This window comes from Colletotrichum truncatum, assembly GCF_014235925.2.
Source record: "Colletotrichum truncatum strain CMES1059 chromosome Unknown Contig_0009, whole genome shotgun sequence".
Taxonomy (NCBI): domain Eukaryota; kingdom Fungi; phylum Ascomycota; class Sordariomycetes; order Glomerellales; family Glomerellaceae; genus Colletotrichum; species Colletotrichum truncatum.
The window spans coordinates 412,742-677,215 of record NW_027222406.1 but is presented as its reverse complement, the minus strand read 5'-3'; the positions used below and the strand labels follow the sequence as shown (position 1 = coordinate 677,215).

The 264,474-nt window shown below is 52.3% G+C and overlaps 64 protein-coding genes across 64 annotated transcripts, besides 1 other annotated feature; 34 read left to right on the top strand and 30 right to left on the bottom strand.

Annotated features, from left to right (window-relative positions):
• Positions 1-3,197: 3,197 nt before the first annotated feature.
• CTRU02_212715 (leucine rich repeat domain-containing protein) lies at positions 3,198-5,851 on the bottom strand (the record flags this gene model as incomplete). The annotated part of the gene is made up of 2 exons (XM_036723450.1): positions 3,198-5,729; positions 5,819-5,851. 2 exons carry the CDS (start codon positions 5,849-5,851, stop codon positions 3,198-3,200), a joined length of 2,565 nt encoding a protein of 854 aa, XP_036584726.1.
• A 2,638-nt stretch (positions 5,852-8,489) lies between these two features.
• On the top strand, positions 8,490-8,759 carry CTRU02_212714 (uncharacterized protein; the record flags this gene model as incomplete). Its single annotated transcript, XM_036723451.1, has 1 exon — positions 8,490-8,759. The coding sequence occupies one exon, from the start codon at positions 8,490-8,492 to the stop codon at positions 8,757-8,759; it is 270 nt and encodes an 89-aa protein (XP_036584727.1).
• Positions 8,760-13,239: 4,480 nt separating this feature from the next.
• Positions 13,240-13,530, top strand: CTRU02_212713 (uncharacterized protein; the record flags this gene model as incomplete). The annotated part of the gene is made up of 1 exon (XM_036723453.2): positions 13,240-13,530. The coding sequence occupies one exon, from the start codon at positions 13,240-13,242 to the stop codon at positions 13,528-13,530; it is 291 nt and encodes a 96-aa protein (XP_036584729.2).
• Positions 13,531-18,400: 4,870 nt separating this feature from the next.
• On the bottom strand, positions 18,401-19,393 carry CTRU02_212712 (uncharacterized protein; the record flags this gene model as incomplete). The annotated part of the gene is made up of 1 exon (XM_036723455.1): positions 18,401-19,393. The coding sequence occupies one exon, from the start codon at positions 19,391-19,393 to the stop codon at positions 18,401-18,403; it is 993 nt and encodes a 330-aa protein (XP_036584730.1).
• A 928-nt stretch (positions 19,394-20,321) lies between these two features.
• On the top strand, positions 20,322-21,752 carry CTRU02_212711 (pyruvate dehydrogenase e2 component (dihydrolipoamide acetyltransferase); the record flags this gene model as incomplete). The annotated part of the gene is made up of 2 exons (XM_036723454.1): positions 20,322-20,394; positions 20,506-21,752. 2 exons carry the CDS (start codon positions 20,322-20,324, stop codon positions 21,750-21,752), a joined length of 1,320 nt encoding a protein of 439 aa, XP_036584731.1.
• Positions 21,753-29,084: 7,332 nt separating this feature from the next.
• On the top strand, positions 29,085-32,803 carry CTRU02_212710 (PHD-finger domain-containing protein-like protein; the record flags this gene model as incomplete). The annotated part of the gene is made up of 3 exons (XM_070205896.1): positions 29,085-30,560; positions 30,614-32,132; positions 32,163-32,803. 3 exons carry the CDS (start codon positions 29,085-29,087, stop codon positions 32,801-32,803), a joined length of 3,636 nt encoding a protein of 1,211 aa, XP_070060289.1.
• A 6,748-nt stretch (positions 32,804-39,551) lies between these two features.
• On the top strand, positions 39,552-40,764 carry CTRU02_212709 (serine threonine-protein phosphatase pp1; the record flags this gene model as incomplete). Its single annotated transcript, XM_036723458.1, has 4 exons — positions 39,552-39,731; positions 39,830-40,231; positions 40,308-40,607; positions 40,666-40,764. 4 exons carry the CDS (start codon positions 39,552-39,554, stop codon positions 40,762-40,764), a joined length of 981 nt encoding a protein of 326 aa, XP_036584734.1.
• Positions 40,765-42,131: 1,367 nt separating this feature from the next.
• On the bottom strand, positions 42,132-43,108 carry CTRU02_212708 (selenoprotein domain-containing protein; the record flags this gene model as incomplete). The annotated part of the gene is made up of 2 exons (XM_036723459.1): positions 42,132-42,734; positions 43,004-43,108. 2 exons carry the CDS (start codon positions 43,106-43,108, stop codon positions 42,132-42,134), a joined length of 708 nt encoding a protein of 235 aa, XP_036584735.1.
• Positions 43,109-45,620: 2,512 nt separating this feature from the next.
• On the bottom strand, positions 45,621-46,260 carry CTRU02_212707 (guanine nucleotide-binding protein subunit gamma; the record flags this gene model as incomplete). Its single annotated transcript, XM_036723460.2, has 3 exons — positions 45,621-45,741; positions 45,847-46,168; positions 46,191-46,260. 3 exons carry the CDS (start codon positions 46,258-46,260, stop codon positions 45,621-45,623), a joined length of 513 nt encoding a protein of 170 aa, XP_036584736.2.
• Positions 46,261-48,519: 2,259 nt separating this feature from the next.
• On the top strand, positions 48,520-51,960 carry CTRU02_212706 (Eukaryotic translation initiation factor 3 subunit A; the record flags this gene model as incomplete). Its single annotated transcript, XM_036723462.1, has 3 exons — positions 48,520-48,522; positions 48,674-48,937; positions 49,000-51,960. 3 exons carry the CDS (start codon positions 48,520-48,522, stop codon positions 51,958-51,960), a joined length of 3,228 nt encoding a protein of 1,075 aa, XP_036584738.1.
• A 3,695-nt stretch (positions 51,961-55,655) lies between these two features.
• CTRU02_212705 (wsc domain-containing protein) lies at positions 55,656-57,356 on the top strand (the record flags this gene model as incomplete). Its single annotated transcript, XM_036723463.1, has 1 exon — positions 55,656-57,356. The coding sequence occupies one exon, from the start codon at positions 55,656-55,658 to the stop codon at positions 57,354-57,356; it is 1,701 nt and encodes a 566-aa protein (XP_036584739.1).
• Positions 57,357-62,306: 4,950 nt separating this feature from the next.
• On the top strand, positions 62,307-63,736 carry CTRU02_212704 (elicitor protein; the record flags this gene model as incomplete). Its single annotated transcript, XM_036723464.2, has 6 exons — positions 62,307-62,324; positions 62,513-62,531; positions 62,603-62,758; positions 62,846-62,950; positions 63,034-63,091; positions 63,142-63,736. 6 exons carry the CDS (start codon positions 62,307-62,309, stop codon positions 63,734-63,736), a joined length of 951 nt encoding a protein of 316 aa, XP_036584740.2.
• A 3,977-nt stretch (positions 63,737-67,713) lies between these two features.
• CTRU02_212703 (major facilitator superfamily transporter) lies at positions 67,714-69,567 on the bottom strand (the record flags this gene model as incomplete). The annotated part of the gene is made up of 3 exons (XM_036723466.1): positions 67,714-68,553; positions 68,601-69,126; positions 69,185-69,567. 3 exons carry the CDS (start codon positions 69,565-69,567, stop codon positions 67,714-67,716), a joined length of 1,749 nt encoding a protein of 582 aa, XP_036584742.1.
• A 642-nt stretch (positions 69,568-70,209) lies between these two features.
• On the bottom strand, positions 70,210-72,579 carry CTRU02_212702 (chromatin remodeling complex subunit; the record flags this gene model as incomplete). Its single annotated transcript, XM_036723467.1, has 3 exons — positions 70,210-72,334; positions 72,403-72,481; positions 72,540-72,579. 3 exons carry the CDS (start codon positions 72,577-72,579, stop codon positions 70,210-70,212), a joined length of 2,244 nt encoding a protein of 747 aa, XP_036584743.1.
• Positions 72,580-74,025: 1,446 nt separating this feature from the next.
• On the top strand, positions 74,026-74,799 carry CTRU02_212701 (uncharacterized protein; the record flags this gene model as incomplete). The annotated part of the gene is made up of 1 exon (XM_036723468.1): positions 74,026-74,799. One exon carries the CDS (start codon positions 74,026-74,028, stop codon positions 74,797-74,799), a length of 774 nt encoding a protein of 257 aa, XP_036584744.1.
• Positions 74,800-82,308: 7,509 nt separating this feature from the next.
• Positions 82,309-84,503, top strand: CTRU02_212700 (uncharacterized protein; the record flags this gene model as incomplete). The annotated part of the gene is made up of 4 exons (XM_070205895.1): positions 82,309-82,331; positions 82,390-82,742; positions 82,792-84,050; positions 84,129-84,503. 4 exons carry the CDS (start codon positions 82,309-82,311, stop codon positions 84,501-84,503), a joined length of 2,010 nt encoding a protein of 669 aa, XP_070060288.1.
• Positions 84,504-93,995: 9,492 nt separating this feature from the next.
• On the top strand, positions 93,996-95,752 carry CTRU02_212699 (PHD finger protein 20; the record flags this gene model as incomplete). Its single annotated transcript, XM_036723470.1, has 2 exons — positions 93,996-95,503; positions 95,569-95,752. 2 exons carry the CDS (start codon positions 93,996-93,998, stop codon positions 95,750-95,752), a joined length of 1,692 nt encoding a protein of 563 aa, XP_036584746.1.
• A 1,524-nt stretch (positions 95,753-97,276) lies between these two features.
• On the top strand, positions 97,277-98,648 carry CTRU02_212698 (3-isopropylmalate dehydrogenase; the record flags this gene model as incomplete). Its single annotated transcript, XM_036723471.2, has 5 exons — positions 97,277-97,327; positions 97,397-97,417; positions 97,495-97,566; positions 97,632-98,352; positions 98,413-98,648. The coding sequence occupies 5 exons, from the start codon at positions 97,277-97,279 to the stop codon at positions 98,646-98,648; spliced, it is 1,101 nt and encodes a 366-aa protein (XP_036584747.2).
• Positions 98,649-101,355: 2,707 nt separating this feature from the next.
• CTRU02_212697 (uncharacterized protein) lies at positions 101,356-104,580 on the top strand (the record flags this gene model as incomplete). The annotated part of the gene is made up of 4 exons (XM_036723472.1): positions 101,356-101,799; positions 101,858-102,335; positions 102,386-103,201; positions 103,271-104,580. The coding sequence occupies 4 exons, from the start codon at positions 101,356-101,358 to the stop codon at positions 104,578-104,580; spliced, it is 3,048 nt and encodes a 1,015-aa protein (XP_036584748.1).
• Positions 104,581-106,271: 1,691 nt separating this feature from the next.
• On the bottom strand, positions 106,272-107,850 carry CTRU02_212696 (uncharacterized protein; the record flags this gene model as incomplete). The annotated part of the gene is made up of 5 exons (XM_036723473.1): positions 106,272-106,997; positions 107,053-107,220; positions 107,277-107,444; positions 107,498-107,665; positions 107,716-107,850. 5 exons carry the CDS (start codon positions 107,848-107,850, stop codon positions 106,272-106,274), a joined length of 1,365 nt encoding a protein of 454 aa, XP_036584749.1.
• A 10,708-nt stretch (positions 107,851-118,558) lies between these two features.
• Positions 118,559-118,663: a sequence feature (Protein overlapping with rRNA (CTRU02_212695, KAL0931742.1) was converted to a misc_feature.).
• A 4-nt stretch (positions 118,664-118,667) lies between these two features.
• Positions 118,668-119,386, bottom strand: CTRU02_212694 (uncharacterized protein; the record flags this gene model as incomplete). Its single annotated transcript, XM_036723475.1, has 2 exons — positions 118,668-119,237; positions 119,297-119,386. The coding sequence occupies 2 exons, from the start codon at positions 119,384-119,386 to the stop codon at positions 118,668-118,670; spliced, it is 660 nt and encodes a 219-aa protein (XP_036584751.1).
• A 1,318-nt stretch (positions 119,387-120,704) lies between these two features.
• On the bottom strand, positions 120,705-122,009 carry CTRU02_212692 (uncharacterized protein; the record flags this gene model as incomplete). Its single annotated transcript, XM_036723476.1, has 1 exon — positions 120,705-122,009. The coding sequence occupies one exon, from the start codon at positions 122,007-122,009 to the stop codon at positions 120,705-120,707; it is 1,305 nt and encodes a 434-aa protein (XP_036584752.1).
• Positions 120,886-121,898, top strand: CTRU02_212693 (uncharacterized protein; the record flags this gene model as incomplete). The annotated part of the gene is made up of 2 exons (XM_070205894.1): positions 120,886-121,007; positions 121,058-121,898. 2 exons carry the CDS (start codon positions 120,886-120,888, stop codon positions 121,896-121,898), a joined length of 963 nt encoding a protein of 320 aa, XP_070060287.1.
• A 1,019-nt stretch (positions 122,010-123,028) lies between the features above and the next one.
• CTRU02_212691 (putative drug metabolite transporter superfamily) lies at positions 123,029-124,540 on the bottom strand (the record flags this gene model as incomplete). Its single annotated transcript, XM_036723477.2, has 4 exons — positions 123,029-123,451; positions 123,623-123,845; positions 123,970-124,145; positions 124,271-124,540. 4 exons carry the CDS (start codon positions 124,538-124,540, stop codon positions 123,029-123,031), a joined length of 1,092 nt encoding a protein of 363 aa, XP_036584753.2.
• A 5,023-nt stretch (positions 124,541-129,563) lies between these two features.
• Positions 129,564-131,345, top strand: CTRU02_212690 (uncharacterized protein; the record flags this gene model as incomplete). Its single annotated transcript, XM_036723478.1, has 2 exons — positions 129,564-129,671; positions 129,897-131,345. 2 exons carry the CDS (start codon positions 129,564-129,566, stop codon positions 131,343-131,345), a joined length of 1,557 nt encoding a protein of 518 aa, XP_036584754.1.
• A 3,168-nt stretch (positions 131,346-134,513) lies between these two features.
• CTRU02_212689 (peptidoglycan binding domain containing protein) lies at positions 134,514-136,311 on the top strand (the record flags this gene model as incomplete). The annotated part of the gene is made up of 5 exons (XM_070205893.1): positions 134,514-134,569; positions 134,631-135,120; positions 135,172-135,235; positions 135,285-135,584; positions 135,623-136,311. The coding sequence occupies 5 exons, from the start codon at positions 134,514-134,516 to the stop codon at positions 136,309-136,311; spliced, it is 1,599 nt and encodes a 532-aa protein (XP_070060286.1).
• A 3,410-nt stretch (positions 136,312-139,721) lies between these two features.
• Positions 139,722-140,723, top strand: CTRU02_212688 (3-oxo-5-alpha-steroid 4-dehydrogenase; the record flags this gene model as incomplete). The annotated part of the gene is made up of 1 exon (XM_036723480.1): positions 139,722-140,723. The coding sequence occupies one exon, from the start codon at positions 139,722-139,724 to the stop codon at positions 140,721-140,723; it is 1,002 nt and encodes a 333-aa protein (XP_036584756.1).
• A 19-nt stretch (positions 140,724-140,742) lies between these two features.
• CTRU02_212687 (ALKBH6 protein (calpain)) lies at positions 140,743-141,617 on the bottom strand (the record flags this gene model as incomplete). The annotated part of the gene is made up of 3 exons (XM_036723481.1): positions 140,743-141,108; positions 141,185-141,424; positions 141,492-141,617. The coding sequence occupies 3 exons, from the start codon at positions 141,615-141,617 to the stop codon at positions 140,743-140,745; spliced, it is 732 nt and encodes a 243-aa protein (XP_036584757.1).
• A 1,872-nt stretch (positions 141,618-143,489) lies between these two features.
• On the top strand, positions 143,490-147,401 carry CTRU02_212686 (uncharacterized protein; the record flags this gene model as incomplete). The annotated part of the gene is made up of 1 exon (XM_036723482.1): positions 143,490-147,401. The coding sequence occupies one exon, from the start codon at positions 143,490-143,492 to the stop codon at positions 147,399-147,401; it is 3,912 nt and encodes a 1,303-aa protein (XP_036584758.1).
• Positions 147,402-149,303: 1,902 nt separating this feature from the next.
• CTRU02_212685 (TGS domain-containing protein) lies at positions 149,304-151,105 on the top strand (the record flags this gene model as incomplete). The annotated part of the gene is made up of 7 exons (XM_070205892.1): positions 149,304-149,324; positions 149,414-149,434; positions 149,637-149,919; positions 150,020-150,548; positions 150,603-150,774; positions 150,866-150,986; positions 151,086-151,105. 7 exons carry the CDS (start codon positions 149,304-149,306, stop codon positions 151,103-151,105), a joined length of 1,167 nt encoding a protein of 388 aa, XP_070060285.1.
• An 8,366-nt stretch (positions 151,106-159,471) lies between these two features.
• CTRU02_212684 (centromere binding protein b) lies at positions 159,472-161,271 on the top strand (the record flags this gene model as incomplete). The annotated part of the gene is made up of 2 exons (XM_036723484.1): positions 159,472-160,010; positions 160,077-161,271. 2 exons carry the CDS (start codon positions 159,472-159,474, stop codon positions 161,269-161,271), a joined length of 1,734 nt encoding a protein of 577 aa, XP_036584760.1.
• A 1,601-nt stretch (positions 161,272-162,872) lies between these two features.
• CTRU02_212683 (PXA domain-containing protein) lies at positions 162,873-166,341 on the bottom strand (the record flags this gene model as incomplete). The annotated part of the gene is made up of 4 exons (XM_070205891.1): positions 162,873-163,537; positions 163,852-164,069; positions 164,972-165,764; positions 165,819-166,341. The coding sequence occupies 4 exons, from the start codon at positions 166,339-166,341 to the stop codon at positions 162,873-162,875; spliced, it is 2,199 nt and encodes a 732-aa protein (XP_070060284.1).
• Positions 166,342-167,170: 829 nt separating this feature from the next.
• On the bottom strand, positions 167,171-168,787 carry CTRU02_212682 (mRNA processing protein; the record flags this gene model as incomplete). The annotated part of the gene is made up of 3 exons (XM_036723487.1): positions 167,171-167,198; positions 167,250-167,907; positions 167,959-168,787. 3 exons carry the CDS (start codon positions 168,785-168,787, stop codon positions 167,171-167,173), a joined length of 1,515 nt encoding a protein of 504 aa, XP_036584763.1.
• A 327-nt stretch (positions 168,788-169,114) lies between these two features.
• Positions 169,115-173,071, top strand: CTRU02_212681 (pre-mRNA-splicing factor rse1; the record flags this gene model as incomplete). Its single annotated transcript, XM_036723488.2, has 3 exons — positions 169,115-169,358; positions 169,502-171,581; positions 171,757-173,071. 3 exons carry the CDS (start codon positions 169,115-169,117, stop codon positions 173,069-173,071), a joined length of 3,639 nt encoding a protein of 1,212 aa, XP_036584764.2.
• A 254-nt stretch (positions 173,072-173,325) lies between these two features.
• CTRU02_212680 (uncharacterized protein) lies at positions 173,326-174,164 on the bottom strand (the record flags this gene model as incomplete). The annotated part of the gene is made up of 2 exons (XM_036723489.1): positions 173,326-173,964; positions 174,012-174,164. The coding sequence occupies 2 exons, from the start codon at positions 174,162-174,164 to the stop codon at positions 173,326-173,328; spliced, it is 792 nt and encodes a 263-aa protein (XP_036584765.1).
• Positions 174,165-183,822: 9,658 nt separating this feature from the next.
• CTRU02_212679 (bZIP transcription factor) lies at positions 183,823-185,331 on the top strand (the record flags this gene model as incomplete). The annotated part of the gene is made up of 4 exons (XM_070205890.1): positions 183,823-183,993; positions 184,198-184,414; positions 184,474-184,959; positions 185,015-185,331. The coding sequence occupies 4 exons, from the start codon at positions 183,823-183,825 to the stop codon at positions 185,329-185,331; spliced, it is 1,191 nt and encodes a 396-aa protein (XP_070060283.1).
• A 6,336-nt stretch (positions 185,332-191,667) lies between these two features.
• CTRU02_212678 (peroxin 8) lies at positions 191,668-193,716 on the bottom strand (the record flags this gene model as incomplete). Its single annotated transcript, XM_036723491.1, has 1 exon — positions 191,668-193,716. One exon carries the CDS (start codon positions 193,714-193,716, stop codon positions 191,668-191,670), a length of 2,049 nt encoding a protein of 682 aa, XP_036584767.1.
• Positions 193,717-194,063: 347 nt separating this feature from the next.
• Positions 194,064-194,554, top strand: CTRU02_212677 (uncharacterized protein; the record flags this gene model as incomplete). Its single annotated transcript, XM_036723492.1, has 2 exons — positions 194,064-194,374; positions 194,434-194,554. 2 exons carry the CDS (start codon positions 194,064-194,066, stop codon positions 194,552-194,554), a joined length of 432 nt encoding a protein of 143 aa, XP_036584768.1.
• Positions 194,555-194,608: 54 nt separating this feature from the next.
• On the bottom strand, positions 194,609-195,504 carry CTRU02_212676 (galactoside O-acetyltransferase; the record flags this gene model as incomplete). Its single annotated transcript, XM_036723493.1, has 3 exons — positions 194,609-195,017; positions 195,080-195,202; positions 195,314-195,504. 3 exons carry the CDS (start codon positions 195,502-195,504, stop codon positions 194,609-194,611), a joined length of 723 nt encoding a protein of 240 aa, XP_036584769.1.
• Positions 195,505-196,766: 1,262 nt separating this feature from the next.
• CTRU02_212675 (prenyl cysteine carboxyl methyltransferase ste14) lies at positions 196,767-197,871 on the top strand (the record flags this gene model as incomplete). Its single annotated transcript, XM_036723494.1, has 2 exons — positions 196,767-196,786; positions 197,127-197,871. The coding sequence occupies 2 exons, from the start codon at positions 196,767-196,769 to the stop codon at positions 197,869-197,871; spliced, it is 765 nt and encodes a 254-aa protein (XP_036584770.1).
• Positions 197,872-198,036: 165 nt separating this feature from the next.
• On the bottom strand, positions 198,037-199,732 carry CTRU02_212674 (MBOAT family protein; the record flags this gene model as incomplete). The annotated part of the gene is made up of 4 exons (XM_036723495.1): positions 198,037-198,257; positions 198,307-199,312; positions 199,364-199,404; positions 199,459-199,732. The coding sequence occupies 4 exons, from the start codon at positions 199,730-199,732 to the stop codon at positions 198,037-198,039; spliced, it is 1,542 nt and encodes a 513-aa protein (XP_036584771.1).
• Positions 199,733-201,255: 1,523 nt separating this feature from the next.
• On the top strand, positions 201,256-203,361 carry CTRU02_212673 (polyadenylation factor subunit 2; the record flags this gene model as incomplete). The annotated part of the gene is made up of 3 exons (XM_036723496.1): positions 201,256-201,346; positions 201,519-201,634; positions 201,685-203,361. 3 exons carry the CDS (start codon positions 201,256-201,258, stop codon positions 203,359-203,361), a joined length of 1,884 nt encoding a protein of 627 aa, XP_036584772.1.
• Positions 203,362-204,033: 672 nt separating this feature from the next.
• Positions 204,034-205,083, bottom strand: CTRU02_212672 (mitochondrial nuclease; the record flags this gene model as incomplete). Its single annotated transcript, XM_036723497.1, has 1 exon — positions 204,034-205,083. One exon carries the CDS (start codon positions 205,081-205,083, stop codon positions 204,034-204,036), a length of 1,050 nt encoding a protein of 349 aa, XP_036584773.1.
• A 1,911-nt stretch (positions 205,084-206,994) lies between these two features.
• Positions 206,995-208,713, top strand: CTRU02_212671 (zip zinc transporter; the record flags this gene model as incomplete). The annotated part of the gene is made up of 3 exons (XM_036723498.1): positions 206,995-207,058; positions 207,134-207,264; positions 207,334-208,713. 3 exons carry the CDS (start codon positions 206,995-206,997, stop codon positions 208,711-208,713), a joined length of 1,575 nt encoding a protein of 524 aa, XP_036584774.1.
• Positions 208,714-209,238: 525 nt separating this feature from the next.
• Positions 209,239-210,860, bottom strand: CTRU02_212670 (uncharacterized protein; the record flags this gene model as incomplete). The annotated part of the gene is made up of 2 exons (XM_036723499.1): positions 209,239-210,722; positions 210,782-210,860. 2 exons carry the CDS (start codon positions 210,858-210,860, stop codon positions 209,239-209,241), a joined length of 1,563 nt encoding a protein of 520 aa, XP_036584775.1.
• Positions 210,861-211,240: 380 nt separating this feature from the next.
• On the top strand, positions 211,241-211,907 carry CTRU02_212669 (DNA-directed RNA polymerases I, II, and III subunit RPABC2; the record flags this gene model as incomplete). Its single annotated transcript, XM_036723500.1, has 4 exons — positions 211,241-211,275; positions 211,329-211,598; positions 211,665-211,784; positions 211,871-211,907. 4 exons carry the CDS (start codon positions 211,241-211,243, stop codon positions 211,905-211,907), a joined length of 462 nt encoding a protein of 153 aa, XP_036584776.1.
• A 1,388-nt stretch (positions 211,908-213,295) lies between these two features.
• Positions 213,296-213,502, top strand: CTRU02_212668 (tyrosinase central domain-containing protein; the record flags this gene model as incomplete). The annotated part of the gene is made up of 1 exon (XM_036723501.1): positions 213,296-213,502. One exon carries the CDS (start codon positions 213,296-213,298, stop codon positions 213,500-213,502), a length of 207 nt encoding a protein of 68 aa, XP_036584777.1.
• A 3,226-nt stretch (positions 213,503-216,728) lies between these two features.
• Positions 216,729-217,735, top strand: CTRU02_212667 (S-formylglutathione hydrolase; the record flags this gene model as incomplete). The annotated part of the gene is made up of 3 exons (XM_036723502.1): positions 216,729-217,403; positions 217,474-217,578; positions 217,646-217,735. The coding sequence occupies 3 exons, from the start codon at positions 216,729-216,731 to the stop codon at positions 217,733-217,735; spliced, it is 870 nt and encodes a 289-aa protein (XP_036584778.1).
• Positions 217,736-218,248: 513 nt separating this feature from the next.
• CTRU02_212666 (spindle pole body interacting protein) lies at positions 218,249-220,865 on the bottom strand (the record flags this gene model as incomplete). The annotated part of the gene is made up of 3 exons (XM_036723503.1): positions 218,249-218,668; positions 218,726-219,970; positions 220,026-220,865. 3 exons carry the CDS (start codon positions 220,863-220,865, stop codon positions 218,249-218,251), a joined length of 2,505 nt encoding a protein of 834 aa, XP_036584779.1.
• Positions 220,866-222,870: 2,005 nt separating this feature from the next.
• On the top strand, positions 222,871-223,963 carry CTRU02_212665 (uncharacterized protein; the record flags this gene model as incomplete). The annotated part of the gene is made up of 3 exons (XM_036723504.2): positions 222,871-222,981; positions 223,028-223,493; positions 223,548-223,963. Coding segments are annotated over 3 exons (993 nt in total), but the record flags the coding sequence as incomplete, so codon positions are not given.
• Positions 223,964-226,788: 2,825 nt separating this feature from the next.
• CTRU02_212664 (small glutamine-rich tetratricopeptide repeat-containing protein a protein) lies at positions 226,789-228,989 on the top strand (the record flags this gene model as incomplete). Its single annotated transcript, XM_036723505.1, has 3 exons — positions 226,789-227,431; positions 227,482-228,643; positions 228,704-228,989. The coding sequence occupies 3 exons, from the start codon at positions 226,789-226,791 to the stop codon at positions 228,987-228,989; spliced, it is 2,091 nt and encodes a 696-aa protein (XP_036584781.1).
• A 99-nt stretch (positions 228,990-229,088) lies between these two features.
• Positions 229,089-229,277, top strand: CTRU02_212663 (uncharacterized protein; the record flags this gene model as incomplete). The annotated part of the gene is made up of 1 exon (XM_036723506.1): positions 229,089-229,277. The coding sequence occupies one exon, from the start codon at positions 229,089-229,091 to the stop codon at positions 229,275-229,277; it is 189 nt and encodes a 62-aa protein (XP_036584782.1).
• A 587-nt stretch (positions 229,278-229,864) lies between these two features.
• CTRU02_212662 (Mediator of RNA polymerase II transcription subunit 10) lies at positions 229,865-230,452 on the bottom strand (the record flags this gene model as incomplete). The annotated part of the gene is made up of 2 exons (XM_036723507.1): positions 229,865-230,304; positions 230,413-230,452. The coding sequence occupies 2 exons, from the start codon at positions 230,450-230,452 to the stop codon at positions 229,865-229,867; spliced, it is 480 nt and encodes a 159-aa protein (XP_036584783.1).
• Positions 230,453-231,002: 550 nt separating this feature from the next.
• On the bottom strand, positions 231,003-235,377 carry CTRU02_212661 (uncharacterized protein; the record flags this gene model as incomplete). The annotated part of the gene is made up of 3 exons (XM_036723508.1): positions 231,003-231,902; positions 233,105-235,255; positions 235,324-235,377. The coding sequence occupies 3 exons, from the start codon at positions 235,375-235,377 to the stop codon at positions 231,003-231,005; spliced, it is 3,105 nt and encodes a 1,034-aa protein (XP_036584784.1).
• A 1,643-nt stretch (positions 235,378-237,020) lies between these two features.
• Positions 237,021-238,337, bottom strand: CTRU02_212660 (C6 finger domain-containing protein; the record flags this gene model as incomplete). Its single annotated transcript, XM_036723509.1, has 2 exons — positions 237,021-238,199; positions 238,272-238,337. 2 exons carry the CDS (start codon positions 238,335-238,337, stop codon positions 237,021-237,023), a joined length of 1,245 nt encoding a protein of 414 aa, XP_036584785.1.
• Positions 238,338-241,204: 2,867 nt separating this feature from the next.
• On the top strand, positions 241,205-242,154 carry CTRU02_212659 (putative stress response protein; the record flags this gene model as incomplete). Its single annotated transcript, XM_036723510.1, has 2 exons — positions 241,205-241,228; positions 241,285-242,154. The coding sequence occupies 2 exons, from the start codon at positions 241,205-241,207 to the stop codon at positions 242,152-242,154; spliced, it is 894 nt and encodes a 297-aa protein (XP_036584786.1).
• A 250-nt stretch (positions 242,155-242,404) lies between these two features.
• Positions 242,405-244,463, bottom strand: CTRU02_212658 (phospholipase c; the record flags this gene model as incomplete). The annotated part of the gene is made up of 2 exons (XM_036723511.1): positions 242,405-242,919; positions 242,987-244,463. 2 exons carry the CDS (start codon positions 244,461-244,463, stop codon positions 242,405-242,407), a joined length of 1,992 nt encoding a protein of 663 aa, XP_036584787.1.
• A 1,375-nt stretch (positions 244,464-245,838) lies between these two features.
• On the bottom strand, positions 245,839-247,705 carry CTRU02_212657 (uncharacterized protein; the record flags this gene model as incomplete). The annotated part of the gene is made up of 7 exons (XM_036723512.2): positions 245,839-246,083; positions 246,173-246,362; positions 246,422-247,026; positions 247,079-247,260; positions 247,316-247,377; positions 247,463-247,534; positions 247,619-247,705. The coding sequence occupies 7 exons, from the start codon at positions 247,703-247,705 to the stop codon at positions 245,839-245,841; spliced, it is 1,443 nt and encodes a 480-aa protein (XP_036584788.2).
• A 1,896-nt stretch (positions 247,706-249,601) lies between these two features.
• Positions 249,602-250,483, bottom strand: CTRU02_212656 (camp-dependent protein kinase catalytic subunit; the record flags this gene model as incomplete). Its single annotated transcript, XM_036723513.1, has 1 exon — positions 249,602-250,483. The coding sequence occupies one exon, from the start codon at positions 250,481-250,483 to the stop codon at positions 249,602-249,604; it is 882 nt and encodes a 293-aa protein (XP_036584789.1).
• Positions 250,484-254,358: 3,875 nt separating this feature from the next.
• On the bottom strand, positions 254,359-255,483 carry CTRU02_212655 (L-type lectin-like domain-containing protein; the record flags this gene model as incomplete). Its single annotated transcript, XM_036723514.1, has 3 exons — positions 254,359-255,289; positions 255,359-255,382; positions 255,461-255,483. 3 exons carry the CDS (start codon positions 255,481-255,483, stop codon positions 254,359-254,361), a joined length of 978 nt encoding a protein of 325 aa, XP_036584790.1.
• A 694-nt stretch (positions 255,484-256,177) lies between these two features.
• CTRU02_212654 (mitochondrial import inner membrane translocase subunit tim13) lies at positions 256,178-256,506 on the top strand (the record flags this gene model as incomplete). The annotated part of the gene is made up of 2 exons (XM_036723515.1): positions 256,178-256,261; positions 256,330-256,506. 2 exons carry the CDS (start codon positions 256,178-256,180, stop codon positions 256,504-256,506), a joined length of 261 nt encoding a protein of 86 aa, XP_036584791.1.
• Positions 256,507-256,854: 348 nt separating this feature from the next.
• On the bottom strand, positions 256,855-258,168 carry CTRU02_212653 (coiled-coil domain-containing protein 55; the record flags this gene model as incomplete). The annotated part of the gene is made up of 1 exon (XM_036723516.2): positions 256,855-258,168. One exon carries the CDS (start codon positions 258,166-258,168, stop codon positions 256,855-256,857), a length of 1,314 nt encoding a protein of 437 aa, XP_036584792.2.
• A 494-nt stretch (positions 258,169-258,662) lies between these two features.
• CTRU02_212652 (lmbr1 domain-containing protein) lies at positions 258,663-260,810 on the bottom strand (the record flags this gene model as incomplete). The annotated part of the gene is made up of 2 exons (XM_036723517.1): positions 258,663-260,442; positions 260,500-260,810. The coding sequence occupies 2 exons, from the start codon at positions 260,808-260,810 to the stop codon at positions 258,663-258,665; spliced, it is 2,091 nt and encodes a 696-aa protein (XP_036584793.1).
• Positions 260,811-261,920: 1,110 nt separating this feature from the next.
• On the bottom strand, positions 261,921-264,271 carry CTRU02_212651 (glycosyltransferase family 2 protein; the record flags this gene model as incomplete). The annotated part of the gene is made up of 2 exons (XM_036723518.1): positions 261,921-262,279; positions 262,339-264,271. The coding sequence occupies 2 exons, from the start codon at positions 264,269-264,271 to the stop codon at positions 261,921-261,923; spliced, it is 2,292 nt and encodes a 763-aa protein (XP_036584794.1).
• Positions 264,272-264,474: the final 203 nt, after the last annotated feature.

Here is a 264,474-nt window from a genome sequence, read left to right as displayed (position 1 = left end):
CATGTAGGGACCACTTTAGGCATCACACCTCTCAGGATGGTCCTTCATCACAGGTATTCATGGCGAACCTGTGCATGACGAAAGAAAAATAAAGGGGGGGGGTTACATGCCCATTATATCCAGTACATGGAGAGCAAGATAGTCATAGACGTCAACGAAGCACTTCAAAACTGTCATGGATAGGATGACTGATCCAAAATATCCTGAACCCATCAGTTTTGAATGGTACTTGGAGCAAGAGAGCGACGAATTTGTGTTTCGATTTTGGGCACGAGACAGCAGGATTTATCACCCCTACGCCTACAAAGACGTTATTTGAAAGAACCTACACATATCGACATCAGGTAAAAATGTAACTAGATATACATTTTTCTCTCTGGGGAGTTCGGCATGAACAGTACGTAGTCTGACGAAGGTCTAACCATAACCCCCCAGGAGGGCCGTCGCCTCCGTCTTCAAGGGCAAGGAAAATGGCGTGATTTTACACGAAAGGGATCATTTTAGCACGGGAGAAAGCAAAACCACTTAATATCATACTCAGATGAGACTCAAACGCCGGAAAACGATTCGATTAGCAGTCTCCGCTCCCCTCGGGGATAAGAAGGAGCCCTCGATATCAGAACATTGATATGGTTCGCGGGACGGTAGAGGCCTCGCCATACTCCTGTACGGCGCCCCTGGCGTGGTGAAGACAGCAACAGCTGAAGCAAGTCGCTGCTGAAACAAACAAGACATTGTTTCCATAACTTGTGGCGACTTGAGATTCTCGCCTCGGGATGTCGACAAGTCTCTGAATGACGTAATTTGCTACGCACAACTAAGGGGTTGTGTACCCTTACTTGTAGAAACCGATGCGTTGCTCATACAGAGAGACTATGGTGGCGGCGATCTCGAGCGTAACACTATGGTTACGGGTAACTCTGTCCAATCTCTGATAATTCCGTGGCAGTTCAAGGAGCACTGACAGTAGCCTTATCTTAATGTTCCTCAGAGCCTTGAAGCCCTATATCGGTATTTTCTTCCTTACAACCAACATAGTTGGGGCTCTTGATGAAGTATTCCAGTCCCGCATACATTTACCTCGGGTTCTGGTAGCCGATTCTGAGTCTGGATGACACCATCAAAACCCTCTACTCCAACCTACGTCGTCTGCCCAAGATAGAGAACACAGAAGACAAGAGAGCTTTATCCAGTTACCTGCAAGTCAATAAAAATCCATCAAGAACTTCGTCAGCAGCGTGTACAGGAGGCACTCCGAAAGGGCAGACAATCATAGAGAGCCTTGGAATTGACGCCAGACTCGTACTGCACTGCAGATCGCAGCCGGCCTCGCTCTGTACGAAAGGGGAACAGGGCTGGTAGGCTAAGAAATGAACGGGATGCCAGCCTGGCTGACATCAGAGCAATTCCGGGGCTGCGGCGGAGACTACGGTTGACTTTGAGAAGTGCTTGAAGGTCACCGAGGCCTGTGACGAAGTGCAATTCGCATGAACAGCTGGAATCTTTCGGGTCATTGCCAGGACGATGAGTTAATTCCCGTCGTGCGAAGGTCATTCAGATGCTAAGACAAGCTCCGCAGAAAACTAAACATCGAGGTGCAGCGCTGGGCAATGCAAACTCTTGAAGGGACGATCAAAGATCAGGTCCAGGAGTGAGCGAAAGCCAGCTAACTCAACAGCGGATTAAAGGATGAGCAGGACATCACTCTACTTCATCCTCATCGTTTTGCGGCCCCAGCTGGCCGAGTAACAGCAGTGCCCTCGAGAAACGTACAATCCCCACCATTCTCAAATGTCCCGCCTCGACGACGAATCCGATCATGAGCTTCACAATCCTCGGCCCTATCCGTACGAGGACGGAGAACATGACCGAGGGCTGGGATCATCCCCGCCGTCCCCGGGCCACGTTCAAGGGCGGCAAGACCCCTTCTTCGCAAATCTGCAGGGACAAGTTGTACTCGCGGCAAGACCAATACTAGAGCGTTTGTTACCCGAATATCTGTACCTAATAAGGCGATTACCGTAATATCCAAGCATCAGGATACATCACATGGAAAGGTGTGGACATCTCTATCCTTACTCGCCCTATTCCCTCATCTCCAAGTCCGATACTCTCGGCTGTCATCTCGTTTATGGTAGGATCGACAGTAAGTCATACGTGCTGCCAACGTCACGAAACGCGAAGGTCTCGTTGTGATCGTTGACGAGCAAGATCGCATTGCATGAGAAACAACCCGTTACACTGCGAAGCGTCTCTATGCAGGTTTCGAAATGTATCAGTGCTACATTGCATTGTCGTCAGTCACTTCTCATGTAACGGATGCATTAGTTACCAACCAATAGGCAGCTTCAGATGTTTGTGTTCACTCACATACTCATTTGAAATAAAAGCTGACATGTGGACATGGTTAAGAGAAAGGACGGTTGAAACATCATGTAATAGGACCTATGTACGCCTAGCAGAGAATACACTTCAAGTCACGGGACAATAGGACAGAGAACTTGATCTTGAACGAGAAAATGCATTTCTTCATGTATTAAGGAGCCACCCGCCAACTTGTCTCCGCGACAAGTGTCCATCTACCATACCAAAGACAACGATGCAAAGCTTCATGCGGGAAATCTTTTTTCATGCCCCATGATACCAGATAGAAAAAGTGCCAAATCATTTGGATACGAAACCCGCCAACGCCCGAAGTTCCCAGCTCGCGCAAAAAAAAAAAAAAAAAAAAAACCATGTGCCAAACGGTAGTCTTCAAGAATGAGGAAGGGAAGCCTGCACGCCAATATCACTCGCTTTTCCTACCCATCCATCCCTATGAGCCCAAGACAGGAACCTCTTTTAGAGGCCGAGCCGAGAAACCAAACAGACGGGAAGCGAAAAGATCTATTGTGGCCTTCTACCACCTCAGGCTGTGCAAACTGTGACAAGGAGAATATTGCGGGAGGACAAGATGTCAATGCCCGCCAAACCGGAACGCCTTATACGCTATGCTCTAACATGCTTGGTAAAAAGAGGCAAGAAGAAAGATGATGACGAATAACACAATGGGTGACAAGTCCATGCTCGTGGCATTGCTTGTGGCAATGCTAGATGCAATGCTGCACAATGAAAATTCAACAATGCAGCCCAAAGTAGAAGTGAACCTTAAGAGGGGGGTTGGGTATCATGAAGGGTATCATGTAAAGGTGACTTTTTTAACCAAGAGTACGGCCACTGTGGATGGCTGGAGGGTGGTGTGGAGTGGTGGCAGTGCGGGGTGTAGTAGGACTAGGCCTTCCAGTCGAGGCTGGGTTGAAATCGGGTACGGTGTATGTTGGTGGGCGAGAGGGGTCCCAGCCCTCCTCACTGAGTACACTGAGGTAACCATTTCCAACCTTGTCCCGCAACGCCTCGATCTTCCGGCGGTACATCTCTCCGCTGACGTCCCAGTCTTGGGAGTCTGGCGGAGTGTCGCGGGTGCTGTAGATGGGGGGGAGTTCAGGAACCACACTGGTGTCGATACGGGGCACCTCAGGTTGGGAGTTGGCCTTTCGGCAATCAGGGAGTGCCGCGGAAGGCAATGGGGGGACCTCAGGAGACTGAGAGATGCGGTAGTTGCCGTCAGAGCCAACGGCGGTCGTGGTGGCATCCACAGCAAGCACCCTGATGTCTGTCGTGGGCGGCAGAGCGACGCCCGGCGTTACTGTTACAGAGGAGTCCGCAGTGGAAAGATCCACGATACGTCTCTTCGGTGTCTTGCGACGCCGGGTTGAGCTGGTGTTTACCTCGCTCGTAACAGCCTTGGGAACCGGCCGCTCCTTGCGAAGCACGGAAGGTTCTTTAGGGATGTCGTAGATGATGGCGGGTTTGCTAACGTCAACGGCCGGAATATCAGCAGGAGCAGGCTTGACAACTGGCACAGCCGCGGGTACCGGAGTACGCTCGACCAGGTATCTCCTTTCCGAGTACGTGGGGCCAGAGTTGTCAATGACGATGTCCTCGGTGTAGCCCGGGGTCTTGCGGAAAAGGTTGAAGATGGTGATCCGATAGTCCTTGTGTGTCCTGGTGAAGGGATTGCCCTCGACCCAGATTTCCCGAATGTCGGGAATTCCGGTGAGTCTAGCGAGCTCCAAAGGATCCGACAGACGGTTGTCACGAAGGTCCAATCGCTCAAGAGGGTACAACTTCTCGATGCCAGCGATGGACTGCAGCCGGTTGGCTCGGAGGTTGAGGGCTGTGATGGCTGGAAGGGGGTTGCGCGTCAGGGAGTGGAGTCCGTCAATCATGCAGTGTGAGAGGTTAAGTGCACGTAGTGCGGTAAGGGTGGCCAAACTATCGGGAATCTGAGTGAACAGATTTGACGACAAGTCTAGCGAATGAAGTGTGTTTGCAAGAGGAGCCAAACTGGCGGCAGGAATTGCCGTCATTGAATTGTCGGCAAGACCGAGATGCTTGAGGAAACGCCACTTGGACGCAGGTAAAATACCCATGTTAAGGAAGTTTGAAGAGCTTCCGGTACGGCTGTGGTGCCACGAGTCTGATAGGCTAGAGTGCGAACTGCCGGAGCCGGAGCGGCGAACCTTGTGACCACCTCTCATGTGAGAGTGGTTGCGAGAGCTGACAGGGCGAGTGGGTGAGTTGCTACGGGGCCTGCCTCCCTTCGGAGGAGACATGGCCTCGAAAGGATCCGCTCGTGGAATAGAAGTCCTCCTGCCCTCGCCAGATGCCTCGTCGACAGCGTGGTCGTGCATGTTCAGCGAACCAATTCCGAGATCACCAATGGAGGAACGCGGCTCTGGAGAGCCCGGTGCCGAGGTGGCCTTGTGAAGTTCGGCATGTGGGAGAGCCGGACTTCTTCGAGGGCTCGAATTCGCAGGCCAGGGCGTTGTCGGCGATGACTGTTGCTTGGAGGTTCTTCTGCGCCTCTTGTCCATGTCATCGAGTACTATGTCAATGAGAATGTCTGCGGGGTCTTCCACACCGGCACGCTTCAGAGTGAGAGATCTAAGCTGCTCGGCTAACCTGTCCCATCCAAAGAACTGTCTGAAGTCGATGCTGTTGACCTCGAGGGCTTGCACATTCTTGAAGACGTACAGTGGGACAGCAGAGTCAAACGGAAACTCTTCGTAGCCTCGGATCAGTCGAGCGCGCCAGTCGGGCGAGAGGCGTAGGCAGGGAATCTTGGTGAAGGCCGAATATAGATATTTCAGGTCAGCCTGAATGGCAGCCTTCTGTCGCTCTGTCCTCGCGGCAGAGATGCTGGCGCCGATACCAAAACTCTGCCAGAGGGCCGACATGCCCGACATGACGCTTCGGACACTTGATACGGAGTGTATTGAACCAACATCGGAGCCTCGGCTTCTGGATCGCTGGGTATTGCTTAGGAAGGAAACGTAGTTTGCAGATGTAGAGCTGTCGTGGAGGTTCTCGAGACGAATTTTCATGGGGCCAACGGGAATGGCGAGTTCTTCGAATCGGGAGAGGAGGTAGAATAGGTGGTGCGGAGTCAAAGCCAACTTGGCTGACTTGACGTTATGTGAAGTGAAACTCAAAGAGCCAAGAGACAAGGCAGATGCGAGACCGCTCGATGTCGAAGCCGAAGTAGAAGGCCGCTCGGGAACAGTCGGGGACTGCACCGGAGGCAGCGAGCTGACGCTCTGAGAAGAGCCATGACGAGCCGTCTGTCTTCGAAATTGTAAGGCGTTGGCAAGAGCCTTTTCGTGCGTCCGCACGAAGCTAGCCAGTTGCTGCGGAGACAATGTGAGCAAAAAAGCACAGATAGCCAGGCATCGCGACCTGGCAACATGACAGGACGAGCAAACATCTAAGGACGTACCTTTATGAACAACTCCCCGTCTTCGGAATCCATTTTCAAGGACGCATCGGGGGCAGACAAAACAACAGGGTATAAAGTATCTGTGGTCGGGAAAGGAGGGAACGGCGGATATCGGCGCCTAATATGGTCGAAGAAATATCTTTCGACTTATGGATCAGATTCTGCTGGCTGAGTCGAACGACGGGCTTTCTGTCGTAGCCGGTTCTACCGCAGTCTAGTACAACGAGAATTAGTTTGTTGCTGCTCCCGTTGTTAAGCGTTAATGATAGGTGCTCAATCGTCGGGAACCCAAACTAAGGAGTCCTGCTCGACGAGGAAAGCGCCGCTGCGACACTTCGCGGGGCGATACGGTTGGGGAGGACAGAACAGGCTCGTAAGAGGTGCCACGAGCGATGTATCCCGTTGCAGATGCTGCAGGGCCAGTCTCGTCTTACAGCCTAACGCAGGAATGCTGGAGGGGAGGGACAAGAGGTCGAGGACGACTAAGGAATGTGATGTGATGTGTGTCGAAGTGAGAAAATACGGGGGCGAACGATGCTAGTGAGTAGTGACAAGCGATACAGGCAAACAACACAGGCAGACTTGCAGACAAGACAGATGACAGCGCGCAGATGTGCAAAACGAGGCAAATGTTTCCCCTCGTCCCTCGTGGAAACGAGGCGAGGTGATGAACAGGCGGCGGGGGGGAAGAGGAGTCACGGGTCCAAGACAAAGATGCTGGGCAATAGGCAAAAAGACAAGTTGTGTGATGCAGCGTGGTTTTGGTTTGTTCTGTTTCCCACTGTTTCCGAACGTAAAGCAGACGGCGATACAGCAAATGACAGACCATCCAAAGAGAGAGAACTCACCTTTTTCCCCCTTGGTTTTCGTGGTGTTTCGTGAGGAGGGAAACACACGTCGAACGATGGGCTTCTTATCTTGTGTATATCGATCCCCTAGGTCGGCCGCAGGCGAAGGAAGTGGGATATCGTATCGTCGCAACGAAGGACGAGGCTAGGCGGTGGCGATAAGAGGAGAGGGTCGGAGGAGAAGGACGGGAGAGGTTTTGTTCTTCTTCTTCTTCTTCTTCTTCTTTGGTTCGAAGAAATCGAGAGTCGAGGAAGCTATTTCCAAACTCCTCTCGACAACTCTGTAGGACACAGAGAAAGGAGCGTGAGGGAAGGGTCTTTCTTAGATCGAGGGGGTGGTCGGACGGGGTCCGGGTTTAATAATAACAAATGGTCGCCAACCTGCCTTTCCTCACTGCCAGGAGTGCGAGAGCAAGGAGGTACTACAGTACGGGGGCCCAGTACCTACCCAGTACCGCCTACCGCTCTACCCACGCACCCACGTACCCAAGCACACCTCACCCATGGGTGGATGGGAAGGGTGTGGGTGGGTGGCCTGGCGCTGGCTCTGGCTGGAGACGATGTGCACCGTCCACTGCCCAGTCCACCCACATCTTTTTTGCGCGGTACCCACACCCTGCAACGAGGAGAGAGAGACCAGCAACCAGGGCATGCTGGAAATGGTCCATGGGATACTGAAGGTGATGGAAATGGCCATGGCAGTGGGACAGACCAGTCACCCACTCAAAAGTGGATACCAAAAGAGCACCCACTAGAGAAGGACAGGGTATCGAGAACACCCTGACCCTGTCATCTCTGACCAGCATCTACCCTGAATACCCTGGCAGGCATCTCTTTCTAGTCGACCCTGTCTCTGACCTTCCGAAGGTGCGCCAAGGAAGCGAGCGTGTTCGCCAGCGGCAGCAGCGAAGAGTGAGCGACAATCTAGAGAGAGACTAGTGGCAGAGGGGACAAGAAAAAAATAAAAAAGAAGTAGATGGATGATGGGTGATGGCACGAGCAGACCAGCTCTAGCAAGGAAACGAGACAGATGCAAAGCGATTAGCAGCCAGAAGCACCCCTACTATGCGGCGGGGCAGGTTGCTGAAAGCAGAGCAAGCAATGATGAATGTGGGCTGAAGGCGTTGAAAGTATAGGGTACATGTGAGAGTAGCCATAGACGAGGATGGATGGGATATGCGAAATGGGAGGAGGGACCCTTTCCCTTCACTGTACTCCGTACCGCAGTTGCGATTTTTTTTTTCTCTGTTGGTTGGCTGGTTGGTTGACTAGGTGTCCTACCTAGTCACTTACTTAGTACTTGCTGCCTCGTCTTGTCTTGCCTTGCTCTTGCCTTGCCTCTCGCTCACTGGTCTGATCTGGTGTGGTCTCGCTCGTCTTTTTTTTTTTTTTCTTTCTTTACTCTACCGCTTGCTCTTCCGCGCTTGGAAAGGAGCTATGAGAGAAAAAGGCAGGAAGCATGGAGCTCACGATGTGCTGCTCCTGCTCCTGCCGCTTCTGCTTTGCCCGCCTGCCCTTTCCCCCAAAAGTTTCAACCCCCGACGTTGTAGCCAATAATTGCTCACAGAGGCGGTCTGCAGGTGCGTCCTTGTTCCTCTCTTGTAGTTAGTAAGTGTTTCTGTTTGTCTCCTGCTATTCGATCATTAAACCACATTTTATCACAATTTGAATGCTGCTCCTGCTGCACGTCTGTTTGACTTGCGCCTTCAGACGTGCATCGCAAGCGCGGCATGCGGCGGCGACAGTCCCGTTGCATTTCGTTTGACTTGAATTTGCATCTGCGCCCTCGTTCCCCGTCCCTCGTCTTCTGCGTGTCTTTCCGTATGGGGCCCCCCGTCTCTCTCCTGTGCCGAACATTGAATTTTAATCGACGACTCGTCCAGTGTCTTGAGTCGGTCGTGATACCGCGCGATCTCCACGCCCCGAAGCCCGCCCCCATCCCCTGTCCCCTCTTTCTCCCCTATTTCCCACATAACATGTCCGAAAACACGCAAAGACCTAAGATGAGATGCACGTGTATCCCGTACTGTGCAGCAACGTATACGGAATCCAAGATGGTCGATATGACGGGCTCCAGATACAGAGCTACATAAGCATCAAGGGTTCTGGCGCACGGCCGGAACATCAACCAACCCCTACCTTCTGATTTGAGATTTTTTTCCCCCGGGGCCCTTGTTCTCACTGCGGCATCACGTATCTAGCCGGCGAGTTGGGGGGAAATAAAAAGCCCTCTCTTTCGCGCCTTGTGTCATCCTCCGCCCGCCATTTGTCCGTTATATGTCTCGCCAGCAGTGGCCGGGCGACAACAGGCGGGTGTATAGTGCGGGCGCGGTCGGTCATCAGATGACACGGGCGTCGCCATGAGGAGGAATGGAACGCCTACGAAGACGCATAACTGTTCTGACTCTTAGAAGACAACTTGGAAGGTAAGAAATCGCTAGTAAAAGTCCCAGGTACAAAACACCCTCGTCCGCTTGCGCCGAAATTTCGGAGCTCCTCTCTAGGGGGGTGAGAGAGAGACAGAGAGGGGTCCACCGACCAGTGATCCTAGCTTACGGATGGGGCTTACGCTTGGCCCCAAAGGTGTGACATGCAACAAGCAGCAGCAACAATAGGAGCAACGGGGGAAAGAGAGATAGGCCAGAAGCAGCAGGCAGGACCGCAAAGGGTGAAAAAAAAAACACAACATTGTTTCTCTCCACCTTCTTCGTATCAAGGCCTCGTTTCCACTATCAGCCGTCAAGTCTCATTTCAAATTCAAACCCCCGCCAAGCCTCTGGATTTCGTCAAAAGACGTTCCAACAGAAAAGAATCAACAGGCAACAGTCTGGATGCTCTGGCTGCGGCATTCCTCACACACGAGACAATCACATCATCGCCTACCCCATCCGGATCCAGCGTATTGGGAGAGCAGATGGCGGCGTAGAGCAAAAGCCAATTCGCTGCCCCGACTCGTTCGGCCTCGGGTCCGGCTGGTCAACATTTCCACCTCATTTTGTTCATGCGAGCTAGCATCAAGGATCTCCGAGCGAGTCCAACCGCTGCCATTTTCTTTTTGTTTACACATGGCAGTCGTTGTTTTTGTTGACGGGTTGCCCGTTGCTGTGTCCATGTGCTTCTTGTTCTCCGCGGATCGTCCCAAGTTTGTTACTGCCGACCTCCTAGAGTCACCGAAGCCAAGCCCATTAGGCCACGGACCGTTGATAACGCATTCCAACGGTTATCGTCCAGGTGTTATGCGTAGGATATTACCGCAATGCTGTTGCTCGTTGCAAATGGTAGACTATGCTATCCCGATATCTTGGGCCCCACGTGTACAATGCGAATCGATGCAGCATGATGCCATCCCCAATGTGCTGGTCCCTCTTTCGTCCACGTTCATCATCCGACGCGACAACACCCAGAGCAATGGTGCCAACGCGACGGGTGAGGAAGACAAGAAGCCAGCCAGGCAGGCACACGGTCCGGATACATGCGGCATTACTTTTGATGTCCCCAATGAGATGCATAACATACAGCAAACAGTTCGGGGTCCTGGTATTGGCGCGTCTCTATGGGCTGCAGCAATATCAATGCCGGCGGCGGATCATCAATAGCGCAAGCTGCAAAAGCAAAGCATAGGTGCAAGTAAAATTGCAGCGCCTTCAGCAGCGTCGGGCCAGCATGGATTGTCACAACGACATTGGATCGTGGCGGAGAGATCAATTTCGTCTTTTCATCGCCTGTTTCGCCTGTCGGTCCACTAGAGGCCCCAGCACGGTCATCCCATGTCCCACGCTAAGGGACCCCGGGCCAAGTGAGCCACCCCACTTGAAGGGGGGACGTCCAACTCTCCAAGGGGCCCTTTCAAGCCCGCGCAGAGACGTCGGCTCTGCGCCATGACAGGAAGCGCCTAACAGTCCTCGCTCCCTCGCTTGACTTCCATTGGAAGAAGCCCTGGAACCAGCAATTCAGTGGCTTTGGTTGCTGCCGTCCGTGCGCTACGCTCGTCAGTTTTAGCGTCGCCAGATGAATGTGGACAGGGAATCCATGCATTGCGATAGATGGTAGACATCCACTATCGTTATCGTAATGGCCGACGGTGCTATCAGTACTTGCTACATTGAGACATGGCATGTCAATACTTGTGTGGTTAGGACAAGGGCATCCTATCTGGGCATCTTCTGTTGGCATGGATTTCTTCAAGGACCCTTGGGGAAAGAGAGCGTTGGCGCTCTGCTTGCTTCTTGTCAATACCTTTTCCATATTCAAACGGCTGCTATTGATTTGAAGTTTGATATTGTTACGTGGCGCTTCGAATTGTGGCTCCTCCCCCCCTCCGAGCTGGCTAGTTAATGATTCTGCGCCCATTATTCATTTTCTCCGCGACAATCCCGCCTGTCAATCCACATCAGGTATATGAACCAAATTTTGTGCCCATAGCCAGCCGCAATTCAAACAAAACGACAAAACCCATACCAAAACATGGTGTATAGCACGGATATATACGATGAAAATAGATACATCGTTGCGACCCCCAGATCAATCTACCCGTTTCCCGTTCCCAAGCCTTTTTTAGATGGAATGTTTTTTGCCACTACGTATTTAGAAATCCCATTGGGCTGAGAAAACCTGGGGAAAGAAAGAGGAAAGGGAAACATTGTTCTTTCTGCCTCAAACGCCAAAGTGCTAAATCCGAGGTACATTGACTGTAAAGGCACCACGTCACTTTATCTCAGATTGACGCCTCAAACCCGTTGATCCCAAAAAAGAATTACATGCAAGATACACACAACACACATGCCTCGACTCATTCCGTTCGCCTCCGCAAGCGCGATCCGCAACTCGGACCCGACGCCGTTACTATTCCAAGAACAAAGCCCCGACGACATGACAAGTGCGCGCACCGGTTTGCGTCCCTCACTCTTGGTCATCCGTGCCACCATCCATTGTAGATCCAGCTCACCGTCTTGTTGTCGTCGGGCCTTGTGGTTCCGAGCGGCGTCGAGCTGGAGATTTCTAAAGATCATCTTCTACTTCCTGTTCTCCTCCTCCCTCCATCAAGCCTCCCCGTTACAGAATGGTCGTCCAACTGGTTTCCGCCCCGGCGATCTCTCTGTCTCTCTTTCCTCAGCTCCGCCCGCTGTCCAATGGCGGCGCGGTGTCCCCGGACGTGGCCCACCGAAAGTGATGCGCTCCCTTGCATCACCCTAATCATCTTTCCAGTTCGTCTGTCGATTTTCACTCTTCGTTACAAAGGAAAATAAAGAATCTTCCGTTCAGCTGCCGCCCAATTTTCTGTAACCTGTTTCTGGCCCTCCCTCCCTGCATGCATGCAGTAGCAGCATCGCTCCCGTCACGCTGTCTCCATTATAACTGCTTTACTGCGTAGAAAAGAGCCCAGTAGCAGCAAACCGAGTGTCATGAAGGTCCCCGTCAGTTCAGAGGATATCCGTGGGCGCAATTTTGGGGCATATCCTGGGCGCGCGAATGGGCACAATTATGTCATAACTCCACCAGCTCGTAGCTTCGTAGCCTCCTGATTGGGACTACGGAGTACAACAGCCTCCTTTTGCTGAGATGGATGTCATCTTGCCTCTGACCCTTTACCCAATCCCTGCAACGACCCTCCAGCGGTACTCGTAGTCATGTACACCATACTCTGTCCCCTCCACCCCGGCCCTTCTGCTCTTCCCCCCCCCCCCCCCCCCCCCCCCCTTTTACCCCACCTTGTCGACCTTGTCGCTGCCATTTCGAGGTTATTCCCTTCCTTTGGGCCACACCTTCTCGCCTCTACTCCTGCCGTTCCCTTTCCACAGCAGGAGCAGGATCATCATGGGCCACCCCATTGGCTGAGAGAGGTTTCTGCGTTGCAACACAGACAGATCACGCCGCCGGCCCCGTGGGAAAATCAACTGTGGCTGTCGCGCGTGGAAATATCCAGTCTCTACACCTTTTTTCCATGATGAAAAAACCATGCAGCCTGTCGTCGTCGTCGTCGTCGTCGTCTCCCCACGTTTCTAGGCCACCATCCATCGGCCCTCCAATTTTCCCACCCCCGCGGGCCACGCATTGCGGCATGCATCAATCGCTGCCCATCCTCTTTTCCTCATCGTTGTCTCCATTCAACGACATCATCATCCTCACCACCACCACCATCACCACCAACAGGAGCAGCAGTAGTATACTAGTAGCAGCACTCGCGCCAGCCGCGAGCAGGGGTGGCATTTGGCAGGCCCGCCGTTACATAACCACACCGTCTCGGCTTTCATCATTGTGGACTCCGTCCCCATATTCGTTCGCCTCATATCTGCGAATAGTTACATGAGATACTCACCACAGCCGCAAGAGAGAAGAAAGGAACAATATTTTAGGCCACTCTGAGACTCGAACCAAACCATCCGAAGTAGTGTCGGTCAGCCGGCAGAGTGCACGGCCGACCATCTCACGGGTGGTTGCAGCAGAGTGTGTGTGCTAGAACGAGATAAATATGTGTGAGTGCGTGAGAGAGTACACGCTTTGTCTCTCTGAAGTAGACGATACATGCCAGACCTGGCTGGCCTCTGCGCGGATGCGCTACACCAACTCTTAACTATGCTGCGCGATGACTGGGTGGCCGGCGATGAATACCTATTCAACACTGCCAGCCGCTGTATCTTCTGCCCTATGCTCGATGCCGCACTGCCCCTCCTTCACGTTCCTATCACTTCTTGGAGGGCGTATATTACCGTGCGCACGATGAAGCCTTACAATGCCCTCTGCAACAACACCATTTTACGCCTTCCCATTATTGTGTTCACTCTCACCGCTTCTCTACCTCTGCTAATGTCGCAATTTCTCAAGATCGCGATTAAGGAAATTCCTTTGAGGCAAGAACACGAATAACAATGGATATCATGCGAGTCCAATGTCTTGCCTGGTGGTTGCGACGCTTTAACTCTTTTTCCATAATTTTTTCCTTTCTCGGAATTAAAGCTGGCTATCAGAGGCGTCTGGGATGGTCAGCCACAGCGCCATATGCCCCGCGCGGGAACTGGAGAGACACCAGAACATCCATCATGTGGGCTCGGCTGGTTTTTTTTTTTTTTTTTTTTGTCTTCCCTCTGCGACAATGCTAACGAAGAGGGGAGTCGGTTGGTCGCCCTCTTCCCGCTACCGCGAACGAACGGCGGTTCGCCTGGTCGCTTACTAGACCTGTCGTTCGAAGATTTAAAAGGAGAGGCAGGAAGGCGCAATCGCTGATCGCGAGTCAGTCCCATATCTCAGGCGTCGCTGCCGTTCTGCGCTGACCCAGGCACGGGAGAAGCGATCATCAGGCACTTGAGGCTCGTCCCAGGGATGGCTCTTGTTAGGGAGGTCGCCAGGAGGCGGTGGGGATGCAGGTGCTACAGCCATCTCGGACCTAGTGACAAGATGGAGGGGTGCGGGTTGCCAGATACCGTTCCCTCATTCGACATCGTCGAGCCCATCATCGTCCATATCAGTGAAACAAGGGCCAGACCGAACCAGGCGGCCTGTACATCCGGTCTTCAAGGCCGCGGCCTGACCTGCTTGCCAAAAAATCATTTGACATTCAGACACTTTCTGCACCGAGTTGGGGCCATTTGCGCCCAGACCTGGAGGAACGCAGACGACTGCTACCAGCCCGCATCTGAATATGGCGTTCAGCATACCTATCGCTGGTGTTTTGTGGGAGGAAAGACAGGAAAAAGACAAGCCACGGCATGGCAGTTTGACAATAGCCAACCACCGCCTCCAAAAGGGTCTTGGATTTGGCTCCGATGCCAAGAAGCCACCAGGGAGCAGCGGCGCGCATGTGGCCATCCATGGCTCAATCCGTGTAACGGTGCCCTGACCAATGATATGCCCACCATGCGAGGCTGGAGGTCTGGGGACCGGGGACCGCTGACTCGCCGGCCAAGATAGATCGGCCGACTGTGCGATTCACGTTTGACCGTGAGTCGTCTCTTCATGCTCACCGTCAAGCGGTGACTGCCGAACATCCGTCGATCCCGCCGGATTTGGGCGACTAAGCCCTTCAGAGTCTCCATAACTTTACCGAATATCGCACCTGGAAAACTAACATGTCGACCACGGGTGATGGAAATCCCGTTCATGGCGGCTAGAGAGGGGTTATACCTACGACTGTCAAAAGAGCCCCTCCATCAACGCAGACTAACCGGGACGCGCGTGGTCAAGACTGGGAAACTCCACGGAAGCCGGCTGGCGTTCTATACACATGACGCTTACGTACCGTTCAAGCCAGCACTGAACTACTGCACCTTTGCTAATTCGCTACGTGATATAGCCGCTGCGGGAGCCACGGCTTCTGCAGAAGCTGACATTTTGATGCTAAATTCGACGCCTGGGACGAATGACGGGTGCAGTGAACGTCGTCGGCCAAGGTCGCGGCGAAGAATATCGAGCATCCGAATAACCTTGCCCATATGCAGCCCCTTGTCATGTTTCGTTCGAGTCGAAAAACCGCAACTGTGATATCTCGCTTGACATGCCGCTACTCGCGCACAAGGTTCAGATTCCACGGGACTCAGCAAACAAGGTTGCTTGAACCCTGAAGATCCTCAAGGACGTCTACCGAAATCGCCGAGAAACTGGGTTTTGGCCACATGATTTGAAGATGCAGCCGCTTCTGGGAAAGCGAGAAATGCGGAACACTGGGCGCGGTCGTCTCGCAGGCTCATAGGAGGAGGCGATACGCCGATTGCTTGCTCACCGCTCCGTCGCAAAAATTCTTTTTCCTGCAGACTCGCGCACCTCATGCAAGAAACACTGCGAGGAGTGGATATCGCCGACCACATTCGACCAGGGTTTACGGGCCTTGTTCCACTGGAATCGAACGGCACTATCCCAATACCATACTAGTACGGTGGCAGGGATAGCGACCCTGGTGGTCCGTGTTGCTATCGGCTCATGACGAGCAACAAGGAGGGGCCATCTTTGGACCCTTGGGGATAGGCCCCGATCTCGTGGGGAATGGGCGATGGCCGTTGGCTGCGGCCAACCAAACGCCATTCCCGTCTACACCACGCCTTGGACTACAGGAATGCGTATGCCGCAAATAGACGCCTCGTCTTTTTGGCAGGTTCCATCCACCTTCGCGAAGCTGAAGACACACGGCTAAGCCTTTGCGGAGACCACATCATGCAACTTATTCTGTCTGCTTCGTCAATGGTGGGGTTTCTCGGTTCAAGGCAAGTACCGAGTACGCTCCTCCAGAAAGAAATCCAATGATTGTCTCCTCACCTGAGACGAACAGCACCCATCCGTTTCTCGCCAGGCAGCATCTCCAGAGTCGAATGCATATCCAAGTTTCTTATTCGACTCGGCTGCCGTTCTCGCGTCTCTAAGCGGGTGAACCCCCCACACTACTCATCTCGGGACTCTGCACCACATAGCAATCCTGTCAGACCCTGGACCTTGTCTTGCGCTACCACAACTCCGCTTTCGCACGTCAACAGGCCAGTCCTGCTGTGTTCTGTTTCTTTTCCGGGCATCGTATGAATTCGTTCGACTATCAGGAGCTGATGATCCGACCTCAACACCACGAACCATGACGAGCGTCATGCTGTGGTGAGAGATCGCGGGGAACCCATCTATCGCATCATGCTCGACGCACGCTTACTCTCCTGCGTCCGTTTCCAATGCGGCTATTACGCATATGTGAGGCAGGTGCCCCAGCCGTCCTCATCTCTTGACTCCCACACCGCAAAGACAAATCGCATGTTTGTGCGAGCGTTTCGGTCGTGCAACCCACCCGGCCCCTCGCTCCATTGCCTAGTGGCTCGTGCCTTCTTCCTTCGACCGAAAATGAGAGTATGTGGTAACTCAAAGCAGGGCGCTCAACGGTTCTTGTCGTCCCATGCCGGTGCCCGGAGCCGCGATCTTTTGGGTGGGGAATGCGATCGAGTCCTTCTGCACGTTTTCCCCTACCTTTTGCCTTACGTACTCTTCTGGATTACCCGCTATCAGGAGCAATCCGCCCTGCAAATACGTTGTCGAGAGTAGCGTTCCACCCAATTGAGTGGGTCCACTTGACGAGAGATATTCTCGCTCTTTGCCCGTTGGACGACCGGGTGGAAGACCGCCTTGATGACGGCATCGTTCAAAAATGGCATGGCGGGGTATTAGGAGAACCCGAAGACGGCGGGGACAGACAACCACGAGTATTTTGTCAGTTCGTCTCATGGCGGAGGCTGAGTTTGCGGCACAATCAATCCTGCTTGGTGAGAAAATTGCTCACTCACAACACACCGCTCAGTAAACCCGCCTGCCTACTTTGAACTTGTCACGGGCACCTGGGAATGGCCTCACCTGAAGGCAGACCCCGCATGCAGTCGGGGGGGCGAGGCGATCACAGTCTCCTGGTTAGCGATGAACGCTCAGCAGACGAGCGTTGCAGAAAAGTGTTGCGAGAGTGGGCTCGCCGGAGTCCTGCATTTCTTCAGTTGCCCCTGGATAAAATGTTTGTTGATTAGCCTTGTTGAATGTTCGACGTGGCTTTGGCAGGCAGGGATAGCCTCGTTCTGCAAGTCAAACTCTGAGGCTGACTGACCGCCATAGATCGCCAGCAACCGTCATATCCCACTTACAAAGTGGGACTGACAGCTAGCAACCAACTTTTTCCAACCACCACAACCACAACACCAACAACACCGCACCACACTGCCCCGAGATCATGATCGATCTGTTAGTGCATGCTCCGATTTGCGCCGTTAAGGAATCCTGTCTTTGTGATCGTCCGCTGCTGTTTCGTCCACGTATTATGATTTTTTTTTTTTTTTCCAATTCCCACAACGCCATTTTCAGCCCCATGGATATTAACATAACCCCGCCGTTATGTGGTCGGAGTCGACTCCGTATGTCACTGATACATCCGGCCCGCAGTCTTCTCCATAGACAAGGCGAGGCGTGATTCCAAAAATGGCACATTGATCGCACGAGCGATGATCAGGGACGCAAGAGACGATCAGTGACATCTCGGCGATCCGCGTCTGGTATGTCAACTTCCCATGTTCCCACTTTCGCCTTCTTACATCCACGACCACCCCGTGAGTGAAGCGGCGCAAGCTGGCAAGAGAGGGGTTATGGGCAAGCGGTCAGCCGGTGATGATGGCTCCGTTACGGCGCGTGGCCGTTTTGTTCGGCCAAGGCAGTTACAGTTCCGCCATATCGCTGGAGACGCCGTTGCTGTCGGTGAGGTCTATTTCGTACGGTTGTCGACGGGTCGAAGAGGGGTTATGGTTGGGGCTGCATAGCGCATGAGGTGTGTTCCAGACGATAGTGTGCAAGTGTTATCAGGAACCGACGATGAACTCATGGCTCTACTATCATGAAGACGTCATTGATCCATCAAGATGTCTGATGAGTACACGTATCTGAATCCATGTGATGTTTGCATTTTTTTCCCCCTCATTGGGACACGAGATTTGTGACTCCTCTAGGTAGGTGTAAGTGCGGTTGAGAGGTGTTCCAAAAGACAATCTGATGTCAATCATGTTCACTATTCTCTCACAGGTATCTTGGACTGCATTTTGCGTGTGTTGGCAGCCCAGGCTTTGCAGATAGGCCAGTAACACCAGGCCGGTAAGTATGCCAGCATCTCATTCATTAGTCCCCTCGTCGAGACGTCGTCTTCATTGAAGTCTAAGGGTTGATACAGTATTGTACAGGTGTGATTCCAAGTTGCCCAAAAGACCCTCTATACATTTTCTTTTCATTCTTTCTTGGTCCGTCCTCATTTTTCAATCGTGACAAGACGGTCCAACGCACGCCCATCCTCCAATGCCCAACCTGACGCGACGTCCAACTTCAGTTTCTCCCCGCCAGCCTCCATCTTCATGAAGCCGCTCTTGGTCAGCGCCCTCTGGATGCCGAACCACGCCGACTTCATCCCGCTGCCTGCGTGGCGGATCGGCACCGTCATGAGGTGCTTCTGGTCGTACTCCCACTGCTTCTTGGCCTCGGCCTTGTCCTTCCTCTCCTGGGCCCGCGCCTGCGCCGTCGTCTGGTACGGCGACAGCGGCTGGAACACCCTGTAGGGGATCTTGACCTGCTCAGGGGCGACGACGATCTTCTTGGACAGGCCCGGGATGAGACGCTTCACCTGGATCTCGAGGAGGATCGGCGTCGTCTTGGGGTTGACGCCGCGCGGCAGCGAGCCGGCCTCGGCCAGCGTCGCGGCGGGCACGGCGCGGATGGTCTTGACAATGTTGTGGCTCGCCCTGAAAAAGTACGACCCGAAACCGGCCGTCGCGATGCACACGGCGCCGAAAACCCACGTCACCCACGACCCGATCTCGTCCGCCCGGCCCGCGACGAAGTCCCGGAAGAAGCTGTAGTTGATCACCGCGTAGCTGTAGAACATTGTCGCCGCGCCCCACGTCGAGGCCTTCATCCAGAAGTGCGAGCCGGACTCGTAGAGGAGCGTCGGGCTGCCCTTTTGCGCGAGCTGCTTGATCAGGCCGTAGGCGGCCGGGTTCGTAGTCGTAATGGTCGGGCCTGCCGACGCGGGCGCCGTTGCGGTGGAGGAGGTTGTGGTTTTCGGTTTGGGTTTGACGACGGCGGCCTTGCGAATTGCCGACTTTTCGGCGCCGGCTTTCGCGGCTCGGAGAGAGGAGATGGTGCTGAAGAGCCGTTGGGGGACGGGCTGGAGGGGTCGCGGCGCGGCGAGGGGTGCCCCGGGGAGGAGGGTCAGGCGGAGGCCGAGGCCCCTTGAAAGGGAGGCCATGGCGGGCGATTTCTGGGCTCTAGAAGTATGTACAGTTGAATTACAAAGATTGGTAATGTATATCGGGAGGGCGTTGGGGCGCGCGCCGCGGAGTTTGAAGCTCAATTGGCTCTCGATGTTCGTCAGACCACCACCTTAGTAGCAGGGCAGCATTGAATTGGAAGCTATCCAGAAAAATTCAGTGGAGACCAGGATCTGGGTCCGAGCTCTTTGCTGCTGTTGGTGGTAGGAGTGTATTAGTGTACTGCACTGAAGAGAAACGAACCCCCACCCGAAAAGGAATGCGACGTCCAATCTGCAGCAGGGATTTCTCGGAGCACGGCGCAACGATACGGCGCAATATGGGCAGTGGGCGGTGACGGTGGGTGGTTGCTGTTGCTGTTGGTCCCCCCCCCCCTCTCGTCGAGTTATTCCCGAAAGTCGGGATAGCAAAACCGCGCAGGTACGTACCTGAAAGTGTTTTTTTTTTTTTTGAGAGTGCCCAGTCAGATCTAACGGCCACTGAAAAGTCCCAATTCAACCAATCAAAACACAACAATGATGAGCAACAGGTGGCTTCTGGCCCGTGCACCACGACTTTGGCCCGGCCCTGCCAAACTTGTTCGGGGCGGGAAATCCCAACAAGGTGGATGCTCTAGCTCACGCCAAAGCCAAAGCTCCAGTGGCCGTCTCTCTACAATTTTCGAAAAAAGATTCCCGGACCGGGGCGCGCGCGAACATCTCGCTGAGAGGCTGCCGAACCACACATCTCAACCCACTTTCTGTCTGTGCATCCCTTCTTTCTCCGACCGCTCATCTCGACCACCTGTGTCCGAGACTTTTGCTCAATCGAGGAGAAATCCGACCATCACGGCAGCTCCATCTATCCCCTCTCCCTCCCCTCCTCCTCCCCGTTCTCCTCCGGTCGACAGAAGGATAGATAGTTGAGATGGCTTCCCTTGCGACGGCGTGTCGTATCTCGGCGAGGGCAGTTGGCCGGAGAATGCCCGTTGAGGCCAGAGGTCCGTAATGCCACAGTATTGTGCAGCCCTCGATTCCCTCCCCCCCTTCCAAACCCCCGGCTTCAATTGGAACCCGGAGCTGATTGTTTGTCTTTCGACCTCCCCAAACAGGTTTCCGAACCTCAGCACGATGCCTCGCCGCCCAGAACTTCTCCATGCCTGCTCTGTCCCCGACCATGACGGAGGGTAACATCGCCAGCTGGAAGGTCAAGGAAGGCGAGTCCTTCTCCGCCGGTGACGTGCTCCTCGAGATCGAGACCGACAAGGCCACCATGGATGTCGAGGCCCAGGACGACGGCGTCATGTTCAAGATCACCACCGGCGACGGCGCCAAGGCCGTTCAGGTCGGAACCCGCATCGCCGTCATCGCTGAGCCCGGCGACGACCTCTCCTCCCTCGAGATCCCCGCCGAAGAGCCCTCCGCCTCCTCTAAGCCCGCCGAGTCCAGCAAGGAGGCCCCCAAGAGCGACACCTCCGAGCGCCGTGAGGCCCCCCAGGCCGAAGCCGGATCCCAGCAGAAGGGCGCCGCCGCCAGGTCCTCCGGCGGCAAGCCCCGCGAGCAGCGCTACCCGCTCTACCCCTCTGTCCAGCATCTCGTCAACGAGCACGGTCTCGACAAGGACACCGTCAGCAGAATCGAGCCTACCGGCCCCAACGGCCGTCTCCTCAAGGGCGACGTCCTCGCCTATCTGGGTTCCATTAATGCCGAGACCCCTAGCAAGATTATGGATCGCGCCGTCAAGCTGTCTCACCTTGATCTCAGCGACATCAAGGTCGCCCCCAAGAAGGAGCCCGAGACCCCCAAGAAGTCCGCCGCCCCTGCTGCCCCGGCGCCCCCCGTCGAGACCGAGGTCGCCCTCCCCGTCTCCCTCTCCAAGGTCCTCGAGGCCCAGCAGCGCATCCAGTCCACGCTGGGCGTCTTCATGCCCGTCTCCACCTTTGTCGCGCGCGCCGCCGAGGTCGCCAACGACGACCTGCCCCCATCCGCCCGCAAGCCCACCGTCGATGAGCTCTTCAACCAGGTTCTTGGCCTCGACAAGCTCGCCCCCCGCGGCACCAGAGGATACTACCTCCCTCAGATCTCCGCCCTACCCGAGCCATCCTTCGTCGCTCCCCGTGCCGCTACCCCCCGACGTGGAGGTGACATCATCGACATCCTCGCCGCCCCCAAGAAGGCCGCCCCCAAGAAGGCCGCCGCCCAGAAGCCACGTGCTGCTGCCTCCGCTGCTGGCAGCATTTCGTCCGGCAGCAACCTGTTCAGCCTGACCGTGCCTCAGGGCGACGAGAAGCGTGCCAAGGTGTTTTTGGAGAGGGTCAAGTTCATTCTGGAGGAGGAGCCCGCGAGACTCGTTCTGTGAAAGGGGCAGGTGATGGCGACGATAGTAAGAGGACGATGTGTTTGGAGCGTGACGAGGAACGAGGCCGCCAGCCTGTTTCCGACTGGGGAAATGTACTTGTAGCGTGTCGTGGACGGATACAATAGATGACATATACACCCGAATTTCAATATTTTTGTCTACCCACTGGGAGAAGCTATATTACCAAATGCTAGAGGTCGATATTGCGATATGCTTGCATTAGTTTACGACGTGTGGCGCCGTGCTTTTGGTGTTATCACCGTCCGTGGCGTGCGCTCCGAACCGGGCGAGCCCAGGAAACGGTGTCTTGCTAGTACTCCCTGATTGAAGAAGGCAAGGTCTGCAAATTGACTCGAGGATGGGGCTTCTAGAGATGGCGGGATAGGAGCCAACGCTTGTCCGTCATATGCTGCATTTCCAAACACTCGGGATCTTTCGGGCTTTCATTGCGTGTTCTCTGTCTGCGGATCATATTGTGTATTGCCTGTGTAGAGACATATTCTCCTTTGGTTCCGGTCTTCCATTTCTTTCACTAAAGTGGTAGCGTGAGTACGACACTGGGTTCCAACCCACCTATAGGCTTGTAGATGACGAGTAGCGGTGGTAATTGGGGCATCTTTTATGTTGGTCATCTACTGGTCAAAGATAAACCCTAATCAAGAAGTACTTTCTGTCATGATCGAGAACCACACGTTTGACTGAGGCATCGACTGACTCTAGGTGTTAGCGTGGGATGCATTGCGTAGAGTTGTTTGGATACGAATCCTAGCTTCAGTCAAATTACAATAACTCATGCACAATTTTATTGCATTGTTGACGAGACTCTTGTTGTGGAGTCCTGTTTTCCACATTGTAACATCTCTGCAATGGAACCTTGGGTGTGTAGCCATGCCGATGACTACCTTGAATTGCCGTTCTGAACATCGGTTTCATACAGAGAAACCAAATAATTGAACGAACTGCGTGACCTAGTAAGCGAATGTCCGTCTAGCCCCGCACAGCTCCTAGCAGAACTCCAAATTCGCATCAACCCCGAGGCCAGCTGAGTTACAGAAAGATATAAGAGGCGCCCCTGCTAGCCTCGAGTAGTTTCCCCGGGTTGTGGTGTTTTTGACTACAAGCCCGAATTTGAGGCTCAAGGGATGGCATGCCTATATTATGATTTCCAATTAATATGAGCAGACACCTGGCAAAATCTACTGTGGGTATGCTACAGACGCTGGTCGATGGCTCCGCATCGTCGTCTGCATCGAGATAATCTTGTCAGGAAATATGATAGAGTAAGACGTAAACTGAGTCAGGCCTTTACCCAATACGCTGATTCTTGCTTTTCACCACATTTTTTTCTTTGGATTCGCTAACCAGCTTTAATAGGACGAGATCAACCACGTTCCAAAAAGGGGGTCGTTTTCTGTTTGCCTTCACCTCTGGTCTAGAATTTAGTGCTAGCTACTATTGAAAATAGCCTTATGGAGTTTGTGTGAGGTGCTGAAAGCAGAGTAACAATACTGTGATCTTTTTTACTTCCATGTAGGCTAAGAAATGAAGGTAGATCATCCATATGTGCTCGGCACAATATATCAATAGCTTCTGACGGTATCCTTGGCATGTTGGAACATTATTTGCACAACTTGGGAAACTAAAGGCTTCGCTCTTCTTCCAAAATGGCACTAAGAGGTTGTCTTATCGTCGTTGATGAGTGGACAAACCATCCCAGTTGACACGTTTCAGATAGTTCGCGGGGGTAGTTACACGGCTAATGACTAACCTTCGTTTTCATGTGTCCCTTTGCCGCACTCTCGTCTGTTTTGTCCTTCCGAACTATCGGCGAGTTCATTTCAAGCCCTTCTAAGTCTGGTCTAAAGTGCCGTGGACGCTCTTGGGCAACGTTCAAGGGGTTCCCGTCAGTTCGACGGTAATTACTGACCTACGATGTTTCCATCGCGGTTGTTTTTCTATCATCGTTCAAAGACGTTACGCCTTGGCTCTAGCTATAGAACGATCAAAACAGTCTCGGTTTTGATCTGGCAGTAGAATAAGCAAAGTTGGCCTTATACCAGTGCTAGTCTCTCATAAATGGCCCAGTCACAGATTGTTTGATTCTAGCCAGGAGTTCGTCATCAGTTGGCAATACTGTGTCAAGTAATGTGGTTGAAATAAGCCTTCGGACGTAGCATGATTTCAGGTGAGCATTCCACTGCTTCTAGGAGGACACAAAAAAATAAAACATGACAGACCATTAAGATGGTTGGACTTTCAGGGTCAGAAGTGGAAGGGCATACGAATCGTAACCTACCATTGGAAACCGAGTTCAGCTGCTTAGCCTCTCATGTGGCTGGCTTTGGAACACGACATACAACTGCCACAACAGGATGGTTGTCATAATAGCAAACTAATACAGTACGCTTGATTTGAAATTACCCCAGTGCTCCAAATGCAGTGCTTCGACAACAATCACAAAGAACACGCCCCAAGAGGAATCGTCGCCCCAAGGCAGGAGACACGACTGAGAGGTACCACCTTTTGTAAGCCGTACGGACCCGTATTCGAAACATCTTTGTTATAGAGCTTTACTTGAAGCAGAATAAGTTCATGGTAACAACACATCATCCTTTTATCCCACAACGACATAGCAGCGATGCCTTCTACGCACTGCTGTCACCCTCAGTCCAAGCCTTTCGCCTGTCCACTCCTACGCTGTCAAATGATATGGTCAGCTGCATTTGGAGCTGGTTCTGGTCATAGTGGTACTCATAAACCTTGTGGTATATTGTGGTATATGAGGATACTTGAGCGCACGTGCCCCTCCCCCCCAAATGGACTCACGCCCACACTAGGAGACAAAAGGAGAGAACCTAAGGACTTCTGAACAGCGATGAAAGACATCCGATACTTGAGACAGTATCAGAAATAGTTACAAACTTCAGGCGTAACTAGTGTTCAGTAAGTTCCTAGGGCTATGTGTCAGCAGAGACTTCCCTGAGAAGTTGCGAGGAGCCTGCCGGATTGTGTATGCTGACCGATAAACCTCCATGTCGTCAAGCGCTACCTCGAGTTTCCGTGCCATCGCCAATAATACGTTTAGCATCTGCGGAGCCGGCGGCCAACGCCAACTGGGCTTGACGCACGATTGCCACGGGCTTCACCCATAACCATAACCAGAAGTTAGATAGCTGCCTTTAACTGCTATCTCAGGAGCTTTTAGGTGATTTCACTAAAAATGGGCAATCCGAAGGTAAGTGAGCTCAGGTTGACGAAGGCTGATTAGGTAGACTGGGCTCATGAGGTCAGCAAGAGCTCATAAAGTTTTCTCGGGGCCTTGTGGCCACAAACTGGTTTCTGATAATCTGTTTCATGGTCCGATTCACCTAGAGTTAGCTGGTAAAGAAGCCGAGGGAGAGACTGTAGTCTCGAGGACTTCGTAGCCAAGCTCTGAACATGGACAGACGTCATATAGAGTCAATTTCACATGGTAATCACTGCTATGTTAGGTTGCGGCTGCGTCATTGTGTCTATCGTTTCAAATTTGCCTATGAATGCATACTTTTCTGATTTGCGTACGAATCAATGGCTCTCGTCTACCGTTTACTTCGCAATCAAATGCGGTAACTCAGTCAGAGATTCTTACGTCCCATCTGTGCCAGACCCAGGGAGAAGACGGCGCGATTCCCACAAGGTCTTGCACTGCGAAGTACAAGCAGTAATCAGACATGAACTTTTTTTAGCGGCTTGTTACCGCTGTCTTAAGAGCCAGTTCGCAGTTAGCGATTTCGTCTCGCTCTTTAGCGCTTGTGCGATAGTGTGCGTAGCCGAGCAGACGAATAGGTGGTATGAAGACTGCGGGTCGCTGAGGATTATTTCTGCTCGCTTTACCCGACCTATTTTTGAATTAACTTGCCAAGGGTAGTGAGTGAGAATTAGTTTTCGTTCATCTATCGTGCTGTTCAAACCGTCTTTTTCTAGAAGCACAAACATCGACGAAAACTATACCTATTTGGCCAGCATAAGCACCCAAACATAGCGAGTGCCTCTGGTTATTCGACGTGAGCCGTTGGTACTTCGTCCACCAGAAACACGCCGATTTGGCCCGGGAAGCTTCAATTGATGAGCCCCTTGCGCTGGTACGTTGTGCTGTCCCCAATCGTAGTAAGGTTACATTGATTAGTATTTCTGACGGGGCATTTTTTGCCCACAAACAAAACCACCCGTCCTCAACCGCATGACACAGGATGGTTGCTTTCCGAGAGATGTGCCGACAAATCTCACTCCATCGACCCGCGCCAGCGATCAGTTCACCTTGATCTGAGCTGTGCAACCAAATGGCCACTTTGTGCGTGTAGGCCTCGGATAGGCTTGTCCGCCAGTGCAGCGTAGTCGCTGTCGTGAAACGAACAAAATGTGACTGGCTCCCACAAACTAAAAGGTCGACAGTACAGTTTGAGACAGTCGCTGAGGGTATTATTTCGTCTCTTCGTCCGAGACAAACGGTCGACGGAGTAGAATGAATCGATAGCGACCATTTGATGATGTATTGGGGTTCCACAGGTGCAAACATGACGGATGATTTCCCCACCACGGATCCGGCCAACCCGACTCATTGAAGCCACAGCATGACCTCTTTGTGATGATCACAGATCACTTTGCAAGGAAATTCAGGAAAGTGGTGCGAAGCAATAAAAATGGCACAATTGGGGGGTGGTGCTGTTGCTGGAGAGTAAGAAGACGTAGTATTGAGGACGTCGATAAAATGCACACAATCAGGCGTGAATATTTATAGAATTGGGGAAAACTGAAAAGGATCAAACACTGCTTGCTTCGCGGGTTGATATGGTGTTTATTTCACAGGGAGTGTGCTTCGGTTAGGGAGTTGAAAATGGCTAGCGGGAGACCAAGATGCTGTGAGGTGAGTACAATGGAACTTGTTTGCAAGTCAAGAGATGAGCAGCGCGCGACAAATTGATAATAGCTGTGAGAGACCCATGAGTAAGAAAAGAATCAATATTCCATCTACTTCCTGGAGCGAGTAGGTCAGCTAGATCGATTGGGCCCTTTGCGCTGTTGATTCGTGGAGGCTGCTTCAGAGGTAGCGAAGAATATTCGGTCGGGTCGGGGGCGAAGAAGGGCAGAGGGTAGGTAAGCCCACAAACAACTACCACGACCAGACAAATATCCCGAGACTGCGTTGTCATGATTGAAAAAAATTAACAAAAAAACAAGCGGTGTACAGCGAGCAAAAACCGCAAAGTGAATAAGTCTCGGTCAAGGGCCGAGTCAAGAATCAAGTTCCGGTTGGACAGGACAAAAATGCCGAGATGCCGCATGGGACCTTCCTAGGCAATAGTTGTCAAAGCTAAACAATCAGATCTTTGATTATAAGTCGCCGAGCTGACTTTGGACCCTGAATAACGGCCTGTGTCAAACAGGGAGGCCATGTGGTTAGGCATACATCCATGCATTGTTGTCTTAGGCTATTGCCAAGACCGAACAGGGGTATACATAGCCATCAATCACTACCCAGTTAAAGGAGGGGTGTCCCTCAACTCTCAGAGTTAGAATATCCACCTATCTTCGCTCACAAATCGATTCTAGTTCATCAAAATGCAAGACGCTTCTGCCGAGCCCAAACCGTCAGCCATGCTGTAATACCCTGCTTTAGAGACGTTCCTCAACCCTCGGCCTATTCAGTCGATTTCTATCAAATTAGGGTTCGATCGCTTTTAGGGGCCTGCTTTTGCTCGGCTCCCTGAGATCAAGGTTCTTCGGGACTATGCGATTGCTGAAGCTGAGCAGGACCAATACTTAATGTTGCGACCAAATGTCGTATTGAATATCGTAGCTACTTGTTGTCCGCGCAACCTCGAAAACTTACGTTATCATTGGAGACATTGTCTCGCAAGTAAACAAATACGTTAATGACTCGCGAGAGAATGTCCTCGAGGCCTTGGATGCTGCCGGAGCGTTTGCCGGAGAAAGGACACCTGGTTAAAACTTCCGAGTTAACTTCCACGTCATCATTATTGATGTCGAAGGAGTACGGTCTACTGAAGAACTCAATTAAGCCTTGGGAGGACATTGCAAATTCTGTGCGGCGGCTCTAGCCGGGCTCGCAGTATCTAGAGATAAATCGGCTTTGTTTAGAATGACAGACTACATAGTTAGTACTTGAATAAATATGGGTTAGCGGCGGCTGATCGAGGAGGGGCGGCAAGGCACAGTGGCCGCCGCTTGGCCGCCTCGGGAAGGGACCCGGAATTGTGGGGAGGAGCCCCCGGGGGTAAAGATGCGGTGACATCAATATCGGTCGCAAGTTTGAAGAACGTGGTCGCGAAGTATACGTACATGTGCGCTGGCATACGCCGTACATCTGATTGGGTCATATAGTTACAGAGTGTAGAGCTCATCTCGAGGTGGCTTGCGACGACCTATTTTCAACCATGGCATGCCTGAGCAATGCGCAATCGCATTTCTTTTCCGAGCCGTTTGGCTTCATCAGAACCTTTTCGTCATGTCTAAGAATCTCCGAATCATGTACGTAAACGGCTGTAGAATGACTCGCCGCATTCGGGGGACGGTTTGTGGAGAGAAATGAGCTTGTCCTCACTTACAAAGCAACTAGTTGCGACGAGCCACTTATAAGGACGCATGGGTTAGGCTAAGTTCAAGAAAGTAAATGCAAAAAGGAGTGAGCTGAAAGTACAATTATTGCACGGATAGTAAAAGGAGTCTGCGCCGAGGAATGAGGAATGAGACGTGATGGGATGGCCCATAATGTTAAACGATGAGACCTCGGAGGGTAGAGTGGCTGCACCACAATTGACGACAAGGGGACTGTGACCTGCCAGGAATGTCTATTTGATCTGGACAAGTAACGGAAAACAGGCCAATCAGCATAGTCAAAAACGGGTGTTAGCGTGGAGGTGGATGCGGGTGCGGCTGCCCCCAAAAAGAAGCGAACCCCATTGCCCCTGTCTTCATACCCGCGGATGACTAATAGCGCGAGCCCCCTGCGGCTAACAATGGTCGTCGGGTCCGTGCGTTTCAACTTCACGCGTTCTCTGTTTTTCGCAGGAGTAACTCTGAGCCGCCAGTTCGACGTCACCCCGTCCCCTGATGACCTTTCCAACACGAATTCAGCTCAGCATCGCCTTTTCAACCGCACTGTAATCCTGTTTCGTGCCGGAGAATCGTGCGCGGAACCGTTTCGCCAATGCCCCGCCCCTTCCTCCAGCCGCACCAAGACTCCGCGCGCCACCTCCTGACGCGGTGATTCTCGATACTATCCTCTACGAGCCATCGAAAGACACCCAAAACCCGGTAAAAGAATCGCAGAAGATGGCGCCTAAACCTTCTACGCCGCGCCGACCCCCTACTGGCCGAAAAAGAGGACGTCCCCCCGGCACTACCAATGCCGCTCGTATCGCGCGCGAGCTCGGCGCTTCCCCCGCAGCAGCTCCGTCCGGCCGATCCTCGCGCGAGCTCGCAACGCCCTCTGCAGCTCCCCAGACTGAGCCGCCACCGAAAAGAAGACGATACATACCCGGTGGTGCTGGTGGAGGTGGACGCTTTATCGAAGATGATGGAACCGAGACGCCCATCACAGTGCGAAGACAACCAAGGGAGCCGCGTAGTGTATCCGCACTTGTCCCGAGACGGGAGCGAAGCCAAAGATTACGAACCGCTGCCGACCGCGAAGATGTAGAGTTCAGCTCAGCTGCCGCTGTTGCTGCGGCTGTTGCCGAGAACGAGGGATATAAGCCCAGGGAGGAGCGAGGCTGGGAAGAGTTCCACCCTAAGCTCGATATCGATGCCCCATTCATGGTTTTCCGTTCCGAGGAGGTTGATGGTCTTCCTATTCCCACTGCCAAATCTCCACCTGAAACACCAAGTGTAGCTCGGCCCTCTACGCCCTTGAACGGCTCCCTTACACCTTTGAAGGAGATGAACCCAGCTTCAACTGGCAATACACCTGCTCCACAAACCAACTCATACTTTGCGCTTGCCAACGGGACCGAGACCCCCCAGAAACGTCGAATAAGGCCGACTCGCGAATCTGTGTCTTTTCTTAACCGAGATCTTGTCTCCGCATCCACTCCGAAAGTGCCTCAAGTACTACCGATTCGCAACCAGACCCCAAAGGAGCGTCTTGACCTAAAGGCGCCGTCTTACCGGAGATCAGATCAAGTCGAACAATTCGAAAGCAAAAGCTTTGGTCAAGCGCGATACGTCGACAAGTCGATGATGAACGTGGGATACCAAGAAACGGACCGATACGTTCGACCGGAAGGCAGACTTATTAAGGCCACAGAATCAAACCTGGAAGATGATCCGGAACAATCACCAGCTAAACTTGATGGTGAAGCTTTACCGACATCTGGTACCAATGTTGGCCGTGTTGAATATGACATGGACGAACAAGATGACCAATGGCTCGAGGTGTATAACAGGGAACACCGTAAGGCCCACGATCTCGAATTAATAACACGCGAAGTGTTCGAAATCGCAATTACAAAAATAGAGAAGGAATGGCATGCCCTAGAGAAGCGGATACCGAAACCCAATCCCAAGCCTCCGCAGACACATCGTCCGCGCTCAAGCTCAGCTGCGGCCGTTAATGGTGAGCCGCAGGTTGGTGAGGAGCAAGACAGTAAATGCGCGATTTGCGACGACGGCGACTGCGAAAATACAAATGCTATCGTGTTCTGCGATGGGTGCGACCTTGCGGTTCACCAAGAATGTTATGGCGTACCCTTCATCCCTGAGGGTCAATGGCTTTGTCGAAAGTGCCAGCTTATTGGTCGAGGCATTCCGGTTAGTCTACAATTACTGTTGGTCATTCGCAACATTACTAACATCGTGTATAGACATGCATATTCTGTCCCAACACGGACGGTGCATTCAAGCAAACAAACTCTTCCAAATGGGCGCATTTGCTTTGCGCTATGTGGATTCCAGAAGTGTCTCTGGGTAACGCCACTTTCATGGAGCCTGTAATGGATGTGGAAAAGGTGCCTAAGACTCGTTGGAAACTGAATTGCTACATCTGCAATCAGAAGATGGGTGCCTGCATACAGTGCAGCAACAAATCTTGCTACCAGGCATTCCACGTGACCTGCGCCAGGCGGTCGCGGCTGTTCCTTAAGATGAAAAACAGCCATGGAGCCCTTGCAGTTCTTGATAGCAGCATGATTCTCAAGGCGTTTTGCGACAAGCACTGTCCTCCCGACTACGCCAAAGATAATGGAGTCGCCCAGGCAGCACGGGAAGCTAAGAAGTTCTACAAGCGGGCTATGAAGGGACGTATATGGGCTGACAGCCAAGCAACAGCCCACGCTTTGGCTGCCAGTCATCGCCATGCGCTGACGGAACATCCACCTGACGAGAGCCAAATGACTGGAGCTAAGTTTGCGTCATTCGTGGGTGGAGGAGACAAGAAGAAAGGACAGCCTGGGAAGCAGATTTGGAAGCTGCCATCAGGAGCTCCCATTATACCTCAAGCGGTTTTTGACATTGTCGAACAGGCACTGTCACGGTTCCCGTTCCGTAAGCGTAAAGACTTCGTCAGCGAGGCGTGCCGCTATTGGACGTTGAAGCGCGAAGCTCGCCGTGGTGCGGCGCTTCTCAAGCGATTACAATTGCAGATGGAGACATTCTCATCAATGGAACTCACACGACGGAACTTTGCTCAGATGGGTCCCTCTGGCAAAACTCGGCTTAATAGGCGCATCGAGTTTGCTGAGACATTGCTCAAGGACCTATGGGAGCTCAAGACACTCTCGGAGAGTGTTGTTCAGAGAGAGCAAGAGAAACTTGAAGCAGCTGAGCTCGAGCAAGAATTCGTGGATACTTGCTACTTTCCGATCGCCAAACTGCTGATGCCAGTGGTTGAAAGGGCTATTTTGTTAGTGCACCCAAACTCCGTAGTATCTTACAACATTGCTGACCTAGGACACAGCCTCGATAAGAACATTTTTAAAGACGGCCTCCTGAAGCTTCAGGAGAAGCTTGAGTCGCGCTTCTATACCAACACATTGGTCTTCACTCATGATCTGTGTGAAGTCATCAACGTCGGGATCAATGCAGAGCCTCCTGTTCTCGAGGACGCGGCGCCCCTCTCGCCCATCAAGCAGAATTTCCATGATCCAAGACAACGAAAGGCACTTGGGAAACGGATACTGAAGGATGTTCAGGCGCGACTCGAAACAGCTTTAAAGACGGAAGCTGAAATCACGCACAAGCCGTTGGATACCTTGATTCAAGAGCTCGAGGGCATGCTGGAGGCTAGTATCGAGTTCCGCCAGCCGTCTATTGTCGTCTCCCGTATAGAAGAGAGTACGGAACCTAGCCAAGATACGATCATGGTAGATGCTACCACTGAGCCTGAACAGGAACATGAGCAGATCACCGTGGCAAACGACGAGGCTGATGAAAAGCCTAGGGAGGAAGACATCACAGCACCTCCTGAGGATGATGAGATGGATATTGATGCCGAAGGTGAAGACGACGATGATGGCAATATTGAGGTCAATACGTCGACTTTGGAGAAGCCAAGAGATGTGCACTCATCAAATTCATCCGTTGCAGGACATGAAGGCAATGGCAAGGCAGCCGGAAAGCCAGAGACTGGACCTGCAACCTCCCTGCCGCCATCAGATACACCGCCAGAAACCAACGGCTACGTCTCCATGTCCCGGCCACCACAGCCCGCGCCACCGACACCACCACAATCCAACGGCAGCTTAGGCAACGAGTCATCCGATCCGCTGTCCGAGGGCGGCGTGCCATGGTACTTCAAAGAGTTCAAGCCCAAGGGCACCACTATCGTGGAAGAGCAATGGACCGGCCGTGAGGCCCTCCGCAGCCTGAGCGAAGACCTGACGGACATGGATGAGCAAGAGCTCGAGGGCCTCGCTTTCGATGTTGAGGATAGCACTATCACTGCATCCCCCACAGTCAGCGGCGAGATAACGGCCGATACCATCGTCAGCAAGGCCAAGTCCAACAGCAAGGTGCGCAAACGCACGAGCGCCCGGGCATCCGCTAGAAGGCGTTGACCCAACTCCTTTCCCTTCCCCGTTTTCAGATGGGAGCGACTATATGCGTGTGACGACTGTGCTTTTCTTACGAAATTGTATTTGTATATCTAACCACGCCCATTTTCTTTCATCATTACCCATCACGACTACCTTCTACTCCACATGGCGCCTCTCCTACGGCGTCTTCATCAGCCACCCTTTACTGTTTTTTCTTTCTTTTTTTTTTTTTTTACCCGTATCCTTTAACTATCCCGCGTCCCTATAGCGTTGTCTAGTTTCACTTCCGAAATTTTCTTCTTTCCAGGCCTAGGCGTTTAGAAATGGTGGGGAAACCATTCTTCGTTGGCTGGGTATTTTTGCAGAGACAAATTACCGATACACCACGCGTAGTGAACAACCCCGATCATGACTCAATGGGCGTTTTGACGGTAGGCGGGGGGAGGGAGGGCTTTTTTTTTTACCCATGGGAACGAGCAACCTCTTTTCTTTTTGCGTTCTTGATACTACAATTATTGGCTTTACTCGAGGGAGTGGAGGGGAGTAGCAAATAGGGGGGAATATGGCTGTGGAAGCAGCAGCCCCCCTCGGAATGTCTACTTTTATTCTGATTACTTTTTTTTCTTATTGATTTCCGTTTGCAAGCACAGAAATTCTCTGGAAGAGGCGGTGGTTTCCTCGGTATGAGATAATGCAAAGCAAGGACTCGTTTTGCGCGCGCGCGTAAGGGTATACTAGTTGTACGTGTGTGATAACAACCAAAGAAAAAAAAAAAAAAGAGAGAGAGTCAATGAATGCTCACTCCTGGTCAGTTCGCGTGAGTTTGCACGGCGCCTACAGCTGTGGCTTGTGATTGTTGTTGTTCTTGAGTCAAACAAGTTTGAGTTGGCTTGGGTTGCCTTTTTGATGGATTGTCGAGCATGAGTTACAACGTCTGGTTTCCGAGTAAGGTCATCAAAAGTTTAATCAGGAGATGCGGAGTAATTGCACAATCACGGTGTTATACCCAAGGCACGCAGACAGACAAGAACATGCATCAACACTGATGGTACTTTGGTTTATCCTACCAAAGACAGGTAGGCGCATGAACCACTGGAGCCAAAATTTCCAAAATCCATCAAAGTTGCGCATCACTTGACGAGCATTACATGCATTCAAGCTAACTCTACATGCATTTCTGCAAGTTTCGACGGATTGAAGAAGACGCAGGGACGCTGCTCAATTCACACGTAACCTGCAGAGCCTCTCTCCCATTTTCGAAACGAAGCACGTTCTGCCGAAGGGCCGAACGGGGTGAGCTTGACTCATTTCGAGGTTGCGAACAACGACAGGCGGCGAATCAGGGAGTATGCGGCTTTTAAAGTCAATTGGGAACTCGATCAGCTGAGCTGGTGTCGTACACAACACAACAAGGCGTATATGAAAGGCGCATGTCTCTGCCTAGGCACATTTTGATATGGAGGGTGGGAAAGCAGCACTAGGGATGCGTTGCCACGTCGTTCAAGTATGTCGTGGGGGAAGGAAGGGCCCTTGTAAAACGGCACAACCGGTGAGCCCAAGTAGGGTAGGGAAGGGTGGTAGCCTTGAACAAGTGTCCAAGGCAGGCTTTAGGAGGATGCTGAGCGTGGGATGCGACGTCGCGGGGCAGTCATGTGATGTGATCTCCGAAAAGATGGGGGGTAAGGAAGGGAAGGGGAGGGGAGGGGAGGGGCGATTGACATCTGTCTCGGCGGCGCTGGAGAATAGAGGACCGAGAATGCGAATGCCTGCTTTCTGCCATGCTGACAACCCCCTATTGGCCAGGCCGAGACGAGGCGGTCTGGTGGGGGAGTAAATCAGGCTCCGCCCGATCTCCAAAGTCAGCGTCAATTGGACAGCTGAATGCCTGAGGTCTGCACTGGCCCAGTTGTCTCCCCCCTCCCCTCCACGTCCGCTTTGTCGGCTGGTGAGAGGCCCTCCTCTTCCTCCACTGCCATGACAGCATTCGGATGGAGGGGTATTGGGCCTAGAATGGTTCGGTACCGACCGCGGGGCAGAGTCAGTTAGTGAGCGAAGGGGCGAGGGAGGAGGGGCGCGAAGCAAGGAAGTTGCAAGGCACGACATGACCCTGATGCAATTTCTATACATGTCGTACGTCGCCCATGGATGCAGGCTGACTGACAGACAGTCGGACAAAGGTATAAGGGGTGGCCAACTGACGTAGTCGGCCTCATTCTACAATGGCCGAAGCCGCCGCTCTGTCCATCGCAGCTCTCTTCCGCACCTTTGTGGGGTCATTTGTCTTCTATTCCGTTCCGAGTCGGTCGTCTGCTCGAATCTGATCTGATCGCGTCGAATTTTATCCTGAGCTTGGGGGCGAAGGGAAGGGACGTCCCGTGCGACGTGCAGGATCAGGTGAAGTATTTGTAATGCAGCAGGGTGGTGTCCCATTGTGTTTGACAGATCAAGTTTTGATCTTCGGCGATCACTCATGTCTTCGCCTTGACCGCTCCAGGTCTTGGTCGCCCAAACCTAGAGTTAGTGTGGCTTTGGTTAAGGAAGCCTACATTGGCCTGTGATTGGCACTGAAGTGCTAAATTAGAAGCTCGGGATGACAGAACGAATAGGCTTCGAGCCGGTGCAAAAGAATTGGTGTGCGGGCTTGTCTTAGCCGGTTGTGAAAACTTTCCGATGGAAAAACTGTGCTAGATGCCCAAGGTGAAGTAAGTTAGTATATAGTCAAATATTCATGGGTTTGCCTCAAGTTGCCATTTCACGAAGATGTTTGGCTGATGTTGGGGTCCTTGCTTTTCAAGATGTTGCGCATTCAATACGTTCATCTTCCAATAGGCAACGTTCTAAGCAGCGCGGTCTAGGCAATGTTCTCTATTGAGGTTAGAATCTAGCTGATGCACTTCATTTCAACGCCATCTCTATTTGACTGGAAGATCTGCTTTCCCGCAACACGATGGAGTTGACGACTGGTGCGTAAGGTGGGGAAACGGGTGAAGGAAAAGGAAAGGATTGCTTTGCATTGAGATGGCCCGCGCCAATTCAGCTGATCTTTCAATCACTACTCTTCATTCGAAGATGGCCGTGCCACGCGAAGAGCCTAGGAGAGGTTGCTCTTGGCGTTGGCAGGATAGTGTGATGGAAGAGCAGGTGGCTGAAGGCGGTGAAGGCGCCGCCGAACTTGTTCGTGGGCCAGAACGCATACATGTATGTGTTGCTGTTAGTACTTGAGTGAGACGATAGCGGACACAAAACAAATTATACTTGACAGCTCCCTTTGTGGAGAAAGGAAATACCACCAAAAAACAATCGTCATTCGGAGACTGAAAATGAATCAAACAAACATCCGAATCGCCGCTGCTGGGAGGGGCAAGACGATAGAGTTCCACCTGGGAGAATACACGGCCAAAATGTGGTGAGTTTGAGGTGGCATGCTTGGGGAGGCTTCAGACGAATGCGACGATATGGGTGGTGTCGGAGAGGGCCCTTCTCGGACGGGCAACCGGCGGAGCAGCCGCAGACCGTTCCTCAGAGGCGCTTATTCGGGGTCGGACCCTGATGATCACGGTATTATAGTTGAGAAAATGACATCCGGGTTTAGGTCACGGGCAGAGACGAGGAAGGGAGAAGCCGAAGAGGGGGCGGCATGGGTAGGATCGGTTCGGAGGCGATGTCGGAGGAGCGGCTAACAGTTAATGCTTTCAGGAAAGCACATCCACCAAGAGGGTTGATCGCTGTTGGTCATTGGTCTCGTTCAGGTCCATCGGCTCACTGTTGCAGAGGCTGTGACAGGTGTGCTGCCGGATGCTATTTTAAAGAAAGAAAAAAAAAAACAAGCTGACGTCGGTACACGATGAGGTGTTTGGATGATGCAAGTGTTGTTGCTAGGTTTTCTCGTCCTTCTCTTTCCGTCTTCTTGTTGTTTGTATTATCCACCTACGTATGTTAGCCTATTCTCGAGAGTGTAAGAAAGAAGAAAGTGGAACGGAAATGTAAGAAGGTGAGAACGAAGTGTGGCAATATCTTTGGGAAATGGCGGGTTTGTAAGGCAAGGTCTAACAAATGGAGTGCCAAGACGTATGAAGGTAAAGCTTAAGAACCCCAGCTGAGCGCCCGCGCAAGCCACGGACATGCAATGCGCGGCATCAAGCAGGGAATGGCACAGGAAGTGGAGTGCAGACACGAGAGCAGTTGTCAAGACTTGGGTCGACTTGACTTGCTGTTGATGGGAGGCACAGCACCCAACATGAAGTGACAAAACACAAAACACCAAAAACACCAAAGGCCAGGCACAAACGCCAGGGGCGGGTGCGCTGATTACAAACGTGTAGACTCAACTCCGGCGGGATGCCTCATCTCTTTTTCTCAGCCCAACCAGCCCAAGTCCAAAACGTACAGGTCATGACTACGTAGTATATCAGTTTGCGCCCGAATCGGCAGGGAGAGAGAGACGGAAAATAGGGGAGAAACATGTTGACCCGGGGTTCATCATGAAGAGAGTGGGACTCAGACCCAGGGAGCCAAGGGCGGAGCGTAAAGCAAAAGAATGGTGGTAGGGGGGAGGCTGAGTCCACGGGATGAGGCAGGGTAGGTCGGCGGTAGGAACTGAGCGTATGCGTACTCCTTACGCGGGATACAAGTTTAGCAACAGCTCCAGCGGGCCCATCTCGACCTCCAGTGGGTTTTTCATTTCTGGGAAAGCACCCCCCAGTTCGCATAGTATCCCAACCTGCAGGCTACCCTCAGTTGCCTTAAGCTTTCAGGCTCGATGAGGTCCCCTGTGGCTGACCCTTGCCGCTGCGACATGGAACCTGCTGTGATTGTGGCCCCAGACGGTGGCACATTAGGCGGAATCCCATGTTGGATTAGGATGACGGGAAAGTCGATCGAAGACTGTTGTATGTTACCAACTTGATGTGTTTGGTTCCCACCCAAATATGGCCTTGGCTATACAACGCTGTACCTGTTCAAGCCCAGACAAGCAGGCCAACGAGGCAATGAATTACAAGTCTAAGAGATGCGATAAGAAGTACTTGAATGCGAGGAATCTGTACCGAAGAAGGAAGGAGGGGGAAAATGCAGGCCCGTCAAGGCTAACTAACGTACAGACAGGTAAGGTAAGAAGGCAAGGAAAGCACGATCAGAAAACAAACCCCCCGCCGCTGCTGAGTACGCCTAGTCATGCTTTCCCATTCCTCCCGTCGCTGGGAGAGACATGCCTGCCACCAACTTGCGGCTTGTTGACAGGCTGATAGATTGGCTGGCTTGCTGGGAAACGGGAAACGGGAGGCGCTTGCTGATGCATCACTGCACACCACCACCACATCGCCGAGCGCCCCTATAGGGCACCCTGGCTGATGGTTTACCCGTCATGCCTCCCTACAACATGCTGTGAGTGTGGGCGAACGTGTGTGTTCTTTGGGGGCTACCAACGCCATCTGTCAGTAACATGGTACCGACTTGTTTCCAGCAGGTAAGCTTCTCACACAGCCGGAGCAAGTACCTAGTAGTAGCACCTTTTAGCAATAGGTTGCAAGTATCCATAAGGCCCAGGGAAGAAAAAGTCTCGACCACTTACTGACCCCAATTTTTTTCTCTTCTAGATCTCCCTTCTCAATTTTTTTTTTCTTCTCCCCCTTTGGTCCTCTTGGCCATCCCTGACATTTTCTCTGCCTCTTTTGCACTGTCTCCAGAGAAACCGCTTCTCTCGTTGTGTGTCAATTTTCTTGCCGTGTGTATGCGCAGGGAAAGTGAGTGAACAGTGCACTCTTTTCCCTTTTAAACTATCCAGGACTCTGTTTTTTTTTTTTCTGCCTTATTGTCAGAGAGAGCCGAACCCATAATACCTGTACAATCAGCACCTGGCGATCACATAGTGCCCATAGCACTATCCCTCTTTAACAGAGCAACCCCCCCTGTAGTACGAATCGGCCCCCTCACGCAGAGAAAAGAGCGATCCCTCCATCTCTCCTCTCTGCCTGCCTGCCTGCCTTTCCGACCGAGTAGCCCGCCGCCCAACACAAAACACGAAAATCCTCCCCTCAAACCCACCCTCACCTCTCCTCCCCCCAAAAGCCTCTTTTTTCCCCCCCACGAGGCCACCTTTTGACCCAACGGCGACGACACGTCTAATCAAGGCGACAACGCGAACCAGAGATTTCCATCTCTCGAGCATACAAAAAACAACGACGATTTATCTTTCAAACGGCTGCCACCAGCCCTGATTCCGGCTCTCGCGGCTCCTGCTGAAAGAAGCGAAGCTATCAACAGTGACGGCCTTCTCAGCGGCAAATCCCCCCCATACAGGCGAACCAGATCCCGCACCCGGGACGACGAAAATTTTCTCATCGACGACGAGACACGCTACCACACACCAGGCGCCTGCGTAGATTTGTAAACAACCCGCCCGCCCGTCGCTACCTTCTCTCCGACAGGAAGAAAGGCCACCCAAGAGCTGAGATCACTTCGCCGTAAGTCTTTTTGCCCCGTACCTTCCACCTTTCCCCTCTCCGGAGCCTTCTCACCACATCAACCGCCATTTATCGGCGACCTCCTAAACGACAGAAAAAAAGACTCAATAAACTTCAGCTGTACCGCGCGTCGTACTAATTTTTGCTGTTCCCAAAGTCCCTAGAAGTGCATCATCCCCGTAATCTGGGCACCCTCTGTCTACGGCAGCTGCAGAAAAACAGTACACGCCTGGTATACTTGCTTGCCGCAAACGCGAACTATTCCCTCGGTATCAGCGGGCCATCTTTCTGGCCGGTGAGGATAAAAGATGGCAGACCAACATGAGGTCGACCTTGACTCGATAATCGACCGTCTCCTCGAGGTTCGAGGAAGCCGTCCTGGTAAGCAGGTCCAGCTTCTCGAGGCCGAGATTCGCTACCTGTGCACCAAGGCTCGTGAGATCTTCATCTCTCAGCCCATTCTTCTCGAACTGGAGGCTCCTATTAAGGTAAGACTCATCGCTTGGCTTGCACTGATTCTTTGACACCCCCTCGTTGTGTTATCTTTGTGCAGCACAGGCCTGCTGACGCTGACCCCTCACCCCAGATTTGCGGCGACATCCACGGACAATATTACGATTTGCTGCGTCTTTTCGAGTACGGCGGCTTCCCGCCTGAGGCCAACTACCTGTTCCTCGGTGACTACGTCGATCGAGGCAAGCAGTCCCTCGAAACTATTTGCTTGCTCCTTGCCTACAAGATCAAGTACCCCGAGAACTTCTTCATCCTTCGCGGAAACCACGAGTGCGCCTCCATCAACCGTATCTATGGCTTCTACGACGAGTGCAAGCGCCGATACAACATCAAGTTGTGGAAGACCTTCACTGATTGCTTCAACTGCTTGCCCATTGCCGCCATCATTGACGAGAAGATTTTTACCATGCACGGCGGTCTCAGCCCTGATCTGAACTCCATGGAACAGATTCGCCGCGTCATGCGACCCACTGACGTATGTATACTCGTCCCAAGGCCAAGGCTTGGATACTCCTGCCATTTTCTCAGATCATTGACATGTTTTCTCACAGATCCCTGATTGTGGTCTCCTCTGCGACCTTCTCTGGTCCGACCCCGACAAGGACATCACCGGCTGGAGCGAAAATGACAGAGGTGTTTCCTTCACCTTCGGTCCCGATGTTGTGTCCCGCTTCCTCCAGAAGCATGACATGGACTTGATCTGCCGTGCTCACCAGGTCGTCGAGGACGGTTACGAGTTCTTCTCCAAGCGCCAGCTTGTCACCCTGTTCAGCGCCCCCAACTACTGCGGAGAGTTTGACAATGCTGGAGCCATGATGAGCGTAGATGAGAGCCTTCTTTGCTCATTCCAGGTGAGTATTGTTGGTATTTCACTAACCTGCCTAGAATGCTAACGCGGTATCATCGCAGATCCTGAAACCCGCTGAGAAGAAACAAAAGTACGTCCCCGGTGGTCTTGGAGGCAACAGCCGACCAGTCACATCTCCCTGGAAGTCCGCTTCCAAGTGATTTAAAAGAGTTTATTCCAACATGCACGTCTTTCTAGGTTCGGCCGTCGTTAATTGCCTCCTCGCCCATCCCTCCCATACGACTTCGCCCATCGACGCGGGACCCTCGCCCCCGCACCACGCCCTCCCTCTTTCTAGACCCCCAAAAAGGTCTCCCGTCAACTCTTGAACCTGTCCGAGTCTTCCCGAGTCCACCCACCCGACTATAATCCGCGCAACTGTTCACGATTACGGCTGTCTGGTAGCTGAAGATAAAAACTCACAAAAACACTGGAATTTGCAATGGTCTCCATACCAGTTTACGTATCTCCGTGCGAGCCCTAGTGGACATGAACTATTAGGGGCCTTTTTGATGAGTGATTTGCACACAATGCCGCACGGCAGAGGGACTCGACATCGCCACTGTGCCCTGCCATGCCGACTCTCTTGACCTCTCTGGCTACCATTGCTAAAGCTACGTCGGATAGATTCTCCGCCAAACGATTATATGCCAGTTGGCGGGGCCGATGTGGCATTGGCCTCCACTTATGTTTGCGATTCTAGATGCCCGTGCCCGAGGCTCGCACTGGAGGACGTTGCATTGCACTCTGAAGCAATGTCGCTTGCCCCCACTGTCGCGGCACACCGTAGGATTACCTTTCCGTCCAGAGAGCTGTGTACCAAGTTTGCGGGGTTGGCATTTTTGGTCCCGAAGAAGTTGCGGAGATGCGCAGCATATGTCGGGTAACTAAGCCAGGGGCGGGATTACGGGGATGGTCTTTTTTCTCTTGCTTGTACTTCTTTCCCTCTTGATTTTTATTTCTCACTCTCATGCTGGAAGAGGTGTCCGGACTGCCAAGCGGAGGTTACTAACGACACTTCATCCGGGGTGATCGCCACCTGGCACGACTTTGGGATGACGAGTCTGGCGTCCTGGCCCGAGTCGGCAGTCTGTCTCTGGAAAATGCACATGCATAGACCAGCTTGACTCGGCGTAGTCAGGTCTGTAATGGCTGTAATGGGAAAAAAAAAGCCTCATACTTTTCCAAAAGGCTGCCTTTTTAGTGAATTGGTGTTGTGACAATGTACCGGAATAATGATACTGGGTATAATTGTATCAAGCAAGCTGCCGCACTTTTATCAACAGCCTCACTGCACGGACGGCCCCTCGTCTAAGTTAATCAACGCCGCTACCTCAAAGACGCTCCCGTAACAGTTCATAACAGCCTCAATTGCCTATTCCGGAGTCCACATTCCTGAGTTTATGTTCACCGTGGACAGTTACTGGCCAACAGCAATACGAAATGCGATTATCGTTGACCCGCATAACCTTACGTTGCTGGCCATCCTGTCAAGCTATCCCACAGCCAGAAACTTCATTTCTGAGCTTCACGCACAGTCCTCGCACGCTTCCTTCTTGTCACCTTGGGTCGGCTGTTGCTGCTGCTGCTGCTGCTCTTGGTGCTGTCGTCGCAACTCTCCAAGGTTCTGGCCTGGGGGCGAAACATCGGCTCTGTCCTGCTGCCCTTTGTTTGCGCCGGCAGATTTAATAGCAGCTCGGGCAGCGTCGTCAAAGGGACTATTTTCTGTGGTTGAGTTATCCTGACTCTGCTTGGCAGATGCGTTTGCGGGGTGTTTCTTGAGGTGAGAAACGACGTCGGACGCGGAGGGGAGGTTATCCGCGAAGCTTCCCGACGACGACTTCTGGTTGTCTTCTGAAGGCATTGTCGTTGTTGCGGTGGATTTGCTGTGCTTGCGGTCAACGTGTCCCAGGTCTCTGTTCGGCTCGATGACGTCTCGTACACGGCGCTTTAGTTCTTTTGTTTCAGGGAAACCGCCCTCTAGCTTGCGGTCCCAGATGATTGTCGTGGAGGTTGTGGTCGCGCCTTCGGGGAGGTGAGTTAAGGTCACGGTGAAGGTGCCGCCTGTTGCTGGCTGGAGGGCGACTTCGCCTAGGGACGTGGAGAAGGTTGAGAGGAGTTCCTGGGCGAACTGTTTCAATGTTGTTAGTGGTGATGCGACAGAATGGCTGTGTCTCGTGTTACATGCACTTGGAGGAACGAAAGCCACAGCAAGGCAGGTGAGATTAGGTGGCGGGACAGGGGACAGAGAAGATGAGGTCATGGTCGGTCATTTACCCCTCTACAAGGCAGGGCCGACGCTTGCTGCAGTTGCCGTGGTATAAGCAAGGCAAGGCAGGTAGGTGGGCGGTGCGGCGTGGTGCAAGACAGGAAAGAGCTAAAAGTTGTGGCAGGACTCACATATGCCGCACGTAGCATCCACTTGCACTGAGTGCAGAACTGAATGGCTACGCGGGGGAGGGGGAAAGAGGACTGTGACGCCGCCGGCGCTGCGACCTCTGTCATTTTTTTTTTTTTTTGCTTGCCTTTTTCTTTGGTTTTATCTTTCGCTTGGAAATAGTAGGCTAAGCAGATCAGCAGTTGGTAGAGAGAAGGAATATGAATAGATGTGGCGTTAAAATGGAATCCTGCATCTCACGTCCTTGGATTGCTGGGTAGATTGTTGGGTAGGTCGCTGCCACTTGGCGTTGGACCAGAGGTTTCTTGACAGAAAATGCGGGGGATCGACTCGAGGGTGCTAACTTACTCGTTCGCCTGGCGAAGCCCTCAACTGTTTGATACAAAACGCTTCAACGAGAGTCTTTTATCCGATGCGATGGAGTGCAATATGCAAGATCGTCACTGTTCGCATGTATGGTTTCATTCCCCGCCGAGCCAGTGATGTATGAGAAAGGGCGAGTAAGAAGCAAGAAAACAGTTCATTCTGCGTCATCAGCAGTGGCAGCCCGACAAGCGGAGGTGGTCCAGTATACGCCACATCTCGGCTTTCATCCTGTTGGAGATGGAGCATCCAGCCACTTTATCTGCTGACAAAGAATCGTGCCTGGCCCGCCCCAAAAGGCGCACTGGCGGAGGAATGGGGTGGATTGTTTGCACTGGCGAACACCTGGCTCCATCTGCAGCACCCTGACGGAAAACGGGCGAGGTGCCTGCCGAATTCAGAAAACATTGGTGGTGTGTATTATAGTGGATGGAGAATAGAGCTGGAGGCAGGAGGTGGCTCCAACGCCATGCAGGAATACCCGGCAGGAATTCAGGTACCGGTGGAGTTTGGATGCAACGCAAGGGAGCGCTGCGATTGGGAAGGAGATGCTGTGAAGACGGGCATCCGCCGCTCACAGTTAAGTACCGCCTGCTTAGACGAACGAGTGGGTTTTCTCTTCCCTCACCCTGTGGTCGGCCGGTCGGTCCACTTAGCATTGCCTGTGGAGAATGGCAAGCAGAGCAGAGAACGGGAGATGGGACGGTTTTCCACCTCAAAAAGACGAGACAGTTCTGCTTCAAAAGGGTTGGAACTCGTAATGACGAGAAGGAAAGGAAACATAATGAAATCTGAATCAAAGAAAAGAGGGCAAGCTGGGATTCAATAGTGGCTATGGGAGGAAAAAAAGCCAACCGCAAGCAAGATGAAAAGAACAGGGTACCTGAGTTACACCCCCCCAGGGAAATGAAATGGGTCAATTACCATCCCCATCCAGCCAGTAGTGCCGCTGCAATGCGATTCTCCCACCCCTCTCTGAGGCTCCTCTCCTCTGTCTGTCCACAGTTCCAGGTCGCTCGTTTCCCTGCCCACCGACCGCTGCGAAATAACTGCAAAGGGACGCTGCATATGTCTCAGATGACCGACCCTCTCTAACCTGGGAAATCTTGCACAGGAATGCCACACGGAAAAGCTTGTTGCGTAATTTTTGCTTCTTCAATGTCGAATGGCCTGATGTCTCTTTGGCCTTTCCCACTTCCAGCTCTTGCGGTCGCCCTTTTGATGGCCGCCAAAGGAAGAGGATCTCCAGAGGTGGTTCAATCCCCCCCAGTCCCGCCAATGTGGCCATTGGCTGGCCACAATGATCTGATATGGAACCACAGCAGGTGCGACTCGGCTGTGGCTCCACGAAGCACGACGCATTTGAGAGTTTTGTTGGTGTGCTCTCCACCCTGTGAGGCTGCTGTGAGGACACCCCTTTTTCTATGGATAGCGTAGAGAAGCTAGAAGGCTGCATCTGAAATGACCATTTAAATGGATCGAAGACATAACGCCATCGAGACATACTTTATCGAATAATGTTCAAAATCGGGGAGACAAGGTATTGATGGATTGAAGCTATTCACACACTCGGTGCGGGATATAGTAGGAAAAGGGGAGCAGACAGACCCAAAGAAGAGAAAAAGAGTACAGGACATCAAGAGAATTATTACATGCTGAAGAGCTGCCCGCCAATAAAGCCTGCCTCCCCGACTATGACCTATCCACCCTCCCCCGGTAACAACAAGAAAAAAAGCAACATAGAAGCATTATCGTAGCGGGGCCATTGCCTTTTTCTTCTCATCTCGACTCGCCCTCCTCCCGTCTCCCTCAAACCCAACATCGCTCCTTCCCATATATTACTGACCCAGAATTGCCGTCGTCCATTTCTCTGAAAAGTGTTCCGTCAGAAATAGACAAAGTTTTGGGTGTTGGCTAGCAAAGGCCGAGGCCTCTTGTCGGCTCTTCCAATCCTTCAGAAATTTTTCTTCATTTCGATTCCTTTTCGACTCCGCGCTAGTCTAGGACTTTTGAGGGTTTCCGATGAATCCATGATCGCGAGAACAAAAAAAAATATTTCGTCGTCTTTCGGCCCTTCGCCCTTCGGGATGGAGTTGATCGCTGTTTCTAGGAGAGAGTGCTGTGCTGCCCGATAACCTTCGGGGAGCTTGGTATTCCACGCGTAAAAAACAAAAAATGAAAATGACAATCCGATCGGAATATGTCAGTGGTTCCGACCGATTAAACGACATCGCTACCCATGACTCCCGTTGGATTTTACATCACCACACAGCATCCGCCGCTCTGTTGTGGTGCATAGGGATCTTCACCGCGAGGGACGGCACCCCAAACCGACGGGACCATGTAGTCCCTCGTGCTGTTGCAGTAGGCAATGATGCTGTGACAAATATTAGCTGCCGATTCTCTTAGGTAACACGATGTTTCAATACTCAATGGAGAGAATTGAGTGACACTCCAATGGAATTGGATGATCATAACCTACCTCTTAGAGGCATTGCTGACGGGGATACGTTCCCTCTCGAGGTCTTCGCGCAGGCGGTTGTTCAGTTCCGTTAATCGTCGTAGCTTGAGGTCGGCCATAGACTGCTTGTTTTTCTTGATCTGCGACGGATCGCCAACATCGCGGGAGGTGTATTGAGGCATCGTTGTCGCAACTCGGGGAGCTGGAGACCTAGACGACGAAGGGGCTGACGACGAAGCGGCGGCGGAAGCGACAGCGACAGCTGGTTGTCGTCGCGATTGCTGTTGGTCGGAACGATATTGGGCGTCCGGGTCCTGCCGCTGGCGAGAAGTAGATGACGAGGCTGTTGGCAGCGGGCGCGACAACAGTGGATGAAGAAGTGGCAGCGGTGGTAGTGGTGGTGTTGTGAGAAGGACGGTCCTGGTGAGTGAGCATATCGTGTCAGTTTGATTAAAGTTTCCCTCCTTTGACTCCGCTTTGGCGGTGGTTGCCGCGTTTTCCCACCACCCTGTGGAACGAGCGTTCGAGGTCGGGGCGGGAGAAGGGGGTAATAAATGGTCGAGAGGGAAGGGGGCGAAAACTTACAGTTGTGATGTCGCGGGGGATAGACAGAGGAGGAGGAGGGAGAGAGATGGATCAAAGCCAGTTTCGATCGATGCAAATCGACAAAGGAAAGAGCGTCGGGGATGGATTGGGATTGGATTGGACTCGGGGGGGGTTACGGTGTCGAAGTTTTGGGTGCGAGTGGTAGGTTGGATGCTCGGATAATGGATTTGGATTTGCGAAAGCAAAGCAGCGAAAGGCAAAGGAGAGGACGGACGGACGGTGGACGGGACGGGGAGGAGGGAAGGTGTCTGTTCTACTTTTGCTTGGTAAAGGGTAAAGGGTAAAGGCAGGGGAAGGGAATTGGGATTGCACCTGCGTCCTGCTGGGCCTGCCTAGGATTGGATTGGATTGCGGAGCCCTGGGAAGGTTCCCCTAACGTGAAAGGAAAACTCCCAAGGTTACCTTGCGCTAGGGCCACCTGGCGCACCATTAAAGCAAGCACCGTACTATAGCACTAGTCGAAGCGAGACGAGGCGAGCCAATGGCCAGCTGGCACCAGGTGTAACTGTGAATATTGCCCCACTTTGCCTCAGTTTGTTGCGTGCGGTGCAGGTATCCCGAGATGAGGTGCACCTGCACCACGACTTGACCAGGGTAGGCAAAGTACCTTTCCCCCGTACCTTTCCCTAGTTGACCCAAGCCAGCGGGGGTGTTCAGTTGAATCTGGCCAGGGTCTGGCTCTGTATTCTATCAACTTCTCCCTCCCCCCCTCTTCCCATGGAGCGACGGCACGCTGCACAGACCCGTCCGGTGTTGGTCCAACTCTGGCGGGATTGGCTGCAAATTGGCCGGAGCGGGCAATCTCCCAAATTTGGGTTTCCGCTTAAACAGGTCAGCAATCCGTTCGCCAGCAGCATCACGAGACACGACAATTCGCGTAGCGGCTCAACACTCCAGATGGTATGGATGATGGGTTGAGCAAACACATTGGGCATCATCATGTGTAGTCAGCTCTCATTTGTCTGTTCCACCATTGATACCAAGATCTGTTATCGAGATCAGACTTTGACCCTGCCCCGTTGACTTTACTGAATCTAGTCCATCTTGCGGCAACCCTGCCCTGAGATACCCAAGAAATGAACCCAGTACATGCCATCGTCATCTCTTCACGGAGTATTTGCGCCGCACATCATATGGGAAGCAAAAAGTATCATCCATGGTTCGTATCGGGACGTACAATGGAACTTAACCGTGCTGTTTTCGGCCTCACTGCCAACCTTTTGATTTGCCAATGACAAAGGACTAGAGACTGCCGAAGGACCAGCTAGAGCAACAAGGTTGTGGTAGGTGAAGATGGCGCGATACTCTTTTTCGGCAATAACCAAATCAGCGTCACTGTCCTTTTTGGTATCGGTCATTTCGGTCCATCGTCCACACACCCACCACCGGGAGCTGACCTTGCTTGGGCTGGCTGATCCGGGGAAACCAAATTACATCGTCCTCCGAAAAGCACAAATATGCCTTGCAAGGAGGTTGATCAAGTACGGGTCGATGGCAACCGCCCTTCAGCAGAGATCAGAAACATGTGTGGTCGCGAACAAGTCAGTATCTACCGCCAACGTAGGCGATAAAGTTTACCCAGCTGCTGCACCTTAAACCGACGAGGCTGGCGAATCAGGCTGTGATCACAGTGAAAAAGAAGGTTAGGTTGGGGATGCGTTCTCATGGTGTCCAGTTCACTCGAATAGGAATGATCTCAAACTTCACATCGGCGACCATATGCACTTACTTGATCACCGAAGAGTCAATCTAACGTCACCTTGCTCATGTTCCATCCAGTCCCAGATTCCCTTGGTCTCTTGGGGGAAGGAAGGTTTCGCTTGCCAGCCTCGGCTGACATAATATTATCGCCACGTGACCTCTGTTTCGCACCAACGCACGGACTGGAGATAGCCCCTCAGAACTCGGATAGCGGCCACACACGAAATTTGAAAATTCCTCTTGGTGTGCATCGCCTCTTTCCGCAACGCCAACGCATCGAGCGACAGCCAAGTCGATATCTCGCTCGCACCCACCAGGCTTGCGCTGCAACTCCTAAATAGACATCTCCTCGAGAATATCTGTTACCCGCAGAGGAGGTCGCCCATCATGGTGAGTCCTGTCTTTCTCCATGTTCCAATCACTCCGCTGCCTAAAAATTTCCGCTCATCTTGCACTACCCCTCTCTCACTTCCTATCACGAACTTGTCATCTTAGGTCGCGATCGGCTACACAGAACAAAATCACTGACAATGGTATACAGCCTCCTCCACCTCACCAGAAGCCCGAAAATGTCCTGAAGCGAGCTCACGAGCTCATCGGCGTCAACCAGGCCCCGGCTGCCCTGACTCTGCTGCACGAGCACATCACCTCCAAGAGAAGCCGCAATGTCCCCATCGCATCGTTGGAGCCCGTTATGCTCCTCTTGGTCGAGCTCTCCGTCGAGCAGAAGAAGGGCAAGCTGGCCAAGGATGCCCTCTACCAGTACAAGAACATCAGCCAGAACACCAACGTCGCCACAATCGAGGTACGCGTTATACTGTCCGAGACAAGTTGTGGGGGAACCGCCGCTAACAATCCTGTGTACAGCTTGTTCTTAAGAAGTTCATTGAGCTTGCGGCCGAGAAGGTCACCGCCGCCCAGCAAAAGGCCGACGAAGTTCAGTCCAGCATCGAGGCAACCACCTCAACCTCCAACATCGACGATCTCGAGGCCAGCGAGACCCCCGAATCTATCCTCCTCGCCACCGTCTCCGGCGAGCAGTCCCGCGACCGTACCGACCGCGCCATCGTCACCCCATGGCTCAAGTTCCTGTGGGAGGCCTACCGTACTGTCCTCGACATTCTCCGCAACAATGCTCGCCTTGAAGTCCTCTATCAGAGCACCGCCATGCAGGCCTTCGACTTCTGCTTGAAGTACACCAGAAAGACCGAGTTCCGCAGACTCTGCGAGTTGCTCCGTAACCATGTCCAGACCGCGGCCAAGTATTCTGCGCAGATGCATGCCATCAACCTGAGCGACCCCGACACCCTGCAGCGCCACCTGGAGACTCGTTTCCAGCAGCTTAACGTTGCCGTCGAGCTCGAGCTCTGGCAGGAGGCGTTCCGCTCCGTTGAGGACATCCACACCCTCCTCAACCTCAGCAAGCGCCCCCCCAAGAACATCATGATGGCTAACTACTACGAGAAGCTCACTCGTATCTTCCTCGTCGGCGAGAACTACCTTTTCCACGCCGCTGCCTGGTCTCGATACTACACTCTCCTGCGCCAGTCCGCGGCTATGGTTGCCACTGGCCAGAGCAAGAAGGCTGACAACCCCCCTGCCACTGAGGCCGACCTCCAGAAGGCTGCTTCTTTCGTGCTGCTGTCCGCCTTGGCTATCCCTGTCATTAGCACCACCCGTTCCCGCGGTGCCATGGTTGACTTCGACGAGTCGAGAAAGAACAAGAATGCTCGCCTCACCCACCTCTTGGGCATGTCTCAGGCTCCCACCCGTGCTGGTCTTTTCCGTGACGCTCTCGCCAAGCAGCTGCTGAAGCGTGCTCGTCCTGAAATCCGTGACCTTTACAACATTCTCGAAGTCGATTTCCACCCCTTGTCCATTTGCCAGAAGATCTCGCCTATTCTTACCAAGATCGGCGCTGACGCTGAGATGGAGAAGTACATCCTGCCTCTCCAGCAGGTCATCCTTACCAGATTGTTCCAGCAGCTGTCGCAAGTGTACGAGACCGTCGATCTCAGTTTTGTTGAGCGCCTGGCCGAGTTCCCTGAGCCCTTCCAGGTCACTCGCGGCACCATTGAGAAGTTCATCATGAACGGCAACAAGAAGGGTGATCTTGCTATCCGTATGGATCATGCTACGGGTGTTCTCAGCTTCGACAACGACGTCTTCTCGTCCGCCAAGGCCGCCCATGCTGGTTCTTCTGCCGGCTCCGCAGAGGCCGATGGCAGCTCTGTTCAGCGCTTGCAGAGCACTCCTTCTGAGATTGTCCGCTCTCAGCTTACCCGCCTCGTCAAGTCTCTCCACACCACTTGCTTTTACATTGACCCTAGCTACAACCAGTCCCTTGTCAGCGCAAGAGAAGCTGCTCTCGCCCGTGCCCGTGCCGGCGCCGAGAAGGAGCACCATGATATTCTTGCGAGAAAGGAGATTATCCAGAAGCGCAAGGAGGAGGCTTCTGAGGCCCAGGCTCGTAAGGACAGAGAGAGCGCCCGCCAGAAGCGCCTTCGTGAGCAGCTGCTCCAAGAAGCCGAAGACAAGCGTCTTGCCGCTGAGCAGAAGGAGCGCGAGGAGAAGCGTATGAAAGCCGAGCGTGATCGTGTTCGCAAGGAGGAGCTTAAGAAACAGATTGCCGACCTCAAGATCGGTCCCAAGACTATTGACCTGGACCTGGAGAACCTCGACAACCTTGACTCCAGCGCCATTCACGCCATCAAGCTGGAGCAGCTCAAGCGCGAGAAGAACGATGTCAATGAGAAGCTTCGCATTGTCTGGAAGCGCATCGACCACTTGGAGCGTGCCTTCAGAAAGGAAGAGGCCAAGAAGCTGGGCGAGGACTACCAGAAGCAGATTGAGAAGGACCGCGCCACTTATGAGGCTGTCAAGAAGCAGACTCTCAAGGAGGCCGAGGAGAAGCACAAGGAGAGTGTTGAGCTGAAGCATCGCCTCACCCGTCTGATGCCCGAGTACGAATCCTTCCGTGCCAACCTTCACGAGCGTCGCCGCGATGAGTTCGAGAAGCGTCGCAGGGATGCCGAGAGGGAGTTGGAGAAGCAGATCGCCGCCCGCAAGAAGGAGTACCGTGAGCGCAAGCTCCGGGAGAAGCGCGAGCGCGAGGAAAAGGAGAGGGCTCTGCGCGAGGCCGAGGAGCGCGCTGCCCGGGAGAAGGAGGAGCAGGAGAGACGTGCAGAGGCCAAGAGGGCCGAGATGCAGCGTCTCAAGGAGCAGCGCGAACAGGAACGCCAGGAGGGTCTCGAAAAGGCCGCTCTTCAGGCGAGACGCGAGGAGGAGGCCCTGGCACGTCGCAAGGCCGAGAGAGAGGCTCAGCGGACGGCACCCCCGTCCCGTGTTCCCGAGCGTGGGGCCGAGCCTTCCACCGAGGGTCGTCGCCCGCTCAACCTCCCCGGAGCTGGCAAGTGGCGCGAACGTGAGGCAGCCAAGGGTACCGCCTCTACTGATTCCGCCCCCCCTGCCCGCGCTCCCCCGGCGGAGCGTGCCGAGCGTACCGAGCGCCCCGAACGTGCTGAGCGCGCAGACGCTGGCGACCGCTCCAGTGGCCCGCCCCGCCTCAACCTTGCTGGCAACAAGCCCAGCTGGCGTGAGCGTGAGTCTGCCAAGACTGCTGCCGGTGGTGGTGACAGCAGCACCGCCCCGCCTCCGTCCCGTACCGCTTCCGGTGGTGCCCCCATCAACCGTGGTGGATCGGGACGTGCCGAGAACGGCCGTCCGGGACCTGACCGCACCGGCTCCCCCGCGTCGGCAGCTGAGCCGCTCAAGCCGTCAGGCGCCCCCGGCAAGTGGGTTCCCCGTCATCTCCGCGACAAGGCCTAAAGTTAGGGCCAGTAGGAGAATGGGGGACGAAGTGGTGGTATGTGCAGTCTGCATCGGCGTTCTAGGTTAGGCAGGAAGTTGTTTTAAAAAAGGATGTACTCTAGAGCCCCCGAGGATGTCTCCCTCCTATCGAGGGGAACTAGAATGGAAGTAACAGATAGCCTTTAATCGTCGGTCAGGACGGAGTGAAATGTGACGATGATGAATGACTTGGCATATTTCATTGGCTGGATTAGACATTTGGCATCGAGTGTAATCCATGATATCATTCTTTTTACCCAGTACGGAACGAACGCATCAAAATGATTTTATTTTGAGTTCAACTTCAACCTGTAGCTTAAGCCCGATAGTGTCAGGCAGTCAAGTGAAATCCAGGGCAGTATGCTCAACATCATGATAATGTACACTCTTAGCTTGGTGGTGTAAGGCCGCCGGCTCGTTTGTTGGACCCAGGCTCGGCTTCATGTGGACAAGCCAAGCGGACGTCATCGACATGTTTCCAGAACCTCGTCAGGGGTAAACTGTCATGGTGAGAATGGCTTTCCGCAAGCTGCAAACCGTACTCTCGGCGGCATCCGGTAAATTTGAAGACCAATCTAGCAAGCCCCTTGGGTTCAACGATCGGCGTGCTCTTGGATATGACATATGGATGAGCTACCGCCAACAAAGAGGCGATAGACATGGGTGGGGGCTTGAGGTCGTCGCAGTTGTTATCGAGCCTCGGCGCCTATCCCGGAGCCCGTCGGAGGATGTGGAAGAGGGATCCAACACGGATCAAAGAAAGGTACGATACGGCCATGGTGCATGAGCCGAGAGTGGTCTAAATGTCCATGTGGCTTATCCTAAAGCATCTCGCTGGCTATTACCCCTGGCTTGTGCTTTTTGTCCAGCAGCGCCAGAGCCCCCATTGACAGACGGTCAGACCACAGCAGCTCGTCTAGCCTCTTTTTCCCGCGGTGGAGGGTGCGCTAGCAGTGTTTTCAGGTACGCATTGTTCAGTTGCATTGGCATTGGGCCGGCGCCATTGGCGGATAACGGAGGCGCAGCAGCTCGCCGCCCGAGTCTTTGTTTGTGTTGTTGATGTGAGCTGAGCATGTGTAGAGAGACCCGTGTGATCTTCAGGCTTGTCGGATGCACGAAGGGTTTTGGCGGCTCAGACGGTATGTCCATCTTAAGGATGGGTTCCTGGCGGATGAGATGATGGTATGCAGACCAGGCAATCCCGAAGAAGCTGTCGCTGTCTCGGGTGCATTTGACAGTTCACTTGGCTGAAAGCATCGTGTCTGTACAAGCTGCTTTGAGGATATCTTGCAGTTCAAATGACCAATCGGCCTAGTTTACGGTACTTTTCGAGGATTGCATGATTGGCCAGACATCCTATCACAGGTTATGGAGCTGTTATAGAAGTCTCGGCGGTGCCCATACTTGGCAGAAAACGAAGTCAAATGGAAATCCCCAGTGCCCCACTGCCTGGTTCATACTAAGCCGATAACAAAGGGAAATGACGAGTCATTGACTATGTTGAGCCTGGGATGGGACACATTCAAGCTTACGCTTAAGCTTGATCTCAAAGAGATGCTTTCTTTGGTTATAGTCGTGTATTTCGTACTCCCAAGCTTGTCGGGTAGTCCTCCTTTCTTTGCTCACAGGCAATACGGCCGTGCCCCTAGGGCCCAGCAATACTCACCTGCAGTTGAGAGGTCTGTGCCTAGGAAAAGTTGCGGATGTCTGCAGGTCTGACAGCCCTATGAGCAGCTTAGATATTTGCGATGTACCTAGGCCCTGGAGGCGGGAATGGCCCTGTTCTCAGCTGGTGATCACCATGAAATACTATCTTGGGGATGGTTATGCCCCACAATGGGGAAAGCTGCTCCAAAGTAGCGGTCTTGGTTGTCATTGACGTGATTTGCACCGACATTATACAGTACCGAGTCCTTGGAGAAGGATACGAGGTTCAAGCAAAGGCCGTGGCCGTTGAACAGGCAGATAGATGCCAGAGCACAATTAGGGGTCCATGTTGTCCAAGGTGCTTCCGTGTAATGGACGTGCCGCTCAAACATCGAAGAGGTTGCAGCGACGTGGATTTGTACACAAGCGGATACATCATGGGTCAAAATGCGAAGGCCTGTGTATGTAGCTGCCCTGGTCCCTAGGACGTTGCTGTGCTCACTAAACTGTGGGGGAAGCAAAACAATGAACTCTGCACTATTCCCGGCTGTGAATCCGACCCCAGACCATGCGTTTGTTGACAAATCAGTGTGTAAATGTGCTCGAGCGAAAAAGAAGTTATAATGTAGAGGGGGGCTTCGCGAAAGCGAGGACTACAACGCCAGCTGAGATGAGGATGACTTGGGCCAAGCATAGGGGGAGAGCCCAGAGGGCCGTATCGGGCCGAGACCTGGCCGTATTGATGTAATTGTAGAGTTATGCCTCTATGTGGCAGACCACCAGGGCATTTTCAAGGTAGCGTTTCGACCCAAACGATGACAAAAGATATTCTTGGGAAAGGGGCTTCTCTTTTGTTCAAAGGGAGACGAGGCTTCGAAGACCACGTTCTGCATCTGGAGCTAAATCATGGTTGAATAAGGTGGCTATGGGGAAATTAGACTTGACGGCATCAAAACCCCAAAAACACTCCGCTCTATAGGAGGGCACTTTTGGGAGGCGTCATAAGAAAGGCATAGTTTAAATTAGCAGTCGAGTCCAGACTGGAGAGTCCAGCTAATGCAGGTACTGGCGCTCTCCCTTCACCCCTTGCTCTGCTGGACGGGATGAACTGAGCTTAACACCGCATGCGCCAATGGGACCGAGCGCTCTCCTCCCCGGTATGGGGCTCTGTTATTGCCTAAAACGGAAATGCCCCGGCCTACCCGGGCTTTGTTTGTTTCCTCGCCTCTCCCACAACAATGTTTCTCCTCACCGTGACCCGCCGACTCCCGCCGACCGGAAGGGGTCTGGATCATAGCTATCAAATCTTGAATTATGCCCCTTCCGGCTTGGTTTCCCGCTCGGGCCTATGGACCTAGCTCTTTTCCGCCGGCCCAGCCTAGGCTGGCGGAGACCTCTATGATGACTGCATCTCGGCCTTGCCTCTTGACCGGAAAGAGAGTAGAAACTTGGCAATTGAGTCTGCAATGACTAGCGCCAGCATAGGTGAATGAATGCCGGTCGTCACCTTTAGTTGATGTTGTCTTGGCCTGACTCCATCGCACTGGCGTGGTGGCGCCCAGCTTTTGCTGTACCTGCCTGACTCTAGCACCCTTCTGCCTGACATCGGTGCCACGATTTGACCGTTTCCTGCCGATTCCTCTGTGAGAGACGACAGAAACAAATCCAAGCGGAAAATCAACCTCCTATCGGTCTAAGAGAAGATGTTGCATTTCTTTCTATCCTTGGATATCACGCTAAGGTCCTAGCCGCGGCGTCGTCCCCGCTCGACCTGACACCACTCCATCGGTCACTACGCTCGCATTTCTGGTTACTTTGATCGTATACCGCACTGGAGCGCCATCCTGACGTACTTCGACATGATCAGTTTTCACTATATATGGAGGGCTTCGATGCCTCTCATCCTGTTGCTCTTCTCTCCTCATCACACACAACCCTCTACGGGATCGCAGTCACATTCTTTTCTTCTGCTTTCGCAAAAGACCTGTCCATTCTTTCTTTAACCAAACGCCAAACATTCTTTTGAAATGGCTCCCCTCATTCGAGCCGTAGCTGCTCTTGCAGCTGCTACCCTCTTTACTCAGGTCACTGCGACTAATGTCGAGTTGCCCCCGTGCCTTGACCCTTTCAAGCCCTTTGCCTACTCTGGTTGCTTCGCTGAGAAGGGTACTCAGGGCGAGGATGCCCTGGACTACCGCTCCAGCGCTGATCAGCACACCATGACCACGGCCAAGTGTATTTCTGAGTGCAAGGGCAACGGTTACCGCTACGCTGGTCTCACCTTCTACGGTGTCTGCTACTGCAGTGCGACTGTCAACAGCGCCTTGCTTGACGAGTCTGCCTGTGGCTTCAAGTGCGAGGCTGCCCAGAACGAGACCTGCGGTGGTTCTGGTGCTTTCTCTGTCTGGGCCGATCCTACCTTCCCCAACGTGGCCAAGGTCGATGTCAACGCCTTCAAGTCCATCGGCTGCTACACCGACGACACCAACCACGGACGTACCATCGGCGAGCGTCAGAACCAGGTTGACGGCAGCAAGATGACCCCCTCTTCCTGTATCGCTGCCTGCGCCGCCGACGGTTACCCGTTTGCTGGTCTCGAATTCGGTTCCGAGTGCTACTGCGGTGTCGTCATTGGTAACTACTCCACGCCCACCACCAGCGACAAGTGCGGTATGCCTTGCAACGGAGACAGCAACAAGAAGTGCGGTGGCGCTGGAACTGTTGAGGTCTACGCTTCTAAGGAGCTGTTGTCTCTTGAGCCTTGCGGCTTCCTTCCTCCTGTCGTCTCGCCTTCGATTTCCATTCCCATTTCCATTCCGGTCACCCTCCCCGTCACCTCGCTGCTTCCTCCCCCTCCTACCAACACCCCCAAGCCCACTCCTAGCACCACTGCCCCGGCCATGTGCACCACCACTGTCGTAACCCCCGCTACTTGCGAGTACGGCTGCGGTAAGTGGTGCAACAAGAACCTCCCTGACTTCGAGGACCAGGACGGCTGCTCCAAGGCCAGCAACAGATGTGCTCTCCAGGTTAACGCCTGTTTCAAGGGTGCCGGCTTCCCCGGCAGTGCCAGCTGCCACGAATTCAAGGCTTGGTGCAAGGATGTTTCTAGCTACTGCTCCAACAGCTGCTCTGGCAAGAAGGGCTCTTGCAGCAAGAGGGACTGCTACCAGAAGAAGCAGCCCAAGGGATGGAAGCCCGGATCCACCTCCGTTTCCACCTACCCTTGCCCTACGACCGCGACTACCCCCACTACCCCGGTCACCGTCGTCCCTCCTCCTCCTACCGGTATCTGCAAGCAGCCTTCCAGCTGGCTCTTCAACTACGGACCCGGAAACCCCGTTGGTGGCATTGAGATCCCCGTCGTCACCTGCAACGATATCCTTGAGGATTTCAAGGCCGGCAACCAGTTCAAGCTCTACACCGAGTCCGACTCTCGCAGCTGTAAGGGGTTCGGCAAGGGCAGCCTCTCCGGCGCTTGCAACGAAGCTTGCCAGGAGCAGTACACTGAGTGCCAGAATGTCTACGCCCAGGGCTGCAAGGCTTACAACAACCGCCGCAGAGGTGCTGCCTACTCCGAGGCTCCCGATATCGCCAAGCGCTTCTTCTTCGGCGACACCTTCACCGTCGCCCTCAACAAGTGCAAGATCCAGCTGCAGGACTGCATCTGGGAGAACAGGAACGTTCTTGCCAACAACAAGTGCGGCGTCTTTGGCGGCCAGTACTAAGCTGTACCACGACATCAGCGTTGGCAGCAGCCTTGCCGGCGTGGTGCTCAAAATTATAGACGGGGAGTTTTTCGGTTTTATGAATGCATGGCTGCGACCACACACTCTTTAGACGGTTGAAAGCTTTATCTTGTTTAATGGCTAGTTTCTCACACAATCTTTAACTTTGCTTTTTCAAAACTTTGCCCCTGACTTAAATGTGCATACCCCGTGACATGCGTCTTGATCAAAATGGCCATCCTCCATATGCTCTGAGAGTGTTGATAGAGATGATGTGACAAACGTGACAAAGCCGGCGAATTCACCATGAAGAAGCTGGAGCAATTGGCACTGCCCACAAGGTCCTATGTACTCACAAGCTTATGATATGGTACCTCCACACCTAGAACCCCCCAGAAGTGTTGTTTCAGCCATGTCGTCCTTCTCTCCCACAACAAGCTACTGCTTCCTTCAAATACGTCCAAATAAACATAGTCTCGTAGACTCATACAATGACTCGCAAAGACTACCTATTCTCTACTAATGTTTAATATGTCAGTGCTGGCCAATGAATCTCGGCGTGCGACGAAACCGGCACTTGAAACTAAACCATCTCTACGTCAAGATTTTCAGTGATGTTCGCGTCAAATTGACGGAAGTAGGAAGAGTTGAAAAGCCGCCTTGCTTGGACACGTGGGAATATTTTAGAGTCTTTTTTTTTTTTTTTTTAATAAGTCTGGTCCAGCGTGTCAGAGCCGCGGTCCTAGAAATGTCAGAATTGTGCTCGCCAAGGGGACATTCAGGTTTTGGCGTCCTATATTCATTGTGTCACTTTGACTTTGGAGGATAATTTGCACGGACAAACACTGGGTTCCCAGCCTAGTAAACACCCCGTCTCCTTTAGTCTCGCACCTTTTGGGAGTCAATCCTGTTGTTATATATGGGAGTCTTGGTATCTCGGGTTCTTTCTGTATCACCTTCAGGCCCACCAAGATTTGGTTCTCAGGAGGTAAGATAATAGTGATTCCCTGACATGATTATTCGGAAGGAAGCGTATCAGGTGATGTTCTCGATGTTGACGTATGTTTATGTGCCATGGAGACGAAGCTTCGGCTTAGCCTGGTCGGTTATTGTGTGCAGAATCTCCCTACTATTTCCACACTTGGGTACGACAAGACTTCAAGACCAGACCTCCCCTTCAGCCGCGTTAGTTCCTTGCGTGGTTGGTAGTAAGCCAACCTCCAAGACCTATCCGTCAATGAAATGCAACCCCCACAACACGTATGTGCCTTCTTCTCAGTCTCAGGAACCGACAGCAGTATTCGATCAACTCGGAAGCACAATGTAATTACCGAAAATGGTTTGCTCTTTGTCTTATTGATCACCTAACGCGTTATGGGTTTCTCTGGCCTTGAAGTCGTCAGACAGGAGAACGAAAATGAATGCTGATGTAATCTTTCGTAAATGACACTGTATGCGGAGCATCATGTGTCAGTTTGATCAAAAATAAAGGGGATTACTACAGGGCTTGGTCCTGTCTCCTCGAGAGAGTAATTGAGGTGTTCATCGAGCATGAGACCTATTGTAGAGCTTTCATTGGGCACAGGCAAACGCGACGTGGGAATATGTCTTCGTCGGCTGATGTGCAATCAAATCGCATTCCTGGTCAGCAATGGCAGCATCATTTATGTAAAAACAATTAAACCACTCCCACTAATGATTGCTTTTCTTTTCAGTTTGTAACTGTCACTCGAACAAGTTCTTGATTGTCAGTGCTCTTCTTGTTTAAAAGGGAAGCAATATAGATCATTTGTCCTGTGGGAAGGTTAGCCCAACGGTGCATTCACTTTAGGATAGTGTTCACCAAAAGTGGTGGTGATTCACCCAACAAACAGAACAATTAGCATCTTTTCGAACATACAGCGGTAATGCACCCATCATCAAAAAGGTGAAAAAATGAAAGCTGGTTGCCAACACTGTGGATCGAACACAGGATCCCCGCATTACAAGTGCGATGCCTTACCACTTGGCCATGCTGGCGAATCAGTTGCATGTTTGGTTGTGATGCAGCAGTCGCGTAACCGTGTCTTGAAGTGTAGACGGAGATGGGGTACGCTCCTTGGTGGGGCTCATGACGTTCGCTGTTCCTTCAGCGGCAGGGGTTGAGTTCGTATGACTAATATGCTTTCCCTTTTTGGGATTTCAGCTTCACTGGCTAGGGCTATCTACGAAAGGTGATGTGTGTATCTTTAGTTCACAGCCCCGTGATCTGCGAAGAACAGTACATGAGTGTATGTTGGCAAAAAGGACCGGATGAGATGCGAAAATATCCTTCAACACAACAAAAATGTGGTGCACTGGAAGGCGGCGCGGGCTCATTGGGTTATTGCGAAGACCTGCTTCCGCCTTCTGATTCTAGGTTGGTAGATTGCAATAGCTTTATATCTGAGAATGAATGCATAAGTGGCTCCATCTATGATATCCGCATGGAAACCAGTTCAAGTAATGACAACAGCCACGGCTTGGAAAGACTGTATTGGCAGCCTACCACTGAAGTTTTACCTTCTTTTGGGACTACTTACGAGACTTTCATGTAGTTGAATTCATGTGAACTTTGCACTTAGCCATTGCCTGGGCTAATGGTTAGACTTTTGCTCTGTAATCATCCGGCGGTAAAGATTTTCACCGAGACAATAGATTGCGCAGTTATGGGGCTTGGGCCTTTTCTTGTAAGACTGTATGGAGTCTCAGTCGACCCAAATAACCACAGAAGGGGATGGAAAGCACTCGTGAGATGCTTGTTGCCTAGCGGTATACTCTTTGGACCAGTAAATCGCGAATGAGTTTCAAGACAGACATGACCGTTGCGATAAAATTTCTAGAAGGAAGTCAAGCTCGTCGCCAGGGATGAAGTTAGAAGGGAGAAAAGAGATTGTTTACTCCTTCTGGAGCTAATCAAGCAAACCGTCTCTCACGAAACCCTCGGAAAGCAAATGATCTCTATACACACAGTTGAACAATCGTATTATGTACAGAACTCAGTGATAGAAACAAAGTCATACTCTCTCCGAGACCCCATGAGCTCACTGATATTCGCTGATAGATATGTGACACAGTCAAGTATCGTATCCAGCACATGTGGGAGGAGGACCAATACGAGAATACTGTTATACAGTACACTTCTCATTCGGCCCAGATACTGGGCTACGAGAGCTATACCATAACCGCACAAGAAGGACAAGTACTCAGCCGATGAGGGCACCTTGATGTCAGGGTCTTGATTTAGGCGATCTGGGCCAGGAAACTCTGGTCCTCGTCTGGCAGCAGGGGCTTACGAAGTACGGCCAGCTGGTAAAACTGTTGCGCAAGATAAAGACTTCCACAACCAAATTGATCACATTACATCGCCTTGTCTGCTCTATGGCTTTCGCATCGTAGCCTGCAATCTCTTATTCGCTGCTTGATATAACGTGGCCGGGGGAATGGGTGAATTGGTAGCTCTCCAAGGGAGAGCTATACATCATAAACGCGCCAAATGGATGGTGATGGTTTATGCTTACAACATAATCTCTAGCGGCCATGACCAGCTTAGATATGTCCACAAACAGGCTTTCAATCAGCTGAAAAGGACATCAAGGTAGTCAACTCATAATGCCCTTGTCGGAGTACATTGACTCAAGTCATTTGCCACTTTCACATGGATCGCAAGCACACACTATATTGAGGCACAAGCAGCCTCTGATACGATTCGAAATCGTCCTCATTGAGGATCTCCATCCCACACAGACATACAAAAACTGGGGTATAACTGGCAAATGAAGACACGAAGGAGAGCGTCATCCCCGACAGACCCAGCGGGTGGTGGCTACGAGGTTGTGTACCTTGTCGACCCAGACCATTTGCGGATTGAGTTTTCCCCAGCTTTGTAGCTTCTGTGGAGCTTGCGCTCAGATGACATTGGTCGCCGTCGGTAGCCACCAAGGCTTAGCCTGCATGTTGCGTCCGAAAAACGGCGTGCTTGAACCAGAGCTGGGTTTCAAGAGCTCGGGCTGTCATGGCAAGGTGGTGCAAGGAGCTTATCCCATGCTCCGATGGGATGGCGGTGTTAGCGATTATGGCAGGAGACTGTAGCAGGAGCAGGAACATCGACAATGAAAGCAATGACGACAGTTGTGGACGAGAGTTTGTGCTCGGATTGGTTTCCGTATGGAGCTGGGGTCAATGGAAACATGCCGAGGGTCCCGCCCCTCCTTTTCGCATTCTGCAATCCGAGGAACGAACAGGAGCGAAGTCCGTACTGTTGGTTAGGAAAACGACCCCTCGGTTCAATCGGGAGCTGCTGGAATCCGGGATCGGGAGAGCAGATTGGCCGAGATTAGTGGCCGGGTGAGCGAGAGCTTACCGGCAGCCGGATAAACGACTGGCAAGGTCAGGGGAGGGATATGCTGCGTCTAGAGCCCTAAAAAGTGAGGTTCTGACCACTGGGAAAATTCCACCAAAGACACACAAAATGGAGGAGGGGAGAAATGCTAAGCGAGCCCGGGCGGATGATGATCTCACACTAAAAAATTCCCGGAGACTCTGGCACTGGCGCTGTGAAGGAGGGGAGGGGCAGTGTCAAAGTGGTGTGTGTTGTGTGCCCTGTGTGTGTTTTTAGTGGCCAGTGACGGGCTGCCATTGGTGGCCGGGCCGTTTTCGTGCCCTGTGTTGCCCTGCGTGCCCTGGCTGCCTGACCTAATTTGCTCCGTGCTTCGTCGCTTCCCAGTGCTGTGATTTGTCCCGCCCGGAACCCCAGTGCCCCATCGAGCAGTTTCTTCACCTCTATCGTAACATCACCACCGGCACCAATTGGTCCATATCCCCATTGAGCATCATCACCACCGCCAGGTCATGGTGTTCTAACCTTGTCTCTTTACCCCAAATCACATCCTAGACTAGGTCGCTATTGTTCACCACAATCCAGGCGACAAGATGTCGGTCGCAAGCAAGGTAAGCTCGCTCTATTTCTTATTGTCCTCTCCATTTTGAATTATCTGTTTGTCGTCGTTATTTTGACCTCGCCATTGTGTGCGTCGTCGTTGTCGTTGTCATTTCTTTCGATGTTGTTGTCGTCGACAAAATTCATGCTGTTTCGTCGACCATCTCCGTCTGCTACTTGGACTGACAATGCCTTCTAGAACCTGTTCGAGCTCCTCGGTATGATACTCGATGACGAACCCGACGAATAATTGCTCGCTTTCTAGTCATGCCCTAACCACCCACAACAGGCAACGACGCGGAGGATGACACCCCTCAGGCACCCGTGAAGACGGTCGAGAAGACCACCATGCGCTCTACCAAGCGTAACGCCGAGCCCGAGGCCCCCTCGCGCGCCGCCGCTAACACCGGTGCTCGCCGCAACAACGCCTCTGGCAACGAGGCCGGTACGTTGACCTCAATTGTCGTCTACGGCTTTCCGAGACGCAACCCCGCTTTGTGGCTCGGCTCGCTGACACAACTTTAACCGACAGCTTTCCGTGACCGCGGTGCTGGCAGCGACCGCAACCGTGGCAAGACCACCGAGGAGCCTGCTAGAGGCGGCCCCCGTGGTGGCTATGGTGCCCGTGTCCGTGGAGGTTTGTACCTACCCGTCGCCGCCTTACCCCAGGAATTCATGCAAGGTGGATCAAATGATTTCGTGTATTAACATGGAGGATAGGTCGCGGTGGCCGCTTCCCTCGTGAGCGCGACGACCGTCACTCTAAGGGCCTGGCCAGGTAATTTTATCACCTCCCGTCAACCAATTCATGACGCTAACATACCACAGCGGCTCTGAGAAGCAGGCTGCCCAGTCTTGGGGCGCCACTGAGGGCGAGGCTGAGCGCAAGGACGAGCAGGCCGGTGAGGCCATTGCTCAGGCTGAGCAGAAGGATGCTGAGGCCGAGGCCGCCGCTGAGGAGCCCGCCGAGCCCGAGGATAAGCACATCTCTTTCGCCGACTACCTTGCCCAGCAGGCAGAGAAGAAGCTCGCCCTGGACTCCGGCCTCGAGGTCCGCAAGGCCAACGAGGGCACCAAGCTCAAGAAGGAGTGGACCAACGTCAAGGAGGTCACCCGTGAGGATGAGGACTTCATGATCGGCACCGGTGGCAAGACCAAGCGTGAGCGTGAGCGCAAGACCAAGCAGCTCATCGACATCGACCAGCGCTACGTTGAGCCTGAGCGTCCCCGCGGCGGCCGTGGCGGCCGTGGCGGTCCTCGTGGCGGTGCTCGCGGCGCTGACCGTGGTGGTCCCCGTGGCGGCGCTCCCCGCGGCGGCGCTCCTGCCCGCGGTGGTGCTCCTGCCCGTGGCGGTCGTCGTGAGGGCGCTGCTCCCATCAACACCAAGGACGAGTCTGCTTTCCCCAGCCTCGGCGGCAAATAAATGCCACCATACCTGCCAAAAATTAGGCAAGAATGTGCACCGACACATGTTTCCGCTCTAGCCAACGATGTATACGGAAGGGAAGGGCCAGTTTTCGGGGAAAATTGAAGAAGGATGGTTTGCGTCATGGTTTCCGAGGACTGGGCCGGCTGAATTTCTGGTCGCTGCACAATGAATGAAAGGCTTTTTCATCTAGGTACTTAAGGACGGTATCGTTCAAAAAGTCAAATGGTCTCTTTTGCATGGTTTTCACTGTTTTCCGGCCTTGCTGGTCACTGCAATGGTATAAGTGTGTGTGCAACCCGTGTCGAGACATTTTGTGGTCTTAAGAGATGCTCATTCACTGAAACTCTTAATGCGTAACGTGCTTGATCAAGATATGGTCTTGTTACAGACTAACGGACTAAGCAAGAAGCGATCTAAAGATCACGCACATCAATTTCGTTCGTATATTGATGAAGCCTTGCACTGATGGCGCATCAACACTGTGTCTTGAATCCAGCCTGGGCAAAACAGTATTATCCTACAATAACGGTTTTACAACAGCTGGCCATTCTCGCCGCAGAAAGCCCAACGGCCGGGTATCGATAATCCAGATTCGAGGCTTCTGGATGCCTATCGGGAAGCCATGCTTCCGCGAAAGCCGGAACCGGCCCATTAACGCAGCTTGATGACTCGTTGGCAGCAGCGGCGGCGGCGACATTGATAGGCGTTACTCGGACACTTGTGGATATCTAACTCGGACCGGATATTGCATGCTTGGACGAGGTGAACTTTAAGTAAGAATAAACCTACGTCAATACTAATGGTAATGGATCCACCAATCCTTTTTCTGTTCGTTGTATGCTCGTATGCTCTCAGCTATATCGCTCGGAGTGGGTGAACTCAGTATTTGGATGTGAATCTATACCTTCCTACAATTCAATCTTTACATAACAAGAGATGTGTAAGAGATAGAATCGTAAGATGTTTAGATGAGTGACAACATTATGTCCCGAACTGCCTCTCATATCCATGGTGCATTCTGAGATTCGCGTCCTTGCTTATAAGTCTGGCTAATTATTGTCGCAGAAAATTATAGATGAGATATAGTGTGTCACAAAAACATCCGGCATTGTTGGGGTTGAGAATTGCTTAGGATGTCTATCAAATTCTATCAAAATCCCAATCGCTGTCGGTGTATTGGGTTATGTGTACAAAAACCCCCATCCCCTCCCCTCTGTGTCTCCGTCTCAGCCGCTCGCATTATGCTTTAGGAGCGTATTTCAGTTTGCTCAGTACATCGACGACATAGTCTTGCTCGAAAAGGGTAGAACTCACACATTGTGAGTGAGAGAATGACAGTATATATCTTGTCAACATCAGGTCACTAGCGCTCGTTTCTTTTGGAATAACATATCTTGTGGGAGAGTGACTGACACCACGTACTGCTCTTTAGCGAGGTGTGCCATCAAAACATTTACGTCTTCGCTGGTCAAGTACGCACATGTTACATCATTCCAAGCGTCGACATATATCTTAATCACTACTACTAGATGACCTTATCACTTCAAAGTCTTGACTACTCTGTCAATACCTTTCCCGAAGGATGTCATTGTTTTGACCACCCAGTGAGAAATCTGGATTGAGCAACCTTCCTAAACGTTTCAAACATTATGGGTTCGAGTTGTTGTAGAAGACAAAAAGAAGCAGAATCGTCCACCATTGCAAAACAGAGGATATAGGGCTTTTGGAACTTTAGGTCAGGCTTGCCGCTTTCGCAATATACTGCTATCATCCTGAGGAACAACCTTGTCGTAACCATTATCACCTGCTAGAGCAAACGTCGATGTAAATAGGGTGATAATGTAGCCCACCCCTCGATTAGTTGGAGATCTTTAATAATTGCACATGGCTTCGACTTATCGTAATGATTTGTTTCTATATCGTTGTTGCTTAACTCCCCAGATAGACCTTCGTGCAACCCTGACAGTGATGGAAACTTCGGCGCTACGGAGTAAACCACAAACGCGCATGCTTAAATAAACTACATCCCTCTGGCTCTAATAAAGATGTTTACAATTACCCCGGTCCCAAATGGTGGTTGTATGCATCAGTTGATAAAGGAATGTTGAGTAAATATCACTCGAAAAAGGAATAATTTAAGATAGATTATTTTGTGTCTACCTACTTAGAGTTATTCTGCGGATGCTTTTGGACATATTCCTCCTGTTAGTTTTCAGTACCATACAGGGAAGTCATAGTTTGAAACGCAACATTGACGCACTTCTGTCTATGGGGTCCCTTTCCCTGGCCTCGAGGCTGCTGAAGAAACTCTAGCTCCCCTGATGATACCGCCAGATGGAGCGTAGTTTGCTTTTTACAATTCCATTCCCGGCCAAAACCCAATATATGATAGCCGAAATCAGAAAGGATAATAAAACCAGCCGGTCGAGCCAAGAGTGGTCTGGGGAAGGCTCAAGACTTGCGGGGTTTCTCTGTCTTTTGTGTCAGCAATGCCGAAGAGAAACTGGCATAGACACTGTAAGAAAAAGATAGCTGCTACTATCATCCCCTGGGTTTACAAAATAGCTCAGTCCCCAAGAACCATGTCCACTCAAAAAGACCTTTTACTTGGCCTACTCACAACACGCGTCCACAGCCAGTCCCCTTGTCTTCAAAAACCAATACAACTAACTAAAACCAAGAAATCTAAATGGTAGTTGAGACCTGGTAGCCCTTTGCTTAAACATCATCTCATCTTGCCATAACGACATATCATTTTATTTGGTTTGTTTGATGCTCCTCGAAAATCGAAGTGACCCAAGCTCTTGGCCCAAAGAGCGAACACCTCGATTGTTAAAACTCGATGTCTCTTTCAAGACACCAAAACATACAAAGCAAACCATGCCCAGGCCACAAATATATCGAGCACTCCTGAAACTATCCAACGGCGATTAAAAAAACCACTTGAGCTGAAGTAATGAAATTGTTCTCCGCTTTGTTTTCGGGCCATCAAGAGACTGGTCAGACTATGCGGCTAGACAGCATGGTCATTTCAGCAACCTATAAAGTTGAGCTCAAGGTCATGACTGTTCTCTCAAATCAACTCGCAATCCAATCACAAAGACAGTCTAACAGATAACGTCAAAAAGCAAAGTCTTCGAAAAAATGCCTCTGAGAAAACGGAGCCCTCTCAAGCCATCAGCCGCTCCACCCTTCACCACGACAAAATGCCCATACTGCACCGCAAGTCGCACGGCAGAAAAACATGATAGTGCCCTCAACCGTCTCAGACGTTTCTTCACACGCAGAAAACCTTCCTTGCAAATGCCATCCCTGTGCCACATGTGCGGCATAGGGGGCGAGTTAATGATGGATTTCAAGCAGGTATATTACGTCGCCAGTATTAGTAGTGCTAACTGCAAGCAGTTCATGGAGTCAATGGATGAGAACCGCAACGAGGATGTTGCGAGCGACACAAACGTCCTTCTCCATGGTATTGGAGAGGAGACTTGCGTCAGACGGCCTGAAGGACTGGACTCGGGCTCCGTGGAGGAATGGGTTTCAGACCAGCAGGCCATTGTTGAAAGGATGCGACGACGCCTGAGGTACATTTTGCGAGGGAAGCGATGGTCTCGGAAAAAGCTGGTACCTAGGAAGCCTGGAAGACGTCCGCCTGTCATCTTTATCAGCTCTGCTCCGTGTGGTCTGGCGACAATTTCCGAGGACAAGGAACTGAAGTTCCCTGTGCGACGGCGCACTGCCATCGAATAAATCAAGAGAAAGGGTTATATCTTCATAAATAGCTTGGCTATTGTATCTGCTGAGTACCATCGGTGGCTCTCCACAGGGAATGTTAGCGACTACTAAAACAGGTGAGTCTCTCATATCCTACAACATATGATAACGGTGCAAACTAGACGTCACTGTTTATCTGGAAGGATGAATAATCAGAACAAATTATGCATATTTATTGTTTCTCTTGATATGTGCCATTATTGCCTGTCTCGGAAGAAACGAGCGGTATCAATGCCCAAACTGGCAAGGAGAAGGATAGCGTTGAAACACGCCATCATGTAGAATGGTGCGCCTGTTGACACTGCATCAAACATGAAGCCCCCCAATTTCGTGAGCAGTAGAATGGCCGCTCCGCCAAACCAGGAATACATGCCGGCGATGGAGCCCTTGAGCCGCACTCGCGACACAGCGTCTACGCTTGCGTTATGCTGTAGCAGCGGCGCATCTTCCGTCTGGTTCTCCATAGCTTCGACCGAGTCCTCGATTGTGTCAACATGCTGCGACTTGGGTATATCTGCGGTCAGAACACCGCGGCCGAGTGAGCCCAGACTGCAGACAATAGCTCCAATCTGACTAATGCCGATCAGAATAACAACAAGGAAAACAACAGGACTGCCGCCTCGTCCGTCGACGTTCTTGAATTCCGGACTGGCCAATTGGGGGAAAGCGACGTAGCCGACAATACCGAAAGCAGTGGCAATTAGAATCGGGTAGTTAACGCGCCCACGCCTCCTGTTGAGGTAGCCAAATATAGGTGCAGCAATCAGGCCGAGGAGCTGAGCCACACCAGTCAAAATAGACGCAAGGAGATATGCAGATCTGCATTCTTTCTTCAATTCAGGAGAGGAATCATGAGGAGATCCTTTGCAGAAGCCGTTGCTGATGAAAAAAGTATTGATGTAAAGAGGAACGAAGAGTGAAATTGCGACTGTGGAGGCACGAGCCACAAAACCGCCCAAGTAACCAAGGGCAATCTGAGAATCGGTGAAGCCAAGAGTGACAGAATCTCGGAGCAGGCGAAAATATGGTAGAACCTTCTGCTTCCTGTTAGCTGATTTCTGAAGCTTGCGGCGAGGTAACTTACTGGTCGAGAGGGGTGGTCTGATCCATGCTCATCGGATTCATCCTCAGAGCTTAGACTTGTTTTGTATCCCAACAAGACGGACCAGCCTTTACCCTCCTCGCCCTTCAAATTTCTCAACCCAAAAAGAACAAAGATTGCTACCAAAAAGGCAACAATTCCCACCACATAGAAGCTGTCAGCGACAGCCTCACGGGGCGTAACGCCATCAACCTCGCCGAAACGAGCGGGTAGTGGGAGAAACAGTGAGAGCGCAACCAGCGCGCCACATCCCGTAAATAACCCAACGTAACCCGCCAGCGCCGAAGGCTTGCCAGCTTTTGTTTCGTCCGCATCGCTGGATGCTCCTGCTTGTCCGTTTTCACCGATGCCGTGATATCGCACCGGAGTAATGGTCATATCGGACTCGAGGGACATGGCGACACTGTTCCGGGGGTTACGGACCGGCTTGTTTGCAGCGTTTGCAGAGCTATCGGATTTGTCGCTATCATCTGTCAAAGACGGTAGAATAGCCGTCACCATCGTGGCCCTAAGTATAACATTGTCAGTCAACTTGCCCACTCCACACGGTTGAGGTAACGACCTACGCCGCTGTAGCGCCGATGGCGAAGAAGACGCGCGCCAGAAGCAACTGCGGATAGATGTTGCGCGCCTGGACGAACAGCATTAAGGCTGCGCCAATCACGGCGTATCCAATGACAGCAACCCATCTTACACCGAGGCGATCAGAGACCAGTCCCCATACCGGACATGCGACAAGCGCAACAAGCTCGTCAACGAAGCCGAGGGTGCCGACGATATCACCCACGCCATCCTTGACGCCAATTAAATCGGTAATGACAAACGATATGCTGCTGTTAAGAAAAACGAGAAAGGAAATGGAGAATAAGGAAATACCGAGGAGATATGTCACTGCTTGCAGTGTTGTAGTCGCCTCGGAGAAGGGCAAGTAGCGGGACAGAACCGCCATGGTGAATGTTGATCGTAGTGGTGTTGTACTGAGCAACTGAGGGTATTCTCCTTTCTGCCGCAGACCACCGTCCGATCAGAACCTCACATCTCGCGGCGAGCGATACAAAATGTTGAGAGGAGGAGGTAGGAGGAAGTGCTTTTGTTTGTTGTTGACCACAAGGGAGAAAGCAGGGTAGTAGTGCTGGCGGTGCGGGACCATGGGTAAACATCATACATCTGTGGTCCCTGCCACTCCGGACTAGCCGCCTTACATAAGCCCACACCTACCACATCATAGATGCACCACACCATTACGTATTCGACCGGACACCTGCTGTAGCTCGAGTGCATGTCACTTAGACCTGCTAGCATGCTGACTGAAAGTGGTGCGACAACGGACTTTTTGTGTTTTGAAGCCAAGGTTGGTCCTTTGCAAAAGGAGGTCGAGCAATTTGCACTAAATTGCCTGACTAAACCTTTCACCCAAAGTTATCCCTAAGAAATTACATGACGCCCAACGCCTGTGGCCCAGGCCTTCATCATCACTTTGCCTCCGTAAATGCCTGCAATTGCTTTCCCCGGTTGAATCCCCGACTCCGTTGCTTTCCTAAACCGTACCTTTCACAATAGCGGATGGTGATCATTCCGTTTATTGAACCGCCTACCAAGCCCACAGCACCTTGTGATGCAGCACACGAGAGCCAAGCCGTTCGAACTCGAACGGTGTGACCCATGAATCGTTTGCAGGGAGTTTAGCAAAAACGCTGGCTCCCTTCCAAGTCACAACCTGCTCGTCCATGTCTCTGGCGCTTCTACTGACGAGGATGCGATCGAAAAGATCAGGCCGTCGTGCCTTGAGCTTCTCTTCCAAGACGACTGTGAACTGAGGTGTCTTTGAGCCACCGCCAATGACCATGATACTGCCCAGGTAGTCTCGCAGCTTTTTGTCGTCGCCCTTGGCCGCATTGTTGATACTCGTAAGGATGGCAATGTCTAGTGGTGCCATCGGCAAAACGCCATCGCGCTCAATGGCCTGAGCCTTTGCACTGCGCGCCGCAGAATCAACAAACATCCCAGAAGGTGGCTGCGCAACCGTAGTGCCATTTGGACCCGGAGTGCCGCCATTACGCACAGGAGGAGCAGGACTTCCCCCGTTAGCACCCTCTTTGTTTCCTCCAAACACAAACGGGGCTGGTACAGGGGTGCTGACACCCTCTGGAGCCGGCGACGGAGCATTAGACCCAGACGGAGTCCCGTTTATCCCATTTTCACCACGCTTGAGGAAATCGAACGGCTGCAACTTCTCCTTCACCGGAGTTGAAACATCGTTTTGCGACTGAGGGAAGCCGTTGGTTGGCGCTGCGTTCAGGGATGGCTTGACATGAGCCAGGATGGCGAACTGCGCGGCTGAAGTCGGGTCGTCAGGGATGTCAACATCATAAGCGTTGTAAGACCGGTCAATAAGCTTCCTTCTGCCTCTTAGCTTCGTACTGCTGTCGAAAATTGTTGGATCATAGAAGCCCATAGGGGCGAGGATGACCTCATCATAAGTTTTGAACTGGTATTTGTGTGTTGGCTGATTCGGGGCTCGCAAATGGAACTGATATAGCTGCACAGAAATGTCCGACTGTGACATTGTGCAATGCTTAACTTTTAGCTCCTCAGCAAGGAGAAAGTCATATCGTCTCCGCAAGTTGATATCCTGGTATGGAAAATTATCGTAAAGCAGCATTTTGACGAATGTCTCCGTCACATCGTAACCGCCATATTTCATGTTGATACGGGAGTCTTCAACGCAAAGACCGTCCTCAACACAGGTAATTGAAGTCTTTTGAGCCCCAACGTCGACAACACAAGCCTGTGTATATCCAGCTCCGAAAGTGGCTGCCATACTCTCCTGAATGAAGCATATACGGTTGAACTCAAACCAGGTCATGCAGGATCTGAGTACTTGCTCGACATATTTCTTGTCATAGAGATCTGGAATAACGAAAACACAGCTGTATTGCTTCCATGTACTGTTTTTAGTGAGACCTAGCTCCTGTCGGATGGCCTTGTCCAGCAGAGTTTCGAAATCATCGAAAAGGTGTTCAGCATTAGTGTAGTCGTTTTCATTCAGCACACCATGCTGGATCGGCCACCAGAGCTTGAACTTTGGCTGAGAGTCGTCCGGCACTCGTTGAGCTTGGTTTCCAATGAAGCAGGAAGCAGATGACTTAGCATCCTGTAGGTCGTTGATATCGGTCCATTCGATCTGCAAGGGGTCGTTGTGCGTCTGGATAATCTCAGGCTCGGTGCGACGATTGTAGTTCAGTACCAGCTCCTTGGAGTTAGGCAAAACTTTACGCTTGTTCGCGCGCATTTCCAGTTTGAGGTCGTTGCACATTTTGGCGTATTTCTTTGACCACTCTTCACCATACTGCTGATCCTGTGTTTTCGCTTCGAACTGCCGTCGGGGGAGAGCCTCGTGCATTTCTGCCTCAGTTTGCGGGAATTTTGTCGCGAGTGTCATGGGGATCGATTTAGGAAGAGCATCGCTAGCAAAGCCAATGCGAAGGTTCTGGCTGCCAGGGTGGATGACAATGACTTTGGAGGGGTCCAAACCAGCCGCGACATCGGTGGGCGCTTCCTCGGGTTGAAGTTCGGGGATGACCAAAGGGACCTCAGCTCGCCCGCTCTGAGCAAGAGCGCGGTCTCTATCCTTTGCTGCTTGCACAATCCTGTCGCGGGTAGCATCACCCTGTAGTCGCAAGGCAAGAATCTGATCATCGCGCTTCATATAATCTCTTTTATTGCGGCATGCATTAGTATCAATGTAATCAAATGGTAGACATCATAATAGTTTCAAGCATACGTATAGTAGTTCTTCTGATTGATCGGTGTAACGTCTGGCCAGCTTGTCTGCTTCATGCCATTATCGGTTCTCTCCAGGCCTGCGTCCGCGATTAGTTTCTTGGTGTCGTAGCACAAAAAGATTGGTTTTCAACTTACCCTCCCGAAGGAGAACCCTCTCACTGACTTTCCCTACCATGTTGTCGTCTTGCTCCTATTCCTTGGAGCCAGATGGCGGGCCGGTGCTGGTGTCATGAAATCCAATTGCGAAAACAAATCAAAACCACCAGCCTCAAGATTCAGAAGGCTCTCAGCCTCCTGCAGCTACCAACCATCACTCGTTGCCAACAGCCTTCTGGTCTGTGCACGAGACAATTTAGACTAAAATGGAATAGCTCTTGCCGGAGCGGGATTTCGTTGATCCACAAACGGAACCAATTCACCGTCGGAAATCTGAAATAGCGGCCAATGTTTCCGAATGCTCCGGTTCCGCCGCGAGTTCTACCAGCTCCTTCGTGTTTCCTCAGAAATTCGCACGGCAAACAACTTTCGCATAGATCTTTGTCAAACCGACAATGAATGACACCGGCATACCGCATGACAAGCCTCAACACTTACTCAACTCTACAACTAAAACATTCTTCTAGGCATGACACTAGGAAACTAACGGTTGTGGCAACTGCTTTGGTGCTACAGTAACCAGAAGGCGATCCCTGTGTCGTTTGCATAGCGTGCACAGCCAACCGAGCACAGTCAAGATCATGTCGGGAGGGTCAGGATTCTGCTCTCTCGTCCAAAGAAGTTTTGATTTGGCAATTCAACGGGGTCCAAGCATCTGCCGGTAAAGGGCCGTTTCCGGCTTCAGTCTCTAGCGAACTATTGGTCACAAGCCTGACCATTTGCATGATGCTCTGTAGCCTGACTGCTGCTTGTTTGCATGGACAACTACTGAGTGGATGAACTTGACACAACAGTTCCCGCCGAACCAAAGTCCAAATAATCAATAAGTCTCGTTACCAGCATGTCCCGGGACCTTTCGGTGGAAGCTCCTTCTGCCTCTAAGGCAATGAAGTGCAAGTGCTCTCCCTCTCGGACTGGCAGGTAAGTGATGGAGGAAAAACATGACTACCAGTATCTACCACCATAATGACAATTGACTACTTCCTTTCTTTGCCCTAGCACCCAAAGTTTGGGGCCCATCTTATGCTGCACTGTCCTTTGTTTTGCACGTTGAAGGTAACTTCCTTCTCCGGCCAAAAAAACAAAACAAAAAAATACCCATCCGAGGCAGTAAGATGGAACACAGATCCTGTCGTACCTTACAGCTTAGGTTGCCTGTTGCCTTCCTTCACCTGCATCTGCCTCGGCTACCCAACGTATTGGGTCACCTGACATCGCCCCAACCGCAGAAGCCATGACGTCGTCACGTAAGGTTTCGCCTGTCAAAAAGGAAACCACACAACGTGCCACGTCTGCTTCATGACTCCGATCCGAATTCAGAGACACCTCGCGTAGGAACGGACACGATTTTGTTGAATCTAACTTGAACATTCTCTCAAAGGTCTTCGAATTTCACTTTTTGCAAACGCCCAATCCCCGTAGTTCCGTACTTCTCACACCTCGGCCAAGAGGTCTATCATCAACTATGCCTCCAATTCAAATCCATAGCGCCAGCCCAATCAACGCCTCTAAGGCTTCGGGGCCGACTCCGCAAACTGAACCGGCACAAGCTCAGGGCATTCCTGCCAACGCTGCTGGATTATCGCAAAATCCAGTTGGCGCGAATGCATCCTCAGCTACACACCAGCAACCATATCCGCCGGCACAACCTGGTGCCGCCCCATCTCTGCCTGTTCAGACAACCTCTGCGCAAGCATATCCCGTCCCACGTCCAACTCCAACGACGGCGACGGATGATGTCAGCCAACCCCCGCCGCCGCAGCCAGGTGCTGCCCCTGTGCCTTCAGCAGGCAAGTCGACGCTGCCTCCACCCCCAAAAGCGGGCGAGACCTACCAACCTCCAGCCCCTACGCCCGCAACTCAGGCCACCGTTCCTTATCCTCCACAGATGACCATCCCTCCCCCAACCATGTCGTATGCTGCTCAGCGAGGTTCTTCCACGTCCACCAACACTGCCTATGGACCTCAGATGACTGGACCGCAACCCATTCCGTTAGGAGGCGATCCTGCCTCTAGCCTTGAACACCCTCCAGGATACCAGCAAGACGTTAGTGCGTCCGAATTCAACAGCCATCAGAGAGCTGCCCATAATGCTGCGGTAGCATCGGCAGTGGAGAGAGGACCCCAAGCCCAGACAGACGAAGGTGTATGGGACACGGCAAAGAAATGGGCTGCGGCTGCCGGAGGCTCTCTTGTTGCAGCCGAGCAAGAGGTATGGCGAAGAATTAACAAAGACTAGAACAGCCTCAAGGGCCTCACCATAATTCATTTTCATTATCAAACCCACTGCCACCTCTCTAGGCCCAACAATCTACATATAGAAGGACAATATCATGAAGTTAACGAAAATCGATGTTCTGATTAGCCATTGGCTATATTTTGTGCGCTCTACTGATGTTCTTGGTAATATCTTTACGGGTCTCCAGCTTCAAGCATCAGATGTGCAGCCATGTGGCCCTCATCCCTAATTATTCCTTGTCCAGGTCCATCCATGACACGGTTTCGCACCAACGAGGTAGCGTCTGCTCGCTACTAATCCTCTCTGTCCACAAAGAGAGGTTCTACCGGAGTTGCTTTTGATCGAGAACTCCGAGACTGGCCTGTCTCGCGATCTGACACAGATGCGCTCAGAAGGAAGGAGCCGGGGAAACTATGGCATCTACTGCATGCTATTTACATCCCTTCTACTGTGCCGTGTTGCACTAATCTGATGCGCAGGCCACCGAAACTACCATCCTATCAAGCCAGCTAGTTCCCACTGTGCCGTCAAATGGCTGGTTTGACCCGGGCGATGGTAAACATCAAACACATCGATCAGTCTGATAAAACGCCGACTAACATAGCGTTCCACAAAGTTCATCGTTACCCTGCCCGCCCCTTTCCCCTTGCGGCTGTGGATGAGATCTTGTCAGCCTCCTCCAATGGTCCGCCCTGTGCTAAGTGCCTTGTATAGAGTCGAGTTGATCAGGAATCGATGGCGGGGTAAAGTCGCGTCATCATTGGCCTGTGATCTCCATATGAACCGAGTTATAGGCAGCGGCCACGGCTCGAGAGTTGGCGTAATTTCCCAAAACGTCCGAGGTTGTCATGCAAGCAAGACCATCAGTCCCTGTCAGCGGCCACTCCGGAAGACCCACAGAACAACTCATCGAAGGCTCGGTAGAAGCTAGCCAGCGGGTACCGCAGGCTAATGGAGGCCACCAGCGCGAGAGTTAGTCTCTCCGCACAGACATACGGATTCAAAGGTCCAAGATGGCTGGATGCTTTAGGACTTTGCAATCTGATCTTTTGGGGAAGGAGGGTTGGATCAGTGAGTTGTCTTGTGGCGTGCGACAATGTCCAGACGGAAGTCCGCGATGGATATCCTACTACGGAAGGCAACGCTAAGTTTCACTAACGATGGACAACACACAGAGCCCTATGAGAGAGTTTCTGGCGGATTGGGGATGTACATGGTTAGCGCCATGTCAATTCCCGTGGTGGTCGGATTGTCGCCAACGACTGGGCTCAACAAGCTTCAGCAGCACACGGATTGGTTCCTGTTGGCGATGATGGGCGACGGGAGCCACTTTACGCGTGTACAGCCAGTAAGACAGGTGGCAGCCCTAGGGTCTCGACTCGCGCCCGCAACCCAGGCCGTAATAGCGGGAGCAAGCGACTATCATAGGCTGATGGATTATGACTCTATTCGAGGAGATCCATGGCTGTGAGAGCTATAGCGGGCATCTATTATATGCAAAACGACTCTCCACCGACTACACAAATGGAAACCACAGGGTCGAGGCATTAACATGACGCGTGTTATTGCCGCCAACTGGCCGGTCAATCGCTGCATGGTTGGGCTTTTTCTGGAAGGTCTATTTGTTTCCGCGAGAACAGCTTGCTTTTCCTGATGGTCTCGACTTTCAGCCGGTTTTTCAGCTCTTGAATATGTGGCTCTCGGATAAGAGGCCCATATCGGCCCATCGTGGCACATTCCACAGGGCAGCCTAGAGCGGACAAGAGGACAAATCACAGCGTCCAGACGACGAGGTGGGAGCGGCTCGCTTCGGAGGCGCGTCAAGTAACGGGACGCAGGGCGATGGTGAGGGGAGAGGGATGGGGAGGGGTAGCCAGTCGCGAAGTCAGATGTGTTGGATCGTCAAGACAAGTGAACCATCTTGGCGCAAGAGCCAAACCGGAGACGTCTCTGCTACTCAGCCCGTCCAAGTACAGAGATGACGATTAAGGTTGCGGCGGATTACAAGCTGTAGGTGAATAGAGACAAGAGAACAGGACGCGGTGAAGAGGCCAGTTGGCCAGAGTATCCGATTCGATGTTAGTCTTGTGTGCTGTCTGGGAACTGGTTAGTTGCGGGCAAGTCTCACGTCTCATACAAGAGCCCCAAACGCCAGTAGCTGTGCGGGATGGCATTTGATTTGAATTCAATCATGATTTGATTTTTGGGGTCAAAGAGCAGGTTTTTACTTGTAGTCTCACAGAGGGGCGGATAAGTAGGAGACAAACTTCACAGACGCGCGACGACAACATCGGATCAGACTGGTAACGACAGAGTACGTAGTGAGCAGTGCAGAGAGGCCGCCGCCACCTCAGTGAGGAATTAAGGTGTGAGGAAGGATGAGGAGGACGAAATTGGCTCGGTATGAAGGTGTGCTGCAGTTCAGGCAGGTGCAAGGCCTGCCGAGTACGTACAGAAGCATATGAACAGGGAAAGTGGATGCGGCACATGGGGCGAGAGAAGCCGATTAACGAGCGAAACTTGGGCTGGCGCTGATTGAGCACCAAGATCGTGAGTACGGATGAAGAGCAGGTTAGGAGGGATGAAGGGTGTCGCTCTACCACGGCGACGAGGTAGAAAGACGGGGCGTTGACTGGCTGACTGGTTGGTAACTGACCAATGTCGCGGTGGGTTGACAACACACACAGGAGTGCGTAAGAAGGCAAAAAAGATTGAAGACGCGCGAGAGGTTGAGCCGGAGGATGATTGAGTGACGGAGACTCGGAGGAGGACTGTGGTCAACGGTCAACCCAGTCGAGGGGTTGAAGCGAGACAAGGGTGTGTCGTTCTGCGACAGATCTGAGACAGCTGCAGCCCCTGCAAAACCCCTGGCACTGCCCCCGCGTCCCCAGTGGACTTTGTGCAGTAGGTCGGCCCTAAATCCAACGAGTCACGGCACGAGTCAGCGGGATAATGGTGGGATTCGACACGCTGTTCAGGACCAGGAAAAGAAAAGCAGACGAAGGACCCGCTATCAGGGCCTGGTAACTGATTCCGTACCATGGCTCTCTTGGGTGGACAAACGACGCCTGGACCTGCCCCGAGTGGACTGTACTGTGGATGAAAAACGCAAAGGGGTGAGAACGAGGCGAAAGTCGGGACGAGCTAGAACATAGTATGTTAATGGAAATAATGGGTGGACGAAAGAAAATGGGGAACTAGAAGCGACATCGAAAAAAAGGAAAAAAAAAAAAGATGAGATCGGGAGCGGATTCCGCTGATGGTGCTGCTCAGAGCTAACAACAGTTACCAGGTGCCGCTGGCGCAAAGCTTGAGGTATTTTGCCTCGATGCGTACCACGTCGTAATACGGATACGCGATCTTGATCCGCACAGGGCTACAGCAGCCAATGGTCTGGGAGCTAAGGCAAGAAGAGAGCAAGAGAGGTGCCAATACTGCAGGCTGCAAGGCACACACAACGTCACCCACACATCCTTTTGCCGATAACTCACACAGCGCGGCAACCACTACTACTACCACCATCGATACTACGGCTTGGTACCTTACCATTCGACACGATACCACACCAGGCCACAACCAAGACACACACGACAACACATCCACACGCTCGCAGAACCCCCCCGTCCCATCCCCTGCATATGCTTACCTCAGCGACAAATCAGATTGCGTCGACTGGCAGCTCAAAGTCAACTTCAGACGTATCTGCTCCGTGCCACCAGCACCCAGCACGCTCACCAACCAACAATGTTGAGCAATGTCTGGTTCCATGGTTTCCGCGCCATATACCCTCCATCACTGTTGATATTTGATCAAATTTGTCGCTCTGACTCTGCTTCTGGCTCTGGCTCAGACGCTGGTTCTGGTCCTGGTTCAGGTGCTGCTCCTTCCACCCCATCTCTCATCTAGCACAATCCAGCCTCTCTCTCCTTTATGTTGCCGCAAGGTTTCTACGCACCGTCCTGTCGCTCGGCTGGAGACACGATGCCTGTCGCGTGGGTACTCTGCCCGTCTACCTTGTGCTGCCTGTTTTCTAGCCAACGCCGAAATTCTTCTTCCAAACCATGCCTGGCCAGATTCGAATCCACTCGCTGTCCTGAGCCAGGGTACAATATTCCATTTCTTCGAGTGGGCTGCAACAGGACCCCGATCGACCTGCCTGGAAACTGGAGCTGGACCTGGAACTTCTCCGTCTGACGCCCTCATCCACATGGTCCCGAGGCTCCCTCCTCTCGGCAACACTCCGCTCATTGTTACCCTGCCGCTCCGGAACGACGCAAGCCAGAGAGATATGGAGAGACGAACAGACGGTCATCCACTCACACAAGCGGGACTCTTTCATCACATCTTCCCCGATCTCCAGCTACGTGCGTGTGTGTCCTGCTTCTGCATGCTTCCGCCGGCTAACCTGCCTTTGCTTTAAGCTACGCCAAGGTGACCAGAAGTTGAGCTAATTCCAGCAGTGCCTGATGCAAGCTCAAGCTCCAACTGCTCATCAGCCGCGGGCGCCAATCCACTGGCCGATCTGATTACTGACATGCATATGCATCAATTCAAGCCGCGCAGCTACATAGGCCTATCTGTGCTGGTTTATGCCTGCTCTTCCGTTGCTCGTCATTGGCACAACGGCTGGACAAGAAGAAAGAAAGGGGAGAAAAAAAAAAAGATGATGCCCGAGAGCGGATCTGCTGGAAAGGATAGGATGCCAGGTTCGTCATGTGGGGAGCCAGGGATTTGGCACAGTCGGGAACAGGCGTCATCCCTACTCCGCTGTCGCTGCCAAAACAAGAGCCCGACGTCAGGATTCTCTTGCCAAACACTCTCGTTCATGATCGTCGTACCCGGGCCTGATTGGCCCTGGGGACTCGTGGGTAAAAATCTCTAATGTGCTAAATGTACTTGGTTGCATCCACACCAGCTGCTACACAGACATTGCCCGAGGCCCCTCTTCATGGCCCCCATGCCCCCTCCCCCATTGGCCTGGAACGGGTACTGGGCTGCGGCGGATTTACCTTGCAGACGTGCCGTACTCGGCCTACTGACACTCCAGACAAGACGTATCGTATCATTTCGATACTTGACGGAGGTTCGTCCGTGAACCCTGTCTCTTGGTTGGTTTCCGCCGCCAAAGGTTGGAATGCAAAACTTGCGTGCGCGAAGAGACGAGAGCGAGAGAGGGGGAAAAAAATGACAGCACACCAGCAACAGCCGGACACCCAGACACACACCCCCATAATAACGTAGTTCAGGTTGATGTTAGTTTCGGTTCTTGTATCCAGTGTCCACCCTCACTGCCATGGCCATCGCCCGGTGCACTCGCACTCTCACCATGGTCAGAGTTGCCGGCCGGCCTCAGTTCTTTCTCTCCGATGGCCCCGTGACCCCCTTCTCTGTCCACTGTTATCCAGGGCCATGTCGCCACATGTGGGTGTATGGGATGAGACAAGCCACCTCCTCGGGAAGTATTTCCTTCGGATCGCTAGGGTCCTCGCCAAATCTCAGCCTTGATGGACCTAGCCGGAGACCACCGACGGGGCCTTTCTAGCTCATACGTCAAGTGCGTTTATCGTCGATACAGGGCGATAGAGTGGGTGGTCTCTCGTCCAAGACTGGTCCTGTATTTCGTCACAACGAATTTCTCTGCTACAAATCCACACTTGCACCGCCGCTGTGCACTGCAAAAGTATGGCGAAGGAAGGGGGACGGGGACGGGGGCTCAGAGATCTAGAAGGGGGAGGGGGTTTCTGACAAGGTTTTACAGGTGTATCCGTATGGATTAGCCGGACGGATGAGCCTCAGAAGTGAGTAACTTTGGAAGGTGCAAGTGAGCACACCATGCTAATAGGTATTTCCCTTTTTTTTTTTTTTTTTTTACACCTTCCGCCCTCCTCTCCATCCCATCATTTCCTCGACTCTGACTGGTTAAATGGTAGATATTTTCATGGGCACTTCCCTTTTCATGGCTCTTAGTCTCCATTTCTCTTGGTTGTCTCACACCCCCCATCCTTTCTGATCGCTCTCAGTCCCTCGGACTCTCCACACCACCACCAACCTTCATCCTCTCATAACCCTCTTAACGTGATACTTACTGTACGGACTTTTCCCTCGATATTGTTCCCTCCCAATTGATAATTCCCGATAACGCCCTTTTGCGGCCCCGACTTGGTGCCATGTACCTGCCTAGTTCCCAACTTACCTTGCCTTACTTTATGACCACACATCTATCATCCAGGTATAGCCCTGTCGGTCTGTTTGATCCTTGTCCCCCGTCTTCCAAAAACAGCTGGCGGTAGGCCTGTCCCTGGTTCATCGGCATCTCACTCCCACACATCCACATCGACGAACAGATGTTACCTTGTCCACCACCAAAAGTCTACCCCTGCAACTCTCGCCCTCTTACTGAGCCTGGCCGAGTACTTTCTCGCACACCTGCCTCTGCCCCCCTCCAAGTTCACAGACACGAAGAGGTTTGTATCAGGGAATCCGGCTTAGCTCCAACCGACGTTCCGAACTTGACCGTGCAGAACTATTGGTCTGTTCATGGATGATGCTTCTTTTTCAACACTACTTCTTTTATACCTCCAGGATCCGTCTGCACCGCCCCTCGTCCTACCCTCTTCTTGCTCTCCTTTTGCGTCCCACTCACCAAGGCCTCAATGTCCATGATTCCCATCTCTAGTCACTCCTTTTTTTCCCTGAGCCTTGCTTGCTACCTATAATTTATTTTTTTTCTTTTTCGAGGGGGGCTACCTCTTCGCATCTATAATACCTACTCTCCGGGAGCTGGCTCTCTTCACCCCGTCGGACCTGGACGGCTAGCCAGCTACGCGCTCTCATCTTCATCCTTATCGAAGCATTCAAACGAGTTGCTAATCACTTGCAAACTCACCACGCTCCTTTTTATTTGACACGCCTATAAGGATCACTCGTATACAAATATATATACATATATACACACAAAGGCCACAATACACCAACAACCTCACTACTTATTCACGCTCTCACACACCTGTATCCACGGTCTAGTTGAGGACGGGAATCCCTACTGTCAACAACAACCACTGGCCCTCATCGCGAGGACCCGCTGTCCTTAACGCTCATCGTCATCCACCCACGTGCGAGGAAGAGGCCGGGAAGGAACCAAGGGGCAGAAAAGAAAGAGAGAGGAGCCAAGAAAGGAAGGGAAATCTACGCGTTCCCTACGGTACCCCCAACAAACACCACTACGCCGAGCCCATTACTCGCTGGATCCGGAGATTATTTCGTCTCTCTCCGCTCAACTTGGCCACTGCGCCAGACTCTTCCAAGTAAGTTCCATGGAGCCCTTCTTCGGCCTGTCGGATCGCACTCGTCGATACGTGGGCAGTGTGGACCCCCCCGACTGCCGTTAGATACAACTGCCACCCTTGGTGTCCCTCGTCCGAGGATCAATGCTAACAATCCACCGCCCCCCGTTCAGCATCAGGCCAATAATTGATTAACTGCACGCTTCCTTGCTCCTGTCTAAGCACCATGGACTCTGGTCAGGCACAGCTGTAGGCCCCATCCCGTCCCTGCAGCCTCCATCCTACATGACTTACAAGTACATTTTAGTCGGCAACAAATACACCAACCTTCCTTCATCTTCAATCCCAACAATAAGTTCAGAAGAGACGTTCCGCCACGCACAACGCCCATCCTCAACATGAACGGTAATGATATGCCCATCAAAAATGAGGGCGTGGGAGCGCCCGCCGGAGTATGGACGACACCGACGTCTCAAGGCATGAGGCCTCGACCTGCTACCATCCACGAGGGTTTCTCGTACAGCATGAGCGACGAGTACGGCACACTCCCATCGTGGGATTCGTCACCTCTCCCCATGCAGCAAACCCCCAGCGACGCCCTGTCTCGTCCCGTATCCGTTCACCAGCAAGACTTTTATCCCATGACGACAATGGAGAACAGTAAGTCGCCTTGTTGAGAGATCACCTCGTTTGCTAATCAATCGAGCAGCCTGGCAACAAAAGCCGTGTGATGACAGTTTCGAGTTCCAAGGGCTGGACACGGAGATGATTGGACAGGCCTATACGACTGACGAAGCCATTCCCGTTCTCGATCTGAGATACGGTCAGCAGCCCGAGGGCGAGTTCAACTTTGACTGTGGACCCAACCCAAGACGCATGTCTGGATCATCATTCACCATGTCAACATCGGGTGCGCTTTCCGACATGCCATCCTACGAGGACTTTTCCGCCGCTCTATCAGAGGCTCCCTCCTTCAGCTCAGACTATCCGCCGCCATCAAACCGCAACTCTTTGATGTCTTCCACTCAGTTGTCCCCTGTGGCATCCCCGCGGATGACGCCTCAAAGCCGATCTGAACTTGTCAGGACTCAGAGTCGCGGCAGAGCCTCTCCATCACCACGCCCGGGCATGCGATCTGCCCCTTACAGCGTCGACCGCGGAACGACCAAGAGATGGTCTACTGGATCGTACGGGACCCAACAGAACCGTCGCCAAACCCCGTTCGTATTTCATCCTGGCCATGACGCTTTTGGTGCCCATCAGCGCATGTCCTCAAGACACTCCTCGCCCACGATCCAGCACAACCAAGTCCCTCTTAACTTCACCAATTTGCAAGCCGCTCAACAGCACCCGTTCATGATGGCAGGCCCTCCGCAATTCCAGAGAAACAGCATGAACAGCATGCTGCTTCCGTCTCAACTGCCTTCCAACGGCTTCCCTCACCCTGATGCTCATCACTTCGAGGCGCCGCCACCATTTCTGTCCCACGGGCTCTTCCGCATGCTTCAGAGCAACGCGGACCCGCATTCCCTTCACAGCCATTACACCGACCTGTCTGACCCGCCCGACTTGTACGCCTCTCTGCACGAGGAGCAGGTCCCGCCGCCCCCAGAGGACATGAATCCATCTGACCCTGATCTGGTTCCCCATGAGCAGGAGCTTCGTTTTGAGGGCGACCTGTACACTCCCAGATGGGTTCGCGGCCATGGCAACAAGCGCGAGGGTTGGTGCGGAATCTGCAAGCCCGGTCGCTGGCTAGTGCTTAAGAATTCGGCATTCTGGTATGACAAGTCCTTCACCCACGGCATCAGCGCCGCCACTGGAAACCCTTTCCAAGAGCCTCAAGAGACACGCCGGATGGATGGCAACCCAGACGTGTGGGAGGGACTTTGCGGCAGCTGCAATGACTGGATCGCGCTCGTGAGCAGCAAGAAGAAGGGTACCACGTGGTTCAGACATGCGTACAAGGTAAGTAATACCGCGGCCACCAGGGCCAGAACACTGTGACGTGTCACACTCAGTCCAACTAACACAAATCACCACTAGTGCCACACCCACCCTAAGATCAAGGATGCCCCTAAGCGTCGACGGGAAAGTAGCCACAACCGCGCCCTAGCGGCGTCACAGATGGCCAAGCCAAAGGTCGAGCCGCAACAGGTTCCTCCTCCTATGCCACAGCAGGCTCCCATCACTCCCCAGATGACGCCGTCGGCGGCTTCGGCCACCAACACGCCAACACCGGCGCAGATCCCGCAGATTCCGCAGATGCAGCAGCAGCAGCAACAGCAGCAACAACAACAGCAGCAGCAGCACCTTCAACAGGTACCGCCGATGCCCCCCCAGATGCACCAGGGTCAGATGGGCCATGGTCAAACCCAGGGCGTCATCAATCCTATGGAAGGCATGCCTGGTATGATTTAGACTGCTGTTTGCGTTTTTTGGTCTTGAGAGTCTTTTGCACAAACGTACACGACTGATACCACCTATTTCCTGTTTCAAATATTCCCTTTGTCTCTACACACTCGACTACCTCTTAGCCGCAGCGCGTGCTGCGGTACTTTTTCGAAACGTCGTCACGAGAAAAAAACTTTCAAACCCTCTCTTGCTCAATACGTTTTCCCCGAAACTTCATCACGAATTTATGGAAAACAACTTATCTATAGAATGGGCATCATGGGATACCTCTGGAGGATGGGTTTTTTTTTGGGGGGGCTTAGGGTGTTTTGACGCTTTTTTAGTTGCTGGAAGGAAGGGAAAGAAAATCTGTCGAAAGAGAAGGGGAAAGAGAAGAATATCATGACGATTCCACAATCTACTACTACTACTACCTATCACCTTACTTCCCTCCATCGACAGCTTGGATCTTATCCCTTTCCTTTGATATCACGTATTCTTCATATTTCATGCGACGCAAAGCAATTAATGCCCCGATAAGAGGAGGACTTCACACATACACACGCACACACATTTCAATGAATGCAGGAAAATATCGCAATAATGGCCAGTCACATTTATCACTGACAAACACTACGGAAGAGGATTACGGGGCCAGTTTTTGTCTTGTTCTCGCCTGTCAATGTTTTTGCACTCTCCTGTTTTAGTATGGTTTTCTGTTTATGTTTTATTGCACTTTATTCAACAACCCCTTTTTACACCGCCTCTTCCAAACTTAATCGTAGATAGCTAAATCTCTGCCAGGTTCCCCAACCCAGGCTCTTTTATGTCTTTTGTTAGTTTATGTGGCTCTTTGTCTTTTTTCTTTTTTTTTTTTCCTTTTTTCCCCCCCCCTTTTGTTGAGTAGGAAATACCATATGATATCAAGGGGAGGAAAAGGTGGAAATTTTGGGGATCTTTTTTCTCTTCCTTTTCTGGTTTTTTTTTTTATTTTTTCAGACTTCTTCTGGGAGGTTTAGGATGGCAAAGGAAAAAGGAAGGAAGAGGAGGATATTCCCATGGTTAAGGAAGGCAAATATCATCACGGCGAAATGGTCGGGTACACACACTCACGAGTTTGTGTTTGTGGGATGGGGACAATGGGCACTTTGGGAGGCCGTCGTCACTGTACGACTTTTTCTCGAAGACTGGGCACTAAAGGGGGTTTCTTGCTTGTTGAACCTCGGGGCAGCAGCAGGACCAACGTAGTTAGAACCTTTTTTATTTTTTCTATTTTTTCAATAGTTTGCTTTTGGGGAATCACACGGTCATTTCAGAACTGCTGTCTTTCATAGACACACTTTTTCGGGGGTTGCAAATTGTGATGTACGAGTCTGGGAAGGGGGTTGGTGGTGATCCGGAAACATCCCGTTCACGACCCTGCCGTCTACTCTTTTCCCCGTATGTAAGTCACAGAAAAGGTCGGGGGTTGTTTTTCTTCGGCATTGCGCTTGTACTCGTAACCACGTTTCTCGTGACTGAACCTACGTGGTCTTTCACTTGTCGTGTCAAGGCGCTTTTGCTATGACTCCTCAACTGCCCTAAACCCCGCCCTTAGTCCGCGTATGGTAGGTAAACACCCCATCATTCTAGACGTGAATCGCGATGACAGTCCACGACGCGCCGGAGAAGCCCATAGTAAGAAAAGCCGAAGGGAGGGCCCCCCTCCTATTCTGCCCACACCCTGGTTCTTTACCAAGTACGACCGGCGCGGCTCAGGGGTATGACGGCACTGGACAGGGACTTTTGATGGCCGGGGGGAAGGACAAGGGGTGGAGGATTTAGCATTCGACTGGTTCACGGTGGCCATTTTTGCTTGGATTCGCAGCTTCACTCGCGAGATCTGGGGGCAAGGATAACAGGACGGGGGGGAGAGAGGGGTTGATAGGAGGGAGGAACAGGAGTCGGAAGGGCCCCGGTGCCCGATGTGAAGATCGGTGGAGGTGTTGGTTGGCCGAGACTGTGAGCGGACATGGAGCCGGGGTCCCATCTACTCGTTGTCATCCCGAAAAGGGGATGGTTCAGGAACAATATCTCCATCTGCCGATGGGGCCAGGCACGAGCGGACGATATACCACGATGTAGAGCCGGAAAAAAAAAAAAAAGTTCCTAAAGGGGCGTAGATAGCCTCATGAGAATGGGCAGAATGCCTGTCGACACCAAGATACACTATATACTACGTAGTAGTCAGGGGGGTTAATAACAGGGGCAGAAAAAGGAAGAGAACATCAGATCAGGCACCAAACAAACCAAGGAGGCCAAGCCAAGAACCCGGCATGGCCGGCGAGGAAAAGGGCATGACGGGGTTCGGTGTAGTGGAGGCTGGCCCCGATGGGAGACATCGTCTGGTTCGCTTCGGGTGCTCGTCGCCGACGTCGACCGAAGCGGAAGGCATGAAAAGTGGCTTGTTATGCCTAAGAACACAATGCATTTGCGTCCTTGAAGTGGTGTTTTCTTTCTTCTTCCGCAAGGCCAGTTCAGCTGGGGGCTGGGCGAGACGTCGCTTGCATGGCCGGGGACTCATAGGCATGGTGTTGCGGTTCCTATGATCGACATAGCCCCTCGAAATGCCTGCGCTCCGCAGAAACAATTGCCGATGCAGCAGTTTTCCTCAAAGGGGGAGAGGTTGGGTTGACGGTGGTTGCTGGAACCCAAGTCTTGAGATGGCCAGGGAATGCCATTCATATGCGTGACGGGGCAGGTCAGAAATCCCGTACGCCTACAGAGTGAGCTGCGCAACAACCTCGTTTCGACAAAAGACGGTATCTGGCGATGACAGGCAAAAACTCGGCATCGGAGACCTAACCCGGTTACCCCTCTCTCGTGCGAGCCCGAGGAGACCGCTCGGGTGCCGGGGATCTTCCAGGAACGCTTGCAAAACTTTTTTTACTAGCGCTTCTCTTTTACGGTTGTTTCGATTCGATGATTATCCCGGAAGAAGATCGATTTGGCAACATGACGAAAAAGGGGATTTTACCACGGCGTGTAGTACGAGAAATAGAGGCAGTTGGGGGCGTGTGTAATCTCCCAAATTCATGCGTCTCGACCGGGAGACCCCGCCAATATGTAGGTACCCGGGGGGAGCAGAGCCCACAGGCACCGTCTCCTATTCTGGCAGCCAGCGATGACAGGCCGCTGATCGTGCTTATTCTTGCCCTAGAATAGGCGATACAAGGATCGACTGCGGCTTCGGTTCCAAGCTTGTGGTATCGCTGATCGTCCCTTTTTAGTTCTTGTTGCTTCTCCATCATGTCCACTTCGCGGCCACAGCGAAGACGAGGGTCGTATCCGGATTCCAGGCGCACAGGTTACGGAAGGGGGTAGGGGAAAGGGATGGGATATGCCAGGCAAGCAAAAGGGGGGGGGGGATGATCCGTACGCGGGCCAGAACGACTGGAGAGAGAGATTTAGGACTCATCTCATACCCTGGTCCTGGGATGGAAACCCGAAAGATCGCCACCTGCCACTGTTGAGGTCTTGAAAGTGTATTGCAGCGTCTCGAATCGCGCAATGTCCCGTGCAGGAAAGGAGTTTGAAGAGAGTGATGAGAATGTCGATTTCTGGTAAGCAGAGGCTTTTCTGGTACCTTGCATTGTACGGAACATAGAGAATGAGAGACAACTTAGTACCGCTAATGGGCCACTCAGTGGCATGCGGCTGCAACCACTTAAACCCCTTGCAGCAGAAGTATCAGAAAACGATTCGCTGACTATGGGAGGGGAACCGACCGCAAGCTGATAAGACACGTGCTAGGAACACCAATGGAAGGCATTACAGCTCAGTCGTCCTTGCCCAGTCGATTTACGTGCCTTATATCGTATATCAGGTTGTTCCTGCCCCTGAATTTGACAGAAGCCTGTCACTAATGCATGAGTAGCATTGGTTAGGGTGAGCGGGGAAATAAAGGGACTGGCATGCGCGACGCCAAAGATGTCCAGGTCCAGCGCCGAATCTTCACCTGTGTCATCCCGAGGACCATCCCGAAATGACAACCGTCATTGGCATTTACAAGGATGCCGGCCGGCCGAAAAGAGAATTTGCTGGATGGCTGGAGCTGGGAGATTACTCTAGTAGTGCTTGGTCAAAGGTGAATGGACAGTTGTTGGTTACCCCTCACTAGCTGCTGACGGTGCAGATAACATCACGCATTGTCCTATTGGAGTAGGCGTTGACGTACGATTTTCCGAGCTGTATCCTCCAATTGGGTGGGTTGTAACGTATTTAGAACGGCTCGCTGTGGTATGGATGAGTGGCTGCTTGATGCAATCTCCTAACCATCCGTAATTGTGCATATGCTGACTTGCGCAGGTACAGCTCTAGTCCTAGGCTACGTCTGACGGATAGACTGTAAGTGCCAATGAACTTGGGTTCCAGTATGCACTTTGGCACGTACAACGCAGTTCATAGGAACCGCATTCTCTTCTGCGGTCTTCACACTCGAGAAGAGAGACCATGAAGAAGCATTGGTGTGCGTAGGCATAGGTATCCGTTGAGTGTTGGTATCGCTGCCTCCGATCTTGCTGCAACAGATATTGAGTATACAGGGTCGAGGAATGTTAAAGACGCAATTCAAGTCAAGCGCATAAAGGCCCATGAAGAAGGGATGGCCAAACACACACACACACACACACACACACACACACACAGAGTTGCATTGTTATATGCTCGACATGCCATTTGGCATGATCGTCATGGTTGAGCCTCATCGCCGGAAAGTTAAGAAATGATGAGTCCCGCCGGGCCGTTGTCTCGGCAACATGATTTGGCCACTGAACTTGAACTTCGAATACTGTCAAAGAATATTCCGGAAAGGGAGTTACGAAGCGAAGTATGTGATGACTTTTCGATTGATCCAAAACTCGAGGAAGCGTTAACCTGGATTGACGGCCGCCTTGGCATTACTATAAACCGATGAAGCTGAGACAACACGGCAATTGCTGGGGTTTGCGTTTGTAAACCTCCCGAGCATGTGAATTCCTCGTGTCATTGTGTCGTTAACATGTCAGTGGCATGCAGCCATCAACAGTACAGATATAGCCCACAATGGGCACCCAAGGAGTTTGACCGAAACAGAACGATGGAAAGGGTCACCAAGCCTCGAGTCACTAGCCTGTGTGAAAGAGCCGAGGGACTGTTGCCTCGTCTTCAGGAGGCTCAGATAAGTTTCTGGACGCGCATGGTCTTTCTTGGACGTTGCTCGAAACCTTTCGTCGTCAGGGGGAATGTCAGAAGGCAAAGCAAAAAGAGTTCAACAACTGAGAGAATAGCACGGAGATGGTTCGTGGCGGAGTCGCCAACATCAATCAACCCTTGGAAGAATCAATAAATATTTCGTTCCATCCCTGGTTAGTCGTCCATTCAACGTCTGAAACTCCGGGCCAGACGAAGGGAGGCGGGAGGAAGAATGGACACAAGACTAGAAAATTCGGGGCGAACGCCTCGGCAACTGGTCGATACCGGATGTGTGGTCAGGCTTCCGTCATACATGTTGGTTGTCTCTCCAACCGATCGATTAGACATCAGAAGATTCAAAATGGATTCTACGGAGACCTACGGTAGGCATTGGTTGCACCAGAGAGAGCACAAACCCATGGTGTCAGCTTTCAGCAGGATTCAGGTGGCCCCTAAACGACGGGGATTTATCGCCAAGCTACTTTGCGCGTTATTCATCTCGGCCCAGGGTGAGTGAGGGTGCTCGATATGGTAAACGGATTGGTGAGCGCAAGTGGTATCACCACCGCATTATCGACCAATGTTTCGGTCCAATGGTTGGGGTTCTATGGCTAGTCCTCGGTTTCTCTCTCCCCTATTTTACATATGCCTCGCAGTCTGGCGTGGTGGGACAGAAAGCAAAGACGACCTGAAGAGCACCAAGCCTAGCTGGGCCATAGCCCCTAGGGTGTAAGTCCATGCACCTGCAGGAATGGGCTGGACAGGTGACAATAGGTCGAGCGAACAGCAACCACTGCCAATGATAACTACGACTAGACAACATGGCAGCTGCCAAAGACCACTCATTCCCAAGTCAACCGTGCCTTTAAACCAAGCTAGGTAGCTAACTCGAAATGGCCGACGGCGTAGTACATCCTCCAGAGCCAAAAACCCGTGTAGAAATTTTGATGTGACGATGACGAAAAGATGCGTAGTGGTGGCACTGCAGCCCTGCCACTGAGACACCGGTGCTTTCATTTTCAATCATGACCATCTTTTGCGTTGAACTAATTCCCATTAACACCCTCCCATCCACCCATTCCACATCCTTCGATGACGACCTGGCAACCCCTCATCCAAAACCTGGACTGGCCGCCTAAAAGCCCCCCAAAGTAAGGTATGGTATGTCAGCGGCAGGCGTGTGTGTGTGTGTGCGTGAGTCAAGGCGGCGCTGCGCTACCAGACTAGTCTGGTTGGTCTTTTTTTCTTTTGTCCCTGTCTCCGGAGGGACATCTCCCTAAGTGTCCCAACGTTCCCCGCCTTACGGTGCATCAGCACCACCAGCAGAAGCAAAAGTTGCGAATTATATGACCGTGTTTGGAAAAGTACCTTGCATGGCGCTGCGTGAGATCCCTTCCGCATCGCATTTGGGCATTTCGCTTGCCCCAGTCAGCCGAGCCGTTGCAACCAGCAACCGTCTCAGCAGTTTTTGGACGTTGAACAAAGGATACCAGACTAAGAAAAGAAAAGGCGTTGCTCAGTCAGGACATGAAGCAGCGGGCCCTTTCGCCCTCCTACGGCTTCTACGGCCCCGGGCACGGATACGTCAGGTCTCGTTCCAGCGCAATATCTATGCCCTCGTAGGGAAATCCTCGGAGGGTAATGTGGTATAGACAATACCTAAATCAGAGCAAGTCGGGTCAAAAACAGGTCAGGGCAAACCCATTTAGTTGGAGGGCTGATGATTCGCATATCTTGACGGGCGGGAAACATCGAGGGGTCCCGAGACAAGTACATACCACGCAGGAACATCCTTGAAGCAGCCCTTTCTTCAGCCCCTAGAGTTCATCACATCCTATCATCAGCTCCTCCCTATTGCAGTAGCTCCAGCAGTAACAGATAGTACCTTCGTGTTAGCCGCCACTAAACACCAATCTCGGCGTGAGGTTTCTGATGCCCTCTCCCCTTCGAAAACACGCGCACATACACACATACTCCGTATTTCTTTCTCTCTCCTCTTGCGCAATGGCTGGCCGAACCTACAGCTGCATAGAATTGTTTGTACCGGATGCTTCATCTGCGCATTCAATACATTCCGTTCATGCGCTGCAGGTAGCTCGGACGACACCAACAACGACAACGACAACGATAACCGCGCCAAGTGCAGCGCCAGTTGTAGCTTACAAGCCCGTCGCCGCTAAACCTTGAAACCCTGAATACCAGAACAGGCACTGATACAGCCAGTGGGAAACACCTGACATGTTGCCACCATCTGTGCGGGAAACGGCCTCGTTGGATCTGCCTTCCATCTGAACACTTCACCCCGTCAGTGCGCTCGAGCCGGTCCAGCGATCAGAGCCTGACTCTACATTTGTCCGGATGCTCGAAGACCCTTCCAGCCTCCCTGCTGAGCCACCCCGCCCTAGATCCCGAATTCCTCCCCCTCTCCACTTGTTCTGTTCTGCCCAGTCCTGCTGGCATGCAACTCAACGTCGAGAGAGACATTGGAGACCTGAAAAGCTGGGTGCTCGAATTCGACCTCAACCGTAGGTCGCTCCGGCCAGCCTAGTAACACTGTCGTTTCGTTTAATAGGCTAGCCGTGCTCGCTAGTACTGGCACTCAGGGACCCCCTAGCAGCACTGTGATTGAACCATCTCTTTCCACCCTATTGCCTTGAAATTTAGCAGTGAAGTCACACAAACTGCGCTGTGCTCCACTGGACTGTGCTGCTGTCCCGGCTCCCTTCCGCCAATGGTGTGGGTGTTTGGCAGATACGTACTCTCAATGACCTTAACTTGAGGTACATGCACACCTAAAGTACCGATTTTTTTCTTTCCTGCACAACTCCAACGAGTCTCTCCAACGACGGAAGACCGCCTCTGCCTAGCCTGATCTTACGTACCTTTACCTAACAGTGCTCCTTCTCCTCCTCAATCCTGCCTGCAGGTACTTCGATGTTACCTACCTACCTTTTACCGTGACCTCCCGTTTTCCATTCCCCTTCCACGGTTAACGATTGGCTATCAAACGCTCCTTACATCTCTCTCCCTCACTCGCTCTAACCTGCGCTCTCTCTCTCTCTTTCTCTCTCTTGTGCTGCCTCTTCCGAAGCCGTCTCCTGTTGGAAGCGCTGTACTGACAGACAAGACCCTGCTTTCCTGTCTTACGACTCTGACGACTAGATCCATCTGCTTCTGTAACCTATCTTTCCACTGGTATGCTTGCCTCCTCCTGACCGCATCCCACGGACCTCTCTGCTTGCAAATCTTCCCTCCCGCAACTACCAACCTCCCAGTCTCAAGTCCAAGCGGCCATTTTTTGCTCACGCAAACCTTTGAACTCCAGTGTAATGCTATTGTCATGAATCTACGGCCCCACGAGCTTCTGTAATGATCAATGATATACGAGCCTGAAGCCGCCCCCGCCTGAGACGCTACCTTCACGAGCCGAGTCTTCGACAGCCCTTGGTACCACCCCTCATCTTCTCCAACTGGACGATTGCGATTTGATATCGATATTTGGTCATACTGGGAATACTTCTGCCTCATCAAGCCTCGACAATCCCGTTTGCGAAGGTGGTTCCTGTCATGTTCGAGTTAGGGTTGTGTGAACTACAGTAGAATTGCTATGAGTGGGGATCAGCTGGCTTCCAGGCAAGATTTCAACCAAACCCAACCCCATTCATGTTGGTCTTCTGTCTCCCACCAGGCCGACAGATCAACAGGCCGCCTTACTATCAGAACTCCTCTTGGCTAACTTGAAATATTGCTTGCAGCTTTGGAAACCCAAACGCTCAGCCGCCCACACCCAAACAGACCCCAATCTCTGCCGTTTTCCCGAGTCCCGTCTTCGAAACTCCCAAGCAACGACAAGGTCACTTTGACGACGTCGGTGGGTGGACACCTCGTTTTGCTGAGGAATACTCCGTCTTCAACACCACTCCGGGCAATCTCAGAGGATCCCAAGGCCCGTTTGCCGAGTTTTTGTCCGCTACGGCATATCCCCCTTCGACCAGTCTGAAGAGACCCTTGTCTGCCGAAAGCCTCGCCGCTCAGATAGCGTCTCATGCTAATCACCTCTCGCCCAACCCGACCTTTCCCTTGCCGCCGGTTGACCCCTCTCGACGATTGCCTTCTTCACCCAAACCCCCAATCGAGCAACCGGAACTTTCCAGCCAGAAGAGCACTGAGGCGGCCACCCAAGACATAAATTTGACCAAGGCGAGAAACAGAGAGGGTGCCGCGGACCTAGACGGGCAGACAGCCACTCCTCCCCCATCTTCCCACAAGGGTGGGCGGAAGCTTGCGTCAAAAGCTCACGTCGACAATATGCAGAATGACCATGGCTACGGCCAGCCAGACTTTTCCGGTACCCCACAGCAGCCCAACATGGCGTTTGTGACTGCCACCGACATGTTCGGCTACCCCATGTCCGCACCAGCAACCGCTCCGACGAGCTTCTGGGACACAAGCGCTGACATGTCAGGCATGGATATCGATTTTTCTTTTGGCCCTAGTGTTTTTCAGACCTCGACCCACCGTCACATGCCGTCCTTTGACGCCTCTCAAATGTTCCAGGAAACTGTTCCCCTTCCGCCAGCAAATAACCAAGAAAATGCTCAACTGGCTAAGCGAAGCCGGCCACTAGCCCCCAAACCTCTCATGTCTAATGTTCATTCCAGTTCTGCGGATATCTCCATGGCCTCGGCGTCGTTCACAGCATCGGTGGACGACCCTTTTGGTATTGTTAGCCCTGGTGCAGGAGTGGATCCCGGCCTGCTGTTCAGCAGACCATCGTCTTCCTCCAACATGGATACCAACATTCCGGTGACCCAAGGCTCCGCACAATTTGCTTTAGCTGCAGCAGCAGAAACTCAATCAAGAGCGCCAATGCATGGCGGAGACATCCGCCGTTCCTTCAGCACAAGGGAGCTGGCACCCAGTAAAATGCCAGAGCCAATGTCTGGAAGCTCCCCTTCCAAGTCACATGGGCGACTCAATGGCCTCCAACGAAGCGTTAGTGAAAATCGTGGTCGCCGTGGGCTGGCAAAGGCAGCGTTGCCCACACTGGCTCCAGCCATCCAACCTAGACCGCAGGCCAACACTGGCCCTGTAGTAGGGCCTAGCCGGCCACTCAGCCGACCTTCAGGCAGGATCTCACCTCTTAAACAGCAACAATCTCGACTTTCGAGTCTGACAGCGATACCTGAATCTTCGAGCCCACGAACCCGAACTTCCGTCAAGTTCACCATTGACTCAAAAGGCAGAGCACGAGCTGAAACCACCATGGTTGTGGACGAACCTAGACCAAGTAGCACACAGGCAAGACCTGTCGTGCGGGAGATGCCCCGTAGAGAGAAGAGCTGGGACTCTGAAGATGACGAGTCCTCGACAGACGACGAACCCATCATCATTCCCAGCCGAAACGCCTCTTTTGCGCTGCCTGACCCTCGCCGGCCTACCTCGGCCTCCATGTTCCACTCATCCCGCAGAAGCGTAAGCGAACATAGCTCAAGCAGCCACGGTGCATCGATATCACATCATGATGCTGAGAGTGAAGCCGAGACGGTGATGAACGATGCGCATGGCAAGGGTGGCGATGCTGCAAGTGAGCTACGGAAGCTGGTCGAGAGCCGACAGAAGCGAGGGCCTCCAGCGCCGGGCAGTCAACGATCGCAACGATTCGTATCAGGCAGTTTTGGGAACTTCCAGGGAGGCCTGATGTCGCCAGGTGCACTGACAGAAACCAGCTTGCCGTCGCCATCAAAGGCTACTTACAACGTGCGTTGTGTCTGCAGGAATGGCGCAGACCGACCGGGAGAGTATATGGTTCAATGGTATGACACCTAGTCCATCTTGATGACACATCCGGTGACTTTTCGATGGCTAACCACCCTACTAGCGAGTCCTGCGAGATGTGGCTCCATGGCTCGTGCATTAAAATCTCGCGACGAACTCTTCCGACTGTATATATATGTGCATTCTGTTCAAACACCCCCAATATGCGAGGCGGCCGACTTCGTGGTAATGGTCCAGTGCTAGGCTCGTCAGGGGCGAGCCCCTTGGCTCGTAAATCATTCCGGTAGCTCATGGCTAGTCGAGCCCTCGACGTAATAACCAAACTTTCGACGTTCTAAAGACGGGCAAGAGAAGGGGAAAAATGGGTCTAGAAAGAGGACGGGCAATCCATCATCAAACCATGTGGGATATTGATGAGTACATATAATACCCGAGTACACACTTGCAACATAATGAAAAAATAAACATGAAGCGATGCATACTTCGAAATGATTTCATATTCCTAGGGCGATATCGACAGCGCCCCCAGCCTCCGAGACTCGTGACACATCGAGAAGACTCAAAATAGTAGGGAATGTGCATTGTTGCTGAACACGTCCCCAAAAGCCATGTTAGAACTCAATGCCGCTTCTAGCCAAGCACAGTTCCTTGCGCAGGGGGCCAATAACGCAGTAGATGAGCATAGCTTTTCAATGGCAATCTCGAGGGTAATGGGGAGTTATCATGTGCAACTGTTAAGTTGTGGGGCGTCGAATTCATGAAAGAAGTGAATGGCATGTGGCGGGCCATCGTCCGTCCCGTATGTCAATGGCGGGCACCTGTCAAACTAAACCCTTGCTAAGTTATATTAGTAACTTTCCGTTTATCAAGATAATCTAATTACCGTCTTGCCTCACAATGTTGTCGTCCCGAGTGCTAGCTGTTGTTAATATATGGTTTTTGCGCAATCATGTAGGCTGAACTGGCACTCCGCTCGCTGTCTGCTATATAGTTGGAACAGCAGCGCTACATGGTCTTATACTGTTCTTTCCTGATGTCTCGAGCTACTGATACAGCCAGGTTATGAAAAGAGCCTATGATGAGGCTATTCGTTCCCCTTTCCAGGTTAGGACAAATGTCCGTCTTGGCGAGAGCATCCAGGCGAATACAAGGCTAACCAGAATACACAAACGCAAGGTTCGATTTGTACAATCCCTCTGTGAACGCAGAAAGGGCCACTCACTACTCAAAGCAATTGGATTGTCGTAGAAGCTATACCACAAGAGAAAAGATGAGCAGTACAGTAGCTATATCTTTGTGGTCATCTGTTTGTGGGAAAAGCCGCTTCATTGCAAACAACCTCGGAAAAGCCGCCAGAATCAGGGGCACACATTACGGCAACAAGAACGGCACTGCCATGGGTATTACTCGGCTTGAATACCCCCGAGCAAAGTGGACGAATTAGCATCGTCTTCGCCGTAGACAAGGCCGGAAGAAGGGGAAATTCTGGGGCGCCGGGACGAACCGGCGCCGAAAGAAGCCAAGCGAAGCCCCGATGCCTCGTGGGAGTGTGTTGGAGAGCAGCGGGGGCGCAGGCTGAAGCGTGAAGCTATCCCTCCGACTTCGGAAGGCGGGGTTGGGACTGCGCCTAAACTTTTTAAATCTTGTGCTGGATGCGGGGCAACAGCTCACCTGTTTATCGGAACGGAGACTCATCTGGCGTGCCCGACTTTCTTCTCTCCTTTTTCTTTTACACCTGTCCAATTACGCCCAGATACCCTTTCTCCCAACCCGAAGTTTCAACACGACTTTCTATTTTCAACAAGGACAAAATGGCGACGCATAACATTGTGGTGTTTGCCGGTGACCACTGCGGTCCCGAGGTGAGTGAGCTCGAGTCGTCGACGGCCGAGGTAGCAAATGAACGTGTAGCTGACGAAACTCTGTTCTAGGTTGTCGTCGAGGCAGTTAAGGTATGCTCACCGGGCCACCCGCGACCAAAAATATCGTGCATCGTGAAGCTGATCAATGTTTTTTCACCGTCCCACAGATCCTCAAGACCATTGAGGCCAACAGCCCCTCCGCTGGCAAGTTCAACCTCCAGGACCACCTCCTGGGTGGTGTAAGTCCTTCCGAATCTGCCCGACGCTTAACCCCGAGTAGCAAACTGACCGAAGAACCCACCAGGCCTCCATTGACGCCACCGGCTCCCCCCTCACCGACGAGGCTCTTGCCGCCGCCAACGCTGCCGACGCCGTACTTCTTGGCGCCATCGGCGGTCCGAAATGGGGCACCGGCGCCGTGCGCCCCGAGCAAGGTCTTCTGAAGCTTCGCAAGGAGATGGGTACCTACGGTAACCTGCGTCCCTGCAGCTTTGCCTCGGAGGCCCTCGTCGACTTCTCTCCCCTCAAGGCTGATGTCTGCCGTGGCACCGACATGGTCATCGTCCGCGAGCTGACTGGCGGTATCTACTTCGGCGAGCGTAGCGAGGACTCCGGTGACGGCAAGGCGTGGGACACTGAGCCCTACTCGCGCGAGGAGGTCGAGCGTATCGGTCGTCTGGCCGGTTTCCTGGCCATTGCCCGTGGCGAGAAGACCGTTTGGAGTTTGGACAAGGCCAACGTACTGGCCACCAGCCGTCTGTGGCGCAAGGTCATCACCGAGCTCTTCGAGAGGGAGTTTCCCCAGCTCAAGATCGAGCACCAGCTTATTGACTCTGCGGCCATGCTGCTCGTCAAGAACCCCCGTGCCCTGAATGGTGTCGTTGTCACGAGCAACCTGTTTGGTGACATCATCTCCGATGAGGCCAGTGTTATCCCTGGCAGCATCGGTCTGCTGCCCAGTGCCAGCTTGAGCGGCATCCCCGATGGCAAGGGCAAGTGCAACGGTATCTACGAGCCCATTCACGGTATGTTTTTTTATGCGCCAATGATTCGATTTGAAAATGGCATGCTGATGTAGCACACAGGCTCTGCCCCTGACATCTCCGGCAAGGGCATTGTTAACCCTATTGGCACCATTCTCTCCGTCGCCATGATGCTGCGCTACTCTCTCAACCTGCCTAAGGAGGCCCAGGCCGTCGAGAACGCCGTCAAGGCAGTCATTGACAACGGCCTGCGGACGAAGGACCTCGGCGGCAACGCCAGCACCAAGGAGATTGGCGATGCCATCGTCGCGGAGTTGACCAAGGCCCTCAAGGCATGAAGAGGGTTCCACATGTAACGGCTGACGAGGAATGAGATTTTTTTTGGATGCTGTCTCTTTTTTAAATTCTTATTTCTTTTTGCGAACTGGAAAGTCGGAAAACCGGAGACCGGAAAAGTAAGACAGTTTGGCGTGCGGAGGCTCTGTATAGCTCGCTACGTACCGCGAGAAACTGAGGTAGAGAAAAAAGCTCAGTTAAATAATTGTCCAGTGGCTTTCGGGTTACTGAGAGGAAGCTTGAGGTGTGAATGTCGTAGGTGGTAGGTGAGATAAATGACTTTTCTCATTTTTGCTTGGGTTCGACATGTTTGCAGCTATCGCCATAGTATGTAAATTGCCTGACGTGCTTAGATGGAACTGCAACTCTTTTTGAGACATCTTCCGACTTCTACGATAAGCTGCAGGAACTATGAGTATGGTATTGGAGGCCAGCAACCTTTGCGGAAACCAACTGTCAGTCACTTGTACTTGACTAAAAGCAGTTACGTCTGATCACTGACGCCAAACTCTTAACATCAACAATCATCTGGGTGCAAATTGCTCAGTACAAGTCGTGATATATGTTCTCGCAGAGGTTTTAGAAGAGACTTGCTGGGTTTTATCTCCTTGCTCTTTGTCTTCTTAGTCAAGGACTGCATCGCAACATTCCGTAGGCTGCGCTCCTCTTTCCCTGGATCTACCAATCCGATTCTTTGGAGGCCACAGTCCTGGGAAACAGTTTGGTTTTGGAGAAGGTGTAAGGAAGACGGGCGCATGGCTAATTTTCAGCTCGGCTTGTACCTCGGAACAGCGATTTGTTCGAGTTGGATACACCGCGCGGTTGGTTTCCATCCTGGCATGGTCCGGCAACACGCCTAGTTCACCAGAATATATCGTGATGATCGAGTGGTCTTTCTGGGACCTGAACATGTGATGTATGATGCCAGTATGGTCATCCTTACTATCTCACGTCAAGCCGAACACTCTATTAATGATATTCCGAAACGGGCCAGGCCATTCTTACGGCAGCGGAGTGCTAATGTGGAGTTGCTCTTGTTTTAAGCTTCGGTGGTCGTTGTCGTTCATGTAGAATAAAGTATTCCACTGTAACGCTGTCTCTCTAGACAGACGTACCAACAACTACTGTCCCTCTCATGTAGGCTAAAGACCAATGTGCACGAGACTGTAGCATTGGCACGTAATGCTATCCCATGAAGAAATTCAAGGTAACCCTTTGCTATTTTGACAACAACGAAGATGCGAACAACACGTTCGCATAATTTAGAGCCACCGCAGTGATGAAAATGAGTTGAGGCTTCTCGTCCTATGGAGAGGTCGGTAGAGTGATTGCAAACCTACACGATAATCTAAAATGAAACTTTAGAAGCACGGCTGCAGAAAGGTAGCCATGATCTTGAGATGTCCCAGCCACTAGTTTTTAGTATAGACAAAAGTGTGTGAAGCTGTCTATTACGGTACGGCAGTTGTGCATCATCTATTCAAGTCGAAGAACGCATCAATTCGCAGGGAAGTGAATTGGTCTTTCCCAGTGGACTTGACTGGTTTTAAAAATTTGGGCATCGCTCTACATCACGCAGCGCTTTTCTGCTAGCAGAACTTTTAGTATACACGACGTAGCTCATCACTCGCTCACACTATATCATTTGTTGGCCCAAATGTTACGAACAACGGAGGACAGGGGGTTCATCCGATTAGCGAAATATCCGAAACTGAACAAGGTTGGGCTGAAAGTATCACGAGGTGGTTGCTGTCATGCAGTATTGCCTATTTCGGCAAGCCTGGGACGAAGACCACATACGCCAGGATTGTTGTTTGGATATGCGTGGATCAAGGCAAACATGCCTTAATGGGGAAAAAAAAGGCCAAGTCGGAATATCCGGTCGTATAGACCAAAACACGAGCAAAAACTATAATGATCGTCGTGGCCCAACTTTTCAAAATGAACAAGGATCAGATGCCCAGAAACTAGAGGCTTGAGCAGCTTGGTTTTTTGTGCTAGTTGGAACCTTAGAACATGAGTTATTTTTGCAGCAATCATGAACACGACGCGCCCACCTATCTAGCAGCCCTCAGGAGCATCGATTATGTGAACTCTCTCACAAATATTTTAGTCGAAAGACGAGCGATACTCATTGAATTAACTCACGATAATATGCACACATAACACAAACCTCTCGGACTGTTACCTCTACAAACTTTCATGGAGTACCTTAGTTGGTTTGCCATCATACGGCACCAACGTGAGAATGGACTCATGCTCCGGCAATCGCCCAGATACCATTGAAGGAGCAGTAGTGCCCATGGAATGCATGTCAACCCGCCTTAAAACTGAATCTTAGCAAATCGAATGCCGGATTTCCCGAGGGCTTTCCCGGTATACCTCTCACTGAACACCCCACACGTTGCTTGCCCATGGGGTCCCCACATATCCACATAGCGCTCCAGGAGCCCGTTTTCAGGCCATCTTGAACCCTCACCACTGGCTTCTTTTTTCTCAAAATACTGGCTTTCGGGTTCTGATATCACGAGAAGCACATAGGGGCCCTAGACCAGCGGTTCTTTTCAACCAGTCCCCACTTGGCCCATAAAAAAGTTCAGTGGTTCTGGGATTCAGTAGAAGTCATAAAAAGCTCATGTTTCCTCGAACAGTAGCACACGGTATCCAGTAACATGAAGGGCCATCCTGTTGGTGCTTGTGGTCCAAAACATGCAAGTTCTTTGGAGCTTTTGGGGTTATCACTCCTTATTAGTTTTTCTGCACGTCGGTTTAACAGCTTGTCAAGCTACTGGCTTTGATATTGGCACGTTCCAGCAACCCTCCATCCATTCTCGGCCCAAGTTTAGATACTGGCTTCCCGATGCATCAGTAGATGCTGCGCAAGTCAAGGCCGACATTGCGTCGGCCATATCCATAGGTGCTGGCGGTGTCGAGTTGGTTCCATACTACAACTATGGCGGAACCTTTGGCAGTGCTCCTGCCGGAGTGAACTGGACAGAAACTGGATTCGGCACGCCGTCTTTCAGACGCGTACTAAAAGCTGCACTAGAGTCTCACAAGGAGACGGGTGCTCTTATGGACTTTGCTCTAGGGCCAAATCAGGGTCAAGGAGTTCCTGCTCAGGCATCTGACGAGGGACTGCAATGGGATTTGGTACATCACATCCCCTCCCTACCCACGACGTCGGATCAAAGGACTGACATTGTAAAAGGTGCCGTTTTCAGACATGCTTCCGCAAAACGGTGTTTATAACCAAGTCCTTCCGGGCTGGGGTTCTGGCAAACTTATTGCTGCAGTGACAGCCCGTGTGGTTTTTAACGAGACACGCACAGCCGACAATGATCACATGAGCGGAAGTCCCGTGAACGCTACCTGGTCCTTTCTCGTGCTGGACAACCAAGAGCTGAAGGAAGTCACTTCTGAGATTTCGAAATCTACGGGGCATGCCAACTTGACACTTCCCTCCACTAATGGCAGCGACTACTATCGAATATTCGCCTTCTATGAAACGAAACCTCTGCACAAGAACCTGGAGTACAGCTCCGGTCTCAACTCATCCATATGGGACAATGGGTCATACGTTGTAGACCACTTCAGCGCTCGAGGGGCTCAGGTGACCATTGACTTTTGGGAGAAAAATATTCTGGTAGACGATCTGAAGGGTCTGGTGAAGGAAGCAGGCAATCTTGGTAGGCTTCGTTGCTCTTCTTCTGGTGATCATTCTGCTGACCTCATTAAGTCTGGGAAGACAGCAATGAAGTACCCTCACATATCAACTGGACGCCATCTATTCCTGATCAGTTCTATGCCAGATATCAGTACTCGTTGACAAAGTATCTTCCTCTTTTAATCTTTCGTCAAAACAACCTTCTGCAACAACGAGAAGCTCCTGGGGAGTTCCAGTGTGTTCTCAATACCGAAGACCAAGGCAGAGGATTCATCAATGACTACCGTAGTGTCCTCGAAGATGACTACAACGAATACCTACGTACTCTGGCCAACTGGGCGAACAACGAACTTGGCCTCAAATTCTCAACGCAACCGACGTACAACCTGCCTATGGATATGGCCGCTGCTATCCCTCTTGTTGACGTCCCTGAGGGTGAGACTTTTAGTCAGATGGATATCATTGATTCGTATCGTGAGTTCACCGGCCCTGCTTTCCTCTCTGGGAAGAGAATTCTCAGCAGCGAAATGGGGGCAAAGCCTACAAAAGCGTACTCGTACACTTTGTCGGACCTCTTGTTCTCAATGAATCGGGCATTCGTCGGAGGTGTCAATCAGCTTGTGCTCCACGGCCAGACGTATAGTGGCAAGTATCCCCAGACGACATGGCCTGGTTATACCACCTTCTCGTACTTGTTCTCAGAGGTGTACTCTCCAAAGCAGCCCTCGTGGAACTTGACTCTTCCAGATGTGCTATCATATGCCGCAAGGGCGCAGTGGGTACTTCAACATGGTGTGCCGCGAACAGACGTTGTTATTCTCCGTAGCCATGTGGCTACCGACTGGACTTGGAGGACTATCTACAACCACACAGATCTCGAGGACAATGGTATGGCTTATTTTCACTCTCAGCTTTACGCTATAAACAGTTTTACTGACAGTTTATTTTAACAAATAGGTTGGACTTATAATTATATCTCGCCCAGCAATTTTGGCCTCCCACAGGCCTTCGCCAAGGACGGTATTCTCTCTCCAGACACCTTGGCGTGGAAAGCCATCGTTATCGAAAGCAAGGAGAATTTTACCACCGCCGAAATTACTCATGTGCAACAGTTTGCACAAGCCGGCGTCTCAGTCATCCTCAGCGGTGGTCTCCCTGGACTGTACACCTCTGGGAACCAAACCTTTGATAACCAATTCATAAACGAGATGAAGACTCTGATTGCGCTGGAGACTGTTCATCAAGTTGAATCGAACAAAGTATCCGAGAAATTATATGAGCTTGGGCTGAGTCCACGAATCCAGGCCATTTCAAGCACCAAAATCTACACACTCTGGAGGGAAGATGCTGAAACCAACAGGGATTTTGCCTTCATTCTCAACGATTCTCTTAACGATACCGTAGGGGAACTGGTAGTGGCCACGGGCAAGACGCCTTACTGGCTGGATCTATGGTCCGGCGAGGAAAAACCCGTTCTGACGTATCAAGTCACTAATGGCAAAACAAAAATCCCACTGCGGCTTCGGGCTAACCAGACTGCCCTGCTGGCTTTCGGTCCACCAGGTTCGGTCAATGCAAGCGTCCCAACCTGTCATCTGAACTCGACATCCGAGGACATCCTCGGCTATAGATTTACTACGCCCGATACGATCAGCCTTCATCTCAACCATGTCAGTGAAGTAACGACCTCGGATGGAAAGACTCTTCAGGTTGGCCGCTGCGGCGTTCGGCCACCCATCGAGCTGCGCAACTGGACACTCTCTGTGGAACACTGGGAGAAGCCCGCAGACATTTATGATTCCGGGGCCGAGCCTTTAAAGCGTAACACCACACAGCCTCTCCCAATATTGACTTCATGGTCGGATATACCAGCATTGGTCAATGTTTCTGGCGTAGGTCACTATGCCACGACCTTTTCTTGGCAAGGATCTCAAGGAGAAAATTCCACGTCGGGAGCTTACATACGACTCCCACATGTCCTGCACGGAGCCAGAGTATTGGTAAACGGGTACACAGTCCCGACAGCTGATTATTATGGGGAGCAGCGCGATATCACTTCACTTCTCACAGAAGGGGACAACGAGGTTCTGATCTCGACCCCGAGCACAATGTGGAACTACCTAAGCACATTTTATGGCGAAATCGAGATGTCTGGGGGCAAGCCATTTCTGAACCCGGCTGCCGCTCCAAAAACAAGCAACGGACTTGTCGGGGATGTGGCTATTGTACCGTTCCGGGAGGAGCTTGTACAATGTGGAAGCACATGAGATGGTGATTAAGAGACAATGGCTGCTTACTAGTCCTTGATACAAAATTTTAGCCATAAGTAATGACTCATGGAAGTTGAAGCTAGAGAAAAATTTAAAGCCCTATTGAAACGAGCTGTCTTCGGTCTCGGAGTGTATAGGTTTTCCCACCACAGTGTCAGGGTGTTCGTGATTGCGCAGGCGGCACTACAACAGCTACCTGACTGCCTCCAAATGCTACAAAATGAAATTTTCTTGTTGTGAAACGAGTGAATCTGTAAGCTTTTGAAGTTGTAAAGACCAAAAAAGTACCAGGACTGGCTTGCTAGGGGCAAACAAGGAGGAGTAAGTGAGATCAGGTTGGTAGCATTCTTTTACTGTGTTTTGTTCATAATCAAAATGAAGATGTATGCCGCATTTTATGAATGCCGGAATCATCCTTTCGATTGATGTCACAATGTCTTCCGAGACGCCGTTGTCAATTGCATACAGAAATTGTTTACTTTTTTTTCTTTTTTTTTTCTTTTTTTTTAAAAAAAAATCTTCACAGAGTTGTGCGTCTTAAGACTTCAACCCGATGATTTTGGCCTGACATTGCCCAGTATCAAACCTTTCTGAGCAGCAATCCAAGAGTGATCTCATCGTGAAGCTGCCAAGGCCGCCCGACGACATGCTGTAGGCTATCTCCAAAGCTGGTGGACTCCATTTGGCACAGCGCAGCGCGATCGACAGGCGTACACTTGCACATTGACTCACGCCATTTAGTTATTAAACTCTCGATAAAATGGCAACATAAGCGATAGGCTGATGACTACCTGCAGGAGGTAAATGTGGTTGGCACGATTCCTCGGGCACGAAAGCAAGCCGCATTTTCTGCCGCCCAGACATGACGTCCAACACCACCCTCCAAAACTAAAAAACGCGCCTACTTGCTTTCCTGACCACTTGTTATTACCCAAGCACTCACCACTCCGCATGCTCACCCGCTCTCCACCAAAAGCTCCGAGCCAAGCAACTAGAGCACCTGAGGTAACATCAGTCCCGCCCCTCCTCGGCTTACACGAGGTGACATCGCTGCGGTAAGTGGCCAACGCATCTCGTAGTGTTTCTCCAAAATCCAATCAAAAGCTACGGGACTGGTTTGAGGGAGACAATTCATGTTGTTTTACTAGAAACCGATCGTGGTTTTGAGTAATCCCAACTACTATTGACTCCACCCCACTACCCTTCCACTTGACAACTCGCCGATCGTGCCGTGAGTGCTTCTCGCCTTGAACACATATCTATTTACAAGAAGAGAATTAAGGTCTACTACTAAGATTTTGTCGTCCCCGTAGGACCTTTTTTTCAAATGCAGAAGATTATCACATCCTGTTTCGTTCAGGATGCCTTGTCATTCAGACCCGTGTCCCACCCGAAAGCGCCCTATGTGCCCCATATCCACCTTGTTCATGCATGTTATAAAAGGAGTGTGGCTGGGTATACTTTATATCCGTAATGCTGTCGTAGCCTCGAGTTGGTCGTTAAAGACATTGCTGTTGTGAAGTGTAAATCGTCAATCATTATAAAAATTCCTCCGTGCGAGACTGCCAAACAGAGCCGCCGGAATCATTGGTTGTTGAATGTAGACAAATGTCCGAGTGAGGACGAAATCATATTTTTTGAATGAAATCATCAAAAAAAATATCAACCTGTTTTCAAAGTTGAAACGTTTAGAGCAGCGCAACGGCACCAAAGAGACCGGCCAGGAAGGCAGCGGCAGGAGGGCCGTTCTGGGGGTTGGCGGCGCCGCTCGAAACAACGACTGGGGCGGTCGATACAGCAACGGTGGTGGCAGGGATCGTCACAACGGAGGTGGCGGGAACAACCACGGTGCTGGGTTCCTGTACAACTGTCTGGTGAACTGTACCGGAGACAGTAACGTAGACCCAGGACTTCTGAGTGACGACCTCATTGCTTCCAACAGTAACGGGGATAGTGACCTCGACATTCTTAGTCTTGGTGACGGGAATGACCTCAGTGATTGTGTGGACGGCAGTAACGTAGATCTTCTTGGTTCCCGTGCTGGTAACCCAGATGGTCTCGCCATGCTCGACGGTCTTGTAGGTGGTCTCGGGCTTGGTAATGGTCTCATAAACCTCAGTCTCCACGTGCTTCGTGGTCTTGAGAGTGGTGTAGACATCAACAGTGGTCTGGACCTTCTGGACAATGGTGCTCGTGGTGGTGTGCACAATAACCTCAGTGTGGCCATCGACAACCTTGGTCTCCGTCACAGGGCAGACAGTCGTCAAGGTAGTGTACTCGACATCCTTCTCCGTCTTGGTAACGTCGGGGAGCTTCTGGGTCTCGTAAACCTTGGTGGGCACCTTTGTGACAACAACCTCGGTTTCAGTGACTGTAGTGGTCCAAGTCTTTCCTCCCTGGGTGATGGTTTTGGTCTGTTTTAAAGCGTCAGATGGGATTTGGGCAACCCTGCTTTCGGGGCTAACCTACGTGGGGAATAAATTTGGTGTAAGTGATCAGCTCCTTGTCTGTCTCCGTCACGACCTCAGTGGGGCCAGGAACGGTCTCGTAGACCTTAGTCGGCACCTTTGTGACAATGACTTCGGTTTCAGTGACAGTAGTGGTCCAGGTCTTTCCATCACCGGTGATTGTCTTCGTCTGTTTCAGAGCGTTAGAAGGTATTTGAGTAACCTTGGGTCCTGGGGTCAACTTACGTGAGGGATGTACTTGGTGTAAGTGGTCAACACCTTGTCTGTCTCCGTCACGACCGCAGTAGGGCCGGGAATGGTTTCGTAAACCTTGGTCTTCACCTTCTCGGTAATGGTCGAAAGCTCAGTGACCGTAGTCACATATGTGTGTCCCTCTCCCGTGATGGTTTTAGTCTACTCTTCTTGTTAGCCTAAGGTTGTGGAGCTTGAACATCGAATAGCCTCACGATAGGGCACCAGCTTGTGTATGTGGTGTATTCGACATCAGTCTCCGTGACATAATCAGTTGGTCCAGGAACCGTCTCATAAATAATGGTCGGAACCTTGGTTGTGACAGTGCTGATAGTCGTCTCCGTCACATACTCGGTCTTACCCGGAAGGTAGTGCGTCTTGGTCTAAATACTATTAGCCACGAGGCCCATTCGAATCATCAAAATCGACATACAATCGGGCACAAGGTGGTGTAAGTTGTGATAATTTCAGTGGTAATGGTCTTCGTCTTGTGCTTGCCCTTATCGTGATCCCAATCAGTGGCAAGGGCGGTGGCAGCCAAGGCCAGTAGAGCAGTGGTGAACTTCATGGTTATGGATGACGAGGATGAATGTCGACAGCAACCAGCGAGAGATACTGCTTGTCACTCAGAGTTGATGGAAGCGAGGGTTGTGAGCGAGAGTCTCTGAAGTAACCTTAACGAACGAGTTACTTGATGGAACAACGGGTGGTCGGGTAAGAGATGGAAAGAGGCTGGTAAAAGCTTCAAAACGATAGAGAACTCAAATGGAAATGTTCGAAGAAAGCCGGACGGCTGGTATGCTTATATCTTGAGGCCGAGTAGGCGGCCATACCGCCAAGCCTGACTGCTTGCAGACGAATAGAGATGACGAGAAGAACTATGGAGGCCGGAATGACATCTTCTGGCTGACCAACAGTTCTCGATGATCTCCACCTCGACTTGCATTAGCCTGGTCTATGTGACCAGTGTACAGACCAGGGCCTGACCCATGAAAGAGATCATGGGAGGGTGGAGCGACCAGGAAAGCGGATGCCAAGTCTGTGATACGAGAAAAGGCGATCTTGGGATGGGGAAGCAGCAGCTAGGGGAAGTCTAGAGCTTCCTGTGGCTGGAGACCAGCTTCAATGTAGGAATGACATGATGCACCCACGGCGTGGAGATACAAACGAGTCAACCTCGGCCGAATGGTGACATGGTAAAGTTAGCCAGCACGTTGAACATAAATTATACGCCATCCGGTGTGCGTAGCGCGACTGCAATCAAGAGAGGAGGTTGGACGACAACGCGGACGAGGCTCGACAAGGTTCAGCACGACCCGTGTCAGATTTGCAGTCAGAGTGGTAGCTTAGGATGACAGCAGCGAATGAGGAAGAGCTAGGTAGCTCTCTACAACCGATGGTATTGCAGTCTGCAAAAGCAGCAAACAGACCAACTGGATCCCTGTCAATGATGCCTTCTAGGCACTGAGGTGGACGCGATGCACAACTGTGCAGGCCTGATGGATAGGCAACCAGTGGCCGGACATCGCCGGCTCTGACAATGACGGCACACAACAATGTGGTTAATATATTTTGAACCTCTTGTGTGGTGAGCTTTCTGGGGCCCGCTGGTGACCAGGTGAACTCACTGCAGCCTGCGAGAAGGGGGCGATGCAGCTGTACAAGGCCTTTTTGCCTATGCCGTCTGACTAGATGGTCGAAGAAACGGATAAGGCACTACTGCAGGCTGAGGGTGACGACATTTGTAGGGCCAGTATTCTCTTCACTATCGTGTCTCAGCCGCAAGTACCAAAGATGAATAGTCTTTCACTATAGAGCCTGCATCTTTGTCTTTGAATTGGGTTTGGAATTCAAAAAGACACGACTCATTCGTGTTCTTCATAAGCTTAAAGCAAGTATGTCATTTCCTCCTAGCCGCATAAAATTGATTTAAGTTGTGGGGAGGTTGTGTATGAGGCAGGTAGGAAGGAGCGAAGGCATACATTTTCCTGTTGTTTGATAGCGGAAGAGGCCTACTTGCTTGTGCGTAGAGGAGGGCTCGTGTCGAGGTCGTGGCACTTGGCCAAGTGTATGCAGCTCGCAGGACAGAGCCAATTGGGAAACAGACAATGCTGCAGTCTAAAATCCTTAGTGTACAGGAACGCGTCCACCCAGCGAGGTACAAAACTTGATTTGATGTGGTTGCCGTGGCCGTGGAAACCAGCCTGACTCCGGGCGAGCTCTAGCATCAAAGGAAAATTGAGAATGCAGTTGCACCTGCGCTTTCTTCTTACCGAGGCCCTTAACTATGGCTGGTAATGTCAGCTGGAGACGGTCCTATCAGCACACGCCTCAGAAGTAGCCAAGGTGTTCGCGGTGTGTTGCCCGATACTCCGAACGTGATCGTGGGTTGGTGATGAAAAGGTTGGCAAAGTTCAGAAGTACCGCCGTTGCCCGAGCATGACCAGCGATTGCCCAAGTGGCTCAATAATTCCCACGGGGCACCCCTGGTTCGCCCGGGCAAACCCCAGCCGCCGTGGAGTGATGTAGTGATTGCCAACATAAATAGCAGCATTTGCCGATGGCTCCGGGTGAAAAGCCCGGGGGGTAGCTAAGGCAAGGACCCAAGCAGCTGGCAATGCTGGAGGTGGGCACATAGGGCTCGATGGATGAATCACGCCATACTGCTTTAGGACTATGGGTCGTGTGTTGGTTGACGAGCTTAAGAAATTGATGATTCGACATGGTAAGATGGATTCATTGTAACCAACGCACGAGACGGTGGGGCAGCCAAGTTTTCAAGCCCTCGAAAGTTGTGCACATATGCTGCGGCTCGGTGGCAGCATGGCATGCTGATGGACAAGGTGAATTGCGTAGCCGAATTATTGACGAGTCAGAAAGCAGGAAAGGCTATGGGAGTCTGGCTATTACTTGTCTGCTCTTGTTGTAAGCATGATATTGTGCCTCTACTAAAAATTCCTCCGGGGGGCTTTCTCCTCGTTTCCTCAAGCTGGCCATCACTGGTAACTTCTACAAAACCTAAGTACCTCAGCTTGATATCTGAGCATGGCCGTATTGCGGACAAGACGCAATATTTTGCGTAGTGTTCCGTTTCACCAGCCCGAGGCACGCGGTAAAGCGACTGCTGTGCCACGCTGTTCGGCGGAGACGGTAGGCCAGGCCTGTTCATTGTTGAGATTCTCGAAAAAGAAGTGACAACAGCAGGAAGGGCGGGGCGGGGCGGCGTGGCAGGCTTCCAACGGGTGAGGCGTGAATGATGGCTGGCACAATGATGGCTTTGTCGGGTACGGCACAGATGCCCAGGCCAGGATCAGGAACTGGCTGCAGTTGAATATGCACAGTGCAAGGCCGGGCAAGGGACGAGGTTGAGCGATGTGGGCTATGGTGCCCAAGTCCGACGCAAGTCGGTGTGGTTGTTCTGGGAGGTGGAAGTGGGAGTTGGTGGTGAGATGGAGGTGTGGGGAGACGTGGGGAGACGTGGAATATTGGACCAAGACTGGGATAGTCTGGTGAGAAATGACGAACAGCTCTTGGAGGGAAATTCAGAACGAGCGAATCAGAGGGACGAGTTAGACAAGAATCAGGAAAGAACACAACATAGGAAGGAAAGAGCATGCATACTCCAGAGAAAATGGGAAGGATGGGCGGCCGGCAGGCCGGTACACCCTGTTGCCTGTTGCCCTTTGCCCTTTTGCCCTTTCGCCCTGTTGCCCTCACAACTATGCATTCACCACTTGGCTATTGCTCTTGTCGTCGTCCCATTTTCACGTAGGTACGGATACCCGAATATGCACTTGGCCCATCCCACATTCCTCAGCTTCCCCACAACTTTAGACAGGGTTTATTTCGGCCCCCAAGTCAACGGCAACCGTGGAAGGGTGAGACCTTTCTTGACTGCGTTTAGAAAAAAACAAAACATAAAAACGTCTAGACTCTGGGCATCTTTATGCAGCCACATGCAAACCGAACGAGATGTGCATTTTAAGCACCGCATAACGTCCTGGGCTGCATATCCGAATTGCTTATACGAGCATCTGGCATCGAGGTCAATTAAGAGAGGAAACCAACTATCCCCAAATATGATTAAGCATAAGAAACCGCGGGGCTTCTGGCGGGGAATTTGCATAACATTCGGATTCTGTATGGGTTACGGCGGTGGGAGCCTGCCTAGCGGGACTTGCGGCACCCAAAAGTTGCCCGTCTGCCACTTCAGATCGTGATGTCTTCCCCTCCCCCATTGCCCCTCCCGGCACATTGTGTTCCCTCAGGTACCGGCCGCTGCCCTAAACTCCAACCTCACTAGCGTTCCAACCTTTGATTCGCCGTAGTGGGTGCTCACCAGCCACGCCTAATGCTCTTACCCATCACGCCGTTTCCCGAACTGCTGCTCTGAGACTGACATCTGCCATGCGCCAGCCACACCTCGTGTTGCCCCATGGCGCCAATCTAGGCCTGTGCGCCCGTGCACCTACCTTACCTTAATCTAAGTCTGTGCGCTTACCTTGGGGCAAGTGGACCCAATCACACGACACGTACCTTTCTGTCATCTCTTGTTCCCTGCCCGCCTATCCATCACTTCCCTCTCGCTTGTCTGCTCACGCCGCTTCCTCTAGGATGGCATTTCATACTTGCCTTGCGTCATAATCAACACGCTTCCTATTAGCTTCCTCTTGGTTGCTTGGAAGCTTCAATAACGCGATTTGGAAAATCCCTCACCAAAGCTTCATCACATAAGCTGGCTGATAGCAGTCAGAACATGGCTAAGAAAGCACTAGAAAGGAGGTGACAAGCTTGACAAGGAAACAACAGAATCACACAACAGGCCTCATCCTCATTCTTATTTGCTTTTACGGCTAGATTTTCCTTACTTAAGGATTTATGCCCTCGAAACCCTTGCAGCAGCATCACCCGCTGAACCAACTATCGCCAACATCCAAGGTCTCATTCCAAGGTATTTTCCACATCTCGGCGTTCTTGACTGCTTGAACTTGCTCCATCTCCTTCTTTTCTTAATATAAAAAGACCTAGGTCTATTCTTAAGGTACTTAGAGAAAGTCTCTAGGAGGCCAACGTGCGAGTCCCGGGCGACTACATGTGGGTCTTCATCAACCTCGGCGGTCAACCGCTCCTAACCAGGGCCTATGACGCTACTCAGTGATTCAGTTGTTCTCCATTGTTCGACATTTGCCCCACTACTTGAATCTCTACTAGCTCCACAAATACTTCTGGCAGTCCAGCCGAGATACATTCGTTACACCAGAAAGCCTACCACCGTTGCCGAGAGACATGATGAGCTGATCGCCGCTACTTCACCCCGCTTTCACCGTACTATTTCTCCTTTCTCCGGTCGTTCCTGATTATCTTCGGCTACAGTACGTCTTGGCAGGAACATCGCCGATCCCGTCTTCGCATCGCTGTCCCTCCTTATTCAACCATGACATCCCTTCGTGGAGATCGGCTGGTGACGGACTGTGACGACCTAAACAGCCTTTCTCACGGTACGCTCGGAGGCGTGGCTCCGTACTTGTTGAGTCTCGCCATCAGTGGCTTGGCTTAGAAAGTCGTTGTCGCCGACGGTGGTGCTCAGCCTTCTTTCCAAATTCATCTTCTGATGAACCAATTTCAATGAGGAAACTGCACTTCTTAAAGAGATGGCCAACTAGCGTAGATGGTGTTAGGCTGTAATTGCAAATGCGGGATTGTATAACCTACGCGTGTCTGTAAACTGCTATTACATATACTTGTTATATCAGCCTCTGTCACTCTTCTTGCCGAGTAAAACGCGCTTCACCCGAAGACCTCTTTATGATGCCCTGAACTGGAGCTTCTCCCGTGGTAAAAACCAATTTTACACCTCTGATGAATATCTTATCATCCATAGTGAATCGCTCTTCTATACATGAGGCCCTCGTCGTCTGGAATGCTACAAGAAGTGAGATGGTGTGTTGAGACTGTCAAGGTCAGCACTCCCGCCCTTCTTTTCGTCTATGTGTTTTGTCCTCTTCCCCTTGTCTTCGAGATGTTCTCGATCAAGTGTAAAGCTTTTTATAAGAAGATATTACATGCGTCAAAGTAGGATCATCTTTATCAATATCTTTTTTTTTTTATATAAATATTGACAGGGTTCTCGGGCAAAAGCTTAGGTGAGTTAATTGGATGTCTTGGAGTACAGCGAAGATACATCAACTAGGTAGATTAAGCACGAACCCTAGCATACTCTTGTGCATATTGGTTTTCCTCATTGTTTATCTTAAAGAGGTTACTAGATCGCATTTGCCATCTTTGACGAACATAACAGGCATAACATAGCTAGCCGAGAATGCGTACTGATTCTTCGGGTCAAATACATCCCCTAAATGGCAGAGGCCAGCTGTATATGCCCAGGCGGTCCCTTCTCCTAACATCGTCTCATCGTGGCGTGTACCAAGCATAGACGTCCCATCGTCACAACTAGATTAAAGAAAGGGGGGGAAATAACGATAGCAAGCATAACCTGTACGGACTCATAGTGATATTTAGTGAGAATTGTAACGAATTGGGCATATAGGGTGTTTCGGTGATGGTGTATGATTTTTTTCCATCCAAATTCTCATCCAAATAAAGCGATCAACTTGATTTCAGTCAGTAGGGCTCCAGGGGGAAATTGCTAGACGTAACTGGGATGAGAGCCAGCAGCTTCATGCTCAAGGAGCTTTTTATAACTATGGCGCCAAGAACCTCCTTATAACATACAGATAATCACCAGAGCTATGGGAATTCCTTTCCAGAAGTCGAGTCACCTTTATCTTCCTCTTGTGCTTGAAAATCGCAGCGATTCATCAACAACGTAGTTGAATCAAAGCCACTTCCATCCCAGTTTGGATAGAAATCGGAAGTGGGGAAATCCTGCCAGGTAACTGTGTTCAGCATTGCGAAGTCTGAGGGCACTGCTACTTGGCTAAGATGATCCTGGGGTACAGAATCAGGCGCCCTGGTTGACTCCGACGTCCAAGCGGATAACGGTGACGCCCAGTCGAAGGTACCGTCTTGCGAAGAAGTACCGCTCTGTGTTGCCTTTCGTCTCTGGGCCTCGGTCTCCGCACTTGAATGCGCATTAGTGGACGCTCCGCTAAGTTTTGTTGCTGACCCAGATGCAGTGTAGATCAATGCTGAGTGCTGTTGCGTCGTTTGTACCATATCACACTCTGGCGTCTCAAGTAGATCAGACCGAGGTTTTGGTCGATTTGATGTAAGACTCAGAGACGGAACCCACATTGCTGTTCCCGGCGGCTTTTCTCCAGATGGATTTCTCCTCAATGAAAGCAGCCCATCTTTTTCTGGGCCTCTCCGCCGAGAGCTGGAAGAGGAACTCCAGAGGTCTTGTGGCCGCGACATTGGGCTCCTATCTGACTCCACAGAAGACGGGTATCCAGCTTGCATAGCAGCATTTCTCCAGCAATTCAGGTTCTCAAATAGATCTGGTGACTGTGTCGTACCAGCGCTTACCTTGACCGCAGTTAGGGATGGTGATGTTTGTCCAGATGCTAAGCTTTCAGACTCGGCGTTGCCTCGAGGAATGGAAAGCACTAAGGGGGGAGGCCGTGACGAGAGGTCCGCTACCGGTGTCCGTTCCCTCGCACCGGAGGGTAAGAGAGCGCCAATAGATAGTGCCCGTTGTATCATCTCACTACAAAGGTCCCTGCCGGCTCGGAAGTCGTCAATGGCACATATTTCGCCACGGTCAAGAGCCTGTCTTGCTCTGGCATCTAGAATTTCTTCCAGCAATATCTCTTTGATTTGTGAAGAAGAAATATCTTCGCAAACTAGACAATTATTAGAACTTTGGCGACCACGGTTCTTCGTTGATCTAACGGTTGGAGATTATGTCAAGAAAGGGGGAGACTCACAGGGTGACTGGAGGACAAATCTTGTCCCTGGAAACAGGATATGCCATACTCTTTTGAAACGGTCCAAGCTCTTTCTTAAAAATGCCTCGGAATTGTTCTTGGGTTTTGTTCTGCTAAATTCTTCTGGCTCGTCGCAAATTAGCTCCCATTGCTCTTCAGACATGAGTAGCTCGCGCCAAACGTGTCGAGTACCGCTTGATTGAGTTTCAGATCGATGTTTCCTGCCCAAATGTTGCCTGTTTATAGTGCTTAACTCGACCGTAATGCGCCATAGAAGATAGAGAGCTGGGCGTCGACTTACCTCAAGTCCGATAACGACCTGAATGAAGTCCGAGGCAGGCAAGACTTGAAAGGATGTGGGCATGTAAAGAAGTATGGACAAAGCCATGTTTTCTCACTTTCTTTCTTGACCTTTTGTTTTTTTATGGGGTAGCTGGGCTCTTCCGGATTATCATCATCATCCTCTCGATCCTGGTTATCCGTCTTTCTCTTTCTATTCTGAATTCCCCCATGTGGCAACGATTGTTTTGCAGCCAAGTTATCAGATGGTGAGAAGTAACGACTTGATGTGTTTCTCTGGGATGATTTGTCGTGAACAACACCATGTCCAATGTTGCGCAGTTCTTGGTTATCAGATATAAATACCTTGTCATTATTTTTGGCGTTCTCAGAACCACTTTGAGAAGTGCTTAAGCCGCTCTCCTCTTCGCGTGACTTTCGGTCCGCACTCCAGCATTTGCTCCATAGGTGATAACGCCATGGAATTTGCCATATGACTTCAGGGACCTCGCTGGTGTCACTGGCAATGTCTTGGACACTTAAAGTTTGGAGAATCGGATCGCACAAGGCGAGGATGCCGCCTTCTCCTGACCCCTCAAAGCATTTTAACCTGGGTTTGTCCTGTTGGAACAACGGACACCAGACACCAAACAGACTAAATTATCGAGAGATAAAGTTAGCATTAAGTTCAGCTTTTCTTGATTAGGTTGTGAAGGGATGCTTGCTCTAATGGCATGTCATGCTCAGTTAGGTCCTGGCGAGCCGCCGTCATATCGCTCCAGGAAATTACATCATTGCATGCTAGAATCCTTTTCTTTGCATCGTTCATCCGGATCTGTCTTCTCTCGTCCGAATTGGCGGTTGTGGCAACGAAAGCCACACTGCAATCATGCGGGCTGTTGATATATGATTGCAGCCGACTTAGCATTGATTCGCAATTGTTCTGTACGACCATATTAGAAAGTTGGCTATGTAGTGACCCCTATATATGTCACTGCCTTTTGGCCTTAGTATTCCAGGGTAGTCTCAGTATCGCATCCTTCACCAACTAGTAATCAATTACATGTCTGGCAGTTACTGGCCACAGAGATACGGGGTTTTCAGGCAGATAAAGATGGGAGGAGGTAGTCTAGGATATGCTCACAACCGATTGGGATGCCACGCTTCTATTTGAGCAGACAAGCATGTCTTCTTCTTCTTCTTCTTCTTCTTCTTCTTCTTCTTCTTCTTCTTCTTCTTCTTCTTCTTCTTCTTCTTCTTCTTCTTCTTCTTCTTCTTCTTCTTCTCAAGAAAGTCTCTGTAGAGAGCAATCTAGTTGACCAAAGTATTCTGTTCTGTATGGAGGCCTCAAATTTGAAGGTTATTGCATCCTCAACAAGGCTTGAATCGGAAAAAATGCTTTTGAAATTCAGCTGCGACGTTTACGAGGCCATAATGATATTGACGTCCTTCTTCCTTGTGCGGTAGGAATCGAGGTTTGAGTAATAAGCTAGGGAATGGAATGATTGATGGTTCTCGGAGGCGTTCCGAGGATATATTTATGAGGCTGAAAAGACTTGCCCGCAGTGGCGGCAATATTCTCTGATTGGGTCACTTACCGTAGTTCTATACCAAATCTGCGAAAAACTGCAGGATCTGCCTACTAAGGTCTTATGAGATTCTGCAATGTCCAACATTGTGGCGTTCACAAAAGCAACCCTAGCTGTCAAACCTGCGCAGAACCCCTGTTGCATCAATGCCAACACAACTCATTCAATGGTTCGGCGGGGTTGCGGGCGCGGGCAACAGGCCTACGATTCGTCCTTCTAGCGAGAATGAGTGTTCTTAAGTTCTACACTGAATTGCCCAAAGGAAAAATCTCCAATCTGCGGTATGACTTATGACAGCCATGAGTCCTCGACAAACTGCGGGGATTTTCTCTTATGCCAAGGAGAAATGCACTTTCTCCTGTGGTGCATTTCGGTTTCTAATGGCAGCTTGGTTTATCTTGCCTTTCCAAACCAGTAAGCCCCTCTATTCATCACTTCTCAGCTAGCTAAAGAAGTGAGATTGGCAGAGGCTGTGGACCCAACATGTCACATATCACATTACTTGCCGCCGCCTGAATCCCCGCAAGCGCGGGCCAGATGCAGTGTGCTTGTGGTAGGCCTTGCGAGTTCTTTGGGCAAACAGCCCACCCTGTCCTGGTTTACAATCATTAATCTGCATGTCAAACCTTGGACGTCTTTCAAAGGGCCTGAAAGTGGCGGTTTCCGTTACCCATGGCAAGCCTAGCATTCTAAAAGGGGACTGGCGGTCTGAATGTTTTGGTTGGCCAGACCTGGCAGAATCTAGAGGGATGAGATCTATGTAGGTAGGAGTCTCATGAAGCAAAAGGTTGAGCCGAGGAATCCATCCAGACTAAGAATACACGTCATGTCGGGGCGTGAAATACCGATCAGACTTGGGGCATATTACTTGCAGAGCAGGGATCAGCCTATCTTTCCGCAGCTGCGGGCATTTGGACCAACGGACACTTCAGTAGCCTGACTGGTCATTGCCCATCAATTTAAAAATTTGAGAATATGCCGCCTCGATTTCGGTGTATGGCTGTCCTCGGCTATCCGAATTAGCTCCCTGACGCCGTTGCGTTCGCATGCAATGAAGAATATCGTGGAGAGAAAAAGGCAAGCTGACATCTGCTTTCCTAGGATGATTTGGCTAGCTCGGCAATAGCCTATGTGATCAGACAGAATATGGAAGCCTCTTCAGGGTGAAATTCATAAGATTCTGGTGTCAGGATAGATGCCTTCATCGGGCATATCAAAGCTGCGTTTGAAGTGGAATCAGAATCCAGCAACGTTCTACCTGCACCACGTCTGCGAGAAGGTCTTGTCCACGCTCTACACGTGTCAATGCAAACTCATCAACAAGTAGAGTTAGTGTTAAAGCGGTCTCAGTGAGCAGTATCGCTCCAGTTTACCTCAGTAAGGAGCCAACCATTTCGTCTGGGGTCAGGGCAAAAAAAAGTGCCACTAAAAAGGAGACGACCAAAAATCAAGAACATACAACACCGGGTATTCGCTGGTCGTCACCGACCCAACTACTAATCCAACCCTCACTGGCTTATCTATGGGAGAGCGGACGGGATCCCGAGTTTTCCAGTGGGTATGGTCGTATGTGGTAGTGTTGAGCTTGATGAAGAGTATTATATTGCGAAACTTTCGGTCACAGTGACAGCTCAGCCCCAACAACGAGCAAAGCTAGCCTCAGTGCCAGCCTTAGCGCCGTCATTGTCCTTAACTTCTACACTTGAACCTGCTTCGATGAGTAGGTTTCGAACTTCTTGGTGCCCGTGCTGCCCAGCAACGTGAAGTGCCGTCCATCCATGAAACCCACGCTGGTTCAGTGAAGCCCCGTCACGAATCAGCTCAACAACAGCCTCGACATGCCCGTATCTTGCGGCGAGCATGAGAGGTGTCCATTCTTGTCGGCTCTGTACATCGATATCTGCGCCAGCATGGAACAAACTCCGTATACAAGTCTCACAGCCGCTGCGCGCTGCCACGTGAAGCGCCGTCTCTCCATACATGTCAACTTCGTTTACGGGTACCTTGAGTGACAGAAGTAATGACATGATCTCATGGAGGCCCTTTTTGGAAGCATTATGTATGTATGATCCTGTGTTCCATATGATGCCTCGCTTGGCCGTCATCTCTTCTGCGACGAGGTGAACAACGTGGCGGCGGCATAGAGTAGAGAAGGTACGGTTGGTCAAACGTAGGTTGAGGAAAGCGGGTTTGTCAAGATACTTCAGTGCCGTTAGAGTGAGCCATATCTTTTCTGATTAAGCTGAAGATTCAAATATACCTCTAAACACTCTGGAAAAGTTCCGGAGGAAAGCCGTCCAAAAGGAGAGACTCCATGACTTCTGCTTATAATCTGATTTCGGCAACTCATCCAGAAAACGTTGTTCGAAACCTAGTGTCTTATGCACAGTCAGATTTCAACAATTTGATACGCACCCAGGTGGCAGTTATATAAAAAAAGCCGGTCTTATTTGCTAGTGGGCATGGAAAAGCAGCTATCATTCCTGTCGCCCGAGTGGTATGTCGGACGCGATAGTCGGAAGCGTGATTAGTGATATGCTCCCGATCCGTAAAACTTTCGATATAAGGTCAATATCACCCAATCAAACATACTACTTTGCTCAATAAAGTTCTAACGGTACTGTTAATCTCGTTACCGGTTTGTTACACAGTGCATTTAGAACGTCGGGTGATACTAGCCCCTGGTGCATCCGAGTCGGTCGCACAGTCCGGTCAGCCCGGTGCCGAACCGGCACGTTAAGCTTCAAGCCTATATATATCCACAAGAAGCGTAGGTGTCTATCGCACTCCTCTTGCAGGGAGTTTAGGTCAAATTATCGTCAGTAGTGACTAAAAAGAGATGTGATGTCCGCACAGCGCAACGATATCCCCTGACTGCCTGGTTCAAAATCAGATGATGTAATGTGTGTCTCCCATGAATCGTTGACAACTAGAGCTGTGTGTATCATTGACACCTGTATCCGTGTACCAAAGTTACTATGAATGACAAAGACTTCTGAAAGACTTCGACCTCACTGAAACCTTGGCTGTTGATCGCAACGATCAAAACATCAATGACACCTCACCTGGTAGCTCAAGCTCCATATACGGGGATTCACTGGCGATTTGAAGTACGCAGAGCAAGCAGGCAGTCATATTTGCTTACCCTCACACTCGTCTGGGAGAGACTTAAGAGTGTACAGCAGCTACCGGCGGCAGGCTGCTACACTGCTTTTGATATCCTTCCTCATCAGTCACTACCAGAGTTCTAAAGAGGCGAAGGCTTCGTGAACGGTGTTTCTATCTTACGTGTTCATCTTGCTTATGCCTTCCAAAACAATCACAAATTATGCTAGAAAAGTGAGCCTTCAAGTCACGATACCGTACCTTTAGAAATCACTTCTTCTGCCACAGAACCGACGATAGCTAAGTGCTTTTGCTGTCTAGATGAAAGAAGATGGACACTCTTGAAAAGGTACCGTCTTGGATTAGAGACTGACAAGCCTTTACTGGCTAGATGACAAGATACAAAATCACTATAGTACTATCCGGCGAAAAGATGCTAAAGATCTAAGCTCAACCGAGTCCAACCTGTATGTGCTAGAGTTGCCCCTCATGTGGAAGTACAACACTCTTCTCCTTACTGTTTCACCAACACCACAAATACACACACGAGAACATCTCACCACTCACTTGACACACCGCCCAATCCATCCCCAAACATCCCTCCAGACCTTCTCCCACCATCGCTCGCTCGGCGGCACGATGCCCAAACCCCTCCTATCAAACAACCAGGCTCTCAACCGCTGAACATCCCACCAGTCTCTCTCACTCTCAACAACCCTCCCCAAAGCTCCATCATCGAATGCGATGCCCCTCCACAGCAGCACTCCAAGAACCTGCGCTGATTTCGCTTTCCTAACGATCTCTTCATTCTTCACCACCGTCCCGACTGCCTCCCAGAAGAGTGCTCTCAAATACTCCGCCTCCGGGTAATACTCAAACCTACTACTGCTTTCCGCCGCGTAGCCGTCGTCAACAGGGACATCTTCTCCGAGAACCTCTTCAAGGCCGTACAAGCCGACCCCGAAAGGCAACCACTCTGCCTCAGCCCAGTCAATAAGCCCGACCAAACCCCCAGCCTGAACTCCCTCGGTGCGAACCATGATATTGTCGGGCACGAGATCCCCATGAGTGATAACCCAAGGCAATCTCTCAATCCCCTCCAATTCCCCCGCCACTCTCCTCGCAACAGCTCTAAACTCTCTCGGCAGCCCCTCCACCATAATCTCCAACCTCCACCTCAAGCTCCCGCCGACTTTGCCCCTGACAACAGCCTCCCCGTCCCGTCTCCCTTTCCACGTCTCCGCAAACACTTTCGCCAGATCCCGCACAACCTCCATCCTCCTCTGCGCCACATCGAAGGCACCTACCTTCCTCAGATCCGTCAACGAAACACCGTCAACCCTCTCAATAGCATACCCACACAGCTCTCCCTTCCCGCCATCGGCCATCTCCAACCCTGTCAACATCCCCAGATCCTCGACTTCGGGAACAACACCGAGCGCAAGCAGAATCTTCCTCGCCTCCGCGCAGACGCCGACGTCAATACCATGCCGCCTAGGCCTAAATTGCACCAACCTCCAATCTTGGCAAGCTTCCCAGCTGCAGGTCTCATCAACACTTCCGGTACTGCGACTGCTCTTCCTCTCCACTTCGCATCCCGAATCCCGCCGTCGCGCGTCAGGGGGTCTGGCGAGGAGCAGGAGCGTGTAAGAACAGTATCCCTGAAAAGGCGCCGCGACGACTTCATGCCCGGGGAACCTTGTGACTGCGAATTCGTGCGCGCGGGCGATGGCGGAGCGACGCAGGCCGCATCGTAACAGAAACCCGCCGACTTTTTCGTCGTCCACGTCGGGTCTTGATGCTGATGGTATCGTCGTCTGAATCGACGTGTCGGGTTCATGGGCGTATACAATTGCCGTCGCCATCATGTTATGGTGGCCTATGTCCTAGACTGGGTTGACGCCTCATCATCTTCGTTTTTCGATCGCGTTTAGATTGAGATCGAAGAGGGGAGGGGGAAAGGAGGGGGCCGAATGTGAGTGACTTAATAAAGTCCCTCAACGTCGCACCTGCGCAGGAGCGAGATGGAGGGTGGCCGAAGGTTCACATGACAACCATCAGCACCAGCTCTACAGCGCACTCTGCAGCAGTTAGCTTTCCTCCGTTGGACGCGGGGGTACAATTGGAGAAAGAAGGGGGGCCGGATCGGGACGGGAGACATCCTACCCGACCACACCACCACCGACACAGGCGCCGCATGCCCCGCGCGGGGGCTGATGACTTGTCACCCGTTGTTGCCCACTTGGGAAATATCCCTATCGTTGTCGCTATGGGCGGTAAGTACGGTCAAAAGTTACACATGCATGCGCCACAAAGCATCTTGAGTTTGTAATGGTAAGCTTGTATTATTACCGGTGTCTGGAGCTAGAAAAGGGTTCAGTAGAATAAAGATGGTTAAGAAAAAAAAAAGTTCCAACCACTGACGAAGAAAAAAAAATCCATGTTAATGCCCATTTCCTTTACGCCGTGCCAGGGTATATATGTGATGCGGAACCCCAAGGGTGTACATGCATGCTTCTTTATTTTGGTGTAGCCGGTTGCTTTCCCATCGTACACTTCCAGCAGCCTCTTCCTGGAGGGCGACTTTGGCCGGTAGTGTAGCAAGTTAAAGTAGGCTCATCAACTCGGCTCGAGCCGGCCTTTTTGTATCCTTTCAGTCTCGGACGATGCGGCAGCAATTTGCAACCACCCAAGCTTGTGGGACGTCGAAATTATCAATCACGGAAATGGTATCGAAAATTTCTCCTTGACGCCCCGTGCCCACGTCCTCTCCTCCTCCTCCTCTTGACTCGGCTTTTTCCGGCGCCCGACTTTATACTTTTAGGCCGTTATTGATATTCGTTACACACGCGTCTACCGCGCAGATCTCGCACGCTGAACTGAGGAATTATTTGCGGCTCTTGCGGTCGAGCTCAACCTTGCTGTACCACGCAGCACCGAGCATGGTCATGAGCATTCCGGTGCCGTTGAAGAGGTGGATTTCGATGTTGTCGAAAGCAATAATGCCAAGGAGGACCGTAAGGCATTGCTTCAAGTTACCGCAGACGCTAATGGTCAGGGCACCGGCGACCTTGTTCGTTTGGAAAGAGGCAACATTCAGGGCGAAGGCGAGGACACCGTTGCCGGCGATGGCGACGAAAGTAGCGAAGCCCAGCTCGCCGTCGGAAACCATTTGCTGGAGCTTGGTCAGCTCGCCAGCGGCCATGGCACAGGCCAAGGACTGCATCGCCGCAAAAGGCGACATGCGCAGCAAAACTTCCATTGCGGGGAGCGCCAGGGGACCGGTCATAATGCGGTTGGTTGCCACAGTCTGTTGATGTGTTCTTCAGCGCCTCAGTTCATGCATTGAAAGTGGACTGTATATGGGATGAAGTTTCAGAGGGCGGAGTTGCCGGGCCCAATTGGAGCACCCAGTCCCTGCGTAACAAGGAAACTCAAAAAATCGGATGATAGGCGGGTGGTGAGAACCAAAATAACATACCTTAACCGCAGCAAGCATGACGCCCGCGAAAGTGAGTAGGAATCCAAGATCGGTAAAGGTATACTCGCCAACAGTGGTGAGGGCAGCACCGACCATGATGGGGGCGAGTGTCAGGTAGGTCATGTTCTCGTATGTGCGGCCGAAGATGACGCGATAAATGAGAACAGTAAAGACCGGGACCGTAGTCCGCAGCACTTGGTAGAAGGCTACCGACACCATGGCACTACGAAGTCGAGTTAGCATCATGCTTGTTTGAAATCTTGGCTCCGCTTCCGGAAGGGGCGGATCCAGCGAGCCTCCGCGAGGCGCCGCGCGGCAAGTGCCCAGGAAGGAAATTGGCTACTTACAGTGACAGGTTCGAAACGGCAATGTTGGTGGTAAAAAGCAGACTGAACGCGAGCAGGACGAGGTTCTCACGGCGTCCCAAGTGGGACATGGTGAAGTAGCCACCTTGAAGCAGACCATAGCATCCCAAGCTCGCGCACGTGGCGTGAATCGAGGTCAGAAGCCACGGGAAGGGGAACTGGAAAGATGTCAGTAATTGATTTTGCGAAGCTTTGTGATAGCATGCATCGTCGCATGTTTGCCTGCATTCACTCGCAGGAGCTGTGCCACGACGGATGTTGATTTGGGGAGGAAACCACGTACAAATCCGAGGACCAGCTTGTTGTAGAGGGTCAGGATCAAGCTAAAGAAGAAGTAGGCGCTCAACCAGGCAAACTTGACATTCGGTGAGATGGTGTATTCGACGGGGTTGTTGTTGCGGTTCTTGTCGGCGTCGGATTGCTGTTCACTAGCAGGGCCAGCGGCGGCCTCAAGATCATAACTCTCCTCGACACGCTTCTCGTCGCCGTTAAGGAGGCCGTGACCCTCCTCGCTCCGTCGAGCCTCAGTCTTGAAGCTGTTTTGTTCGGCCATTGCTCTGGAATTCTTTTTGATTTTCGGCTTTTCTGTAGTTGCTTGCAAAGGTCAAATAGTTGACCGTCTGTCGTTCGTCGGAAGATCGAAATGTTATTTTTGTTTTAGACTGTGTGTCTGCCCCGACGAGAAACGTTGCTGATAAGGGGCTGGGAATGGCTGACGACTGTCCAAGTTTCACGACGCAGATCGGTCCCGAGCGTGGGGGAGTTTGGGAAGGGTTGGGCGAATGTGCGTGCGTAAGTTGTCGAGTCTAAAAGTCGGACTAAAAAGCGACGAATGATGAAAAGATAGGATGCAGCGCGGAAACACGTGAAATGAGGTGGAAAGGAAAAAAAAAAGAGGTCGAAACAGCGAGGTAGAGAACGTGGAAAGGAATGAAGGTGGTTAGAAGGGGGTGAAGGAGTGAAAAGTAGAGCTGATTGAGGGCTGCAAATGCAGGTGGTGACAGGAGAGGAGGCGATGTGGAAGGGGCGTTTGTTCAGTGGGCCAGAACAAATGAACCCAAGACTTCGGATTGTAGGTGTTGCAAAGCAGTGGCTAAATCCGATGCACCAATGTTAATGTCGAAACCTGGCAGAGGGAAGAGCCTGGGAGCAGGGGGGTGGGCACAAATAAGAATTGGAAGGGAACGACAGGAACTGAATGGAAGGGAAACGTGTGGAGAGAAAGGGACTGGAGTGGGCAGAGAACGGCTCTGAGGATAAGGTGGGAATAAGTGGGATGAAGAGAGGAGACGGACGAGGATGCTGGCCACGGTCTGCTCGGTGGTGGAGAGGGGGGAGAAGGACAAGAAGAGGAACGAGAGGATGCCGAGATACTCAAACGGGCTTCTTTCTCGCTTCCGCGCTTGGCATCAATGACGTTTCGGCTGGCGGCATTACCTCTTGGTTTGTCTCCCTCTGATGCTACGGCTGTTGCTCTTCTTCAGCCAGTCTCACCCCATTTGTACTTTTTCTTTCCCTCCATCCAATTCTACTGACCACGAGGACAAATTTAATTGCACGTGTGTTCCCTTTTGGACCTGGTCTGTAGACTTTTTGGCCAGCTGAGGTAGGGGGTGCTATGTGGTGAATCAGAGCTACGAAAGCTTTTGCCTTCTGATCCGAATTGCCTTACTTCCAATGACTTAGGTGGAGAGGGAGGCTAAGTACCTGCAAAGATAGCAATAGACCAGCCACGGACTCAGAATGGTGAAAACCAAGCTCAAGGGACAGGCATGATTGCACCTTTACCTTTGGTTGGCCTACTCCAATCTGGATGCGTACTCATGTATCCGATTATCCGTCGTTGTGAGCTAGCTCTGCCACCCTCATTTGCGTACGTATCCAGGAAGGGATATCAATCTTCTTTGGAGGAAACCAATGCCAACAGCCTGCACTTTTTTTTACTCTTTAGTGTGTGTGTGATGTACATTGGCTACCCGCCCGTGATAGGTCGCCGCCCGTTTGGTTGTGCTCATTTGAGCGTGCACTTTACTTCAGGGAGGCCCGTAAGGTATCCGTAACTACCTTAATAACTCTCGTACGGTGAGTGACTTGACCGCGAGTCCCCCCCCCCCCGCGACTCTAATAGATAAGGATGTGCAGCGGCCTTGGATGCTGGAAAGCCCGGTGCCACTGCCATCATGTATCCTCATCATCTCAAGGCTGGTGCTGATGGTAATTGCCCCTCTGTCAGGTCTGGGACAGAGTGCTGCGGCAATCCAGTCGGTAGCAAGTGGACTGTTGGAGCAGTGGTAGCGGGTTCATGGAGGAGGGTTCATGGACTGGCCAGGCCCTGGTCTCCGCCTGAACTGAGCTTGTCTTGGGGGCCCCCTTGGCAGCCGCGTAAGCCTGGGCCTTGATTCATCCTGGTGCGACCGGCTGGCAGGGAGGGGCATGACTTGTAACGAAACGGGGGCAGGTTAATAAGGGAGAATGAGCTAGGGCGGCATTGGGAAAGTGGGAGATACTGGGGTCGACGTACACAATCGTTGATGAGAGAGCCGGGGTTGGAATGAATGACGATGAAGAAAAGGAAAAAGATGTACCCGCCCAGACTGGAGCGGATGGAGTTGATCGAGAGATTGGAATAGCTACAAAGCTGACGCTGACCGCCAACCCTGCGTGAAAGAAGTGTCTATCGTTGTATTATATAATACAGTACGTACCGATTCTGGAACACCTACTAGCACATAGTATCTACCTTACCATGTCACAATATACATAGACGTAGTGGACGTTCTCTCCGTGATTGCGCCGTTACCAGCAATACATCCTCTCCCAGTCTTGTACTGACTGGGCAGTGTACACAGGGACCAGCAATTTTCCTGGCGTAGGTGCGACTTACATAGTACATGACTCTAACTTTACATCAGGAACGTCAACGGCCGAATCATCAAGGCAGAGCCGACGGAACAGTGGGGGAGACCGGCCCAGCGCCAGGGGATGCGTAGGTAACAGAGTCATTTTCACTGGTTGATCTCATTTAAATGCGGCTCTAAGCATGGACCAGCATTGAAGAAGTAGACACCCAGGACAGCCGATATATCACCTGTGGATACCTTCAATGTGAGCGATGGATACTGACGCTGAGAACTCGTGGAACTGTACAAAATAATATGCTTCCCAACGGGCGGAAGCATGGCACCTTAGCTCGAGACTCGGTGAGTTTAGTTGACCAAAAAGTAAGGCGCCTCAAAGATGCGCATGCGCCTACTACTAGTATCGTATAGGGTGTGTGTGTCGCACGGGGATAGTATACTAATTGCAAACCCTTGACAGTGTGGTAAAAGTAACAGCCGAAGCCGCCGAAGAGGTTTTTTTTCGAGGGGCTTGGTTCCCTCCCTCCATCCCTTGGAGAGTCTTGGGAGGAGCGGAACTTGGGAGGAAGCAAGGAAGAAGGCAAAGAAAATAGGGGAGTGCCAAGGCCCGACAGGCGGGAAGTCACCAAGACATTGAATGCGACTGGCTCCAGCCAGTGCAGGGCGGAAATAACGACATGCAATGCAACTAAAAAGGCAAATGTCACTGGTAGAAAACCGACTGGAACATCTCCAGAGTGTAGTGCTGCTCCTGGTGCTGGTACTGCTGCGCCGTAGGAGTGGGAAGAGGTGCACAGGACAGTGGGTCTTTAGGCGGCGGAACCCTCACGATTTATCTGGAGGTGTCCGTTCCCCAAGTAGATTTGCACAACGAAACGCCTGTGGAGTTACTTATGCCGCTCCTAATTTACAGCCTACTCTTCTCGGTCTCCGTACCTACCCACTCCCACCAGATAGATGACGAGACATAGTCTTGAACTTTGTGCGGAGTGCAAAGAAGCAGAACTGCACCCCAGTTGCAATTGTTGTCTTCAGTCTCTGAGTAGGACAGCGTCACGTTGAACCAACTGTGTGCTTTTAGAACAGAGCCCGCCCTGCGTAAGCGGCGGCCAGTGACCGGCGCCAAGGGGGGAGGCCAACTATGGCTTGGCTCCGCTGGGTCTCCCATGGCTGCCAACAGCGGCCACACAACTCTGCGAGGCGCCAAAGGACACGCTGCAAACCACTGCTTTCTCTATTCCAAGCTCCCAAGCCGGCACAAGACGGCATTCCTGATATCTTGGGTTCACCACTTTTTGTCCACACTTGACCATTGGAAGGATGCCAATCCATGCCAGCAATTGCTTGTCCTCCCCAATCCATCCGAAGCACCGCGGAACGCTCGAGAACAGCACCCCTAAAACCCCCAATTCTAAGATCTTCAATTGGACCCAGTAGGCTATTTTTCATACGCGTTCTGTTATGGAAATATACCGTGTCAGCGCACCCTGAGACGCTTGTTTGCGTGTCCTCCTTGGGTACCCGAAAGGGTCGGCTAGTCATTGCACCCATATCAACGTCTTGCATCATATCAATCGCTAACCAGTGAAGGGCTAAGGCCATCCGGCCCCGCGTGTCGCCAGAGAGAGAGTGTTTGTGCGTGTGTGTGTGAAGTACATTGTAGGCCTCCTCTCCGCCGGTCCCGCCGTCCCGCGACGCCACGCTGCGCCGCCCGGGGGCCCCCTTTTTCCACTAGACCACCTTCTCTCACCTGCACCTACGTGGTAGACACACCACCACTTAGTACCTAACTTGCCTTCCAAACCCTGTTCCCCCTTCCTTGCTGCACCTGACAGACTACTATCTTGGCCTGCTGCTTTTCCAAGACAAAGTCGACTTCGTTCCTTTTTCGCCAGCTCACCCTCCCTTTATTCTGGGTAACTTTTTTTTTTTATCCATCTTGTCTGCTTCGTCCAATCCATGTATGGCTGAGTGAGCTTGCGCATCCGGCCCACACTAAGTCGAGCTTAGCTACTTCCCATTCTTCCGCACTTCTTCCCCAGACTCTACAGGAAAACCAATCCTCGTCAAATCACAAAGTGCGGCTCAATTGCACACTTACTAGTCAGCTGTGTCTCTCCATTCGTCTACACTTGGCCATATCTTACAAGGTACCTTCGCAACGTAAGGAAGTCCAAGACAGCCTAGGCGACATCGAGACAAGTCAAGACAGACAACGACCCAGTGTACAAGCCCGTGGTCAATAGGGAGCACCAGCACCACCACCACCACCACCAACGATTTTTCTGGGGGCGGATCCTCACAGACAAGTTCTTGGAAACACTCTCCTGGATATTGATTGGTATTGGCATCCGGCATTGGCGTATTATTTGACAGCAGTCCGCCAGCAGTTTCCCCATCGGCCAAGTTCTTGCCACATCTAGCTTCTCGGCTTCTTTTTATCTCCGTCTGGCCCCCCTTCATTCTTTCACGACGACATCTTTCGACTGAGTGCATCCACTTCATTTTCTGCTCTCTTTACAGTCCGCTCTTTTGGTTCGTTACACAATTTTGTAATACACAACTACACTCTCGTCAACACAGTCGACGTCGCTGCAGCAGCCGCTTCGACGCTCATCTACGACCTCTACCTGCCCGCACTTCGAGCACGCCCACTCCAAATCGCCCACCCTGGATCTCAAGCCAATCCGGCAGCTAAATGAAACCCGCTTCGGCCCCATGGTGATGGCACTGAAAGGCCGCAGACTTGTTCTGCTGGCCGCGTTCATCGTCGTCGTTTTTCTCCTCATATTTTCGCAGTCCACCGTTCCGGAAAGCTTGAACTGGGTAAGTTTCATTGTCGTTACTTCAGAGCTCCGTCCTTCCCTTGATCGCCGTAACATGTCTGCGACTGGCTTGGGTTTTTTGGAGGGTTTTTTTTTCTTTTCTTTCTCTCGTTGGAGGGAGGAATGTTCCCACGTGCCGAGTTGGGCTGAAACGCCAGCCGAACTCCTTCCTACCAACACCTGAGACATCAGCCGTGATTGACACTGACGCTCGCTTCTGTCCTAGCCCGACCTCTCGTCTTCTCTTCCCAACGTTGCCAGCAGCAAAGATTCTATTCCCTCGAGCAAAAAGGGCAAGGATGGCTCGCCGGGTATCGGCCGCTTCCACTTCCTCATCGCCGCCAGCGCTCCCAATTTGCAGTTCTGTCGCGCCCTGGTTTCGTCGACTGTGAATCGATTCGGCGCCCCCGTCATTGCAGGATGGAACGCCACCGGCGAAAACGATGCCGCTATTTCTCACTTGGCCAAGATCCGTGTCGTGACCAAGTACCTTGAGGATCTTGACGGGGCTGCTGACGATGATCTTTTCATGATGATCGACGGTTACGATGTCCTGCTGCAGTTTGGCCCCGATGTGCTGATTGAGCGCTACTTCAAGGCTGTGGAAATGGAGGACGAGCGCATTATTCAGCAACTCGGACCCGAGAAAGCCGCGAACCTCGCCGGCCCCTTAGGACGACACATTTTCTTCGGCGCTGACAAGATCTGCTGGCCGATAGATTGGCGCCGACCAGCATGCTGGGCCGTCCCGCCTGTGCCTAACATGGATGGCCGGGAGTTTGGCCCCGCGACGAACGGCGGAGATATGGCCTACAACCACCCAAGGTGGCTGAACAGCGGTACCATCATTGGTCCGGTTAAGGAGGTTCGTGCTATGTTCCGCGCCACGCTGGACCTCATCAATGAGGTTTACGACCCAGAGTACGAGTTCAGAGAGAGCGACCAGTTCTACATGAGCGATATCTGGGGCCTTCAAGAGCTTGAGCGCATTGACATGCAGAAGGAGGAGAACCCAGACGCCCCCGTCATGCGGCCCCCGGAAGACGGTTTCGTGCCGGAGCTGGAGCCTCAGTACAGTTACAACTTCCACATTGCGATGGACTACTGGAGTCTCATGTTCCAGACGTGGGCTGCGTACAATGAATGGGTTGATTGGCGCAAGTTCATTGGACCTCTCTACTCTTTCGAGGTCACTCAAAACGTGCGCCACAACTCTGATTTTGTGCCCTGGCACCTACACATGCAAGCGGATGGCATGAAGTCGCTGAAGCGCATATTCAACACTACTGGCGACGAGACCATGGGCTCAACGGTCAACGAATTGATCCGAAAGTCCGAGTTTGGTGCCAACATAGTCACAAAGCAGACGTTTCCGTTGCTTCACGTTACCGGTGAAAAGGGAGCGCTGGATGCCTTCTGGCCCCGCATGTGGTTCTTCCCTTATTCCCGTTCGTTGATCCGCTCTGCCATTATCTGGTTCAAGGGCGGTGAGGCCTACACGGATCAGCCCATTAACAACCGGATATGGTACCCCGCGCACCCGTACCCAAAGGAAATCCGGGAGACGGACGGAGGTGCTTTTTCAGATACCAGCAACGACAACAAGACCGCCTATTGGCTCGACTTCGAGAAGCTCTGCGCTGAGCACACCAGTATCCTCTTTGGAGAAGAGTAACTCTCTAGGATGGCGCTTGCCACCCTTTGTTTGGTTTAGCATATTTTGAGCGTCTTGGGTTAGAAGGTTTGGGAACCCACAGTGCAGATTCCACATGAATCGGGGGCATCAAAAGAGCAGCAGGAGAGATCTGTTGCAAACAGGACTAAGGAAGGTCCATAACACACAATGTCACGGCCAGCATTACATGTCTCATCACTCCATGTAAAAGATGTAATACCCACACCATATGTTTCTACTTTTTTTTTTCTCCTTCTCTTTTTCCCTTCATTCCTGTATAACGTAACGTTGCCTGTCGCCTTCAGCAGCAGCGGCAGCATGGCGATAAGGAAGCAATAGACAGTCCGCCAGAAGCGGCGTTCATACAACACTCACTAGAAATTCCTTTTGCAAGTGAGTCTGAAAGTTGAGTTGGTAAAAAGACGCAGGGCGTCGTGGGTATGGCCGAGTTTGTCTCATTAAAACCTCGAGGCCGTCACTGTCTCGGCATGGGCTGTTGTCTCACCACTGAGGCTTCCATCGGGGCGGCGGACGAGGTGAGGTCAAGTTTGACTTTACAGGGCAATGGGTGTGCAACGTGGTCTCCATCGAGGATGGACCGAACTGTCGGCCATTCCAGTTTCTGTAGGGCTGAAAGGGAGACTATTGGAATGTTAATGAGTATGTGGCGGAAAATAGCGTCCTGTAGTATGTCTCTTGATAAAGTCGTCGTGGGGGCGCTCTTGTCTTACAAGGGAGGAGAAAATGTTTTTTTTTTTTTTTGGCGGCCAGCTGAACCAAGTTAGGCCTGCCAGGGTGTCAGGTTCCTTACTTTTTCCTAATTAGGGTGTTGTTGGGTGGTGAGTCTTGGCGTGATTGGTTGGGCGTATGACAGCCACTTCTGCGGCCTAGCCGGAACCAACCACCTGCCAAGACGAGACAGTTTGCTACTAAATGGGGTTTTGAGTTGTTATTGGAAAAAAGAAAGAAAGAATAGCGAGTTTGATAAAATGTAGGTTACCGAGGGCGCAGAGACATGCGTGGGAAGCTGTGGCGATGTCTTGTAGGCTCACGACGTCGTGTGATGAAGAAGTTTCTTTTTCGGGTTTCGATAGAGTCTAGAAAGGGAGGATGGAGATTGTGTACACCACCATCACGAATGACTTACAAGGTCGGTGATGCTATGGATCGACGGGTGAAGCTGGGGAGGAGTCGCTTTTGGGTGCTTGTTGAATCGGTGAGGTATCTCGGGATTAGGGGGGTCCGCTAGTAGTGATTGCGTGAGCCTACAGATCTTGACAGTCAGACGGGAGTCATCACTTTCGCGGTGGATGTAATGCAAAGTGAGGCAGGTACAGTCAGACGGCATAAGGATGTATGGAGGAGGGGCTAGTTTGCATGGGTTCATGCTAAACTTTTGAGCCCCCGGTCGTGAAGAAGGGAAATGTTCGAAACTCTCTCGATACATGCTGTCAGTTTGTTTCTCTTCGTCTGATCACGGGACGGTTGAGGAGTTGAGATTAGTTCAGCTGATGTTTGGAACCTTATCGGTGTCGTTTTGAATTGGGGCGAAACAGGGGTATCCTAAAGTAAACGAAAATGGTTGTAAGATGAAAAGCTGCCTTTTCGGACGGCAATCGAGGGTGTGGTTTGCTAGATGCTGGCATAAGGCTCATAAGATGACATCCTTCGTTGGATGGTAGGATTAATATTTTCGAGGGCAGTCTTATAATTAGCGGTCCACTGTCAGGGTCGTCGTACTTGGGCAAATCAGAGGCGGTACGGTCTACATCCACCCGTGTCCGAACGTTTTCCTCTCGAGACTTTGAATTGCCTTATTTGGGGTCTTTCAATCTAAAGCCAGATGAGCAACAGTTCGGTCTGGCATAGCTTTGTCCGGCATTCAGATGTTTCCTCGCGTCAGCGTCATTCTACCATAAAGTAAACGTCAGTGCCAAACAGTGCACAGAGCAAGTCGCCAGTGCTATTGCTTCGCCTTGCAAAATCCTAGGCTCCATCATCCGGCGAGCTACCAATTACCCCTTTCGTAGATGGATTTTGTCACCTGCCACATGCGGCAAGCACCCATTCACGTCACCCGAGATGGTTTAGCTGTCGGCAGGATGCAGGCTTAAGGCGCTGTTGCTGCTCATTTCTGCCGTGTGGCTCGTCCGGCCACTTAGCGTTCCCAATTGTCTCCATGGAACCACACTTTGCTGACTGCTAATATAGGCATGTCTGCAACTTGCTAATGGTGGATGGTACGGCCTTCGTTAAACATTGGACAGCTGCAAACCCTCAGCCCCTCGACTCCTTTGCATTCTGCAAGCGGGAGAGGCTGAGCAATTGGTGACCTTTTTTCAACACTCTGGTTGATCTTTCTTGATGCTATTCTAACTCTATGATTAATTGATGACTGGTCGCCCCAGTACAGCCATCGTTCCGCCTCCCTTTCTGCCTGCCTTGTGCAACACCCCGCCAAAGGGCCCGCCCTTTCCTACCCCATCTCACCAAACATAGTTGAAGGTGTTCGCAATGCAGCCAATCAATACATCAGGATGCTACATCCCGCCGCCGCGATCTTCTGTGTTGCATACTTACCTAATATGCTCCGGGCAAGGGTTTACACCGCTTTACAGCAACCATCCCCTACTTCTTTGACGGTTTTTATCTTCATCAGGCATGTCAAAGTTCAGCCTCGTTCTTGGCCCAACAAGGAGCAGCAACGGCATTAGGCCGCCTCCACACCATGTCCTCTCTTGCTTACTCCCCTGTGATGGGAAACGGACTCTGCGTCCTTTCCCCGGCGATGCCTGCCGTCTGCCTGCCCTCCCATAGGGCAGCCTTGCGAACCGCCATGCTCAATTGAGAGTGTCGCATCCCATGCCTGCTTTAATAGGTGCCTAGGACAAGGGCCTCGTCGGTTGCCCCTGCACGTATAAAGAGGGAACTGCCGCTGCTTGAATGTCCATCGGAAAAATGAGCATCGTGAATTTGCAACACCCATTTGCAGGATTCGATTTAGATCAGTATTTTAGACACACTTGACACCCGCGTCTCTTCACCGCTGTCAAGTCCAACGAACTCCTACCCAAATCCACCTAGAACCTACGCGTCGCCCCTGGCCCTTGTTGATCCACGTCGGTTTTTGGGCTACCGTCCATCGTGGCATCCCGGATTGTCACCACTATGGACTACTCCCCGAAAAGGTTGATTGTGTGCTGTGATGGCACATGGATGGACTCGTAAGTGGCGCTCTTTCTCACCTTCCACCTCCGACAGTGTCTGCCGTACTAACCAGCCTAGCGAAACCGGCTATGTCAAGCCGAGGTTCTGGAAGCCAAAAGGCCAGCTCCAGATCCCCTCAAATGTGACACGCATCTCGAGATGTTTTCGCCGGAAGTGCACCGACGGTCGTGTGCAGGTCATCGAGTACGAGTCGGGTGTTGGGACGGGGAGCAACACTCTTGATGCCCTGACTGGAGGCGCCTTCGGGCTCGGTTTGTCTGAGCGAGTCCGCCAGGTCTACAGTTTCCTGTGCGCAAACTACTGCGATGGCGACGAGATAATACTCATCGGCTTCTCGCGCGGCGCGTACACAGTCCGCTCCGTAGCTGGCATGATCGCCGATTTAGGTCTTCTCACCCGCGAGGGTGTGGAGCACTTCTACCCAATTTTTAAGGACATGGAGAACTGGATGAATGACGAATATATCGACGAGTTTCCTAGTATGCCGTTTGATAACAAGCCCAAAGGCGTCGATGCTGCCTACGAATACAAGGCGAGGTTGGAGAAGGTGAGACTTTGATTTGGTCTTACTCAACGGTACAGGCGCTGATCTGAACAGCTTGGTATGACCCGCGTTCGACAGAATGAAGGCCATGGAGACATCATCAAGGTTAAGGCCGTCGGTAGGTCTTGTTTACCCTTGCAATCGGGGCCCTGGCTAACAGAAGACAGCTGTATGGGATACCGTTGGTAGCCTCGGCATCCCTCAAATAGCCTGGCTGAACAAGCTCGGCATCTACGCATCGAACGAGGAGTACAGATTCTGGGACACCAGCCTATCGGACCGCGTAGAGCACGCCTTCCAGGCTCTCGCGCTCGATGAAACCCGCTATTCCTTCCAGCCTGCCGTCTGGGAACGCTTGGATGCAAACCGTTTGTCGACAGATCTCCGACAGGTGTGGTTTCCTGGAAACCACTCCAACTGCGGTGGCGGCTGGAATGATCAGGGCATGGCCAATATTACTCTTGCTTGTGAGTCTGCCTCGTCGCCATCAAAGAGTGTGATTTACTAACTCAGTCAGGGATGATGGACCAGCTGGCATCGATCGGCGTAGAGTTTAACCACCTCGCACTCGAACGCTGCGTGAATCAATCAAAATCATTCTACCGCTCACAACAGAAAATCAACAAGGAGAAGAAGTGGGCTCTCGAGCCCATTTTCAGTCAGAATCATCCACTTCGGCCATGGGGCTTGGGTTCCATTCAGAAGACGTCGAACATTCTATACTCTCTGGCCGGGAAGATTACACGCACTCCGGGTCTCTACAAACAAGTCAACCCGAAGACTGAGGTTGGCGAGGGGCCTTTCCTCAAAGACACAAACGAGCGTATTCACTCCTCCGTCCGCATCCGTCTGGCCTGCAAAGGCCTCGACCTCAATGATGTCGGTGTATGGAAGAACCCCGCTCTCAAGAAGAACTGGAGGCTCGTCCGCACCAAGACGGCTTACCACGACCCCGTTCCGCACCACCCGCATTGGGAACCGGAGGACGACAGAAAGAATTGTATTCAGCATCCAGCTGAATCTGAGGACGGCCGGTGGGTTTGGGAGTACTGCGGCCCCAAGAGGCATGCGCCTACCAGTCCTCAAGCGAGAATTATGGTCGAGGAGCCGCTGGGACCGTACGAAAGACACTTGTTGAAGTTGACGGGTGGTAGTCCCAGCGTGTACGAATGGGCCCACAAGAATGCCTTCTAGATGAGCGTTTGGCACTTGGAGTAGTTTGTCTTTTAGCGGCATTTTCGGGCGTCGAGATACCACTTTATCCTCATGAGAATGGCGTTGGGGTTTAGCATCGCATGACATGAGTTCAGGGCATTGGAAATAGAACTAGAGGAATGAATCGAACATGTAACAGCAAGTGGTGTCTTGGCAATTTGTGACGTGACTGTCTCTGTGCAACAAAACCACTACTAGTTCAGCAAGTGAGAGGCGGCTAGTCAAGCTCGGAAATCAACTAATGGTGGTCAATTATGACAGCATGCTGCACATTATGACTTGTAATATTTATGTCGAGGCTGCTATTATGTGCGTTTATCCCAGCGGCCGGTTGCCCGCCGGATGCTCCAAGCTCTCTCCGAAACGAACTGCTCCCCAACATTTTATTTCTTGCCATTCCTTATTTTTAGTTTTGCTGGGCTAATTAAGCAGTGTCAAGGGTATGTCATATCTGGGACTCCCTCTTCAAGCTGCCATTGGAGTACAGCTCAGGGGATACAAGGTGAAATTACAACTTCGTTGAAAAAAACCATCATCTTAATCGGTGCCATGACTGGAGCACGTTGGTTATTAGTCCGTCGTTGCATTCAGAGGAACCTTTGCACTACTAAACCCCACTAGAGGAGAAGCGTGTCAGTTTTGGGTTACCTTGGATGCCTATCGTGAGTTAAGTTGTAGCATATCTAGATGGAAACAGCGTGAGACGGACAGAGTGCAGCTATCGTCAGGCCCCCCTTTTGGGTTCCTCACGTTCAAGAAGCTGTGCTAATCGCAGAGTGCTTTTTGTATAATGTGGACTGGCCAAGGGCTTCTTCCGTACAAAGTAGGGGTACATGTGAATGGTATGGACACGACAAAGATAGGTTCGCATTGACAAGGCACCTGAAATTGCAACATCCCCTGATGCCATCTTCGATTTCCAGTCGTCCGTTCCCTACCTTTCTCGGCCCATTCCAGGCCCGCCGATTTGCCAGACGACGCCAACAACTCACTCAGACTAAACAGCAAGTGCCGGGGCGATCGATCGCTACGGTCTCGAACCTCAACCATGATCAACGAAGGAACACAACGGAATCGTGTGGCGAAGAAAGCAATGCTAATCTAATAGGGGGTTCCCAACTAGTCGGTACCTTTAATTGAGACCCGGACGCCCGCCTCGTGGACTTGTGGAAAGCTCGTGTGCCCGCTGTTCCTTATTTGGTAGCGAAGTGAAATTATGCGCTAGTAGGTCAAAAAAAGGGAGAATAAAGGAGAGCCAAAGGCGCACGATAGTTGGGTTCTTCCCCCTTTCCCCAACTTACTAGGCGTCCTTTGTGAAGCTTATTGCCTCTTAGGTTTTACCAAGCTTTCTGCTGGCTCAACCGGTGGCTTCAGCCGCACACCAGATAAGTTGTTTCCCGGGTTGTAGTTGGCTGTTTATTCCAGCCACCAACCTGAATTAAATCAACGGGACTTTTGATGTCGTCAACCACGTTGGAAGAAACGATGGCAAATGAAGACATGGCCGAAATGAGTATATGTAGAGGTCCTTTGCCTCAATCATTCTGTTCTTCACCTCATCACATCACATCACTCACCACCTTTCACATCATCATTTCCACCTACCTGCCCCTGTCCCTCATCGAATCTGTCTGCCCACTACACTTGCACCACATCCCGAATCACCTTGCATCGCCTCTATATACCTTACCTAGCATCCCCCAACCCGTTCGATCGCCACTCGCCACTCGCCGCTCACTTCTCCTCCACCATCACAGCCGCTCTTCCTTACCATGCCCCTCCATCGCCCATCCCGCTCCCTTCTACATCTCCCACCTGCTACTTCGCTCTCACCACGATCTTGCCTAAATAACACACCCCCCACAACACAAATCAGTTCACCTTTATAAACTCCTACCTCCACTGCCCGCAGAATTCTTATTAGTTCCTTGTCTAGTTTTCCCGATCACCCCACCTTCTCACAACCAAGAATAACTACCCATCACCTGCCCCGTCAACCCTCCTTCACCAGCTCCCGTCTTATCTCAGTTCGCATCATCTTATCCTTATCATTTCATGCCCTTGTCATGTTATTCCCCGACCCCCTTACCTTCTACCCGGTGTCCCCTTTCTACGAATTAGACAAAACACTCGGCTCATTACCTCCTCACATCTCATTGCCCTCACTCTCATACCCTTCACATCACCTAGCGCAGCACTCTTCCCGTCTCATCTCCTGCCTTCCCTTGCCCTCCTTCGCCCCGGACCAACACCGCCCTTCTCTCACCCTCGCCCGAGTCACTTCCTTTCCTCCTTCCCTTCCCTTCCCCAATGCAGGGGAAGGGCTACTCTTGTAGAACTAAGGGTAAGTACAACCACATTTCAGTGGGGGAGAAAGATTTGACTAGACAGCGTATACCTCTGAAAGTGTTTATTGTGAAGTCACGAAATGCACTCAGATCAGGATGAGAGGAGGGGGTTCCCGTAGGCTTTGGTATTTCGACGAGGGAACGCAGGTCATAAGATTCGAGGCCGATCGCACCGTTACTTCACCACTTGGAAACGGGTAGCATTTCGAAGGAGGCGTGCCGCTTTTTCACAGCGTACTCGAGACTGAACAAAGAGGCAAGAGAAGTTCACAAGGAAAAGAAAAAAAAAAAAAACAATCTGAACGATCCAAAACTGGCGGGCGTCGTGGGAAGATATAGAGCGGCGTTTTGATCGAGTCACAAACAGGCTGGCGCCTCGGAGGATTGCACTGTCATGGCGAAAGTGCAGAAAGTGTGGTCAAATGACGGCTGGATAAGACAAGGTCGGTGGTCATACGGTGACTCAAAAGGCAAGAAAGACGGACGTGGCATGTAGGGTGAGAAATACTTAGCATGGCCTTGGGTGCCTTACGAGGAGACCGAGCTTCATATATATTCAATGCCATTTCACTGCATTTTTAACCCCTCCAAAGCCCGTGTAGTGAGGGCCGCGCACCTGCAGGCAGCCATGGCTCGCTGCGCCTCCAAGGCAGCCTGACTGGCAGCCTGCTCGACCGCCTCACTTTCGTCGGGCGCAGCAGGGCGGGAAGCAGCAGCTTAGACGCGCATGGAAAGGGGGGAAAAAAAGAAAAAAAAGAAAGAAAGAAAAAAGGGGCCACGCATCAGCGGAATGGGCTTCGAGTTGAGTTTTGCTACTTCGAATTTCCACTCCTGCCGGCAACGCGTGTAGATGAAGTTGTCGAAGTGGATTCACGGACCAAGGTAAAAGGCAGGACCCGGGATTTTGGCGGCGGCAGGCGGGGGACCGCAGGATCGATGATCCGATAACGCGAGCCTTGGACCGCCGTGTCAACTGGCAGCACAACACTGTGTCATGCTTACTTTGTGTTGTTGGATTGAGCTATCTCAACACCTCCCACAATGGCCTCCCTTATGGCCACCCTCGACGCTCTGTCGGCACTCTCTCCAGCCCAATGGTGCCAAATATTCTTCAGCCTCTCTTCGGCCGCCGTCTTGGCTATCCAGATCATTCCCAAGGCGGCCCAGCATGCACTGCTTGATTATGGCGCTCGTTCGCCCGTCGGCACCGACGACCAGATGAAGGAAGGGGGACCCAAGGCGACGAATTGGTTCAATGATTTCATCAAAGCGACCGCGTCCATCGGCCAGATCCCGCATGCATGGTTTATGCATTTCTACGTGGCGTCAATCGCGGGCTCAGCATTCTGGGCATACGAATTCATCCGAGATGGACCGGCTTTCAGATTCATCGCAGCTCGGCAGGCACAGTCGGGTAGCCCTGCCATGAGCCTAGAGCAGACGATTCTCGTTTGGGTATTAATGGCGCTGCAGGGATCCAGGAGGCTCTATGAGTGCTTCTTCGTGACGAAGCCTGGGTCTTCTAAAATGTGGTTCGTCCATTGGCTGCTCGGTCTAGGGTTCTACATCTGCATGAGTGTGTCGGTCTGGGTGGATGGATCAGGCAAGTTCTCTCAGCCGTGTCATCATCAGCAGCTCCCACTAACTTTCCAAGCTTCCCTCCAAGGAGCGTCTGGGCTAAACACTGGCAGCCTACTATCATTCACCCCCACCCTTGGAACCGCCGTGTACTTTTACGGGTGGGTGAACCAGCACTGGTGCCATAAGCATTTGGCTAGCCTGAGAAAGTATTCGCTTCCGGATCAAGGGCTATTTCGATACATTGTATGCCCTCACTACACCTGCGAATGCATTCTTTATCTTGGGCTCGCTATAACAGCGGCACCGGAGGGCCAATGGGTCAACCGCACTCTTTTGTGCGCCTTCTGGTTCATTGTTGTCAATCTGGGGACAACAGCCGATGGAACCAAGCAGTGGTATGCGCACAAGTTTGGCGCCGAAAAGGTAGCTCATAAATGGAAAATGATTCCATTTTTCTTCTAGACTCACTTGAGCCGCGATATCACCTTTTCCCAAGCAAGCCAAACTTGGCCCCGAGCTTCGATACCTTCATGACATCACGATACGTCAGACTGGTTCTAGTTGCGCGCACATTTCGGCCGGCGGCAAACTCGTCTTTGGATCGCAGCAGGTCCCAATTCACAATAGTCTCGGCGGACAACTCGACGTCTTCATCGGTATCAGCAATGCCGTGAAGGTAATCGGTGTAGAGGTTATCGGTGGTGATGAGGAGGCTTCTAGGTTCTTGTAGAATGCGCCAAACGGGCTCCGGATCCAGCGCACCGTCCTCCCTGCTTTGGTAGAGATTGAGACATAGACTTGCTCCCAAGCTGACAGTGCACACGACTGGATGATAGGCAGCCCCGTCCTGTATCCATTATGAGATTCAAGTACCTTCACGTAGGCACCTACCATGTACTCAACTTATGCGGCATGATTCCAACTCCGGGAGGATACTCATTTATCAGGACGTGGTTCGGTCGGTGGTGTGGACTTTCGGCGAAGAGGTGTGATGAATCAGGACCGGTGGTCCGAGGTAAGGAAAGAATTCGCGAGACCACGGGCTCTTGCAACCATTGTGGCAGGGGAGAATCAATCAGTTTATTCTGAACTAGATCAGACGGCCAGGTTTGGAGACGTCGATGAGTCAGTTGTTTCCAGCGAGGTTTCGGCGCATCAGCAATCTGTTGGGTGCCAGGCAGACAGTCAGCCATAAAGTTCGCCCAGGCTTTTCGAGCAAGGGCTCGGCACCTTTTGCAATATCAGTTGTTCTTCCTCTTCGGATATGAATCCCGCAATGTAAAAGGCCGAAGATGGGAGTTGGGTGATCTTGACGTCGTCAAGGGAAGTGGGTAAGTTCACAGCTTCCGCAGCCATTTTCCCTGGATGGCCTCGTGGCTGTGGGGTCAAGATGTTTGATGGTTGGCACGCGATCAGTGTGATCTTGTGCTTCGTCCAACTTTAAGTAGGCGAAATTCGAGGAATGTGGATGGTGAAGTCGGGAAAGCTAGGCGCGGCGGAGCTTATCGATGCGAGGGGTAAGGTCAATGAGGTAAGCTGTACTATGTAGAGCTTGAAAGTTGGGTAGGTAGGGTAGGGTGGTAGTCAGGCCAGGCCGACTAGCAGCGACAACTAAGCGTCAAACGGCTCGGCAAGCTAGGAAGATCTAGGCACTGCCAGGCAATGGGGCGATTGTACACTACCACACTACATGATGAGTTGGAGTGGAGCAGTAGAGACGGGAGCTGGAAGCAGAGGGAGGCGAGAGGTGGACGTGGCCGCGGCAGTGCGCGGCTTGGGCAAACCGCTCTAAAGGAGGTTCGAGCGCACAAGCTCAGCAGTCAGTCTACAGAAAGTCGGCGGATGGAACTGTGGCGCTGGAACATTGGGGGCGAGAGCGGAGACGGATGACTGCGTATGAAAAGTACGCTAGTCTTAAACAGGAGGCGGGAGGAGGATTAGTCACGGCCCAGTGGGAGTGGTTGTTGGGTTGTGCCGTTCTCAGTGAGCAGAGCTCCGTTTTCGAAGTGGTTTTTGATTCGTTCTTTCACTTCAAGATGCGACGATGGGGGAACACTGGTGGACGAGGGAGAGAGGAGGAAGAGGAGCTGCTGCGACGCTGTAGGAGGTTGGGATTGGTCGTTGTGGGTCACTGGCATATCGAAAGCCCAGTACGTACCTCAAACCTTGCAGGACGGCGCAGCAGTACCAGGCGGTACGTATCTGACCGGAGGCTTGGTGAGGTTGCTGGGCCTTTTTTCACTTTTTTTTTTTTTTTTTTTTTCTTTTCCTCTTCCCGTTCCCTTTCCCTTTACCGAACCGTCGAATTGGCAGGGCAATAGTCAGACAGAGTCTCGTGTGAATGGTCGGGGCCTCGTTTTAAATTGAGCCCAAGAGAAATTTCGCAGGCTGGTGGCCAGGGTCAGGTGGCCTGCTACCTCATTGCCGAGTGCATTTTCCCAAGGTAAGGAAGATACCTTAGTGCGCAGCTGCAGTGAGAGAGAGACGCAGCACACGGCACGCTATCTCACCCTATCTTTCTGAAGCAAGGTGGGCTCTGGGGCTACTTCCAGGTTGTATCCTGTTTTGGTTTGCTAGCGCGCCTTCCTGATACTTGCAGATCAGGCCAAAAAGGCAGGAGCTGCAGGTACCTCGAAATCAAGTACGTAGTTTCGTCTATGTCCATGTCCCATCCACCCTGAGTCCGTCAGGCTGCCACTGCCACTGCCACTGGGACTCTGCTGCTGCCACTCTGCCTGCTTGCCTGCCTGCTGCTGGCCGCCCGTATTCCAAGCGTCCCCCGTCGGGTCCAATCAAAGAGGTGGCGATCAGACTTTTTGACTCTGAAGACACTTGCGGCCCCATTTTCACCTTCCAGCCAAACCCGAACGAAGCGTCCAGCGTCACCAAGCCTGCCTTTTCCAGCATTACCACCCACGCCGCGTCCATCGAACCACACGCATCATTATTCCGGCCAGGCGCTTCCTTTGTTTTTTTCCCTTTATCGTCGTCGTGATCCGGTCTTTTTACTCCTACTCGACTACCGACTCCACCATCTTCGACTGTTGCACCCCCGTGACTGACCTGGCCACTTTCTCTTAGGGGGGTCCTTCCTGGCGACCGAGAAAGTCGTCCACCGATCGCGAATCAATCAATCACCCAATTCAATCACGACCTCAGTTCTCTCACTCGTGGCCGACCTTTGGCCAGGATGGTGCTGGCCAGTTTTTCGACCCTCAGATAAATGATATGGATGCGCAGAATGCTGCCGGGTCTGACAAGCCGAAGCCCGTCGCTGCTGCGGAGAAGCGACCGGGCAATCACCAACCTGATGAGTCCAAGGAGTCCACCAACAAAACCCCAAAGAGCGCGGACGACTCCATCAAACTTGCCCCAAATTTGCCCAAGGACATCAAGCCTAGCGTAACTGTATCACGCGCGCCCCTTCCTGGTGATGACGCTCCCGTCGAGAGAGACTCGGATGCCGAAACAATTGTGTTACCCGGCAAGGACGGCCACTCGCCTTCCAAGGCCAGAAAGGTAAAACACGAGGATCGCAGCGATGGAGAGCCCCCGATCCCCCGCAAGATTCGTGATGCCAGTGCTAGCAGAGATGGAGACAAGGACAAAACTGCCAACCCTCCTCGTTTGTTGTCCGAGGGAGCATCTTCGTTGGGATTGAAGAAGAAACGCCTTCACGACCAGTCCATACGCAATAAAGATGGCTCCAGCGGCCTCAGCTCAGCTCCTGCCTCTCCTCCAAGACGTCGAATTGGTGCGCATTCCGACTCCGACTCGGGTGTTGATCGTAGGAAATCTCCTAAGCTGCCCATGAAAGACCGAGCTAAATCCACCGACCGGACGGTTCCCCACAAACGTAAAGCTCCCAAAGCGGACTCAGACGATGAGGCGGAAAACCGAAAGGCTCGACGACAACGCATCTCGGATATTGGCATCGATTCTCGACCAAACCGTCCCCTCAAGGAACACAAGGTGTCCTCTGTTAGAAGAGAAAACGAGGGCCACTCAGGATCTCGTACCAGATCCGTATCTCCCCACCACCCACGTGCCCACCGACGGAGCATTTCGACGCAACTTCCTGCAAACTCGTCTAATGGTCTGAGCCACAAGAAGAAACGATTGCCGCCCCCGCTCCAGTCGACTGACTACCACTCTGATGAGTCTTCTGCGAGCGGCAGCCCCCATCCACGGAGCTCCAAGCTGCGCAACTTGTCGACACCCGCCACTGCCGAGTCAAACATGTCGCCTGCCAAAATCGCGCCACATAAGAAACATCTCGACGCTCACGGTCAGACGTTCCTGGCGAGGGCTTGCGCCAGAGGCGAGTACGACATTGCAAAGCAAAGGCTGGGCGAGCGGCCTGAGGATCTTAACGTCGCCGACTACGCAGGAAACACGCCACTCCAGATCGCTGCGATTAATGGTTACGAGGATATCGTTAAGCTTCTTATCGACGCTGGCTGCAACCTGGATTGTGTGAATTACGATAAGGACACACCATTGCTGGATGCCGTCGATAACGGCCACCTCGGGGTCGTGAAGCTGCTGCTGAACGCAGGAGTAAATCCGCGAAAGGCTAACGTAAGCGGTGAAGAACCTCTTGATAGGGTCAGCGACGACTTGGACAACGCAGCAGAGTTCCGCGCTGCACTTATCGAAGCGAAGTCGAGGCAGGGCGAACGCCGACGCACGTCAGAGGATCATCATTCTGTCGACCACCAAGACGGCCGTTCATCACACGGGCCTGATAGCCCGCGACGGTCACCTGCGCCCTCTTCTGCTCATGCCAGTGGTCGACGGGCCGGAACTGTGAGGGCGACCAAGACGAGCAACTACTTGTTATACATGTCCTTGGACGACAAGACACTCCGACAGGCCGCTGCCAGGGGTGACGAGGAGACGGTAACAAGAATTTTACAAGTCAAGGATGGCTGCGACGATTCCGAAGCCATGGTCGCTGCCGCTCGAGGTGGACATGAAGTTGTAATCCAATTGCTTTTGGCTTTGGGTGGTGCGAACCCAGATCCTGCCCCAGTTCCCAGTATACCATCAGAGTTTGCGACGCCCATGCTAGCTGCCATTGGCCAGGAGAACATAAAAGTCGTTAGGTTGCTCTTAGACCAGGCAAATTTTGATCCGACTCGCCGATTCAAAGGAGAAACATACTATGAGATTGCACGACGCCGACAAGGGACCAATTGGAAGGACGAAGAGCACATGCTAAAGGAAGCTTATGATGCGTACAGAAAGTCGCATCGTGATATTTCAAAGACGAAATCTCCGAACAGACGTGAACGCGAGAGAGAACGAGAACGGGAGCGTGACCGAGACCAGGAACGAGAAGTAAAGCGCCAGAGCCGCAACGAACTCAAAGAGGAGGCTCGAGCGCACAAACGCAACCTGTCCAGCCCTTCCCGCGACCCAGAGGCCCGGAAGAAGCCTTCAGCTAATCGGAACATCACGAGTCCCAAGGAAAAGCGACGATCTGATTCTTTTCACGACGACCAAACATCACCGAAGCGGGGCCCTGGCAGACCTCGAAAAGAAGACCGCGTTCCGACAATCGCTGTCTCTGATCGTGAAGCATCACCGGCCTTATCGCAAAAACAGACAGCTAAGGCCGTGAAGCGCGCTGAATCCGACGTGGCTGCAATGTCGTCCGAAGGCGAAGCCGTCAAGCCACGCAGGAAGTTGATATCTAAGGGTGAACTTCGGGGCGAGAGGGAAAAAAGCCGACGCGCTAGCATGGTTTCCACCACCTCCTCTCTGAAGGATCCATCTAGTCCACGCGACCCCAAACATGACGACCACCCCGAGAAACCCAAGGGTGAGCCCCTGTCTGAGAAATATCACGATCGCACGAAGGCCCTTAAGAGGGACGAGTCGAGAGATCGGCTTTCTGTTTCAGGCGAGCACTCCTCAAAGAGGCATCGTTCCAGCGTCACCCCGCCACATTCGAGTACCGGTGAAAAGGAGGATAGTGAGATTCCTACGAAAAGAAGGCGGCTTGATGTTGACGGCAAGGAGCGACGGCCAAAGTCAACCGCGTCGCCAGACGATCCGCACAGGCTATCACGTGAAGCGCCTCCTCGATCAAAATCAAACCTCAGGGATCATGACGACAGTGATCGTAGGCCTCCGAAGATGAAGGATACTGAAGGCCACAGAAGGGAATCCGGGAAGTCAAGCAATAGTGACAAGTCCAGCATTCACGTTAAATCTGAGGACGTTGACATTGATATGCCTGACGCATCAGACGCGAAGGATGCCGAGGAAACCGAAGCGCGTGTTAAGAAGGAGCGTGATGACGAGAAGCGACGTCTTGAGGAGAAGGAAAGACGGAGGGAGGAGAAGCGACAAGAGGAACGGAAGCGTCGCGAGGCCGAGACCGAGGAAAACCGCAAGAAAGAAGAAGAGCGGCGTCTACGCGAAGCCGAAGAGAGGAAGCGGGAAGCCGAGCAGAAGAAACGCGAAGCTGAGCAAAAGGAACGCGAGGCCGAAGAAAAGCGCTTGAAGGAAGAAGAGGAAGCCAAGCAACGCGAGGAGGAACGCAAGCGTAAGGCTGAACTTGAAAGGAAGCGCCAGGAAGAGGAAGAGCGGCAGCGTCGTGAGGCCGAGGAGAAGAAGCGTCGCGAGGAAGAAGAAAAGCGCCTTCGTGAAGAAGAGGAGAAGAAGCGCCGTGAGGAGGAAGAACGCAAGAGGAAGGAAGAGGAGGCTAGAAAGCAACGCGAAGAGGAAGAAAGGCTCCGCAAGGAACAACTTGAGCGTGAAGCTGCTGAAGAGGCCCGCCGGCTTCGAGAAGAAGAGGAACGGAAAGAACGTGAGCGCAAGGAACGCCTGCAACGAGAGGAGATGGAACGCAAACGCGCTGCGAAGGAGGCTGAACTGCGTAGAATCCAGCAGGAACAAGAGCGTTTACGATTGGCAAAGCTTCCACCCCTTCTGCGTTGGTTGGATGGCTGTCCGAACCCCAAGACTTCCGAATTGGCCGCCAAATTCAAGCACATGCAAGGCGTCCGATATGACACCATACGCCCACAGGCCACCGGCACGCCTGATGGCAGAGAGCAGTGGATTCTCAACACTCATGCCGCTTTGCTCCTTGGAGAGAAGGACCTCACACTGTCAAGGTGTACGTAGCCTCCCATGTTTCCATGACAAGCTTGATATGCTGACATCGGTGTAGATACTGCCTGGGAACACGTTCCTGTGACGGACCTTGCCAAAAAGGTCATCTGGAGACTTGAGTCAGATCGATACGCTTTGATTACTGAAAGCCTTTACGAACTGGGGACTGGTTTGTCAGATTATTATGGCGAGGGCCAGGATCCTTTCAAGATGAGCTACCGTATCAAGGAAAAGCTTCGCGGAGAAGCGTGGGAGAAGTTTTTGAAAATGGACATGTTTTTTGTCAAGGTAAGACATGAGAGTCTCAATCTTGAAACACAAGAACAGTTGCTCACGGTAGTCTAGCTGTCGGACTTGATGTTTACCATCCCGAACGTCCCCCACCTCCGGAGCCTCAAGCTGAGTGTTGAGTACCGCGAGCTCCCTGAGGATGAGGGCCAACTCTACGGATGGAAAGTCCCTCAAAAGTGGAAACAAGATCCGGACGCGGACCGATTTTACGGATTTGCGCCGCGAAATAAGTACTACATTAACGGTGTCATGGTTGAAGAACAGAAACCTGGACTGTCTGCCACGAGCAGCACACCCTTTCCCGAGAAGCGGGTCCCTCGGAAGGGACTGCTGCAGATTTTCCCGGGCGACCCCGACTACCCTCGCCTATGCAAAGAACAAGGGCTTGAGCACCTTCTGAACGGTACAAAAACTCCCGCGCTGCCCAATGGCGGGCATCTTTCGCCAAGAAGCCAGTCGAATGCTACAGAGACTTCAGTTGAGCCTGTCAATGGTACCCAAAATGGTGTCTCTGCGCCCGCACCGGCTCCCCCGTCAGCTGAGGCCAAACCTTTTCTCAACGGCGTTAACGGCATCTCAACTTCGGGATCCAGCTAAGCTGCTAGGGTCCTTTCACGAACTAGAGTAACGGGCTACAATACTTAATATAAACATGCACCATGCTCTGCAGCAAACCCTCCGGTGACGATTGAACCATTAAAACTGCCGACAGGAACCCTAGACGGAGCTTCCGAACAGCAGCAGGAGAGGTTTTAGCCATTACCAGCTGCCTCCATTTGGTCTTTTCCCCCCCTTGTGTTACGGGCAAAATAAACGAAACGTATACTCACTTACGATTACTGGTCTGGCCGACTTGATGGGGGACGACGTTCGACGAGATCAGTGTGCGTCGGAACAGACGGGCTACCCCCAAGTCTATAGCTTCAGTTGCTTATTTTTTGAATGATGACGGCCACGTGAACGCGAACGAATCCCGCTATCAGTATTATTAAACGAAAGAATCAGGCTTGCATGTGGGCAGTTGATGAATTGACGGCAGATGTCTCGGCTTGGAGGGATGAGGATGATGAAACGGGGCTGTGGTTCGTAGGGATGAACGGGTTTCCAGGCGAGACGTAGATAATGAAATAAAACTATTAAAAATGCAAATAGTAACCAGGTTGTTAACCATCGAGGTCAAAAATGCGACTGCCGAACCCTTCCTCCCTTCTTCCCCCATCTTTGGGCTCGTTACTGTTATGAAGACAAGGCGAAAGAAATTTCGAGTAAATGATTCGTCAGGCAAAGTTCTGACATCACCGCAAGGCCATTGGTCCAAAAACAGGACGGCAAAACCCGCGCCCCGCCAAAATTTTATACCGCCCTCCTTCGAACCCCCGCCATTTGCCCACGAAAGCCCACAACCACCGTCCTCATCACCAAACCGACCAAACCCGAACTCGAACCGGGCATCACCTGCATCGCGAACCGACACCCACTCTCTCTCATCATCTTGCGATATCTCGAAGCGACGAGGCTGCCGAAAGGCGATCGTTTCGTTGACAAAAAATTCTCATCGCTTAACCTGGCTTCGTCGCCTTAATAAATCGACACGTAAAAAGAGCGTCAGGCAATACCGCAATAATGTCGACGACGGTGGACAAGGTATGCACGGGCAATCGCATTCACTTTCTATCCTCAGATGGTGACATGTATGTTTTTGAAACAAATAGCTAACGTGTAAAATCATGTAGATCAAGGAGATCGAGGCCGAAGTACGTTTGACCAATTCCCCCCCGCCTTGCGGTCCTTCGACATACGCCGAGCCCTAAGGACTGCTGCCATCGATCGGCTGAGAATATTGCCCCGGTGTCGTCGATTTGAATCAGCCTTTACACCCATTCCTGAGCGAAATATCCCCTCGTTCTCAAGAGACGCGATGAAGAGCAAGGACTGACAAGGAAACCCCCACGACAGATGGCCAAGACCCAAAAGAATAAAGCCACATCATTCCATTTGGGCCAGCTGAAAGCGAAACTCGCGAAGCTCAAGCGTGAGCTCCTCACCCCGTCAAGCGGTGGTGGTGGCGGTGGTGCTGGATTCGACGTTGCACGCACAGGTGTCGCCAGTATTGGCTTCATCGGCTTCCCCTCGGTCGGCAAGAGTACGCTCATGAGCAGGCTGACAGGCCAGCACTCCGAGGCCGCCGCGTATGAGTTCACAACCCTGACCTCCGTGCCCGGTCAGGTTACCTACAATGGTATGTTGACGTGACGATGGGCTTCTGCGTGTGGCGGGCATTGCCTTGCCGGCTCAAGCCATTCTCGGCGGGATGAAAGAGAACTGACATGCGTCACTAGGTGCGCCACTGCAAATCATCGACTTGCCGGGTATCATCGAGGGAGCAAAGGACGGTCGTGGACGTGGTCGTCAGGTCATTGCCGTGGCCAAGACGTGCCATCTTATCTTCATCGTCCTGGACGTCAACAAGCCCCTAACAGACAAGCGCGTTATCGAGACGGAACTCGAGGGTTTCGGTATCCGCATCAACAAATCACCGCCCAACATCACTTTCAAGAAGAAGGAGAAGGGTGGTCTCAACATCACGAGCACCGTGCCACTGACGCACATCGACCACGATGAGATCAAGGCCGTCATGAATGAGTACCGTATCAACTCGGCCGATATCGCTATCCGGTGCGACGCTACCATCGACGACCTGATTGACATCCTTGAGGCCAAGAGCCGCAGCTACATTCCCGTCATCTACGTGCTCAACAAGATTGATGCCATCAGTATCGAAGAGCTCGATCTGTTGTATCGCATTCCTAACGCGGTGCCAATCAGCTCCGAACACGGTTGGAATATCGACGAGCTGATGGAGGCAATGTAAGTAAACCCCCTTGTCCGGACATTGCCCAGGAGGCGCAACCGACTTGACAGGGAACCACAAAACTTGAATGGCTGGCGCAGAGTAAAAGCTAACGGTGTCCATGTCGCGACTAGGTGGGATAAGCTGAACCTGGTTCGCGTATATACGAAGCCCAAGGGTCGTTTGCCTGATTATTCCCAGCCAGTCGTTCTTCGCTCGTCACGGTGCACCGTGGAAGACTTTGTGAGTGATGACTTGTCGCAGATTCCTTGCGAACAGCTTTCCCGTAAAGCGAGGAAGTGCTTATTTTGCCTTGTACTGACGAAACGCCTAGTGTAACGCCATTCACAGAAGTATTCTCGAGCAGTTCAAGACGGCCATCGTCTACGGCAAGTCTGTCAAGCATCAGCCCCAACGTGTCGGACTGGCTCACGAGCTAGCCGACGAAGATATCGGTACGGCTGCGCCCCTTTGCCCCCCTTGGTTCGGAGACTTATCCTGTTTTTGATCGGCAACACTTTGGAGTGAACTATGCTAACATCTGATGATTGCAGTAACAATTGTCAAGCGCTGATGAACGCGGCAAAGAGAACAATTGCGCACGGCGGCCGTTGTCGTCACGAGCATGTCTGCCTGGAGACGCTGCCGGCGTTGGTGGGAAAGCCACTTGCCTCTTTCCTCCCCCAAAAAAGACTTTTATGGACCCTGAGGTCTCGCTCGCACGATCTTACACGACCCCAATTCCATGGGGCCATGGACAAAGTCAAAAGAATTTAGCGAACTAGTGACATGTACTAACAACACGCCGGCGTACCGGAAGAGCCGGACACGGGCTACCAGTTGCAACTTGGAAGCTACAGTCAAAACAGGGCTGAGCTAGGTGGCTTGCGGCGCGTGGTCGCAACCGCAAGCAGTCAGGTTTTGACCACGGCGCCAAGGCATCTCACCTTGTGGCCAAGACCAGATGGCATGAGATGAAGGCGTTTGGTTCAGTCAAATATATCGTTCTAGCACCATAGAATAGAAGGAGGGAAAAAAAAAAAAAAAAAAGAGGCCGGTGACCTGGCTTGTGGAATGAATGTCTCAGTCAAAACGGCGCCTGGCGGATAACGTCTCGTCTCATTAGGATGTGTGTGTGTGTGTGTGTCCCCAACCACAAGGTGACTTAGTACATTGCAATACTCGTCGGGCAACGGCCCGCCCCCTTCTCCAGCGAGCACGCTCGGTTTGCAGGCTCCTGTCCTCGCGTGGAGACAGCATTATGTATATTGGCTTCCTTGCTAGCTCTCGCCGCTTTTTCACGTCACTTTTGTAATCTTTATGATCAGGGAGAGCGGAAAGACCGTCGAAATCAAAAGCGGTTTCTTACCCCACATACGCCACCATCTGAAGTCGCGGGCCAGAGTATGAAGCAAATCGTGGGCGACCTGCATAGCCGAGGGCCTCTGGTTCTGCGGCCGTAAGTTTCCCAGCAGAAGCGTGGGATGCATGCTCTCTCTGCAGTGGGCAGCACATGCCCTTTGCCATGTACCTCTGCAAAAGCTCTGCGTGAGATGGTGGGAGACGTGCACGCAGTGTGCAGCTCTGGTACGCACATTCTCCTCTGATGCATGGGATGACAGGCGAGTGTGGATAAGCATGGGCGGGTGTATGAGTGAGTTGACGGGGGACTCCCTGGATCGAGGGAACATCGGCGCTTAAAACGAAGCTAAGACGACACCCTTTTCTTTCCTGCTGCCAATGTCAACACTCCGCCATTTCGCTGACTCTACTTTTTGAGCACTCTGCACCACTGGCGCGGTGCATTTTACTGTATTTCCCCGATGAAAAACGTGCCCGTCGAAACGGCGGCGGCCCAGGACCTATTTGGATGAAGGAAACAAAAAGAGGGGGGCGCCTTTGCAGCTAGTCAGGCGCAAATCCTTTCCCCCTCCTACACCCACCTTTCACAATGCTTGCTTTGCCGCCCATGTTCAGTCCTCTTACGGTCCCGTTTTTTTTGTTTGCGTTGGGCAATTCTAGTGGTGGGCCGCCCGCCGTTGACTCCTGGTGCTGTGATCTCATCTCATCTCATCTTGAGGGCAAGAGGAGGTGGAACGGGGCCCAGGTCCGCGATATGCGACAAAGGTTCAGGATGGCCTCTGCGGAGCATAGTGGCTACAGTTCCGCCAGTGTCATCTTGGCTTCTCTTCTTGGGGGTTGTTTGAGAAGATGAGGTATGCGTACCTTGCATCGAATCGAACACAAATGAGGCGAACGAAAGATGAGAGGACACAGACCAAGCACGGGAGAACGGCTGCAGGGAAGGGAAGCGCAGGGGCAATACAGGCCGCGGCGGATGCTGCGCTGCAATGTTGCTCGTGCTGCCCTGAACCCCTGCTTGATCCAAGGCGTAACCTGCTCTGTCCAGCTCCAGCGGAATTGGGAAAGCTCGAGAACAGCTAAAGGGCGCTCCACCATGTGTGCTTTTGCTGCTTGGGAGGAGTTTTTCCAAGGCTTTTTTCTGTCTCTTGAGAGGCACAGTTGGAGCTAAAGTTGCCGTGTGTGCATGCATAGTAAGCCTATCCCAAAAACTAGATGCACTCTTAGTACAGCAGAGTGGTGTGCATATTCAAGCACCAATCGTCGATGCAGCCCCTCAAGCAGCCGGTCAGCGCGTTTCCAGTCATCGAGACGATGGGGAATAATGGAGCATGTTGACATCCTCCGCCGCTGGAGTGATCATGCCTAGGTTGCGACTCGTGATCTTGTATGTCTTGAGGCTTAGAGCGGCAGCTTATTGATCCTATTTCTCATCATGACTGCACGTCAAAATGCGACTGGCCATTGTGAAAGGCTACTGAATGACGCCGCTGCTGGAACCAGGATCCCTTTTCGTAATCGGCGGCCTCTGCATCGTGGTTGATCTAGATTGAATACGCCGCCAGAGCCCGAGATATTTTGTCCCCTCGAAAGAGTAGACGGTCCACAATCGGGTGCGTAGTTACAAATGAAGATTGTATTATGGGTACGTCTTCAGTTTACCCCCGCCTGCTAGAGCAATATGCATGTTACCCATCTAATATGGTGTGAAATGAGAAGTCTCTTTTGCCGTGACTGAAGCGAGGTCTGTGCCTCCCGAGCGATCAGGCACTGGTCTGGTGAAGTTTGAAGGTAAGTGACATATTGGCTAGGGTACCTCCGGAAGGGCCCGCTTCAAATTGAGAACGGCGCACGTTGCGGGCCAACGCGAGCGGATGTTCGTCAACCCTGTATCGAGGATGGTCTATACCCCAATCGTTATAGCACAACCGCCCATGTCCCCCAGGATGAAGTCTCTTCTCTTGTGCTGTGGTGTCGATTTCTTACTAATTGATAGGCCCTTCATCCTCCAGCACAATCTTTGGAAGCACAAAGTTTTAACTCGTTGAGGATTTCTCGTATGCAGTGAGACTGACCAACTGGATGCCAGCCCGGCCTGCAAAATGGCTTCGCTGGGGCGCCTCATGCGCAAAGAATCTTTTCTGTCCAATGGTGCCTGCAAAGAATTCGTGATGAATCCGAAGATTATGTCCAATGAGAATTCCGAAAATGATTTGAGCGCTGCTGTTGGCTACTGAATATGCTTTAAGTAGGCCATACCCAGGGCTTGTATGCGACCCAACCCGTCGTCTGACCGGGATCTGTAATCGGGTGACCTCATGGCGATTGAAGTACCCTGTGTGGTGGGCAGAGAGGGAAGCCCGAGAGGTGAGACTGGGGTGTAGACGACTCGAGCAAACTTACCAGGCGCTATCCAGCACTCCCTGACAGTGTACCATCCATGGTCAGAGAATGGGTTACACGCCCGTCTTCTGATGGGCTAACCGGATCTATCAGACAGCATCGAAACTCTTGTCCAAACCCATGGACTGAAGAGACTGGACTGGTTAACTGGGGCCGTGCTACACATCAGACGGCATGGACCGACGACCACTCAACGTGCTAGCCCACCGCAAGTCCTGATCAACAGTCAGTACTACTTGCAAGGTTGGGTGGTGAGGTAAAGGCCCCCATTTTGATCGTGTGCTCGTCCAACGAGCAATGAATCGTTCAGCTGCGGTCCGCGACGGATGCAACGATGATGTTGCGATCAGTTCTTATAGTTATCGAAATCGATTATTGCGACGTCATGTACGGGGAATCTGGGTTAGCGCGTGAGCAATATCGACAGTAGCATGGTTAAGGAAATGCCGTTGGCATTGGTATATTCAAAATAACATTGATGACAAAAGCTCAAGTTGCGTCTTGGCTCATTGTATCATGAGTTTTAGGTGGGTGTATGGCTGCTCACGACGAAGAGAGTTAAACGATAAGTGAAGATAATCAGACCAGACTGGAGAGCCCCGCCGCCATGTGCATTGATCGCCATGGACTGCCGCAAGATCGTTTATGCTGGCAAAGGCCGCCTAACGACTTGGTTCAAGCGGACGAAATAGCAACCTATTTTAATTTCTGATGACAAGGACTCGTGGGTATCCTTTCAAAAGCGATGGCAATGCATTCAGCGAGGTGTGAAGATCCGCAAGTGTTTTCTGGGTCCATCAAGGCACCCCTCTGGTGCTCTGTGGTTTTCTTACACGGCTGAGAATGGTGGGACGTCTGGGGGTAGGTACCCTGCCCTGCCTGCCCTGCCAGGATAGGCCAGGTCGCCAAAGGACCCTTTCCAAAATATCAGTTGATCGCTTGACAACTTTGACATAGCGGAGAAAAAACAGCGAGTGCTCGGTCAAGACCAGGTACAGCGGGTGTGATGCGGATTGGGGATTTAATTGGAAAACTCCCCGAGAAGATGGGGACTTGTTGATACTAGACGACCCAAAAGCTGCGCGCCTGGCGTCAAAATACTTTTGGTAAGGAGATATCGAAGCAGGGTCATGACGCCGACCGCCGAAGTACCGAAGTGATGGTTCCCATGGTTAATTCGCGCTTTATGTCTTCTCGTATTTTTTTAATGGATAGTCAATTGAATCAATGACGAATAGGCGGTCAGAGTGGTTGCAGAAGTTATCAGATGATGAGGACTTTGGGTGGATGTGCATTTGGCACTGGAAGCTGAAAGCCCTCTCCTCTGCGGCTGGAGGCGTGGAGATATGCGCCAGAGCGATCGAATGGCAGTGTACTGAGGGGAACACCCCCGGCAAAAGGAAGACAAGAATGCTGGCGCTGGTATGCAGCCCACGCCGAGTGAAGTGCAGGGGGGGCAAGTTATTACAGAGGGGACGTCATCTGGGAAGGGGGGGAGAGGAGAGAAAAACAAGAAGGGAGAGGAAATGAGAGTGAGTGTGTGTGGTGTGTGTGAGAGAGAGAGATAGATAGGAGAAGGGGAAAAAAAGAAACGAAAAAGAACAGACTGGTTCAAGCCTGCCTCAGCTGCTGGATTGAGGATTGAATGCAAGAGGGGTCGATAGGAAGGAGGCCTGGAGCACTTTCAACCATCATGAGTCGCAACCAGGGCAGATTGGGCACCGACGGCCCTATAGGAGGAGCGAAGCAGCAGACAACCCCTCATACACCAGGAAATGGGGGCCCATGAACGGGACCTTGGTAGGTTTATTGGGGTTGAAGTTGCCCTGTTTGAACTCGGGGGAAGGTACGGAGTAGCGGACGGAGCACTGCGGTACAAAGTGGAGCTGATATCCAGAGTGGAGCTTGCAACTCGAAAAGAGAGGGAAAGAGCTCACGGTGCCGCCCCTGCCCAGAATCCCTGTCCCGTGCGCCTCTAAAGCACCTAGGGTTAGCGGCTTTGGCGGGGACAGGGAAAGACGGGGCGGGTGAGCCACTGAGCGCCCGGTTGCCGGCCCACTGCCCAAGATGGGACGACGCTGTTTCCTTCCCTTCCTTTTGGCGTCCGTATCCGTCCAAGGCGGCCTAGCCCTCGCTACTTCTGCCCTGCGTGCCATGTCCCTCCGTTCGCCCAAGGTGAGATACGCAGATACAGCGACGCAAGTATCCGTTGACATTCCCCGAGTGGGCGAGGTACCTCGCGGGCACCTCCTCAGAGCTTACTGCCCGGGAGCGCAAGTAATGAATGGTATGGAAGGAAAGTCCCGATGGACCGTGAGGGAAGCACTCACTCGCACCTAGGTATCATTCATTATCCATCCGTACCTCTGCTGATGTCCTCCGTGGCTTGGGTTTCGTCATTCCTCAACGGGCCTCCGTGTCTCGTCCTGCTCATCTCTCACATTGGCGTAATCCCATACCATCCACACAAACCATTGCTCATCCTCTGCGTCGTCGATATCCCCACGGAAGCCAACCGCGCGATTCGCATATGTCCTCGCGCGCCATTAGCTCGCTCCACGGCCACTCAGCAGGTAGGAAATCGCCCCGTCACACCATGATTACACTGCCGCTTGTAAGGGTACCATCCCCCATATACAACGTTGCCGCACCACGCTCTAACTGTCTCCAGCCGTCCAGGGTGAGATTGCTCCGTCATTAGCCCTGGGTTTCTCTCCGTCTCCGTTGATTACCTTCATTCAACGGGCATGTCACCCAGTGTGTCTGTGTCTGCGTCTGCCTCTCCTACGGGTGTGGGTGTGGGTGGTAATCTCAGCAGGAAGCAGGTACTAATGTCAGCTAATTGGCGCGCACCTCTTCTGCTTCTTCGACTCCGATGCGCCCCCTCGTGCTGATTATTGAGCATCAGCGTCCGAGCAACCGTTTTTCTGTAATATTTCGCTTTTTGGCTTGCTTTTTCCTCCGCCGGGCCACTCTCGCCAGGCTGCCATTGCGCCCATCCCCTAGACGATACAGAATCTGGTTTCTTTACAGAATCTCGCCAGCCTCGGGCGATTAATGCTCGATTCTTTGTGGGCAAAAGTGACAGACGCAGCTTGTGAGTTATGATTTCACAGCCCGAAGAAAGGAAGAAGAAGACGAAGGTGGTGCGGTACAGCTGCTTGGTTATCTGGTGGCTAGTGGCCGTTCCCACCCCCGTGTGGGAAGAAGCCGAGACATCACAGAGCAAGCGAGGTAGGCCAGGCCCAGAGGAGGCGCGACAGAACGAGACGAGACGAGACGAGACGGAAGCAAACTCAGCATCCCAACTAGTGTCTGTGTGTGGCTTGCTCCATTCCCGTCAAAACTGGATGCTCCCCAAGTCCTCTGCCGTTTCTGACCATGCGACAACGGAGACAAAACGAGCCAGTGGCTTCTTCTAGCTCCTGCTCGATTCCCTAGTTGTGGCGGTTGTCCAGGTCTAGACACCAATTGTAGGCCGACTATGATGTCTTTTATCGATGAAAACACTCACGGCTACCCTGCTTGGCCCATGAGATACGCAACCTCATCAACTGTCATACTTACAGGCAATCTGGATTTCTCTTTGACGGCAGTGGTCTTGCTGCAGCCCTCTCACTCTTGCCGTTCGCTGGTTGTGAGATGCTGTCTCCTCTGTCCTCTATCCACATCGGTTCTGTTCGTCCCCTGCCGATATCATGATACTCTATGCATAAGAGTGAGCTGCACCTCAGTCTTGTTGTCGCCCTCCTCCTGTTCCTTTGGCCTATCATAACAACAACAGCGTTTCTCGCCCAGTGTCTTGCTCCGGCAGAAGGTCAGATTTTCACGATTTGCCGTCTCACCCAAAGAATTTCCCATTTACGAAACCCGAAGACCCTGGTTTACCGTTTCTCCCTTATTTTTTTGGTTTGCTGCGTTGCTGCTCACGTATCCACGGCTGTGTGTACATATACACAAACCAGAGCTCCATCTTATCCTTCACCAGGCCCGCTGCCACACACCCAAGTCACGACCCCAGCTCGACTTAGATTCAATCCTACCCACTACACACCCCAGGAGCAGACGAGCCACCCCAGTACCCTTGCCGGTACTTACATGGAAAGCACCCGCCGTCTCTCTGCCTGCATGCCCTTTACATATGTACATTACGGCCCACCACCGCACCGCACACCTTTCCATCCTTTCGTGCGTCTGATAGTATTACTATCTTGACAAGCCCGCCTACCCCAACCCCGACCTGCTAGCTTTACCTTTCAAGCCTTGCCTTGTGCGTTGCGTTTGATTCTTGCAGGATACCGCTGCCAGCTCTTCTCTCCCTACTGGTCCGATTTGGCTCCCCCAAACCTGTCAAGCTTGCCTCTTCTTTGCCCTTCACTGGCCGACCGAGCAGATACATCGGATCTGTCTCCTCTGTGGTCAAATCCTCGTCAACCGACCGTCGCTGTTTTCTTTCTTCCATCACTGCCATCTAGTCGCAAACGAGCAGCATAGTCGGCGCTGAACCAGCTCCATATCGAGTAAAAAACAACAGCGGTTGCCGAGTGATCCAGTCATCAAGCAGCCACACAAGAAGAAAGGACTCCGGAACAGAAGGCGTAGGCAAGTCGGGGGTCTCGACAGGGTAGAAGACCCTCACCGCGTTAGAAGGCAGTTGGTATGGCAAGCACCCGCCGTTGAACTCGTTCCCCATAACCTGCATCAAGGACCGGCCCTTCTCGTTTAAGAAGCGCTACAGACAACCAGAGCCGAGCTGGCAAACATACATTTACGCTGTCGGATTGAAAGTCGACCTTCCCCCCAAACCCAACACGCTTCTGCAGCCTGCAACACACCTGCATCTAAGTCACCCCCAAACCCAGGGCTTCTTGACCTACACAGCAGACCGCCTGCACGTTGCGCCTCCAGGAACCAATTGGCCTCCTCTATCATGCATGCCGTCTTCCGTTCATGAAGCCAAACCCACCAATATCTATCGGGACCAGGCATCCCCACACTTGGCCCGAGTGCCATCCCATCAGTCAAGCCAAACTTACCGGCGCGATCCCCTCCTCACAATCATCAACCTGGAACCTGGATTGAACAACTACAGGCTAGCCAGACACTTGCCGCTCAAAGCCTTGCCGAGTTGGTTCGTTGGCTTTCCTGAAAAAATTTGAACGAGCCATATAAGCAATGGACCTCTCCATCGTCGGCACCACCACTATGGATCAGGACAACCACATGGCTCAGGACGAAGATAGCCACATGTCCCAAAACCACACATCTTTCAGCAATGAGGGTTGGGCTGACATGAACTCATACAATCACCAAACTACCATGTCGGACTACGGCGCCTTCGCTTTCATGCCGACTGTTCCCCATGGTTTGCCATCCGAGTCGATCGGCAGAATGGCTCCTCCTCCAGCTCCAGCCCAGCCAATACAGCCCCAACATCAACAATCTCATTCACAACTACCAATGCTCATGATACCATCTCAGCCGACATGGCCTAGCATGTTAACAAATCCCAACAGCTACTCGGCACCACCTTTGGGTATGGCACCAGTGGTTGCCCCTGCACCGTCCAGGGCGACGAGACTTGCCAACGGCCCACAGCCACAGCAGAGAAGGGTTTTGACCGATGATGACAGGAAGAAAATGTGTCAATACGCTGCTGAGCATCCTAATGTGAAGCAAACCGACATTGGTGCCATGTTTGGAGTTGAACGAAGGTAGGTTCTAGAATGAAGACGGTAAAGACACAGAGGGTTCATGACCACTAACATCTGGCGTCATAGTACCGTCTCCAAGGTCCTCCGGAACAAGGAGAAATATCTGAATCCAGAGGCGGATAGAAGCCAGTCTCCCGCCGGCAGGCGTCACGCTAAAGGAAAGTTTCCTGACATTGACCGCGGTGTTACCGCATGGTACAGAAAACAAGTCCAAGCCGGTGTGAGCCCAAGTGATGAAGAGATACTCGAACAGGCTAGGCACTTCTCCAGGACTACCAACGGTGGCAGTGAAGCCAGTCAAACAAAATCAATCAACGCCACGTGGTTGGAAAGATTCAAGCAGAGAAACATCCTGGTTGGGGGGAAACTTTCACGTAGGGCATCGGAGACAAACATCACAAATCATGCGAAGCTTTCAGGTTCTCCTTCTTTAGCATCCGGCATCTCTCCGGCATCTCCAACAGGTCAGCAGTCTCCTTTATCTGCGGATAGAAGCGATGAGGACGCTGTCCATGGGCTGGGTTTCGTGAGCTACGGAGACGGCTCAGCCTACAAACACTCCAACTCCCAGAGCACAACTTCCCTTAACAGCGCATTGACTGATGCAGGGAACTCATCCTTCTCCGGAAGCGCCTTGAGTCCTACTGGAACGTTTACCTTTTCTCCTGATCCTAACGCTGGAGCGTTTCTTCCTCCCGACACTTCCCGTCAGATGCATGGAGGAGCAGCTACAAACTTCCAAAGGCCCAGAAGTCAGACGTTCCCAACTCTTGATGTGGAGTCCATGTATCAGGCCGTCACAACAGAACCCATGACCCCCAAATATCATCCTGCGGCGACGGCACCGTCTTCTGCACTGGAATCGCCGATTTACGAAATGACCGCACCGCACTTCGCTTTGGATACTGCCCTGGCATCCTCTCCACACCTGCACCACAGTAGCAGCAACAGCAGTATTGCTGGTCGATCAGCAACGACGCCAGCGGGCTCCTCACCGACGTCCCCTACTCAGGAGGATGCTCGGAAGGCGGCGGACACGTTGCTCAGTTTTATCCAGAGCACGGCTGCGAGTGGCCTTGTAGACCAGAAAGATTATCAAGTAATGCTCAAGTTAACCGAGAAGCTTCGTGTGCATCAACAGCAAATTACCAAATCCGTGGGCGGCTTGGATAGAATACCTGAAGGCGATACGGAGACGTTGCCGCATCACCCGCTTCAACTGTCTTTTGAATCCAAGTCTGAGGCAGTTTTGACCCAATGAAACACTCGATCCGGCTGCGGCCAGCTGATAAGACAAACGAGTTGTTGGCCGTTCCAAGGAATCTTCATTGCGTATAGTGCTTTTTCACACTTAGCGGACATCTTTGACTGTTTGCTAAGTCGTTCTATCTTGTTTATTCTGTTTTTTGGGCTTGGACAAGGATGGGGGACGGTGGATTAGGCGATTCCACGCAAACCACGCGTGAGCAGCTACAACAGGAGAATGACCATGGTTGTGGTCTCATCAACCCCCTAGATTCGGCGAGCGTTCTGCAAAGAACACACCCAGCTCGCCGGGATCGGGTTACAGCTTCAACAGAAAGAATTATCATCATCGGCGATACCTATCGTGGGGATCGAATGACCCCAGGAATACACGGTTAATGTCCCACGACAACCTCCAGACATTCGGCTTTTCCCAAACGCCTCAAGAGGCATTACATTACAACTCTGCAACTGAAATCTCAATGTGTCTACTCTTCCCAGACCCAGGTCTCACGACACTGAAAGCATAGGCGCAAAATATACCTTATCATTAAAGGGCCGGAGAAGAATCACGACCAGAGATTACGCCGCAGGGTATCATTTTCTCTTCATTGCAATCACCTATTCGATCACACATTCAACAGCTTCTATATACCCCCTTTTCCGCATCTTTAACCGCCGCCGATCAAGGAAAAGACCTTGCCGCTCACGCGAACACCGAAAATTCCCCCTTGTGCGATTTTCCATTCGATATTCATTCTTAGTTGTTCCTGTTTTTTATTTCATCTTTCGACTTTGACTTGCTTGTACCGTTCCCAACGCATATTTTTCTTTGTTTTCTCTCCCTATAGTTCAGCGATCCCTTCGCCGAACTCGACGATTTGCCGATATCGAAGATATACAAGGCTCGCCGCTGTATTACTTGCGAAATTTCCTTCCGCGCTCTGCATTACGATATCAGGGGGGCTGGGCTAGGTTAGGGGTTGGCTGGAGAGCCAGGTACAAGGAATTCGGGAGAGATCCGGCTGCCTAGGGGGCGGAGTCTTCTGGGAAAACTTCATCAACGGTTAGTTTTGGGGGGGCATTGCTACAGGCCTTCACGAAGTCGGCTGGAGGTCTTGACAAGACAGGGAAACAGGGAGAATAACCGGCAGCAACAAGTATCTGCAGGAAGATTTGCCACAGAGAGGAGGTCTGAGGATTAATGGGGAGATGAGATGGTGGAAGAGGGTGAAAGGCAGCCGCCTCGCGAGTTCTGGTAGTCAGTGTTTTCACTACGTCTCCAACTGCCACTACCACCACGACAAGAAAAGACTCGCGATGCCCCAGCCAGAGTATACGCAAGAAAACTACGAAAAAAATCGGGCGGCCCCTTCTGCATTTATTTCTAGGGAATTGCCCCCTTTTTTTCCTACGACCGGTCCGCAAAATCACACCAGTATATCGTTTCTCTCTCGCATATTCTTTTAACTATTCGTGATGATGTCTCGAAACCTGTGAGATGGACACATAATCGTAACTGTCCTAAACTAAGGCACTCCATGTCTTGACAGAAGGGTATCTAAACGTAACAGAGCATAAAAGAAGAATTAAAAGAACAGGAAACTCGCGCATTCCTCATAAACTCAAGCGTTCCTCCAAGAGCTCTACCACGCCCTTCTCCGCCAATTCGGGCATCAACCTTGTCAGAACCAGCTCCAACAAGCCGTAGACGAAATGCTTATTGCAATATTCATCCGAGAAGACGTCAAGTATACCCTCCTCAATCTCGGATAGCATCCGCCGCTGATCCTCCTCCTCCCCGTCATTCGCGTCAAGGTGCGATTTGGTACCGCTGTCATCACCTGGGCCATCACAATCGATAGTTGCAGTGGCGACCGCCTCAGCGCTGCTATCCCTGCTACCGCCGCCGGCGGTGTCGTCTTCGTTGGGACCAGGACCAGGTCCTGCTGTTTTCGAGTCCGGACCGGACCGCCACCGGAGACCAAGGCCACGCCCGCCCAAATAGAGCTTGGACAGCCAGGACGGGATTCTGGCCAGAAGCGCGCTAGCGCACCTGCGGCGCAAAGCACGCAGCTCTTCGTCGGAAGAGGGGGCCACCAAGGTCGAGATCCCTGGGGCGTTATTGGGGAAAAGGGCGGCGCGGATGGAGCGGAGGAGGGTGGGCAGGTATGCAGCGTCTAGAATCCGTTGGTGAATGGTGTGCGAGATGAGCCTGTATTTCGCGCGCAACGCGGCAAGCGCTCTCATGTCAGTTACCGGGTTCACTTCCGACTTGGAGACTCACAACGGTCAATGCGTGGGGGTGTACGGGATCTTTTGTGCGTGAAGTGAGAAAAAGGGGAGCAACGATCTGCGGCGGGAATCGGACGAGACAGTAAGGATGGCAACAGGTTGGAAATGAGTGGGAAAGGCTGAAAAGTGGAAACACAAGTTGGAACCAGGGTCAAGAACGGCCGACGATGAGGATGTAGCCATCGTAATGCTGTCGTTGGCAAGGTCGCTCTCTCTCGGGGGCAGTGTGCGCTCCCAAATGAGGAGATATGGCCACTGGGAAACATGCGAGACCTGTCAGGTTGGGCGTAGGAAATCCTACAAGGCACGGCACGCCTCGCTTGAATGAGCCAAGAGCACAGGATTTTCTCTAGTGTATACTCTGATCGGCAAGTGGCGGCTGGATTCTCCTGGACGAGGCTACGGCTCTTCCCCGTAATTGTGTGGCAGTTTCCATGCTGTGGAGGGTGGTATGTTGGGTGCCTCTGGGCCTCGAGGCCAGACCTCCAGGGCACACCTCGTGTTCCCAAGTTGGGACATCTGTCCAAGTGTTAAGGGTCGTATCGGATGATGGTGAGCAGGTAGCTAGCCGCTGAACGAGAGCGACCTGACAGCCTTCTTCTCGGGACGGATCGAATCAGTGGTTGCATCAGGACCGTGCCGCCTTCAGTAACATGATACGTTGACAGGCGGTCAGAGGCGCAAGCCCATGAAAAAGCCCCATCGTGTCCGGATTGCGAAAAGCAGCCCCAGCAATAAGACTTGGTTCTCAAGATGCGCACCGACTTCCGACGCCGTTTTGGCAGGCGGGTGCGGTGGGGCCACAGCAAGCGAAGGAAAGTGACGCTTGAGTGATTAAGTACCGGATCCCCGTAGGTGTGCGTGGATGAAAGAGATGACGGTGGTGACCAGACCCTTGCAAGAAGATGCTCGTCGTTGGACCTCGGCGCGTAAATGAGGCTTGCTGGTGGTTGGAAGCGCACCCCCGCGAGAGCCTATCAGACAAATCGGAGGCGAGCAACGCCAACGCCCTCCGCGATTGGTGGGCGGCCAGGAGGTTCTGCAAATGCGACCACAGTTTCGAGGAATCGGGACAAGAGGTCAAGTCAGGGTTGGGTCGCAGAATGGGCCGGGTGAGAAAGTGTTGCACAGCATATTTCGGCGTTTTTCGCGCAGTCCTGCAACTAGACTCCTGTCGCTGCGTCCACCCCTGGCCATACCCGTCGTAACAACATCAGGTCCATCGCCAAATAGGCCTTGTGAACAGTCCACTAGACCGTCAAGAACCGTCAAGGAGGCAGTTGTCCCGTCTTACACACTTGCTCGACTGGGTGCTTCTCAAAGCTCACTGGAGCGAGGCCAGGTCCAGTGACTTGAACCTCATGCGGTGTGACGTGAATTTGCCAGAAGGGGGAAGGGAGATATGGATGATGGATGCCTACCTATCTAAGGGTCCGTTAAGCCCGGCGAGGCAGCCTGGACCATCCATGGCTCCAAGTTGAATCATCGACAGTGTTCCGCTTAACCAAGGCATGCGAGCGTCCATTTCGATCAAGTCCGATATGCAGGTCCACAGCTTGAAGGCAACGATGGGAGTCTTCACTGGCTGTGTCTCGTCTGAAGCAGCCAGGGCTTTTGGTGTCATTGAAACTGATATTTGACCAGTCACCTCATGCTTCTCATTAGAGGCGTTTGCTGACCTTGGAGGCAAGGATGAAGACATGGCAACAGTTGTGACGAAGAAGCGGATCATTGCGAATGCGAGGAAGAACCAGTGTACAAATGACCAGAATGCTTCTTGTATGGACCAACTGCGACGAGCCAGGGGGGCTGCTGAACTGCTCTGCATCGCCTCTGCGACACCCTCCTCGACGGGCTCCAATGGTGTCCTCTCAAGCACTCGTGTAATAATAATAAATAGTTCGTAAATAAGCCATGGTTGCGACAGTCGGTTGACCAAAACGTTGCCAATGATAAGCTCGGAAAAGATTTGACCGACTAAGGATGTAAGGCAGTCGTTTTCGAGGTCCTCTGTTGGTAAGAGAATGGCTAGAACGCCTTGCACCAAGAGTTGGCGATAGAGTGCTTCGTTCTCCTGCTGCTTCGTGGTAGCCTCAGGGTCTTCCGACCGTGGTATTGGTGACAAGGGGGCTATGGGGCAAAGTGCGTGGTAGACCACTCGCGGGTCTATCTCAGTTGGAGGCCTCGCTACAGGTTCATGCGCTGCGCGGTATGCTGATGAGACACGGTCAATGAATGCCGAAACAGACAGGCAGAATACATGCTTACCGAGTATATGTCTGTCCAACAAGTCAGGAATTTCATCAAACAGAAGGCTTTCCAAGTCCACCTTTCGCAGTCGTTGCTCCAGGGCTCTTGTACAGTGAGCAATTATGTGAACGATTTCTTCAACAAAAGCCTCATCCGGAGTGATCTTGCTATACCACGCCTGTACATATTCCCTCAATATTACGGCGATAAGAGCGTAAAGTTGCAGGTCAACATCGTTCCGGCTCGTCAAAGGCGGTAACAGCTCCTCAATGGGAGGCGGAGTGGTTCTTCCCTTGTCGGATAAGTGCTGGGAGCATAGCACGCGCCGGATGAAGGCGGCGGTGGCCTTATCAGAGAGAAAGTCCGTAGGGACGGAGCGAGCAGACCGGCGATTCGAAGGATTTGACTGTATCGGGGGACGGGATCGCTCGGCACCGGGAATAGGTGACGGGGAGGCGGAGGCGGTTTCGTTCGCGAAGCTTACTGTCGCGGGGGCTTTCGGGCGCGGCGTGGAAGCGCGAGGGGTAGCGACAGCAGTCATGGCCGTCTATCTTCGGTGAGGCCGCAATATCATGGTCTGTTAGAACCGGTATCGGGGCGCACTCAGCCCTGGGATGATGCTAACAAAGTAGAGCTGTCGTCGACTTTGACTTGCAGCCAGCAAGATTTCGGACGGTGTTGATCTATGATTTAGTGAAGGCGGGCGGAAACTGGGGACCTACCCCCAGTGCTGGTCGCTTGCAGGGAATGGCTGGTCTTCTGTTGCAGTTGCGTCAGGCGGCTCTGGCTCTGTGGCCCTGTGCGCTGCAGCCACTGGGATTGTGCCTTACATAAGGCATCTGCTGGAGTGGCTGCATGTGCATAGCAAACTATTACAGTCGGTCCTTTTCGTTCCGGCCTCCAAGCCCAACCTACCGGCTCGAGAACATGCAAAGGACGAGCTACACAGTACAAGGCGCAAGGTATATTTAGATGCCTTCCAGAAGCTTGTTAGCCTTGCCTCTGTAGCGAAACATGCTCGGCTGTGCGCAAATCATCTTACGGTTCAAAGTTGAGTTTCTTGCCTTTGTTTTCTAATGTCGCTTAACTGTGCAAGAGTTCGAAATGATATTGTGTGAAACACGAGGGAAAAAGAGCACATGTCACAAATCGAGCAATCTCAACAATATGGACAAGCCGTGTGTACATCATGTTCCTCTGATGTAGAGCAGGCAAGAGTAGAGTCGACTTGATCTTTTTTCTTACTCCTAACTCATGTTGTACAATGCACATGCCGTAGCTAGTATAGTACACTTATTTACAACGCCTCTACAGATGACCTAGTATTATTAGGCGTCCTCTTGCAAGCAGCATACACCAGACAAACTGACTTATTCGTTCTTCGTAGCTGTCTCGTATCTTGATTCACATTAGTCATTTGTTCTTTTAAAGATAGAGAAGATTTCTTACCTCTTTCCACGGAAAGCCCATACTCCCCAGTTTCCACAGCTAACATCCTGAGGGTCCAGATCGTTGAGGTCCCACCTCATGCTGCGGAAGAGGTTCTCACCAGGCTCCAGCAGGATATCAAACTCGCCGGCGGCCGTCTTTCGAACCCACTCGATGTCTCTCTCCATGTCGAACTGCGTGTAGCCGGTGGCAATGATGGGAAGCTTAGTCTCGAGAAGCATTGGTAGCGTCTCTGACCATTCGTGGCTGCTTGCCGGGTGACCCAGTCCAGGATGGAAGAGACAGAAGCAGTCAAAGTATGGGTCGTAGGGCGCGAAGTATCCGGTCTTGTGAATAGTGTGGTAGTAGTCCACAATCGTGCTGATCTTCAGCTTGTGCGATATCCGGTCCTCCACAACCATGCCGAAGGGGTTCTCAGCGGTTCGAGGGGGCAGCGGGAACTCATCATCTCTGTTTGCCATGCTCTCGGGGCCGATGAAGATGAGGTGGATTTTGCTCTCAGGAAACAGGTGAGCCAACTGGAGCCAAACATTTCTTGGTAGCGAAGACTCGGCGCGAGCACCCAAGCAGAACACCCGCACAGGAGGCGCCTCGGGACGGAGATCCTTCATGCCAGTACCCTTTCCAGCCAGCGGGGGGTGAAGAGTGTACCGCAGAGCTGTATGACGTCAATTTCTTGGTCCAATTGTCTTCGAGTTTGACAACTTACCACTCAAACTCTTCAAGCCTTCGCTAGTCAATCTGCCGTCCTGCTTGATGCTGTAGGGGCTCAGCTCATGCAGTACACTGCCAATTGTGATAGGATATGTGAGCATCTTCGTGACCTGTCTCATGCTTCGCTCATCATTAATAGCTTCAAACTCTCGGCTGTACATGAAGGTATCCCAGTTCGACATATTAACAACAGCCTCGGGCATCTGGTCCTCGGCCATGACAAACTCCGGAAAAGCGCGGCCAGATCGCAAATCATGATCGTCCTCATTGATCTCCTTCAAGGTATCACAGATCTCGAGATGGGCCTCATAGTCATCCATCCAATGCTCCTTACTGCAGTAAACCGGAATACCACAGTCCGGGCATTCGAAGTCGACGTGCGCCGGTGCAAGGACTCCGGTCTGCGCCGTGTTCTCATCGCCATGGGGAGCAATTGTAGGTACTCGAGTTGCGCGGTGGTCAGGATGCGGACAGTACGCATGCTGCCTCATGAAAGCCGCGCGACGCCGGATCTCTGGGATAGGCGAGTCCGTGAAAGAGTGAAAGAGATCGTTCGAACGCAGTTTGGGAGTCGCCGCCTCAGCACTCGCACCCTTCACCGCTGCAGCTTCGTGAGCAACCTTGGGGGTCGAAGAGAATTGTCTCGTCGTAGCATTGTTGGCCTTCGATCTTTCCTGAACAGTGGAATGCAGGCTTCGGGTCGAGTGGGCTGATGCGATTCGGGAAACGGTTCTGGCAGCTCGGTTGGGGATCAATTGCCTTCTCAGCGTCGCAGAACAGTTTCCGCAGACGCTTGATGCTGCGCGTCGCAATGCTGGCTCCATATTGAGCGAGACTGAAGCGTGGAACCTATTGCGGCTTGCAATACCTAGCTGGCTGCGCTGTTCCTGAAAGCTGCCGCCGCCGAAGCTCTATGTAGATGGACCCGAATTTTTGGGAGGTCCGGATCAACTAAATAACCGGTATGTGGGTCCACGGAACCTCGCTCAATCACTACTAAGTGGGAACCTGGAGCTTCAGATTTTTGTATCGGAGCTTCCCAGCCTCCCAATCCACCTACAACTCAAAATTTCACACCGCGTCTCGTGCCTCAGCATCCATTTGAGCTCGAACCCTGAGGCCGCGCAGGCTTTCTGCGCTCAGCTGCAAACATGGCGACGACCTCGAACATGTTTCTTTATTCCCTGACCCTTCAGCCGCCTACCAATGTCACGTTGGCGGTATTGGGTCAGTTTTCAGGAACAAAGGAACAAAACATTGTGACGGCGTCGGGGTCGCGTTTAACGCTCCTTCGACCTGATCCATCCCAGGGCAAGGTTATCACCTTGCTCTCGCACGATATTTTCGGCATCATTCGGTCTATGGCTGCATTCCGCCTGGCGGGAAGTAACAAAGGTAAGTCCCGCAATCCGTTCCCGTTGAAGCTTCACTTAGTGATTTGAGAAGCTTGCCATTCGCGACAGGCGCCACTGTAGTCAATGTCGCTCGCCGCTGGCAATCTCTGATTGTCTCAAAACTTTGCTGACCTTGTGTCAAAGACTATCTTATTATTGCGACTGACTCTGGAAGGATCACAATTGTCGAGTACATCCCTGCGCAGAACCGATTTCAACGGCTGCACCTTGAGACCTTTGGCAAGTCTGGAGTACGTCGAGTGATTCCTGGAGAATACCTCGCTTGCGATCCCAAGGGCAGAGCATGTCTCATCGCCTCGGTCGAGAAGAACAAGCTTGTTTACGTTCTCAATCGAAATGCGCAAGCCGAGCTCACAATCTCTTCACCACTCGAAGCGCACAAGCCTGGAGTTCTTGTGTTGTCTATGGTTGCGCTCGACGTTGGTTATGCCAACCCTGTGTTCGCTGCACTGGAAATCGAGTATACCGAGGCAGACCAAGACCCTACAGGAGAGGCTGCTCGTGAAGCCGAGACTCAGCTTGTCTACTACGAGCTGGACCTTGGTCTGAACCATGTCGTGCGAAAATGGTCAGAACCCGTTGATTCGACGGCATCACTTCTCTTCCAAGTCCCTGGCGGTCAAGATGGACCGAGCGGTGTCTTGGTGTGTGGTGAAGAGAACATCACATACAGGCACTCAAACCAAGAGGCCTTCCGCGTGCCGATACCCCGGAGACGTGGCGCTACAGAGGACCCTTCAAGGAAACGTCACATCGTTTCTGGTGTTATGCACAAGCTCAAGGGCAGTGCTGGAGCCTTCTTCTTCCTCCTGCAGACGGAAGACGGCGACCTATTCAAGGCTACCATTGAAATGGTTGAGGATGCCGATGGCAACCCCACGGGTGAAGTAAAGAGACTCAAGATCAAGTACTTCGACACTATTCCGGTGTCTTCTAGCCTGTGCATCCTCAAGAGCGGTTTCCTGTACGCTGCGAGCCAGTTCGGCAACCATCAATTTTACCAGTTCGAGAAGCTCGGAGATGATGATGAAGAGCTAGAATTTTCAAGCGACGATTTCCCAGCAGACCCTAAAGCTGGCTATGATGCCGTGTACTTCTATCCAAGGCCATTGGAGAACCTTGCTCTTGTTGAGAGCATCGATTCCATGAATCCTCTGCTCGACTGCAAAGTGGCAAACCTTACGGGCGAAGATGCGCCACAAATCTACACAGCCTGTGGCAATGGCGCTCGCAGTACATTTAGGATGTTGAAGCACGGCCTGGAAGTTAACGAGATTGTTGCCTCCGAGCTGCCCGGTATTCCTTCAGCTGTGTGGACTCTGAAGCTGAACCGTGGTGACCAGTTCGATGCATACATTGTGCTGTCCTTTACCAACGGAACCCTTGTTCTGAGTATTGGCGAGACAGTTGAGGAGGTCAGTGACTCTGGATTCTTGACATCAGTGCCCACGTTGGCAGCCCAATTACTCGGCGAGGATGGTCTCATTCAGGTGCACCCGAAGGGTATTCGTCACATCCGAAACGGCCAGGTTAATGAGTGGGCTGCACCACAGCACCGCTCTATCGTCGCCGCGACTACCAATGAGCACCAAGTTGCTGTTGCTCTCAGCTCGGGCGAGATTGTCTACTTCGAGATGGATGGGGATGGATCCCTGGCGGAGTATGACGAGAAGAAGGAGATGTTCGGAACTGTGACTTGCTTGAGCTTAGGCGAAGTTCCGGAAGGCCGCCTTAGAAGCTCATTCTTAGCAGTAGGTTGCGATGATAGCACCGTGCGTGTTTTATCTTTGGACCCCGAGTCTACTCTCGAGAGCAAGTCAGTGCAAGCTTTAACTGCCCCACCGTCATCTCTGGCCATCATTGCCATGGATGACTCCTCGTCTGGTGGATCAACACTCTACCTTCACATTGGTCTCCACTCTGGAGTCTATCTCAGGACGGTGTTGGATGAAATCACTGGAGAACTCACCGACACCCGGCAAAAGTTCCTTGGTCCTAAGCCGGTCCGGCTATTTCAAGTCACTGTCCAAGGACGGACATGCGTGATAGGATTGAGCTCGCGTCCATGGCTTGGATACTCGGATCCAATCACCCGAGGTTTCGTGGTAACACCGTTGAACTACGTAGACCTCGAGTGGGTATGGAATTTCAGCAGTGAGCAATGCGAAGAGGGTGTTGTTGGCATTCAAGGCCAGTCCTTAAGGTAAGCACGTTGTCTCCCTTTCTTTCCCTCCCCTTACCATGATGAGAAAACGGGATCCTATGCCAAAGTGCTATGAGGTCTTACGCATTTTTTACCAATTGTTCCTACTGATGGTTCTTGTTAATTTCACGTTATTTGATGTTTGATATCGTGGTCAAAGGCTAATAAGATTCAGGATATTTGCTATTGAGAACCTTGGAGATACTATCACGCAAAAATCAATACCCCTTACCTACACTCCAAGGCGTCTGCTTAAGCATCCTGAATACCCAATGTTCTACACCATTGAGTCTGAAAACAACACGCTACCTCCGGATCTCCGAGCTAAACTGCTCGCGGAGCCTGGAGTCGTTAATGGCGACGCCACGGTTCTCCCTCCAGACGAGTTCGGGTACCCCAAGGGCAAGGGTCGGTGGGCCTCCTGCATCAGCGTTATCGATCCTCTGTCGGAGGAACAACGAGTATTGCAAACTGTTGATCTCGATAACAACGAGGCAGCTGTGAGCGCTGCGATTGTGTCCTTTGCTAGTCAGGATAACGAAAGTTTCCTGATAGTCGGTACTGGGAAAGACATGATCGTAAACCCTCGGCAGTTCTCGGAGGGATATATCCACGTCTATCGATTCGGCGAGGATGGCCACGAACTGGAATTCATTCACAAAACCAAGGTTGAGGAGCCTCCTACAGCCCTTCTCGCCTTCCAAGGCAGACTTTTGGCCGGTATCGGCAAGACTTTGAGGATATATGATCTTGGCCTGCGACAAATGCTCAGAAAATCCCAAGCAGATGTGGTGCCACAGTTGATTGTGTCTCTGAGCACACAAGGAAGCCGTATCGTGGTTGGAGACGTCCAGCATGGTGTAACATACGTCGCATACAAGCCTACCACCAACAAGCTTATCCCATTTGCCGATGACACCATCGCTAGATGGGTTACTTGTACTACAATGGTGGATTACGAGTCGGTTGCCGGAGGCGACAAATTCGGCAACATGTTCCTCGTCCGTTGTCCAGAGAAGGCCAGTCAGGAGGCTGACGAGGAGCAAGGCGGTTTACATCTGCTAAACACAAGGGATTACCTTCACGGTACTCCTCACCGGCTCAACCTTCTTAGTCATTCATACACCCAGGACGTGCCGACAAGCATTATCAAGACAAGTCTGGTAGTTGGTGGCCAAGATGTGCTCCTCTGGAGTGGTATCAACGGCACCATTGGTGTCTTTATCCCCTTTATTACGCGCGAGGACGTCGACTTTTTCCAGAACCTGGAACAACACATGCGCACTGAGGATGCTCCTCTTGCGGGTAGGGATCACCTCATGTACCGCAGCTACTACGTCCCCGTTAAGGGCGTAATCGATGGCGACCTCTGTGAAAGGTACACCCTCTTACCCAACGATAAGAAACAAATGATTGCCGGCGAGCTAGATCGTTCGGTGCGGGAGATTGAGAGGAAGATTTCGGACATCAGAACACGATCCGCCTTCTAGAAAGGCATACAAGCGTGTGGTTATTTTTCCAGCCATTTGGGAAGGAGACATTGACATGTTGCGTGTATTGTGTACAAAGCGTATGGTATATGGTAGCGGCGTTTCATACAGGCCAAAGAGCCGTAGGGGTGGTACAGGACATGATGACGACGCAATGAAGAAGAGTTCTAATAATACCAGATCCCAAACGCCTCAGTCGCCCGGTGAATTGTTTGTTTTTGGTGTTGAGATTTTAATGTCCCTTGTCATAAATTTCATGCAGACCCCCTCCAGAACGGTCCCCGGTTCCGTGGTGCGCCTTTTCCACCTCGTACGGGATGGTCTCTTTCCCACGCTTCGTCGGCCGCATATGCCTCCATCGCCATGGCCAGGTCATACCCAGCCTGCTCGAGGTATAACAGCGCAACATCGTAGTCGGAAACCTTACAGCCCGTCATGAAACGCCGAATCCGACTCTTGCGCAGCTCTTCCTCCTCGCCCTCAATAGGTCGGGGGGACAGACTTATGCCAGCGGCGTAATACTCCCCCGGTATCAAAACCGTCCGGCGGCCCTGGAGGAGGTGATCACTCGTGATGTTATTCGTGCGGCGGAGAACAGACTGTGGCACGCCATAACGAAGAGAGAGAGAAGCGACGGTATCGTGCTCGTGGTTCAAGAAATGTAGGGTATCCTCTGGAGGTGTCGGCGAGGCGCAGGGGCCCTTCTTTTCGTCGACAGCGGCGGCGCCATTTGCAGTGTATGGCGGTGGTGGTGCTGAGGGTGCGCCCGAGGAGAGTTGATGTGTTGGCGCCAGGGAGGTGTACAGAGGCGGGTCCTTGAGGTTTACGGGTAGAACGGACGGAGCGGACGAGGTTTGGCAGTACGGGCAGTAGGATGCGAAGCGGGGGTTGTTCTATCTCGATCAGCATCATCAAGCCATGCGACAGCGGTGCAACGTACATGGATACAGTCTCCGCAGATAATTCGGCCGCAGCAATCTAACCTCCTGTCATCGGGAAGCGGTTTCTCGGTCGAGGAGTGGTACCGGGGCACGAAGTTAAGGAGTTTGGCGCAGGTACAGCAGGCGGAGGAGTCCGCAGGCGTCTTCTCCATAGCCGGTTTACGTTCAACTATCATGGCTTTCGGCGCGTTGTGGTTTGGGATGAGGGAGTTTCGTTATTTTGTTTCCCTGGCAGGGTAAAAAGAAGGAATCACCTGCCTGAAGCACGAGAGTGCGTCCGCGCAGCCGGGACAAGTGACCGTGTCACGGCTTTAGAGGGGTTCTCCCCGCAGTGTCGCCACCCCCACTGCGCCGCACCGCCACCGGCCGATTCATCGGCCGGGCCTTTTCTGACGTCTTCCATTCAGAACTTGCCCATCTTAGTAAGAAGCTTTGCCTCGGTAGGTCACAGACATGGGCACGTTCGAGCCATGCGGTTCAGCCAGTCATGTAAGGTTGACCAGCTCCGAGTTATTATTAGTATGTGACAGAGAACTGCTGAGTGTCCCCTTTCAACATTTTCGGTTTACTTAGTATTGTATTGACCTGTGTTTTTGCGCAAGAGACTGGCTTGTCAAGTACTAGACGCATCATCTTGGATCGTCCAGTGTTTAGGACTGTAGCTGCCAAGTTCTCGTGGCCATTTAGGCCCGAACTTGATAAATTTATAAAAGCATCCCAGTGGCAGGATGCTGTGAGGTGGACATTTTGCATATTCTCAACAAGATGTGGAGCTTGGCGAATGCAAACATAAGAATGTGGTCAACATAATCGGAAAGGTAAGCACCCTTTGGGTTCGTATCCGAGCTCAGGCCTCATTTGGCGGCTGGCAGTGTGCATGAAGATTCATGAGGACTTGCTTCGTCATATTTAGGGCAATATTGTAATGGAAAGAACTATCGTATATAAGGAAACACCCTTCTGGGCACCCAGGTGCTGACAAGCCTGAGTTGGGTGAGATTCTGGTTACTATTTACAAAATAGCCTATATGTGTAGGTTTTCGTAGTATCCTTTCATAGGTCATTAAGTCTGGTTGTCAGCCCAGTCTCTAGTCGTGTTTATTGAAACGAAAGTAGCCTCCAAACCTCTGTTACCTGAAGCATTGCAGTAGGTCAGTTTTAGTCTTGTCCCTTTGGCTACTAGAGCCCCAGGTCACCAAGGTGACACCGCATGATGGTGAAGCCCGGTAAGGCTCATTCTCTCGAAAATTTATCAGTTTCTAGTTGACTTGACTGGTTCAAAGTCATCCACATTCTCTTTCCCGGCATTACCGTCGTTGGCTGGATCCGACGAAGCTATCACAGCTCTCATTGCACTGGAAGCTTAGCTTTGATGAACACCTTGGCTATCCCCTTCCTCACTTAATATCATCCACATTTCCCGTGATCCAAGGTCTTTAATTGCAATAGTGAAGAGATCATGTAGTAGCATCGGGCCTCTCTCAGGATATAGATGGCCATTTTTCAAGTCAGGGAGACGCTTTGGTCTGTTGACGAGTTTGAATCGCATTTCTTTTCTTAATGAAACTAGATCGCGTGTGCGACCTAGAGCCTCAACATCATTCTAATGTCTGTTATCGTGTAAGTCAGGGAGGTGTAGAAGAGAGAGAGAGAGAGGGGGGGGGGGGGGGGGGGGGGGGACGAGTTCATTGACTGCCGCTACTTATGTGCTACACATCTCTACGGAGACGTCTAGAAGGCTTAAGAAATATGAACGAGATTGTTGTGTCACGTAGACATGTCAGGAGACATACATCTCTGATGCTCATATGTGAGAGGATGCAACATGGTCTGCTTCTATACCTGGGTGAATTCCTCACTGACCAAGATATACAAATGAAACGGGCCGTTGAAATAGAAAGGGGTAGATGGTGTATGTTGTTAAATCCGCTAGTTTGACCAAGGCGAGCGGCAACTCCATGACACCCATATTGCTTGTCATGCTGATAGTACCAAAGTTACTATCTTCCCGTCCACCTCGCACATCATCGCTAATGAGTAAGGATCCCGTCCGAGTAAAATACAACGGGCAACCGAAACAACTCATCTAGGCTTTACAAAGTGACAACTTATCATTACAGCTCTAAGCCCCGGAAACGATCCCACCCCCCGGATTCTTGTTAGCCTGTACCATCGTAGCTATTCCAGTGAATCTGTTTTCACGACTGGCGCTGGAAAGTAGGCTACAATTGCATTTTCATCTTAAACTCATTGACTGGTCGCGTGGGTGTAGCCAATATGGGTTGAACGAGGAACCTAAAAACGAGCATGCGAATATGGACCTTCCCTTGCAAGTAGGACTTGTATTTTCTTAGCGGAGAAGTGCTAAGCGGCTCATTAGAACGACTGGGGAGGAAAGAAAGACAAATAAGGTTGATAATGATAGCTGTTTGCACGGTTTAATGTCTGTCTTCAGCATTTATGTAGCCAAGAAGTCTACCATAAACAGGGTTTCACCTCCTGGGCAACATGGCGAAGCTCGTTGTCGTGGGTTAGTGACCTTGGTTTAGAGTCCATCAAATAGTGGAAACTCTGGTCCTCTTGTATAGCACATGTAGTACTGCAGGTCTTTGGCATCGGATTAGACTCAGGCAGGCGGGCAAATCATTAACAATTTTCGCTAACTTAAAGACTGGTATGGAATATCGCCCCTTAGTGGCCCTCACATCAGCCATCCATCATCCATCTCCAGTCCATCAGCTTCCCTTTTCAATGGCTGGCAGTAACTAGTTTTTGGAATTTAGATGTTGACAATGAATCAGCACTAAGCTAGAAGGGTTGAGAAGACTGACTCAGATCATGGGTTGCTTGTTTCTCTGCTGCTCTGACAATAAGTTTCTTGGCTGAGCTCTAGAACACATTTTAGCCTATAAAGAGAGTCTAGCGGCTGTATGTCGTAGATTTTCATGGGGCCTTGTGTACGCAACCTCGAGCAGCGTAAAGCGCGTCTTGTCGCCGGTCTTTTCATGGAAGCAATAGTCAGCCTTAAACCTAAGCACCTTATAGGCCTTGTAAAAGATAAGGTACTGAGCGCCTCACAAATCCCATGGATGTCATGTTATTTGAGCCCAGGTATTGAGGCAAGACAGCATTACGAAAGGTGATATTTTTGCAAATGCAGTACTGCCCTTCGAGGCCATCATGGGCCGAAACCCCATTGTGTACGGGTGGCTGACCGGCTGAACATCCCCAAATATCAGCCAGAACTTGTTGGGAACGAACCCTACGATAGGGCATTCGCAACTTGGTGAGATCAACTGACATATTCTGATGCTTCATGCGCTCCAGTAGTCCTTAATTGATACTGCATGAAAAACCCCATCATATATATACACTCATGCAAAAAACCTGTTTTTTTTTTTGTTTTTTTGGCACCTTGAACAAAAAGGTTTCCTGTTAAACGAAAGGCACCCTGGCATCATCTCAAGTTGCTGTCGCATTGCATGTACACCATCTACACACCTATACGACGAACTCTCACCAACACCAGCCTGGCAACCTTCCAGATACAGTTTTGATGCAACAGGCAAGTGGAAAATGCCACGGTATCGTCAATACTGGCAAAAACGAAAAAGAGATTTCCGATACCGGGAATCGAACCCGGAGCTCTCCGGAGAGCGCCTAGCTGTTCACTGAAGAACTTCTGACGATGAAAGCGGAGTATGTTAACCGTTACACTATATCGGATTGTGATTGGATTGTGATTGCTAGGTTGCACATGTGGAATATGTACCTTACGGTCTGATTGTACTGTAGCACAATTTGTGATTGGTTTAGAACTAGAATGGGGCTGCGCCCCAAAACCGAATGGCTTGAGTCAGACGCAGAGGGATACAGGGAAAGCGGACTGAACCACTTCGATGAGACAAAAAAAAATGTCGATCAAGTATAACGAAACGCATGTTTGTTGCTTCTTTCACTAGGCTTCTGCAATTGTCCCTTCCATCTTGCGTCGAGCATAACGAACGAACCAAAGCTAAATGCAAAAACAAGCTCTCTGCAACGCTGCCATCGGGAACTATGATGGACACCACCTGTCAGCAGCTGGACTTGGTACGATAGGGAAGAGCACAATTTGGAGCACAATTTCTATGACAGCGTTTTTTTGAGATTATGGATACTCCTTGTCAACTGAATCAAGAGACGCTCTTAACGGGTTGGGAGTCCGAAGACATTGAAAAAGCTCAGCATGCCCACTTCCTGTCCCTGCTGGCAATTGACTTTTTTCTCCCCCCCCTCTTCAAGCAACTCTCAATACAACATGTTCCACCTCATCCCAGCTTGACAGGCTCAACTCACGACACCAAACACACGCACACGCACACACATACACACACACACACCCGGAGTACATCAGACTCTGGCGATATTCGGACCCGCGCTCGTTAGATCCTTATCCCGCCACGGACATGGTTTCACATTTGGAAGACTCCGGACACAGCGGCATCGCAAGCTTGGCGTACAAGCCGGAGTCAACCCGAGCGCATTTGTGAGGCATCAAGCCAAGCATCGTGACGGATCAGAGGTGCCAATGGAATGTCTGATGTCTATTCTCTAATTACTGCAGGTTGGACGCCCCCCTCCCCGGGGGGGGGGACACTCTCCACAGCCCTCTTTAGAAGATCACGATCTGGCCAACTTCTGTGTGATTCGAGGCGCTTCCTGAGTCACGGGGATAAGAAATCACCTGACCGCTACGTAACCGGAGCAAGAGACTGGCCTGGCACGTCGTGTCTGTAGGACTTTTTGAGAGCGCCAGGTGCTGCTGACATGGTTGGCTGGGCTGGGGCTGGTGGCCGGCGGCCAGCTCTCAGTAAGCCAGGCAGTTCCAACACACCCCCCTCTATGGGTTTGACCTAAACAGGCAATGAAACGACAATACTTGCGTCTGAGGAATCCATCTCCACTATGGTCCACTAACCAAGCGCCCCGCCCTAGGGCTCGCCTACTGGATGGGAACGTTGCAAAAAAAAAAAAAATAAGAACGGAGGAAGAGTGAAAACAGATTCGTTGGTGTGTCGCTGTAGTGCGACACCAGCAAGTGGGGTAAGAAAAAGAGCTTAGTCTTCCTGACATTATTTGGTGGTGTAGGCTCTATGAAAATGCACTCTTTATTTTACCCAACATGACCAGGTAGGCGGGCAGGCAAACCAAGGCCTTCCTTCTTGCTTCATGTCAGATGATTGGCTTTCCGATGTTCGGATGCCGCGGCGAATAACACGAGATCCTTGCATGGCAGAAAGGGTCCGGCCTCGGGGACTAGTCGGGGACTAGAAGTTTTCCAGAAGAAATACGCCCCAAATTTCCCTGTTCCTGTGGGTGCGGACCTCTTGGACCCCGATCCGACGCTAGGGCCAATTTCGTCTAGCTGGTCAGCTGAACGTGGATAGACTGTGTGAACGGACCGCAATGACCGCACTCTTACACTGTCCAGTTGCACATCCATGATCGACTGCCAGCTCAACAATGTATGAAGCCTAGGAGGGGACGAAATCGATCGGGTTGATCTCGCGTATTTCTGCCGCCAAGAGACAAAAAAGACGAACATCAGTTGCCAGAAAAGTCTGACGACAACTGAGCCAATCCCGAGACTGGAGGATGACCTCAACTCCAAGCATAAAGGATGGGTGAAAATTTATTTTCAACCTCACAGCACGGACGAGGATGTGACGAAACACCACCAAGTCCCTCTCCCGACCGTTCGGTTCCTGCCGTAACAATCGGCGCACGTCTCCGGGAGGGTCGATTTTGACAATTATTGGCCGCCACGCATTCGCCAAACCTTTCCTACGCCAGAATAGGCCATCACACCAACTTTTTTTTTTTTTTTGCTCCCCTCCCCCTTCCCTCGCTGGCTCAGTGTCACTATTGATGTATTGATCATGAGCTCCGCGGAAATGCTAGTTTCACCCTCAGGATCTGAAGCAAGCATTCGTTAATAGGTCGCTAACGTTGCCGTACCGTGCATATGGCAGGGGCTTGCTGTTTAGCGCTAGGCTCTTTTGTTATGGGAAATCTTTACTGCAGCCTTGAGCGTCTCTAACACGCTGTCCGCTTTCAGACCTGCCGTCGCTGTTACGGCACTTCCACTGCACCCGTCGCTGATCATCAAGGTCGCTACCGCTCAAGGGCCTGGGCAAAACCCGGCACCTGCACTGTCCGCCAAAAGCTTCAGCGCGGGGATCCGGTCCAGCAAGTGCCCTTTTTCCGATTCTGCTCAAGACACCCCAGCCTGGCGATCATCAATGGAGTTTACTGGGGTTGCTGGGCTGGAGAGAGATTTGTCTCCAAATTTGGAATCCGGCGTTTTATTCTCGAGCACGTTTACTCAGTTATTACCTTGAGCAGTCTCATGCCCTGGAATTTGCAGTTCTTCGCGACCAGCAGAAAGCCAACGACTTGAATGTCATAAACCGTACGAAGCGTTTAGTTTACGGAGAGCCAATTGAGCTTAACGCTCCCCACGCAAAAGGTACATTGAACGCAGGTACCTCAACTGGTCTGCGCTGGGCGGAGGAGGGGCGTTGGTTTTGGGTGTGCCGCGCAACTGGACGACAGGTGGAAGCTCTCCGCGTCCTGGATGCTGGCTGGAGCTCAGGTGATCTGAAAATTTGTTCGATGTGAACGTGGCTCCGCTCTTGTTCACAGCCCGGCCCCAGCTTCGTCTGATGACCGCCAGGCCCGACCAGTCGCCAACAAACACCGGCTCGCCGCGAATACGCCTGGGACGTCGTACGTCTGAAAGGTTTGGTGAAATGACTTCTGGATGCGCCAAGGATGGCCGTCATGATGCTTAATGGCAGAAACTGCCTGTGGTCTGGGTGCTGTCTTCACCGCAAGGGAATGCTTGTGGAGAGACTCCGGTTCGGAGCTTGGGAGATTGTCCTGATGGAACCTTGACACTTGCATCATTTCTGAGCTTAGTCCCGAGCCTCGCAATAGTCCAGGCGCGTGAACAGTGGGAACTCATGAGAAAGATGTTTGTACCGCGCATCATGGTGTATATAGATGTTGGCCCCTTTCATTCGAGGCGTGCATCCCTGTGGCCTGTAGGAGGGTCTGTCTCTTCCTTGGTTTGACCCAAGCTCGTACAGCGCTGATCTGCTGAACGAGGGGTGTCTGTCGCCAACCATGAGTTTCGACGCCAGCAGCGCATTGTAGCAAGGCTCTCTCGCGAGAGTCTTGAGTCAGCGACTGAAGTTGTCTTGCAGCAGTTGTCACGGTTCATGACCAGGTTTGGCGAAGTTTGCCGTTTTGTGACCCCCCCTGCGCAAAGATCTAACTAGGGAAAGACAGATTTTGGGGTGGGATGGATGCATAACAACGAGGCGATGGCTTCCCTGAAGTTGCTCGGTCGAGTTCAGTGAGTGAGGGCTAGGGGGCCAAGAGTTGCTGCGGGCAGCTCCTGGTCGGATGCTACAGTACGCACAAACTTCCAACTTGGTTCAGGAACGTGACGGAAGGCAGCCCGGTGATCGGAGGATGAGCCGCTCTTGCTATGCTTTTTACTATTGCCCTGCTGGGCGCAAGAAGCGACCAAGGTGATGCGACAGGGCGCAATAGACAGCCACAACGTCCCCCATCCCTTCCCCCTAAGCAATGACCGTCGTTGACATCCATGGCCTCGGATGGACAGAACAATCTGGACCAATAAATGCCCACTTTCGCAGGACAGGGCAAGTGTCTTGGTTTATGGCCAGCTTCCCACCTTCCCCACGGTGAAATCCTCATATTAATGCTTCATGTGCCGCAAAAGGAAAGAAAAAAGAAGGGAAAAATAAGAGAGAGAAGGACATGCCAGTAAAGTCAGGGTTCGTGGATTGGGATGATGGGGGGGACCCTCTCCTAACACCTGGACAGCCAAAGTGACCTGGAGCCAAGTACCCCGACACGTTCTCAAGGCCATATAACGAGTCCCACCCCAGTGTGTCCTGACTGGCTAGAACAACTAGAGGTCCTTGAAAAGCTTTTCGGATTTTTGGCTTTTTTGTTCAAACTTTTGCATCGCCTGTTTTGCATACGCCTAAACCTGGAAGAGAGAGCGAAAAGAAGACGACGATATCACACCGTTGTCAAGACTGCGCAAAATTGTCGAGAGATAGCTACGGCCCAACGACAGGGAGGCAGAGACCACGCTACCAAGGACGTCGCTCAGTGAGCAGCCATCATCACGCTGCAACAAAACGCACACCCAACGAGCGACCATTTTTACCCTCCACCGTCAGAAGCGGGGTTACTGGGCCTGGCGCAGCAGCCGCGCGATCTAAGTAAGCTGAGCTGCGTCTGTTTGTCTCTGCTGTCGCAGTATAGCAACCGACATCTATACGTTTCTCCCTTCCCTCTTGGGGGCACCCAACATCCCCTTCCATACATCCATCTCTAGCATCCGCCTTGAACTGTTGGCAGTGTTCGAGATCTCCCATACGGCGTGTCGCAGTTTCGGATCGCCAAGGGATAGAGACACCCACCTAGGCTCATCGTCATCGGTTTGCTGATCCAAGATTCCATTGTCTCTTTCAGTCACCCTTTCCTGTCAAGGTGGTCACACTCTTGCTCGTTGCAAAGGAGGAGCTTAGCCGCACGTCCTTCCAGACAGCGTTGCCGCAGGCTGCATCTGCACCAAAACGTGGAGAAGACACGGGACGGTCGGTTCGTCGGTCTAGTCAGCCAAGCACGCCAGCCAGCTTGAACGGTATCAAGCAAGGGATTGAGACAGAAGAGAAAGGAAAGAAAAAGAGGAGAGACAAGCAAGTCCCGTCTTGTCGTTGTGCGTGGACTGGTTGAAGCAAGCAGAGCATCCCATCCTTTTTAACAGGAACATCGACCTGGCCGAGCTTGGCCTACAGGCCACAAGGCAATCCCCACCCCACCCCATCGCACTTCCCAGTCTACTGTCCTGGCGCGCTGGCTGTAGGTCTGTTTCCCCACTCCCACATACGGGAAACGCACTTTCGCACCTCCCGCTCATCCTCGCCCACACTACCACACACACAGGCACCCCCCCCTCCTTTGAGTCCCCTCCCCTCCTCCTCGCTCTCAGTCCTCATCCACATCCACCCACATCCACCATCCATCCCAAGCCCATCCCTCACCCCTCCGCTCACCCCCTCCTCCCACGCCGGCGGCCCTGTTCGGTGGTGTCTGGGTCTAGGCGAATGGCTGGAGTGCGCCCCCCCTCAGGCTGGCAGTTTATTATCATTACATAAAAGACCGCCGCTCTCTTCCATTTCCTTACACACTGCAACCTCTCATCGCTGCATCCCTTATCTCTGGGCTGGCAAAAAATAACTGTCAAAGATTCAACTGAAGCTCAATTGCGCCCGCTTGGATGCCTCTCACCCCAGTCACAGTCTCAGCAGCGCAGCGCTCTGTACCTTATCTTGCTGCTGCTTAGATTTTACCACCCATTTTCAGGTCTTGTCTACCCAAGTTGGCGGTTTCGCCCCAATTCCCGTGCGGGCGCTCATAGGCGCCACTGCCATCTTTTCCCCCGGATATCCCTTATTCGGGCAATTGTTTACTGCCCCGTCCCTGCTTGTCATCTTTCTTGCGCCCGCAACCACGCGCAAACACCCATACACGAACACCTTCCAGAACATCATAGGGCTGGCAGTGTGGAACGACCGACGTCACAACGGCCGCTGTCCATCACGCCGTACACCTGAAGCTACAGACACAATTCTCTCCTTACGGTCCACCGTGCAGCAGTGCTTGTCGCTGCCGCTGCCGCTGACCGGCAAGCTGCCTCAACTACCCCGGACAGGATAAGGAATGGCAGATAAGATGTCCATCGACAACAAAGATCCCGTCAAGGAGGACACTCCCGAGACCACGGGCTCCAGCCCCGAGGCCGAACAGCTTAATGCTACCAACGGCAATGCTAACAACTCCAACGCTGCTCCTGAGAACCAGCAGCCCAAGCGAAAGGGGGGTCGTAAGCCTGTGAGTAATTTATCTTTTTTTCTTTCTTTTTTTTTTTTCTCCCATCATCGTCTTTTCTTTCTCTCCCAGTCTCGTCTGTCGACAACACCATATTTCCCCAGACTTTTGTCTGTGTGACACCGTCTTAAGGTTTCATCTGAGAGGAAACTTTGTTTTAGTCCAATCTCAATATTGCCCCGACCGAATGCTAATTGTTGCCCAAAGATTTATGCTACGTCTGAGGAGCGTAAGCAGCGCAACCGCCAGGCTCAAGCTGCTTTTCGCGAGCGTCGAACTGAGTACATCAAGCAGCTCGAGGAAGCTATTCGCGTCCATGAATCCAATCTACACAACCTCCAGGCTGCTCATCGGACTGCCGCCGATGAATGTCTGATGTTGCGTTATAAGAACTCCTTGCTTGAACGTATCCTCTTAGAGAAGGGTAAGCTTTACCATTGCCATCCATACCTCGGATTGAACATTTATACTTACTCATCATAGGCATCGATGTTCAAGCTGAGCTTCGTGCCAAAACTGGTAGCCCCAATTTGGGACCTACTCATGCTCCGCAGAATATGGTCCAGCCTCCGCCTATTCAGCGCGCAATCTTGAATCGACACCACCAGTCTCGACGTTCCAACTCCAGCATCGCCCCGAAGCTCGAACCTGGCATCAGCCCCCTGCCTCCGCCAATACAGGCAGCTCACTCGGCCGCCTCTCCCAAGACCCGTCCGACCCCTTCGTCGCACTCCAATTCTCCGACGAACACAGCCGCGTACGGCAGCCAGCCGGCGTTGTCGCCGGCTGCTTCTGACCATGGCCCGATGCGCACCACCATGGCTCCTTCCATGAAGTCTCAGCTTAGTCCTATGGCTCCGATGAACCCGGCCGCACGAGCGCACATGATGTCCGGCGGCCCTCCCAGAGTTGGCAACCACGGACCATATTACCCGACACCTGCGTTCCAAAACCACATTGAACAACTTGGTAAGCCTGCCCCCTTTATGAATCCCACCTAGTCTGCTCCAGGCTAACTCTATGAGTACAGAACAGGAGTATGATGCCCCTGCAGACATGATTGAAGACTCCGAGATCGAGACTCCGAGCGGCCCCGGTCCATATCCCAGTAACTTCTCTGGTGATGCGCCACAAAATATGTTGGCGTCCCCGACCTCTGTTGGCCCTGGCCAGCACATGACGAGCCAGGCCGAGTCTGTTCAGCCTGCCCAGACGACCCAGGGTGCATACCCCTCCATGACACAGCTCTTGGATACTGGCATTGACTGGGATCCCTTCGGGCTGAGTGCCAGCATGGCATTTCCGTCACAATTCTCTTTCGACACCAGCAACATGAGATAACAATACGCCCTCGGCGGGCCGAGTTGTCAGCGCAAAATCACAGACCGAGCAAGCCTGGGTCTGATAAAGTCAATCAGTGACACGAAGAGGAGGAAAGGGTTTCAAATGTTTCATCATGTCCCCGTTTAGGGGTTTGTTTTGCTTGTTTTTATGCAAAAGAAAAGAAAAAGTAATCATGTGAATTGGGAGGTTGCGGCGAGCGAAAAACTCGATACCCGGGCGACACGACATCAGCATTCGGACGGCGAGATTGTTTTCTGGGCGAAGCATGTAGCAGCGTCCTTAATCACAACAAGCGAGGGGAACAAAATTTCAAGATGGCTTCAAATACCCGCGCCGCGGTCATCTACGGGAAATGCGACCACGATATAAAAGTACAACAAAATCTTGCTCATTTTTGATCTCTTTCGACGCGGACAGTCAACTGGGCGGCGGAAATACCCCAAAGGGTGGTTGGGCGGCCTTCAGTACTTGTCTCTTTGAATTTTGTTTGTTGAATAGGGGCTATAAAGAAGCCCGTGCTCTGTTTTTAATGGCGTTACTATTTTCAAACTCATCTATGTATGATGAAGCATAGGGAGAACAGGAGGGACTAAAAAAAGTTTTTATTTGCTGGCTTCAACAATATCCCGTTTTCTTTCCATTACAAAACCGCGTACCCTCACTCCCTTTCTCTTGGTGTGTCATTCTCTCTCTTCTGCGTATATGTGTGTGAAAACAGTGTTGCTTGTCCGGAATGTAAACTCAATCATATGGCTCGTCGTTGCTGACGACCCGCCGCAAGGTTCAAATCGGTCGGCGGCGGCGGCGTCAGGGTTGGGTGGGACACACGGATTTCCAGGACCCGGTGTGGTTCCCTCTATGAAACTTTGCAGTCTTGCGGTTCCCCCCCCCCGAGTTCCATTCATCCATTACGTCTCGGCGCGGTGGACTGACGGCATCGATAAGGAAACAGCCCTCGGAGTCCATTCCGTGCCGAGTCCTAATCTTGGCGGATTTGACTCATTGGCCGAAATGCTTGGCCGGCATATCATGCGTTTTGAACTTTGTCACTGTTTTTGCAGGTTTTTTTTTTTTTTTAGTCCCGATATATGAGGCATCACGAACGAGCGGTCAAAATTGCGTGGCTTTTGTTTCCTGTGAAACCATTGGTCTTTTTTTTTTTTTTTTTCCCGGGTTATATTTTCCACGTTACTACGACGGATACTAATCCAGGAACCCGGCTGCAAGCGTTGGCGCAACCTTCGTCATAAATGTCCTAATAATTCCCCATCGTGGAAGGGTGTGGTTGACAAACGCCGTTCATTCGCGGTGCTTTAGGTAATGAGCCAAGATATCACCAGGGGGGGCAGAAGAGAGCTTGACTCGAGAGAGCCAGGGGCGGGAACGGCTGGGCGAGTATGTACGGAGTGAGTGTATGAGGCCAAGAGTTTGTAGTCAGCCCATCGAGATTAGGCGTCTACTTTTTTTTTTTTTTCTTTTTTTTCTTTTTTTTTTGGCCCGTTATTTCCTACTTCTTTTCTTACTGCTCGAAGGCTTGGCTTATGTGGTGGAAGACACGTGGAAGAGAATGGTGTGTGAGTGGGTTCAAGGGGGCCGTTCATCACGAAGCTTGTGTGTGCTTGTGTGATGGTCATTGTTCCTGTTTTCTCTCTTTGCTCTCCCCCCTGTAAATGTTTAAGCCTCGCGGGTCTTTTGTGTCTCTTTCCCCAGAGCCCAAAAGGCCAGAAGAGCCGGCGAGCCGTGTTTGGGCTTGGCCTGCGTATGTCTTGTTGGCATTTCCATTCTTGATCCTTGATTCTTCTTGGTCATGAAATGTACGGGAGAATGCATGGCACTGGCACCAGAGATTTATTCCATGGCAGTTGTGAAAGCTTAGGTTCTTAGGCAGACGAGCCAATAGAAACAACGTAATCCGGAACATGTTAGTAACAAGATTGTATCGGGCATGGGAACTGTGCCATTTTAGGGGGCCCGGCCCTGGACTATCAGGATTTGGGTTTTCTGGGAAAACGGAGAACGGATAAAGTGGAGAGGGAAAGAGGGTGCTCCGTTGGTGCAAGATGAGGTCAACGGCGTGACGTGACGGCAGTTGGTACTGGCGTGCGTGTAGGTGTTGATGTACAATTATATGTTGTACCCAGCTTTTACGGAGACCCGAGGCAGGATTCCGTATGGGTACGTTGCCTGTCGTTTGTGTGCAGTCGTTTCTGGCCTGGATCTTTGCTTCTGCGTATGTACACTATGTGTGTATGTGAAAATCTGGGGAGGCTTACCCCATTCCTGTTTGATTGAGTGCATGACCATCCCCAGCCGTGCCGCCGGTTGCATTCTCCGGCGCGTGCGTTCAGACGCATCCTGCGTTTGCGTAACGGGGATGTGGAGTCCCATCACCTAATAGTAATGTTGGGGGAGAGAGCGAAACGGGGGGGAGGGGTGTGTGATGAGAGTTCCTTTGAAAAGGCCCGCCCCACTGAGGGTATTCGGGAATTACGTAAGTAGGACTTTCCATAGTCGATGCGAGAGATGAGAAAGGGTTGCCCCTTGGGGCTAGGTGTGTAGGTGAAGGAGACGAGGAAAAAAGTCCTGCGTCTGGGCTGGGCTCGTTGGGACGGAGATGAGAGTCCGTGGGGACCGAATATCCACCCCCCGCCGGGGGACCTGATGGATCGGGATGACCGGATGGTGGGGAGCTGAGGTTTCGGGGCGCCGTTTCGCTGGGGAGAGAGACAAGAATTGCGATGGAAGAATGGCCGGAGGGCGCGCCAAGAAGGACATGATGGGGCCCAGGTTGTCCGGACGAGCGGTTGCGTAGCCTACGTGGACGATGGGCTTGGCCCTTTCATGATGCAGGCCAGCCTGCTGAGATGAGCCGGGACCCATTTGTCAGCTTTCAAAGGTCTAGACCTCGCATAACCAAGTTGGTGATGAGAGCCAAGACGTTATTGCTATCAGGTGGTTTCATGTGTGAGTCGAGATTAGGTGCTGCTTTTGATTTCCGCGAGGTTCGAAAAGGCGCATTGTGACATTGCAGCTTCTTTGGGCTGCGGCGTCGGCATACGGTGTGAGGTTAGAAAGATGCCTTCGGGTTGCGAGCTGTGCTTGCCCGGGCTTTTGCTCTGTACACCCGGAGTTATACGAGGGCCTTGGACTTGGTGGTGGGTTTGAAAGTTAGTTACGAATGCTTTTTGGGAACTTTTGGAATATCAGCCGGCCCACTTGGCTAAAGTGTTACTGTTTTAGTGATGGCATGTTGTGGGAATAATGTGTTAGTATGGTTTGCAACTGCTGAATGAATCTCGCCTACTGTGATGTTAATTGTTAGGTAGCTGCTTTTGTTTTGGGGGGAAACGAAACCCACTACTGCAGCATGGATTTAGATGTGTTGTAGAGTGGCCAGTCCTGTATTAAATGTTTCAAGTCCTCAATTGTGCGGCATTCGGTTATGTGAATTGAGTTGTACGTATAGCCCTGTTACTGAACCTTGAAACTTAAGCTGGCTACCCACCACTGTAGCAACATGGTTCCTATAACCTCTTGTAACTCTCGTTAGATCAACAACACGGGTGTGATTGGGAGTTGTTTCGTTTTAGTGGGTGAACCCAGAAGCCTCTGATCGTGTGAGTAAAGACGACAAGGAGGGAGTGTAAGGAACGTATGGGGAGCGGTATGGTTGCCAAAAACGCAACACCCAGCGCATCAGAGTTTGCGAAAGTGACTTTGGGAGGTATGAATCAAATTTTGACTCTCTTAGAAATCAGTCGTGGGTATAGTTGCCTCCAAGGGCTCGTTGCTGTGGCTCTGTAGAAGAGTTAAGGCGACGCCTTTGAATATAACCCAGGTGACAAGTGAAAAAGCGGTTCCTTGGTGACGATGTTTCCAAGATATGTATAAGTTGCATTGTCTGAGCGCCAAATCAAGCAACCCGAAGATACGGAGCAAATGCCCATTCCCCTTGAGTACATCTTTGGTTCTGGCTCAGTAACCTCAAGCTCGTTACCAAACAGGTGACTTCTAAACGAAAACGGCAGCCCAATCCAGTGGATGATAACCGTACTTTTTTTTCTTCACCATGGGTAAGACAAATACAAAATAAAACCACTATCAAGAATGACAATCCCACATAAGTGAATAGAAAAGATATATCAACCGCTGGTGAGGTTTCAAATATCTCACGCCAATTGTACCACACCTTTCCATAAAGTTTCCGCAGTTGCTGTCGAGCATGTTTATCAGTGTTGTGTAGGAGAGCGTAGCCACATAGATATGGCAATACGTAATCTCAACCTAACTGTCTGTAACCCCTATGGTGAACTATTTGGAGGCCCAATCGTATACTTTGGTGAAATGCTCGAATTTAGGCGGTAACGACGAAGAGATTGCGGGACATACAAAGCCAAAGCACTCCTCAACTTCCAGCACTAGACTTCACAAATATGAGTACGCTTCAAGGGTGAGGTGCGCGTAACCCATGATGGGGCTGGTGATCTTGTGCCTTTTACTGAAGCTGCGGATCGATGCTATCAACGTATCGCTACTGACGGTTCGGGGCTAAAATGATGACCGAGATGATGGAGAGCTGGGTATCCTCATCGCCTCCACAGATACAGGCGGAGACTTACGGATGCTTGAAGTTTGAATAAACACATGTTAGTGAGCGCCCAGCGGAGTTGTCAAAATGGGGATTTTATAGGCGATGAGACGGCAGGAGGAAGGCAACACGTTTGCTAGAGATGTATTTACTACCCCCCACATCACAACGACGGCATTGAACAATTTCTGCCGATGGTTAAAGAACTCAGGTCTCCTGCTGTTGGTGATCCTCGTCGTATTCAAATATCCAAAATAGCATGAGCAGGTGTGAGACCTGAGATCTTGTGATGCCCCTTGTCACGGACTACTTCAACTGTCAACTAATTTTCAGGGATATGTCTTGCGAGGCCTCACGTAAAGCCAGAACTATTTCCTACAAATATACATTAGCCGAAATATCTCATGGTTCTTCTCGCACTTTAGGGCAGAAACCAAGCAGTCTCGAAGAGGAGTTGAACGCTTTGGCAAAGGATGAAAATGAGCGTCACAGCCATGATGGAAACCCTAGAAATGGCCGTCTTGAGACTAGTATTAGTGTTCCAATTGAACAAAGAAGATCATTTCAAGGATATAATGCAGTATTAGAAGGGAGTTGATGATATGTCCACGTCTATTCTCCACTAAGATTGAAGTTGAGTTTGCCGGTGTGACGGCCTTCTCACGAGTACCTTTCTGTCGGACCCTTGGATGAGCCATCTCTTGCCCCCACACAAAAACAAGGGAGCCTCAATTCACTTATACATCTAAATTTGACACAAAGTAGTGCAACGGGCTGACGGAGACACTTCTGAACCATTAAATCCAGCCATTTCCGGATTGCCGTGCACAGATAGCAGCTTCACGCAATTTATTGGCCCCCCTCCCAAAATAACTATTGCATGGCAACGGGCAAAGGCGAACTATACATTTCCTTTGGTTAGCACTGTTGTTAAACATCCCGTTGCCAGTCTGTGTTGTTTCAAGAGGAAACAATCTTGCAGTGAAATCTTGTGCTGACGAGGCCGAAATACTCTGTTATTGGCCGCCTGTCTCTTCAACAACTGCTTTGACCTACCCCCTGTGTTCACCGTAGGCATGGAAAACATGGGGTTCCAGCGGCCTAATAGATTGACAAAATTCTAAACAGTCTGCTGGTGATCGGGTCCGCTCCCGAACATCCATCCACTAGCCCCCCTACGGTTGTTTGTATGTAACAGGAAACCACACAACATCCTCTAATAAGCCGCGATAAAAAAAATAGTCTTGAGAATCGACAGCAACAGCAGAACTCAACACCAGAATCTTACCTTCATCTGACCAGCTAAAGAGCCAACAGGGTATCACAGTCACGTAACAACAACTAACCTGAATAACATGCTTGCCGAAGAGGACCCCCAGACTGGTATATGTGCTGGTTGGTCCTGCACCCGTTCCCATGACAACTGTTTTCACAGGACTCCCAAAGTAGGTATTCTTGCTAACTTTTGAGGGTGACCTAGCTTCGTATTTCCCCGAAGTAGCATTTATTAAAGCAGCAAGGGCTCACGGAACTGAACAGAACAAATGCTGCGCGAGCATGTGCTTAGAAAGACCACATTCACCGACGGAGGAAGGGGGCTCGACGGGGGGTTTTATCATCTTGCAGGCCTAAAAATTTGGGAAATCGGCTTTTTAACACAATGTAGTCTTCTGATTATACCCATCTCGAAATCATAATCGCTCGCAATTATCATCATATAGAACACGTCATCGTCCATCACCCGTCTAGAGCCTACTAGACCTACTCTCATCCATAATGGCACCGCTCATCACAGGAATCTGCTGCTCGCCCATAACCAGTTCCCGCCCGCCCTTGGTAGTCCACCAACCAACGCCAATGGTGGCCCGCTCAACATCTAGTTCACCACTGACGAGTAATTCCCAGAAGCGGTCCTTGACAGGCTGACGCATAATGGGATCTGAAATCTCGTTAAGCGTCTGCGCCGTGAACGTCAGCCAGTTGTCAAGAAGAGACAGCGGCAGAAACGGTAGCGAGTCGATAAGCGTGAGTACAAGCGAGCTCTGCTCTGAGAACGGCTCCTCTGGCGTCAAGCCCTTCTCAGCCTGAGCGATGGCGTCCTGTGTCAGGGGAAGAGGAGCGGTGTCTGCGCTAATAGCTCTGAAGCGAACCATCTCGAGTAGGGTCTCAGAAAGATGCGGGTCTGTGAGAGAGATTGGGAATGGAGGGGAGACGATCTGCATGACCGTCTTGAAGGCAACACGAAATTGCCGCGTTGAAATCTGCGAAGGGAAGGAGGTGAAAAGTGTGTCAATGTAAAAGGGCACCAGGTTGATGGTCAATGAGTCATTGTGTGGGCATGACAGAACAGACAGTACGGCACTGTGAGCGGCTTCGAAGAGCTCGACCATGGTGGACGTCAAGGCGCCATTGTGAGTGAGGTATGCCGTCGCCGGCTGAATGATGAGCGTCTCACAGGCCTCAGTGGGCACATTGAGAGGCAGGTGTTCTGCCACATTCAGATAAAAAAGGTCCAGGGTTCGGTCAAGAGCATAAGAAGGCACCGTCCCAGCATGAGGAGGCTTGTTCTCGGATAAGAAAGCGACGCAGGCATCCGCGAACTGTGCCACTATGTCGAGAGATGTAAGGTAGGTAAACTGGTAGGCCCGGAAGGCGCTGGACCCTTGCCTCGAAGAGATGAAGAACAAATTCCTCAGGGTGTGTAACGATTTTATTGCGACCTGGGGAGCCATAATGTCGTTTCTCATACGGGGGTCTAGGAGGCTCCGCCCGACAATGGTTTGCATAACTGCCACCGTCGCGTACAGTGTCTTCCTCAAGACCTGAAATAACGCTGGCCATGTGCTCTCCAGGGTGTTTTGCTCCAAGCGCGCTGTTTCCTCGGCGGCATCAACTCCCGAAAGCGGATTATGCTGCCATTGCTGCAGCACCTTCTGTGTGAATTCCATCAGGGAGTCCTGGGCCTGGAGGACAATTGCCGAATCGGTCGCATTCGTGACGGCGAAGCCCGCCAGTTTCGACAACGGGCCCATGCCCCCCATGAGCGGCTTGCCCTCAATAGACTGCAGCAGCTGAAATGACGGGGAGTTGGGAGACCACTCAACTATCTGACCGTACTGCTTCACGTCTTTCCTAATATCGTCCAAGAAGCGGCCGTCCTGGAAGCCGTCCTCTCCGGTGATGGCCAGCACGGCAATCGGCAAAAGTGCATTGCAGTTGATTCCGCTCTGATGAAATTCAGAAAGGAACGGGAAAACATAGTTGAGCGCAAGCACAATCGACGCCGAAGCAAATGAACCGTCCTGACGTTCCAGTGCGAGGTTCGTGGCAGTAACGATGGCTTCTTCCAGAGTGTTTCGCAGACCCCTCGACAGTGACTGCCTATCGTTTCCTTCCATGCCCATTAGGATTCCCGTCAGGACGAGCAAATGCTGCCACCTGTTGGACCGATCGTCGGCACCTTTTACAACAGCTCGCACCCAGGCATCACTACCGAGGCCTCCACCCTGCCGCGGCCCGTAGACGTTCTTAGCATTGTCGATCTCGTTCTGTCGCACCCGTATCGCGGCGCTGTTGTAGATGCTAATGATGCGCAGGCTCGTCCGCAGCCCGTCGCGCCGATGCCAGATCGCGGGCGCGACAAGAAGTTGGGAGGTGAGGACGCCGAGGTTCAGCGGATTCGACAGCGACGTCAAGAGGTTGGTCGTCGAGCCGACTATCTGGTCCGTCTTGCGGTCATCGTGGACGTTTTGATACAGTTGCAGAACCGTATTGAGGAGTCTATCGGCCGGCATGATGCGCTATACTTGCATCAGTTCATGTGAGAAGGACTTCTGGGGTGGTCAAGATATTGTCGGCTATTTGAGAGTAGAAAGTGTCGTCGTTGTGTCGTGGTGGCTATGATCGACGGCGCTGGTGCCGATGGCAGGACGTCGGAATTGGCGTGGATGTTTTGCCGAGGCACTTTGAACGCCCCTAAAGCCACACCTCGAGCTCCTGCACAACTGCGCCATCCCTGCAGCACCTCACCCTCATACCTAACCCCAGCAACAAGCGATTGGTGCAACTGCAAAACCTCGAAGCTCAACTTACCGACCTTCAACGCATTTTAGCCTCTTGTAGCCGCAGGAAGCTCGTCACCATGTCCTCGCGTGCGGAGAATTATCCGCCGCCAAATTACAAGGTGCCGTCGTTCCCTAGCATCAATTGGCAGCTTCGGGACTTTACCGATGACCACCGCTGGAGTCTCTTCTACATCCGCGACATTTGGCGCTTTACCGTGATATGGACCTTCATCATATACGCTGCCGTGCACATGGGAGCCGCCGCCATCACCATCGCGATGCACACTAATAAACGAGGATCACTGACGTACCTCTGGGCGGTACCTTTGCTGTACGCTGTTGTAGCGGGCGTGCAGGCGCTATTCGCTGGGAGCGTCGTAGGTCTCATGTAAGTGCGCTTATATTCTCTCGACTGAAAGTCGTGTTGCTGATATTGATTATGTACAGCCTTGGAGCGGTCTACAACGCGGGATACTTTTCCATGTCAACATGGGTTCCCCTTCTTTGGGGTGTCATCAACGTCCTCGTCCTCATTATCTCGTCCTTCTCCATCCAAGGTGGCCTCTAAACGATACATATACGGACGCAAACATACAAGAAGAAAGATATAAGGCTTGAAAGACTACATGGTAGAGCTATAGTTTATGTTCGTCGATAACGCAGTAGCCCCGTCATCTCCATTCGTCGGCTGCGATGGCACGATCTTCTTGATCACGCGCGCCGGGTTACCAGCAACGCATACATAATCGGGCACGTCTTTGGTCACGACGCTCCCGGCGCCGACGGTTACGCCCCTTCCGATAGTCACACCCGGCAACACAATGACATTGCCGCCGAACCAGCAGTCTTCACCAATGGTGATGGGCTTCCCACTCTCGGGCCCGCGGGTGCCGTTACGCAGTGTGGGATCCAGCGGATGTGTACCGCTGTAGAACGAGCAGTTGGGCCCAATAAGGGTGCGCGAGCCTACTGTGATGAGGCAAGTGTCGATCCATGTGCTGTTAGAGTTGACATATACGTTGTCACCGAATCTGGCGAAAGGCGCGTAAGAAGACGGGCACTGAAGACACGAAGGGGATTGGTTCACACAAACTTTACGTTGTAGCCGTAGTCCATCTTTATCGGGGCATCGATCCATGGGTAGTCCTCAAGTAGGGCGTCGTCCTCGTCGCGGCGGGTACGCGGTGGAGGGAGAGGAATTGTGTCCCCGTTGATACTGTTCCGGATTAGGCTCTACATCTTGGACGGGGAAGTGAAGCCGAAGGGGAGCCAGGGTGCTGGTCGCCCAGAAAAAAATGATGAGATCGATGGAGGCGCAGACACTCACTCTTTCCACATGCCCACAAGCGTGCGGCGGCTCACGTCACCAGCATTGTTGAACCTAGCGCATGCCGCCTGGCAACGTTTCCGATCTGCGATCAAGTCCGGGGTAAAGGCCCAGTACAGCTCGCCGTTCTTCATCCGCCGGCGGTTCTCTTCCCTGTCGATCGAGCGGATATCCATAGCTGTTTTGTGCATGTATGCGGTTGCTAAGAGGGAAAGGGGAGAAAAATAAAGTGAAGGCTTGTCAGTGTACAGGGCAGGTAAGTTGTGAGCCGACTTCCGTTACGGAGGGCGGTCAACGTCAACGTGTTTACTCGGACAGGCAAGGGGACAAGGGACCAGGTGAAGCGAAGCGAAGAGAGATGGTCCGAAGAAAAAAAAACCCAAGACTTTTTGTAAACCAAACAAGGCCCTCTGATAGCCAGTTCCCCGGGATGTAATTGCCGGCCGTTTCGAGCTACGAATAGTTTATCTCTATGTCCCTCACTCAAGTGACCACCCCCCCATGGTCAGAAGCAAGTCGGTGAGCCCGACACTGTTCGAAAAAGGGCCGTCAGTCGTAAGCACCTTGCCCCAAAGCGCATCGAACACCGCAGCGGGGGCCCACGCACTTGCGTCATCCGCCCCTGACTCTCGGCCCGCGCTCACGCTTGGCCTTACCCGTCCCAGCCGTCTTTGCTTCCACACAGCAGCTTTGGCAGTGCTGTACAGCAGACACTCTTCCCCAAAACCCACTGTAACCGGCGCGCTTTTTACTGTTTCCTTCACCGAGGCGTCGTTGTGAGAGACAACATTGCATCTGGCGTTCTCGTTCTCGCCTGCCCAGGCTGAAGTGGAGCCTCTTTGCAGCGGACACACCCCACAAAAAAAACCCAACGTCCCTTTCTTTCCCACCTTCCTGTTGCTGTCAAATTTTGAGCCTCCATGCTGGTCTTATCATGATTTGACCATTACAGCGCAGCCCGAATCCGCCTTGCAGGGAACAGAGACGCGGAGAGTTCACTACCCATTTTCTTCCCTCCCACCCCCTAAAACTCCGACTACACTAAAGAGGAGGGGCTGCGAATCCGATCCCTTTTACCCACTCGTCCACTTCTGCGCTATGATCCGAAGTTGAACAGAGTTGTCAGGAGGGAGAAAAAAAAAGTGTGTATAGAGACAGTGTCAAGCTGTGTTCATGCATGGAAGGACGGCAACCTTGAGCTAGAGCCACCCGCCACTCATACCGTCCTTGCTTGTCATTGTCACCTCCTTAAGCCAACCCTCCTTTAGCCCCTTGTCCTTTCCTGGGACTCTGTTCTTTCCGCGTCCCGCGGGCCCCTCCAAGGGAACTTTCTCTCGACTCTAAACTCGATCTCGCGTTACTGGTCAATCCACAATTTCTCAACTCTCAGATTGCATCATAAGCCTGTGCAGCCACCCTGATCCCCCCTCCAAATCACAAGGCAGGCCACACAATGTCGAGCTTTCGTCGGGTGTAAGTTCCAGCTCTATCCCTCGGTCCCGCGCTGTCCTCAGTCCGCCCGACCTTCCCCGTGAAATCTCCGCCCTCAGGTCTCTACCCTCGTCTCTTTCCCCCCCTTGGCATCCGAGACCTTACAGATGTTCTCTCCCCCCCTCCTTCCGCTCATTTCAGCCCCTCAACACCATAACCCCGCCATCGCGATGTCTTCCCACTGGAGGCCCGTGAACCCCCTATACCATGATTCAACCAGACTTCTATCCCACCACCACAACAATGCTTCCCCTGCGCCCCAATCACTCCCCGGTTCCCTCACATCACATACAACACTATCAGTAGCTGACATCGGACACAGCGGCGCCCGCCCCGAGTCCGAGAACCCGGCAAAGGACTACTACCCTCGCCAGCGCAAGTCCTTAGCCGGCATCGCACTCCGCGCCTTCCTCCTCGGCGCAGCCAACCTCTTGGGCGTTCTCTCTACCATCCTTATCCTGTCCTTCACTTCATCACCGCTCTGGCGCCTGCCCTTCTTCCTCGCCTCCCTCTCTCTCTTTCACTTTCTCGAATTCTGGACGACAGCGGCCTACAACACACCACAGGCAACGGTCTATGCCTTTCTCTTGACGGCAAACTGGCCCGCCTACGCAATCGCCCACGCCACCGCCTTCATCGAGTGTTTCCTCACGAACCTAATCTTCAGGGACTCCGTCTGGGCACCCTTTGGCTTGAAGCCCCTGCTGGTCACAGCCGGACTGCTGCTCGTCGTCGTCGGCCAGGCTGTGCGCTCGCTGGCCATGACCACTGCCGGCGAGAGCTTCAACCACACCGTCCAGCACTACAAGGCCGAGTCGCACACCCTCGTTACGACCGGCATCTACGCCTGGTTCCGACACCCGTCTTACTTTGGCTTCTTCTGGTGGGCCATCGGCACGCAGCTGGTCATGGGTAACGTCTTCTCCCTTTTCGGCTACGCAGGTGTCTTGTGGTACTTTTTCTCCAAAAGGATACGTCACGAGGAGGAACTACTTATCAGGTTCTTCGGCGACGACTATGTCAACTACCGCAAGCGCGTCGGGGTCATGATCCCTTTCTGCAATTGATGCCGGACTGTTGTGTTTTCTGTTGCTCAAGTGTCGGGATGTGTAATATATAACTGTATGAGTGTTGTTTTAACAGCGCCATTATTAATTTTCTCTAAAACCCTAGTGGATATTTAAACAGAAACGCAGGCATAAAAAAATGCCTGTCTTTGCAACAAAACCCATTCAAGAACTCCTGGGCCACGTCATCTGCCTGCTCACACTGCCGTACTTGGCCTGCCAGGCATAAAAGTACATCAATGCGGCAAACGGCTGTCCTAGAATGGTGAAGGAAACCCAAAAGATGCAGTTGCCAATCATCCGACCTGTGGGTGACTGCATCTTCTCCAGAGGGGTCGTGATGGCGATCAGAGGGAGCTGGAAGAACATGCCAGCGAAAGCGACGCCTGATTGTCATTAGCTATAGAGCCGTGGTAATGTGCGGGCTAGGCTTACCAATGATGTTGTGAGTCGGCACACCGACGAGAACCTCGTGGAGTACCGCCGAAGCAAAGAATACGGCAAGCTGCGCAGCCCTAGGGCTCCATCCACGGCCGATCAAGGGAGAGTAGACGTGGCGCTTGAAATACTGGTAGACCGGCTTGTTCCACAGACGCCAGTAGGCACCAAGACTCTCGCTATTCCACCAGTCCTCGTAAAAGCATCGATCCCCAAAGCGGGTAACTTCGGCGAGGGCGTTGAGAAATGATTGGAAGAGTGCGAAGAAGCCTGCGAGCCAGATGACCAGAGAGATCGTAGAGAGCTTCATCAGCCGCTCAAGAATCTTAGGTACGTCCAACGAGGCGATCTTGTCGAGCGAGTTGATCAAGACAGGGGCGGCATACTGGGCACTGGCAAACCAAATGAAGACGCTCAGACCAAAGACTTCCGCCATCCGCTTGCCGACGAACACCCATCTAATCTTTTCTGTCCTCGGGTACGCAGGCTGGTAAACCAGCGTCGGTGCCCACCAGAAGTATGCCAAATTGCCCATGGTGATGTTGTTAGGGTACGGGCACTGCTGGTAGATCTCAGGCATCGCGGCAAGTTCGCCCTTAACGGGGTGGAGGTAAGCGTGTCGCAGGTCTCGGTTTGTGAAGGCGTACGAAGCTGTTTTAAGCCAGACGATGATGGCATGAAGCTCCGTCAGGGTGCCGATTAAGGGGTGGTGGATGTGGAAGTACACCACGTATGTCGTGATGGCGAGGGCGAGGGTAATGTTGACGGCATGGATCCAGGCAATGACCTTCCAAGTAGAGTTGAATCGAGCTCGCTGGTCTGCTGTCGGGCTGGCAGCGCCATCCTTTGACTTGGCCCGCAAGCCTCGAGCCTGCTGAGCAGCGGCCAATTCGATCAGGTAGGCGGCGAGGAGATGGCAAGGGATTAGGAGGTATAACCCAACACCGAGAAGAACATCTTGCCGACGGAAGTCATGGCACCCAACGCAAATCAAGACTCCATACTATGATGTGTCAGTTGCATATAGCGAGAAGGACTGTACAGCGGCGCCTACCTTTTGTATGTTCTCAATCATCAGACGAAGATTACCAACAACTGCACACACTGTTAGTTAAGGTCATCAAGCAGTCCCGGCGTTGTTCGACATACTTAATACAATTACCATTAAGTTCCTGAAACCTAAGAAACTGGGGGCGGCGTTGGAGTCATGGCTCAAAGTGGAAGGGCGCGATTTGTGGTGAACAGCAGCGACGTGCCTGTACTTCCTCTGCACTGCTCTCCTTAGCTCCTCGACTGAGCGCTGATTCTCGGATGCGGAGGCGGGTGTTGTGGCGGGCTTCGTCTCGGATGTGCCATTGTGTGTGTGACGAAGGGATGAGCTCATAGCTGAGCTCTCGACGCTCGTCACCGTAGCCGTGTTCATGGCTGGCGACACGTCCTGAGAGTGAATTGCGAGCACGCGAGAATGACAACAGGGAGAGGTACGCAAAAGTGAGGAAGCTCAATGATGAGGAGGGGAGAACCGGGTGAAAGTTTAAAAAAAAAAAGGTGAGGGGACTCAATGATGAGGGAAAGCTGTGTATGTATATGCAATGCAGGGAATAAGTGGCAAGTGCGATAAGATATCGGAGTGTAAAGGTAAATGTAGGCCAATATGCACGACGCCAAACCAGGCTCGGTCGGGGAAGGAAAATACGAATTGACTTCGTAGCCGGCGTTTCCAAGGGGAGACGCCTGGCGCTCTCGATTTGATCCAAACTCTCCAAGCCAGTAGGGAAGCTATCTGGATGGTAAGCGCATTGGCGTTGGACCTGGATTGGATGAGGGGCAATTCGCACGAGGGGGATCGGAAACAGCAAAAAGAGGGAAGGGGTACGTCAAGGCACAGGCCAGGGGGGAAAAACAGGTGGAGGAAGCTAGGCCGACGCCATCAGTCCCTTAAGCGTGGGGACTCGTTTGTCGTTGTGGAGGAATGATGGAAGACGAGGTGCTCTGACGGCAGGAATGCAGACGTCGTGCAGTGAGACCAACCGACACCGACAGAACTGGGGAAAAGATATACACAGAGACAAGATGTAAGACAAAAGAAACAACAAAAGAGAAAATGGGAGACAGGAGGCGAGAACTACGGGAGAGCTGGATGATGGCACGGTCCCTAGGATGGGAAGATTGGAAGGGGGACCTTGAGAATGCCAGGGCCGCTGAGCCTGTCTGGTCTGGATTGCAGTGCTCGGCAGGAGGCCAGCAGGGCTAACCAGCAGGTCCTCTCACGTCCAAATCACCTTACGCCGTGCTAATGCTATAATGAGAGAAGCGCATGCATGCAAGCCAGGGGTGCTACGGCTCCACGGGTAGTGACGGCGATCCCCGGTGACAGTTCTGAGTGGTCGAATATGGGGCCTCGTGGGGCGTGGAAGAGAGAAATTAGAGAGGGAGCCGTGGCTGAACTCTATCACATGCAAAAATGAAAGGGGGATACCATTTTCTAGGCTAACAAAAAGAGGACGGGTCATAATTAGTGCCTAATCATCACCTCATTCTCCGGCGTTGATATTTTGGGAATCGCACCTGACAGATGTGATGGACGGGGGGAAATGGAAGAAAAAATGGAAATAACGTCAGGGTCCGATGTTAGCCCGGATAAGCAGTTGAGGCGCCGATAAGCCAAAACCGCGAAGCTAACGCAGGAAAGCACGCTAAGAAAAAGCTATCGGCGGATCACCATCCAGGTCATGTGACCTCGAGGAAGCTGGCCTGGCCTGTGCACGCGTCGCGGTCATTTTCATTGATTGGCGATTGCCTCTTGGACTGAACCATGAGAATGACCGTCCATCAACTTACGCGATTGGCACCCAAGATAGAACTCGACGACTGACTAATAAACCCACCCCCTCTTACAGAGTACTCAATTTCTTACTACATATATCAGCGCATGAAAGTTTAAAGATGGCGTACGATCCTCGAGGGGATCACCACGACAGGCGAGGGCCGCCCGGAGACGGCCAGGAGGGAGGCTTCGTAAGGGCCCGAGGTCGACGTGAGTTGTTTCTAAATATCAAATAGTATTCTCTCCTAAGCTCTCTGAACCAATGAACTTGCCTGCATTTCAAGAAGCTGAGCTGTTGCGTTCTCTACTTCTGCACTCTTTGCAAGACCTGAGACACGACCTAGATACATCAAGAAGTTTCATGCTGACACCTCACTGTTAGGTCCGGTCACTGACTATGGTTCAACTGTTGCAAATTGGATGCGTCACCGCGCCCCGGTAGAAGGGGACGTGTATACTGGAGAGGTCGAGCGGCCTAGTGCAAGCTTCATCATTGACGCAAGTCTTCTCAGGCTCGGCAAGTTTACACCCTGCTAATATCAACCTAGTTCACACCACCTGCAGCAAGAAGGACAGACCCGGGAGACACAATACCAGTGAAGCACCTTCATTCATCACTCAATAAGATCAAGCATCCCATCAATGTGGTGCGATGGACGCCAGAAGGTCGTCGCTTGTTGACCGCCTCCAGCAGCGGAGAATTCACGTTATGGAACGGCACGGGGTTCAACTTCGAAACCATTATGCAGGCTCACGATTCTGCCATTAGAGCACTAGCTTACTCTCACAACGATGACTGGCTCATCTCCGCTGATCATGACGGCAGCGTCAAATATTGGCAGCCTAATTTCAACAACCTCCAAAGTATTGCTGCGCATAACGACCCGATTAGAGACCTGGCCTTTAGCCCGAACGACTCCAAGTTTGTCACGGCGTGCGATGATTCGACGTTGAAGATCTTTGATTTTGCAGGTGGAGTGGAGGAATCAGTTCTGAAGGGGCACGGCTGGGATGCCAAGAGCTGCGATTGGCATCCGACCAAGGGCTTGTTGGTGTCGGGTTCAAAAGACCATGTGGTTAAACTCTGGGACCCTAGAACAGGCCGATGCCTGACAACCCTTCATGGACACAAGAACACCATCACCAAGACGTTGTTTGAAAGGGTGCAGGGAGACTGCCTCGCAACGTCAGCAAGAGATCAAACTGCTCGCGTCTTTGACCTTCGAATGATGCGAGACATATGCCTGTTGAAGGGACATGAGAAAGACATTTCAACAATCGCATGGCATCCTGTTCATTCGAATTTTCTTAGCACAGGTGGTCATGACGGCTCCCTGTACCACTATATTCTCGACGAACCAAACACGCCGGCAGGCCATTCTTCTATCGCACCATACGACAGCGCAGACCCGTCCACGACCAGCGCGCAGACCATCTACCCAGCCCACAAGATCCCTTACGCACACGACTTCGCCATCTGGTCTTTGGACTGGCACCCTCTTGGTCATATCCTGGCCTCCGGTTCCAACGACCGTATTACAAGGTTCTGGTCCCGAAAACGGCCGGGCGATGCCGACGTCTTCCAGGATAGATATCACATTGGCGAGGCGGCAGCCGAAGCTCAGGGAACCTGGGACCGCCGTGGAAACCGCCGTCAACGGCAGGAGGAAGAGGAGCAAGAGATGGAGGATGAAATGGATGGCCTTGTCGACCAGAAGATGCCTCTCAAGCAACCCATGGTCCCTGGTTTCCCAGGTCTACCTGGTCTTCCCGGTCTGCCTGGTCTATCTATGCCACAGAACGGTTCTGGCGCTCCTCCAGTACCCCCACCGCCTATGATACCCGGCGTCGGCGCAGGCGGCGGAGGTCCACCACCACTCCCCTTCCCTCTGCCCGGCCTGAACGGCGCGCCACCACCTCCTATCCCGCTGCCTGGCGGCATCGACCCAAGCAACCCTGCCGACCTTGCCAAGATTGCTGAGATGATCCAGAAGGCCGGAGGCACGATTCCTCCCCCGCCCCCTGGTAGCTTTGCCCCTGGCCTAGTCCCGCCACCCAACTTTGCTCCACCCCCTGGATTCCCTCCTATGCCTATGCCGCCTCCAGGTACTGACCTTAACATGAATGCACTTGACCCCCGGGGCCTTAGGAGGGCTCCCCTTCCAAGCCAGGAGGAAAGCCTGAAGGCGGAACAGCGGCGAGGTAACTACACCAGAGCGCGATAAGATCCGCAGGGTGAAAATTATGAAGGGGCGTGAGAAAAAGAAGGCATGTAAAAGGATGAGATGGAGAAGGGGCGGTGTTGATACCCTAGTGTTAGAACCGGACTTGAATAACACATATGCGGACCCGGCAATACGTTTGCTGGTACACCTTCTACTACATATATCACGCAATGTTCCTTAGAGGAAAATTCGCTTGATCGTTTTTTGTTGCTTCCGAGTGAGGGTATAGTATGATCAAATGCCAAATAGACTCTACAGGAAAGACTTATCGATGTTCATGATATGCATTCTATATGAGAGGCAGTCTGGCCGACTGCCTCTTTCTGCGGAGCTATCTAGTCGTACATGTATGTATGCCTTGTCGCCATAAGAAATCCTACCGTCTTGCGTGTTTGTGCCGTAAAATATCTTCCGACAAAAGTCTGAAGCGGCCATCCTCGTGATTGTTTCTCAAACGTACATGTTATGGTACAGACATGAAGAATGGAAAACGACCTCATCATTCCGGAGCTCATCCCTTATAAAAAAACGGATCTATAGAACATTGGAAAGGGAAGATGAAAAGTAAAAAAGAAGAAAGAAAAAAGGCAAATGCCGCTGTACCGCAGTCTCCCTCATTCGCTCCGCCACGCCCTAATCAAAGACGCCATTCCACACATGATCCCCAACCCTTTATTTCTTGCCGAAAGACTTTTGCCTGTCGGCGTACTCCTTCACAATAATGGCGCACGAAGTCTCGGTGCAAAGCCTCTTGCGTCGCTGCGGCGCAAGGTTGGACGCGAACTCCAGACCGGCGGCGCGCTCGACGGCCTCCAGCGGCATCTCGAACTCGGCAAGGGGCTTCTCGTTGGGGATGCGGGCGTTGGGCATGACGAAGGCGCCGATGGCGACGTTACCGCCGGCCTTGCCGTCTTCGGCGAAGATGACCTTGTAAAAGTGCGTCGGCACGGCGACGTTGGGCGGGTTGCCGATGACCTCGTACTTGGTGTACCACTTGCCGTCGACGGGGTCGCGCTTGGGCAGGTAGAGCGGGCCGGTGACGATGCGGACGGAGGGATACCTCGTCGTCAGGCGGCGGCAGAAGTCCTCAAAGTGGGCCCAGTAGTCGCGGTTGAAGCCGTCGCCGACCTGGGGGCACATGTTTGTGAGGTAGAAAGTGTCGTCCATGGCCTTCTGTGACCACTTGCAGTCGGCGGCGGGCACCTGGTGGCCGCGGTCGTAGCCGCTGCGGAAGTAGTCCTTGAGCTTGGCCTGGAACTTTTCGGGGACGGAGGGGTCCTCAAGGAAGGCGCTGTTCTTGCGGTCGCCGTCCTTCTGGGCGAGCGAGGCCGGGGTGATGTGCTCGACGACCCAGTGGGGGTTGCGCGTGCGGCGGTCGTAGCTTGAGACGAGACCGGCGCGGGTGGCTAGGTCGGCGACGGGACCGGGAAAGCCATATTCGAAGAGACCGGCGGGGTCAACGAGGCTGCCGGGGATGGCACCGGGGACGGGCGGGGGCGCCGACGCCGACGGGGGAAGCGGTGCGCTGTTCTTATTGTTGAAGACCTGCGTACTGGGCACAGGGACGGTAGGGGCGGTGGAGAAAGAGTTCGTCGAGGGAGCAGTGGTGGGAGCGGTAGTCGCGGGCTTCTGAGTCCGGAGCGAGTACAGTGCTGCTGTGAATGCGGCGCCGCCTCCCGCGCCTAGAGCTGCGATGAGGGCGACAGAGGTAGCTTTCGACATGGCGGGCTAGTTCTTACGCGGCGCGCGGCCGGTGCCTTGTGGATGATTTTAAAGTTTTATTTTTCTTCTCCAAAAGGAGGAAGAAGGAATGAATTGGGGTGCAAGTCAGGCTTTAGGCGGCTGTGGTATTGTTTAGGCCACGAGAATAGAGGAGGGGAGGGCACGTGGTTGAGATGGTGTGGTGATTGTCTCAGCTGTGTTCTTCACGGGGACGGGGATTTTGGGGGTAGCTCGGAGCTGGAAAATTTTGGGTTACGGCGCCTGGTTCGCGGAGTGATCTCCAGGGACGCCGATCGGAAGGGAAAAGCTTATGTGGGTCTGCAGCTACAATATCCCGAACATTTACCGGGCAGCTGGCAGGTTGTGTAACGGAGGGGCGTGGAGCGTTGGGAGGGCTGAGAGGCTGCAGTAGGGCTGTTCTCGGTGTACCAAGTGATAGGTACGTAGTGTAGTTCACCGATGAAAAGTTCGGTCGGCACCGGTAAGGATGGATGGATGACCAAATGCTGGAATCTGATTCGCGATTCGGTTAGATCCTACGAAATAGCTAAAAACTTACTTTTGGTGGTAAACCAACTGACCAAGACCACGATGGGTATACTATGTAGAATAACAAAACAACAATGGTATGTAGTTTGTATCCCCTCTACAATGTCGATCAAAGTGCTCCATCACATGCGTTGGCTTCTCTCTAGTACCTACTAAGCGCTTCGGGCGGCATCAGTGTGTTGGCGCGCTTCGTAAAAGTGTCATGGGGCTTGAGATTGTACTGGGATTAACCCACCATCCAGGTCCTCAAAGCCAAGGCTATGGCTTGTAGAGGGTGGTTTGTTGTCAACCACCACACTTGACTCGCCTGTCAACATGGGTCGGGGGTTCCCAACAAAGCGGCTGACAACGTGTACTACGCAGTACGTTGTACTTTGTTTTTCCCTGGATGACGCTGTATGTTTTTATCGAACAAAGTTTTAAGAACCAGCCCGTTTACCCTTTGAACAATGTCTCGCTAAAACAAGAGCCGCACCGCCGACTTGTACACCAAAGGATTCTAGGTGGGTTGCTCCAGAAGGAGCGTCGGGCGGAGAGCTGCAGATAGCACGGCAGTTATCTGCAAAAAGAAAATACAAGGGCACAGTGGATATGATGCACATAATATTAAAATGGAAACGAGCTTTGTCTGGGCATGAGACCTTTGACTTGACGAGTGAGCCCTTTAAAAGGGATTTTTGAGAACCTTGATGGCCTCGGCCCAGTCATGAATAAGGCCCCAACCCCCGGTCAATCGCACAGAAACAACGCAGCTCCGGCGAACAGCGCCAAACCCAGCGCCCCGAATCCACTAGAAAGCTTAAGGTGCAGGCTCTCCCAGTCACATCCGCCACTCCCCTGTCGGTCCAGCACAAAGCGCCATTTGATCTCATCGACAACGGCAGACATCGACATCATTACTCTTCCGTCAATATAACAATACTTTTTCTTCCCACACCTCGCCTTTCCCCTATTTTCACAAATTCCCCCCTCCCTCTTCCTATCATACCTATCTACCAACCTTGATAGTCTATTTGTGAAAAACATTACCTCCAACTCCTCCAGTTCAACCTACATATCCGCTTCTGGTCGGAAACCCTGCATCCTGCGAATCAACATCCCACCTACCTGGGTCTTGCGCTCGTACTACGTCAGAGGCCACCCGCTCTCTTGCAGAAACGATTGAACCAGCCACACCAACAGAGTTACCCAATCTTTTGGAATTTCGACAAGTTCTTGATATCGAATCGAGCGAGTTCTGATACGCCGCGGAAAGAAAAAGAAAAAAAAGACATCGGAGTTCTTTTTAGCCCCTCCATGTGCTGAGCACCAAAACTACTGCAGGCACCAACTGGAGGCGCGTGGAAGCCCAAGCTGCCCATCATGGAGGCGACAGAGGTCGATAACGATACCAGGGGGTGGATCATGTGTATCGTGAGCGGTATTGGTGGGTGACCAATCTTCTGGGTCGAGTGTTTCGGCCTGGTGACAAGAAGCTTTGCTGACTGATACAAAATCATAGCCTGCGTCGTGGGCGCATCTATCATCTGCGTCGATCTCATTGTGCGATGGTTCCCAGGACAGCGCAACTTCAGGATACAAGACAGTAATGTCTTTCTTGCCTGCTCCCTAAGCCTGAGCTTCGGCGTCATGGTCAGTTGTCCTAGCCATGCCTTGTACTTCTTACCTGGAACTGTTACCAACCCTTTTTCTGCATTCTAGCTCTATTCTGCTTTGAACAACATGTTGCCGTCAGCCAAGCAGTACCTTAAGGAAGACGGCTTTCCAGATCAGACAGCAGGTTTCATCATGGTGGGCTGCTTTGCTGGAGGATTTGTCGGTATACAGGTGATCTCGCGCTTGTTGCACCAGTACATGCCGTCGCACGTGGTTGATTGCGATCACACGCACAGCGAAATCGACACCCGGTCGCGCAGCCAAAGCAGAAAAACATCCTTGTACTCTGGAAGTCGGCGATCATCGCGACGACCGTTTGTTGAATCCGTTGCAAGGAACGGTCACATATCCGAGTCTACGCCTCTGCTCAACGGCGAGACGACGCGCGAAAACGGAGGAACACTCCTCCCTAAACGCCATGTTTCAAAGGGTAACCTGAGCCTCAGCACCACGCACTCAACACCGGCTCGGACTTCGCGAAGCCGCGACCCGATTGTGGAAAGACGGCCGTCCATGGCCCAGGTCCAACAGCGGGTCATGTCGTTCGTCAAGGACACAAAATCAAATTGCGACGAAGAGGGGCCTTGCTTCGGATATACTGACCCATGCGGCCAGGAGTGCTTCAAGCACCTGGGCAGCCGTTCAGGAGCAGTCGTAAAACATCCGACAATGCTAAGGACAAGCATGGGTCAACTTTATGCCCCAAGCCACACTGACCTGGAGGATCTGGAGGAGGGTGGCTCTTCGTGCCCCTCTCCAATGAACGGGAAGGTACGGACCAGCCGAGCGGCCTCGAGAGAGCCTTTGCCAGCCCATGACCACGCGGAGCATGAAACGCACGATCACCACCACGGACATGGCCATGGCCATGACCATGAAGCGCACAGCGAGCATGAACACATGGACGAAGATCTTGAGGCTCAACATCACCACCACGTTCCTACCAATGCATTTCTCTCCCTTGGATTGCAGACCTCGATAGCAATCGCCCTTCACAAGTTTCCTGAAGGCTTCATCACCTACGCCACGAACCACGCCAACCCCTCGCTCGGCTTCAACGTCTTCATGGCTCTATTCGTCCACAACATCACCGAAGGCTTCGCCATGGCTTTGCCGTTGTACATGGCACTCGGAAGCCGCCTTCGAGCCATGCTCTGGGCTGCAGTCCTCGGCGGCCTCAGCCAGCCCCTAGGCGCGGGCATTGCCGTGTTGTGGTTCAAGCTTGCTAAACACACTCACCTCACCCCGAACGCCATCGCCTACGGTTGCATGTTTGCTATTACTGCCGGCATCATGGTTAGCGTCGGCTTGCAGCTTTTCGTGGAAGCGCTCAGCCTGAACCACAATCGCAATCTTTGCATCTTCTTTGGCTTCCTGGGCATGGCCCTACTAGGTGTCACCAGCGCTATCGCGTCTACACACTAGATACGAAAGTGAAATCATTCATACTTGGTCTTTTTTGGAATTAAAATCCGGCGGTTTAATGGGAGTCATGGATCGGATTTTGTCTTTTTTTGGGTACGACAGCAGGCGAGCAGGCATATACATTTTATACCAACGCAGGTTATTGGGTTCGGAAGGCTTCGGAAGGCTTCAATGAGTTTAGATGAGGGACAGGCCCTTGTCACCGCCTCGTGGGCATTGGGCTAACTTGAATTGAACGGCTTCGCAGGGATCATGAAGCGTCACATCGTCGGAACATTATAGATATGGAATCAGCAATGGACTAAATGCATATATATATATTCACTTCAGCAAGTCCGCCGACCCTTTTGTGAGTGCTGTATCATGATTCCTTCAATGAGATGCATATACGTTTAGCAAAGCAGCAACTTTTTTTAGTGATTCCCCATCCATCAACTTTTGGTGTGGCCTAAGGCCGGGTATCAATACGTCGTCGTCGAATCATCCAAGTGTGCTTTTCTTCCTTTTTGTTATCTTTGGTTTTTTTTATGCCATGTTTCCGAGCGCCGGGTCCACGAAGCGGGCAAAGTCCTCGTCGATCAGCGCGCGCATGGCGGCTTCCTCTTCCTGCCACATCTGCTGCGGTGAGTTGAAGTCGTCGGCGGCACCAATCCAGAAATCATCGTTCTGGCCTTGGTCACTGTCGATTAGGTCGGTGACGCCAGGGATAATACCATACAACGGCAACTCGGGCATCTCGCGATTCTCGCCAAAGGGTGCGGAATCCACACTATTGGTGTTGGTATCCGCCAGGCTCAGAATCGCAGCTTCAACTTGGTCCATCTGGGGAGTTGCAGGTGTAATCGGAGGGTGGTCCTCAAGGTGGATTTGAAGGTCGTGATGGCGGATGAAGCGTGCGTTGCAGCCTTCCATAATGCATGCGACAGTGCGTTTGGTGCCGGCAATTTCATCAATGAGATTGACCGCAACATCAAGGGGCTTAGTCGGCTGAGGCCGCTTCATGCCCATATGGACGTAACGGATGTGATCTTCCAAATTCGCCTTGGTGATGAAGCCAGCTCCACAGCCCTGCTCGTTCGACCAGGCCTCAAAGTCCACCGGACCCTTGACGTCGAGCTCCCCACAGACGAACCGGAATCCCTCATGCGCAGTGCGGATATGCACGGTAAGGTTGTGCTTCTTGGTGAACTTCTTGTCGCAACCCTCCCAGGTACAGGGAATCGTCTTGCGCGCCTCGACGGAGATGCCCGAGTGCCGCATCTCGACATGTCGCTCCAACTCCCACTGGCCGGTGCACTTGAAGTCGCAAAAGATGCAATTGAGGTGTTCCTTGCGGATATGAGCTTGCAGGAGCGCAAGTGATGTGAACCCGACCTTGGTTCCACCATCGCCGCCGCATTCCTCGCACCAGAACTGAGGCTCGCTGTGTTCGCGCCTGGTGTGGTTCCGTAGGGCGCCCTGAGAATCGAACCCAGCGCCGCAGTCGGGTTCTGGACAGGGATAGGCATGAGCACCGAGGTGTTCAGAGCGGATGTGTCGCTGCAGGGTGTTGTGCTTCCGGAAGCTCTGGCTACACGGCGGGAAATCACGACAGCGAAATCTCTCCTGGCCGGCGTGGACGTCCTGATGGCGGCGCAACCTCGTCGCCGTCAAAAATGACTTGCCGCAGCCCTCGTGGGTGCACGTATAGGCCCGCTCCTGCGTGTGGGAGCCCTTGACATGCTGTCTCAAGTGCTTCTCCTCACGGTAGTCCTTGTCGCAGCCTGGGTATGTGCACTTGAAGGGGCGGTCATCGGTATGGGAGCGCAAGTGGGCGGCCAAGCGGGCGGGTCGGTTGAAGGTCTTGTTGCAGTCGGGGTAGGTGCAGGGAATCGTCTTTAAGTCGGAGGGAAACTTGCGGGAGCGAGTAGTAAGAGAGGTCTGGCCTGTCAAAACCGTTTCCGCATCTGCATTTCCAGAGGTTGAGCCTGAGTTACTGGCTGTGTCGTCATATTCGTCGTCGCTAGGAGCTTTTGACAGAGCATGTTAGCAATCACTTATACCATCGTGATGAAAAGAATCGACTTACCAGTGCCTTCCAGTTCGCCAACCTTGGGCCTCTTAGGCTCTGAGACGACTGCGGCCTCTTGAGCCTTCCTTTTCGTCATGACGAGCAATTGAGGAAGGTCATGCCTCCCTTGGCGATGAGAAAGATTTGTCGATACAGGATCGAGTTGTTGAACTTATTCCTGGCAGAATTCTGGCAGGCGGTGAAACGAAATTTTGTGTGCGTTCACCAGCCACACGAAGTACCGGGGTCTGCTCGGTCCGGATAAGCTATCTGCTGCTGATAAGGCTAGTGTGGACCCACATTCAGGCTGCTGAATCGTAGCCTCGTCAATAATTTTTTACGGCTGGACCCAGCAGAGACAAATCTCGCCTTCCCCCGCGACACCAACCACAGACGCGACGGAGAAGGACATCGCCTAAATCCCACAGTTCAACCGTACTATATTGTAGTCACTTGCGACATCAATTGACAGCCAAGATGTCTGACTTCGGTGACGATGATGTTGGTGGCGGGTAAGAACACTAGGAATTCTTTTGTGTCAAGGCGCGATTCTAACGACTATCAGTGACGAGCCTATGTACGAGGATGAGGGTGCCGACTACTGGGATCCCGAGGTCCCCGTTGAGGACGAGGAAGTTGGACGGGCTGAGGGCGACGAGGAGGATGCGGATAATGTCGTCGTATCGGGCGACCCATCCGCCGCCGCCAACGCGGGCAAGGGCAACGAAAAGAGCCACCGCGACAAGAAGATTCCCGATGACCAGCGTACGACCACGCCTTACATGACCAAATATGAGCGAGCCCGTATCCTCGGCACGCGCGCGCTGCAGATTAGGTACGATTGCGATTCCTCCATATACGTAACCTTTCGGCTCAAGAGATGCTAATACGGGCGATTTAGCATGAATGCGCCGGTGCTTGTCGACTTGGAGGGCGAGACGGATCCTCTTCAGATCGCGATCAAAGAGCTCAGAGAGAAGAAAATCCCTCTTATCGTGCGTAGATACATGCCTGATGGATAGTAAGTGCTCGAACAGCTGCCCCTGACAATCCATGCGAGTCCCTCATGGATCATGCCAAGAACGATAATAGCTAACCGTGCGCCAGCTACGAGGATTGGACCTGCGAAGAGCTTCTCCAGTGAGGGATTTTGGCTTTCTTATCCGGGGCAAGGAGACACGCGACTAGATGCAAGGCAACTTATACCCATCTCCTATTGTCGTTGCCTGAAAGATAGTCAGATCCCGAGCTGAGTCCTAATCTCTGTCCTCACGCTCCTGCATTGCAGGCATAGCTCCATCACTTGCACAGGCAGCTCGAGGAGAAAACAACGACCCAACTAAAAAAAAAAGAAGACACAAAAGGAAGTGTACTTTACTTTGATTTGCATTGAGCGTGGCGTTCTCTAGGAAATTGAATTTCTTTAGACTCAAATCTCTATCCGCAGTGAGAAGACAGTTCCCTTTACCGCTCTAGCTTTTCTTGAAAGGCTACTCTTGTCATGGAGGTTTGCTACACAATATCAACGGATTACGTGTTTCCTTAGGCGATTGCCGGTGTGGTGGTAGCATGGAGTGGAATGGGCGGGAGCGAGCTTCGGAGTCAGCATCCACACCCGTCTTAGCGAGTCAGGGAGAGGCCGGTTGCCAGTGCTTCCCGTCCGCGGCCCTCCCGCCTTCCGGAGGCACGATCGAACCCGCCCCGGGCTATGGTCACGCGATCGGGGTGAATAAATTGTCAACACGACCAAGCCACTCTTATCGTCCGGATTCCACGCAAGACGGCCGAGTTTTATCTTCGGTAGCCTGTGGGCCTCGCAGCAACAGTAGGGGTTACTCAGAGGAGTTGCTGAGGTGCTTCGAACTCTTGCATGGTGCAACCTCATTGGCTACTGGAGACGAGTGGATTGACTAATTGGAGTATGACCACGGTCTCGAGACAAATGTAGTCAATCTGTAATTAACAACCTACTTCCATCTGTTCTGCTCAGTCCTGTGAATGTCTGCAATGTAGAAGAATGCGTTCTATCGGCTGACTTGCGACGTCTATTTTTGTTTCTTCAATTAATCAAACAAACACGAAGCGAAGTAGGAGCGACCCAGCCTCGCATCCCTATTTTCTACTTTGTCTTCCAATAGATAGTCTGTCATTTGCGTAAGACGTCTTCACCATTGGCCGTGATCCAAGAAGAGAACTGCAACCATAGGCGGCGTTAATGTATACCTCCAATGCCGACTTGCCGCTTCATCCCATCTTCTTACCGCTCATTCTACGCAGGCAACGTTCCTCTAGCATTGATGCTATATCTAGACTTGTGAGCAGAAGCCGGAGACGAATTGCGGCTATGATGGTACACTTCCAGCACTTATGCCACGCTCGGCAAACTTACATCATCTCCTACTGGGAATGAGCAACGACGGCGCGCGCGCCCGTTGCGCAAGAGGGACTTGCCATCTCCGACTCATGGGAAAACCAATCCTGTTGCACTCGGGCACTGGAGGGGTCTGTATAAACAAGGGTCACTTTGCCAACATGACGATCCATCTCAGTCCGCATGTGTTACCGGATTTGGGGGCCACGGCGGCGAACAATTCGGCCACGTCGACGGCGGGTAACCCTCGCTGTATGCGACGGTATCTGAGCGGATATATGCTGAGAACAAGGGCGAGTTCCCCCAACACGACAGACTTGATCCGCGATAACGACAACATCGAGCGTTTCCGCAGAGGGACAGAGTGACTATAAATGGTTTGGTCATCTTGGCGCACATGGCGGTGGTCACTATGTATGAATTTGGACTCGATCCTGGATCCGATGTCTATACCAGCTCATTTTCGTCAATGATCCCTTGATGCGTGATATTAGTGCTATGCAACCCGACGTTTTACCTGCACCACACAACTACTCGACCGCTTGTACAGAATCTAGCAGGCCTCAGCTAGATTGGAGAACCGTCAAGCGAGCTTAGTCCCTCTTCTCACTCTGTAGTGGTTTTCTAGTGTTTCTGAGCTCATTGAGTATCAGAACATATTCGGTACCAATATAATCGCTAAATCGCTCCTAACCCCGAGACGAAACTCAACGACTTGCTCAGCGTGGGACTCCTGGGAGGCGGGATTGCCACTGAGCAGGCGATGAACACAAAAGACGGGCCGTTCTGCTATGTATACGCAACGGACTAAGGTATTCTCCTTTAGTCCTTTGGGTCTACGAGAGCCCAAGGAGCGCCGTTGCATGTCAGGCAGCGGCGGCCTCGTTTCCACACTCTACTGCAGAGCTCGAGGTTTCCACTCTAACCCTTTTGTGGAGTGGTTTCGTCAATGTGGACTGCCTCCGGGCAGGGAGATCTCGAGAGCATTGTGTGGCTGAGCCATGAGCTTGTGGAAGGAGCTGGGAAGCGAAAGAGATAGGTTTGCGATGGAGATGGCCTAGACAATATGGCTTCCATGAGTCACGTAACTTTTAGGCTTGGATTTCAGATGAGCGCATGAGCGGGAATAGAATGAAGAGAGTCTGTGGGTTTCTCTCTGGTGCGGCGAATCATGATGCACTCCTCATGATCGTGTGAATGGTACGAAGGCCAAAGGCTCCCCGAACGCAATAAGGCCTTTAAAGCACCGTTCGCCTCCTTTGCGGAGTGGTTCTCCGGTTCTCTTGAGTCACAAGGAGTAACCTGGAGTGAGCATGCCCGATCATGCCGGCCGCCTGGCTATGACGTTCTCGCCGTTACGGGCAAACGTACGGAGGTGCCACAATGCGGCCTGTTGCCCGAGCGGGCTCCCATTTTGGATTGTAGTAGTATCGTTGCTTACAGACGGATCGCGATGAACTCTTCGCTAAGATCGGAATCAGAAGCGTCGGGCAAAGGTGGGACCGTCCGGCTTCATGCCTTCATGCTCTATCCCTCCAGCTTCCCATGTGGCCGATCTTTGGCGGAGTGATAAGCCTCCTGGCAACGGCCTAGCTGGTTGCCACGTCCGCAGCGAGGCGAATTTCAGGCTGACGCAAAGGAGATGACGGCTTCGCAGGTTGTGGATAGATCATACTTGTTCACTAAGTTTGCAGCAAATAGTCCGAACCCGAGCCAACCGTCGCATGTTGTTGTTTGCCGTCTCACCCTGTCTTGTGCGATCCTTGACATCTCGATTGCGAAAACTCCATTGTGGTTGAGATTCTCGATCTTTCCCCCCCCTTGCAGTGGTATCGTCCCTTCATCAGTCAGTCGCACTCATCCGAACCTTGGTTGCTGACAATGTGAATCATACGCCACATTTAACTGCGGCTCGAATTCGCGTTATAATGTCTTGCCTCCCCTTGCCAAAACTCGTGTAATCAAGAAGGCACATGAGCTCTCGGGCCTCTCGCTCCCATCCCATCAACTCCGATCTCTGACAAGACAGCATGAACCACTTAAATGCTGAAAATGCATCGGCATCTACGGATGCGGAACCCGCAACCACGAACCCGTTCAAAGACATGCGTTGCGGCAAGCCCTTCGGGTTCCACAAGACACTAACAGTGGACCACCCGGGCGATATCGTTTGCGTGCTTCCGTGATTATGATCGATTCCGGGGCCGCCGCCTTATATCGTCGACGGGATCAGCTTTGGCGGCTAGTGTCGAGTCTGGAACCAAATACCCATCTTATTTTTAGTTGTGTCGTGGGCGGCTTTGACGGCTTTGCGAGGGGCACCTGACAAAACGCAACCAGGATGGAATGCCTAGGACAACGGCTTTGTTGAAAGTTTGGCGGACATGGCGTGCATACACCCGTCCACAAACTTGCTGCCTCATCGTATAATCTTAATGCCAGTATCTCTTTCGTCAAAAAAAGCGAGTCAATCCCTGCCAGGAAAGTTCGTAAGTTGCCCAGTGCTGAGGAGGACTTGTTTGTACGCAGTGAGTAAATGTAGTTAATAGCGATATATACCAAACCCATTGAAAGTTTCAATGCCTTAGGTCGGGTGTTTGACTTTCCGCGCTCTGGACACTTCCCAAGGATATTCGTAGAAAAGACCAATTGTGAGTGGGCGTGAAAAGGAATGCATGGCATATTTGGAGAGGTTGAGTTGGCGCTTGCCCAAGCCAGCTAGGAAAGGAGCTGTGAATGGTGCCCAGCCATCCCAGCCAGTGGGGTGGGGAGTAAGAAGGTTGTTGGTTGGTGCCCAGATGTTTGCTTTCGACCTTGCTGAAGCTTAGGCACCTACAGCGCGCAGAAAAAAAAAAAAGTGCCATTATTCTCCCCTCATGCCATACGAATGACGCACCCCACACCTCATACGTACCATCAGCACTTGAGCTCTCCGGTCCCGCACGACAATGCGGGGTTCGTTGCAGCATGAGCGAAAAGACCATCAAAAAAAGCATCCACCCATGAATACAGGTACCTCTCTCGGATAGCCTTCCTGCCTTTGGGGCTTGTATATGCTGCTCCCAATACGTTGGAATGGCGAGCGCCAAGGTACCTAGGCCTGCCTGACGTTATGGCGTGGGCTGTCGCCGTGCATTACCTACGGTGCAGTACCTACCCCTCCCCTGGCTGGACGTTTGGCGGTCCATGGTGGGGTAGATTCAGCATCATCGCGACTAGGTTAACGGTCAATGGCAGAAAAAGCAGAAACGAGGAGACGGGCTCACACGGCCAAGCCCGCCGGTCCTCCACTTTGGCGAGCTTTACCCTCCCCGATCTGATCTCAATGGACATAACTCGGTGTTTTATCTTAAAGACACCTCCGATGCCACCTTCTGGATGCCATGCCCCCTACACACCTCTGCCAAAACTCCTCTTCAAAAACCATTGAATAGTTCCCTTTCCTCCCTCCCTCCCTCTCAAACTTCTTCCGTTTTCCACTTTCTTTCTTTCTTGCTTCTTGACTGCGCAGAAAGCATTATACCCTTACAATTGACGATACCCCCTCATCATTGAAGCTAGTTTAGCAACCCATAAAAAAAGACCACAAACAAAATGTCCGGATTCCAGACCAAAGCAACCATCACCTCCTTTGGGGGCCAGCTCCTCAAGCTCTCCCACAAGTCCAACACCACCGGCACCGACATGGCCGTCAACCTCTACCTGCCCCCGCAGTCCACCACTCGTGCCGTCCCAGTCCTCTTCTACCTCTCCGGCCTGACCTGCACCCCCGACAACTGCACCGAGAAGGGCTTCTTCCAGTCCCAGGCCTCTGCCCGTGGTGTCGCCATCGTTTACCCGGACACCTCCCCGCGCGGCCTCGACCTGCCGGGCGAGCGTGACAGCTGGGACTTTGGCGAGGCTGCCTCTTTCTACGTGGACGCCACTCAAGAACCCTTCCGCCAGAACTACAAGATGGAGACCTACATCACCAAGGAGCTCCCCGAGCTGCTCTTCCGCGAGTTCGCCGGGAAGCTCGACCGCTCCCGCGTCTCCATCACCGGCCACTCCATGGGCGGCCATGGCGCCCTGTCGCTGTACCTTCGTCACCCCGGCATGTACCGCAGCGTCAGCGCCTTCGCGCCCATTGCCAACCCTTCCAATTGCCCCTGGGGCGAGAAGGCCTTTAAGGGCTACCTCGGCGACGACCGCGCAGAGTGGGCCAAGCACGACTCTACCGAGCTCGTCAAGAACTGGAGCTACGGTCCTCTGAACGCCCTGGTTGACGTTGTACGTGATCACTTCCACCCATGACTTACAACACATCAAAAACGCATGTAGGCTGACTTGACATGAATAGGGTCTCGGTGACAACTTCTACATCCAGAAGCAGCTGTTGCCCGAGAACTTTGAGAAGGCCGTCAAGGAGAAGGGCCTTGAGGGTCTGTCCCTGAGATACCACTACGTGAGTCCCACGAAAGATCGAAGCAAGAGAGACGAGAATTAGAGGGAGAGCTAACAATTATGTCCAGGGCTATGACCACTCCTATTTCTTCATGGCCTCCTTCGCCAAGGACCATGTAGACCACGCCGCCAAGCATCTGGGTCTCGGCTCTGCCTGACTAGATGGTCGGAATCCAAGACTGTGAAGAACCTGGAATGATAATTCTTTGTGTGTGGCCGCAGATATAAGGGAGCTGGTCGACGACAGTTTGGATAACACCCTGAGAGCAAGGGTTGGGATATGGATACCATTTTAAACGTGTATGTGTGTGTGTGAGTGTGTGTGGTCGACTGAATTTAGTTTTAGTAGTATGACACTACTGCTGCTGCTGTTGCTGCTGAGATTCTTGAAATTGAGAACAATAGCCGATTTAATCATCCACCCGTTCCATCGTAACCTTCGTAAAATGAACCAAAAAGATAAAAATGCAGCCCTTGTTCCCCTCCTAATCCCCCTTTCCCCGCGCGGAGATTGCACGACAGGAAACGAGTACTTCCAAAAAAAAAAAAAAAAAAAGAGCCTACTCGAAAACGCCCCCTCCCAAGTTCCGGTAAAATGAGAGCGCCCGCCATGATGAGAGTATAAGTCTAGATAGAAGAAGCATGCAACCGATGAGGCCAAGGAAAAGAGCCTAACTGATTCGTCTCTCCACCTCAGGACTCAAGCCCTCCTTCTCGAGCTTCGCCCGCATCTCCGCATCCGCCTCCTTGCGTATGCGGTTGTACGCCAGCTTCTCGAATCGGCTGAGCGCCTTCCACCAGTGCTGCCCGGCCTCGTGCTCGCCGATGCGCTCCAGCAGGTCCGCCGTCTTGAGGCGCACCTCGCGGTCCTTGTGGAAGAGGCCCAAGGCGACGTAGAACAGCCCGGCGTGGGACTCTGGCGCGACGGTCAAAAGCAGGCAGATCTCGTCGTAAGAGTGGACGTATTTGGAAAAGGATACGTAAATTTCCTTGCTTTGCATCGGGTTAAGCCGCTGCGTGCGTAATCGGTCATGCATGTGGTGCAAGTCGAGGCCCTTGAGCGGCCTAACCTGGTACATCTGTGCGAGATCCTGAGACAGTCAGTTTGAGACCCTGCCGCTTTTGGGGGTTTGTTCTCCACGCCTTACCTGGATAAAGCTGTAGTAGCTCCTCGTGTTCCTCCAGCCTTCGATTCTTGTCACGTTGCCCGCAAGTTCCTTGTGTTTCGACTGCTCGTCTGGCCACACGTAGCCGTGCCCGTTCTTGCCAATGGGACCCATTTCTAGTTCGTCGCCGCCAATGTAGAGAGCGCTCGCGCCATATACGCTCTCTTCGAAAGCGGCTGCGATGCGGGTGAACTTAATCACCCAGTCTCGCCACTTGGCCCGAATTACTCTCTCACCGTGCCTCGCTGCAATGCTCCTGAGGATATCCTGCATAAATGCTGCGTCTCCAGTGAGGTCGCTTTCGGCCGCAACCTTGGATGTGCCTCCAACGAGGCCCGCATACGATGGGTTTTGCTGCTGAAAGTATACCATGCCCTCTGTTACCGGCGCTGCCTCAATCTTACTACTGATCTTGACACGTCCCGTTGGGAGATCGCAGAGCACATCCCACCACTCAGGATGCAGTTCGAATGTCGGGTTCGTGACTCCAGCAATAAAGCCGGGTACGTTGAGGAGGTCGTCGATCTTGGTTAAATCTGTGTAAGGGAATGCGTGTCGCGTAAAGCCTCTAAGTGTGCCGCCGGATGCCAAGGCGCAGGCCGCCAAGACTGCCTCTGCAACCTCTCCTGAGGGCATATTGTGACCAAGAAAGATCACCCGCTTTTGCGTCAACAGTGCATTGACCAAGACAACGATGGGGTGGGTATTGGGACCGTTTGTTGTCAGTTGAGCATGCAAGGGGAACGGTTGTGGCGCTTTGCCTTGAGGCTCTGAGAACTTCTGAATCAGCTTGATCAATGAGAAATCCCCGACGGTTTCTGGCATGACGGCAACAGGGACCTTGATGGGGATTGGAATCCCCTTGTACATGACTTTGCTTTCGAACTCGTGAGTGTCTCTTGGAACCGAATATGTCGATCCAAGTTCAATATGGGCCTTTGTTCCTTTTCTCGAAACACCTGGCAATTTCGCAGGTTCCCGACTTGCATCGAATAGCTGATCGGAGACGTGTTCACCGCGATCTTCAGCCATCCGCATTTGGATCATCTGCTCAAACTTCTCCACAAAGAGGTCTTTATTGTCACTGGCCTGTAGCAGATGCCTTTCGAGCAGGCTGAGTTTCGGCATGAGAGATAGGTCCATAGCGTTCACGGCATCGTACAACATGGCCAAGGTCTCAGGGACCGGCGCTTTGAAGTACTCATCCAATGCCAGCAGGAGAAGGGGCTAGAATGGTTCAGTCATTTGCATCTTCCCTCTCAACTTAAACGGCGTCTCTTACCTTGTAGATGTGCAAGAATGGATGCCTGGTGCAGATGGCCATTGCCTTAACTACAGCACCTCTCTTGACCGTCTTGTCTTGTTTCGTGTTGACCAAATTCAACACGTAAATCAGCGGCGGCCCTTCTCCTCCTTCAGGTTCGTCGTCTGCTGAGTCGTCGTCGTCATAGTCGTCCAAGTCGTCCAGATCCTCTTCATCCCCTAGATCTTCACCATCGGCTTCCTCGTCAATAATTCCAGCCGCCCTGTCGCGCAACCTCTTCCGTCTCTTTTTCCTGGCCTCCTTCGCCTTGCGTTCCTCGTCCTCTTCTTCTTGGCTCGTGTCCTTGTGCAAGAAGAAAATCGTCCAGTCCTGATTCCGTACGTGGGCCTGATCGGGAAGCATGAGCTCCGCTAACATGTGCTCATCGCCTGTTATGGAGACGGGGTACTGGTGTTCCATAACCGGACCCCGGTCGATGTCGAAAGAAGCGACCAAGATGTACTCGACATGGTTCTCGGTCGAGCTCCGCGGGTACTGTGAACGCAACCTGCGAGGAGGGTGCGCGTCAGGGTTGTAACGCCGCGGGGCGGACAACGAGGAGTGTTGTGACGACACGCCGGTGGAAGGAGTCTTGGACTTGGAGCTGGGGTTCGAGGAGCGGTCTGTCTCGGCGATAGGCGGCGGTTGAGGGGATCGTGAGGGGCGGGAATTGTTTGACATTTGCGAGGGTGATCTCGAGGCAGGGAAACTGGAGAGTGAAGTCCGACGACTGGGCCAGGGGCCGTTGGAAGCTTGATATTGTTGTGTGTTTGAGTAGTTGCGCGTGAGGAACGGCAGCGCGGTCTGTGTCGACGCCATGCTGGATAGGCAATGCTAAGTAGGAAATGCTAATTTGCGGAGAGGTTTAGATCGGTAGTTGGGGGGATCGAGGCTTGCGCACGCAGCCGGTAGCCAGAGCCATCCAATGCACACTACAAGATCGAGGACCGTTCGGGGAGGTGCAGCGACGCAGGTCAAGGTTGGCTGGCTGTCTCCGATAATGCGACGAAGGCCTTCTGCAGGTGCTGGTGTTTGGTGTTGGCAGGACAAGATTAGCGGCTTGCGGCAGCCAGAGACACTCGACGGGTGTCCGGGTGCGACATGAACGATGCGACTGAGAAGACAGAACTCTGATCTCAACTATCGTTGAGGGGGGTCAGAGTCGTGTAGGAGGATGGTGGTCAGGTAGTCCTGAAAGTCAAAGTACGAGTCGTGGGTCCCAAGATTCGAGATAGGGAGGGGGACGGTAGTGCAAAGTGCGAGGGAGGGATGGGCGGCATGTATTATTGGAGCGCTGTAGGGGACCTAGAAGGGGTACTGTAAGAAGGTACGTAGCTGTAGGTGCACCCTTTGCGGTATTCACAGGTATTCCGGCCAGGGTAGCGCGTGGAGGCGTTCTCAGACGACAGCCGGATGCGCTCTTCGAAACGTCAGATCCGGGCAGTGACTGACAGACACTGAAGAGCGGAAACAGGATCGCCCTCGGGAATGGGAGGCAGGAGAAAAGGAATATCCTACCTGGCCAGCGTCAATGCGTGGTAGAGAGAGAGAGAGAGAAAAGCACCGAGACATGACCTGCTACGACGTTTGGTCTGGTCTTTGGCCTGCCTCTGGGTGCAGCCAGTGTAATTGGCCTTGTACGGACTCCTGACAGGGGATAGTTTAAGGTGTGGTGTGGTGCATCTCTTTTTTTCTGCCTTGTCTATGTTTTTTTTATTTGAAATTGTGCAATCCAATTCGATCCCCCACCTCCACGAATAACGCTCAACTAAGACTCCTGAGGCAAGGTACACCTCTTTGTGCAAAACAAGGCGTCTGATTGAAGATGGAGGGAGGTCTGCCCCTGATGGACACTAAAAGGGGATTGCGGTTTCTGGTTGATGCTCACGGGCGTGATGGTGGTCCCCTTGCGAGTCACCCAGGACAGTCGGAAGATGTTGAGTAAACCAGCTTGTGGTTACGAATAAATTCAGAGAGGCTCGAGAATCAGCCTATCACCTTGTCTTCTTCAGCGCGTACCTCAGGAAGCAAGGGCCACGGGCGAGGCAGTGAGCTGTACGGATAGGCCAAACACACAGACGAGTCTGTCCGTCCGTCAGGCAAGACAGACAGGCAGATGACGGGCAACAAAGAAACATGAGTATCTGTGGACATGGCCATCAAAGGGGTGGACTTCAGCCGGTGGCTGTGGGCAAATGTCTGCGAAAGCGCCGACGAATGCGTACGAAGCTTTGCTGATCAATGATTCCTTTCGAACCCCCCCCCCTCCTTTTCCTTGGATCCTTTCTCGGCGGCCCCCAAGGGCCCTGCCTGATCCAAGTCCCCTTTCCACGTTCTCCCCCCCGCTCCCCTGTCCCTCCTTCCCCCCCTTTCCCCTTTTGAGAGCCTGGTGGCCCATGCTGTCACATCTAACCTAAATTCGCTTAGCGCCTAGGGTCCTGACATGAAACTCCTGGCTAAGTAGCACGTTTCCGGCAGCTGTGCATCAGCCACATATCACCAGCCTCACATCGCAGCCCCATCGCAGGCCCATGTAAGACTAGGTCCGTGCACGGCGGGATGGGGATGCAAGGCTGCCGTTGTCACGGAAAAGACGCCTCTGTTTACATTCAGCCCCCCAAGCAGCCACCGTCTTGCCTCTGGATCAGACATTTCCCCAAATTGACGTACGCCGCCAATTAGATTCCATAAGATAAACCAACCCGAGCAGCTATATCCGATACTGGTGCGCAACTCTTAATCTTGGTTTTGCTTTTTAAACTTGTCCTGCATCATCACTGTCCCTCTTCAACACGTTCGACAACCACCTCTTGGCCTCTCCAGTTTTCGCATTGTTTACTTTCGTGCCAAGTGGGCGCGCGGCATCACAATTCCAGAGCAAGGCACTCCCTATTTCCCACCCACATCCTTTCCCGCACCAAATTCTCTCAATATGGTAGGCCAGGGCCCATATCACCCGTAGATCAAATCTCTTGAATGAGCGCATGAATTTTGACGTTGCCAACCCACAGGCTATGCCCGCTGGTTATAAACCTTCCCCACTGGGGCCCTATGGCTCTCCACGCAGTTCACCTTTCCGACGACCAGAGTCTCCTGCGTCGCCAACTGCTGTACGACAATCTTCGACACAAGTAACGCCTTCTGGATCACCCACCAAAGCATCTTACGCAACTAACAACGGACGATTCGGCAACCCTACTACACCAACAGACACAGCAGAGAGCCGCACGCCAAAGATACGAACACCTACCGGTGACGGTAATAACATCATGGTCTCGCCAATCGCTGCGCGACCTGGCCTGAAGAAGGCCGTCAGCCACGGAAATGCAATGTCTCAACTGCAACCTGCGCAAGTCAGGACACTCAGAGAAGGATTCGAGATACTGGATCGAGACAGCGACGGCGTCATTAACAGAGAAGATGTGGCGGACATGCTGGGCCAGCTGGGTAAGATCAAGCGGACTTGGGAACTCCTAAGCGCAATTTACTGATATTTTACAGGTCTACCGGCGGGCGCGTCCGACGTGTCGCAATTCTTCCCCCCATCCACCCCTCAAACAATGACGATGGCAGCCTTCCTCAACTCCCTGGCCACGATGCTCGCATCATTATCCCCCCAAGCTGAACTGCTGTCCGCCTTTTCTGCGTTTGACGATGACGACAGCGGCCAAATAAACCTCAACGAACTACGAGATGCGCTGCTGCACACGGCGCCGGAGCCCGGTGAGCGACCGCTGACCGAGGCCGAAGTTGAGAAGGTGATTGAGGGTTTCACAGGTCGGCGAGCTTTCAACCGTAATATGCAAGGCGGGCTGGGCAAGCGCGGCGAAGTATTCAGATATCAAGATTTCGTTAATTCCATCATGGGATCCAACACGACGTCAGAGGCAAACTCGGCCGAGGCGTCGGAGGACTGAAACTGGGTCGAGCAAGGGTTTGCGTCGACACAGGAAATTGGGTGTGACATGGAGCGAGCGGCACGTGGAAACGACCTACTCGTAGCCGCGGGGGGGGGGGGGAACTAGCACAAATAAATGGACACGGAGGAATGACGAACAGATTTGGACATGATTGATTGCACTGTACATTTACACATATATTTCAAAGGACGCGGGATCACCGCGGTATCAGGTATAATTTCGGATCAGTTTCACAGTATGACGCGCTCGCTCGCCAAGGGAAATCTGTTTAGCGCCGGGTAACAGCCCGTTACGGCAGGCACCCGTTGTGACGATATGAGGTGACGTGAAAGAATGAGGGACGAGTACGACAGGAGACCGAGGCCGGGGACAGAGCATGATGCGGTCGAGTTCGTTCCCCATGGAACAGGGCAAACAGCGCATGGTGATTCTTGTGTAATGCGAAAGGCTGGGAACCAGGCCACTGATGGCAGTGCATGCACGTATTTTGCATTCGCTTCGACTTGCATACAAGAGGTGACTTCTGAGAGACCCGCCGTATCCCTGGTTTCTCTGGCATTGAGCGACAATCTGGACTTTTGATGGGCAAACCAAATAGGCAAGACGAGGGGTTCAGTGATGCCATCAGTTCGGTTTAGAGGAGGTTGGGAATGCACATCAGCAAGGCCACTTGCAGTCTGTATGTACAGCGGCGTACCGCATGTGCATTTCCAAGGGGCGGGCGGCAGTGACTGGGACATGGGGTGTTCCGAGCTTTCACTTTTTTTCCAGGGACTTTTTCTCTCTTCAGTCCAGTGGTCGGGTGGCATCAGTGACAAGTGTGTAATTTTCGGGCGGTTCGGCGGCCCAAGATGACATCGGATTGGGTGCGTCTCGCAGGGTCCGGGACGGGGCCCCACAGAACCTTCTCGAACCGGCCCGCTGGGTTGCAGCGGACTTTGGAGTTGCAATAGCCGTTAGTCGCATATACCTTGATATGCCGATTTAGCCTGTCCCCGAAGGAGGAAGGGGTCTTTGAGCTTTGCGCTCCTGGGTCTGCCGGCCGGGTTGCATTTTCCAGGTTACTCGCGTGCACTGACAGCGTCTTGGCTATGAAAGGCCTGACTACACTATTATCTCATCCTCTATATCTGATATCCATTATGTCCAACCGCAAAAACAGACATTGGGCCACTACGAATGAACAAACAAACAAACAAACGCTTTGGTACCAGTATCTATCTCTCGGGGCTTGGGGGGCTACGTAGGCCAAACACTCGAAGCTCTCCTCTTGCTGAATGTAGTGTATAGTATAGTCAACTGTCGTTCCCCCTGGCTGGTATACAACCAGTGAAGGCCGGGCCCCAAGCAAGAAGATACGACACGCCCCCAAGTTTGATACTTTGAAGGCGGCACGCCATTGGCTGGTCGAGGATCAACAATAGAAATAGAGGTGGTTAGGAGACGAAATCAGGAGAACATTCACAGACATTTCCCACGACCAGTGGCAGTCATTCGACGATCTGCTTCATCCACAATAGTGCAGGTAAACAAGTCCGGACCTCAGGCCCATCATTGGCTCCCAGGCGGCTGCGAGTAGTCATCGGGAGACGGGACTGGACCGTTTGGACAAGCTTCTTGTGGAGATATTTTGTGCTAGCCTGGTGCTAGCTACCTCAATTGCACGCCCAACAAGCGCGACTTCATAAGTATCGAATACAAGTTTTATCGACCACGACCTCCAATGGTAAACTCAAGTTTGCCATGCCCAGGCGAGACGGGCTTGTATGGGGACAGTTGGTTGACAGGGACGGCGTGTTTTTTGCTTCCTCTGGGGGTCCCGTGAGCCAACAGAAACACTCGAAGAGAGGGGGGGACGAGCAATAGCAGTCCCCGCCAGCTGGTGTCATGGGCATAACTATGAAAAGAGTTCTGGTTGGTAGTGTATGGTCACTGTAAATGTAATTGTACATGGTCTCCCATCCACATCACGCATGCCCAGCCCAGCACATGGGCGTCCAGGGCCTTGTCCAGTTTCCGTCTCCCCCGTACAGGCAGAAAAAAAAGGTACCAGGTATGGCAGGAAGGGGAAAAGAAAAAAATTGTGCACAGCTGATAAATCGATGAAAGTCCCCCGGAGCGAGCAAGACTCGCCCTCGCTTGTTTGTTAGAAATTCTGTTATTTCATCTCGGTTTCTGCCTTGGGCCACCTCAGTATGACATCTGCAAAGCGCCTTTGTGCAATTCCCTTCTGAGCTTCTACTTGCCTCTCTCCACTGCCTCTCCTGCCCCCCATCCAATCCTTTCCTGCCAATCCTCCTCTAAGGCTTTCTCAAGCACCCTGCCTCCGCTCCAGTGTCCACTCCCCGATGGGCTGTGTGTCTTCTGGCTGAGCCTCCTCTCTGTACCTACCTAGGCCTCCTTCCTCTTCCTCCCTCCCCTTCCGCCCTACTACTACCTTACCTCACTCTCTCGAGGGCCGCCGACCTCCTCTGCTCTTTCTCTCTCATCATTCTCTTTTGGTCTTTGTGTATTCTTGGACTTCCTTGACGCTAGAACCAGAGCACACACACCTTCTTTCTGCACCACTCGAGCCCCTTCCCCATTCCTCCCGTCGAGTCAAGGTACTGCTGCCTTCCTTTCGGGCGAAACTCCCAAAGGAAAAAAAAAAAAAGAAGTGCTGTTGCCGGTCCCTTCACTAGGCCCGTTAATGCGCTTTGGGGAATCCGGCACAAGCATAACCTTGCATCGAGGTCTGCCGACCCTCCTTACCTAATTAACCAACAAAAAAATAAGCCCGCGCATTCTTTTGGTTCCCCCCTCAGAGGGCGCTTGCTTTATCAATGAAGCTCTTCGCAAAGAAGTCGTCCAAGAAGCAAGCCGGCCAGGACGAAGAAGAATACGAAAGCCCCAGTAGCTACTTTCCTGCCTCTGAGGCCTCTTCTCCCACCAAATCGCCCACAAAGCCCCGGTCGCCCACCAAGTCACCGACCAAATCCCCCACCAAAAAATCCTCCCAGCCCGCATCCCCAGGCCCTCGGGAGACAAAGTCATCGCGCACATCCCGCACCTTCGGCCGCCACCCTACCGACCCGGGTTCACGCAGGAGTAGCAAGATCGACTACGACACCCATCCCCTCAATCTCGCCCCCGAAGAGCGTGCAAAGAGATTGTCTGCCCTTTCAGCCATGAGCGGTCGCAATTCCCCCGGAGCCATGGACGTCGACCGTGAGTCGAATGCCGCTCCCTCCTCCCCCGCTGCAGCACCCCAGCCTTCCGCCCAGGCTTCCTTCTCTGTCCCCATACCGAATGGCATCAATACCAACGTCAACGGTAATGGCGACGCTCCTCCCCCTCCCCCTCACAAGTCCAACCCGTCCAGCCCAGTCCCGACGGCTGAGGACGAGGCCGAGGCTTACAAAGCCGCGGGCAACAAGTTCTTCAAGGAGAAAGATTACAAGAATGCTATCATCCAGTACTCCAAGGGTATGTTGTCGGTTGCAAATGCGGTCTCACAATTACTAAGTCTATTTTAGCCATCGAGTTGGTCCCCGATTCCGCCACCTACTTGAGCAACCGGGCCGCTGCGTATATGTCCAACACTCAATACGAGTACGCCCTCGAGGACTGCACCCGCGCCGCCGACCTGGACCCCGAGAACCCCAAGATCCTCCTTCGCCTGGCCCGTATCTACACCAGCCTGGGCCAGCCACAGGAGGCCCTCCTCGTCTTTGGCCGCATCAACCCTCCTCCTTCTGCCAAGGACCAGGCCCCGGCCAGGGAGATGCTCAAGCACGTCACCGCCGCTCAAAGTGCTTTGCGTGATGGTACCGCCGGTTCCATGGTTCTTCATGCCCTGGACCAGGCCGAGAGACAGCTCGGTTTTGGTGCCTCCAGGCCTCGTAAGTGGCAACTTATGCGTGGCGAGGCCTACCTCAAGATGGGCACTGTCAATGCCCTCGGAGAGGCACAGAACATTGCCATGGGCCTGTTGAGGAGCAACAGCCAGGACCCCGAGGCTCTGGTGCTCCGTGGTCGTGCTCTGTACGCCCAGGGTGAGAACGATAAGGCCGTCAGCCACTTCCGCAAGGCCATCAGCTGTGATCCTGACATGCGTGACGCTGTCAAGTACCTCAGAATTGTGCAGAAACTTGACCGTATGAAGGAAGAGGGTAACCAGGATTATAAGATGGGCCGATGGCAGTCCGCCATTGAGAAGTACACCGCTGCTCTGGATGTTGACCGTGCCAACCGCGGCACCAACTCCAAGATCCTGCAGAACAGAGCGCTTTGCAAGATCAAGCTCAAGCAATACGACGACGCCATCGCTGACTGCGAGCGTGCCATCAGCCTCGACTCGACATATCTCAAGGCTCGTAAGACCAAGGCTAACGCTCTCGGCCAGGCCGGTAAGTGGGAGGATGCCGTGCGAGAGTGGAAGTCGATCCAGGAGCTCGACCCCGAGGACCGCACCATCGCCAAGGAAGTCCGTAAGGCCGAGCTCGAGCTGAAGAAGAGCCAGCGCAAGGACTACTACAAGATCCTCGGTGTTGAGAAGGATGCGGATGACAACCAGATCAAGAAGGCCTACCGCAAGTTGGCCATCATTCACCACCCCGACAAGAATCCCAACGACGAGCAGGCTGCCGAGCGTTTCAAGGATATTGGTGAAGCCTACGAGACCTTGAGCGACTCTCAGTAAGTTTCTGTTTTTAAAAAAGAAGAATCTTGTGCCCGGTCAGAGCTAACCCTTTACAGGAAGCGCGCCCGTTATGACAGCGGCGAGGACCTTATCGACCCGTCTGACATGTTCAGCGGTGGTGGTATGGGAGGTGGTATGGGTGGCATGCATGGTGGCATCGACCCTGAGATCCTGTTCAACATGATGGGAGGTGGTGGAGGATTCGGCGGTGGTGGCGGCTTTAACGGAGGCGGCTTCCCTGGCGGCGGTGGCGCACACTTCTCGTTCGCCGATGGCTCTGGCCCCCGTGGCGGCGGCGCCGGCGGCGGCTTTGGCGGACGCGGCTTCAACTTCTCGACCTGACAATCCGAGTCGGAGGAAGAAGACGAAGAAGAGACCTACGACGAGCCGACCAAGCCGGAACGCAAGCCGGGCGGCCCATTCACCCCAAAGACGAACCACATGAAGCGGCGCCAAGATGAAGGCGGCCGAATTGTGGACAAAATACGCCAGTATGGAGTCTGGGCGGTGGCCGCCCTGGTCCTCATTCCAGCACAGCTCCTGATACTGGCAGCGATAGCTGTGGGATTCTTGTACATTTGCATCATAGGGGCCCGGAAGCTGGGTGTACGGCTCCGTGGCGGGGAATGAGTCGACTGCAGAAACTGGCATCCAATGCTTTTTTTTTTTAACGGGGATAGACATGAAGCACAAAAAGAGTCACCGGCGGCGTTACCAAGGCATCGATCGATCGTTGTTTGTTATTTACCCCATTTTTCACCCTGCTCTTTTTTCTTGTAGGAGTCATGATGCGATTTTGTCACAAAGCCAGAATTCATGAAAGAAAGAAAGACCCAAAGGGTTCACGTTAGTTTTTTTTTAGTTTTTTTTTGAAAGTCTTTTTTTTTTTTATAACCAGCAAGAGGGAAGGCGTCTTTGCATATCTCTGCCACGAGAATGCTTACTTGCTGTTCAGGTTAGGCATAGTTCACACCTAGTAATTGAAGTCTAGACGTCGTCTCGTCGGCAGGTTGTGCCACCTACTTTTTTAACTACCTAACCGTACGGTCCCTTTTCGTTTATGTGAATGAACATCATCCCAATTGTTGGGGTTTACAGTGTCGTAATACGACACGGGTATCAAATCTAGTGTCCATGACCAACCCATACACTCTTTCTTCTCCCTGCTCCCAAGAACTTAAAAACCACCATCGCTCACTTTATTTTTATTTTTTTTCTCAATTTCCACCAGGTCGTCCACTCCCGACAGCCTTCGTGGACTCAAGTACCTTGCCCACGTCATCCCTCAGCTCCGGCATACCCCTCTCGATATGATCCGCCAACACGTCTCTGAACTGCGCAAAGGCGTTCATCTTGCCGCGCATCAGCTGGTTGCCCCTCCTCACGAGCTCGACGAACTCTCGCGTGTAAATGTCCGGGTTGCGCCCGTTCTCGACGTACTGCACCAGCTCGGGCGGGATCTTGGGCAAAGCGCCCGGCAGGTCAGGGGACGGCGGCGCGCCGGCGGTGGCCGTCATGTGCACGCGCTGCAGCGAGGACGAGAGGGCCTGGACGGAGTCGGAGAGCGCGGGGCCGGTGGGGTTCGAGGGCGTCGCGTTATACGTTGTTACCTGCACCATTATCTGGTACAGATCTTGAATCGTGTCTTTGAGCTGTTCTGTTTGTGAAGAGAGGGAGACTGTTAGCTAACTTGTGACGGAGCCTGGTTCTCGGGAAGAGGAGGAGGAGGAGGACGGGAAGGAGGACGGGGGTGGGTGTGCTTTACGCTCTAGCTCTGCGGGAGTCGGCTTGTCGATTGGCGCCATATTTGCGGTTTGCGGTTTCGTTGGCTTTGGGGCAGAGTGGCAACTGGTGATGTGTGTTGGCTCTGTATTGTGGTAGTCAATCGCAGCGGGAAAGCTGGGAGTTGCGCGAGTGGTGGTGTTGTGATTCGATGCCACGAGGCTGAAGGTTTTCTGCGATGCAAGTTGGATTATTGTTGGATGGATGGATGGATGTAGCGTTTTAGCGCTGGGCTGGCAGTCGCGCGGGATGAGCTGGCGGGACCTTTGAAGGCAGGTGGGTGTGGGGCACGAGCAGGGGTGCCGGCCTGATGGGCCGGGGCCGGGCCCGGTCATAAATCGTGACCCCGGTCACTAATACTAGTAAAGCCCCCTCCTCTGCATAACTTCACCCATCATGCCTCCTTGGCTTTATTTTTCAGATGCCGGGAATAACCTGTGGGCGTTGGGAGTTAGCGATAGCTCGACGGACTGTTGGTTATGCAGTCTATTTTGGGTGAAGTCCACTGTTTAGACTGCGGATACAGGTAGGGATATTTCCTAGGTTTGATTCTCAAGGTCTAAGACGTCAACGTCACTTCGCGCCAAAGACTCTCCTCCAAACCATCTTTTTCTTCACTCCTTCATGAGGCGAGTCAGCCCCGTCAACTGTGAGTCTCTCCCTTTCTCTTTTACTTCTGCTCTCATTGCTCTCCACTGCTTCTCGAGTCAACCCTAGACTCGGGCCAGCACGACTTGCCCGCCTCAATGCAACAACAGCCAACTCCCTAGTGGGAGGCCGCGGTGATGGGGACCGTATCGGGTTGTACCGTTCCAAGTACTCGGATGACTGAGGCGGTGGTGTCCGGCGGAAGGCATTTGGCCGTGAGATACGCGCTGGTGCCAGCAGGCTCCGAGGGCGGATACTTCTGAGCTGCGGCGGCGGCGTTTTGTACCGCGATGTTTGTTCGGTGGGCGTCTCAGGAGGTGTCACATATCCTGACGATGTTGTTGTGCCAGACTTCTCAAGGCGGGCTGCTAGGCGAGAAGACGGACGTTTGAGCGGCTCGTGGCTTACCCAGGAAAGGGGTTGGGCACGTTTTAGTTCTGGTGGACTCCAAACTTGGGGTGTGGTGGAGGAAGATCGCGGCGATGAAGTTTGCGGGTAGGTTGGTGTAAGTGATCTTGTTGTCTCTGTAGTCGAACTGCCGGACATTGATGTTGCTGGTGTCTGGGCATAGCCAAGCAGAGGTTGTGTTATCACGCTTCCTTCTGACCACTCTTCGTTGTTCTGGTTTATGGCCTGTTTATATGGCTGCATCCATGTTGGAATCGGTTTCGTTGGGCTGGGTTTGAACGCGGGCCGGCCCAAAGGGTCAGCCATAGACACATAGACTGTGGAATCACGCGGCACGCGGTGCTCTTCGCCTCCATCGTGTGATTCACCAATCACCCGGCGCAGCGATGATAACTCTCGGCTGGTAGACCGGATAGACTGTCCTAACGTCAGCGAGTATTTTTTTCATTCACCTCTAACTCCAAGACTTACCGCTGGAGCTTGTCTCGTATTCCCAGTCCTACCTTCTCTCATCTCCCACCGCCTACGACCTAACCCACCATCAACCTTATCAATCCTCTCCAAACACTCCTGCATCACATCTTCTCCGCCAAGACCAACGAAACACGCAGCGCAAACAGGAGGGGTATTTACTTCCCTTCCTTTATCTCTACCCATAATACCCTCTTCAGTGTGCTCCATCTTACACTCGTGAAAGAGTTCCGGCAAGGGCACACCTTGGTAGATAAACTTGCTTCCACAGAAGAAACAGCCGTAACACACGCGGTGCCAGAAACACCAGCCAAGACTGACACAGTCATCGCCACGAAGAACGATCTCGCCGCAGACCCAACAGATGGCAAGGTTGATGATGGCAGCGTGACATGGCGAGCAGGCGAGGCGGGCTGAGTGGCCCAGGGCATGAGGATGGCCATGGGAGGGCTGCTAGCAAAATGTGCAGAGAAATGGGGTTGGAGCAGTCGGTAGCATGTTTGTGAAACTAGGAGATTTTGGTGCACTTTGACGAATATAGCGAGTGAGTAAATTTGGAGATGTAATAGGAAACTGCAAGACGTATAGGCGATTGACCCAAACACACTGAAGAGGTTGCTAGCATGTGTCGTGGTTGCTTTGAAGGCAATCACTGATTTCGGCAACCACAGTCTGCGTTGTACATAATCACAAATTACAATCAGCCCACGTTCAAAAGGCAAGAGTTCAGCTCAAAATCAAATGCCACTGCATTGGCGTGCAACTTTTAAAACCTAAAACACTCAAGCAAAACCTCGTCCGAAACCATAGACGAAATACAAACCCTCTGGTCAACGCCAATCATATTATACATGGATACACAAACAACGCCGTGACCAAGCCATATCCTCATCCAGCCCCCCAATGGTCCAGCCAACTCAATCAATCTGCGAATCAGAGCATCCTGGCTACGCCTTTCGTATAATCCTTGGACTCCAGATTACAGTTGGTAGTCAGCCTCCCAACTGTAACTATGGATGTGTCCGACTGCAGGATACCGTGTTCGTAATATAGTACAATTCGGCAACACCAATTTAAGGTGTTGCAAAGCAATGTGTCCGATCATAAAATTCCAAAGTAATGGATCATGCCTCGTTTCAGTTTCGCACCTTGGGCTTTGCGAGCATGTTGAGTCGGCTCAAGCTCATACCAGTGCGCTTCTTCGTAGGACTCGGCGAGAACACTCGGGGAGCCTGAGCCTTTTTGCCGACAGTGTTTGGTGTAGCTCCCACTAGTCTGGGAGCAAGCAGAGCGTCACCTTCAGGGACAGGCTCCGCCTTGCGTCTCTTACCAGCTCTCTCACCCGAGGCCTCCTCGAGGTCCCCCTCCTCCTCGCGGGCTCGAGCGCGTTTCTTATTGGACATGCCGTGAGGCTTTCCGGCAAGGAACTGCATGGGAGACCGGTTCTCCTTGTTGGACAGCGTGTCGGAGGCGGGAGGAAAGCCACCCGGCATGTCGAGAGACCTACGCACATGACGGATGCTGGATTGTCCAGCAGTCGAGCCAAAGCCGGTAGGAGAGGCGCTACCAAACCGAATGGTGTGATCGCTGCGGAACGTAAAGGTGCCGGGAACAGTCGGAGGCAGAGCTTTGCTAGACTCGTCTACCCTCGTAGACGGGCTTTCAACCGTCAAATCGGGGTATAAGCCGTCGTCCTTCTTTCTCTGGGTGACATTTCCGAGAACAGCATCAAGGTTCGGATAGTGAACCTCGCCTTGCTTGAGGATGGGGCTGACGGCAGAGAATGGTTTATGGGCGACAGTGTTCGGGACATCGGCAGCGCGGTGAGTGTCCGGAGTAAACTCGACTCTCTTGAATAGTTTACGTCGTGGGGTAGTGAAGGGAATCGCGGGAACCGATTTCTCCGCGGGCTGAGGTGCCGGTGTCTGGGAAGTGCCGGCGGCAGGCTGAGGAATGGCACTCTTGGGCTTGTCAATGGCTCCCTTTCCACCGCGCAAAATGGACTTGACCCTTTCAAATCGTCCAGGGCTCACAATCCGGCGTTTCAGCTCGGCCGTCTTCTCCAACGCACCCAGATTGTTGGTCGTGGCAGACTTTGTGAGAGCACCCAGTTCAGGCTTCGATGGCGACTTTCGAAGGCTTCCAAGCTCAGCTTTCGAAGGGGATTTAGCAAGACCTCTCAAATCGGGCTTGCTGGAAGACTTTGCCAGCGAGCTAGGCAGAGGCATCTTGCTCCCAGAAGCGCGAGCAAGGGAAGACTTGGTGGGGCTGACCAAGGAAGTCAGACTAGGCTGGGACCGGAGACCAGATGGAGCGTCGGTTCCGCTAGAAGACTTGGGACGAGGAAGAGAGCTGCCATCACGAGACACGGGCCGGGCCGTCGAGGTGTCGTCCTCAAATCTCTGGCGTACGCGCTTGACAGAGGAAGGGGGCTCGATAAGGGCGAAGATACGAGCTCTGGGACCGATCGAAGTCTTTTTGAAATCGTTGGATTCCACATCATCCAGGTTGGCCTTGGAGGGAGACCGTTTGAGGCTGGACTTTTGGCTGGGCGTGCCAGCTGCCAGCAGGTTCGGCTTAGAAGGCTGCTTCAGAATCGACTTCGGGTGAGTAGGGGTGTCATCGAGGTTCGCCTTGGAGGGAGAACGCTTCAGGCTAGAGTTGGGATGAGTAGGTGTATCCTCCAGATTGGCCTTGGACTGGGATCGTTTGAGTGAGCTCTTGAGAGGAGTCACCCTTCCAGGTTGAGCTCGGAAGGACGAGGCATGACCTTCGATGGAGTCCATCTTCTTGAACTCAGCCATGTGCGCAGCGCTGAAGCGGCTGGATTTGCCCTTGGCGGTTGCAATCTTTCGTCCGTTCAGCTCCTCGTCTTCCCGCTCCAGTTCGCGCTTGGCAATCAAGTCAGCCTTGATTCTGGCGGCTTCCTCGCGCAGCTCGTTCATCATCTTCTGAGCATCGCTGCTCAAGCCGCTGTCTCCAGAAGGCTGAGTGACGCGGAAGGTGAAGGGCGACTCAGGCACGCCGGTCGTCTTGGACGGCGTAGCCTGAGGGTCGGTGGCCTTGTCTGAGGGCTTCATGTCTCTGAAGCCGAGCCAGGTAGCCGAGGGAGGTGCAACAGTAGGATGAACCTTGCTTGGGTGCATTTCAGACAGCGGAGCCTTGAGTTCGGCGGAGGTAGAAGGCGTGGCGGGATCGTGGTTGGGAACGACGAGAGCGTTCAAACTTTCAGCGACACTCTTAGAAGGAGGAGTATCATCGCGCTCAGCAACAGAGGACAGAGTAGATTTGGCCTTGGGCTAGAGGAGAAGGACGTGAGTAGGGGCCCGCGAGTCACTTATTCACACTGGCGGTCAAAGTGTCTTACCTTGGGCGTGTTCGCGCTGGCCAACCGGGCCGAACGACGGCGAGGCGGCGTCATTTTGGATTGTTGCTCGTGGTTCTCGTCGATAGCTGTTTTGTTTTTTGTCCCGTTTGCTGTAGGTTAGTCGAGTGAAAACGAAGAGGAAGAGCCCGTCGATCAAACGAAGAGCTTCAGGGAGAGAGATTTGATGATGTCAGGCAAGGTGGGTGTGGTTAGGTTGGGTACGTAGAACGCGACGGGGATATTTCTGGAGGGGTTCTCGTTTTGTTTACATTCCACGCTGTTGTTCTTTGTTTGGATTGGTTGGGCAGTGGGAGAGGCCGGTAAGGTCCAAGCTCCATGCTCCGGGCCTTGGGAGGATCCAGTGGAGCCGTTCCTGTTCGTCACCGTGTCCGTACTGTTTTTATAGCGAATCCATCCAACTCCTCGTGGCAGTCCCCACTGTGTTTACTTGGGTCACCTTGGACTGGTATTCGTGGTTCAAATATTTACTAGTGTAGTATAGCAGGAGCACCCCTCGTACCCAAGAGCCCCACGCCTTCCTCCTACGTTGGTCGTTCTGAGCTTTCCATTGTTTCACGTTGCTCGACGTTGTTCGCATTATTTTGGATAGTAACGCTCCATGCAACAGTAGCTATGCGCCATTGTTTGGCTCCTCTCAACGGCGGCCGCGGTTACTCTGGATTCGATGAGGCTACTTCTAACTAGCTTGAAATTAGGCCCAGTGCTCGTCTGTACACTTGTTCCGGGAACACACAAATCATGAAAATCTTTCGCAAAAGGTTGGTCTACGGCGTTGCTACCGCCACAACTTTTGTCAAGCCATGTCCATCTTTAAAATTGACACTCACTTGCAAGCCCTAACTATGAGAAACCTTAGGTGACACCACAGCCAGGTGGACCTGAGAGTCGCCGAACATGTTGTTCAGTACGACGCCATTTGAGGCTACGCTTGGTGAACTGGCACTGTCGGAATGTCTCGTCTATTTATCAAAGACCCTGATCTGTGAAGAGTTAAAGGGGGCTTCAAGATTAGCGAGCCTCAACGTTCCTTAGGAGATGGAATGTGCCAGCCAGGTCCCAGCTAGCTCCGGGCCAGGCGGGCCAGAGTGATGAACCACGCCTCGGAACCCCACCGCAAAACATCAAAGCTTAAGCGTCTGATCTTTGTTCAGACCAGAGAAAGCCAATTCCCTGTAAGGCGGGCTAAGCAAAACCAAGTAAACGAAATAGCGTGTTTGGTTTTTGTACCAGGGTTGAGCCTTCCCATGCCGTTGATTGCCCTCGGCGCGAACTGGTTGAAACAACCTGAAGAGGAACTTTGAGGGTAATGCAAACGGTCAGCCACTTCCGTCTCATCGGGCCTTCCACTATACTACAACATCGCTGGCCATCAGTACTTCTTGAACTGCCCGTAACTTGCCGTCGGAGATTGGAAGGTGCGAAGGCGTGAGGTGTTGCTCAGGTTCCTCTGGTCATCGAGTGTAAGCTGCTTGACTCCCAGCGGACGAAGCCGAAGGCGTTGTGTATTTTCCGCAGCGCCAGATCCGCAGACAGACTTTTGCCAACCAAGGCAAAACTCATTGCACCCAGAGTCTTGGGGTAGGATCCGATCACTGCATAAGCCTCTCGGGCTATCTGATCCCTTAGAATGGGCCTATAATATGATATGATGGTGATGCCTGTTTTTGGCTGGTAATTCAGCCATCGCCGAGGACAATGCTGCGAGGCCAGGCAAGCCACTCCTCCCATTCCGGTCCAAGGTGTTCACCAATGATACGTAACAACCGCACCCCAGCATCACCAACCTGCCAAATGTCCCTGGCCAGGTAGAGTATAACAGTATGATACCCCAGTACTGCGATAGCTTCGGGCCTGCGCTGGCTCAACATTTCAATGAAATCATCCGGAACCATGAAAGCCCATGTGAAGATTATCCGGACCATGTGCTTCAAGGTGGGGTTGCATTTGCGTCTGTCTCGATTGTCGTAGGCAACCTGAATCAACTCGACAGCCCGTCGACATGCAGCCTTGTACGAATCATCCAGGCTCGACGAGGAGATCAAGGCTTGCAAGCCGTCGCAATCGTGGCCCTCAGGCACAAGACCTTCAATCCCAGGACCCCATGTGAGGAGGGGCCGTAGCTCAGATTCTTCAAGGGCAAGCCTGACGCTTTGGATGACGAAAGCGCCTCGTTGACGGAGGCGGGCAAAGTTGAGATAACTGTCGAGGAAGCTATCTAGCCCCGAATTGCAGGTCGCCAGAGCTTCGATGCAGAGGTGACGGCCGAGCATGGAGGAGAACATGGCGATGGGCACGCAGTTGGAACCGTCCACTTCGGGCTTGGTAGTGTTGAAAAGAGAGATAGCTTCTGTTTGCAGTTGGACAGATTGCTCCATATAATACTGTTTTCTCTCTGGTCTAGCGTGTGAGAGGTGGAGCGCCGAAAGAGACATCATCTCGTGCATGAGATACGGCGCTTCTACGCCAGCTTTAAGCAAAACCTTAGTCCCGCTCTCGCGGAGATCATCGCCAAGTTCCATAATGATGAGGTCCAAGGAGAAGTTGACGAGAAGCTCCATATGGTTCATGTTGACGGTGGGCCCGGAGCGCGTCCCTGGCGGGTCGGGACATGCCGATGGTGACCCTCCCGCCGAGTTCGTCGATCTGGGGGCCGGATCTGTGTTCCCAGTACTAGTACCATCGCGGTACGGTGAGCTCCCAGAGCTCACTGGCGGTGTGTGCGTTCCCAACCTGTGTCTTTGAGGACAGCCTTTACTGTCATGATCGGGGGACACCGTTGGCGGTGCTTTTGTCCGATACACGCAGTCCCGCTCAATAATGTTGCAATTTCTGCACGTTGGACGGGTCTCATCGCACTAGTAGCTCATACCGTCAGGAAGATACTCTTCTTAGGCTTCTACGTAGCATTCACGATGCCAGATACTCACCTTGATATGCCGGCGTTTGCATTCAATACAGCCGTTTCGTGACTTCTTGTGAGCACGGCGGTTCATTATCGAGGTTATGTGCTGCACTGCCAGTGCCGGTATTGATTCAGTTCTCTTACACCTTTACCTAGGGCTCACCATTATGACAAGTATGTGAAAAATAGGGGAGGAAAAAAATGACTTGGGGACTGAATGCGAAAGCGAGGTCGCCTTGAAATTGTGGGGGAAGTTGGTTAGACGTTGGTCAAAGGTGGCTGAGTTCAAGTTAAGGGCCTTTAGAGTTGCATGGGCCATTTGGTGCCACCAAACGCCCTGTTCGCGATGAAAGAGCTGTCATTTGTATCAAGTGTAAAGCCTCCCATGAAAGTTTCGTCAAATATAGTTAAATTGCCGTCTCAACACCTCTAAAACGAATGTCCCATGTCTCATTTCTAGCAATGCTAAGTTTTTATATGTTGATAGCTGCAGCATGGTCGTGTTCGGCGAGAAGTCCAGGCAGGTAGTGTAATTGTGTGATAGCGGTTCGGCCATGCCCATGGCGAAATGCAATATACGCAATGAAACGAGATGTGCATTGAAGCCTGCGTAACTATTAGTGGATAATAGTCAACGTGGTTGTATTATTCTGGCGTATTGGTACGTATTCACGATTTTATCAGGGCTTTCGAATCATTGCAGAAAGCCTATTCAGAACTGTCATGTCCGTTCCCTTTCGGCCAATGTTAAACTACTCATGCACATAATGCCATGTTTCATCGGCAAGGCCATTAACAACTACACAATTATGTACCCTCTAGATTAGCGAGCATGGTTTTCCAGTAACCTCATAATTGCTACTGCATAGAACGCAGTCACCATCATTGTCTTCAGCGGTCTCAGTACTTACCACTATGCCTTTTAACTCCCTGGTGAGTCCATCAACGTTACCTTCTCGATGGCTCCCAGCCACCCGATGGGAGATTGCTAATCCAAGCAAGTTCACTTGAATTAACGGGCTACACATGTCGCTTGTCAGACTCCATAATAGCAGTAACATTCGATTGTGTAATATAAATACTGTAAATTCTCGTCGCCGTCATCATGCTAGATCAAGTATGCCGGGCTTTCCTCTTCAGACTCTTAAATTATACGGAAATAAAATAAAATAAAATAATAGGGATGTCAAGAATCTGACGTATGTGCAAGCGGGTTGATTCTCGTGCGACCCTTTGTTGGGGGGTTTGCTGTCGACTGAGTTTTACCTTGACATTTTTGTGTGCCACAGATGCTCGTGCAAGGCCGTCACTGCTACGGCTTCATTTGACCAGATGTATCTTGGTAAGTAGAGTAGGTGACAGCAATTTTAAGCTTTCGATCGCCTGGAGAGATGTAGTTGAACTGGTTCTGTCGTCTCGTACACTCACAGAACAGAACTGGACTGAGCGTAATGGGAAGAGTCTGCATGATCTCACGCGGCTAGTTCTGCATTTGGCGCAGCCCCTCCTAAACGTGGAAGTTCCAGTTGAATCGAGCTTAGTGACGAAAACCATTGAGGTTACCAACGGGTCAAGACCAGCCAAGTAAGATGAAGGGAGATAATACCGACAATAGCAGGGGGGCCAACTCAAGTCAACAGCGCTATTCAAGGGGCTGTGCATACCTCCAAAGCTTAACGTCTTCCCCCATCAAGAAGGGAAGCTTGATTGGATAGGGTGCATGCACTTTCAATTAACCCGTCAGTTGCTAAATTGCCTCTTCAGTGTCGCCATCGCAATATACGTATTTCCACCCTTGTCAAGCTGGAGGACGGTGAGCCCGCTGCAATAGAGCGACTAAAAAGACCTAGTGTGTGGTCTGGAATCTTAGCGGATTGCTACAGCCCCTAGTGAATTACCTAATTGCACCTAGTACAGCGGCCTCCAAAGAGAACATGCCCCCAAGAACGTGGGACCTCGATTCGCGAGAATGCGACAGAGCTCCCGAGCTCCCTCTCATGGCGGGGTAGCAGCACCAACAACTCTCTTTTCATGCCACATTACCTTAGTGCGGACGCTATGCTGTACCTCCCCCGATTTCTTTCGGTCTGCTTGTCTTGTATGGGTGCAATGACATACCGTCCTCTCGATCCCATCATCATGGGCAAGGCCTTCGCCAAGTTCCCCGGTATGACGCCATAAAGGGTGGACCGAGTACCAGCCTGCCACCGAACTTGTCGTGCAATAAATATTCCCTGCAGGTGTTCGGGCCAACATCACAGATATGCTGCCTTGTTTTCCGCCTTCAACGAGGGTATCCAGTAGGTGTGGAATGCCGCCGAGATGGCCGAGAGGACAAGCTGCTTCCGTCTGCCGTGTTGAGCGTCTTCATAGAACGACGATCAGGGTCCTCGTTTCCTGTCTCCGCTCGCCAGCTCGACCAGCTCTCTCCCATCTCCCTCCCACACCCATGGCAAGCTGAGGTACACAACCAACGCCAGGCCCTGAACAGGCTAGAGAGACTCAGACAAACGTTTCCTAATTCTCGCGCCAAGTGGCGCATGCTGCAAACCTGTCTGTTGATCCAGCTCAACAGGGCAGGACGACTAACAAATCAAGCTTCAAGGTGCCATCCATCCATCTAGCCTGTACATTGCTCGCACGCGGGGACTGCTGGCAATGTCGTAAACATGCGTTCCCTAGCGTCCCAGACATACCCCTCGATGGGCCATTGCCTTGTCGATCGGGAGGGTCTGCCAGGGACGTATCCTCAGACGCAACGGGGAACATGTGAGTGCGACTATGAGGAACCGGCATCGTGGCACAGAAGAACCAGTCCTGATGCCCATTTAAATACCCCTTGACCCCGTTGTTCTTTCTCTAGATCTGCATCATCTTCTCATCCTCTCATCATCATCGCCATCATCGTTCAAACTCACTCAAACCCCCCGCAACTAAACAACTAGACCAATAGCAACCATGTCTTACGGCGGCAACGACAACGTGAGTGACCGCTCCTGCACATCGTCCGGCTTAAGCATTGATTACTTACACATCCACAGTCCAACTACGGCAACGAGGACAGCTACGGCTCCTCTCGCCGCGACAACGACAACTCATACGGCTCGTCCCGCAACGAGGACGGCTACGGCAGCAGCCGTCGTGACAACAACGACGACTCTTACGGCAGCAACCGCCGCAGCAACAACAATGACGAGGACTCATACGGCTCGTCTCGTAACGAGGACAAGTCCTACGGTTCATCCCGCACCAACGAGAGCTCCTACGGCTCCTCCCGTAATGAAGACAGCTATGGCAGCAGCCGCCGTGACAACGACGACTCGTACGGCAGCAACCGCCGCGGCAACAACAATGACGAGGACTCCTACGGCACCTCCCGCACCACCGAGTACGGCTCCTCTGGCAACAACGAGAGCTCATACGACTCCAAGCCCAAGAAGCACTCCGCCTTTGGCGACTCGACCTCGTCCAACCTCGCCGGCGCCGACTCCCTCTCCTACAACGCGTCGGAGAACAACGGCCGCACCTACGACAACGACTCGTCCTCCTACGGCAACACCGAGTCCTACGGCGCCGGACGTCGCAACAACGACACCAGCACCAGCACCAGCACCAGCAACGAGAACTCGTACGGCTCCACCGGCCGCAACAACGACTCCTACGGCTCGTCCAGTCGCGTCGGCGGCACCGACTCGTACGGTTCCAGCCGCAACGACAACGACAGCTACGGCTCGTCCCGTCGCAACAACGACGATGACGACGACTCGTACGGCAGCGGAAAGAAGGGCGACAGCACGCTCGGAAAGGTCCTTGAAAAGGCGGGCAACGTGCTCCACAGCAACAAGCTCGAGCACAAGGGACATGAGAAGCGGGAGGCCAAGGGAGCTTACGACCGCGAGGACTACTAGTGTCGCGTTGCGAATGCCGCCATTTCTTTTCTGATCTTCTTTTTTAGTCATTTGATAGCATGGTCCATGGGAGGCCTAATATGAGCGGAATATCTTACCCCCACCATCTTTCCAGTGTTTGAAAAGAAAAAGTAAAAAGGAAAAGGTGTTTTGATGCTTGATGCTGCGCTATGAAACTTCTGAATGAACTAAACCAACATGAAAAAAAAAAAAAAAAAAGAATCAATACCCGCGAATGTGGCGGGACAAGCTAATACACCTTCTTGGTGATCCTCACCAGCACCACACTCTCCGTAAGCTTGCCCTCGCAATCCATGAGATGCACGAACCGGTACCCGCACCTCAAACGGTCGAGCCTCACGGCCGCCCACGCCGCGAGGTCATCCCGCCCGATCTCGTCGTCTCTGACCGTGAACCTCACAAACGTCAGCTCCTCCACGACACCTGGAATGCCGGTAAACTTGAGCTCCTCGCCCTTGAAGTTGGGATCAATGCCCTTGTTCGACTTAGTCTTGGCCTTGTACTCGCCCTCCTGCTCGTGGCCGTCGTTCTTGATGTGCGCGCCGGGGAGGCGTTCCTCTGGGGACTCGACGTGAATTTCTACCTTGACGTAGGGCTTGAAACCCGACACCTTGGTGTCGCCCGGAGGCAGGGGGAGGTTTTGCGCGGCGAGGACGTCAATCTGGAGGTCCAGCGTCTTGTATGCTATCTGCGGAACGCCCTGGGTTGCGTCGGGGGCTGAGTTCGTCTTGAGACAGCGGTATCCTTTTTAAATGTTAGCAATCATTCTCGTTTTGCCTTTTTTTTCTTTGCTAAAAATCATATAACGTACCCTCCGGCTTCAAAACATAACCAGGAGTGCCCGCAAACATGGCCTCGTTAAGCATCATGCCCTCATCCCAGTTCTGCCAGTTGAGTGCAACAATCTGAATACCTCTACGCCAGAAAACAGGCGCATCGAGATTAGAGCTTCCGATGCGCAATCCAGAGGGGTATGCTCGCATCAGAAAGTGTCGGTTATGGTGGAAGAGCCTGTCCGGCTCCTTCTCGTGCACCTCCATAACTGCCTTCTCGGAAAGAGAGAAGATGTGCGTCGGCATCGACGCCTCGGGCTGCGTAAGCGACTTGAACGATATGCCACGCGTGTAGATGCCCAGCTTGCTCAGAGATTGGATAATCTTGGACGCCTTCTTGTTTGCGGCGGCGGCCTTCTTGTTGGTGCTTTCCGCAAGAGCCTTGTCCTCGCTCTCGTCGTCGGGCGTCACGTCACCCGTAGGCGGGGCATACTTCACCTTCACAAGGATCTTGCCCTTGAGATCCGCAGGGCATGGCAGCTCCTTGGCGTCGACATCGGGAGTCGGAATCAAGAGGTCCTTCCACGTGTCCTCCATGATCTTCACCATTACCTCTTGCTGCTCCGCGCTGCAGTGTACCTCCAAACTGACAATCAGTGGTGTATCGGCCGCCACGAAGCCGTAGTCACGGATCGTCTCGCAAACGTGTCGGAACGGGACCTCCTTCGTGAGAGTATATCCGTGAAAAACCTGGGGCTCGATGCCATAAGGCCGCGGCGAGGGCGTCTTCTGCAACGTCATTTCCTTATCATCGGCAGGCGGACTGGTTGCCGCAGGAGGGCTATGCTCTCCCTCCTTTCTCTCAATTCTCTCATCCATCTTCTTCCCAAGCGAAGTCTTCTCCAGTCTGCTCGACAGCGAGCTAGGCATCTTCCCCTTAAGTTTCGATAGCTTGCTCCGCTTGACTTTACCAGTGGCGGCAGCTTCCTCGTCGCTGCTGCTAATCGACGTGTTGTCCTCGTTATCTGAGTCGTCTCCGTCCCAAACATCAATCTCAATGCACCTGCAGCCTCTCAAAAGCACATTCTTGTACGCCTCGGTGCTGGACTCGCTGTATAGCTGGTTACCAGTGAGATAAGTGTTATGGCTGGAGCTGATGAAGTAGCTCGACAGCGGGTACGTCAAGTCCTGCTCTTTGGCCGGGGCAGTGGCAGCCGAAGCGGAGGAGGTCATGTAGCTAAGGAAACCATTGAAATCCAGCTCGTCTGTCGTGGCACCCTCGAGAGAGGCGAGATGCTCGAGGGCAGCCGCATCGGCCTGGACGTTCTTAACGAATGAGGCGATTTGCTCTTTGTGCCACTTCTTGTCCTCCTTGCCGGCGTGGACATTGAAGATCTTGGTGAGGTGAGGGAGGATGGAGTCGTTGAGCGTCTTGACGGTGCGCTGGGTTTCGCTGGCGCCGCCGCCTGCCTGAAGCGCGGCTGTGGGCTTGGGCTGCGATACTAAGTCTGCCATGGCTGTCTTGGTATTGGATTCGCAGGGAGGGGCGGTGAAGATAAGAAGCGACAGCGACGAGAGAGAGAGAGAGAGAGAGGGAGGAGGCAGGTGTTTTAACGAGAGGAGAACAGGAAAAGGTGAGACGCCGGGTGATGCAAGTAGGCTGTGAATTACAAGAGGCGCCTCGTCAGCCAGTGTAAGCCAGCCAGTGAGAAGCTGGTTGAGCTGCGTGGTAGAGGTAAGTGTTGTTGCCTCCTTTGTGTAATTTTTTTTCTTCTTCTTCCCAGTATCCAGCTTTGCAGGCCTGTTTTCATATATGTGGCAGTACGTCAACCCGCCAAGCACTATGAAGAAAATAAGAGGACAGAGCAATCTTGCTTTTTGACCCGCTCCCCTCGCGAATTGAGCCGACGATCCAGAAGGGGCTCGCCCACCCAACTCGACAAGGGTGGCACAGAAGTCAAAAGATGAGTGGTTCTTCCGCCAAAAGGGGGCCAAAGCTCTGTGCCCAAAAGTCGGAATCGTGGCAGCTCGTAAGTTGTGGGATACGTTATGAGCCGTCCGTACGCGTCCTCCACCCCCCTAAGCCCTGTGTAATGTCGTCACAGGGTCCTTTTTAGCTGATCTTTAGCGGTAAAGGCCTCGCCCAGACCGTCGGGGCTTCAGGTGCAGTAGGGTCGGTCGCTCCTCGCTCTGGAGCACCACCACATGCTTATGGGCGAACTGCCCCTTCCTTATCGATTGTAACGACGCGACCCCGCCAAACCCCTTCTTTTTTACCCCTCATTTTAGTGCCGGAATGTCGGTCTGGCATCCCTGCAAGCCGTGAGAGCTCCTTGGGGAGCCTTTGGCTGTACCAGACAGGGAAAATGGACCACGAAGGAAACAGCGCCGCAACTCATAGGCGGTATTTGGAGCGTGACTTGCACGAAATTTGATATCGTCTCAATGCGATGCCAAGACTTTCGACAACCGGCCCCGTGCTCGAGCATAATCGTCCAAGCTATGAGGAACGGGCCGCACCCGTCATGTGGGCCATGCTCATGCTCATGGTCAGCTCAACATCATCCTAGCTATATAAACTTTTAGACTATGTGACTAAACCAAGCGTTGCTTGACTGTTATCGTTTCCATCCGCTATTTGAATAAACCGTTGATTTATAATGTATCTCGCTCATAAGTGTCGTCAGGTCGTAAGGCGTGATAGCGATAGTATATACACGTATCCCTCCACCACATTGCCCCCTTATCTTTCATCTGAATGTTAAAAGTATCGTACCGAAACTCACCCGCTGTACACGACATGCTTCTTTTGCCAATTTTTTCTCGTCGCCTCTCTCGCCATCTTTACTGCGTCTTCCTATATTCCCTGTCAGACTCGCTTCTCGAAACTTTATAACCGTATAGGCGTTGTGACTGACGTCCAGGTGTTGGCTTTGCTCATCGTCCGCTTTCTCATCATGGCCATAATGTCGGCCTCCATGTGCTCGATATTCTTCTCTAGGTCCGCATCCTCGACCGCAAATTTCCCCTCGCGCCGCCTATCGAACCAAATCCATCCGACAACAATGATGACGGTCAAGGGTATCGTGATAGCAAAGTATACCCAGAGTGATGTCGAGATGACGGGGTCGGCGTCTGCGGCAGTTAGCAAAGCTTCCGGGGAGAAAAACCGCCGTTGAACGAAGAGCCAAAACATTTCTCTTGAAGTGAGTAGCCAAACTTACCTCTTCCGAAATCGAAAAACGTCATGCTGAAAACGGATGCCAGGAAAGTCCCGGGCAAAAACAGAGCACCAAGTAGCGAGATCGTCTTCATCGCTGTGCTATCCCTCTTGCTTGCATGCGCAAGTCTTCTCTGCTCACCGGCCATTTGAAATTGAATCTTTGACTCTCTCTGGGAAAGTAAGTTGTACAACTGTCTCAGGCGTTAGTATACCTGCATACTTTTCAATGTCCTCGGCGTTAGCGACATACCGCGCTTCGCTGGATATGAAGCCTTTCCAACGTCGTCGCCTGATAATTCTCGATTCCCTTGAGCTTAATCCTGTAAAAGTCCAATCGGGCATTCATGCTCCGGTGCAGTTTATGCAGTTCCAATGTAAACTTGTCTTGGGGGGCCTTGTGTTTGAATAGCGCCATGGCAGCTTCGAGCTCCTTGACCACCTCTTGGTACGCCTGCGGCCGTTTCCATAGAACCTGACTGTGGCACTCGACGAGGTCGCGGCTGATGGCGTCGACCTCTAGATATCCGTCCTTGCTAACATAGCCCTCCTCATCCTCGATCTCGTTGCGCATGCTCACAGCGTGCTCCAATCTGCGCAGCCAGTCCCGAGCGTCGCGCTGTTTTTGGTCATTTCGCGATGACAAGTCGTGCGAGAGAATGATGACAGGCAGTAGCATCGGGTGCCCTACCTGCTTCGCGCAGAACGTCAATTGGCGGATCGCAGCGACAATGTCAGAGCTCGGCGTGCCCTTAACGAAGCCCGATGTGATGCCTGTGCTGAAACGATGAGAAAGCATGATTTCCCACCCGCGCGTCTTGCCCTTCTTTCGCACATCAGATTTGCGGAAGATGATTTCTGAGAATGTCAGTGAGTATATTCAGAACATTTATGGATGTGATGGACCAACGTAGAGTTGGGTCTTCATCGTCCTGGTCATAGGCGGACCAGAAGAAAGGGCCAACGACACTGGTGCCCTCAATGGCCCTGAATGGCAGCCGCATAGCTCGGACCATAGACTCATACGCATCGGCTGTAAATGAGATCGTGTGAGGCGTGAAGGTGTCCTTGTGCTGGGCATTCTTCTGAAGCCTTCTAATTGTCAACTCACTTGCTCTGGAAGTGGCTTCTGGGAGTCAGTGCCTACACTAATCGAATGCCACTAAGCAGCTTCACTCCCTCTTTGACCTTTGGAGGCTCAAACGCGCCCTAAAGAAAAGCCACATCGTCAGCCGACGGGGCCTTCACAATTCCACTAGAACTAAGTTGTTCAATATCGATACATAGTACTTACCCGCCGATAGAGAAAGTTATCAAACTCGTCCATGGTGAGGGGATGCTCCTCGGACGAATCGTAGAACGGATCCTGCCAATTGGTTTAGCCTCTTTTCTGTCTGCGCTGACGCCAGGGATTCATCCTGTTCCTCTCCAGCGAAGCCTCAAAACTTACCGAATAGTTGAGGATCTCGACATAGTGTGTCGCCTCCGAGACTTGGCGGCACTGGCTGACATGCTCGCGGAACATATAATCGTCCATTTTGAGCTTCGATTGACCTGTATGGCACCGCTCGAAGCAACTCACCAATCTCTAGGACAAAAACAAAACCAGGCTACGCCGTCGAAAACAAAAGCGGGAAAAGAGTTTGTAGGTTCATGCAGGCCTCAATCACGGCTCCAGAAGGCCTCCTTTCATAAGCCGCCCAGCCCCGTGACTTTCTACCATGTCTGCAGCAGTAGAAGCTGCAGCAGGAGCAGTGGTAGCGGTCGGGTCGGGCCCAGTCCGGCCCATGCAATCTGCACTCTAAAACCCACCGCCAATCCAATTGGCTAGGGGGCACTGCCTGCCACACCCTCGCTCACTGGACGTTGGCCTCCCACAGCGCCTTGAGCAGGGAATTCGGGCGGGCTCTCAATGTCGCCTATGAAAGCTTGTAGCCTTCACCGTCCCACAGCCCTGGCAATAATCCCCGCACCCCACCCTGTCACCGCCAGAACGAACCGTCGCCCCCTCTGCATTAATAGGCTCGGATAAGAGCCCATTGGAGCTTGTTTGTGCGCTAAGTCCGCAGCTGCGTGGGGGGGTTGTTCTTACTTGCTCCAGTGCGGCGACCCAGCCGGAGTTGAACGCATGAGACCGACTCAGTGGGACAGGAGGAACTGCGCGACGGGTGCAATGTATGTAGTCATGGATGTTACAGAACGCCCGTCATCTTCACTATTGCAGCTGATTTCCCTGCCAGCATCTTCCACGCCATGAATATTGGCCGTCCCTAGCCCGGCTTTAGTTGTTCCTGCAGCGTTCTGGCCCTGCCCATACACAAACCCCCTGGCAGCATGTGGAAGATAATCGCTGTTAGGTATTGATGTAACCAAGTAATACGGTGACAAGTCTCGTGTTGCACTTTTCCATCTTCCGGGTCCTTAAAAACCTCCAACCAACCCCCGTCATTGCTATCCTGTCCGTTTTCCAAACCACCATCCAGGCGCCCAAAACAGTGCAGACATGATTCACGAGACCCCCAGCGTCTGTCAAGCGCCCTATACTATTCGAACACGGCCCACAGGTCGACACATGCGAGCTCATTCACAGTGCCATCCCGACTCTGATCCAAGAGAGTGACATTAGAAGTCAGTAAATAGATGGCCATATCTGAAACACAACGTTAGCATAATCCTTGGACTACTCGAAAAAGTGAAACCCACTCGTCATGTCCAGTCGAACCGTAGCGTTCGGGGTCCTCAGGGTATCGGTCGAACTGGCTTGCATCACCGGCGCCGGCCTTGACTGGGGGAGTGTAGGGCGCGTCAATATCCTTGCGCGCGAGTCTGTCCCAAGTAACCTCTTGGAACCACGGATGGTTCTTGACGTCGTTTGGACCGCCGTACAAGTTGCCCAACCGCTTGGTGAGGTCGGCCGTAATCAGCTTCTCCAACAAGTCCTGCGCATCGGGGTTGATGTAGGCCGGATATTTCACCTTGCCCTTGAGGATGTTTTCGTAGATCTTCATTGGCGACCCGCTATCCCAAAACGGCGTGTACCCGCACAACATCTCGTATATCAAAATACCAAGAGACCACCTAAGACCGGGGTTAACAAACTGAAAGAACCAGTCCTTTTGCAGTGGCTAACGCTTACCAATCTACAGACTTGTTGTAGCCCTTGTTCGAGACGACCTCAGGAGCCAGGTAGTCTGGGGTGCCGCAAAGTGTCCACGTCTTGTCTGGCACTCGCTTGGCAAAACCGAAATCGGTTATTTTAAGGTGTCCATGCCTGTCGAGCAGCAGGTTCTCGGGCTTGAGATCTCTATAGATGATATTCCTCGAGTGTAGGTATTCGAGCGCCAACGTCACTTCAGCGGCGTAGAATTTTGCGACAGGATTCGGGAAGCGCTACGAAGCAGGGTTAGCTCGGCCACTGGCGATGGGGTTTTCTTTAATTTGCACATACGCCAGATTTCCTCAGTAGTGAGAACAGCTCGCCACCTTCGACAAAGTCCATCACCATGTACAGATTTTTGGAGTCCTGAAACGTTCCCCATAATGTGATGAGGAACGGGTGCTTGACCTCGCCCAACATGCGCCTCTCGTCGTTGGTGTGCTCGACCTGCTTCATTTTGACGACCTGCGCCTTCTTCAGCACCTTGACGGCATAAAAGCGCTGATTGTGCTTGGATTGCACCAGATGCACTCTTCCAAAACTGCCTGTTCCTAGAGTCCGCAAAATATCAAAATCCTGGAGCGTGTATTTCCCCTTGGTCTGACGGACCTGCTGGTCCGCTATCTGTTGCGGCATGCCGTGGTGCTGCTGGTGCAGCTGCTGCTGCTGTTGCGGGGGGTGTAACATCGACTGGGCTTGCTGCTGCTGGAGGCGATTAGGATCGGTGCCGGGGCTTGGGTTGGGCTGAGGGACATGGGATGGCTGGCTTAGGTAGTTGTGACCGTTACTCGCACCGTCATGCTGAGGGGGATTGATGAGGTTGTTGATGCTCGGTAGGTTCTGTTGCGGCTCGCCTTGTTGGTTGTGGTGTGGCTGGTGGGGTGCCGACTGGTTTGGCGGGGGGTGAACGCTGACGGGATACATCTGCTGGTTCTTTGCGGCGTCGGACGAGGCCGGATCCTGCTGCGGCTTCTGTCCAGTGCCGCCGTGGGAAGGCGCCTGCGAATTGGAGGATAGCGAGGAGAGAGTGGTCGAGATGGAACTGTCAAAAGGCTTCGAAGAGGTCGGCGTCACCGGGCTGGTGGGTAGGCTAGCGCCTTGAGGGTCTTGATTGGCCTCCCTCGTCCGCTTTTTCTTGAGGAAGCCGAGGGTAGGCATATGAAAGTCGGAGAGGGGTGAAGGGCTGCGTACACCGTGGAAACAGGGGAAATGCGCAGGTGCTGGGGCCTACGACGTTTGCAAGCAAGAAATGTATGGGGGAAAGAACGGTTCCAAAAGTGATTCGTCGATTCAAGGGATAGCCCGGTCGGGCTGTTAGGTGAGTTGTGAATTGACCGAACGAGAAGCGCGGGGGAAAGCTAGCTTCACCTGCTCCTCTAAGAGGGAAAGCCGCCACCTATTGTTGTTAGGAACAATGGGGCCCCAATAGGCGAATCCTTTGGCGGGAGGGAAGGGGCAGTTGACAACGTACAGAATTGCGGTTAAAGTATGACAGGAAGCAGTTGTAAGCCGGCCAATTGGCAGAAATCGTAAAATGCAACTGCAATCAGGGGCGGAGAAGCCGCGAGATTCTAATTCTTGATGCTAGGCAGAATATTGGTGTAAGTTTACGGCGCAGGTTGAGTGAAGTCTAAGCAGCAAGTGACAGATTGCAACAGATCAAAGGGTGAATACACGGCACTGATTGATTCGCAGGGCAACAAAAAAGATGCAGACGAGTTGAGTTGCAACAAAGAAGGACGGGGAAAGTTGAAATTGAGGCCAAGGTGTAAAGTAGAGGGGAAAACGAACAGATGATGAAGCTTGCGCTTATTCGGGGGTCCCCCTCTCAAGTAAATGCAAGGTCCGTAGGGTAGGATTTTGGCCTTGGTTTCTTTTTCAGTCGGAAGCGACAGATGGCTCGAATGACAGGGCAGCTCAGCGTCAGATCGGCTGCTGCATCTGCGTCGCCGTCTGGGATTCTCTGGGTCTGCCAACAGGAAGAGCGGGATCTCTGTGCCCTGTATGGACAAGTGATTGTGGGCGGAGTAATTAAGGTAGGGAGGTACCAGAGTGTGACTGAGTCGTTACGTGCCCCGATAACTGGGGACAGATGGAACCGAAGATTAAGTGGAAGCTGCTGCCATCAATTGATTGTAAGGATGACACGGAGGAGCCGAGGAGCTGGCGTGGGGAGACTGAGGATATCGCGTAGAGCGTGAGGGAAAAGGAGAAGGAGAGAGAGCGAGAGGAGGGGTAAGGGAAGAGGAGGAGCCAGGCGTATCGGAAAGCTGAGGTCGATGATGATGTAGTAGTAGTAAGTAGTAGGAAGAGGAGTGGTAAGTAGTGGCTAATTGCTAAGGCAGACCAGACGGGAGAGCTAGGGAAGGTACCGGAGGTGGTTCGCTTCTGGCCGCGGCCGTGAAGGTGGGAGCAGTGGATGCTTGCTGTTGGCGTGGGCGTGGATGTGGGCGGAGGCGGAAGTGGTTCAGACTTGTCGACGCCCGCGTTTAGACGGGAACGGCGTGTACAGGGGGGGCCAGGAGCGTAGATGGACTGGGCCGAGGATGGTCCAATTGGGCCAACGGGGTCACGGGAAGAGACCGAGAGCAGCAACGAGAAGATCGTCCTTTGGAATTTCAGACGTGCAAGTATGGATGTTGCATTGGTAGCGAAGGCTGGTAGCAGTATGCTTCGAGGATGATCGGAAGCAGGCAGTTCTTCTTGGAAGGGTAAAGAAGGGTATGTATGGGAGTGGAAGGGATGCCGATGGGCCTGATGGACTGGATGGGATCGGATGGTACCTTGTACGGCCTTTCAGTTTGCTTATGCCACTACTGTAGGTTGGTAGAGACGTTGCTTTTGGTGGTGCTCCCCAGCTTTGCCAGCCCAGCAAAGGTGGGGTAGGGGCAGCCAAGCAAACTGACCTGAATCTCGACAGGTCACAGTTGCGGGCACCACAGAGACATTCCCAACTGCCTGACTGTCTCCGAGTCCCGGCGATTCATGTCAATCAGAGAGATCATTATGTTTATTCGCTGTTTCTTGCTGTTTTCTGCCAATGCGGAGGATGCAACCTTCTGAGGCACTGATATACAAACACATTTCTGTGCTTAGGGTGTGTGTGTGTGTGTGTGTGTGTGTGTGTGTGTGTATGTGTGGTGGGTGACAGGCCGAAGGCCGTGCAGTTACTAGTAGCTCAAGACTTAAGACCCCTCACTACCTCTACCTGCTCTCGCCCAGTAATGTGCCTGCCATCCCCAACTTACCTGAAAGAGTGGGAAGGAGACGTCAAAAACTGGGCTCTTGCTATCCGTCCTTCCCCTCCTTGCCCTCTTCAGCTGAGCTTGCCCAGACACCAGGAAAGGCACGTACCAACCTCACCTCACCTCAAACCCCGTCACGCTACGCCCAGAAAGTAAGACGTCGAATTCAATTCCTCCCCCTTCGCTCATCACTCCCTAGTTCACGTTCCCGTCCTCCTATGTCCGCACTTGTCAACGATCGGCCGTCTTCACCCCTCCTTCTGCCGACAAAGTCCATTGACTCCGCATCTCCCCATTGTCCGCCGCTCCCGTACTTACTCCACCGAAACCTTCACCATAACCAGCCCGAACCCCCAGTAATGTCTGGGCATGGTATGGCAACAACTGATGCTTCCGAGGTTTTGGCAGTGCCCTTCAGCTACTGGTTCCCCAAGTGAGACATGATGAGACGCTCGCCCCAGCAGAAACAGCCACCCACGGTCGCACGAGGAACCAAATTCCAGCAGCCGCTTTCTTGTTTTTACCGTATCCCAGAAGTCCCGGCAACCCGGGTCAACAACCATAGCAACCATCATAAACTTATCCGAAGGACCCTGCCAGTCACCTAGGTAGTTGGCTGTCAAGCAGTAAATTCCCGAGCTTGACGAATGTGTTGGGAACGGCTGCCACCGCGGAAGGCAAACAACCCTTTCAGTACCGAGTTTTGCGTTCTACGTAACATTATATCCGCAAGCGGCCATTGACAACAGGTTCATCCTTGCTACTTTTTCTCTGTCTTCTGGAATTCTTTCACCCTTTTTTTCTTTTTGTTCTTTTTTTGAGAATCTAATACTCAAATATTCGAGAGTCTAACACTCAAAAACGAGGCCAGATATCCCTGGCTTATTCTGATTGTCCTGATATTTCTTCCAAGGAATGTCGGCGTGACTACGGCCAAGGAAGATGGGGGGAGCTTTACACTCACACAAGCTAGACTATGATACCCTGCCAAAATGATGGTGATGATAAATCGAAACATGATATTTAGGCTTTGAAATACTCTACAACTCGCCATATCCAGAAGTCACGCTTTGGCCATCGGTGATTCAGCCAAAGTTGCACCTATTTCGTAACAATCATACCACGGCCGATGTCGAATGCCATGCCAAAGTGAAAACATATACCAGATGAAAATAACCGCCGATCGATCCAGCCGGACAGCAAGGTCGGCCGGCATTACATCGAGAGTTGCACCTTCTAATTAGCTTTTAGAGATGCCAAGCCGTGACGGCTTGACGGCACAACGTGCCAGACAGGTCCCCCTCTGCAGCTTTTTGCCGGTTCTTCTCTAGTCTCAGACCATATCCATGTGATCTCGTTTTGTTCCCAGGATGATGAGATCTGGGACTACATTCAGGAAGATTACCGTAGGGAGCGCGCAAGGATGTCCGTACCTATCGTAACCAGCAGGCGAGCGAGGCTTTCATACATGCATCTGTCTTCACCCGAGCTTGGCCCGGCCAATGGTCGTATAATACACCTGATTCATCTCAGACCGAGTATCATAAAAGGTAAGAAACATGAGTGAGTGATAGGGAAAAATAAAAACAAAAACAGCCATAACAACCTAGGACCTCGGTTTTTTCATTGACCTGCCCATGCAAGAGATGTTTTGTGAATGTTGATATGTACGGTCATTTCTCTTCCCAATCCAACCAAAGCTGCCGCTGCCACTGCTGCCGCCGCCTACTTTTCCGTCATTCTGCTATCTCGGCCTAGAAAGCTGCCGGAATCTTTCTTTATTCACGTTTAGAAACGGTGTCTCTTGTCGTTCTTCGCCCTCCAGGCAGTGTAACCGACATAACCGCCACCAATAAGACCGAAGAAGAGGAAGATCTTGAGGAAGAACCATGTCCAGCTGCCACCCTCCTTGGGCTGCTTAACGGAGCCGGTACCCTTCCTGCCCTTGCCGCTGCCAGGGGTCGTCTGCTTGCTAGATCCCTTGGTGGCCTGGGTCGTGTACAGGTTCTTGGCTTGTACAGAGATAATGTCGTGGTTGTCGCTCAGCTCACCAGTCTCAGCGGTGAAACCGAGGTACGCGATCTGAGGGATGGCAGGCGGCTGGTCCGTATCGAAGCACAGGGTCCAGTCGTCCTCGGACTTGTACTGCAGCTCAAGCTTAAGCTGCTTGTCCTGGAAGTAGGTAACTCTGGCCTTGGTAGGGACGCTGGCATGGCGGATACCACGCGCCGAGCAGCCTGCGAGCTCAGTGCCCTTGCCGTCGTTGTCCTTATCGTAGGGGGTCTTGCCGTCGCCGACCATGGCCATGACATAGGGGAAGACGGTGCCGGGGCGGTTGTTCTTGTAAGTGTCGAAGAAGATACCAAGACCTTCAAAGTTGTCGGGAGCGCCAAAGACAGTACCCTGGGCGGCGCGAGACTTGGTCACCCACATGGCGAAACCGTCGCCATAGAGCTGGTTCTTGCCGTGGATCTTAAACTCGACTTCGATTTCCCAGTTTGTCGCAGTCAGGGGAACTCTCGAGAAGAGCCAACCGGTTTGCGACGGGCGGTCTGAGGTTAAACGGATATAGCTGCGATGTCCCCCTTGTTTAGCCTCTCTTTCATACAATTTTCCGACGAATGTGCGATGGAAAGGATGCCACATACGAGTCCGTCCGGACGATGGTGTCTCCGCCAAAGTCATACCACCGACTTGCCATATCGGAATCGAGGTAGGGCTACATCGTGAACAAAGTTTCAGTAAATCGCATTCAGGGGTGTGGCACGTGGCAGCAGGAATCGCGAACCTGGGTGAGGGAGTGCGTTCGAAGCTGCAACACCAAGAGTCAGTCTTGTCATCATTATTCCAATTCCGTTGCGCAGAGACTGGCAGAGGAGGGAATACGAACCGCAATGCTCTTGACATCATCATCCGCCTTCGCGGTGCCCCAGGCCATTGCGGCCAGCCATAGGGCCGACACGGACGACTTGAACCACATGTTTGCTGCCGAACCGAAACAGAAGAAGAACCCGGAGAAAAGGAAGAAAAAGAGTGCGGAGGAGACTATTAGATGTCACGCGTAGAAGGAGGGGCCGCCGGTGAGGGAGGTAAGAAGCCGCAAGGTCCAGCGACGGAAAGACGTCGTTCGGCACACGAAAGGTGGTGGTGGGTTTTACTCGTGTGTTCTTCCCAGCCGTTAGCTGTCCTCTTTTTTGGCTGATGGATCCTGATTCCTGGGGTCGGCACGTTTTGGAGAGCTCCCACCCCTGTCCGACGCACTAGGGAAGTTTCCAGGGGGTAAGAGTGTGCTCTGTTTTGGGTACCTTACTTTTCCACAGCGCACTTTAACTGCCAATGTGCGGGTCCTGTCGCTGTAAAGATGTCCCTCCCGGCTTTCAATGAGGTTAGTCGTGGCTTGAAGTCGGTTGCCTCAGGTTTGGAGGTCTCAGCCACAGCAGCCTTGCAGCACAAGCCATTCCAACTTTTTCAGCATTGAATTGAATGCGAAGCTAGCCGCATTCTGCGAAATTCGGTGCAATTCTCACAGTTGAAAACGTCACTCACCTTCACTCGACAACTCTCTCGTTACTAAACTACCCTATTAAATCTTTGCCCGCCAGTCACAATGGACTCCAGCTCCGTCAAGCAGGCCGTTATGAAGCAGGTCCTTCAGGAGGCCAACCTTGCCAACGCGCGCGTTCTCATTGACGTACGTACAAGGATCCCACCCAGGCGCAACAGTCCGTATTAGATACTAACACACCATCCAACAAACAGAAGCTCCAGGAGAACTGTTTTGAGAAGTGCGTTCCTAAGCCCGGCACCTCTCTCTCCAGCGGCGAGACGACCTGCATGACCTCGTGCATGGAGAAGTACATGGCGGCGTGGAACCAGGTCAACACTGCCTACATCAACAGGATAAAGCAGGAGTCTGGCAACCAGAGCGGCCTGTAAACAAACCCCATTAGCATTTGGCGGGAGGAACGAAACGGACGGGTGGATGTCTATTAATGTGCTACCACTGTACAACAATGATAACAAATTTCAAAGAAGGGCAATGAGAGGCCCAAAAAAGAGGGAAGCATCGGCTTGGGGCATATTCTGCAGCAAAAGTTCTATAGAGGGGATTTTCGCATGGACGACCCGGCATGAAAGCTGCGACATGTACAAATGAAAATAAAACAATGGAAGGAAGCATGAATCAATCTCACAAAGCTGCCATTTGAGTAAGAGCAAGTATATGCATTGGGAAAAGAGAAATGACTTTCTTTCTCAGGGTATCTTTGTTGTAGGACTCTTCTTCTACTCTGCCTGCGCCTTCTTCTTGGCCTCCTCCGCCTCGCGCTTTCTCGCAAGGTAACGCTCTCTCGCGCTCGAAATATCCCCTTCCGTCTTCCTCGTCTTCGTGACATTCTCCATCTTCTCCCTCTCGGCCTCCTCTTCCTCGCGGGACCGCTTGAGCGCCGCCTCGAGTTGCGCCTCCAGCATCCGTGTCTGCCGCTCGCGCATGGCGCCCTTGCCTCCGGAGCCAACGAAGCCCGTGCCGGATCCGCGATCAGGTCTGCTCTCCCGGGGCCGCGCCGCCTCTTGCCTGATCTGTTCCTTCTTCTTTGCTCCGACGTTGAGGCCGCCCTTGAGAAGCTGTCGTTTGTCCACGACCTGGCCCTCCTCGTTGATGGCAACAGAGCCGCCCTTCTCATTAATCTCCCGCGCGATGTCGGCCTCGGATTTTTCTTTGGGAGTATCGTCCTTCTCAGTCGCCGCGGGTCCCGCCTTAGCTTTCTCCTCGGCCGCCTTGAGAACCTCGGCATGTCTCTCCTCGCCCTTGTTGAGCATGTTCTTGTAGAAAGCACTCATGCCCCCGGTCTTGTTCTTCTTCGCCTCCTCCTCCTCTCTCCTCCTCTCCTCCTCCTCGATCCGCCTATTCTCCTCCTGCTGCTTCTTGTACGCCTCCGTGACGAACTTCTCCTTGTCAGCGTACGCCTCGCCTTCCGTCTCACGCTCCCGTGCAATCTTTTTCTCCTCGGCAATCAGCGCGTCACGCTTCCGCACCGAGGCCGCCGCAAGCAGACTGCTCATGTACTTTGGTTTCCTCTCGAAATCTTCTTGCGTGGTTTTCTTCTGCGGTTTGAATGATTCGTACACGCCGTCGTAATCGTATACGCTGGGATCCAGCTCCTCGGCGGCCTCGGCGTGTTTGCGGGAGGCGAGTGAGCTGGACAGGTCGCCAAACATGGCGCTTTCCTGCTTCTTCGTTTTGCTTGCGGCGGGGGGTTGTGTCGGTGGCGCATTCTTGTTCTTGTTCTTTCGGCCGTTTTCTCGTCTCGACGATGGAGTCGACGAGTCAACGTCGAAGCCGCCTAGCTCGTCGAGGGTCTCGACGTTGTTGCCCGCGTTCGTCGCATCGTCGTCCGAGTCGTCGCCGCCGCCGCCAAATGCTGTTCTCCGTTTCGCGGCGGCAGGCTTCGATGCGCCGGGCTTCTTGGAGAAGTTTAGGCCGAAAGAAAGTCCTGGTTTGCTCATTTTTTGGTCGTTGATTTGTGAAGCGGGAAGCTGGAAGCGGGAAGCTCGAAGCGGGAAGCTCGAGGTAAAAGCCGAAAGATGCACTGTCGCCATGTGCTCTGCGCCGTGCACGGTCCAGTCAGGCGCCCCACCACTGCAGCCGGCCGTCAGTCCCCGGCACCGACGTGCAGCCGGAGCGGATCCGGTTGGCCACCACCATGACGTGACGCACGATATGTGAAGAATTCCTCGCCCTGTTGCGTACTTATGTCGCTTACACCGGTATGGGAAGAATGAAAAATCGATTTGATTTCCTTGTATGATTATCGGCTATTAATTGTGTGTGATTCGCATCAGGACTTTATGTAACATATATCTATCTCATACACATGAGCCGACTCTCGCAGGCTACCATTAAAACGTGTCTATGTAGGGAAATGCGCGAGACTGGTCAAACTTCCATCTCATCCTCTGGCGCGGGAACTCAAGCCCAAACTCCAAGCAATGCGTTCTCCCCAGCTCTTGGTGGAGACTCGAATTCGACGAAATGAGGATATCCAAAAAGAACAAATAAAATGAATAATACTTGCCAACCCCAATAACAGCGGTTACAGCCTGACACGTCCCTCGCCGCCGAACCATCGGCGAATGTCAGACTCCACGCCACCGCCTACACCACCGCTGCCGCTGCCTGGTTCATCATCATCGCCACCCATCCATTTGGGCTTTTTGATATCCTGAAACCACTGAGGAGGCTCAAACGTGTCAATCGTGTTCTTCATGCGATGCCCGAGCGATTCGAAGAAGTTCTCTTCCTCAGGTTCTTCATCACGGTATGGTGTCGTGCGTGACGGCTGTCCTGGCCGGCGGCCTTGTGTAGCTCGAGTTGGAGATCTCGCGGGAGAAGCTGCGGCGCCACTACGTCCGCCGGGGATGGTTAGAACAGGTGCAGACCTTCCAGCCCCTTCTAGTCGCGCGAAGGCCTCCTCGCGCCGTCGCAAGGCAGAGTTGCCGCCCAGCTCGCGCTCGATCAAGTCCCGGCCTTCACGCCAAGATCCAGTGCCAAAGATTCGGCCATCGCCTTCGTCCTCGTCGATGAAGTCGCCACCGAAGCCAAACATTCGCTTGATCTTTCCGTACAAGCCGAAAAGCGTAGCGACCACAGGGACGAGCACAAAGATAGGGAAGAGATAGTCGGCCCAGCGACTTATAGACGAGAAGTCGATAAGTCGTCCGAGAAAGTCGTAAAACCTTGTCTTCTTGTAAATGGTACTCGACAAGAACGTCATAAAGTTGTAAGACAGGGGAACGCTGAGCTTGGCAACCTGGCCGGCATACCAGAAGGCCGACTCGTACGCCGTGTTGCGCCTTACAAGCGCGCGTCCTCTCCATGTCTTCACTTCTGTCATTGTGATGAAGGTAGCTGCACACATGTACAGAAGCCAGAAGACGGAGATTACCTGGCCGGCGAAGCCAACCTGGCCCTTTTCGCCCACCCAGTGATGGACAACAGTAAGACGGATGACGGATAACTGGGGGAACGCAGCCTTGATCACTTCGGACCAGATGATCAAAGCCGATGCTGCCGCAAGAAAGGCGCCCAGGGCGATGCTGGCGTACGGTTCAACGTGGTAATAGTACAGGTACCGGGTGTAAGGCGTGTGAACAGTAAAGCGATCCCAGAATCCGCCGTGGGGTGACGGGGCATCAGATTCAAGTTTCTTCGAAGCAGCCGAGTCCAAGATGGCCTGTGTTTCAGATGCCTCCTTCAGTAGGTCGTTCCACTCGTTGACGTAACGTGACCGCGCATGCCGGGCCCGCATCAACTTCCTCGTCAAATCCGCCATGAACTTCTCCGTAATAACTGTTGGCAAGTTCCGGCTCTCAGCAGAGACGCCTAATGTCGATGATCTAGGATGCGATTCGGGAAGGTTGGCGGTCTCGACTAGTTCGTCGATCCACTCCGAGAACTTGACAGCACTTCCTGTCTTTCGGCGGCCAAGCTCCGACACCTGCAATTCAACATCCTCCAGGTTTAACAGAGAGTCCTCCATCTTCTCGTACAACTTGGGCGCACGAGTCTGTAATCTTCGCAGTCTTCCACTGATTGAGGAGTATCGAAATAGTCGTCGGGGAATTGAAACTAGGCCGTGACCCATCAAATAGATAGCGAACACTAAGCCGTAAAAATAGGCAAGGGCCATGAAGGAAGTCTTGATCGCCGTGAGACTTGGGTTGTATGTAATGAAAAGATATGCGAGGCCGATGCCAGCTGTGCCCAGGACCATGATATGGTACTGCGCGTTTTGTCGGAGCGAATACATGAGGCTGTCTTTGGGCTCACGGTAGCCAGAGTCGGAGTACTCGCCGAGGATGGGTAAAATAAACCTGTTGCAACATTTGTCAACACACGCAACATCCGGCCTAAACAGGGGAATAGCATACCATGTCAGGGCGAAGGTGAGCCAGTACGAGATCCTCCACGATACCAACAAAACCCGCTGGGGAAGCCAGACGCCGCGAGTGGCCTCGTCGTCGGTTCTCGCACTCGAAGCGAGGTCGATGGGGACAAGAAGGACGATGCACGCGGGCAGCCATAACGCAAAGAAGATGGGTACCAGGTAGAAAGCCGGTGTCGTCCGCAGAGGGAGGTAGTGGCGAAGAATCAAGAGGACAACGACGGAGACAGAGAGTAGCGCGAGAAACGCGAAAATCTCCGACGGCACTGGCGACGAAGCGCTCACGATGTGTAACATGTTGGCGGTGGTGTCAGAGGTGTGTCCATGGGGTGCAATGCTCTATTTGATTCGTAAAATGCTATGGCTTCTTTCTCTTCGGTGGGGGGGTGTTTTCTTCTTCTTCTTTTTTTTTTTTTTTTTCCCTTGTTGGCGCTGCAGACAGAATTCGACGTTGGGTGAGATTTTGCGAACGGACAAACAAGAAGTTTCGCAGTGCGCAACGGAAGGTGGGAAGTGCGCCGTAGATAGAGGTTGCCCGTTTTCAAGGCTAATCGGATACCAAGGAGCAGCACCCTCTGTAAAGTGTTTTGGCAGGGACGGTACCGACAAGGTCACATGGCGCACGGGCCCGGATTGTTAGAAGGTCCGCAAGCGACACACTTCTTCTCTCGGAGACGGTTTACGTCATCTGCACGGCACTCTCAGGTTGCCCATGTATTGTACGCTCCAATTTAATTGATGAAATACATAACACTTCACAGGCTCCATTTTTGGCTCCCGGCAGGTCCGCTTTGGGCCCCCCACTGGAGCAGCCCTTCTGGCCGTGGTGCTCTAGACGAGATCAGACTGCCCATTCCCTGTTCCTGGTTGACGGTGAAGATCACTCAGGAGGTTAATGGATCTCATTTTCAGTGTTTCCCCTTGGGCCCATTTGTCTTGGCCAAGCGTACAAGCATCCTGCGAGTGGGTTACTGTATACTACATAGCTGCAAGTCATGCATCCCTTCATTCAACGAGTTATATGTAATAGCCGTGTTTTACCACCTAGTGTAAACCTCTTCGAGCAGCCAGCCAGCCAACCAACAATACGGTTAGAACTCCTAGGTTTACTCTTAACGAAGTCGAAATGCACATTAAGCCAGTTTAAGTTGGAACGGTTTTTTTTTCCCCTATCGATATCTTGATGTATTAAAATATCATAGGTATTAATCATTTTACGTTTACAGTGACGATTCTAATCATCAAAGACAAGTTACTAACGAAGGAGGCCCGTATCGTCTGGGCAGTGTAATGCACGTTGCTAACCGTCTATCCCTCAATACACATTTACCAAAAGTAACTCCGTCTACAGACCCCATTTTTTTGTCATAATCCAAGGCTGCCGCTAAACATTACATTACTCTTGCTCTAGAAAGTGAACTTCATCAACGCTGGGTTCAGGAGCACCGGCAGTGCAAAGTGCGAGATGACGCTGACGCACACCGGGAAGATGGTCGCAAAGGTGCGGATCTGCCATTGTACGGGGAAGACGTAGTAGCCGCACACAACAAGAGCCGTCACACCGAAACAGAAGACGAATGTGCCAGCGAAGCTCTTGAGAATCTTGGGGATTTCTTCGAGGAAGTTGCAGTTTTCGACTTCCTTAGACGTCGCGCCCCATTGAATGTCGATCTCGAAGAAATGGCAGAGCAGTGCCTTGGAAACGTGGAGAGGAATACCGCCAAGGAAGATGCAGAAGATGGGCATCCACTTGAAGTTGTCCCACACTAGAGCGCACAAAGTTAGCACATGTAGGCATTATGTGATAGTATGAGCAAGAACTTACGGGCTGCGAGAAGAGACTTCTCGCCCAGTCTGTAGCGAAGGACAGCCAGGGCGACGTTGCCGGAGAGAGGGAAGACGATAATGAGCGAGAAGTAGGTTGCAAAAGAATCAAGGTAGTACTTGTCATACTCGCCGAAGAACCAGCCGGTGAAGAAGTAGTTGAACAAGGAAAGACTCCATGAGGCTCCAATGGCATAGTACGTTCCGATGTAAGACAGGATGGTGATCTTGCGGTAGAAAGCAATATTAGAGCAGATGAACTTGAGGAAGAGCGGCGTGAATGGACCACGGATAAGCCAGAAGCGAAGAGGGTGGAACAGCAGCTCGTTGCAACCATAGGCGTACTTCTCCCAGCGGGCCAGCTCGTCGTAGACAGTCAGGGACACACCCTCCTTGAAGCCATCGCCAGTGTAAGCAGCGTAGCGGATGGAGTAGCCAGCGGTTTGGAGACGCAAAGCCATATCGAAATCCTCAGAGACGTGAGATTCGGACCAGAACTTCTCATAACCATCGTCTTCGTCATAGTAGGAGGCAGCATCCTGGATCGCAGACCAGCGGAGAACGGCGTTGTGGCCGACAAAGGGAGAAATATCACCGTTGGCAACAGCAAAGGTGATCATGGTGTAAATCATCTGCGTGAACCAAGTGACAGCCCTCTCAAAGAACGAGTCCGAGACGTTCATGACGCCGGAGGTGTACTGGATGATGGCAACCTCAGGGGAAGCGTCCATCTCACTGACAGCGTCGAGAAGGCAGTCACGAGGGACACGAGTGTCGGAATCGATGAGTAGGATGTAATCACCAATACGAATGTTGCCGTCAGCCCAGGTGCGACCCTCAGACTCCTCAAGGACTACTGTGAGAGCCTCTGCGTAAGCCTGATCCTCGCTTTCCTGACCCCACCTTGTTCCGCGTTCGAGCTCCTGAAGTTTCTCCTCGACCTTGATGCTGGTCATCAGAGCGTAGTTCATGTTGGAGGCCTTCTTGAAGCGACCCTTACGGATGAAGGGCTGCTCGCCGGGGTTCTGAGGGTTAGGGTTGTGACCGGGGCGGGCAACCCATCCCATGTTGTGTTCCTCGTAGAAGTCCCTGCGAGCCTGTGCCTCATCCTCGTCGATAAGCTGCATACCATCGTCATTGACCAAAATATTGGCAGTGCCACCCTGCATCTCGTAGGTTGAGATGGCAGCCTTGAGTGAAAGCACAGTAGGTTTGATGACGGCGTTCAAACCCTCCTTGTAGACCGGCATCTGGATAGTGACGTGAGGCAGCTCGCCGTTTACAGGGTTCATGCGGCGAGGAGGCTTGCCAGAGTAGTTCTTGGAGTTGGAGTTGACACCAGAAATTGGACCGACAAGTTGGAAGATGTTACCGGCGATCGAGAGGAAGAAGAACAAGGAAATGAAGAGAGTGGCTGGAGTGACTGCAACGAGCGCCCAACGAGTATATGTGCCGTCAACAGCAGATTGCAATGCAAGGGCTCGGTAACCAAGACCCAAGCACGACACAGACAGGCCCAAGGCAAGGGAAACGACCATGGAGCTGGTAAGCTGAATTGGTCGAGTCTCGGCCTTGAGCGCCTCTTCAAGGGCGGCGGGGGAAAGTTCATGAATGTTGATTTCAACTCCCTTCTCGTTCTTCTCGTCGCCCTCCTCATCCTCGCCGTCCTCTGTCTTCCAAATGAAGGAGATGATCATGTGCTCGAGACTCTCGGCTCTCGCATGAATTCTGTTCGCATCGTCATCCCACACAGCAAGCAGTGGTGGGTCGAGGATGAAAGCCGCATACTGATGCTTTTGGCACCTGGGCAAATCGGTCATCCTCGGGAGAACCTGCAGCTGCAGGCCTCCAGCCAAAGGAATGGAATCTTTAGGGTCACCGCTGTTGAGGAGACCATGAATGATAGACTGAATAACTGGGGTGTTGACCGTCATGGCGCACTATTATCTGTCAGATCTGGTATTACATAGGGTATTTGGTCCGACTTACGCTGACGTTGAGTTGGCGAACCATGTCGTAGAATCCAAAGGGGACCGTTGTAAGCTGGGGAGGGGCGCAAACGAAATCGCTGCGTCCCTTCTTGAGCACAACACCCTCGCCCAAGTTCCATGCCGAAGCATACATCTTCCTGAGCTGG